At 38.3% G+C, this 288,358-nt stretch overlaps 8 protein-coding genes across 17 annotated transcripts; 2 read left to right on the top strand and 6 right to left on the bottom strand.

Moving 5' to 3' along the window:
- Positions 1 to 11,861: 11,861 nt before the first annotated feature.
- On the bottom strand, positions 11,862 to 42,708 carry fam20b (FAM20B glycosaminoglycan xylosylkinase). The gene is made up of 9 exons (XM_084433240.1): positions 42,347 to 42,708; positions 38,987 to 39,195; positions 37,416 to 37,919; positions 34,018 to 34,104; positions 29,446 to 29,555; positions 20,514 to 20,685; positions 17,254 to 17,445; positions 16,201 to 16,260; positions 11,862 to 13,564 (listed from the first exon to the last, which is right to left on the bottom strand). Exons 3-9 carry the CDS (start codon positions 37,790 to 37,792, stop codon positions 13,333 to 13,335), a joined length of 1,230 nt encoding a protein of 409 aa, XP_084289366.1. The 5' UTR covers positions 37,793 to 37,919; positions 38,987 to 39,195; positions 42,347 to 42,708; the 3' UTR covers positions 11,862 to 13,332.
- Positions 42,709 to 46,260: 3,552 nt separating this feature from the next.
- On the bottom strand, positions 46,261 to 184,595 carry ralgps2 (Ral GEF with PH domain and SH3 binding motif 2). 5 transcript variants are annotated; one of them, XM_084433356.1, is made up of 21 exons: positions 184,413 to 184,595; positions 137,723 to 137,815; positions 132,998 to 133,130; positions 132,790 to 132,894; positions 130,419 to 130,469; positions 111,489 to 111,572; positions 103,595 to 103,684; positions 103,414 to 103,506; positions 100,014 to 100,140; positions 67,411 to 67,548; positions 66,917 to 67,007; positions 66,756 to 66,826; positions 65,115 to 65,256; positions 63,933 to 64,084; positions 63,795 to 63,849; positions 62,294 to 62,371; positions 58,388 to 58,493; positions 56,094 to 56,186; positions 51,914 to 52,019; positions 51,695 to 51,786; positions 46,261 to 49,533 (listed from the first exon to the last, which is right to left on the bottom strand). In XM_084433356.1, exons 3-21 carry the CDS (start codon positions 133,052 to 133,054, stop codon positions 49,504 to 49,506), a joined length of 1,761 nt encoding a protein of 586 aa, XP_084289482.1. In that variant the 5' UTR covers positions 133,055 to 133,130; positions 137,723 to 137,815; positions 184,413 to 184,595; the 3' UTR covers positions 46,261 to 49,503. The 5 variants fall into 5 exon arrangements, with proteins under 5 accessions (XP_084289482.1, XP_084289483.1, XP_084289485.1 ...); XM_084433357.1 differs by having other exon boundaries at positions 137,723 to 137,812; positions 184,413 to 184,553; XM_084433359.1 differs by lacking the exon at positions 62,294 to 62,371.
- angptl1a (angiopoietin-like 1a) lies at positions 70,679 to 88,043 on the top strand. Of its 2 annotated transcripts, none has more exons than XM_084432377.1 (5): positions 70,679 to 71,070; positions 80,869 to 81,759; positions 85,661 to 85,854; positions 86,798 to 87,068; positions 87,595 to 88,043. In XM_084432377.1, exons 2-5 carry the CDS (start codon positions 80,970 to 80,972, stop codon positions 87,780 to 87,782), a joined length of 1,443 nt encoding a protein of 480 aa, XP_084288503.1. In that variant the 5' UTR covers positions 70,679 to 71,070; positions 80,869 to 80,969; the 3' UTR covers positions 87,783 to 88,043. The 2 variants fall into 2 exon arrangements, with proteins under 2 accessions (XP_084288503.1, XP_084288504.1); XM_084432378.1 differs by having other exon boundaries at positions 70,856 to 71,077.
- A 1,385-nt stretch (positions 184,596 to 185,980) lies between the features above and the next one.
- coa7 (cytochrome c oxidase assembly factor 7) lies at positions 185,981 to 187,988 on the bottom strand. The gene is made up of 3 exons (XM_084433238.1): positions 187,599 to 187,988; positions 187,382 to 187,522; positions 185,981 to 186,521 (listed from the first exon to the last, which is right to left on the bottom strand). The coding sequence occupies exons 1-3, from the start codon at positions 187,702 to 187,704 to the stop codon at positions 186,079 to 186,081; spliced, it is 690 nt and encodes a 229-aa protein (XP_084289364.1). The 5' UTR covers positions 187,705 to 187,988; the 3' UTR covers positions 185,981 to 186,078.
- A 731-nt stretch (positions 187,989 to 188,719) lies between these two features.
- zyg11 (zyg-11 family member, cell cycle regulator) lies at positions 188,720 to 208,848 on the top strand. Of its 4 annotated transcripts, none has more exons than XM_084433236.1 (16): positions 188,720 to 189,097; positions 190,320 to 190,485; positions 191,262 to 191,776; positions 196,101 to 196,346; positions 196,424 to 196,564; positions 196,653 to 196,829; positions 199,929 to 199,993; positions 201,570 to 201,669; positions 202,718 to 202,768; positions 202,869 to 203,030; positions 203,137 to 203,184; positions 204,331 to 204,528; positions 204,619 to 204,671; positions 206,059 to 206,156; positions 206,248 to 206,427; positions 207,088 to 208,848. In XM_084433236.1, the coding sequence occupies exons 1-16, from the start codon at positions 189,074 to 189,076 to the stop codon at positions 207,102 to 207,104; spliced, it is 2,241 nt and encodes a 746-aa protein (XP_084289362.1). In that variant the 5' UTR covers positions 188,720 to 189,073; the 3' UTR covers positions 207,105 to 208,848. The 4 variants fall into 4 exon arrangements, with proteins under 4 accessions (XP_084289362.1, XP_084289361.1, XP_084289360.1 ...); XM_084433235.1 differs by having other exon boundaries at positions 188,729 to 189,097; positions 206,245 to 206,427; XM_084433234.1 differs by having other exon boundaries at positions 188,781 to 189,097; positions 201,570 to 201,690.
- Positions 208,842 to 221,300, bottom strand: echdc2 (enoyl CoA hydratase domain containing 2). The gene is made up of 9 exons (XM_084433237.1): positions 220,622 to 221,300; positions 217,349 to 217,416; positions 216,737 to 216,824; positions 216,576 to 216,662; positions 214,496 to 214,588; positions 214,249 to 214,305; positions 212,671 to 212,858; positions 209,693 to 209,791; positions 208,842 to 209,594 (listed from the first exon to the last, which is right to left on the bottom strand). The coding sequence occupies exons 1-9, from the start codon at positions 220,833 to 220,835 to the stop codon at positions 209,517 to 209,519; spliced, it is 972 nt and encodes a 323-aa protein (XP_084289363.1). The 5' UTR covers positions 220,836 to 221,300; the 3' UTR covers positions 208,842 to 209,516.
- A 1,019-nt stretch (positions 221,301 to 222,319) lies between these two features.
- On the bottom strand, positions 222,320 to 234,100 carry ccdc190 (coiled-coil domain containing 190). 2 transcript variants are annotated; one of them, XM_084433396.1, is made up of 5 exons: positions 234,014 to 234,100; positions 232,908 to 232,988; positions 226,227 to 226,406; positions 226,024 to 226,153; positions 222,320 to 223,071 (listed from the first exon to the last, which is right to left on the bottom strand). In XM_084433396.1, the coding sequence occupies exons 3-5, from the start codon at positions 226,402 to 226,404 to the stop codon at positions 222,561 to 222,563; spliced, it is 819 nt and encodes a 272-aa protein (XP_084289522.1). In that variant the 5' UTR covers positions 226,405 to 226,406; positions 232,908 to 232,988; positions 234,014 to 234,100; the 3' UTR covers positions 222,320 to 222,560. The 2 variants fall into 2 exon arrangements, with proteins under 2 accessions (XP_084289522.1, XP_084289521.1); XM_084433395.1 differs by lacking the exon at positions 234,014 to 234,100 and having other exon boundaries at positions 232,908 to 233,110.
- A 12,582-nt stretch (positions 234,101 to 246,682) lies between these two features.
- Positions 246,683 to 287,616, bottom strand: lrrc52 (leucine rich repeat containing 52). The gene is made up of 2 exons (XM_084431581.1): positions 286,550 to 287,616; positions 246,683 to 257,412 (listed from the first exon to the last, which is right to left on the bottom strand). The coding sequence occupies exons 1-2, from the start codon at positions 287,196 to 287,198 to the stop codon at positions 257,066 to 257,068; spliced, it is 996 nt and encodes a 331-aa protein (XP_084287707.1). The 5' UTR covers positions 287,199 to 287,616; the 3' UTR covers positions 246,683 to 257,065.
- Positions 287,617 to 288,358: the final 742 nt, after the last annotated feature.

Genomic DNA, 288,358 nt, shown 5'->3' with positions numbered 1-288,358 from the left:
AACGAAACGCAATATGTGGCGGCCAGTGTTGATTCTGAGGCGCACCGCCACTAATTTGTCTCTATGTGTGGGAAACACTGAAGTCTATCACTCGCTGTCTCGTTTTCTCATAGTTAAAATCAGAATGCACTGTAAAAAAGTTACTGCCTTAAATAAAGGACAGTAAACGTAGATGTTTAAGTCATTTCAACTTAAATTACATTAAACTGACTTAAAATCTTGTATAACTTATAATTTGAAAATGGCTTAACTTATTTTGATGAGTTAAAGCAATGTAAAAACATATGTTACTTATCGAACATATCATTTTTTTACAGGCGAATGGGAAATTTGCTGCAAATAAAATAATAGATCAAATTTAAATTCTGGCCATTGTCTACAATCCTTTTCATGTTAACTAAGTGGCCAAAAATAAAACTATATACTATGTTAAGATGAAATTATTTGAATAAAATCTAAATAAAATAAGCTTGTTTTAAATGCTTCAAATCCTGTAAATGCTTTTTGTATCACAATATTATTGTGTACATGATTAAAAATGGATTTTCATTTAAATGCAAACATTGAACATTGCAAACGTTGAAATGTTGTGTGTTTTTAATTACAGTATTATGTAATTATTAGTGTTTTAAGAGTGATGGCAGCAAAAGTAATCTAAAAATAAAAATAGAAGTGCACAATTAAATATAAAAAGCTCTAATATCAGTTGATTGCCAATATGCTACAGATTTGTTAACTTGCCAATACCTGGCTGTTGTCATACAATCCGAACATACTTTCCATTTTTGTCTCAACCATTTATCATGAGCGGTTAGTCAGATTACAGAGCAGCTACAGAGCTACAAAAAACAAAACACCACACAATGAGTGTGGTTGTGTGGTAAACACATATTCAGTGCCGTAGAGCTGGTGAAATCTGGTGTTCCTCAAGGATCAGTTTTGGGCCCTTTACTGTTTTGCATCTACATTTTTCCAGATGGTCAACTTTTAAGATCACTTGGTCTAACTTTCATTTTTATGCAGATGACACTCAGATTTACATACATTCAAAACCTGATGATAATTTGGCTATTGCCTTTCTGTCTCAATGCATTTTGAAGATAAAATAAATAAATAAATGGATGTCTCGAAATTTTCTTTGTCTAAACAGTGATAACAAGACTGAGGTTATACTCATTGGTTCACCCCACCAGCTACGTAAAGATGGGTCTTTAAATGTGGATGGCTCTATTTTAGAGTTTCAAACTAAATTTTCATCTTAGAAACATTGCCAGACTACGCCCTATGTTGTAATTTCCGGTGGCTGAAAAGTTAATTAACACTGAGGGGGTGGATTGGAATCCACTGCTGCTTCAATGTATATGTAATGAGTGATTATAATCAATATTTTTCCTTCTAAATATCACATGAGTTGAATGACTTCTCTGGAGATTTTACTTTGTTATAGAAGTTACCAGTGTGTTTACTGAAATGTTTTTTTTCATGTATTCTTTAATGTCTGTATTTGATATCTGAATGCAGTAACAGTGCTGGCTTATTTAGCCCGGCTTCCAGAAACGAAATAGGGACTTTTTTTTGTGTTTGAGAAAGGTCTTCAATGTATTAAAACATAAAGGAGTCATTGAAGCCAATAGTTTAAGGGACCATTTCTTTGTTAAAGCCTTACTTTCCAGTTAGACTAAAGTGTAGTTCTACTTCAGAGAAAGAATGTATTATCTTGATGTTTTGAGAAAACTCTCCTGTTTATAGTTAGAGCCTGGCCAAATCCAACCTTGGAAAAGCTGTGTGTCGGTGAGTGTGTTAGTCTTCTTGGTTACAGGTTAAGGAACCACTGGTATTATTTGAGATTGACTGAGTCGTTGTTCTGGACATGCTGGCGCCCATCAACCCAAATCTGCGACCTGGAAGGTCACGACGTGCCTAACTTCAGGGTCTGAGTGTCAGCTGCATAATCGATGGAGATATGCTTCCGTCTATCTGTATATGTGTGGAAAATTACTATGTTTATCTATTTCTTAGCTAATCAGAAACTGCAACCTGAAGCAAGGACGTAGCTTAGACCTTGCTGTGACTGCTGTGATCTTTGTAACTGTGAGAGGGGCGGCCTACGAACTCCTGTGCAAGTCTTGAGTCTTGAAATCTCCTACATCCCAACGAGTGATTTCTGCTCCTCTGAAGATGGTCTTTTAACTGTTCCGTCAACTCGTTTAAGATCTATGGCTGATAGGGTTTTCTCTTCACGTGCTCCAAAACTATGGAACTCTCTGCCGTCTGAGATTAGGCAAGCAGAATCTCTTAGTGTTTTTAAATCTTACCTCAAAACGTACTTCTTTAGGGTCGCTTTTATTTGATTACTTCTAACAATGTCTTCTATACCATTTAATTATGGAATTGTTTTGATTACATGTTTTATATTTGTATTGTTGAATGTACTTCTGTTTTATGAATGCTTTTCTTTTATATTGTTGTGAAGTGCTTAGAGATGTATGTAACTTTTACAGGCGCTATAGAAAATAAAGTTTATTATTATTATAGTGGCTCCACAAATAATTGACTTTCTGGTCTAAAGATGGAGTTTTTTATTGAGAGAATGACCTTTAAAATTCACTATTTAAGGTGCACCCAGGGTTTTTCCTGGCTCAAAACGAGGCGGAGGTGATAAAATCCTGATCATGTATTTTAATTCAATTAATTGTAATTGATAATTACATTTTTATTTTTGATAGACCATCATAAAGCCTTCTGTGTTGCCCACAGTATTTTTGTGGGTGGAGCCCGGTACCTCTAGGGGGGTCCGGGGGCATTTTTTTCCCTAATTTTATTAAATGTATCCTCCATCTTTCATTTCAAATTCTTATATTTTATCAAGTAAGTGAGGATAGGAGCAGGCTTCACTCAATGCATATACTATTAAACTTTAAGAGTGCTGGCCTGGATAATTAGAATGCAGAAAGTAGGAGAGCACTATGCATAAATATACTTTTATTTGCACAGACGCGTTTCGGGGCGCGTGCCTTCTTCAGTGTGCTGAAGAATATATAATGTGACTGTAGGCTTGTTCGACTTCATGCAGCTCTGCGCAGACCGATCGGCGGCTGACTTGAAGCAGTGCATGCCGGTTAGAAATTTTGTCCGACTTGATACAGCGCCGACGCCACGTGACTGTGACGTGTGCCATCAAAGTACCACGATTCGAAAGTAGCCGGAGAACTCAGCCAGCGCAGCTTCTCAACATAGACAGTATATAAACTGGACACAGCGACCCCATTGGATTCAACGGAGACAAGTGAAGTCAATTAGAAGCTCTCACTTCCTGATGGCTGAGCGTACTGCGCAGACTCAAACTGAGCTTGACGACGTAGCTGTGCCAAGAGAAATCTAAATCATTCCCTTACGAAACTTGCAGAGACGGAGAGCGTGAGTAGGAGGTGTCCGTGAGCTAGGAGAAGGAGAAACTTTTAGTAGGTATTCTGATTAAAGGCAGGGTAGGTAGGATTTATTAAAAATTAAAGATCCAAATTTGTTAAAACTTTCTATATATATCAATACATAATTAAAATGTAAGAACTCTGAAAAAAAGAGTATAAAAATCAAGTGACTCTAGACCGTTTAATCTGTATTAAACACAGCTCATTATTTCGATTCGGGACGAATCAAAGGATTGGCTTAGGCGACTGTCACTCTCTCGCAACCATGGCAACCACCCTTTTGCCACACAGCACCTGCCCACTTGCGCGCGACCGTTTGATTTGATTTGAGGAGTGCGAGAGGCACGGAACCTGATCACACCTCCGTCCAGTAGATGGCGGTAATGCACTATGTTTGCAAGCTGCCAATAAAATCTATCGAAGAAGAAGAAGAAGGCACTGAACCTAGGAATTCTAAAGCAATCTAAATTTACAGTACCGGCATATGCAGTTAGTGAAGGCAAACCAGGCAAAAAAATGCCCCTTCCCCTCCGCTTGTCTCAGGTAAATAATGCGTCCTCTAGCTCAGCGGTCGGAGTCGCGCGTTCATGTGTTTTGGGGGCGTGGCTTTGGAAGAAGCACAGAAATGAGGCGGTGGAGTGAATGGAAATAATGAGATGTCTTTAAAACAGTCGTGAGAGGTCTACAGACACTCGATTTTGATACTTTCTTTTTCAGAGTACTTACATTTTAATTATGTATTGATATGTACATAAAGTTTAAACAAATTTGAAAAATAAAATTTTTAGACCATTTCTACCTACCCTGCCTTTAATTATTTTGTCATTTTGCCTCCACGTCCCCCCGATTGCGCGCGAGCTTCTCCTCCTGTCCATACGGTAATATCTCTACTGTGCGACAGAGAGTCGTGTGGTTATGACGCAATCGTTAGCCTATTTTTACAAAAATTGCTTCTACGGGGCCATAAGATACAAGGTAATGGAGCCTTTTATACATTTTCGTGTTTCTTTAGAAATAAATAATGGACAAATGGAGTCTTTAAACGCCTCAGAAGTAAAGTTATTCTCTGTCAAAGTGACGCCAAAATGAATGGGAGTCAATGGAATGCTAACAGCAGGTGGGGGTCCGCTAATCAATGGTGGCGCCCCGGGAAGCTTCAAAATAATATGAAGCCCTGCCCCCCTGCTTCTCAAGAGCGGCTGCACGAGCTCTGATGACGACACAGCTGTTCCATGATTGGCCGGATTCACCGCATGACAACGATCACGTGTGTTTCGTGTTTATTCAAACACCTTTAGTTCCTCTAAAGCTCACAAATCAGTTTTGTAAACACTCTTTCATGTAGTTGCGATGGTATATTATGTCATGTTTATCAAATTAAAACTGATTAAAAAACGTAGACTCCACTTCATTGATAGTATCTTATGTTGAACTTTATTCTTGTTGAAATAGACGCTGTAAGCAGTAGCCTACATAAAGTATTGAATGAAAATGTCTCTGAAACATCTGTGTATTATTTGGCAAATATTGCATTTAGTTCACTTCAGCTGTGGTAAAGTATGCAAACACCACGTGAGCGGTCACTACGGGAACCAGAAAGTGTCCAACTTCACGTCTCCGTTTGCAGCTCCTCCCCGCCTGCACGCGGCTACTCTCGCCGATCGGTTCCATCCAGCCGCAGCCGCACATACCTTGTGTGTCAGAGTTTTGTCGAGAGCACTGAGGCGGCCGCCTCGTAATTCTCCATGCAGGAAAAACCTTGGCACATCAGGAACATATAGTTTCAGTGTAAGTGAAAGAATGTTTCTTCCTTCGCATGACTCAAGTGTTCCAAATTTGAAACTTATTGCTTAGCTTCAGCTGCCCTTATTGTAATAAGCGCTCTTCTGAGAATAAGCAGGGAGAGCGGTGAATCATTTGCTTTCTACTCCCTCTCTGCTGCTACTTCATAACAAACACTGCGATTAAAATATCGTTATCTTGCTGAATAAATACAATTATTGCGTGATGATGAATGTCTAGACTGTCAGACACAAACATACTCACCCTTACCCCACAACCTACGAAGCCACATGCCAGACACCAGAGATCATATCAACGCTTGATATTTCCCCCCAGGCTGTAGTGGGCACACACCTGTTCCACTTCTAATGTATTTCCCTTTCAGATCGATTGGTTGATCAGTAAACACCTTGAAATGTTTATGCATTATTTTTCGTCAGTTCTTTCACGATTCAGTTCTTTATTATATAATTATTACGAATTATTAAAACAAAACAAATATTAAACACATTGAAATATAATTGAAAAAACAAAAATATTCTACTTAAATTTTTACAAATATTTATCAATTATTTTAAATATTTTTTAAAAATATACATTATTATAAAAAATATACAAACCAATGGTTGTTTAAAATATATATGATTATTAAATAAATACAAATAATTAATCAAAACTAATTGTTTAAAAAAAATTATATATTTTTTTTCTGCATTCACATTTGATTTTGATCATGTTGAAATGTTGTGTGTTTTTAACAGTCATTCGTATTCCGCTTTCTCTTTATTGCACTGAAATGTACCGTTTGTTCTGCTATAACTTCCCATCATTGGGCTCTGAACAGCCCACCGGGCTTTCCCCGTTCAGTGCATAGTCTCCACCTGTACTAAGAGAATGACCTCATTAGTCAATATCAGCCCTTATGTCAGGCGAGCCCCCTTCCCACAGCCCACAGAGAAGTGGGTGGTCAAGCCCGACAGCCTCAGATGAGCAAGCACGTTTGAGGTGTCAGATATTTAGGACAGCCAGTCGAGTTTAGAGGTGACTGGAGGGAGAGATAAGATTCACTGCAGCAGTTGCAAAGAGGACGCTAGCCACACGAGCACCAACAGAGGCACGCTGGAAATCCCATAGCCAGGCTAAAGGACAGCGTTCGACAGCAAGCATGCAAACATCAGATTGTGTTGTGATGTAAACAACGCTATCAGATAATGGGGTTAGAGAGGAGTTTTTATAACAAAGTGGCGTACTCTCATTAGGAATATTCAAAAACCTTTCAATCAAAACTCTCGACAGTTTCACTGTTAGTCAGTGACTATATGAAATGATTAATTTTAGGCGAGTCATGAAACCGGAGTCTACTTTTTCAGTCCATACCAAAAGTTTCCAGTAAACCAACAGTACAGTTGCCCTAAAAATTATTTGAGCACTTGCAACAAATTAGATGCCAATGGCATTAATGCAATGTTAAAATCACAAGTTCTCACAATTAACCAATTTCTTTCCAATGACACAGGGTGAGGAAATTTTCATTTTGAACTTTGAACATGATCCACACACAGTGTCAAAGTGTCAGTTGTTTTACAGTTTAACAAACTTCTATCCATTTATACATTTTCCAAGCCGCCTGTGGTATGTAGGGTCGCGGGGGATGCTGGAGGCTGTCCCAGCCAACGGCAGGGTAACACTCGGACCGATGGCCAGTCCATCTCAGGGCTCACACAGCGTCCAACTGACTTACTCTGTTGCGCTGCTCAAGTATGACAAAAATCACACTGTTATTTTGGTCAATACTATGATCATGATTAATTAACACGATTAGGAGTGGGCCTTGTGACCTTATTCAAGTAATAATTTTTTCCATGATAGCAATATATATAAAGGAAATTTTGCTAAAAAAAAAAAAAAAAATATTCGATTGTAATGTAGAAATTTAACAATTCTCAATACCACAGCGGAAACTAATACTATTCTAAGTGATGCAAGTTAAAAAAAAAAAGTCCTCAAACAATTATTGAAAAAAGGTCAGTAATAGGGGTGTGACGAGATCTCACAATATTAAAACGTCGTGACAATAGGCTATTTCTCGTTGAAGTGAAAAACTGTCTTGCGATATCAGCATGACAAAACCTCTTACAGTGCCATTCATTAGCATACGTGATTAGCTAAAGGGATTGTTCACCCAATTTACTCACCAAAACCTGTATATATTTCTTTGTTCTGTTGAACACAAAGGAAGATATTTTGAAGAATGTGGGAAACTGAACAGTTCTGGGGCACCATTGACTTCCATAGTATTTTTTTTTTTTTTTTCATCCCACTATGGAAGTCAATGGTGCCCCAAAACAGCCTGGTTACAATCTTTCTTCTTGAGACTCTCAACCTTTTGGAAATACATTCTACTTGGAAAGCAATAAAATACTTTGTACTCAAATTATGCTCTGTCTGTTTTTTTTTTTTCTTCTTGAAAACATTTCAACCACTGGGGGGAACCACTGATTTAGCAGAACAAAGATTTATACAGGTTGAGTAAATGACAGAATTACAATTTTTGGGTGAACTAACCCTTTAAAACATTTCAAAATGCACCTGCATTGTTTTGCATTTTGTGACTTTCAGTCAAATAAAAGACTACTTTTGATATATTTCATTATTGAAGATTTCTTAAAGTTACAGTATTATAATATCATCTCGGCTCTGTAAGGCCCGCCCAATTGGCGGGTTTCTGCGCGTTGTCTTCTCAGTGTGGCAAAGTAGTTTAATTCCAATTTACTTTTATCTGACTCCATTTTATCGCGACCTCGAATTTAGGTTGGAATGCCAATTGGTTATTGGTCATTTATATGATACTTTATCTAGACTTTATTCTGTTTAACTCTTTACTTTATATTTTGCTCGTTCACAGAGAGCCTCACGCTGGCCGTTTAAAGCTGGTCTCATGATCACAAACCTCCTCAGTTGTTGTTTCTTCATGCTTGCTTTATCTAAAAGTATTTTGTTTAGTCCTCATAGATCTGTATACACTTGAATTAAAGTAACACGATCTCTAGTCAAAAGGTCACAACCACTACTACAGATATAAGCAGACCAACGTTACTTCTCTAAGGCTCCCCCTGTTCAGGTTGGTCGATCAACATTTAGTTGTCCCGAACGGAAATTGTCTTTTTAGCCTTTACAGCCCAAGTACACTTGAACTAGTTCCAAATATTAGCTGGATCTCTAAAATCACAGTTGTTGTGCCATATACTACACTCAGGGGGGTGAAGGGAAAGAAATGTAAATTAAGACAATAGTGAGGTGATTGACTCTCGGATGGGGATGCTAATTTTACAAGAGAGGGTTCAAATGTTCATTTCCAGAAAGGCCCTCTGTTTTCTCAGAGAGTAGCCCAGGTGGCTCGGCATCTTCCAGTTCTTCCAGCTCATTCTTGTGAACCCAATATCGTTTATCGTCTCGTGAGCTAAGTGTATCGTCACACCCCTAGTCAGTAATATTGTATATATATATATATATTGCTAGCAGATTTGCCGTAGTCGGTAATTTAAGTGCAGGTAGGCAGACACCGATTGAGTGCGTGACCATGCATCAAATTTGAACTCACACATTCTCAGAAAATGGTCGTATATGCGACCACAGACTGGAGCCCAAGAATAAAAGATACAGGTGAAATAAACAATGCTTTAAGTTTTTCTTGCAATTCTATCTAACAGAATAGAATTCAGCTAATGGCCTACTACAGAAATTGAATAATCAAATGTATAATAAAACACGTCATAGTCTTCACATTATTTCACACTGAATTAACTTACAGTGACCCTTATTAAAGCTGCAAAAGTAGCCTTATGGACACAGACGGTAGCAGGTAACGTTACATTAAGGCACCTGATTTACTTCACAAGAAATAGCGAAACGAACTGGTGTGATGTTATTTCTAACAAAATCAGGGCTAAACAAAGTGAATTTGTTTCGGTAGTTTGCTTTGACTGGTAAACACCTACGAACTGCCATTGGTCCGTTGCGATTACATAATAGATAGGTGTGGGTTTTTTCTGTTCAGTCCGTCGAGGTCAGATGTGAGTAAATACATGAACATATTGGAGAGCTGTTTTACAGTAGAAATAGTAGAGTAACTTCCGTTAAACTGTAAACAATCAGTGAAAGGTTTGCTCTATGAACACAATAATAAGCATTTTCAAAACCTGGGCACAATGAGATGACATTATTTTACTCACCCTTCAGTCAAACTGATGGAGAAGGACTATTTGTAGAGCAACCTTATGATTTGAAATGATTTGTTTGTCTTTTTGAGTGGACATTTCCCAAATCGAAAGTGCCTCCCATAATCTAAAACGCAGAAGGATCATTAGGAAAAAGGTGGATACCAGTGGCGGAGCCAGGATTTTTTTCATAGGGGTGGCCAGGCAAGGGCCAGCAACCAGTCTGGGGTGGCACAGAAATATTAATTATTTTATCATAAATTATTTATGTATTGGACTGTTTTAGTGCCTACACAACTGAATAAAGTTAATTTGTACGTAATTGTAATTGAGATAGTGAATTAGGAATCATGGAATGCTGAGTGAATTTTATATTTTTTTATTGTTATCCACCACCTCATATTAAAATGAATTAAATAGTAATAAAAGGGCACACACTATAGCTAAAGTTCAACTTGCTCAGTTAGCTTGGTTCTGGTTCTCAAAATCTCCAATAGCTTGTTCTACATTGTTGAGTCCAAAGATTATTCAACCTTCAATGCGTTTGATATAATCAATGAACTATTCAACCAATTCTGAGTTTGTCAAATAAAAGTTTAACTTTCTATTTTACTTGTCAAAATAAACAATTGCACAAGTTCTCTTTTGAATCCCCAAGTGCAAGGATGTGAACAAGGCGGAAGTCAACAGCACATAATGTAAAATGTTATGTTTTTCATAATGTAATGTAGGCAGAATGTAAAATTAGTTATTTTATGGATTTAAAAATTATCCATTTTTGTTTGTCCTTTACAAATGAACGCAAAATGAATGTCTATCGTCTAGTAGGCCTACAAATGCACAGTGCTCACATTTATTTGGACATTAAAACATTACATATCAGTTTGTACCTTATATTGTGATCTCACATAGCTTAATATTTTAACCCTCATGTGGTGTTTATGTCATTTTTGACTGGAGAAGATTTTCTTTTTCCTGAAAATACTAGTTAATGTTATCGCATTGAACTGAAACTTAGTGACTTTGTTCACAGAGACTATAACAACTTGTCCAAATTTTTTAACTTTTTTTGTGTTGTTTTTTTCACCTTGTTACACTTATGGTGTTCCCGGTCAAAAATGACAGGCCTACACAAAATAGCTTATAAATCCCTCGTTATGCTATATTATCCCCAAAAATTGGATTCAATCTTTTTATCAACTTGTTTCCTTTCAATTAGGACTGGTTTTGTATTCAATTTTCAAACAGTTTAATTGTAGGAGTCATTTATCCGAGCTTATGCACCTCAGTTTTTGAGTGAAAAAAGCATTATTTGTTAATAATTTTGGCAATATTGAGAAAAATGCCTACTATCAAATAAATGAGGCCTATGAATAATCAGATGCAAATATAAATATAAAACCAGTCCTAATTGAAAGAGAACAAGTGGACAAAAAGATTGAATCCAAGATTGGGTGAAAATATGGTATAATGCGTGATTTATAAGCTATTTTTTATAGGCCGGTCATTTTTGACCGGGAACACCACAAGTGTGACTATGTGCCATATTTTTTACAAAACAAAAGTTTCAAAACAAAATTCCTGGTGAAATATTAGAGTAGACTAGTGTGATCAACAGTAGCCATTTTTTTCATTTTTTTTTTTTTTCATATTTCCAAATTTACTCATAAATTATTTGTTTTTTACTCAAAAAATGAGATGCCTACTCTCAGATAACTGAGGCCCATGATTAATCAGATGCAAACAGAAATATAAAACCAGTCCTAATTGAAAGAAAACAAGTTGACAAAAATATTGAATCCAAGATTGGGTGAAAATATGGTATAATGAGTGATTTATAAGCTTTTTTTTATGGGCCTGTCATTTTTGACCGGGAACACCACAGGTGTTATAGGGTTTTGAACACCACATGAGGGTTAATACAGAGACATGTGACGCATATATAACAAATACATGCATGCAGTTTTGACAGCTTTAATCGCCTTTTTGATTCTTACATGAGTTAATTGACGACTACTACGGCTACAGCACGCCGCATTTGCGCGTGATGTGCGCAAGGACAGTACAACGGCTGTCAGCCGTATGACAGAAAAGTTAGTTCGTTTTCCTGACAACATCTCATCTTAACGAAGATAGCCAACTGAACAAGGACAACGCCCTTTCCTCAGCATCTGACATAAGTGTCACAAGCTTTCACACACATCTTCTAAAATAAAAGTATAGCATCAGAAAAAAAAGAGAATTACGTTTGTTGTTGCCTTCACACTATTCGACTTCCTCAAAACGGTCTTGCAACTCACCAGTTGAGAAAGATTGACTCTATATTTACTATGTGCATATCACTGTCTGATGTTCTGCTGAAGCTCACTCGGCACTTGCACATTTCCGCACTCGTTTGACTTGCGCCTGGCGCTGAGGTGAAGTTGGAGTGTGCGTCTGAAAAGTCTCACGTTTTTTGTGGTCTTAAAGAGACGGTTCAGCGTTTTAAAAAAACGCAATTTTTGTCAATAAAAAAAGAGACGGAAACAGCAGTTGTGAGAGGGGTGGCCAAGCTCAGACCAAGGGTGGCCACGGCCACCCCCTAGCTCCGCCAGTGGTGGATACTGACATGCATCCGATTTCTTTCCCAACTGACTTGCATAGTATATTTCTTTCCTACTATGGAAGTCAATGAGACCAGAAACTGTCTGGTTACTGACATTCTTCTAAATATCTTCCTTTCTGTTCAGCAGAAGAAAGAAATTCATACAGGTTTGAAACACCATGAGTATATGATGACAATTTTTATTTTAAAGTGGAGTATCCCTTTAACTCAAGACATAATTGTGTTTGTGGATACTCACAACATTTTTGTGTGTATTTGACCATTTAGATGTGCACACAAAGCCCTCACACTCTCTGGACATAACTAGTAGAGCTTAAAAGGTCCAGCCACATCCTTATATCCTTATTCCTAAACCTAATTAGGTTAAGCTCCACCCATTACGTCCAAAGAGGGGGAGCTGGTCAGTTGGCTCTGAGTCTGCAGTGAGCGCCACTTGTTCAGAAAGTCCTCCAGGTTCTGTCAGGACTCAAACTCATTCATTTTAGCTGTTCATACAGCAACAAACAGAAGATTAGCATCAGTACACAGCAGACAAAAGCTGCAGCAACGGGTTGCTGTCCCTGTCATTTGTTTACGGTTTTCTTTAAATAAGTGTTTGCTAATTATTCAGGCCATAACAGCTTATCTCGTGACCAAAGAGTTCATACACAAACTTTTGTAAGTTTAAATAATTTTTAATGGTGAAAATGTCTTACAGCAGTATCACAATGCTGTTGTCTTCATCATCTTCACTGAACATCAGTAGCAACAGTGGCCCAGCTCTGTACAACACTGCATACAGAACACAGCCAATCTATCATAACTTGTTTTATATTTAGATCAATAATATTATTACTCCGTATTATTCATAAGCTTGTTCTGCGTTTACAATCTGGGTGAAGAGATCATGTAAAAAGTCTGTCAATAGTGTTCTGGGTCTGTCATGGTCACATTCCAGCTTCTGGAGTCTAATTAGGCCAAATATCTCATTCCAAGTTCCATATTTGTAAAAGCATTAGTCCATCTTCCTGCAAATGGACTTGGATGACAGGGTGAATGGTAAAGAAAAGCAGTTACAGAAAACAGGTGTAGTATATTCCACCTACATGTTGTCAAGGCTTCTTCACTTAAGAGTGGCTCTTCACAGAGTCGTCTTGGCCTCCGTGGTCTGTCTTGAATGAATCCAGTGAAACAAACTCCCCAGGTCGGCTCCTAAGGTTTCTTGTGGCCTTCGGGTCTCCAGCTTCGTAGCAGGGAGGCGAAAGGAGCCTGTGCATCAAGAGTCAAACACATTTTCACTTCCCTTGTTTCTCCAGTGTGTTTAAGGATGAGGCAGGTTCATGCGGTCCTCGATCAGGGTGTTGTCCGCACCCTGCGTCTCCATGCACTGCCGCACGGTGGCCAGCACTCCGTTGAGACGGCGGTCGAGCGCGCTGAGATGCGGCCCCGTCAGCACCGGAAAGGCGGGATCGTGGGCCGTAGCCTGTGTCATTGCTGAACTCAGCACTCCACCTTTCAGCAGGTTTAGCCTATTCCAGGTGGAGACGCGGACCCTTTTGGATACAATCAAAAAGAGACAGAAATAACCTATCAAATCCTTTGTGTCTGGCTCTTCTAAGAACAAAAAGGAAATGACAAGATGCAACTAAACAGACGACAATGTCTTATTTTAGTGTCACTGGCACGTTCGCAGCACATTTGCATAACGCTGAATACTGTCGCATCACTAACGGAAAATGAATGATTTCCGATTGATTTGTTGCTTTAAAATCTGTGTCAGTTCGAGCGACCTTTAATTCGGATGTAATCAGGCAGAAAGTCTTTAATGCACATATGTACAATTAAAGCAGCATAAGGCTTTTCTTCTGTTAGTCAATCAATATCTCATTAAGGAGATAATGAGTATGTGGAGCACTAAAGCATTCTGAAGGCTAATCAAAGTATTGAATATCTCCTAGATAGCTTTATTCACCACAATGCTAAATGGCACTTTTTTAAGATGAAAAGTTTGGGGTTTTAAAGACATTAAGATTTTTTTAAATGTTTTTGAAAGAAGTCTCTTGTGCTCACGAAGGCTACAGCACAACAGTGTGAAATATTACAATTTAACAAAACTTTTCTATTTTAATATATTTGAAAATGTATGAAATGTTGAAAACAGTTGTGCTTAATACACATTTTTCAGGATTCTTTTGAGAACGTTTAAAATAACAGAAATGATTTAAAATAGATTTTCTTTGTGACATTCTAAAAGTCACTATTGTTCTGAGGCCAAACTTTTGAACGGCAGTGTATATATTTTGAAGCAATGTAAAAATGCTTATAATCATTGGTTTTATTAGTTAAAATGTTATTATTGATATTAATTACAATATGAATGTTAACTAGGTACAGGTTGTTAGTAGTTGATTTTTCCAAGGTAAATTCTGTTTCCAAATGCGTTGAATTCAGAAATCAACAAATCGTGTAAATACCAAATGGAAACAATTTTTTTTATTGAACTAAAAAAAAAAAAATTCCAAAAATTCCAAAAGTCCAGCACACGCAACCGATGGTGTCATTCATATAAATTAATCTACAAAATAAAGCTGACGAATGTGTGAACTACCAACATGTACACTTTCCAGAAGAAAACTTGACTCAAAGAATCAATTACTCATGTTTTGAGTAATTGAAGGTCAACATGCTCTGTTCATTTAAGAAAAACAGACCGGGAAGCATTCATCACCACAGTAAACAAATTAAGACAGAGGTTAGGGACTGCCTGAGGCCTGTCATTTTTAGAAACCTAAAGTGGTTCGAAAGAGGAAGTTAAAGGGGTCATGAACTGAGAATTCACATTTTCCTTGATCTTTTGACAGTTAATAGGTCGTTATACTATAAAAAATATCCTGTAAGTTTCAAAACTAAAAACTTCCTTGTTATTCCAAAAACAGCTTTTATTGAAACCTACAGGAAAACTGCCTTTTATTACTAAATTATGACCATTTTTGATGTAAAAATCATATTAACATTATAAGGGCACCCCAGGAAACATTATAAAATAATCCAGTTCATGACCCCTTTAAAGTCACCAAGAAAAATCAATACGGACTAATTTTTCTTATTCTTTTATGGATTATTGCAGTATTTATTATAAATGATTTATCCGTGTACATCATCGTTATCATTTGATTGAATTCATGTGTCTTTGTAATATTTAATCTAAATAACTTCCCCTCCCACTTGACGTGTTAACTGTGTTAACGATTTCGATTTCTTTTTAATGTTTAAGTGGTCAACTTACAAGCGTAACTACAATATGATTCAAGTGAATCTCTTTATTAATCATCTGGTTACAAAAGTTATATTCCAAGTGCACTACATCTAAAGTGATCAACATGGTGTAAATGTAAAACAAATGACTTTTTTGATAAATATCTTTGCAGAAAATATGCATGAAATATGAAAGCAAATATTGTACAAAACTTATCTTAAACATTTCCTATATAGTAAAAGCAATGAATAACGCCAGTAATAGGCTATTATTAACAGCAAATGATTTGTAAAAACAGAAAATAACAGCACCTTTCAGCCTGTCACCATCATGCAAACATGAAATATCAAATATACAGTAGTAGTTTAAAAGTTTTTGCATTCAATTGAGCTATTTTTCTATTGGTTTTATGTTTGGCCGACATGTTTGACTGTTGCACTCATGTCTTTTGCAGCGTCTCTCACCCTTGAAATGGCATTCTAAAAACGTGGCACTCAAGTTAGAAGAAAGTTTAACTCGCGTCTAATAACTTTTTTTAACTGCTTCTTTTACCATTCCACTGCCCGCGTCTCGTTTTTTTCAACGCAATAACGCATTTCTATGTGAACAGCTGCTTGAAGACGTGATGTGTTCTACGCTCATAGAGCGTGTCACACGAGAGCTGTTAATCAGGCGCGCCATAATGTGGTCGAATCATTTTTATCATTGCTGGATTGTCACAGTCTAAATGTAACGTTTGCTAACATTTTTATTCAAAACTGTGATTTCTCGATTTATAAATAATAAAAAAAAAATCTGAAGAATTGCCCAGCCCTACATATCTCGTTCGAGAAGCCATTTCACACATATGTCACAACAGGGGACAAAAAAAACGAATCGCAACTTCCGTTTCATGCTGACTTTAAGGATCACTGTGTTTGTGTGAGTACTCACATGCAGCACTGATAAAGAGGGGCGAGAATACTCCTCTCATCCAGAGCGGGGTTCCCAAAACTGCAGGAGAAAACACAATTTTAAACTTAAATCTTGCATCTTGTCCACAAAAAACAAAAACCTTTCTCTAGATCACTGCTTCTCAAATGTTTTCAGGTGGAATACCAGTTCAACAGACTGATTTGTGCTTTACATTTATATAATTCAACCCCCATTCTTTTGACTTATATTCTTTGCCATGTTTCTAACATGCTGTCAAATAGATATTTCATGTGTTCTAGCTCAAGCACACCTGGTGCAACTAATGAAGCCCTTGATTACACCTGTTTTGCAGATTTGTGCTGTTGTGATGGATTCTGTTTAGGGGGTTGAATAATTTTGACACTACAGAAGTCATTCAAAGTTAAATTTTCAGTTGAATTTGGGGAAACACTTGGTACATTTGTTGTGTTGAGCTATTTCAATTACTTTTGTTTGATTTGTTCATTGCAAACAGCTGAAAGTCTGTAAATTTTGCCAATAAAGATGATTTGCAATGGGGGTTGAATAATTTTGATTACAACTGTCAAGTCACATTTATTTATATAGCGCTTTTTACAATACAGATTGTTTCAAAGCAGGTTTACAGAGATAACAGGAAAATAATGCAACGTTTGTTTCCAGAAGAAAATAGCATCACATTCCAGCTTAATTAAGTTCAGTGACGTTTCATTTTTGTTGTAAAAAAGTTATTAATTTAGGTCATTTATATATAGCCGCTCTGGAGAAAAGTGTAATGTCATCGTCCAGCTCAGTTCAGTTCTCATATAATGGTGTCAATGCAGGCAGATCAATATTATATATATATAGAGAGAGAGAGAGAGAGAGAGAGAGAGAGAGAGAGAGAGAGAGAGAGAGAGAGAGAGAGAGAGAGAGAGAGAGAGAGAGAGAGAGAGAGAGAGAGAGAGAGAGAGAGAGAGAGAGAGAGATTTGTTTCTACAGGTCTAATTACTTTTCTATCAACTTGTAGGTGAATGGATCTCTATATTTTTCATCTGTTTCTTTTCTTTCTACCTTTTGGCGTTGTCCAGAAGTATGAGCATACTGGCTCCTCCATCATCTTGGAAACTCTCATAGTGATGGCGGTCAGCATTACCAATAAGGTAATCAAAGATGGCTGTGTCGATAACATCCAGGAGCCGTGGACCGGCATCATAAGGGGGCATTTTCTTCACTGCCTCACAGTAGCTCTCATCATACTCCCACCTAACACACACACACACACACAACACAGCCATTGATCAACACAATCAATAAAAACAGACACATCCTCTTGAACAGTGTTCATCCATTGACTCCATCGGCTCTGGATAAATGTGAATTTCTCTAAAGAGAAATCTCATTCTCACTGTGTTCCAGGTGTCAGATGCTCAGCGCAGGTTTGTGCGCTCTGAAAACCCATCAGGTCACCTGGCAACAGCTCAGAAACCACTGTAATAACCACTGTGCTTTACAGGGGGCTGATGGGATGTTCAAGAGATCAGTGTTCTGTCAATGTGTACACAGAGTTTATCAGTTTATCATATATATATATATAGTTCCATGTGGTTCATGTGAAAAGGAAATGGAAAGACTGCATTTTGGAAAAAAGGGCTGATTTCCCTTTTTGAAAAACTTATTTTCTTACCATTTACACAGTAAGACTGAGTCTTTGAAGAATTTTAGGGGGCCACCCAAGTGAAATGCAATAAGTCATAAAAACAAGTTAAAGCAACTTAGAGTAAACAGAAGAGGAAAAAAGAAGGACAATGCAGAAAATCTGCAGAAAGACACTTCCGTAGAGTGCTGCAGGGATGACATTTTTTAGGCCAAACAAAAGTAGCATTGTCCTGGTTCGCGCAACAAAAAAGCCAATAGGATTTCTTGTATCACTGTAAAAAATAAGCTCTGTGACCAACAAAAGTTTTGATTCTTACACATTTTTTTCATTATGATATTCTTCAGAAATAAACATGGGTCGTATGACTTTAACATCATCACCAAAAACACATTTGAAAGACTCAACGAGTTAGAGACGATGCGACCAGAAGTGCAAAAATGCTAACTTAAATTTCCAAGTTTTAGGACTCCTGTAGTACTCCAAGGACATTAAGAGCATATAACAGGCAAAACTGAACCTGAACAACTGATCAAGACATTTTGTGCAAACGGATAACTTTAATACATTCAGTTTCAGAGAACTTCAGACCAAAATATCTGTTTTGCTGTTTAGTAGTCACAATATGAACTGATTAGTAATAGCCAAACTAGACTCGTGTTTCATTAAATGGCTGCTAAAACCAAAAGTTTCCAGTAAAGTGTCAAAGATAGAGATAAGGTTAATATGTAAAAGGGTTCCATGCATTTTGTACTGATCTGCAGCATCTAGTAGCAGCAAACAGAGTGTAGATTTTAAAATACTCAAAGATAATTTGATAATCTGCTAATGTTATACCCTTTTGTGGGTGAAGTTGTAAACTTCTGATTGGTCAGTTTAATTTTTTTTGAAAATATACATTACATTAGGACATTCTCATGCAGAGAAACTGCTGAGAAAAAACAAAATATATATAAATTAATATTTTGGATTTTGCATATCTTTCTTATTTGACATGGAATAACTCAAGAAGGTAGGAAGAAAATTCAGAAAATTCTTATGGTGATAGCATAAAGTAATCAAAAGTTACAGCATTTGGAACAAAAGTAGCCTTTTTGTTTAGTCCTCACACATTTGGAAGGCATTTATAAAATTGTTGTTTTCTGAGTGACATACACAAAACTAAAGACTCATAACTCCAAAACTATAGCAAGGAGAGTCAAAAGGTAGTTATCGTTATATACAAATAGGTATCATATATATATATATATATATACACACACACACAAATTGTTCCTCCTTGAGGAATATCTTGTGATCAACGCAATTGATTATAGACATGTTGTGTTTGTAATCGTGAGTATCTGCGGTCAATAAAGATGTTCGATTTTCCAAAATTCATGCATGTTTCATGGAGTTATGAGCGAAAATGTGACAATTTCGCATCCTTAAATTATTTACATATGGGTCTTGAGGGGCTTCATGTACAAAAACTCACTCAAGTTTAGTAAAAAGCCCAAAACAATTATGCTTGTTGTATTCTACTCCGTGAGACCTTTCAAATGACATGTGACACACGACTATACACTGAGCTGTATGATGTATTTGACATTGCAGTACATAGAAAAAAAAATGTTTTCATAATTTATGAAATACTTCTTTGTACTATTTATCAGCAAATAACTCAGCACTAATCAAATTGGCTACATTCATTGTAAAGCTTTCAAATGACACCCATTTTGTGTTGATCAAGGCAGTAGTTTTGAAAAATATGATCATTAATTTTTTAATGATCATTAATTCACTCGTTAAGAATTAACCAAAGTGGTTAGACGCATTAAAAAAGCTGAGATTCTAAGCTTTACAATGATACCTATTTTGTGTTGCTCCATTCAGTGGTTGCTTAGTAATTTGATTATGATTTTATTTCACGGGGCCGGTGGACTGCTGCATCTCTGCTTAAAATTTACATCTGCCATAGAAATGAGACTGGAAACAATTCTGGAGACCTAGACAACGCGGTAACCTGCGGTACGTTTTTCCAAAAATAATAATAGTAATAAAAATAGATCCTGAAAGGTAAGCATGATATTCAGGTTCACAATGTTATGGACACTACCCTCTTATTAACAGGTTAAACTTTCATCAATTACTATGAAGCACAAGCCAAACAGACTTGCTTTTCTTTTGGCTGCTTTTTTCACATTTTACATGGCTAAAAGAAAAATGTATTGTGCATTACATTTACATACAAAAATCTCCTCCTCTAAACTAGAAACACAAAACTAAAAGCAGTGTTTGGTTTTGCGTTTGTAGGTTTTGAAATAAATTAAGCCTCATTTCAGAAAATGAAACCTGCTGAAACCAAAAACCCTACAGTCAAAAGTTCAATGCTATGTGCTGTGCTTTCACTTAAATCAGAAGTTCCTGCACCACATGTGTGAAAATGGCAGTGACTATACTCTAAATGCTGGACCATTCCATCCTTGGCTAACTCAAAGGCCAAGAGTTTAGTAATGCTCAGTGAAAGTCCCCATTGACCATTAGACACTCATAAACAGCCCAACCACAGACCATCAGGCTGAAACTGCGCTGAACCGCTGATAAAGATAGCGGTGTGTACCTGTACACTCATTTGAGTCAAATGTGAAAAAAAAGTGAAGGGAGAGAACCAGTGAAAGACAGATAATTACTATACCTGGCGAGTTTTCCCTCTCGATATGTGCGTCCCCACGGGTGTCTGTGTTTCTGTAACGGCCAAACGTCAGGAAGCCACAGGGTAACCGATCCCTCCATCACATCCCCTTCTGCACACGCAGGCTCAGTCTCACGACAGTAATAACACTTCCCATAGAAACATGTATTATTTCCTACAAGAGAGACAATATTATCAATTACCATTGATAATGTTGCTTAAAAAGATGTCTGGAAGGAACTGTGCTGTTCATGAGAGGATTGTTTTGAAGGGGAGAGCAGTTGGTTATGAATCTTTTTTTGCAGTGAACTCAAAAATACTGCTCGACTGATGCAATTCTGTTCAACAATATACCTTCTAATACGTGTCATTTTTTTATGGAAATAGAAGGATGGAACCCATGGAATGGAAACTTGTACTTAAGGCCGTTCACACCACCAGCATACATTTCAGTGGAGCTGGTGATTTCCGTCGACGTGAGAGACAGTTGGTGGCAGGATATAAGAGACGCGACAAAGTGGAGAAATGTGGGCCATATAAATGCCCCCTTTTAAGATATGTAAAATAAGTCTGAAGGGGGTGGATTAGAATCCACTGCTGCTTCAATGTATATGTAATGAGTGATTATAATCAAGGTATTAATCAGTATTCTTCCTTCTAAATATCAAATGAGTGAATGAGCTCTCTGGAAATTTTACTTGGTTATAGAAGTTACCAGTGCGATCACTGAAATGTTCTTTTCATGTATTCTTTAATGTCTGTATTTGATATCTGAATGCAGTAACAGTGCTTGCTTATTTACCCCAGTTTCCAGAAATAAAATAGGGACTTGTTTTGTGTTTGAGACATTGTCTTCAACGCGTTAAAACATATAGGGGTCATTGAAGCCAATACTTTAAGGGACCATTTCTTACTTTCCAGTTAGACTAAAGTGTAGTTCTCCTTCAGAGAAAGAATGTATCATCTTGATGTCTTGAGAAAACTCTCCTGTTTATAGTTAGAGCCTGGCCAAATCCAACCTTGGAAAAGCTGTGTGTCGGTGTGTGTGTTAGTCTTCTTGGTTACAGGTTAAGGAACAACTGGCATTATTTGAGATTGACTGAGTTGTTGTTCTGGACATGCTGGCGCCCAGCAACCCAAATCTGAGACCTGGAAGGTCACGACGTGCCTAACTTCAGGGTCTGAGTGTCAGCTGCATAATCGATGGAGATATGCTTCCGTCTATCTGTATATGTGTGGAAAATTACTATGTTTATCTATTTCTTAGCTAATCAGAAACTGCAACCTGAAGCAAGGTCGTAGCTTAGACGGTAGGGTTTAACTGCTGTGATCTTTGTAACTGTGAGAGGGGCGGCCTACGAACTCCTGTGCGAGTCTTGAAGTCGATTTCTGCTGATGAAACTGCAAACTATCTTCAGTAAAACTTATCTTCAATTTATTATAATTCTGACTCCTCCTTTCAAACATCTGGTCATTGGGTAGTCGTCGCTGATAGCCTCGTTACGGTTAACGGCAGCAGACAGCGCAACCAATGTGCTCTGTGGGGGCCCCGCTGGGCACTGTTGGTGTAGCACCACCCCAGCAGAGTACGTCCCTGGATTGTAGGTCCAGTGCGGCGCAAACCTGCTCCATCTTTTCCATCTCAGATAGGGGATCCCCGAATTTAGTGAATCAGGCAGTTAGGGATACTAACAAAAATAGGGTTGTTTGCCAGGGATGCATCAGGAACGATCCCGACAGCGGTGTTGTTCAAAGATTGCCGCCTCCATTTCTGCAATAACTTTAGGTGAGTTTGAACCGTGATTAAGATATGGCTGAGAAATTGAGTTACTCATTCAGTAACCTGAACAGTCCTGAAACAAATAGTGAGACAGAAGAGAGCAAACGCTGTAAGCAGCTGTGCTCTGAAGCCCTCACAGAAATTAAGTAAAAGGTAGTCAGGGTTTTGATTCTGTTTGGAAATTTAAACAACAACTTGACTGGCTACAAACAAAGAAACTGAAAAAAAAAAAAATCAAAGTTTTAGCCTCGTATTGCTTATGATGATTACAAAAAGCAAGTAAAGGAAATGTTGGGTTGTTGATCATTTCCTTGGACAAGTGTGACTAAAGATAAACTCTGTGAAAACCCCTTAGAATATTTTGAGCATTTCCGTGCAGCTTATGAAAATTAATGTGCTGCCAATGACTATGAATCAGCTAGTGTAATTGAATCCGCCACTGGTGGACTGTCAAAATAATACAGGAACTCCTTATCAGTGGCTCTGTTTACATTCCTGATTGGGACACACTGCTTCAAGGGTTAGCAGTAAGTTGAAGCCGTTTGCAAGCTCACAGTGATCAAACTGTAGGCAAGGTGTCTGCTGCTGTAGTTGAGGCTGATACATGAATTCACCCGATGACAGAGTGTTTTAAATGTGGTCAGCAGGGCCATTTAGCACGTAATTGTAAATGCCCACTCAGAAGGTGTAAAACTTTTTTTTTTTAAATAAAGTGACAGAAATTTCTGTTGTTAATGTGGGTTTGAAAGTAGATCAGTGTTTAATATGACAATTAGGGCTGGGTACCGAGTTCGATACTTTTTAGGTACCGACCGAATTGCCTCGATACTATCGAGTATCGAAAAATGACTTGTTCGGTACCAGATTTCGATACCTAAGGGGTTAACTCGTCAACGTCAGTGCTCAAACAAATACATGAAATGCACAACGACACACCTAAAGTCGCTCATGCACATACACGCAAACTCTACACACACGAGACGCTGCGGAAATCTCCGCGCACATACTCATATGAGAGGCGCGCGCTCACACAAACTCGCGCACATACTCAATGAGACGCGAGCACACACAAACTCTCCACGCCCATACTCCTATGAGACGCGAGCGCGCTCGCACACACACAATACCCTAAAGATGTGGATAAGTCGATCAAAAGTGTGGCTACATTTCTCCAGGCTCGATGCCAACAGCGCGCGATGCAGTAAATTTGCGGTAAAAAAATTTGCTGCAAAGACCGGTACACGACAGATATGATGAAGACCTTGACAGTGCACGGAGTAAACATAAGAGCAGAAAGTTGTTCCGTCTTCGACTGGTAAATGAAGAGATACCTTGTCGATCAGTCTGACAGTGTTTATATTACAATAATGACCTACTGAATGTACACTGCCGTTCAAAAAATTGTTGGTTAGTCAGAATTGTTTTTCAGTAAGGATGCATTTAAGTGATCAAAAATGACCCTAAAACGTGTAATGTTACAAAGGATTTCTGTTTCAAATAAATGCTGTTCTTTTGAATTTTTTATTCATCAAAGAATCATGAAAAAATGTATCATAGTTTCCAAAATATTAAGCAGCAAACTGTTTTCATATTTCTGAAGGATCATGTGACACTGAAGTAATGGTTTTGAAAATTTAGCTTTGACATCACATGAATAAATTACATTTTGAAATATATTCAAATAAGATTTTAAATTGTAATACTATTTCACAATGTTACAAGTTTTACTGTATTTTTGATCAAACAAATTCAGCTTTGGTGAGGATGAGCTCTTTATAAAATTTTTTTTAAAAAATCCTTTGTGCACTGGCTAAGGAGCATGAATAAAGCCAAAGTTTTTCTGAGGTAATGTATTATGTAATCTTGTGTAAAATGGATTTCATAAAATGGGTATCGAAAAAAGTATCGTTCAGGAACCGGTATCGAAATCAAGGTATCGGTATCGGTATTGGTATCGACATTTTTGGAACGATACCCAGCCCTAATGACAATATTAAAGTTTTCGTCTGAAAAAGAACAAGAGATAAAAACCAGGTCAAAAAATTGAAGTCTTAAGGGAATCCTTTTGAAGGAAAGATCTATAATAATATTTTTTGTAAGTAAATTGATGAATACAGGTTGATGTAAAATTAATGCAAAAATATATAAAAATAATGTTTATTTGAAAACGCATGTCATTTCTGGCAAAGATGCCTTAAGCTGGGCTAGAGTTAAAAGACGGTAGATAAAGTCTTATGTCAGAAGTCTATGAGAGTGCAGTGTACCAGTCCTGACTGCCTCAGAGTCTCTCTCATTCAATGTCAGCTAAAAGCTGTTATCTGAGCCTGTGTCAGTGATAAGCTTTTTATAGTAAGGCACATTGTTTCAGTTGAAAACCATAGACATGGAGATGTTAAAAGAAATCATGCTACAGGCAGTTCAGATTTTATACATTTAGAGGGCAATTTGTAAATGTTTTAAAAGTAAAACTGAATGACTTTAAAGAAGTTTTTAAAATAATAATGCAGTCCTTAAATGATAGAAGTGATGTTTTTTTTTACTAGTTTATTTTAGGATCAGTAACTTCTTTGTCTCATTTTAGTCTCCACCATACAGGGCCGATTTAACAGTACACTGAATGGACGCTGTGATAACTTAATTCACTGAGTATAATCTCAGCACTGTGATTTTGCTGATTTGGAGATGTTTAATGGATTTTAGTGATTAAATACAGCTGTTATTAACCTGTCTCCATATGTTAACACTATTAGGCAACCTGATGGCTCTGGTGACTCTTGCGCCTTCCCTAAGCTCCAGAAAACAACTGATTATGTTGAAGAAAACTGGCAAAGATTCTGTTATGGGAAAGAGCGGTTACCAGTGTGCACGAGGTGATTTTTCAATGACGGGTAAGATCCTCTTTGGCCTGACAGAGGGCAACCTAAGGCTGGGGGTCACCGCCACCACTGGGCATCTCCTGATGGGAGGTGTGTTATGGGCTTTCAAAAGCCAGCTGAGACCATGAGGTGATTGTCAATTTGTTGTGGAGACAGTAACAAAACTTTTTGATTATGGGCAAGAAAAAAATTAATAGAAGTGTTGATTGTGAACTAATATGTCTATAACATAGTTTTAACTCCTGAAGGTCGTTAGACATGGTGGTGGCTAAAAATGAAGACCGCTTTTGTAGATTCAAGAAAAAGTCTGGATAACAAAGGTGAATGGTCAAAGGTTATTGTAATGAATTTAATATTACATTCTGTCTAAGTTACGGTCTTAGGAGGCTGTTGAAAAGATTATTTGTTTATAGTGACTGCTTGAGTGGAGGAAGGGATGGTACTCTGTCTGTATTTCTGTTATCGGCCTGCTAAAGCAAGCTTAAACAAAATAATGATAATGAACCAAAACAACCGCGAACAGACATGCTTTGAAACTATGTAAAATTAGGTAAAACAGAAAGAAAAATGTGATGTAAATATTTTTAGAGTTAATATCAAAAAGCGAACATTGAAAATGAGCAGTTAACATATGTGTTTCTAGTATGAGTGTGTGTGATGGTGACAGCACTTTATGTCTTGTATGTGTTAGTTTGGGGTACTCTTATTTCCTGATTTTGTGGAGATTGTGTCATTAACCTCTGGAATGAGTGTTTTATCATTACAGATGGGTTAAGTGAAACGACAAAACTTTAAAGAAGCTGATAATTCTGAGTCAATTTGATGAAAAGATGATACAGAACATGGGACAAGCTTTTATTGGATTGGTTTTCCAGCTCTGTCTGCTATTGGTAATTATGACTACTTTTGTCATTTATGATGTTGATCTGAATTACTCTCTGGATTAGTATTTATGTAAATTGGAGTTGTGAAGTGAAGATTGCCGTCCATTATGGGGTAAAAACTCTTGTCTAAATTCAAATGAGGGTCTAAATTTAAATAGACAACTAGGTGGGATCATTATGATAAACATAAAAATAATAGCCTTGACAAGTCTCTGATGTCCCCTGAGTGTACATGTGAAGTTTTAGCTCAAAATACCCCAAGATAAGTTTTTATTGCATGTTAAAATTGCCACTTTTTGGGGGTGAGCAAAAACACGGCGTTTCTGCGTATCCCTTTAAATGCAAATGAGCTGGTGCCTCCTGCCCCCTTTCAAGAAGAGGGCAGGGCTTCAAGAGCTTGTGCTCCGCTGTCAGGACGCACTGAAAATACCTGAAACTCTCAGTAGTGGCGGTCAGTTTGAATCGGAGTCAGACAATAATGCCTACAGACAGAGCCAGAGAATATATGCTGCATGGAGATAGAACAAGTATAGTTTAGTTTAATTTAATTACGGTTATATTTCATTTAAATTTAATTAACTTATGTTGTGTCTGTTGTCACTCCAGAAAATCACTGTAAGAGCTGAATAAACAGTACAAGAAGAACGCATTAAAGTCTTATCCATAAACTCTCTCTCTCCCTTGCATTATCATCAACATATTACACAAAAACACTTACAACTAACAGCAAACAAATATTCACAGACATTATGCCTTTTCGGGGGGTGCTTAATAAACCGGTAAACTTTATATTCGTAAAACAACTCCTATGAACTGTGATAAAGTGCAGGCTCTCCATTTCATTACTGCCATGATCAGTATCGCTCCAGAGACTATAAACTGGATCACGAACTGTTGGTACTGATCTAACAACTTCAACCATGGTGTCATCAGTGACTCAGATGCCGGGAGTCTATGGAGACTCTTATGTTCATTGGTACATCCAACAACAGAACGTTATGTTTTTTGGCGCAGACATTGTATACCCCCAGCTGCCACAGCGAATAAACAGAAATGGCGAACTGCTAAACAATGGCGACTGGGATCTATGCTAATAGGGCAGATTGTCACCAGTCATGGGCGCGGCTTGCCTACTATTATGTAAGAGTAGGGGGAAATCAGAAACCACACGTTTGGAGAGATTGTTAATTATTTATGGGGATTATAAAACAAGTATTGGGTGGATTTGTATAATTATAGGCTGGTTGTTTACACACACTGTAGACACACATTGGTGTTCAAACACCTTATAAAAATGAATTTTGCTTAATAGGTCCCCTTCAACTTTATGCAAATGACGAGCGAATATTAGGAGCGACAACCAATAGGAGTGAAGACTGTCAATAGTTCAGGCATAACTGGACAGCTAATTTATATAGTGATTTCACTGTTCAATATCATTGGTAAGTAAACTTATACAATGATATATATATATATATATATATATATATATATATATATATATATATATATATATATATATATAAAATTGATTATATGATGTAACAAGCAATTTAGCATCAGGGACAAGAAAACTAATGATTTGTCAAATTTGAAATTTGGCAGTATAAGCCAGTTTAAATATTTTTTTAACTATTTTGATAGATTGTTCATCTGGTTGATGATTTCATGCACTAGCACTGCTGTAGTGTATATAACAACACCTTCCATTAGCAGTCAACAATATTTATCATCTGTGATGGCATTTTCTAAATATCTGTCCAGACGTGTTTTTTGTCTTACCAAAAAATATACATAATGCCACTTCGGTGACAGTTGATTATTGTAGTATCAACAAAACTGTGGTTGGTTGTTTTACATATTGGTCAGATGGTCTCTTCCTGTCTAAGTAGGGAATTATTGTCTAATGCAAGCCCCAAACTGGACTAGACTTTATGCTGAGAATCAAAAGTCTGGTTTTGTGACACTTTTCCCCATAGCTTTCTCTCTGGCCACATATACTCATTAATACAGGCTCAGCATGTAAACATGACAAGCAGTAAAGCTGCTGCTGACTAACAGAAAAGAAAAGCATCTAAACCAGGGGTGGGGAACGTTGGTCCTGGAGGGCCACTCTCCTGCAGAGTTTAGTTCCAACCCTAATCAAACACACCTGAACAAGCTAATCAATGTCTTCAGGATCACTAAGGCTACAATCAGGTGAGTTTTTTTCAGGGTTGGAGCTAAACTCTGCAGGACAATGGCCCTCCTGGACCAACGTTCCCCACCCCTGATCTAAACGATGTAAGTACTTTGTATGAATTTTATCATTAGCTTATTTAACCCAAGTGAAGAAGTTTTTGCTACGGTCTCAAAAGTGGTGTTAACCCTTTCACACGTAAGTTTAAAATATTCTGGCTGACCCCCCAGCGTGAGTTTTTCAAGGCGACCGTTATTTAGAATGTGTCACTTTATGGTTTCCATGGTGACGCGCGTCATTGCTTGTCACGTGACACACCGCAGCAACAACAGAGCTGAATGAATGATGATCTGCTTTTATGCCATTTTTCCTTTTTTATTCAAAATATTCACAAATTTGTTAGATATGGCATGAAATATCAGATATTCCGATTGTCAAATATATGCAAGTGGAAGTGTTTTGTTGTTTAACCACCTTTATAACGATCGCGTTAGTTCGAACTTCAGCTGTATGTGCGATGGGCGCCGCCATCTTAGTTTGTGACGCAGACGCAGTTCAGAGAATCGGATCTGTTGGATTTTATACAACACGTGAATTCATCCACTTCTCCCGAAATACATAAAAGTAAGTGGCTGGTGAACTGGGAGAAGAATAGAGTAAACTTTAAAGTTACTTACACAATGTGTATCTGATATGAATAAAACGTGTCTAATTATAATCGAAAGGATTATTATTGCCTCTTCCTTTGACATCAGTGTGTATTTTACAAACTCTAAATGTATTGTTTTTTTAGTACTTATATGTCTGAAACCTAAAATAAACATTATGTGGTTGAAAACACTGAAAAGTTGTGATATATGACAGCTCTGAGCGTGCCTGTCTCTGGCTCAGCGCCAGCCAACGCGCGAAAGCACATTTGAATTTAGCAGTTGAACACGTCATGCACTGACTGTTCTAATCACACCGGTGTGATCGTACGCTCCAGGGACCAGCCTAGACTGATCACACCGGTGTGATCGTACGTGCGAAAGGGTTAATAATTGTGAAATTTCACTGGTATCTTATGTACAACTGAAATTTAGTATCATGACACCAGCAGGTGTGGAGCACAATTTTCCCTTTTCTGTGCTCGAAATGTGCGGAGCGGTTCCAGAATAGAGAAGGAAGATGAGGAACTGTGATAGAGAAGCAAAAAAAAAAAAAAAAGGAAACTGACCGTGCATCAGGAAAGTGCTCAGCAGTTGATCTGTGGCTACTGGCTTTATCTCTGTACGCAGATTCATAAACCTCCCCACCACCAGGGGCGCTCTCCTAAAACCCAGGATCCTGCAGGAAGAGATCAAGAAGCTGTCAGCATACAACTGATTGTCAGACTAGGGGCCAGATTTACTAAACAGGGCAAATTAGCGTGAGAGCGCAATTGACCGTTCGCAAAGACCCGTCCCCTTTAGTTACTGTTGCTATGGCCGACAAGCCACGCCACTCTCACGCCCCACCATGTTCTCACGCAGTGAAATATACATCGCGGAGCAAAGAGGACACTGACAACGTGCTGACAGACAGGACAGAGCAGATCACTTTTGATTTGAAACAAATTTTTCAAATTTTGTCATTTTCTAAAGAAATTTAAACAATAAATACCATTTTATGGCTCTTTAATGTGTCGTGAAAGATCGCTGTAGCGCCTCAGTTAAAGCTGCTCGTGAACCGATCATCTCTTCCTTCTAGTTAATTTATTGCATCAAATAAACATGAATGAACATCAGAAGAAATGTCGTTTCAACCGTGGAAAGACGTCAGTACACACCGTTTTTCAAGTTCAAATCCACCAACGTCAATCTACTAACTCTCCAGACTGCTTTGTCGGACAAAAATGGCGGATTATGATTGGTCAGATCGCCTGTTAATCAAACTTCCTGCGAAGAGTGAATTCCACAAAAGCGCAGATGGGAGTGTAAAGTTCAGCGCGATCTACTGACGACGCTCAAATTAAAGAACACAAACGCAGTCAGATCATATCCATAATGACCAATGCAATCTACCAGGTAGCGTCTAGTTTAAGACATGCTTTTTTGGGCGGTAAATAATGGCGCAAACACCAGTACATTGACGAGCCCAAACCTAGTAAATCACCTTGCGTGATTCAATTAAATACTCTCCTCCCATAAATTGTGTGTCTGAAAGGGAAACTCCCACAAATGCATTTGTAATAAGATCAGCTGTAAAAATAACCCTGTCCACACCTTTGCTTAGTAAATCCTGACTGTAGATTTTTTTTTAACACCAAAAGAGGGTTTGTGCTGGTGCAAGCTGTTAGTAAATCTGGCCCTAGATATAAATGCCATGTAAGATGGACAGGGTTTTTTTGTGCACTACTGATAGTGTTTCAGTGACATAATTAATCATGTATTGATCAAGATGACGATTAGGAATTTTCACTAGAGCAGGGGTTTTCGAACTTGGGTCTGGGACCTCCAGTAGGCTGCAAGGGCCCATGGAAAAGTTCAGAGAAAAATATTATTCTAAATAAAACATAGATTTAAATCATCTGACATTATTACTGTTGACTGTTATTCTGCTTTCTAAAAACTGGTAGCATGAGATTAATTCATTATTTTAATCTATTGACAGCTATTTTAACCGTATTCTAATATTCAAATTTTCCAGATAGTACTTTACACATTTCTTTTTTCATAATATATAGGGGTCTTTAAAGCTGCATTCAGTAACTTCGGGATTTCTTCGCTGTATTCTCGCTTTTTGCTCGCAGGTTTCTCTCTAGAGCTCCCCCCACAGCTTCGGAATAGATATTTGACAACACTGTTGTAAAAACTCGTTGGCTATTCTCAGACACCAGAGGCTAGTAGATCAACGACATCAAAGCAGATGGGATATAATTTAAAACGTCTTCTTCATTCGGGTTCGGACAGCGTGAGGGAATGCAATAATGACGGCATTTTAGCAGATTTATTTTGGCCGTAAAGCAATTGTTTACATCGCGAGACCTGATATCACGCGAGACTTCCTGACGTGGCGGCCGGCGGCCCGCCGCCCCAAAGTTGCAAGTGCGTATTTTCCACTCTCGGGCACCAGGGGGGTGCGAAACGACCACCATTCACCCCGAAATAAGTAATATAACCATTCCAATGACTCCGAAGCTGTTCAGTTAAGGTAAAAAAAGTTACTTAGTTCACCTTTAAAATATACTACTGTTCAAAAGTTTGAGGTCAGTAAGATTTTTTGGTTACATTTATTTGAAGGTGTCCATATTACAATGTAATTATACATTTAATAACTGAGTAATAATAATTAACTACATGTACTTAGTATAGGATTAGGTTTTGATTTAGGGTTAGTTGCATGTAATTATGCATCATTTATAGTTACTACTACAGAAATTACATGTAAAGTGTAACAAGGACACTGTAAAATAATTTTTTTGAAAAAAGTATCTCATGCTCACCAAGGCTGCATTTATTTGATAAAAAAAAAAAAAAAAAAAAAAACAGTAAAAACAGTGATATTCATCATCATTACTCTAGTCTTCAGTGTCACACGATCCTTCAGAAATCATTCTATGATGATGATTTGCTGCTCAAAAAACATTTCTGATTATTATTATCAATATCCAAAACAGTTGTGCTGCTTAAATTGTGGAAACGGTGACAAAAAAAATTCAGGATTCTTTGATGAATAGAAAGTAAAAAAAAAAAAGAAGAAAGTCTGAAAAATCTTCAAAGTAATTTAATACACACACACTATATACACACACTTGTGCTCAGAATTGCCACATTGGGATAAATGTTTTTCTCCAAAACATGTTGGCCACAATTATTTGTCCCCTTTTATTAAATACTTTTTGCAATCTCCTTTTTTCAAGATAACAGCTCTGACCATTCCTCCATACAGAATCTCTCCAGATCCTTCAGATTCCCAGATCCATGTTGGCGTTTCTCTTCAGTTCAGCCCACTCAGTTTCTATAGGGTTCAGGGCAGGGGACTGGGACGGTCATGGCAGAAGCTTCATTTTGTGCTCAGTGACCCATTTTTGTGTTGATTTTGAAGTTTGTTTTGGACAGTTGTCCTGATGGAAGATCCAACCACGGCCCATTATACGATTTCTAGCAGAAGCGGTCAGGTTTAGATTTTTTATCTGTTGGTATTTGCTGGAATCCATAATACCATGCATCTGAACAAGAAGTCCAGGACCTCCAACAAAAAATAGGCCCACAACATTAAAGATCCAGCAGTATACTTAACCGTGGGCATGGGGTACTTTTTATCCCTGTTCGCACCAAACACATCTGGTGGGTTTGTTGCCAAAAAGCTCTTTTTTTATTTTCATCTGACTATAGAATCCGGTCCCTTTTGAAGTTCCAGTCATGTCTGACAACTGAATATGCTGGAGTTTATTTTTGGAGGAGCGAGGAGGATTTTTCTTGAAACCCTCCCAAACAACATGTGGTTGTGTAAGGGTTGTCTGATAATTTTTTTAGGCTTTCTGACCCCCAAGACTCAACTAATCTCTGCAATTCTCCATCTGTGATCCTTGGAGAGTCTTTGGCCACTCAAACTTTCCTCCTCGCCGTGCATTAAGACAATATAGACACACGTCCTCTTCCAGGCAGATTCATAGCATCTTTAGTTGATTGGAACTTCTTAATTATTGCCCTGATGGTCAAAATGGGGATTTTCAATGCTTAAGCTATTTTCTTACAGCCACTTTCTATTTTGTAAAGCTCAACAATCTTTTGCTGCACCGAACGAACTAGATTCGTTGGTTTTACTAATTGTGATGGATGATTAAGTGAATTTGGCCTTTGTGTTTCCTCATATTTATACTCCTGTGAAACAAGAAGTCATAGCGAGACAATTTCATGCTCCTAGTCCCCCTGGTGTGCTAAAAAAAGGTAAATATTAATGGGAATATACTTCAGAGATATTTTACTCGTAAAAAAATTCTAGGGGTGGCAATAATTGTGGGCAATGTGTTTTGGAGAAAAACATTTATTTAATTAATGTGTTTTTTATTTATAAGAGTTTCTAGACAAGCTGAGCACTGTAACCAATCAAAGACAGAAGTGAATCTGAGGCCCTTTTTCTTTAACTCTCATGTCATTCCAAGTCTGCATGCAGTTATTTTTCTTGTTGAACACCCACAACCTTCAATGCCACAAAAAAATGTGAGTTCACACAGTATCCTCTGGAAATAAGAAACATTGCCTGGCAAGAAGCTTTAGTCGAAAGAAAAACGTTGGCAATTTGCAAATTACTCTAATGATCACAGTCAAAGTTATTTTTTTTTTTTGTGGCTTTTTTGGATAGGACAGTAGAGTTTTTTACAGGAACGTGTGGGGTAGAGAGAGAGAGACTCTTGCCGAACCAGCTTCTAACACCATGTTTGCGAACAGTCAATAAGCTCACGCTGAACAGGAAGTCAAACAAGTCATATGAAACCTTTGATCAATCTCTAGTCAGAACATTCAAGTTTTAGTCAGTCATATTGCTTACAAGTGTAATGTATTTGAAATTTCATTATCAGGATTTTTATGTGGTGTTGATTTTCTGATGTATAAAACAGCATTTATGTAATTCAGAAGCATAATTCTCAGCTTTGATGTTTTAAATGTGTACACTGAGCATTTCTGGGCGTGTCCCAGGGGTTAATTTTTACTAAATCGAACAGATTCAATTTGGTTGTATATGAGACTTAAAATCAAGATGTGTAATTATTTGTTATTATTATGCAGCCCTAGTGTGTGTTTGTGTGTGTGTGTGTACACATTACCTGTCCAAGTGGAAAGCAGCAATTTCTGCATTATGCCGATCGTACCCTGCATACGGCTCTCCCTCGACCACATAATCTCTAGTGTACCTAATAATGAGAGAAAATAAAGTAGATGTATACAACAAAGGCAGACACAAAGATGCAACTTAAAAGACTAGAGTTATCCATGTCCTAATGAACTCAGGCGAAACCAAGTGTGCAAGCTATTCAATTAAATTATTAGTTGTCGTCTTCATGTCTGGAGTGTCGTGTTGTGTGTACACACCCAAACTGAATCCTCATGGGATCAAATTACGCAAGGAATAATTGAAGACAGGCCGCTGAATTAGAAGAAAAATTATTTTGTGTGCATGTTTATTTTTCTAATAATTCAACTGCTCGGAGTCAATTATTCCGCTTATACTACAGTTACCACACCTCGAAACATTGTTCAGATGATGTATTTCAAGACGTTTGTCCAGTTTTTGGTAAATGTAATACTAATTTCTTACGCATCTAATCCCACGCCTCCGTTGCTAATTCCAAAACGTAATTTTAGAGTTAGTAACAGAGGTTTGAGCCACTGATAGCAGACTAATGCTGGGGACACACTTAACGACTAGCTGAAACAGACTGAACTGAACACACTTACAGAATGTTTCCATCGACTGCAGCAGATTTTAAACACCGACTGTGTGAACACATAACTGATCATGCCCAAAGGTCGCGTTTAGTCTAAGTATCAAATTACATTCATAATCGGCCTTACAGTAAGTGTGTCCCCGGCTTTATGCAGTTATTAATGAAGTTATTAAAGAGAGAGAGAGGTAGCAATAATGAGACAGAAAAGCATGTGCATCAATATTATTTAATTTATTTATTCAATTCGTTTTAATTTGTTAATTCTTTTTTTCTATTATTGACAGTAGGCTAGCCTAATTAATGAAACACAAAGCACTTTTAACAAGTAGGCCTATCAATATTTATTTATTTGTTATATTATCAGCAATAATTACGAAACCCCGTGCAGCAGGACTATCAATTTATTTATATATTCAGTTTAATTTTCTATTGATTATAGATAGGACTATATACTTAATTTTTTCAAATTAAACTGCACATTTCCATTCATTGTGAAGTTAGACATCGAAAATGGCAGATCAAGCATGGGGCTGCATGTTTTTTCTTGTTATGAATTGTATCCTTTTTTTCCCATTATTACAGTCAACTACGCAAAGTGATATGGAACTAATGCAGTCGAGACCTGCCTGGAACTACTTTAGCCGTACGTTTCCCTGAAAATAATCGCACACCTTAGAACGTTCGTCAACCAATCAGATTCAAGCATTCAACAGCCCTGTAGTATGAACGATATTAAATATCAGACATGTTCTGGCTGGCTATGATCGCATGGTGTCACACAGCATTTTCACATTCAGTGTGGACACTATGTTATGATTAGAGTAATTAGTCAAACTACTCATAACGTAAATACACACACACACACACTCCCTACCTGTTATTACTTGTTCCTTAAACAGCAGGTATGTAATGAGCAAGCATAATATTGTTTTAATAGTTTCAATATAACCCAGGACTGTCTCCAACACACAACGCCCACATAAGTCTTAATGCCAGACCAATTTTTCAAACTTGTTGGGTAGACTCGACTGTATATAATCCTATAATACAGTGGCTATTACACCCACAAGAAACATGAGTACTGTGGCCATGGCCTGCTTGGAAACCTGAAATATATATTTTTTTTCCTTTCCAGAATATATTGATGTTATTGAGGTTAAGAGTGCTGCAAAAAAACAAACATTGTTTTCACATTAAGGCAAATGTGCAGACAGCATTTATTCTTCCATGTCATTCTGAAACTATAGACACCACAGCAGATTTTTTAGAAGAAAACAAAAACAAAGTAAAAGCTCAAAGTAATAAATACTCCAGGTGTAACCCTACCGTTGCAATCTATTCAACGTTATATTAACTTCCTATTTGGAAGATAACCCACATTCCACTTTGAATGGCACACCCAATTCAGCCGTTTGGGGCCAACATGTTCAGTGCGCATGGACTGTGAAAGCTCAGTCTGGATGTGAAGCCATCACAGATAAGGTGTGTTTGATCGATGACCTCAGTGATGAAGGGCAGCAGGAGAGTTTCCTCACTTATCTAAAGTCCCTGTAGATCCACGATAAATCTAATAGGCTCAGATGAGAGCAGACAGCTAAACTCACCTGAAGTTATGTCAGATCAGCTTTGAGCTTTAAATGCACATGCTATTTTATTCGAGAAATATCCTGGTAATACTTTACAAATAGGTTAAATTTGTTACCATAACTATAGTATTTTATTCTATACAACATCTTTTACATCATTTATTAATGCAGGCTGATGTTAATTTACAAATACACTGATGCTTTTTTTAATTAATTAATATTTGTATACATTAACACATTTTTATTACTATACTTTTATTCAGCAAAGATGCATTTAATTGATCAAAAGTGACAGTAAAGACATTTTAAATGTTAAAAAATAAATGTAATTTGAACTTTCTATTCATCGAACCATGAAAAAAAAAAAGATCATGGTTTCCAGATAAATATTAAGCAGAACAACTCTTTTCAACATTGATAATAATCAGAAATGTTTCTTGAGCAGCAAACCATCATATTAGAATGATTTCTGAAGGATCATGTCACACTGAAGACTGGAGTAATGGTAATGAAAATTCAGCTTTACCATCACAGGAATATATATATATTTTTAAAATATATTAAAATAGAAAACAATTATTTTAAATTGTAACAATATTTCACAATATTGCTGTTTAATTGTATTTTTTTTATCAAATAAATGCAGCCTTGGTGAGTATAAGAGACTTCTTTCAAAACATTAGAATGGTAGTCTATATGTAGAAAATACATTAACCTAATTTAATAAATGCTGAGAAAATGATTTTGGGTGGTTGTGGTTTTCTACTGCAACAGCAATTGTCCATTTTTTATTTCATGGTGCCTTTAAGATGGGCGGCAGGTCCTAAACCTCGGCTAGCAGATGTTTGGTAATGAATTGTTTGTGTCGCATTTTCTGTTGCTTCCTGTTTGTATTTTTGTTTCATTTGTATTCTGTTCTACTGTAGTTATTGCTCTTGCTTTACTACACATTGTGAAGCGTGCTCAGGTCCCTGAAAGGCAGAGTATAAATAACAAAGACTATTATTACGTCTCTTATTCATTCATCTCTTTTTCTGTTTCACTCACTGGCTTTTTCGTTCTCTAATTTGCTCACTCGCTCTTCCCCTCACTCTCCCTCTCGCTAAATCACTCACTCTTTTCATTTGGACTTCATTCAGACTCTCATTACTTTCTCTCTTTCGTTCCCCATATTAATCATCTTCTCCTCACCTCTTGGGTTTGAATACCACTTTCTGTCCTCCGTCGAGCACCAGCAGGGCTTTCAGCTGGGTGCCTTTATAGCCCACATCCGCCCTCTCCACGCGAGCGGTGGCCAGGGCGTTCAGCACAGCGGCGAGCTCGGGCGTCTCGTCCGGGTACACCTCCCGCGGACCCACCCACTGGGCGGCCACTTCCCAGGGCGACTGCAAGGTGTGTGTGAGGCGAGCTCCTTTGGCCAGGGCCAGGCTGGCCTCCATCTTGCGAAAGGCCCGGAGGTCCCGGCGGCTGGCGGCCGATCCCTCTCCTCCATCCAGCAGGAAGACCTTGGCCAGGCCGAGGAGAAAGAGCACAGCGCACAGCACCACCACACGCTGCTTCAGCTTCATCACCTCCTGCAGCCACCACACCTGAGTCTGCCAGGAGACACGCACTCACGCCTGGGACATGGCACTGCCCGCTGTCTCACCACCAACACCACCACCACCGGACGGGGGTGAGGACGGAAGACACTTCCTGTGAGAAGAGAGAGAGCGCTTATCATTTTAACCGAGCACAGTATTTGACTCAGAATAGGTCTATCATGAGCCAGTGCTGTTATTTATTAAGGCTGTGAACAAAACTGTACTAAACATAATGTGTAGTGCACTTCTCATCTCATAACTGCGATAATCTTTGTGCTTTGTTACTTTTGATAGTATCAGCTTTCAAATTGTGTCAATTTATACCACTTTGGCACTCTTTAATGTGGTGTGAATTGATCATCTCTTTTGCTTTTCTACTTGTTATGGCACGAAATAAACATGAATGAACATTTTGAAAGATACTTATTAAAATCTGTATCATGGCACATGTAATCGGTAAATCAGCGTTTCAACTGTGGAAAGACGTCAATAAAACAGCTTGTAAACTTTCACATAAGAAAAGCCTCAGAAAAGCCATTCAATGTCCAAAACTCGACAGTTAGCTAGAAAAATTAACTCTAGTGAGGAATATTTTCTAAATAATATGCACTATATTTCATATTCATTATATTTTTAATTAATCCTGTTCTTCAATATTTAATGTCTAAATGAATCCATCGAATGAATAAACGAATAAAGTAAAAATTATATCGATAACACTATTTTACAGTGTCCTTGTTACACGTTACATGTAGTTACTAAAATAATAACAACACATTATGCATAATCACATGCAACTAACCCTAAATCAAAACCTAACCCTATAGCAAGTACAAGTTAATTAATATTACACATCGTAAAAAGGACACCTCAAAATAAAGTGTAACCATTGTATCATTAAAAGGTTATTATAAAAACTGCCGTGTGCAATAATTTTCATTTTAACCTTTAATATTATAGTAATGTATCAAATGACAGGGTTACAGCATTAGTTCAGCGATTTCTTTTCCCTTGAAAAATCTGGCATGTACTGTACCTGATATACATCCTAACGAATCGATATTGAATTGAATCAATATTGGAAATGAATTGAATGATGAGATTTGTGTCAACACCCTATGGATTATCTTGTACTGTGAGACTGACAATGACAGGCGCACTTCACATAAGAGCACTCACTGATGCAGGAGAGCTTCCTCCGTTATATAAGGTCGTGTGTGTGCGTTAGCGTTTGACGTGACGACCTCTCACACACTTCAATCCTGCTAACATATGATCTGGAGTCCAGCCCAGTGTTGTGTTCAGGGTGGGGCTCAGGTGTGTCTGTCTGTTACTGTCTGGAGGACGAGTCTGCTTTCTGTGCCATCTCTCTGAGCAGGTTTGATCTCCTTAAAGAAGAAAAACAAGACAAAAATAAGTACACAAAGCTTACGGTGCATCAATAATTACAGCTAAACTAGGTGGGTCAATGCAGTCTATCAGTTTATTCAAAATGCAATTCATACATGAATTTTGTGCTGCTTAACATTTTTGTGGAAACCCTGATTTACTGTCTTTACGGTCACTTTCCATCAATTTAATGTGTCCTTGCTGAGCAGTGAAGTATATTATCTTGTACCGTCAACATACATGCATTGAGTAAACATATGTTTATAAACTTGTGCATGCACACGAACACATCACTACTGTGATGTACACCGAATGGCTCACTTTGATGAGAGGATGGATTAGACCGACTGTCTTATAACAAACGTGCAAGACTCATGATGGACCTCAGGGTGTAAATAAAAAGAGAAAGAGCCACCCAAGCAGCATTCTCTCGGCCCAAACTCACTGCGGTGCTGAGCAAACACAGACTTCCTGATCTCAGCCTGGGGCTTAGGCCTATCTGTGTTTGAGACTTCTACTAAACACAAATACACATTTACTACAGCGCTCTGTGAGCTCACCGAGCCCACTCACGGCAACGGCATAAAGCCAATCGATTGGCAGACATCCATAAAAGACATCGCTTTGATTATAGAACATAAGACGAAAAATCACAATGCAAAGTTTTTTTTTCTAAAGCTATATCGATCTGTGTCGATTCTCTTCTGGTGCCTTTAAACATCTCTTTAGAGCTAAGATGACAAATGCTCATCCAAGGCTCAATGATAAAGATGGCCTGATACAGTTTGAGAGTTTCAGGTCAATAAATCTTATACTCTATAATTATGTGCATGCACTTTTTTTAAACATATAAATTGGTTTTCTGGGATGCACTCATTGCACTTAACATTGTTTTTGCAAATTTTGTTGATTTAAATGCGTCACGAATGTCTCCATCCGTCATGGAGTTTCCTTATAGCTGTAGAACTTCCAGCTATTATTGCAGTTCTGTTCTCGAAATTGTTTAGTCAAGCGGTATGCCAAGAGTGGAGCTATTGAGTCCAACAACTGAACTGAAACATTTCACTGTTGTGTTCCAGACTACAGTATAGCCCCTTTCACACAGAGATTCCGGAAAATACACGGATAAAGTGACCCGGGATTTGACCCGGGTTCGTTTGATTTTGGTTCATTCACACTGCCAGTGATCTACCGGAATCAGAGAGCGCGTTCACACACAACCCGTGTATGTCCCGGAAAGACACGTGACATCGATGTGACTTGTAATGTCTCAGCAGCGTCTTCAGTTTGCTTATGAGCTGCGATTTCTCTCTCGAGAAACCACGCTTGTGCATTTATTTCTCTGATTCGATCATAAAATTGCGCATTTCGTACCGTTTCACAGCTGGCGAACGATCCCGGCTTCAGCGTCATCACTACGACACGGCATTATTACGGCTTTTGTTCACACAGCGCGCGTCCCGGGACTGAACACGGCAATGTTACTAGGTCCCCAACCCGGCATCGATCCCGGCTTTAAACCCGGGTCGTGTTTGCGTTCACACAGAAGGCGTTCCGGCAATTTGCCGGCAATTTCCCGGGTTCAATGCGCTGTGTGAAAGGGGCTTATGTGAGCGGAGAGGAGTGAAGCTGAGCATTCAGAAGTTTGGGGTCAGTAAGATTTGAAAGTCTCTTATGCTCACCAAGGCTGCATTTATTTGATCAAAAATACAGTAAAACAGTAATATTGTGAAACTGTTTTCTATTTGAATGTGTTTTCAAATTTAATTTATTCCTGTGACCAAAGCTGAATTTTCAGCATCCAGTCTTCATTGTGTCACATCAGAAATCATTCTAATATGATGCTCAAGAAACATTTTGTGAAAATAGTTGTACTGACTAATATTTGTATGGAAATCAGTCTGTGATGCATTTTTTCCCCCCAAAATAAAAAAAAATAAAAAAAAGCATTTATGTGAAATTGAAAAGTCTTTACTGTTTGATCAATTAAACGCATCCTTGCTGATTTAATATTAATTTCTGTTAAAAAAATCATACTGATTCCCAAATTTTTTAATGCTAGTTTATCTGAGATATATATATATATATATATATATATATATATATATATATATATAGTGTGATTTCTAGACTCAACAATATATATATATATATATATATATATATATACACACACACACATATACATATATGTATGTATATTGTTGAGTCTAGAAATCACATATCCAGATTCTAACTGCAGCAATATCACCCCCTTTTTAAAAATCAGGGTAGTAACTGGACCCAACACACACACAGACCCCATGAGGTCCACAGTCAGTGGCGACACCCGTCTCGCAAACACTGGAAAACATCTTGAATGAGCCTCTAACAGAGAAGAGCTCTCACACAGTAAGTATTTTATCCATATTAAAACAGCCCTGCATTTGAACACTACTAGTCCAGATCATCCAGATCTCTGCAAATGTCTGGTCTTCGGTCGAGTGATCAACTCATCATCATACACACACACACATCCAGGTGAGTAAGTGTAACATTACATCCATCATGACCGCCTGCAGCATATCCTGTACACGCAGGCACTAATGATGCTACACACTCCGCCATTCATACGGACTCCAGCTACACGCTAACACACGGCTGTCACACCTGAACTACTAACTGTTACACAAACAGGTTCAAGTGTAGACTTGTGCATGAAAACAGACGGGCTTTTACATTTAAGATGCTCAGTAAGGTGATGTTCCACTGCTGTCATGCGTTTAAACACACCTAATACTGACTGTTATCATATTTACGCAATACAAGGAATCAGTTGACACAAAAACAGTTTGTTTAATATCCAAAAGTTAATAGAAATGTGTTTTCCCAGTCAAATGTCGCGAAATTGTATGCATTTTAAACGCTATAACGTTAATGCTAATAGCGGTTAGCCAGCTAGCCCCAAATTCCCTCGTTTCTTCATATTACAGCGATAAAATCACCACAGAAATAATTCAACGACAGCTCTGAGTTCACCGAAGGTGTGCCTCTTTATACGAGTGTCAGTAGTTGCTGTTAGTGAGTTAGAGTCCTAGTTTTTAGTCAGAGTATACCCGCACGGCTAACAAGCTAACAGTGAAACCGTGACATTTGAATGTATCGACTCACCCTTGCGCTACTGATGAAACAGAAAACCCCCGACTCTCAGTTGGTCGCGGTTAAGACGCGTTTATCATCGATATCCAGCCGTCTGTCCGTCAGGCTCCATTCACTGCAGCTATTCATGTGTGTGATTCTCTGTGTTCGGCTCTTCCTGGCTGAATGTGAACACACAAACCCTCCGCGTCTTAAAGTGAACACGGCATATTAGTGTTCATGGGCATTTAGTTAACGGAATAAAAAAATAAAGCGAATAACTATCGTCATTTCAATTACGGCATCTATTTTTCTATACACACACATTGTGTTTTCATGTTTTCCATAGACATGATTAACTGTATATTCTATCCCCTTAAAATAACCCCACCCCTAAACTTACCCGTCACAGAGCTCTTTCTACATTTTTACATTTTCAAAAAACATCTTTGTGGGGACATTTTGTCCCCATAACATAAGGTTTACCGACACACACACACACACACACACACACACACACACACACACACACACACACACACACACACACACACTATTGAGCTAGATCTAAATGGGGACATTCCATAGACGTAATGGTTTTTATACTGTATGACCTGTATTCTGTCCTAAACGTACCCATCACACAAAACTTTATGCATTTAAAAAAAAAGAATAATCTTTACTTATTTTTATACCAGATTTACAAATGAGGATGTCCCTAAAGGGAGTTTTTTGGAGATTTTGGTCAATTCTGGGTACAAATTTGTCCTCAAAGTAGGCACACAGAGATTCTCCTCTTGTCTGTCTCTTGGTGAACAGCAGGGGGAAGTATCACACAGTATTAATGTACTGTCTGTGACTAAAGGTCTGTATGATTATACACACATCAATCTATAACATTCCTTATTCCTTATTATGTTGCACCTAATCATAAACATGGGCTAAACTCTAAAAGGGTTATTTCACCCAAAATGAAAATTATACTCACCCTCACAAAGTTCAGTTTTGGTGGCCAGTGACTTCCATTTAAATGGATCAAAACAACAAACAAACAAACAGAAATAGTAATAATAATAAATGAATATATATTGAATGACATGAGGGTGTGATGAGTGACAAATGATGAGTGGGTGAACTACCCCATCTTCATCCAAAAACAAAAATTCTGTCATCAGTTACTCGTCTTCATGAGTCATGCTCATTCTAACCTTCATTCATTTCTTTCTTCCTGACTGATTGTCTGAAATACAGCACAAATGAATGGGTCTATCAATCTCTAACACAACACTACAATATAGACACTTTTTTTTTAATATGCCCAAATGAAATTGATGAGCTACAGCAGGCTAAGATTTAAAAGTGAACGACTTTGATTTGTCGATTCCTCACATGAAACCCTCACATGTCTTCGTAAGACTCTGTTGTGTCCTCTGTAGAGCTTGGCAGCTGTAGTCACCACCCTCTGTCCTCGTATTAAATGAGCAGCCTGGGGGATTGTAACAAACACCTTTTGTGTTCTACAAAAGTTGTGTAGTGTTCACTGAAAAACAAAACCTCAGTGAAGCCCTTTCTGTGTAAAATGTAGCTTTTCACACAAAAGGACATCAAGAACATTCTGTCATCCTCCACCTCCCCGTGCACATTCAGCAGAACAGTATGGTTTGCACATCTTTAAAGAAACTCACTGTAAGTGCAGCTAAAAATACCCCACTGAAAGATAAAGGATCACACATTTAAAAGTGGAGCATTCAGCTGGTAGTATTATTTAAGGTTAAAAATAACTCAAATTAAATATAATGCATTTTTTATTATAATAACAACTTTATTTAATAAGTAAAAATATAATAAATATGTAATATAGTATCCTATTACCCTGGAAATCCAGAGTTCTCGTGAGAGCACAAGTTGAATTTGCTCAGCGAGTTACTCTGGTGTCGAGTAATGATGCTCATTAAATATGCCCTTGTGTCCGAGCTGCACCAATCACATCGGGTTATCTGATATAGGCGGGCCAGAGGCGAGCTAAACAGATGACGACAGCACTGTGACGTCGAAGTCATTAGTAAACATTGCAAGATGGCTATGGATGGACACCAGTTGTTTGAAACGGCTTTGGCCGCTACAATGAACGAGTTAGACTTGGCTTTTTATCTAAAACAGGAACAGAAGACGGCACTCGAATCGTTCCTTTGCAAGAAGGGCGTTTTTGCTGTTTTGCCGACCGGATACGGTAAGAGTCTAATCTACCAGTTAGCTCTGCCGGTGGGGCTTGTTGTGATTGGTCGTAGTGTTATCCAATTGCGTGTAGTGAGATTTTCAAACGCATGCTTGGTGCCGCCCCTCGAGCTGGCCGATTTTCATTAGTGGATGCCAGACCATTAATCTTTCAGATCTGGATTTCCAGGCTAGTAGCCTACACATATTTAGCAAAATACTCTCTTATAGCTCTTTTTTCTAGCCAACTAACGTGCTATAGCTATTATGGTCATTAAATGGCTTTCCTGAGGTAAATGTTATGTGACATAATTGTGCTCCCGCTGTTTTATTGACCCTATTCCACGGCTGAAAAACACTGATTGATCGATACAAACATGTTCAGTATCCTCAAAATGGATATGCAGAATATTACGCAAACCTGCAATAATACAAATATACTTTGTGTTTAATCTCACTTTATTAACCAAGGTCTTTGTTTCTGACCTTCGATGATCCAATTTAACCATACTTATAAGAAAAAACAACTGTTTTTTTTATTGCTTAAGTAAGAGCGTTGAACGTCCTATTGTTCTGTGATCCAGCATGGCAGCACAGCTGAAAGGTTAGTTTCAGCTGCGCCCTCTACTGTACAGCCGTGAATTTGCATTTCCTTTTGCATTTGCACTTTTGGTGCAAGGGCCTTTACATTAGCCAAAAACAGAACTTTGGTAACAAACAAAAAAGCAAGCCCAGGTGAGAAAAAGTAATGCAACACATTACTTTCCATAAAAAGTAACTGAGTAACGCACTTAGTTACTTTTCATGGAGTGTAACAATACACTGCTGCTTACTGTGCTGAATATACTGTACACCGCATATTGTCTTAACAACATGAAACTGTATACAGTATGCAACAATAAGTAATAGTAATATTGTATATTGCTGTCACATGACCTCAATGTTACATGCTTAATTCAGTGAATGGCACCAGAGACTGTACCCAATTATATCTTAAATGAAAAAATATATATATTTCCATTTTATTTTATGCATAAGTCATCTGTGCAGAGCTATTATCATTAATGAAAAATAAAACAAAAAATGAATTAAAAAGTTTGACTGAAATAAAATAAAAACTAAGTTTGTAAACAAGTAAAGTAAAATATTGATTTAATATTAATTTAATACATATTTTTCACTTTAAACAATAACAGATACTGTACTAACAACTGTAACTGTAATTTAAATGATGAAACTAAAGTAAAAATAACTCCACAACCTTATTATTAAAAATAAGATAGTCACAAACTAACATTAATTTAGTTTAGATGCTACAGTAATGCTATAAAACTTTATAACCCACCGCCACATGAAAATGCCACTAGATAGAAATAACACTACACTGTGCTGAGAAGTTTACCGCCATTAAACGTTTTTCAATGAAACCAGTTGTCACAGTTACAGTAACCCTAGTCTGATCAAATAATGACTCATCAAAGAGATGTTAAAAATCATGATTGATAAATGTAACTTAGGGTTTGTACGCCAGAATGGGAATATAAAGGAATGCATTGTGGGATGCCCTCTTATATGCTTTATCTTTAGGCAAAAATAAATAAATAAATAAAGGTAATCTGGTATTATGTGAATACAGAAAATCCACATACTACAAACTGCAGAAGAGTAGAACGTTAGTATGCAATTCTGAACAAAGCCACACACTCAGCCAAAAAACACACCAGACCACTGGATTAAAAAACAAACAACCAAAAGTGTTTATTATTTTTGTCCTGTCTGGAACCCAGGAGCACATCTCTCAGGTCAAAGGTCATAGCGCTACCCTGGGTCATGGGTCCCAGCGGGTGTGGGATCAGACAGGGATGATCCGGGCTGGGTGGGAGCAGGTGACACAGAGTGAGACGCACACGCACACACACACACACACACAAACACACAATCAAATTCATTTCTGAAACAACTCACTACAAACCAGTATCAGTCCTTTTAACACACCACAACATAAAACAAGTGATGCGGTGAAGTTCAAACAGCCAAAGAAAGCGGCAGAGAGGATGAGAAGTCTGTGTGTATGATATCATACGCATTGTTCATATAAAGACAGCTAAACCGAATAGTACAAAGTATGTTGGAGAATTTCACTCATAATGCATAGGGAAAAAGAAAAGAAAATCCAGCAACAACAATTTATCATTAATGCAAAAAAAAAAAAAAAATCATGGACAATTTCATTAAAACTATCTCATTATTGTTCACAGAGAGGGAGGGAGAGAAAGAGATGTAGTGTGAAGTAAACAACTGGAACTAAAAAATAAAATCCAGAAAAACTTAAAAAGGTCCAAAAATGTATTTCATAACAGAGGCAGCTTAGTCACAATTCCCACTGTTCTTCCGTCTCCGTTTATGAACTATTCCATAACGTCAACCGTCATCCATGTCTAAGGAACATTTCGGAGAAAGAAAGCTAGACAATGCCAATAGCATTGTAATTTACTTTGGTCCAAGTCCTCGTTGGGAAAGGTTGGTGACTTGTCAAGATGCGTAAATCAGTGCCTGGCGCGCTTTACGAGCATACGGCACTCTTCCACTTTATTTAATTAGGAAAATTTCCCATTTCAACACCTTTGTGCCAAGTTCATTTGGTTGGTCACGACCACACGCAAGATCTTCTGAAGCTTCTCTGCCTGTGCCATGACGACAAACCAGCCTCAGACCTTCACAGTTTGAGCCAAAATAACACTCCTCCAATCATGTAAACACTTATTTCTTTCAGACTTTCATTGCTTTTGTCTGCATCTTGTCTCTTCAATGTGGCAGATCTCAGAGCTTTTTCACAACCCAAAGTGCTAATACCTGATATTAAAGGCTCAGAACATACGAAAACTACCCCGGATCAGCTTATCTGTCACAACCAGCATTTCTCAAATGTCTCTGTGTTGCCTGTGCTGTGCTGTGCTGTGCTGGACGCCCCCCCCCCATCTACTATAAAATCCTCCCTTTTAGGTCAAAGACAAAAATGTACAAAAATATTCTGTTTAACGAAGAAAAGCAACGCAAGACTTCCTCTACCTCAGCATCCAATCATCTCCACTCAAATCCAATGCAAAAACACCACAAAGGAAATGGCGATAACTTGTCAATGAAGTCAGGCCTTGTATAAGCCTGCTGCCAACTCCTCCATTACCATTTATTCATGTAAATTTGGTTTGTTATTGTTGGTCGCTGCAGCACTTTGACGCTCTGGAAGAAGTTTCTTGCGCTAATCATCCAAGCAAAGTTGGATTTGTGGATTCATTTATTGCCCAAGAACTTTTCTCCTACTCTCAAGAGTGTTTGAGACTCTGAATCTTAGTTTGACGTTCCACACAAATGGAAACAGTAGAGCTGAGCTTGGAAAAAGAAACTAGTCCATGGAAAGCAAGAAGAACAGGATCTAGTCACCATGAACATGAAAGATAAAGACGGACCCATTTAATGAAACATCCTGAGACATCCTGGTCCGGCGGGAAAACGTCTCCTGCTCCGTAAATGCTAATAATTTGTTCTGAGCTTAACAGACATCTACTCTTGTTCCCTATATAAACTGATATTGAAGCTGTTCTCCAAATGAGCAAACGAGAACCTTAATGGCTCAACAAGAAGAAGCAAAAACTGAAGCCAAGTTGAGCTGGTGTAACATGTTAATGTAACAGACAATTAAAATAGTCTAGACATGTGCAACTATCCCAGTAATACTGAAATAAAATAATAAAATAAAACCACATCGAAGCAAAACATCACATACAAGTAAATCATCAACAGCAGTAAAGGAGGGCTGTTGATGCTGCGGAAAACACAAGTGCCTTATCTCCTGCTCCGTCTCCCACCAATCACAATATTCCACTGGAAAACCACTGCTTAACTGGAAAAAAACCCGAAATATAATAGGACTAAATACAAGTTTGGAGATGTAAACCTCTGCGTCCACTAACATTCACAGCTTGAAAAGTGTGTTCATGTACGTGTGTCCTCATAGACGACTCTTACTGTGAATCCAGAAGCGAACGAACGAACGATTCTTTTCCTGTTTGATTGAATTGGTGTAAACCGGTACTTATTGCTGATGTTTTGAAGCTGGACGAGTCTTCAAACATCTTCCTTTCTCAATCTTTTCTTCCTACACACCCTCGCTTTGAACATTTCAGATGCCTTCTAGCAAAAAACACACGTGTTTGTGTGGATATGAGCTAAAAAGAAGGCTACAGAATCCATAAAAAAGAACAGAAGTTGAATAGAAAACCGAAGGAGACTGGGTCTGGAATTCATTTGAGTATCGGAGCCCTTTCTGGTTGCGTTTCAATAAATGAGGGTCTTCCATTTCCTGCAGTTAAACTTGCACGTGGAAAATCTCATCATGCTTGCATGAGCCTAATTCAAGTGTGCAAAGACACGATCAATTTCTTTTCTGTGAAAATGTGTTTGAGGGTCAGAGTTTCCTGGGTGTGTTTTGTCAAAGGAGGAGGAGCGCTGATTAGATTCACAACCAGTTAATACATAAAACACAAGCAAAACACACAAGGTAAAGAAGGTGTAAACAAACTCCAGAGGTCCATGAAGAGTCCAAGACTCCTTCAAGAAGAGCCCAAGAAGCCGCCAAGATCCTCATTTGCTGGGAATCAGATGAATGAAGGAAGTGTAAATAAAATGTAAAAGGACCTTCCAGGTGAGAGCAGTGGAGGGGACACCGTTGCTCTTTCACACACACATTCACTCACACTCTGCTTGTTAAGGCAGTGGTGCTCGAGGAGTTTGCTGTGGGGTTCAGGCTGGGTGATGGCAGTGGGAAAGCTCCAACGCACACAAAAACACGAGTCATTTGCTTTTTTTATTCATCTCAGGTCTCTTCTCCATTCCCAGCGTTCCTCATATTCTTCTACTCTCCTGTCATCCAGCCGCTCACAAACTCTCCCCATGTCTTTGATTAGGCATGGTCTCATTTATTCGAAGGACATTAGATTCGCTGGGACCTGGAATGGAAAAAGAGGAAGTGACATTGAACAAATCTTAAAGTGATATGTATGGTTTTAATGGTTTTACAAGATCCTGCACTGATATATACTAGCCATCCTCTAGAGAAAAAACCCAAACCAGGTTCAAACGATCAAGCCTCAAAATACCTTACTGATGCAAAAAATACTATTGTAATGATTATATTCATTTATGATAAATGATTCACAGTTCAGGTGAGGCCAAATTATATACTAATTAGAGTCTGCAGATTTAATAAAAAATTCTGGAAAAAAGTTTTACTAAAAATTTTAATATATTTTAATAATAACATTTAAGTATAACATTTTAATAAATAAAAAATTGTGTTGGGAAGTCAAATAAACGATTAATTTATGAAACGAACAATTAAAATGAATGAGCCGTAGCACATTATTTTTTTATAATATGCACTAGCATTCAAAGTTTGGTGTCAAAGTAAGTGTTTTTATTTATTTATAAATGAATACTTCCATTAAGCAAGGGTGCATTAAATTGATCAAAAGTGCAGTAAAGACATTTATAACATTACAAAGGATTTCTACTTCAAATAAATGCTGTTCTTTTGAACTCTCTATTCGTCAAAGAAACCTGAGAGGAAAAAAAATATCATTGTTTCTGAAGGATCATGTGACACAGAAGACTGGAGTAATGATGCTGAAAATACAGCTTTACCATCACAGGAATGAATTGCGTTCAATATTACAATAGAAAACAGTTGTTTTAAATTGTAATAATATTTCACAATATTACTGTTTTTTTTTTAGCTTTGGTGAACATAAGAGACTTCAGTTCATGTCTGCTGTTTATCAGTATGTTTTTTGTGTCAGTTATTTAACTTAAGGGTGTTTTCTAGTTTTATTCAATGTATTTTGTGAAAATGTGTTGGCCGACGTATCACACATGATACGTATCACACATGACCAGCGTCGGCCAATAGTGAGCCTACGTGGTGACGTGTAACACAGACGCGCTACGCTTAAACACTACACAAAAAGACCCGAGGCCCAGAGAGAAGGAAATGAAAAGTGGAATAAAGTCGTTATTTTTGTTTGTTTTTGCGCACAAAAAGTATTCTCATCGCTTTATAAACTTAAGATTGAGCCACTGTCGTCACTTGGACTATATTAACGATGTCTTTAATACATTTTTTGGGCCAGCAAGTTTCGGTTCCTTAGAAGCCTATGGAGGAGTTAGACAACTCTAAGATTTAATCAAAAATATCTTAATTTGTGTTCCGAAGATGAACGAAGGTCTTACGGGGTTGGAACAACATGAGGGTGAGTAATTACTGACAGAATTTTCATTTTTGGGTGAACTAACCCTTTAACTGAATTTGTTAATTTAAAGATCCTTACTGTTTTTTGTTTTGTTTTTTTGCCATAAAGATATGGTTCAGATTAAATTGCATTTGATTATTATAGAAATGAACATTTGATAGTTATAGGCCCATATTTAAAAAGACATAACCTAAATGACTTCAGTGTTGTTAGCTTGTTTCTGTAGTTCTAGCTTGCGATGTAGTTAGACCGTTTAAATAAAGAGTAGCTTGCCTATAGTTTCACTATTGTAAATCATGATTAGCTTTCAAACAAGCTTCTTCAACACTGCACTTGACAAAATAACAAGGACTAGAGGGCAGTGTCATTGCTCAGTTTAATAAAGCCCTAAACACCTGCTGATGGAACACGTCCAGTCTGACCTGTGTATTTGGAAACAACAGTTTTCAAAAGTGAAATGCTTTTAATTTAATAGATCCCACTGAAACACTGTCAGTGATTTGCTGCTTCAAAACAGAAGGTTAGAGCAAAATGTTCACATATTTATTGAACCCAAAGGATTCTAGTACACAATAGCGTCTCCTGAGGAGCAATTAACATCCTCAATTTAGCTTAAAAATGTAGCTTTCGCATGGAAACGCTCTGAACATTAAGTGCACACTGAAGGCCACTAAATTACTTATGAGCATTTTCTCTACAAAATAAGCTGAGCTAAATAACCCTCTGAGCTGAACAAGTCAACACACACACACACACACACACACACACACACACACACACACACACACACACACACACACACACACACACACACACACACACACACACACACACACACACACACACACACACACACACACACCTGTTGCCTGTTGCTTTGACAAGCTGCACTCAAGTGTTTGAACCACAGCAGAGCGTTCATTCTGTTCCCTGCCTGGAACTTATATGAGTTTCCTGTGGGCACATAAATGAATAAATCAACAAAATGTGCATATAATACATAGTTATAGTGTAAATCTTTTGTCACAATATTGCATCAATATATTATTGTCTGGCCAGTGATTGTGACAGGCTGTCTCACCGTGCTCAGAGTCGGTCAGCATGAAGATGTCGGGATGCTCCGGGTCGTCTGCCATCATGGCCATTAAGCCCAAAACAGAAACACTTTTGCTGGCGGTGGACTTGAACTGTGAAAATTACAGGTAAAATATTAAAATGCTTTTTTAAAATTAATATAAACATTTAATTACATATTATGCTAATGGAATTACAATTTTATTAAAACCTGAAAAATGCAGTCAAAATATTAAAATGTTTCTAAACTATTTTCTCCCTATTTAATATAACATTTTTAATTACATAATGTTTTTCCAGTATGTATATAAATTAACTGATATATATATATATATATATATATATATATATATATATATATATATATATACATACACATATATACACACATATATACACACACACACACATACACACATACATATATATATATATATATATATATATATATATATATATATATATATATATATATATATATATATATATATATATATATATATATATACATACATATACATATACATACACACTCACCTAAAGGATTATTAGGAACACCTGTTCAATTTCTCATGAATGCAATTATCTAATCAACCAATCACATGGTAGTTGCTTGAATGCATTTAGGGGTGTGGTGCTGGTCAAGACAATCTCCTGAACTCCAAACTGAATGTCAGAATGGGAAAGAAAGGTGATTTAAGCAATTTTGAGCGTGGCATGGTTGTTGGTGCCAGACGGGCCGGTCTGAGTATTTCACAATCTGCTCAGTTACTGGGATTTTCACGCACAACCATTTCTAGGGTTTACAAAGAATGGTGTGAAAAGGGAAAACATCCAGTATGCGGCAGTCCTGTGGGCGAAAATGCCTTGTTGATGCTAGAGGTCAGAGGAGAATGGGCCGACTGATTCAAGCTGATAGAAGAGCAACTTTGACTGAAATAACCGTCGTAATAACTCGTTACAACCGAGGTATGCAGCAAAGCATTTGTAAAGCCAACACACACAACCTTGAGGCGGATGGGCTACAACAGCAGAAGACCCCACCGGGTACCACTCATCTCCACTACAAATAGGAAAAAGAGGCTACAATTTGCACGAGCTCACCAAAATTGGACAGTTGAAGACTGGAAAAATGTTGCCTGGTCTGATGAGTCTCGATTTCTGTTGAGACATTCAGATGGTAGAGTCAGAATTTGGCGTAAACAGAATGAGAACATGGATCCATCATGCCTTGTTACCACTGTGCAGGCTGGTGGTGGTGGTGTAATGGTGTGGGGGATGTTTTCTTGGCACACTTTAGGCCACTTAGTGCCAATTGGGCATCGTTTAAATGCCACGGCCTACCTGAACATTGTTTCTGACCATGTCCATCCCTTTATGACCACCATGTACCCATCCTCTGATGGCTACTTCCAGTAGGATAATGCACCATGTCACAAAGCTCGAATCATTTCAAATTGGTTTCTTGAACATGACAATGAGTTCACTGTACTAAAATGGCCCCCACAGTCACCAGATCTCAACCCAATAGAACATCTTTGGGATGTGGTGGAACGGGAGCGTCGTGCCCTGGATGTGCATCCCACAAATCTCCATCAACTGCAAGATGCTATCCTATCAATATGGGCCAACATTTCTAAAGAACGCTTTCAGCACCTTGTTGAATCAATGCCACGTAGAATTAAGGCAGTTCTGAAGGCTAAAGGGGGTCAAACACAGTATTAGTATGGTGTTCCTAATAATCCTTTAGGTGAGTGTATATATATATAAATAACAAATTATATTAATGGAATTACAATGTGTATAGAAATTAATTTAATTAATTTGTACTATTATTATTAATAAAAAATGAAAATTAGTTAAAATATAAAAATGCTGCTATAACTTTATATAAAAAAATTCATTACAAATTATATTAATACAATTACAATTTGTACAGAAATTAATTTATTTAATTTGAAATACTATTATTATTAAAAACTGAAAATTAGTCAAAACATCAAAATGCTACCAATCAATTGTTTTCAATGTAATATAAACATTTGAATCACAAATAATGCATATACGAATTACATTCTGTATACAAATTAATTTATTTAAAAAACAATATTATTATTATTATAGAATTTAATTAATTTGAAAAATGATCATATGAAAAATGTCATTCTTTTTCTATGAATATACATGCATACAGCTTGGCTTCATTCTTGTGCACAAACCTGTATTGCAAGTGTCTGTAAACAAGTAGCCCTGTTACTGTATGTGTATTTGACAGCGACATGTGCTTCTCATTAATCCTGATAATGTGTGATAGCTGGGCTTGCACTGATGATGTCATCCGTCTGATTATCCAATGACTGCAAACATCTGCCCTCACTCAGCACTGAAGCCTGTTTCATCAGTCATCAGGCACGCTGTTTGTTAGCATTTCTTCCTGGATCCAACCACTCTTCCTCCCTTCTCTACACCTCCTAGACAGAGTCACATCTCTAGAAACGCCACCCAAGGCTTTCTGTCTGATTCAGTCCATTCAGCGCAACTTTCCCTGGCTCACATGATCCCTATCTCTCCCAACCTCTCCTGCTGGATGGCATTAGAATAAGCACTTCCATCAATGTCATCCTGAAGTGATTAAGTGATGACGCATCAGGCTGCAGGATACAGTGTTGCTTCCTTTCATCATTTCATCTGTATCCGCTTCAGATGGACCACCTTGGACTCTATTAAGCATACTGTATGCTAAAGGGTTCTAACCTCATAGACACACCCTTGTGAAAGAGGGCGATCGGGTTTTTATTAGTCTAAAGGGAAATAAAACTTTGCAGATTTATGTTAAGAACATCACTTTTTGCATTGCATTTTGCCTACATATGCTGTTTGTTAGTCACTGTTTGGATTTAAATAGGCAAATGCTTAAGAGTCTATGATTGGATGATTATTGCAGGGATTATGATGTTTCTAGCATGTTATATGTTTGGCAACAGTCTTTCTAACCTTAATTGATGGAGTGTGTAGCTTTTCGTTTTTAAACAACCATGTAGGAAGACACATCATGGACATATTCCAGGATGTCAAGATGTCAAATGTCAAGATTTATCAGGATCAAATTGTGTAAGAATGAAGCATGACGAATCATTTTCACATTCACACATGATGACCCCTGAGTCCAGACCTTAACTCCATTGAAAGTCTTTGGGATGTGCTGGAGGAGACTTTACAGAGTGCTGGACTCTTGCATTTTCAAATCAAGATCTTGACCAAACATTGATGCACCTCTTGATAGTCTTGATAGAAATAACATCAACACATTTTTCCCCATCAAGAGGTGCATCATTTTTGGTTAAGCTGTAAAGTCTACTCAATTTCTATTCTCAGTAATCTTCTTTTACTGTATTAAATACTATAATGACTGCAATGCAACTATTTTATAAAAAAAAAAGAAAAAAAAAGGAAGTTTACTACCATTGCACTGTTCAAAAGTTTGGGGTCAGTAAGTTTTTTTTTGTTGTTGTTGTTGATAAAATTAATACTTTTATTCAGCAACAGTGCATTAATTTGATCAAAAGTAAAGACACTTATAATATTTCAAAAGAGTTCTATTTAAAATAAATGCTGTTCTTTTGAACTTTATATTCATCAAAGAATAGATTACCCAAAAATATTAAGCAGAACAACCGTTTTCAACATTGATAATAATAATAAATGTTTCTTGAGCAGCAAATCATCATATTAGAATGATTTCTGATTTGTATTAAAATAGAAAAGTTATTTTAAAATAACTAAATAAAATATGTAACTATTTATCAACTATAAATTAACAGTAAAAAAAAAAAATATATATATATTTATTTTGTAAAACATTTTACAATATTACTCTCATTGGTAAATGTATTTATTCATTCAAAAACATACAAAATCTTTATCAAACCCAAACTCTGAATGGAATACTGTACGATTTAAATAATCCATCATAATTAATAATCAAATAGTTTTTATTACTAATAATAGTTATTACTAACATCACATCATATTTTATTAATATTAAATGCGTTTTAATTGTCTTTTTGCTTGTTTTCATAAAACAAAATAAAATGTAAAATAGGCCAGTTTCTTTAAACTCCTTCAATTATTTGCCAGAATAAGCATCAAGGTTTGTGAGAGTAATGTAAAAGTGGGGAAACACTCACATGCTTCCTCTCTGTGGCCTTGAGGGACTTGGCAGTGTAATAGTAGAGCTGAGTTCCACAAAGAGCCACCCAATACTTAGTCCACGCTGCCACCTACAGACAAGAAAACACACTGAAGCACATGCCTACACCAGCTAGTGCAGAGAAATTAATGCATAGTTCAGATGCAAAAGCCTCCAAGTGCCATCTGACATTTTCTTCCAGAATGATCATTTTTATCAAGCTCGTATATTTAAGTTCAGTAATTTCACTTAAATGGCAATGAAAATGACCTATGAATTGTCATTTAAGTGAAAATATAATTAAATATTTAGTAAACATTTATTATATTTAAATATTTATTAGAATTAAATATACAAGCTTGATAAAAATTATCATTCTAGAAGGAAATTTCAGATGGCACTTAAAGGCTTTTGCATCTGAACTCTTCATATATTCACCATAGATACTGTATTTATCAACCACTCAAATTGGTTCAATTACATATACAGTAATTGGTTAAAGTAAATTCCACTACCACACATATAGACAGCTTGAAAGTGTGCTTTTTCGAGGTTGAAATATAATTTATTGCTTACACTTTATTTTAAGGTGTCTTTGTTACATTATTTCAGGACTGAGTAATAATAATTAACAACATGTACTAACTGTAGGGTTAGGATTAGGGTTTGGTTTAGTTGCATATAATTATGCATAATGTACTGTTATTACTACTACTACAAGTAACATTGGACACAAGGTCACTGTAAAATAAAGTGTAACCAAAAAATCCCCACAAAGTCAACTGAGTCTAATATATCAATAACAGCATTCCTGCGCAAGCAAAAAACATAATGTAGGGCCAAGAAGCAATCTGAACATACTGATCAAGATTAACTGAATGATATACTTATGGTAATTATATGCTTATGTAAGATCTTATGTAAGAAACCATGTAGTTATCCAGCATATCTACATGCATATATGAGTAAAAGGTCTAGAAAGACAGAGATTTTGTGTCAGATCAAATATGTGCAGGAGATGTAGCTTTTAAAAGGCCTCTCGGCTCCCATTACTGGACTTTAACACAGTATTTTTTACTGCCTTGGCTTCCTTCACACACTCTCTCTCTCTCTCTGAGGAAACCGCTGGGTTTGATGGGGCTAATGGAGAAATGACTGACAGTTAAGAGACACTGTAGACCAAAAGATAAAAGAGCAGACTATGAGGAGAGGGCAAGAGGGGAAGAGACAAAATAGCAGAGAAAAGCACTTGAGCAAAGGATCCCAACTGGTTTTGATTTTACACTGGACATCAAGCAGTGACCAAACAAAACCAATTTTTTTTTTTATCGTACAAAAGTAAAATGTAATAAAAATCAAGCGATATACACTATTGCTTAAAAGTCTGGGGTGATCAAAAGTGACAGTAAAGACATTTATAATGTTAGAAAATATTTCCATTTCAAATAAATGCTGTTCTTGTGAACTTGCTGTTCATCAAAGAATCCTGGAAAAAAATGTTTTTATCACAGATTCTTCAAAATTAAAGCAGTTTTCAACACTGATAATAATATTTTTTTCTTGAACATCAAGGATCATGGAAAAATGATAAAAAAAAAATATATATATTAAAATTGGAAAACCAGGTATTTTAAGTTGTAATAATAAAATCACAGTATAATGTAATATAACACATCATAATGTAGTAAATACAGTAGTATATTACAATGAATATAATAATGCCAATGTAATATTACTATGAAAACACACAAACTGTCCAGTTTAGTTTTATAGTAGTTTATAAATAGTTTTATTGGACAAAATATTGGCCTTTGATGTCAAAAATTAAATATTTTAAATAGTAATCATTTCACAATATTATTATTTTTACAGTATTTTTGCTCAAATAAATGTAGCCTTGGTGAGGATAGACTTATTTCAAAACTTTTGAATGTCTCTGTTAGAATATAATATAAGAATAAATTAATGGCAATTTTATAATATTGCTATGAAAATACAAAATAACTAACTTGCCAAATGTCAGATGAATATGTATCAAAATAAAGTTTTAATGAACTTTGACGTCAACAAAAAAAAGATATGGTGAGCAATTTTTCCTTTTTAAAAGTTGAAGTATGATCACTTGGTTTGCTAAAAAAAAAAATCATCCTTTTTAGTTGCAGTTTTATTGCTTGCATGTAGCACCATTTTGGAAAAGAAAGAAAGAGACGGTGTATGAGATCACAGGGAGAGATCGAATGGAGTTTATGGACAGGAGACGGATGAAGTGTTGCAGTGGTAGTTTGCTCTCACCGTGGGTTTCTTGCCTTCCTTGAGGACTGTTTTCCTGCGCAAGACCCCCTGAACTGTGACGGCTCCTGGGTAAAGATGCACCGCCAGCTCCTCTGAATCAGCAGAGCTACACACACACACACACACACACGTTTAATTGACACACAGGGACATGCAACAGACTTTTAAAAAAGACACACATAAAATTATAAATCACACAAGTGATGTATATTAAAAGCCACAATGTGAAAGTGAAGAAAGTGAGAGTGTTTGAGGGAAAGAGAGAAAATGAGTGAACTGTGAAAAACATAATATTGACTGTTATCTTTCTTAAAGGGATAGTTCACCGTCACCCAATGAATATCAACTTAAATTTATAATTTGTTCCTCACACAAAGCTATTACGTGACTTCAGAGCTAGAATACATTTTTCTTGTGTGCTCTTTGAAGTTTCCAGTCTTTTTTCGATCGAGAATCAGCACAGCACACACTTTTCTCTTTTTTTGCAACCAAGGAAATTGACAGGTTTGGAATAAGGATGAGTAAATTACGACTTTAAATTTTTTTGGTGAACTGTTTGTTTACTTCTGTTAAATGCATTTTATTTTTTATGTTCAAATTTTTTCTCCATTACTACATTCTGCCAAAAGCAATCTCTTTTTACAAGCACAGAAAACTCTACCGCCTACAAATGTTGTGTCTACACAGACATTTAAAGAGCCACAAAACATTCCTTTATTATTCATTTCTAAATTTAAACATAAAAAACAGCCTCCGGTCTTAAAGTTGGCTTTGTTTAGTTTGATTTAATACATAGGCAGCAGTATTGGAAGATCTTTATAAAAAAATAAAAAAATAAAAACTTGTAACATTAACACTACTGTATACTGACATACTGCTCATTAATACACTTTTGTGCACTTAGAGAAGGTTATGATGTACATTTTCTACTCTGATACTTATATGCAAAAGTCACTGGTCATCTGTTAACCATGAGTAACATATGTCCTTCATTACGGAATTAGCTTATCTACGTTTTTTTTATTGCCTTTTCACAGCAGTGTTTTAAAAGGGATGGATTTACAGACACGGCCTCTCTGCAAGGGTTTGGGTCTCTAAAATAAAGGCACCCTTTTTAAAGCACCACTGCGGCCATCAAAGCACTGTTTGTGCAACAAATTCACCACATTCAACAATACATTTCAAGACAATTGCTGTCAGACTTCAAATCATCTGCTGTGAGCAGTGTTCCCGTTATTATTTACATCCTTTTCTGCATCTGAGGCTACTGCACTTCAACTGTTCTAAGTACACACATTTTTGTGTGTACACATTTTTGTGTGTAAAACTGTACACCTTTTTGAACACAAGAACACATCCTATGTAAATGGCCCCCAAGAACTGCACCTGATGGACCCTAATTATCCAGCGCTTGACCCCATTTACTCTCTCAGTGCATGTTACTGGTCTCACTGTGAACAATTCATCTGTACATCCATTTTTCAACCTTTTAATCAAAATGTCAATTGGCTCCATTCCGGTATGAGTAAAAATAGATCTGATGCAACGTTACCCAATCACAAGGTGCATGGAAACAAACAGAACTAAGTATAAGAACAAAAAAAGAATTCCAGCAACACTTGTGGTGAACGTTTCTGAAAAAATACGGACGTGTTACGGCTTTAGAGCCTTCCTAATCCTTTTCTTTCTTAGTATTGAAAATATAAAGCAGAGCACAAGAGGTGGTGGTAACTGATTACATAAGGAAAAACAGAGAGGCTTTTAGGATTTTAGTTTCTGTGATGTTTGGAGTGTATTGTGTAACTCTGTTTTTTAAATGGAATGTGTGTCAGTTTGACAAGGATGTATTCTGATTGGTTGACTGTTTCATCTTGATAATAAACCTTTTTAACTAATTACTTTCTAAAATGGAGTGTGATGTTGTAAGTGGAACTTGTCAGCTGTAGCCAATTTCCTTTGTTTGCTAACACGTATTGAGTCATATGGAGATGTGTTTTTTTAAAGAAATGTTCACGTATTGTGTTTGTTGTATACCCTGAGGAAGGATCTCAAGCCGAAACGCGTCTGTTTTTTTCCAAAAACCATTAAAAGTTAGAGTGCAACACTCACTTTTCACAATCCAATCAACAGCCGATGGAGAAAATCAAGTCCCACCCTACATTTTATTCAGCTTCACTTGGAAGTAATGCAGTAGTTGCATTACTTCCAAGTCAGTCGCAACTTCCACTTCATGTTGACATTAAGATGGCTAGTTAGACAATCCCATAACCAAGAAAAGTAATAGTTTCAAGTTGCATTTTTGCAGTGTGGTCACATATACAAAAAAAAGTTCCATTGGTAATAGTGTAGTGATCTAGTGTAGTCTATTGGTAATAGTGTAGTGACTCAAAAATAAGTCACTTTCAAACCAAGCAGCTTTTTATTGGTCAACGTGGCAAATTTGCATGACTAGCTGAACCCAATGCAAAATCTTTATAAGAAATCTTTTGATATTCTCAACTGCATAGATTGAAATGATTGGATTTCACCCACAAAAAATTGCTGAACGACAATAAATTTGACTGTACCTTAAGCATCATTCAGAAGTATAGTGCTTTTAGCACTGGAGGTCGCAAACTGTATTGTAGGGCTGGAACGATGCGTCGATGTAATTGATTACGTCGATAACACATTCTTTATGTTCTTCCCTTATCCCGTCACAAAACAAAACTCTAGAGCAGATGCTAATGGATAATATGACAGCACCGCGTAATACGATTGCGTTCATATAGCATTCTTCGGATGAACGCAAATCATTTCGCCATCTCCGGGAGTAAACTGAACCCGTCATGATTTTACAGTTTACTGTGACTCACATTATATGGCGTGGCAGACAACTAGTTGTCCAGTGCGCTTCCGTTCATTCAGTGCAGGTTTGTCGAGAATGAGGTTGTGAGTCCTGAAAATGTGCAGGAGTCATTTGTGTTATAGAATGAAGTTGTAACGCAACCGCATTGAGCGGTGCAGCCATACTAGCCATTAGCATCTGCTTTTGTGTGAAACATGATAGGAGATTAGGGATGAACATAAACAGTGCGTAATCGACGCAATCGATTATGTTGACGCATCGTTCCAGCCCTACTATATTGTTGGGAGTAAATCCACATTAGTCATTCAACTTCTTAAATCAAAAGAGGAACATCACAGCCCTGTTTACACAGGGTATTAAGATGTGTTTTCGTAGATCTGATCCCAAGTGAACGACATTAAATACAGGTGTAAACGGGACCTAAAACGTTTTGAGATTGTCTGCTTTTGACCACTCTGAAAACCCATTAGATGCATTCAAGTGACAATCGATTCCAACTTCGCTATGTTGTGCCAAAACACACAGATGATTCAAATCACTGTTACCATTCATTTTCCTCTGCACTCCCGTGAAAATTATGCAGAGTGTGAGGAAATGAGAAGGAAGGGGCTTAGAAGAAATTGCAAGTGGTCACAGGAGACGCATTTAAAATGCATGCTAAGACCAGCCTTACACGGTAATGCGTCTAGCTGACCACTTGTGATCGGATCACTGAAAACACATCTTAACACCAGGATGTACAAAGGACATTGTTTTCCCATGATGCACTTGCAATCGGCGCTATTGAAGCAGAGGTGAGAGGAGGCGTGTGTGTGTGTGTGTGTGTTTGGAGAACAGAAAGCAGGAGCAATCAGAAGAGATGCTTCAGTGGCTTTTGATTAACAGCAACAAGCCACGACTGCATAAGAGTCAACATCACACGTGTGATTCAGAAAAAGCCCTCCACCTGATTCCACAGCAAGAACACACACACTACGCACTGTGACAGCGATAGTTCCCTGGTTGTTCAGGGTAAGTCAGATAGAAAGAGAGCCTGGCGGGGGTTGAGGTTGAGTTACCTGCTGGACCTGAGCGCTCCTCTGCAGGAGATGCGGCCCACTCTGCTGACTGGGCCCAGAGAGTGGTAGAATCGAGTCCTGTAGAGTGTCAGTCATAGCGGGGCAGTGGTCAGTCACGGCCCTCACACACAACACACACTACAGGCTGTGCTAGAGCTCTGAAGCCTGGACTCTTCTGAGTCTCCTTCTATGGTCTAAAGATTCTGGCTAACATGTCTAGACAAGCGGTTAGCATACAACAGATCTGCATTAGTGGTCAAACGTTGATACCTAGAAAGCAGCGTGGCCAGTGACTAATATAGGGCCAGATTTAAAAAACGGGGCAAATTAGCGTGAGAGCACAATTTTAAAAAAGTGCTGATGGGAGTGTAAAGTTAAGCGCATGATCTACTGACGACACTCAAATTAAAGAACACAGACGCAGCCGGATCATTTCCATAATGACCAACACCATCGACCAAAAGCAGCGCAAATTAACGTCTGGTTTAAAATATCAAAAGGATAAACAATGTAGATTTATTTTTTTAAGCCATCTTTGATCATATTTACCAATGGGGCAAATAATTCTGACCAGCACTAAGTAGTAACAAAGTCACCAAAGTCTCGGCGACCATCTTTCAAACGCCTCTCGGGCATGCAAGTGCAGCTCCAGTCCCTTTGAATGGGGAAATATCAAATTCTCCAAAACTGTTTGCCAAGCTTACGATTAAATTTCATATTTGAAATCACCAATGAAATCTGACAACAACTGTCTCATAAATATTGTTACTAAATGTTTTTGTTACTAAACATTTTTAGTGCAAATTAGATTTTGGAATTGACACAAAGCCAATCAAATAGGGTTATCGGTTGATGTTGATAATCTCAAAATGGCCAAATTAATAAATGATTGTTTATGACTGATTATCTTCCTATTTATTAATATAAAACCAGACTATCCTTTTAGAACATAGAAGGAGACTTGTACATGCATTTAGGGTACAGCTAGGACCTCAGTGTACACCTGATGTAGAATGGCAGGCAGCGGCCGTCACAAATGACTCTCTCATACTCTGTTCCTGTACAGGAAGTTTCTCTCATTAGTTACAATAGAGGTAGAGCACTAATGAGGGAATATGATGATCATTTGGGGTCAAAGGAAAGCACAGGCAGCTGAGGGAAGCAGAACACACTCTTTTGTGCCACAAAGCACATGCTGCTCAATTATGGGAAACTATAAGTCTTAAAGCAGGTTTGTGTCACAATCGAGATTGCCAATTCATTATAAATAATAAACCAATAAGCAACAACTGTAAAAGTGAATGTTTTAAGTTGATGATGATGACAAAGAAGAAACATTCCCTGTGCAGAAGCACTGGGAAGAGTCTCTGGGGAGGGTTGCGTCAGATTCCAGCATGTTCCATGAAGACATGCTGTGTCCATATGTACCCACGCATGTGGTCATGTATGGTATGTGCACGTGTAACTGTGTTTGCAAGTGTGAATGTTTTAGAGGACTCACCTTTCAAAGGCGGGCCAAGACATCTCCTCACTGAGCTCCGAGCCTTCACTGCTTCCTGAAATGATAAGATCATGACATATGTTGATAAAAAGAAGCATCGCCCATGACCCAACAGCTTTCTGTGTGTGTGTGTTATACCCAGTGAAATGCCGCTAGACAGCGTTGAGCTCTCTGCCTGCCCTCGTGTGGGTGTGTGACTCTCCAGCACGCTGTCATCCAGAAGATGTCTGGATCCAGCGTTGGGGAACGTTGCGCTTTTAAACTCCACCGTGTTTGTTTTGTGGATAAAACTGCAGCACACACAAGAAAAATCTAAGATCGAGATTTCTTAATCAACAGAAACCAGAAGATTGTCACATATTGACCTTGTAGAAACTATACAGCAGTATAAGGAAGATTTCTGCTTTTACATTTACATTTCTGTAAAAATTTGCTTTCCCTGGGAATCGACCCCGTGACCTTGGCGTTGCAAGCGCCAATGCTCTACTGTTTGAGCTAGAGGAAGCTTTATGCTACAGAGCACTTACTGCAAAGTGTACTATGTCACGGACAAAAAACTGAAAAAATATGCCACTTAATATCAATAATATGGTACATAAATATGATTTTGGCCTGTTTCACTTCAGTTTTTGACTAACAAATAAAATCATACAATTTAATATCGACAATGTCAATTTTGACAATCTGTTGAATTGATATTAATTTAACACCATTTCAAGTACAACTACCTTCGAATTACCTTTAAAAAACATGCAACATTCCTTAAAATTGTAACTCAAGAAAACCATCTTATTTATATACTTTTTTTCTGTGTAAATTTGATGTTTATTTAATATATAAAATGATTATTTTGAGTATTACAAAAAGAAATAAACAAAATCACACAAATCAAAGTCGTAAACAGTATTAAAACATCTAAAATGTTGGGATGTTTTCATATAAATTAAATAATTCATACAATAGCTTATACTCCCGAGTTTTAAGTTTTTTATTAATTTTTTTGAAAGCACCTCGTTTCATTCCCCCCTCTCTTTAACTATTTTTACTTATTTGTGTAAAGTGTCAAATGTTTCCACACCTTTTCAGTGAACAAATAACTTTGTGAAAAATAGACACGATCAAGGACTTTAAGGCTAATATATTATAGACAATTTGTACTTCCCTCAAAGTCTAATTTTTATTTTGTTGAATATAATTGTACATGGCTCCAACTCAGACTATGGTCTATAAAGAAAGAACACAGGTAAAGAAGACCGAATGAACTAGGCCACAGAGGAGTATGATGTATAAAAATGAATGGAGCACATGAAGCAAACGCACTTGTAGCCAAGGCTGTGACACTTCCTGTGTCCGTAGGTGATGAGGTTCCGGGGTGAGGGGGGCGTTGGTGGGACTTTAGGCAGGGCACCCTCTGCAACATTACCACGACGACAACATAACGGTGACGCAGATGTGTCTGGACCTGTGTCAAAAATAGCAAACACACTAATTATTAACAACAGCGTGTGACATTAAAGGTGTTTAACTCTTTCCTCACCAGCATTTTTTTAACATTTTAATGGCCCCCAGAATATTTTGTTGTATGAATATCTGAACATGCAATGTATCAAAAGAAAGAAAAGAGCATCTGCTTTCAAACAAAATAAGCTTTATTCTAGCTTAATGCACTGTTTGTTTTTTAGCAACACTTGAATGCTGTGTAAGTTTCATAGCAAAGCAACATTTTGTGCAAAAAGCTGAACAAATTTAAATACAGAGAGAATACTACATCCAGATCGGATTCAGAATGATGATCAAAACACAGATGGAGTAGATCGTGTCCATCAACCCCCCCTAATGCCTGCACAGTCCTGTAGCTCGTCCTGGGTCGACATTTCATTCGGTAAAATTAGGCAGTTTTGATTTATATACTGTTTAATGTTGATGATAGTGTTATTTTACATATGCATCGCTTGTTTCTGCTTCTTCACCAGAGATTCTGACCTCTTTCAGAAGATGTCATAGCGCCCCCTACCGTATAAGAGTGAAAACACGGAAAGCCAGAAGTTTCCATCAATGGCAGGGAAGAGTTGTCTCAGAAATGATGGAAATTTCCATCAATAGCAGGGAAAGACTTAACACACAGTGTTGGGGAGAGCAAATCTAAACCAATGAGATTTCACTGTGGGTGGAGCAACCCAGCATGACTCAACATAAACATAAACCAAATGTCTGACAAAATGTTGTCACGTCATAGCTGCATTTGGTTAGGATTACAACTCATAAATCAATACAGATGAGATGCATGGCATGATGCCTGGTTAAGGCCCTGATATCGAAGAACGAACAAAATATGGTCAAAACGGATGAGTTCGTTTCGGGAGTTAGAATCAGCTTGACAAAGCAAACTTTCCAGAAAAGTTTCCTCCGGCTGGTAAACTCCTTCAATCTACCATTGGTCTGATGTGATGATGTAATAGGTAGGTGTAGCTCTGAGGCTCCGCCTTCTTTGAATCTTCTCCGGTTCATTTCTTCTGTTCAGCCCGTCGAGGTCAAACGCAGTAAAAACATGAACACACTGGAGAGCTGCTTTACAGTAGAAATTTAAGTTGTAATTCTAACTGAAAGTGATACTGACACCATATTTTTTTCATGTTTAATACTGTAAAGCTGCTTGCTTTAAAGCAATACGTTTTATAAAGTAGTATAGAAATAATCGTGACTTGGCTGGAGTACAGAATTGCAGAGCTCATTGCAAACATATAAACATCGCTATGATCAGATGCTTTTTTGAGAGGAATGCGCACAACATATATTAACATTCATCTAAACGTGGTCGGCGTCGGGATGTTTGCAAACAGTATACCGCTACAAAAGTATTTCGAACTTCTTTTTACCCCTTAGTGAAGAACGAAATATAACTTCGCCGTGATACATCAGGGCCTTTAGTGTCAATGTGTGTGGGCTACGAGTGCTTCTCACCTGTGAGGTCTTCTCTAGAGGCAGTGGTGCGAGGTGTGCTGGTAGCTGGTGGCTCAATCTTTAGGGACAACCTGATACGTACACAAACATGGTATCACTAAAAACTTACGCTAAAACTATAATATATAATCTAATCTAATCTGAACACAGCTCCCGCTCACTTATAATTGTCGTCCTCCACAAACTTCTGTAACTCCTCAATGTAGCGAACAGAGTTGAGATACTTCTGGACATGCGGCAATACTGGGATATCTGAGAGAGCAGGAAAAATTCATTCACACAGGCCCATTTACACCAAGAATGTTACTATAAAGCTGACTATATTAGCGTCCACGTGTGCAGTATCGTTCTGTTTATTCTAAGTAGTTTTGTCATCTACCACTTTAAATGATCAAGCTCTTTTTAAAGCAGGATTGATTCTGATTGGCTGCCAATGTCTTTATTGTTCATCAACTGGAAACAAATTATTCTTAAAGTGATTCCAATGATATTGTTTCTCCGTGACATTTATCGTTATAGTTGTGGTGTGGACTCTGCTATTCTTTAATATTTAGGATGATTTTTAGAACTGTATATTTATCGTTATAGTTATGGTCCTTCATGTGAACGGGTCTTTACTTCTGTTTATATCAATAAACATACATGTGATACGCACCATATTCACAGGATCTCTGCAGGTCTGAGATGATTCTCAGAATGTTGTTCATGAGGTTGGAACGCTGTTCGTTTTCAAGAATGCTGCCAGTGGAGGGATACGCCGAATCGATGTAGGTCAGATCGGACAGATATATACCTGCAAATACACATACACAAATACATTACATTTTTGAACACAATTTACAGTAAAATAGCAACCTGAAGACTTTCATTTTCATAAAGTGAACTATTATTTCAAGCAGCAATTTTCTTTAGTTGTTGTGTAACTTTACATATTCTTCATCGATTTATTTCTCCTTTTCTATCAGAAATATTTAATTTTCTTTGTGCTCTGTTCTTGTCTGTCTATAGTTGGGAGGTGGACAGACAGGCTTTCTCTGGCCCGTCTAGAGTGCTTATTTCATACTGAGTAAATATTTGGATTACTGAGGAACATTATGTGCAGGAAGTATCTGCATTAGGAACAAAGATATGCAGCTTCTGGAGAAACATTTGGCAGCATGCAACTCTACAGCCACACTGTTTGGAAAAATGTGAATATTGATGTTTTTAAAGTGTGTTTGTGACAGCATGTTCTTAAGAAAATAAGCTTGGGACTGCAAAAAATTACCAGTCCTATACAGACATTACATCAAGGCGTCACATCTGGGATGATCATCAAAAACAACACTACACAAGCCACCGATGTGGATGACGGTGTGACAAATGAAAGTTTGAAAATAATGTGAGACAAATCAATCCCAGATTACTTACGAGAATCTCACAATAATTTACGATGACATAATGGTTAGATAGGTAACATATCAAACTGTACTGGACTGTAGCGTGGGTGGATACTGAGTGCTGGGATTGGAAGTGCAGTGGGCGGAGTCAAGCAAGTGATTGACAGAAGAATTCCACAATTATAAGCATGACCAATGGAACTGTTAACCACAGATTCCAAATCTGAATAAATAATTCAATATATAAATGAAAAAAACGTACAATTTTAGACCCCCTGTATATACAATACACTACTGTTCAACAGTTTGGGGTTGGTAAAATGTTATTTATTTGATCAAAAAAATATAGTAAAACAGTAATATCGTGAAATATAATATAAATATAAAGCTGGAAAATGTAAAATCATGTAATTTATTATTTCTGTGATGGCAAAGCTAAATTTTTAGCATCATTACTCTAGTCTTCAGTGTCAGATGTCAACATCTCTTATTATTATCAAAACTGTTGCTGGTTACTATATGTGGAATATGCATTTTAAGGATTTTTTTAATGAACAGAAAGTTCAGAAGAACACCATTGATTTGAAATAGAAACCTTTTGGAACAATGTGAATGTCTTCACTGTTACTTTTGACCAATTTAATGTGTCCTTGCTTAATAAAAGTATTAATTTCTTTAAAAAAAAAACCTTACTGTCCCCAACTATTTGAACAGTAGTGCATGTAATTTTACCATTGGTGCAATGTATAAAGTGAAAGAGCGTGAGACAAGAAGAGAGATGACTGCTTTGTGAATGTCAGACAAAGCTCAGGCACAAGCTAAATATTATTGTGGGAAAGCAGAACGGGAGAAAATCTACCGAACAGGAGACGTCTGTCCATTTCCTTAACACCTCATTTAGGAGGGTGAAGTCCAGCCATTCAGGCATCACACTTCCATTTAAACACCTCTGGCGATCACTCACTCACTCACACACACACACACACACATTCAACAAACTAAAAATAATACATAAACGACAAACTCATACTCAAACTATACTACAGACCAGAGATCAAACAACCAAAGAGAAAAACCTGTAAGATCAAAATAAGATACACATTGACAGAGTTGATGGGGAAACATTTCTGTACGAAATTATTTCACAAAAAGAATAAATCAATGCTTCCTTCTAGAACATGCTGTCAATAACGACAGAACATACATTTGACCAGTCCCTCAGTTCGTTACAACAAGTAAAACCAATAACAAATTTGTTTAAATTAATGCAATTACAATGTAAGTTTTTACAGTTCCAGGGGCATAGAAAGTAGAAATATGCAGCTTAAATTTAGTTAAAAACCTTATATTCCATAATGCACCTGTAAAATGTATAAATTGCCTTTATCAGTAAGACTACTGTTCAAGGACGGACTTCTGTTTAATGTTTTACTGACATAATTCTTGCGAGTAGAAAAATTTGCGTGTTAATGTATTTACAGAATACATTTGCATGTATTATGTAAAAAAAAAAAGAGGGTTTACTGTCATTACACGGTCCTGAAAGCAGTTGAAAGACTTACTAAGTGAGTGATTTTACCACACTAGTCACATGTAAGCACATATAATATGTTTATATCTTTGTGGTTATACATTCAAAATAATGTCTACTTAAACATTTGTTCTAGTGCAGTAGGTCATCCCATAGACCTCTATTCCTTAAAACTAACCTTAAGGTCCTTATAGGGACAGTTCACTCAAACATGAAAATTGTGTAATTTACTCACACTTACATAATGTTGTTCCAAACTTGTGACATTCTTTCTAAAAGATTTTTTTAAGAGAATGTTTGAATTATTTTTGTCAGTATAAAGGAAGTCAATGACTTGACATTGTATGGACAAAAACAAAAAAAAGACATTCTTTAAAATATTGTCCTTCAAGTCCCACTGAAGTCCGTCGGTCATACAATTTTGGAACAATATGATGTTGAGCAAATCGTGAATTTTGATCTATGAGCGAACCATCCCTTTAAAGATCTTTCTGAAGATCCGACAAGAGCCAAACACACAAACAGTCGTGACTGCACACAAACAGCACTACTGCTATAAATTCACACAAGGAAACAAGGGAAGGACATTTCTGGTGGCATTGGACAGATTGTTCAAACACATGCTCCACACTGTCCAAATGATCCTCAGTTTCGTCCTTCCATTTTAAACAAACATCTGAGAAACATGCGTGGGTAGATCATTATCTATTCAACTTGTGCCATCCTCTCAGGACTCCTGAAAGCATGTGCGTTTAGCAAGACCACAGGAAGAAATCAGTGGAGTCCCGTGCTGCTGGGCTGTAAGCGAAAGCAGTCCTCTCCGTCTCCACAAAGACCGCAAGCCTATTCTCCCTGAGTTCAGAGAGATCCCTGTCCACCGCTTGCTGTCCCCTCCTCCTCCTTCCCTGAAGAATGAGAGGTTTGACGGGAGGTGAAATTTTAGAAGGGGTCGAGTCATTCTGTCTCTATTTCAGCACCCGTTACATCAGAGGAGGAGTTAGGCTCTTCCCTCCAAAAAAGAGAAGGAGAAAAGGAAGAGGGAAAAAAAACATGCCCCGATCCCCTCCATCTACCCCCTCCCTCATCCTTCATGAAAAACTTGAGTTGCTGTCCGAGAGTTCCTCAGTCTCCAGAAAGTAGCTGAAGACTTCCAGAGCGCACTGCCCCAGATCCCGTGAACCCTCGGACAGGAGCTCGCTACTAGGCTGAGCAGCGTCCTGGGCACTGGGGATCCAAAACCACGAGAGCTTTGAGGGGGAGGCCTTAATATCCTTGGATACAAGAGATGTGTGCAACTTTAAGGACTTTTAGAGAGCCACTGGGAGAATAAGGAATCACGGAAGACACCAAGGACCGGTGAACCACAAGGATCTCAACAGAAAACAGACGGTCAGAAGACACCTGGGTAAAAGGTCTTCACTTACTTATGTGTTTTTTTTCTTCTACATACATTTTCTCTGATATTTCATTTTTCATCCCTCAATCTGTCAGCAGCTGGAAGTTTACCTTCATTTTTGTTTGGAACATGCCTCTACCTGTACATTCAATGTGCATTTTTAGTTTTTCTGAACAAATTCCTGCCAGGGTACGGGTGGGCCAAAAGGTCTGGTCATAGGGTCGTTCCGAGAGTTTGCATTGGATTACTTTTGTCTTTCTTCATAATCAAGAGCAGGAAAGTAGGACAAACATCAAAGGCAGAGAATTACCCAGAATTTCACCTCTTATGCTGTTTGTTTGCTTTTCAGAAAACTAGATGGGTTTGACTCTTGGTGTTTTCTGGTCCACTTCGAGGTCATGCATTGGGGGCAAATGCATCTGGATGGGTGTGTTTGTTTGCTTGGTTAAGAGCTGCTCTCTCAGCATGTTTTGAGACTGATACTCTCACAGAGATTCCAACTGTGCTATCTAAAACATTGCCGGCTACTCTGAGGCTTGTGTCTTGTGGCTTTTCTTGTACTGTGAAGGCTGTATTTTGTGGATTCCGTCTTATTTTGAGGAATGTGGTTTGTGGATTCTATTGTAGCATGTTGTAGATGTTTCTTGGTTGCCTGGTGCTCCTCACGGTTCCTCTGGCTGAAGCTCTTGGAAATATGGTTTACTGAGCGTCTATGTACTGTTTGTAGGGGATAAGGGACTCTATTCATAAAAAAATTAGTTAAAGAAAACAAACCTACAAAGACAGAAGGTCGTTTTACACTAACCACTTCCTCATGTAGAAACGTCTACCTTCTCTCGTTGCGCACACACACCTCTCTGATTTGACACTGGGCATTCTGAAGGCTAATCACAAACCTAGTGTGTGTTGTAGCACCATTACCCATAATGCCCTGCTGCCGTCAGCCACACAAGGAACAGCACCAGTAGACGTCAATTTGAACAAAACCAAATGTTGTAAATAAAGATGAAGAGGACATAATAGAATGCAGTGGTCTTATCATGTTTAGCTAGTTTTTTTACTTAATGTATCATGTAACGTGGTGCAATAAAAACAGTGAGATGTGATGCACGAACATGTCCTGTGTAAACACATTATGCAGATATTCGTAATAGTGAAACCAAACCAAATGGCTAAAATGTGAAAGGTTAGAAAAACATGTTTCCTCTGAGAGTCATAAAGCTAACTAAAATCCGCTCACAGAAAAAGCCGCTGCTCTTGGACGAAGTTCCATGTCATTACTCTTCAGAGAACATTCCGTGCTGAAGTGTGGGCACATGGTTCACCTGTAGCACATGTGAAACTTCTTGAATTTTCTGTCTTTCACACTAAAAGACACTACGAGTATTTTGTTAAACTGTAGAGAGATGCTGAAATGGGAAAACATTAAATATTTGAAGGGGTGACAGTAGAATGTGATGCCAAAGACTGCCATTGTTCAGATTTAATGGTCAATTCCTGTGGGTACTGGTGATGAATCACATCTGTGATGTTCGCGTGTCGTGAGCCTCTTTAAACGCATACAGATACACAGTGGGGATGTTATTTATTCATTTTAATTAATCATTAATCTAAAAACACATATGAATTGTAAAGCTGCATCATATTTTGTCAGAGAACTTCAGGCAGCAGAACTGATTCTAGATTTGCATTTCATGAAGGAAATATTAGAGTGCACACATTCCAGCAATGTCAGTTGAAGAAGTTTCAAACTTTAATCTTAAAAGTTCTTAAAAACTGTCAAATAATAGAAAGCACACCTAAATATACCAATAAAACAAGGTTTTAATGTAGTCTGGGCTGAATTAATTCCACAAAAAAATGATGATGAGATGAAGAAAAAGTAGTAAGATGATTTTCAATACACCATTGCACATAACAGATAAGATCCAGCACTTCTCTCTTAGAAAGTGTTCCGTTTATCGTCTTCCTTTCAACAGGTTAAAACAGAAAAATACAAGCATTGCTTGTTCTCATCTGCAGCACTAAGGTAATTGGAAACATGTGGAGATGAATTTGGCCTTTTGCAGATATACACACGGCGTCAAGATTTCAGGCTTCTTCTTCCTCGGTTGTCATTTTAGCAGCCACAATCTACTCTGTGTCAGACAATTTTTCCAAATACGATATTCTCTTAAAATCTAAGCCTGGAATGGCCCACACTGTCATCTGCAACTGCTGCAATCTTACTCACCGTACTAAAACAGAGCCCAATAAAAATTCCAAGCTAAACGTGAGAGTGATTTAAAGATTTGGGAATAAAGTGAATGCAAAATCGCATAAAGATTTGAAGGAAACTTGACTGCTATCCAACTAAGGGTCAATGACAAGATGCTAATTTGTCTTATCAATTCATTCAAAAATATAATTACATAATGCAATAAATAACATGTTTTTAGTTTCAAAATTAAAATTAATTTTGATAAAAGTCATGTGGTGCAACCAACATGCAGGCAAGAAGGTCAATAAGTGTCTTAAAATATTAGATAATTTGATATTTTTTATGAAAAGACAAGGTCAGTTCATTTGTAAAATGTCATGTGGTGCAACCTTTCAAAAACAATACTTTGTACACTTACATGCATTCAAGGTTTAGGGAAAATTTTCTATTACTTTTTACTTGCTGGTTACACCACATTTTAGTGATTGAACATCAACTTTTGAAACATTTTCAAAACAACGTGGAAGCAAATACAAGGAGTATTAACCTACGAACTTTAACCATGTGTTTTAAGCCTATTCTTTTTCTTTATGTCAACATTCTTATTTGTCATTGATTTACTGAAAATGATTGACTTTCTAGCTGTCAACATTTTCAGTGTGATCATCCCTTAAGCCTGATTTAGCTTTGTACAAGCAAACTGGAGAAAACGTTCTGCTCTGTCTCTCATGACTCGCAAGTTCCCACAATATAAGCAAGTTGAGCAAAATGAAGCTTCTGAGAGGCTTTAAAAAAGGGCTTGTGGGTGGTGATCAGGACCAAGGTATGAGCCTTCCAAACCACGTTCAGTGAAAAGCTGCATTCTCTAGGACAAGACTGCTGCTTTTTCCTGCTCTCTCTTTTCTTTAGCTGTGGGCTCCAAACTCAATTAAAGTTCCCACATGCCCAGATCTCACTTCATAAATTCATTACATCATGCCCTGTTGGTCTCCATTCTTGCCAGCACTCATTTCCTTCTGCACTCCTTGGGATGGAGTTAAAAACTGCAACTTGGGGCATGTTTTCCAATCTCATATAACGTCTTTTCCTCCTTCCTTGCTCTTACGCTCTCTTCCAATCTTACTAATTTTGTCAGCGTCTCCTCCTGATTGAACAAGAGCGTATCATATGTTGACACATCCTGGTTTTCTGATCTTTTAAAATGTCGAGCCATGCTAAAAAAAAAATACTACCATGCTGACAAATGTGGCCCATGTGTGATGCATTTATTGTACAGACTTCAGATTATAACAGAAAGCTGCTGTTTGTGTAGTCATCTTTCTCCCGCATTGTTCCAATATAACGAATTTCATGAAGAACAGCAGAACGAGAATTCTCTTCTGTTTACTCTCAAAGCTTCTGTTTCCAACAGTGTTGCCTCATGCATCCTAACAAATTCAGTACGGTCCCTCATTTGTCCCTGTCATTCCCTCCAATTCCCTCCTGTCATTCCATCACTCAAGTTGTTTTTCTTTCTTCTCCTTTCTTTCTTTCTTTTTTTTTTTCTTCCTTGCTTTCTCATTATGGAATATTTTTTGAATTGCGTCTATGTGTTTACTGGACTGGCTGCCGTCATCTTGGGAAAGTCTGACTGCCAGATGTGGAATTCTTAGATATATTTTTCAAAAAATACATTCTATTTCAAGGAAAACAGATACATTTTATTTAACTACCAAAATGTATGCGTTTGTGTGTAAATGCATGTGGTAAAACGGCAGCAATGGCTGATGGGATGAGCACGGTAGGATTAGAGTTGTCTGGCTTTTGAGATTAGCTTTTAAGAGTCTCTTTACAACATCTCAAAAACTGTTGGTCAGAGCCGGGGATTGTTGTGGACCACTATACTGTCAAAGTAACTGCAGTGTTTAAATGTAACATCTTGTTGAGTCATGGAAACCACAGACTGGACTCTTAAAATTTTATGGAGCTAGTTGTTGGGTTGACTAGCTCAGATCTTATTTCTTTCAAAGTTCAGTGACTAATCATATAAACGTAAAATTGGCTTGTACAAACAGCTACATTCATTAGGATGTAAACAGCAACTAACTCTGGAACGTGATTAGAGATTTAGGTAACATCAGTTACACTATGCTGCATTATAAACCATTATGCTTGTCTTGGGACTTATTTGCTTTACAAATAAAATAAAAATCTTTATAAGTATTTCTCTAAATTTTTCCTCACCGCATTCTCCAAGGAACACAGCGTTTTAAGACGCTTCGTATCCTTGTCTAAACTTTCCAGCAATAACCTTTTGTCTCATAAAACTGTTCAAACTGACACTCAGCTCATTGAACTAATAAACTTTGCAAGAAAAATACGGGACTTTATGGTCCCATATCAAAGCTTTCTCAACAAGAGTACAAACACCCTTAACAAAACACCTTATATTACCCGCTGTTTTCTAGTTAACCGTTTAAACAGCTCTCAACTGCCCAATCAAATTTTGACTTGAAACAGCTGACCAGAAATCAAAGACACTTGGGCATAAATCCCACAAAAACAAGAGCTCAAACTCTTTTACTCACTTCAGAGGAAGTCAATAATGTCATGCCAGACACCACAGGCTGAAACGAGGAGCTGGGCGCTAAGCGAAGAGAAAGGGAATGAGCTAACTACTGAGCTCAGATCCAACCCTAAGCACAGCCAAGGAAAAACAGCTCCTGGTGGCCCACCAAAGCACATCGCACACAAGCAGGCCAGCCAGAAAGCAGGGTTTGCCATTGTGAAATTATCCACAAGTAACTGAATAGATGATTAGATGAATCGACCAGGAATAGTTTGGCTTTTGAAAGAGCTTTTTCATCGTCTACATGCGTATTCAGAAGGTTCTTATAAAGCCAAAGCCATAAACGCAAGAGAGCAGATGCTGATGTCAGCATCAACCCTATGGAGTGTTGTTAACAAGGCCAGACAAGAAGGTGCCATGCTGGACTCTTCAGCTCTACATGCTGGTATTACAAATGACACTTACTGTAAAGACATTGAGTACATTAGAATAGATGGTGATCAAGTATAAATAACAAAGATGGAACAATAAAAAGAGTGTGAGAGAGAATTGGCAAATCTGCCTTCCAAGACGCAAGTATAAACAAAACTCAGTAGCTATCCCTCTCTCTAAGCTGAGCTTTACAAAAAAATACTCTTGAGGAATAAAGGATTTTGGCAGCACTCTGTAAAAATATGGAATAAGTGAGACTTTATTACTAAAACAAATGTGTCCAGGCAAATACCCTTCTTCTGGGTATTTGTAAGATGGATAACGGAGACAAAAACAGGACTGAGGAAAAGCTGATTTCTGTGATGAACTATAAAATGAACCCAGGGACCCCGTTTAACCGAGTTTTGTTTGTACAGCAGTTTCCATAATGATATTCCATAGGGTTGTTCACAGTATGCGTTACTGCGACCGGAAACAGTAAGACAGAGCGCAATGGAACATATTGCAGTGGTATCGAGATGTCAACTTCTTTTTATAATGACACATTTTAACCTAGGCACTGATGGTGTGAGACGCTGATAAAGTTGTAAGATACATTGCAATGTCAAAGACATCCATTAGTACATATTTCCAAAGAAATACAACCAACTAGGGGTGGACGATATGGCAAAAATATCATATCACGATTTTTTTCAGGAAAATCACAATTCACGATTTTATCACAATTCTTTTTCATGTTGGTTTTACTATTTTGCAAGTGACTGAGCAATACCACCAAACTAAATGTCCCCATTTTAGCCTTATAGGCAACAAAATATAAAATAAAAAAGAATGGCAGACATTTAGGCCAAAGTGGCGAAGATAAAAATCTTTGTCATTATTTTCTTTGTTATTAAAAATTAACAAAGATACACATTACACATACACAACTTAATATACAAATGAAATAAACAGTGCTTTATTTTTTCAGCTACAGTAGGTGTATTTAACAGTAGCAGTGAAGAAAGTAATTAAATGAACAAATATGAAAATAAAACAACAGACTTCACTGTATAAATTATACACTGATACTTATTAAAGCTACTTATTTAAAGTTAGGCTATATATTTTTTTCTATTATGGAAGTCAATGGGGACCAGCAACTGTTTGGTTACCCACATTCTTCAAAATATCTTCTTTTGTGTTCAGCACAAGAAAGAAATTAATACAGGTTTGGAACAACATTAGAGTGAGTAAATAATTACAGAATAATTTTTGGGTGAACTATCTCTTTAAGGACAAGCGGCAGCATGTTTACTATTAGGCTACTGTCGCTTTAAGACCTCCACGCGACGCATCTAATATACACGCATTTGACAAGCAGATTTTCTCTCAATTTTCTCTGTTTGCTTTCACTTTAGACATAACCAACTTTGTTTATGTAAACCTTGTGTGTATTTGACAGTATTAGCGCAATAAGACGCGAAAGATAACTTAGTCCAGTAACCAGGCGTGTATGCGTGCTCAGAAAAGCGGACGTTAGAACAGCGCATCAGCACGCGAACGACATGTTTAACCAGCAAGGCTTTAAATCACATGCAAATAATGAACTTATGTCAACTGCAGTGTCCCTTTCCTCTGCGTTAACATTTGATGTGAATATACGTCGCGTTGTACAGTATGTTGAGACGGTGGCGCCAGAACGGCAACTGATAGAATGCACGATACTACGATATTTCTTCAAAAGCAGATCGTGGAGACATTTTAATCGTCCACGATCAAAAAACGTGATATCGCACACCCCTACAACCAACACAGCTGGAAAAAAGAACATGTTTTGATTTAGTTTTTTAACTGCAAAATGGGCTGACGTCTTTGACTGTAACGGCAAGTCTTGCTGCTTTTTCAGTGTCTCGTTCATGAGCGCCTTGTTTTTAAGATGGCATGTCAAGATCCTTGGTTCTTTCCACTGATCAGTACTGCGCCTCAAAGTTTTAAATGCAAAAAAAAAATTCTAATTCTGCCCAATGCAGTGGAACTGCTGGGATTTAGTCTTTGACAGCCAGCATGACTGATGTTAGCAGAGTCAAACCCAATGAAACCAAGAACACGGATTAAATGTTAATGTGCTACACTTGTCGGTGACATCATAACAGTGATACTGACTCTAGGGTACTAACCCAAGGGTATCAGAACAGTCTGGAAGCCGTTCTGGAAGCTCTATGAATTATTGCTATTAACAACACATGAAGAGCCAATTGGCTGGAACAGTAGAGGATCACAGCTGTCCATACATCACATCAAGGCTAAAAGAGGATGATGAAATGAACCATGGGAACAGTGAGAAGACTGTATAGAGTGTTGAGCTGTATTACTCAGATGGGTGGGGAAAGGATAGGAAGCCATTGGGATCACCACAGAGCAGTGTTGGTACTAAGCAACAGCCAAATCAAGAACAAAGTTGACAAAATCCACATTTAAAAAATGAATTACATTAACCTAAGCTTGCTAGTTAACTGGTTATCCTAGCTACTGACAGCTCTAGTGCGAGTGCTAGTCTACAATGCGAGAATTCTGACAGCTCAGAGGAGCAAACCATTTATACTGAAAACTGCTGTAACAACTAACGAAAATGTTAATATTTACATTTATTCATTTAGCAGACTCTTGCTTTTTCCGAACATGAAAGTTAAATATACAGGTCAAAATACACACAGATTGTGTGTTCCCTGCAACATTACTAGCTGTGCTATAGGAATTGAACATATTGAGACAAAAATGTTATGTTAATCAAAAGCAGAATTGCACATTCACATCTTGTGTAGCCCACGAGCAATCACATACCTTAGTTGTCTATTACTATTTATTAGTGACGGTGAAAGGTCGAGAGACTGCATAATGGAGACAAATGCAGCCCTCCGTTTTATGGCTGAAGGGAGGGAGAGAAAAATAAGCAAATTAGAAGGTAAGAGTTTTCCTCTCAATCCCTCAGGTTAGCATCTGAACCACTACGTCCTGAATTGTTCGGTTTTGGCATCGGACGACATTTTCACATCTGTTCTGGATATGTGAGCTGCCCATTACTACGCCCAAGCCAAAATATTTTGAATTGTTTTTCCTGTGTGATTGTGAAAAATGACAGGAGGGAATCCAGTTGACTTAGTGTCCATTGATAGTTAGAGATAATTAGGTTGAGTAAGTCAGGTCCCTGAAGTAGAGAGCGAGAGAAAGTGATGAAAATGAAGACAGACACAAATGGAGACAAATCATCAGGTTTCTGGACAGCACAATATCTTTTTTTCCCATGAAGTCAGGTTCAAGGCCAGGTGTCTTGTTTGGCAGAGCAGCCAGAAGGACGATTATGTATGTGACCCACTTTCTCCACTATAGCCCAGACTTTTCCTTAAAACCTTGTCTTACACAATTCTCACTTTCTAATCTCTTCACTCCACACATCAGGCTTCTCAAAGTCTGTAGCCTGCAGTGTCAAATTGCTCCAGCGTGTATGATTAGCTCAGAGCCGATTAGGCTGCGTTTGGCTGTGGCTTTCATTTCACTTTATGCTTTGAAAGACAGAGCCAGTGGTTTTGAAACTCACCCCTAAGCATAGGTTAGCTTTAGATTACTGACTACATTCAGTTAGAACCAGACGGTAGAGCCTTCAAGCAAACAAAATATAAAGTTATATTAAACAAAGTTATAAAATAAAGAAACTGAGGAAGAGAGCAGAATAAAAACTCTATAGAGGCCACTGACCTGGTTCAGTTTAACAAGTGAAGGAAAGGCAGGCTAAACTGCTTACAGCCTACAGTATATAAGGCCCTGATTAGCATTAAAAAGTCTGGTTCTTTCAGACAAGACAGACACACTTTTGGTCTCGGAACAGCACAGATGGCAGAATTGCTGACTGAAAAATGTGTGTCTGTATAAACATGGAGGGGAACCCGGAGGGAGCACATCTAGGTGTTGATGAAAAGCAGAGCTCAGCATGGAGGGAAAGGTGATACTGGGATTAGAGGAGCCTAACGCAGCTCCTGGAGAGTGCTGCTATGCCAAAGGCTGAAGACATGCTGGGATACTCAGAGTGGGAGATTGTTAAATACTGAACACTTCAGAGTGGGATACACAGCAGGATGTAAGAGCACCTAGGAATTTGATCCACTGAACCCTGTAGAGAAGGGGGTGGATAGTTACAGAGCAGGAGTTACAAGGGTGGGAGAATGGTTATAGTCCACACTGAAGATGGGTTTTGTGTATAAAATGCCATGGTGATGACATCAGAGGAGTGATGATCTGTTAGCAAAGGATGTGAAACATCTGGATATGGCCATGTGTTAGTGGAGGATGTGAACCATGCGTGTGTTTGATTTAAGTGTCTGAGACAAGACTGAATAGCACCAGGGTGCCTGTGAGAACAGAAGGAGTAAAGGTTGTACCATGCTGAACTGCTAATACACATACTTTTCATGGCAGCATTCCATCAAAACATTGAAAGAAACAAAAATACTCCGGCCTTGTCGATGTGTCTAGAACAGTAAAAGTTAATGCAAAAATCTTATGCCATATGTAAGACAAAACAAAAGTTTTAAAGGTAAACTGACGATGTGCAAGATTGCTGATTGGCAGCTGATTTTCTCTCTCTTTACAGGTGAATAATTGGATTTACCACTGTCCGGAGGTTGAGGAAGAGAAGAGTAAACAGAAGAAAAAAGCAACCAAAAAGTAGGTGAGGTGATAACAGAAGCAACCATGAGATGTGTAACATGGTGCATGGGCATCATGCTCTGCCTCTCCATCTGCTTGCTCAGCAAGTGCCACTCAGGAAATGAACTAATGCAATCTCGACAACGGCGAGCACCTGCTGATGACTCCAAGAAATGCTCCTACACTTTCCTGATGCCACAGCAGAAGATCACAGGCCCGATCTGCGCCTCTGCTACTGGACCTGAACCAGACAAAGACCGGGTGACACGTATGGACATTGCTGATGTGCGGGAGGTCCTTTCCAAGCAGCGACGGGAGATTGAAATGCTGCAACTAGTGGCAGATGTGGACGGGAACTTGGTAAATGAGATGAAGCTTCTACGCAAAGAGTCTCGTAACATGAATTCCAGAGTGACACAGCTCTACATGCAGCTGCTTCATGAAATCATCCGCAAGAGGGACAACTCCCTAGAACTGGCGCAGCTGGAGAACCGCATATTGAACGTCACCACAGAGATGCTCCGACTGGCCTCCCGTTACAAAGAGTTGGAGCTGCGTTTTGCAGGCCTTGCTGGCACAGTCAACAACCAATCGGTGCTCATCGCTGCCCTTGAGGAGCGCTGTCTCCGTGGATATGGACGTCAAGATCTGCCAGCCGTGCCTCCGCTGGTTCAGGTGGTACCGGAGAGTATTCCGGCCAACAACAACCGCTTCACCAATGAGATTCAGAGAGACAACAACAACCGAGCATTTCCTAGAGGATCACGAATGGACGCCCCAACACCTGACCCGCTGGGAATCCCACCACCCCCACAGGGCACCCTCACTTCAGATGGTAAGTGACAAGGACAGGGAGACAAAAATCACTTGAAATATGTGACAGAATTATGGAAGTTCTTGATAAGTCAAGCCACGTGTTTCACAATCTTACCACAGAGTAAAAACCACATTTTGTGTATTGTCGGGTAGCAGTCAGGAGCCAGTATCATTGTAGGCACTGAAAAAGTTTGCAAAAGGTAGCTGCAAATGAGGCACTTATGACCAACCTTCTGAAACCTAAAATAACAAATTGGACTTCAGTACCACTAAAGATGTTGCTCACCCCTGATAGCACTACATGTTTCCAATGAGAGTGGCATTGAGATCTCATCCTCCTAAAGCATGAACTCATAGCCAGGAACAGCTAATGCACTGTTGTAATGCCAAAAGTTACTGAGACAAATCACAGAATCCTCTATTCTGCTCCTGCAGAATCCTCTCTGGCAGCCCATGAAAACAAAATATGAGCTCATGGATTCCTGAGCGCACACGTGAAAACATGCACTCACACTAGCCTCCTGGAAAAATCTGTAGATTTAAGAGGGTCAGAGGAGAGTGAAGTGGAGGAACTGGTAGTCTAAGCTGGACTGGGCTTCTGTATGCCAACTCTATAAATGCATCAAAATGTATCTGTCCAGTGAGGAGTGAAGATACACATAGGAACAAGAACATGCAACATAAAAGCAACAAGATGTCTTCAAGCACTTACCCACCAAAAAAAAACATTTTCCCTCCTTCACACACGCAAGATAGTGATGCCGCCTCTGTTAACAAATCTAAACTTAAAAGCAATTTACATGACCATGTGTTCCAAGAAAAACGTTGGAACAAAAACGGGGCAAGCTGTTGTTATATCAGACAATGAAAGCATTATACATCAGACAGACAATGAGAAAAAAATGGGTGCCAGTATAAGCAAGCACATCCCACTAGGTATACCACTTCTGCCATCATCTATGACTACTAAAAGACAGAGTGAGAGAGACACATACTTTGAGAGTACAAAGACGAATAAATCAGACACGCCATTGTTGCATTGTTACAGCACTTTAAGCTAAGCTTAATGGCATAAACACTTATGTAGCACTCAGCTTTGGATCTTCAGTAGATGTACATTTTGTAAGGATTTAATTTTATTCACTCAAAAATGCAGGTTTGTCTGAGTTTGCTCTCTCTCGTTCTGCCCTTCCTAGCAGTATAAGGTCGACATTTATGCTGCCACTTTCAAGACTACATCCCTGCTTGACAGATTTTACAGCCATGTAACTGTCAGTAAAAGGCAAAACCATAAAACACAACTTTACTGCACACACAGAGGACTAAATGTGAAATAGAGAGGGGGAACGATCTGTGTGTGTATGGGAAATGAAGCTTGTAAATCTATTACTTAAAAGGAATTCATTGGATTTGTAACTTAAGAGAGAGGTAAACCCATAGTTACCAGCACAAGGGCAGCAGCCCTGCTCCAAAACTTAATGAGCTACCTGGATGTATAAAGGCTATATAGGGAGCCATCTTCTAAGACAACAGAACCTCATAAATGTCTGATTTAAAATGCTTTTTCAAACATGTAAAAAAGCGTTCCTTAAGCGATAATTGGCTAATTCTCAGCTTATTTCAGCTGACATTAGCATGCTGATAAGATTTACTTTTTAATACTGAATCTAATAGAGAAATATGTTTATAATAAACATTTACCTTGAACTCGGTTCACAATTTCAACAAAAAAGAGTCAACGTAAATTTTTTTAATAAAATAAAAGAAATCAACAGAGATCATCACAAAAGTAATTGGGAATTGTTTACAATGAGGCCTTAGAATTTGGCCAAAACCAGGTATTTTTATGGCAGTGTCCTTTAGCCTTCACATAGAGAGCACAGCTATGACACCTAAAAACGCTATCTAGGTGGGCAGCTCACTTGGTTTTGGAACATAGCCAAGAGAAAAAAATTATTTTGACTGTAACCTCATGACATCCTTCAACACAATGGAAAACATCTACAATTCTCCAAAGAAGCACTTATACTTTGTAAGGCCAAATATGCAGGCATGTGGAAGTGTGATATGGTGAATTTGGACAACAGGCTTTAGTGTATAAATATTACAACCATCAAACCTTTACAAACACAACCTCCAGTGGTAGGTCTCTCCAATTCCCATCTTTTTCACATACTCGCATTTCACAATAAACAATCTCCACTGCTTATCCAGCAGATCTTCAGTCTGAACCAAAGACTTAAACAATGATACAATCTCTAAGTTCCTGAAGCAAACGGCTCCAGAGTCCAGGCTCTCATGCGGCCAAGGCAACTCAATAGGGCCCGATTCTCTCGTGACTGACCACTAATGACAGCTCAGTATAGCCCACTTCACCTCAGAACACAGAGAATTACAACCGCAGCTGACCAAAGCAAAACACTCTTCTAACCTCTGGGGTTGTACAGTACTATTTTTTGGGGGGGGCCAATGAAGATGTATCATTACTGTAAAAAAAACAAAAAACACAGTAGCTGCTCAGAGAGTAGTTTTGGATGACTCTAAGACTCAGTTCTGTTTGAGGGTCCTCCTGGACCCAAGCAGAGAAAACGCCCATTCCCCCCACTCTGCCGATGCCTGCCGCTCGAAGCCGCCGGCACAATGCCTGTCTGTATGAGCTCAATGGCTGTCATTCATGGACAGGCGGTCAGGGCCACACTGGGACCTGGCTGGTTAACACAGCTGTTTCAGCACAGCAAGAGCTCCTGAAGAACTTCCTCTCAACACAGGAAAACTCCTCTTATAGAACACACCAACCATATCGCCCAAAAGGGCCTTTGGCAAAGGGGAATCTCGCTTTCTTCCTCTCTCATTCTACATCTCTGGCTCACCCCTATATGACTGATAATGATTTTAGCTTAAGCTCAAGTATAGAGGAAAAAGAAAAATAAGCGGAAAATAACCAAAGGAAGAGGGAGTCGCAGAAGGCCTGAGCTGGTGTCTGGGCATGGTAACTTCATCAGGACAAAGAAGGGTATTTATCTTTCAGCCAAATCTGAAGTGCTGGGAGATCCCAGGGCAGAGATGATGAGTCCAGAGACCAGGGAGAGCATTCAGTTAAGACAACAGTGTCTCTCTATGGTCAGGAAAACTCCCTAAACTGATCCGAGCCCTCTATATCAAGTGTCCTAAATATAGCAGGTCCGAATCCCGATCACAGCCACCTAAACACAGAGACACTGGAACCAGCCAGTACCTTTTAGAGTGTTAAGGCCCATTTCAACAGGAGCAATAACTATTAAAATACCCACCAAAAGATGGTAGCATTGTTTATTATAAGCATGTGTTCCAGTTAAATGATCTGTTTCTTTAAATGCTCAAGCCCTTTAAAGTTGGGTGGATTTTGATAGGCTGTCAATATTTTTATTGTTCATCAGCATGATGAAATAGTTCCGAATGGGATTCCAATGTTATTATTCCTCTGTGGCATTATTGTTATAGCTGTGGTGTGGACATACTGTCATATAATTAAAATGACTATTTACTTTCTGTTTTGTTTTTGTTAAAGATAACAAAAAAAGAGACATGCGCACCGTGACAATAATTAAATGATATTCATTAAAAACACTGCTGATGAAAAAAACAACATAAGAAAAATCTATAGAGAATATGATTATTTTAAATATTCAATGTTAAAGTCAATGTTGGGGATGACCTGCTTGAGCTGCAGGAGATTAATCAGATATACCGTATACACAACACAAGCATAATATTACAACAAAATAATGCGACACAAGTGAACCAGAACTAATTTACGTGCTAGAAGGAATGTGCAAGTCACGTTGGGAATACAAATGGTCTTTTTCAATGTATCTGTACTGGTCCAGATATTATACACTGAAATGAGAAACCTAGTTTACTTTTCTCCCCGTCTTCCTCAGGCCCTTTCAGAGACTGTTTTCAGGTGCGCCAGGCGGGGCACAGCACCAGTGGGATGTATCTGTTGAAGGCAGAGGGTAGTGATAGACTGATTCAGGCCTGGTGTGAACATAAATTAGACAACGGAGGCTGGACCGTTTTTCAGCGAAGGAAAGATGGCTCGGTCAACTTCTTCAGGAACTGGGAGAACTACAAGGTAAGGGCCCACAACACACAGACCAGAGCATGCTGCAAAAACTAAGAAACGGATAAGAAGTAAAGTCCTCTTTTTCCTAACTCTTTATCCAACTTTAGTAAGTCTAAACATCTGATAAGAATCAGGGAAATAGGGCAACCTCAAGAGACAGCCCCAGTGTCTGCATTTACATAACTGCTCCACATCCCTGTCATGTGAGTGTGTATGTGTAAGTGAATGTGTGAGATAGATGGAATGTGCGATGAGATTACCAGTAAGGCCCATTAGTGATTTACTAGTTCAGTTCTCAAGACTTTTCAGTTATATAGATTTGTCAGGGTTTTAGGTTATCGACCATTACATGAAAATAAGTAATGACTAATCAATATCAGGTAGAAATTTGGTGCATGGTAATAGATCATTGGTAAGAAATAAAACATCTAAGCTATGTATTCCACAACACGTTTTCACCTTTTTTTGGGGAAACTATAGAACTATAGCTGTGATACATAGGAGGCTTGTAGACCCAAAGCACATAATTCATTCCCTTTCCAGGAGCAATGGCCCGAAAATGACCATTTTCCCCCTGTACACTGCTGAAATCGGTGGAAAAATCTAGTTATGCCTTTCTAAAGTAGCTCTCAAGTTCCCTGCAAAGTCTGGCTTGGGAGTGTGACTTCACCGATTTTGTCAAAGTTGAGTGTGTTCACTTGCCAAATGAGTGAATTGTAAGTCCAGAATTGAAGGCCTAGTACAGAAAAATACCTCAAATCCTCCTCACTGACACAAATGAAATGAAAACAAGTAAAATAACTGCACACAGCCGGGGGAGCACACATAAATCCACTAAGCGCACTCAAGACTTAGATGAACTATTTCCATTGGTGAAAAGATCAAACTTCCCTCTCACATACTCTGTCTCTATTACAGTTTCTCTTATTTCCTCACTCCTTCTCCCACACAGAAAGGCTTTGGGAACATAGATGGAGAGCACTGGCTGGGCTTGGAGAACATCTATAACCTAGTCAAGCAGGGGGACTACAAATTGCTGGTGGAGCTGGAGGACTGGGTTGGGAAGAAGGTTTATGCAGAGTACAGCAGTTTCCGTCTGGAGTCTGAAAGTGAGGCCTTCAGGTTGAGACTGGGCACCTACCAGGGCAATGCCGGAGACTCCCTCACAAGCCACAATGGAAAACCCTTCACAACGCTCGACCGGGATAAAGACGCCTTTACAGGTCAGATGCTAACAGCCAGTTAGAACAGTACGATTGCATAAAAAAAAAAAAAAAAAAACCTTTTATGCATTTAATATAAATACTTATTTAAATATCTAAACCTTACAAGGTTTAGGAAAAAAATTATGGAAATTACAGTAACAGATAAATATATCGATATAGTGATGTATGCAGGTACATTGGTAAGTTTAAGCAATGGGATATTTTAGTGATATCTAGATAGAGGCAATTTGAGACAATCATAGTAATAGAGCATTTTCTTAACTTTCAGGCAAGGTTTTGTCAAGCCATCATTCTAAGTATCATTCGAAATGTCATACGGCCCTGACAGCTCCAAAGCTAATAACGTCCCACTACAGATTTGATTGCCAATGATGCTTGATTCGTTTTATCGGGGACGCACCAAGAAACTGTACTTGAGTTCAAATGACAAGGGTTGTCTGGAATTGGTTCTGACATGAGCAAAAGCTTTGAAAAAGTGCTGTCATTCTCATTGCATTCTCTTCTCCATATTCTTCTATCACAGGCAACTGCGCTCATTTCCACAAAGGCGGCTGGTGGTACAACGCGTGTGGTCAAACCAATCTGAATGGCGTGTGGTACTCCGGTGGTGTGTATCGCAGCAAGTTCCAAGATGGGATCTTCTGGGCGGAGTATGGAGGCGGGTTCTACTCGCTCAAATCAGTCCGTATGATGATCCGGCCAATAGACTGAGGTTCACCCCAGGACCTCACCCTCATATCACATGAGTCTAAATTGCTTGAATGTACTCATAACTCACTTCAGCACTTATTTATAATCACACATTTATGTTTATGAGGACTGACATGTATAGCACAGTATAGTCGTCATTGGTACCAACAGCATTACAAACCGTGAAAAGGAGTTAAAGGACATGCGTTTATCCAAACTTGAACACCGATGCCCTTTGGTCTGTTGAACAGTCCATCGAAATTCAGAGAAGACGACGTAAAACATTTTTTTTTTAAAGTTGAAGTCGGATGACTTGACAATATGGTCAACTTCAGGATCTCCTGCTCTTCTCCATCTCGTAAATTTTTCTTTTACTGTTTTACTTCTTACATTCTTCTCCACTGCAATATCTCCATTGGTGTCTGTTCCTTCGGACTCTCCCTTGCTTGGACTGACGACTTCAAAGCCTCAATCGCAGGTTTTCAAAGATCTTTGGCCTCTTGCTTTGGAGGCTTGTCTGTAACAGGACTAGCACTGGGCTCAACTGTTCGCCAGACCCCGTCTGCATTCGGGGGTAATGTTGGTCTGTAAATATACTTCATGTTTTATAGTTGTTTGTTTTTGTAAGAGTTAATTTAAGGACTCACCTCCAATCCGCAGTATTCATTTGTTATTTATATATCAGTGATCTGTATTTATTACAGTTATAATCCTCCAATCATCTATGTAACCCCGACTATGATGTACCATTGTGCTTTTGACAAACATCTGTATACTTTTACCAAAAGAGAGAGAATGGTTGTAACCACCATGTAAATTGAAAGGGACACGACCCCCAACTTCCAGCTTAGAGGTCGATCAATATGCATTTTTCAATGTCTAAATCTTAAATTCAATGTTATTTTGTCCACAATATAATATATTTTCAAGCAAAACAAGATATTCAACAAGACAAAAACAGGGAACGACTTGATTTATTTTAGTGGGAGTCGATTGGACTGTGAAAAGTGGACGTTAAAGCCAAACCAAATGTGAGTTTGTTAAAACAGTTGGTTGAAATTATCCAACCGTTTTTGTGGCCTAAGTGAGAGATAAAGTCGTTTCAGAGTATTATGAGCAAGCATTCAGAACTCTAGAATTGGCTTCCTTTCAGTTAATGAGTTGAAATTTTAAGTGAATTGGTCATGCTTCACAGGAAGTGGAATTTATCGATCAAAAGTTAATTTATTAAATAAAGTATAAAACCCTTAAAAAAGCCTTTAGACTTGTATAACTTTCAGACAAGGCTTATTCAAGCCATCATTCAAAGTTTTGATGAATCTTCATTTTCTAGCTACACTTGTAGTTCTAACATATGGATTTCTGTGAATTTCAAATCATTTTAATTGTACTTCTTAAAATTCAAATTGCAATTCTGTAAACGTAATGATAGTTATGCAAGTAAATGTGGTCAATTTTTATTTCATGTTGAGTTTTTCATTTGGTCCCTCTACCTTCATTATTTGGTTACACCACTTAATGGTGTGAAATGTTTTATTTTATTTATGCTAGTCTTCCCTTATAAAAACACACAAACTGATTTACTCCATCGACAGGGGGACAGACACACTTATGCCTGAATGTAATTTTGGTATGAATTAAATGAAACACATTTTTGTTTAAATTATCTCTGAATCCACCCTTAACGCTGCGACACTGAATAAAACAGTGCCCAAAAGTCTGAGTGAATATTTTTTCATACAGTATATATGGAGTCACAGCTGGCTTTTCAATTACACCATTAACTTTTCTGCAGTATGAGCAGGAGTGTGTGTGCGAGAGTGTTTGAGGCCGAAAGAAACAGAGATTTAATGTCAAAAGTATGCAGACATGTGAAAATGGGAGGACTACAGCACATAGAGACAATGAAAAACACATTTCAGCCGTCCAGTCACGAATGGAGGCGAGAGAGACCGAGACCGAGACGAGAGAGAGAGAGAGAGAGAAAGGGGGATCCAGAGGGAGGGAGAGAGAGATGGAGACAAAAGAGCAAGACATTCCTTCCATATAAAGTGCTTAGGTTACAGCTCCACAAAAGTGTATTTCATAAAAGTTATGCCTCCCTGTTCCCGGTTTCCCCAGCGGGACTATCTTTCAAACCGTCCTGGATCACTCACAGCCAAGCATCAAATTCTATCGGGAGAACACGGACACACACACTTAGAGAGGAGAGAGAAACACTGGCAGATGAAGCTCTGCGAGCGGCCTGCACTCTTCTGTCTGTTTCCCAGCATGCATCTCCCCACGGGACACCAATCACAGGCTTTCACACTATCCTGCACGTGGCACATGAGAGTAAATACTCACACTTAGACAACAAGTGCAGTCTCCATCAGAATGTTTTTTTTTTTTTTTTTTCATAAAAGTTTTTCTAATACAGAGGCTGACGGTCACTAAAATCATCAACCGTGATGATTTGTGGTAAATGAAAAAAAAAAGAAAAAAAAAAAGAGGTAAATGTAAGTTTTGGCGTGTCGCGTGCGGTTAGCTTCAGAAATGTCATGCAGGGCGATTTCACATGTCCCAGAAGTCATTCTTTCTTTAGTACATTAATCTGAAATCATGATTCGGTTTGATCCAAATCAGGGTTATTACTAACTAATACTATAAAAACACTTGTTTTAATGAAGCTGAAATAAAACCTACAGATTAAACTAAATGAAAATTAGAAATGGCGTCAACTGAAATAAGTTTAAGTTGAAGCACTAAAATTACTAACTGGAAATAAATACAGACTAAAACTGAAATAAATAAATAAATAAATAAATAAATAAAACCTAAAAGGTAATACTTAAAATTAAACACCAACAAAAATGACAAAAACACACAAAAAAAATTAAATTAAAATGAAACCTGAAGAAATATAAATAATGCTAATTCAAAATATTAATAAAAAACATAATAGTACAGTATATAAAGAACAGTAAAATATCACTGATCAAATTATATTGTATTGATGTGATTATTTCTATTATATTATGTTTTTCATGGTCTAAACTTATATTGCGACTTATATTGATCTTACGACAGCATTTTTACAGAACTGCATTTTGGGTAAGATTATAATGAAAGGATATTATTATAGCAATTATAAATAGTTGTTAAATTGCAAATTTAATGCAAGTTTCATTGTTCCGTTTATTAAAATACCCTATCATCTGACCCCATGTAAACTTTGTGTGTCTGTGTGTGTGGGTTGATGGGAGTTCCAGACAGTGTCTCTGCAGGGGGGTGCTGCCATTTTGTGTATGTGTGTGTGTGTGGCCTGGTAAACCCTATATTATTGGGACAAAATTGCCCGACAAAGATGGCAATATCTGAAAAAACATCTTATAAATCATACTAAGTGATGTTTTCTTGAAAATGTAAAAATGCTAAAAGTTTTCTGTGATGTGTAGGTTTAGGGGATGGGTTAGTGTAAAGGGATAGAATATACAGTTTGTACAGTATAAAAATCATTATGTCTATGGAAAATCCCCATAAAACATGAAAACTCAATGTGTGTGTGTGCTGTGGTTGTCTGGTGGCCAGTGGGAAAACTGAGCACCTGTCAGCTCAACTGGAAAGATATTACAACCGATTAACCAGGAAGGTCATATAACACACACACACACACACACACACGTTTACTTAAATGAGGACCACAGATGTCTCTTGCACTTAATATATTCAAATTATGAATACTAAAAAACTAATCGAAAACCAATTGCCTTCATTTGAAGATCATGCCAGATGTTGCCAATAGGAAGCTGTATCAGAATTGGGGGGACATATTCATCCTCAAAACACACACACACACACACACACCAGACAATGGTTAAGATCAGTGAATATTCCCAAGGCTCACAGACTCAGTCCACACGCAAACAAACACACACACACACACACACACACACACACACACACACACACACACACACACACACACACACACACACACACACACACACACACACACACACACACACACACACACACACACACACACACACACACCCTATGTGCATCCAGCTGGAAGCTTCAACCTGATCCTGTGTTTTCAGTAGGAAAATCCAGTTATAACAAAACACACAGACCATTTGGACACTGACCCGATCCTTTACCTCATCTTCCTCTCAAAAGCCTTCCAGCCAGTTTCTCACATTCAGACTGTGATGAATCTGTCTGGATGTGTTCAGAGCCCACCCCTCACCTGAGCGCTTTCATAACACACCACAAATCACTGACTCTGATTGCCATAGCAGAAGTGAAAAGACCAAAGGGAGAATTCACCGACAATGAGTTAGGGTCGCTTATATACATAGTCTGTGTAGCTTTAGCACCACACTCACTAAAGGAATTCTGAAGATTAGGCACATCATTTGCATGGGACAACACATCTTGCAAGCCAGTTCTGAGTGCTAGGTTGTGGCAGATGCAGATGAAGACTACCATGAATTTGCATAATTTGCTGGAACTGTACAACATCAATCCAGGCACCTTCACTAGATCCTGTGACACATCCAGCTCTGGCTCCAGCTTCATATCCTACTCAAAATGATGGCCATCGCCAGATACTCACAATTCAAGAATACTATTGAATCTTTATAACCAACACATTAATGTGATGAATTATTAAATAAACATATATGTGTCACGCATGGCTGCTGTTAATAATCGTACAACAAACAGCTGTAGAGCTAATTAAAGGAGCACTTCACCCATGGGAACATTGATCTTTATTGAAAGTGGGTCATATATGTAGTCGAAATGTAAAATTAATTTTGAATTTGGTGCCTTCTTGGCCGAGGAAAGAAAGAAAGTAACTTCAGGACGCATTTGTATGAAAGACACCAACTCCCACAATGCACCACATTGCACAGCTGCGCAAGCCACTCCCACTAATCCAGAAAGCGCATATCTGCCTAAGAGAAATAACTCTTCCGTCTACAAGGCTAGCTACCACCAGAGCTTGAAATTAATTTCACACAAAATGTCTAGTTAGTTGGCGAACTCATTAGTGAATTACTCTTCATTTGTATTTCTTTCGAAGTGGTGAATTATTGCATTGTAACGTTACCTGGATGTTCAGTCAGATGCGGTGCGAAACTAGGATAGTTCACAACACAAACGTCCGTGTCCTCGTCTGATTCAGAGATTTCATCCAGGAGAAGTTGTCATTGTTGAAATTCTTTGCCACAGTCGGACTCTATCTCTGTGTTCGTAGCGGTTCGTAGTTGCATAGTGAGATCACCGGCGCCACCAGTCCGCCCTAACCCGAGCCAGTCCGGGCTCCTCGTCCGCGGCAGGCAGGTCTTCTGCCTCGGCTGCTCTTCGCTATAATGCGGCTTGTAAAGGTAGCCACAAACACCTGATTCAAGCATCAGACTTCCGAAATCCTCTTCCTCTATATCATATTGAGTGCTCTCCTCCGCTATTGTCATAACTTTACATCTGTCTCCACAGCGCCTGTTAGCTTAGCTTCCAAACAAGATGGAGGATATTGCTTTTAGTTTCAGAAAGTCAAGTCCCACCCACTGATCTGTAATAGGCCTGTAGCGTGAGCGGTTCCCGCCCCCTGGGAAAGATGAGGAACGAGTGTCTGTAGTCTCTACACTTTTCAATGAAATGTGACTTCCTGCTTATTATGACGCAAAATGATGATTTTTACGTCATAATAAGCAGGAAGTAAAACACTTAAATCCTTATTTCTCCCATCTCAGGGAAAAATGGATGAAAAATCCACATTTATTATAATATATGACTGGGTTTCTAACAATACAAAGCTTAATGCAAATGGGTGAAGTGTCCCTTTAATAAACGAGGAAACTAACTAGGAAATCAGGTAAACAGGAACGAATCAAACAGAGTGAAAATGAAACTGAACATAATCGTGAAACAGTGGAAAACTAAGCATAGGCTAAAGGCCCTTTCACACCGGATGCGTAACGAAAAAGCGAAACGAAAATGCGAATAGTTCGTGTGCGAATAGTTCGCGTCAAAACCATTCACATCAGCCGCGACGCGAATTTGCGACGTCTGTGACGTTCAGAGAGCTTAAAACATTCCAAAACTTTTGCGCCGACAGCTGAGAAAACATAGACACTTCATCATCATCGTCCAGTGAAGACGAGCGTTTCATTTTCTTTAAAAGACAGAAAAGAAGGTTTTGGGTGCAACCAATCTTAAAGAACAGAGTCTGAAGGGGAGTATGCTTATGTGCAGTTTTTTGCGTCTTCACACAGTGCGTTTTGTAATGTCACTACACATTACATGTAACACACGAAGTGAGCGAGTGTGTGTGTGTGCGCGAGTGTGTGTGTGTGTGTGCGCGAGTGAGTGTATGTGTGTGTGTAACAAGTTAAAATCATTCGACTAGAAACTCTAGATATCACACAAAGAATGTATAGTATACTAAAAGCAGCATAGTCTCACTACATTTTGTTACATGTTCAAAGTAAACACGGTCTCTGTCTCTATCTTTGACGTAATAGTGTTAGCTTTCTATCCCAAATGTAGTTTAGCCTGCTAGCCTACACAGCACAGGACTATACAACGACTAAAACTATCACACAACACACTCACAGCCGTGATAACCGTGTTGGTTGGCAATGCTACGCCACACATTGTCTTTCAAATCGTTATCCTTGTAGTATATGATTGGCTGAAGCCTATTCTGTCGCCGCAAAAGTAAAAAAAAAATCGACATCGAAGCGAATAAAATAAAAGTCGTTTTTCCGCCGCAGCACATTCGCGTTCGGTGTGGAAGCACTCATTACACAAACAGCTGATCGAAAAATAAAACCATCGCGCGAATTATTCGTGCGTCAAAATCGCGTCCAGTGTGAAAGGGCCTTAATCGTTACAATTTGACAAGTATTATAAATTATAACTAGATGGCATATGCATGTAACTAGATGTAAATGTATGGCATTTACATTAGAGCTGCCCTAGACTTAAGTTTTTTCTAGGCATTCCCCCCATTTTCAAAAATGAAATTAAGGCCCTGAATGAATGTCTGTAAAAATTGTGATTGGAGCATATAAATAATTCTACATGATTAAATGTAGGCTTCAATTAGATCGATATCGGTGATCGTATCGGCACATACTGCTCCCTGTGATCGACTCCAAAATTCCTGATCGGAGCACCATAACCATTTACAGATTCGAAAGTTGTACTCTTATCTGCATGACCAAAAATGCCGTGGGGTGGTGTGGCGCAATGGATAAGACACATGCCTTTGGTGTGAGAGACCCAGGTTCGAATCCACTGTGAGACACCAATGTGTCCCTGAGCAAGACACTTAACCCCTAGTTGCTCCAGAGGCGTGCGACCTCTGACATATATAGCAATTGTAAGTCGCTTTGGATAAAAGCGTCAGCTAAATGAATAAATGTAAATGTAAATGTAAAAATCACAGAGTTTTTCAAGTTCTTTCCGCTGTTAGAAGGAAGAAATTCAAGTGATCTTGCCGGCACCTCCGGGTTAGTCCACACGAACACTTGGATATGCACCAATAATAGCACACATTTATCCAGGTTAACATTAGACCAACAGGCCATGCAAAGCAAAAAACGTTAGGCTACTACTTGCATGCTTCAAATGATAAGCCATAGTTAGGTTGATGATTGATCGACTGGATTTCCTGCCTAACATACAGTAATTACCACATGGATCAGCCATGTTACGATCTGTCCGTTACAGAGTGCGTGACTTTTTCTGAGACTAACCGACTAATACAAATTTGGTCAACTAAGTCTCTTCTCATCAACTAACGTTTGGTCGACTATTAGAGGGCAGCTCTTGTTTATATAAATATGTATCTTCTTTGTGTTTTTAGCGCACTTCCACTGTTCTGTTGGTAGGGGGACATGGGTGAAAGAACATCCAGCGGGTCAAAATGAACAGTTTGAGTAGTACGACCAAGTCTGAAGAACACAAGAGATCCTCCAGTTCTCTGCCTTAAATTCCTCCATCTTTTCTTTGAGGAAAGTGACTGGCAGTACTTTATTGCAGTTTAGACCTCAAGTTGTACAAGAGAGCAGCATTTTCCTCTCTGCGTTCCAAAGAGCTTGGGAGTCCTCCAGCCCCGTACTAAACACATCAGGGCACACATATGTAAGCACACAGTCAGTCTTGGTTCTGTTCATTTAAAGTTCAGTTATGGGATAATTCACCCAAAAACAAAAATTATCATCATTTACTCCTCATGTCATTCCAAACCTGTATGACTTTCCTTCTTCTGCAGAACTTATAAGATATTTTGTCTGATTTAGTCTGATTTGTTTTGTTTTGACCATTCAATGGTGTCCAAAACAACACTGGACCCTATTGACATTCATTGAATGCAGACAAGTCCCCCTGTGGTGAAAATCAAGCTTTTGATGTTGTTTATATGTCTATATAGTGTTTTTTAATATGCTTTAAGACAACCCATGTGCAAATTCATAAGTCAACACCATTGCTGAGTATTTTCTCTTTAAAACTGCAGTGAACCAAATCGCTGGAGTTTCTGACGTCACAAACTACCTTGTAACCAATCAGGTCAACGTGTGATCATCAACGAGTGGATCTCTGAGCTGGTGTGAGTGAGTGGAGGTGGGGGCTAATTTGCATATTCATAGAACCATGTATACTAAATGAGGCAAGGGTGCAGAGTTACATTCAAGCTATTTTAAGGCATGAATAATTTTTTTTCCAAGGAAAAAAACTTTTACATTTGTCATTTTGGTGATCAGAGATGAGTTTTAAGGGATACAGTTTAACGACGGGAAAAATGTTCAGCGTGCCAGGTGCATGGTCTAAAAGGGTTGTCACTATTCTCATAATGAGTAATGGGTGTGTTTTCGGATTTACGTGCGTTAAACCAATCAGAGTGTCATCTCCCATTCCCTTTAAATGCCAGTTGCGCTCGCGCCATGGCAGGTTTGCTATTTACATGACAGAATTTGATAGTGGAAAGACCGAACACGTCTCCAGAGCGTAAAATAACTGCTCGTGTGTGAGGTAAAAGTGCGCAAGCAGACCATCTATGTGACAAGCCGGATCCCACCATATCTTTATGTACACAATAATAATCTTTTACATTGTAATCCTTTTATTTAAAATATTTGGCATGTTTCTGTGCTGTGGTGCGTCCCTGTGCGTTTAATAAGCAGAGTGTACGCGCGGTGTGGACCCGCCTATAGGCGCACACTACTAACACGCTCATTAAATAACCAAAAAAAATTCAGTTGCCTCAAAATAGCAACGTGCCAGCAATGCGCCAGAACACACCTCGTTTTAGACCAGCACGCCCATGGGCGCACAAATGGGCGCAAATGCATTTGCTACTTAAACAACGTGGCGCAGGACGTGAAAATAATAATTGCGTCAGACTGAAACCAGCAAAAAACAATTGCGTCGTGCTAAGTGTGCAATTGCGAGTGTAAGATAGGGCCCTAACTAGCATTTTCAGGTAAAATAAAATCGTCTATGGGTCACAATGACAAAACAACGGAAGGGTTGGAAGGGTCTTCTGTGATTTTTTTGTGTTGTGTTTGAGTAAATGATCAATGAATTTTGAACTTAAGGCATAACAACATTATAACGTAGACTATGAAATGTAGATATCAGTCGATAACTATTATGGTTCAGATATATTGTGCATCATTAGATGTCAGTTACAAAGTCACCTAGGCCAGAGGTCTTCAACCACGCTCCTGGAGACCCATTGCCTTGCAAAGTTTATATCCAACCTAATTTTCAAGCGATCCTGAAGAGCTTGATTAGCTGGTTCAGGAGTGTTTGATATTGGTTGGAGGTGAATTCTGCAGGACAGAGCAATGCAGGTCCCCAAGAGCAGGTTTGAAGACCTCTGACCTATACATATATGGAGAGAACACATTGGAGAGAGGCAGAGCGAAGGACAGAGTTTGTAAATATCTCTCACACTATGACTGCACACCAGCTCTGATTTATTAATTCCTCACTTATACGGTTTCATAATCAAGCATATCTATGAGAACTGTGCCAAAAAGATACAAAAAATCAGCCTCGTCTAAGAAGAATTTGGTGAAAGTAAGGAGTCCAAACACGCACATTTTTCAGGTCACTCAAAATAAATGTTTTCCAATTCGCTCAAGACACAGTTTGTGCTGCCAGTTTAAAAAAGAAAGAAGACAAGTAAAAGAAAAACACTGAAAAAAAGGAAGAAGGTTTTAGCTTTAACCGATGCATGTGTAGTTAATGGCTCAGCAGCGTCTCCCATTGCCCATCTGAGCTCTAAACGCCCTGAATAAAGCAGGACTGGGACGGTGTTCAGATGATGATGTAACTCCAACACGTACAGTAGATACAGGGCATAACTGCTAATAATGATGCCAGTCTTATATAAGAGTATTATAAGTATGGCACTGTATGTAATGGAGTGCATGATTGAACATGTTTTGATAACCTTGTAGGGAGGAAATTTAACTAAAGCATCTTTATACTACAAAGGCAGCACACTATATAACTTTTTTTACATTTAAACATTGATAAGACATGGTATCAAATCATCATATTAGAATGATTTCTGAAGGATCATGTGACACTGAAGACTAGAGTAATGAGACTGATATTCAGCTTTGCATCACATGGATAAATTAAATGTTAAAACAGTCAAATAGAAAGCATTTTTAATTGTAATATTTTACAATATTACTTTTTTTTTATCAATGATGACTTTCATTAGTTTCTATGGTTTCTGATTTGATTACTTTCATCTGTTGTTCATTTAGTTACCTAGTTATATCTGTGTATTTTTACCCTTAGTTTCCTTTGTTCTGTGTCATCTTAGTTTTACTTAATTGAGGTTTATAGCTTTCCTGTGTTCTCCTGCGTACCTTGAATATTGTGATTAAAGACCTGGGCCCAGATTTACTAACAGCTTGCACCAGCGCAAACCCTCTTTTGGCGTTAAAATACTGCAGTCAGGATTTACTACACGCAGAGAAAAATTAGGGCTGAAAAGCTGTAAACGGGTTTATTTTTGCGGCTGACCTTATTACATATGCATTTGTAGGAGTTTCCCTTTCAGACACAAAATGTATGGGTGGAGAGTATTTAAATGAATCACGCAAGGTGATTTACTAAGGTTTGCAGGTTTTCACTAGTCAATTTACTGGTATTTGTGCATTATTGTGCATTATTTACCACCCAAAAAAAAAACATGTCTTAAACCAAACGCTAATTTGCGCTGCTCTTGGTAGATTATGTTGGTCATTATTAGGGCTGGGCGATAAAACGATAACAATAATTATCGCAATAAAATTTTCCTCGATAAAACGATATCAAGAGTTCTAAAAATGTTCGATAATGTTAATGCGGCAAAAGCGAAACAAAACTCAATTGAAAGGCACCGCGTGGACTATTTATCCGCTCGGCTCAAAGTCTAAACAGTGCAGCGCGAGCTTGCAGAGGCAGAGCAGATGTGTTTACTCACTGATGGATCAGTCTCGGTCACGCGACCACAAAACAGAGCTGTGAGATCCAGTGAAAAGTGCTTGAATTCAAGAACACAAATGTGCAAAGGTTTGCGAATATCTAAACAAGAAAAAATGGTTTAAAATGGGATAATTGAATTAAAGGAACACTCCACCGTTTAACTGTATAACTATAATGTATGGCGGAATAGCACTTGGGAGCACTTCGACTCGGCGCAGTAAAAAGTCACGTTGGTTCTAATGACAGAAGTGAGAGGGAGAGGGGGAGAGGATTTTTCAGGAGTGATGATATTACTGCACCGAGTGGAAGTGCTCCCAAGTGCTATTCCGCCATACATTATAGTTATCCTTTTTACCCGCTTAGAAAAGCGCCACGTTTTATTTTGTGTCACCATACTTGGTCGTGTAACCGTATTTAAATAGGGAAAACGTGGAGGTGTTTGGTCGCTTCTAGTTTCATCTCTGTTTGGATCCTAATGAATGAACTGGGCTAAGCTAAGTGCTATCAAAGTGTCGCCGCGCGCCAGAGTGATTGAGTGCACGCACTGAGACGAGAGAGGTATGTATCAACTCGTCTTAGTTAAGGGAATAGCATAGTTTAATATGAAAAAACGGTGGAGTGTTCCTTTAAAAACTAATTAAAATGTGTGTGTGAAGATGTTGTATTTATAATTGCATTATATTATTATGAACGACGGATTGGAAAAGATCCTCCCCACAAGGCTATGTTTATGTGTGTTCAAAAGAGAGATCAAAGAAAAAATACCCAGATACGGGATGCAGGATGTCATGCTCTGGCTGCTGATGAAATCTCTCAAGCGTTTATAGTTGTCTTCTTTAGACATCAGATATTCCAGCCTCTCAAACGTGGCCTTGTCCTTCCGACTTAAAAGCTGTGGGAAAGAGAGCAAGAGAAAGCACACTTGTGACAAAAACAATAAACAAGTTCATTTACAGGTCTATAACTGCCTTTTTAGCTTGAACAGCATAAGGAATAATCTGGGTTTGTGTGTTTTATCAAGTCTGCATGTGTTTCTAGACACACAAACCTTTAGTAAATCATCTAAATTAACTCAAACAATTCGGTCTCTAACAACAAATCTCAAGAGAGCCGGTTTTTAGTATCTGTGCTTATCTTCTGTATCATAATCATTCACAGTTAGTGTGACGTTTGTTTGTTATCCATTCATCAACCACTTGGCAGAGCAATCGTAAATGTCGGGAAAGGCGTAAAATATCTCCACCTAACCAAAACAAAAGAGGAAAACATTTTGAAAACTAATGTTTAGTGTTTCGTAATGATCTTAGCAAAAACAAAAGTCCGTGTGAGGATGAAATTTCTGCAAATGTCCCCAGAAAAATAGCAAAACCACTCTTCAAGAGGTTTGTAAAGGGACTGAGGCTTTCAAAACAGAGGCAGGAAAAATTAAGGAGCATCATCTCGCTCTCCAAATATGCGTCCTGTCTAGTCGCAGTGCAGAACTCTCCGTATGAAAAATATATATATATATTTAATAATAATACTTTAAAACCCAGAGAGATTGGTGTATATTGTGATGTTCCGTACTGTAGTCACAGCTGAAATCTTTGGACGTACCGTGTGAATACTTTCGCCATATTTGTCACCGGTTTTGACGTTATCACTGTGTGACGCATTAAGAGTGAAGGAAAAGACCATTTGAAATCCGTTTTGAGCATCCAGACTGAGACGCATCTGTAAAAATCTGATTGGAATTGTATAATGTAAATTGAAATGTAATTTGAATTCCATTGGGGGAAAAAATAAATAAAAATAAATAAAAAAAATAATCAGATTTCATGTGTGTTTTTTTTTGCTGTCCAGACTATGAAAGCCCCATCTACATAAAATATGTATATGTAAAAAAAATAGGAATTTTGCTGTCAGTCTGAACATAGCCTAAATGTCTTAATTTATTATTAAAAAGTATTAGTCTGAATAGGCAGACCAAAAATCACCACAGTGAAAATATGGGATTCAATATCTAATTTAAACTCATCAGCTACATTGGTAAACACACTAAACCTTTTTATTGTCGATGTTGTTGCCTTGAAAAAAAAAAAAAAACCTTGGATGGAAACTTGGCTATTCATTATCTAAATTCATTTGTAAAGATTTATGTTCTTCCACTGAAGCACAAGATGTTCTTTGGATCATTCTCAAATCATGCAGGATAATCCAATATATAACAAAAAATGATTTTATTAATTTACAAAAATTGCCAAATAGAAGTATGTTGAGACTTTTGGAGCCCACGACATAGGATTGTGTGTGTTTGGCCATGTCTGAAGAAAGCTACTCTGAGAAGCCATGGAAAACACAGATCTGACAAAAAAAGCGGGGGAGAGGAATATTCCAGTTATGTAAAAGACTGAAAATGGTACACTAGAGACAGGATTGAGGAGGAGGAGGATGCTGGCTGTGACTGAAGACAAGACAATGTTTCCAAAGAAGAGACAGATGCATAGAGCTGTTGGATAGCCTGATCCTTTTACAAGTTCACCATGGTAACCATGGTTTCCCTCAAAATACTAATAAATACTGCTTGCACATGCAAAAAGTCACCACCACAGTGCTAGGATGTTGTTGGTAGCTTCCAGGGAATTGTTATGGGGTTTCTAAAATGTTCAGAATTGCATATCAGGGCATTACTATGTGGTATGTAAGCTGTTCTGAATGGTTTTAGTGCCTTCTATGAGGTTGCTAGGGTGTTTCAGGTGGTGGTTTCTTACTGGCCAAGGCCATTTAAACATCGAATAAGTGACACACGGTTAATTTTACCGTTTATGGTTTTACAGTAGCAACAATAAAAAAGCACTAGCTATGCCACTTTCGTAAAGAACAGTCTCATAAAAAAAGCTAAATATTTATCAAATGTCCAAAGTTATGAAAAATGCTTGGTCAGCAGATTCCTATACATCAAAATGCAACATTTACAAGAGTGGGCATTTAAAGTTAAAACTCTTAAGGGTTTTTCTGATGGACACCTGCTAAAGAAAACTATGCTAATGGATGATAGCAACCCAAGTGAAGCACAGATGCTCATCTACAGATTGATTTGTGAGCAAACACACTGTAAAGTAATAAAAACCCAAAGATCAGGTGTCCGTTTTATAGATAGTGGGCCCATTTTATAGTAGAAACAAACAAAAGTTTTGGAAACCTTAGTATTAACTTTAGCATTAGCACAGTCTATTGATCTTTAAAGAAATTAAGTGTTTAGGTCATAAGAATATCGTTAACATTAATATTTCCCTTCTTAGAGAGAATATTCACTCAAACACTCAACATTTTGATGCTATTTTAATCAATTATAGCAGCATAAAAAAAATAAAATAAAAATACTAACACTATTGAGTGTGTTCAAATGAAGGGTGTCATGCTTGGGAATTGAAATGGTTGAACTCCAGTAAAGAATAAAAAGGGGGGAAACTAAACAGAGTTTCTTGTTGTTCATCAATCTGAGTATTGGAAAGTAACAGCTCAAGGTTTTGCAGTGATTCATCTGTTAGCAGTTTCCAGCACTCATCAATAACTGACTGAGAGTGTGTTGGAGGCCTGGATAATTTCACAACCTGTAAACAACATGAAAACTGAGTCGAAAGAAATCTGGACCCATGCAGCAGCTGGGTTGAAGAGAATTATAATGAATGAACCAAGAACCCAACTGACCCAAAAACAGGTGCATATATATACACACACACACATGTTTGAAAAATTTAAAAATGTCTTTAAAAAAGCTTATAGTTTTCAAATAATTAGCTAAAATATGTTGGTGCTATCACTTTACTTAAAGCATTTATATATAATGCATTATTTAAAAAAAAAAGGAATTTTTAATGCACCTTTTAATGCATTGTACAAAATCATGAATAATTGTAACCATAGTTATAATACATGATAATTCTTATCTATTTATTGTTACACATTTAGAAAGTATAATTTTTAAAAATGCATAGCAAACAACCAATTTCACATGTAACAAGAAACCTGCAAATATTATAATGCATTTTAACTTTATGAAAATATTGATGTATTATAACGTACATTACGAATAAATGTAATATACATAAGGCCTTTAAGTGTTACCATAAAATGTAGCTAGTAATATAAAAATATGACAAATGGAGCACATTGAATAACTCACAGCCCAGGTCTTGGAGAGCCTGAAGATGGGGGCGCTCTGTAAAGCAGACACTACCGCCATAACTGCATGGAGATTATTCATGTCACACAGTTTCTGCAGGAAGAGAGAAAAAAGTTTAACAACACATACAAATACAATCACTTAAGTAGAAGCACATATGTACTGTATGGAGAGTTTTTACCTTTGCTGTTCTGATATAGAGGCTCATCACTTCTGCTCTGATCTTCAGGGTTTGAGCATGAAGAATCTCCCTCACCACCCAGAAACTCACCTAAGATTAGACAAAACCATAAGAGAGACATTGATAACTGATCAATACTGCCATAGACAAGACATTTTTCGGTACTGTGTAGACTATAGTCATACTTAAAATGTACATAATCCTTTTTCCACATGCGCAGAGACACTGCACCAGTGGGGTCATATGCATATAACAGCAAAATGTCTGATTTAGAACAGATGAGAGTATTGTGAACTGTTCATCTGTTGTTGTTATCGTTAAATAGTTTTGACATCACGTAGTAAACAGGAAGAGAAAAGACAAGGAGAGAAAATAAGAGAAGAGACAAGACAAGAAGAAAACAAGTGTAAAGGGATGAGACTTGAAGAGAAGAGATAAGATGAGGAGGGACAAAAAAAAAAAACTTGGTGAGACAAGAGTAGAACGAGTGGAGACGAGAACCAAAGAGAAGAGAACGAGAAAAGATTCAGGAAGAAAAGTGACAAGGCGAGAATAGAAGAGACAAGAGAATAAAGATGAGGTGAAAGGAACTAAGATGAGTAGAGACGAGACATGACGACAATGAGAGACAAGAACTGAAGAGAAGAAAATGAGAGGAGAAGACAGTGGTGGGGGAAAAATCGATTCTGTTCAGTATCGCAATATTTTGCACACGCAATTATATCGATACAGTAGCACAAAGTATTGCAATATTTAATTATAAAAGTATCTGTTTTACTTTCGGGTTTTCTCCATTGGTTTTCTCGGAGTTTACTCTGATAATTTACATTCGCGTATTACATCCACAAGGTGGCGTTTATTGCCGTGCATTAAACAGCAAATTCAAATGAAAATGGCTTCACCATCACAACCAGTTGTACACAACGCTCCGTCTTCTTTCAAATCTAAAGTGTGGGTAAATTTCGGTTTTCATCAAAAAGCGAATAGTAAAGACCTTGACATATATGCTATGTGCAAGGAATGCCACATGAAAATTAAGTACTGTGGGAATACGACAAACTTGAGAGCCCATTTCACAAGGTACCATTTGGAGTTAGCGACCACTGAGGAAGTGAAACGACCCAAAGTTGTTGTCCTACCCCCAAATCAACGCACCTTGGACCAAACAAAAATGATAAAGTTACCTCCAAACTCCGAAAGAGCTAAGAAAATCACTGAGGCAATAGCCTACTTAATCTCCAAAGATTTACAGCCTTACAGTGTTGTGGAGGAGAACGAAGATTTCCAGAATCTGCTTAGCATGCTGGAGCCCAGGTATGTGATCCCCTTGCGTAGAAATTTTACCGAAACTGTCATCCCCAAACTCTACAGCGAAGTCAAAGATGAGGTAAATGAAACTGAGTTTAGCTGAAGGAGTAGCTATAACGTGTGACGGTTGGTCATCAAGAGCTACGGAGTCGTACATGACCATAACCTCGCATCACATCACGAATGAATGGCAGCTTTTAGCTCATGTTTTACAAACCAGGGCGATGCATGAGAGCCATACCGGGCCCAGTGTGGCTGAGTTGCTGAAAACGGCAACCGAAGAGAGGGGTATCGCTAACAAACAGATTGTTTTGGTTACGGACAATGCGTCCAACATGGTTGTGGCCGCGCAGGTGGGGGGCTACCTTCACGTGAAATGTTTTGCCCATATGCTCAACCTCGCTTCACAGCGCGCACTAAAGCTGCCTGCTGTCGCCAGGTTACTAGGAAGAGACCGGCGCATAACCACTTTTTTCCACCGCAGAACAATCGCCAACTTCATGTTGGAGTAAAAACAAACGCTTCTGGACCTCCCCACTCACAAGCTCAAGACTGATGTTGTGACCCGTTGGAACAGTGGGTACGAAATGCTTGAACGTTTCTTGGAACAGCAACCAGCGATCTGTGCTGCTCTGTTGTCCTCTGAGGTCAGGAGGTCAGGCAGTGATATCTGCACCCTCAACGAAAATGACATTACAGACGCTGAGGACATAATGCAGGCACTTCGACCGATGTTAGTAGCCACAGAAATTGACACACGAGAGACAATGGGGGACAAACCAATTGTTAGGGACATCAAACAGGCAATAAGTCAAGATCTGTTGAAGAAAAAAAACACCCTCCACACAGCATCGGCCCTGGATCCACGATTTAAGTCACTGCTTTTCCTGACCACAGATGACATCAGTGACGTTTATTCCAGACTGGTTGTGGAGGCAGCCAGCCTTCAGGTAGGCTTTATTGAACTAATTTATTACATTGTTTAAATAGTTATTTTAAAATGTCAGAAAGTATTTAAAAATGCTATATTATTTATCTGATTTTTTTTTAAACCAAGCCTATGTTCATCTGGTGATTAATCTCTATACTGATTAGCATTATTTTCTTATACCTGTTTTAATGGAAAATCGGCAATTGCACTGAGCATTCCACAGCCATTTCAAACCTGAGATATGTTCTTTTAACATCTATCTAATGTTTCTCTACAGCCCACTATTAGGCAAGAAGAGACCAGCAGTGCCTCTGGAGTAGAAATGGATGGACAGGATCTTGAGGAGCTTGAAGAGCCACAACCTAAAAGAAGATCTGGGCTAGCTGATTTACTGGGAAGATGCCTGATGCCTGAGCATTCCAGCCACTAGTGTGTCTGCTGAAAGGGTGTTCTCCACTGCAGGAGATATAGTAACGGCCCACTTTAACATCTGAGCATGTTGACCAACTCCTTTTTCTAAACAAAAATGCCAATATTCCCAAATGACTTTTGGTTGATGACCTTGCAGCACAACAGGACTGGACTCTATAAGTACACATTTTTGCTTATTTTTTTCAATTTGATTGAAGCCCTAAGTTACTTTTATTTATATGATTATTCTCAGGTTTATGTTACTCTATTATGTCTGCTTTATGTTACTCTATTGTATTTAAATCATTTTAAGTTATGTGCTGGGAGCTCACCATTCATGTTAGAGGTCTCCTATTCCGAGAATAATTACATCCTGTCCTGTAAAAAGGTCCTGTGTCCTGAATGTTCAAGGACAAAGGTTTTGCACTACCCTCCTAAGTTTATGCACTTCTGTTAATGTGTAGAAGATAATGTTCACAGAATTAAATGTGACATTTGAAGTGAGTTGAGTCTTATTTTCCTCATTTTTTGTAATGTCTTTGAATAATATGGGGGACATGAATCGCAATATATCGCAGAATCGAATCGCAATACTTGCTGTATCGCAATATGTTAAGAATCGCACTAATATTGAATCGTGGGCCAAATATCGCAACACTATCCAATTCCCACCCCTAGAAAACAAGCATGGAAAAAGGACAAGATGACAATGAGTGAGGAAAAGAGACAAGGAGCAAATGCAATTAGAGGAGCTGAGACTGGAAGAGAAAAGATAAAGAGGGACAAAAAGTACAAGAGGAGACATATGAGACAAGTGAATGAGAGGAACTGAGAGGAGAGGAGACCATATGACACAAGGGGGGAACATGTGGAGAAGAGGACAAGAGGAGATGAGTCTGAAAACTGGAAGAAAAGCAACAAGACCAGAAGAGAACAGACTAAGAAGAGGCAAGAAGAAAAGACAAGTGAGTGAGAGGAATTGAGAGGAGAAGAGACAAGCTACAAAATGGGACAAGGCAAGAAGAGAATGAGAGGAGAAAAGAAGCAAAGAAAAGAAAATGAGACTGAGGTGTGACGAGATTAAGATGATAAATGAAGAGATGAGGAGATAATGAGAGGAAATGAAGACAACACGAGGCAAGAGGAGGATGACCAGAGGTTAAACGAGAAGCAAATAGAAGAGAATGAGAGAGAATGAGAGGAATTGAGATGAGATGAGAAGAGACGGTACTCACGACAAGAAGAGAAGGAGAAGATATGAGACTGGAATAGAAGAGACATAAAGAGAGCAAGACAAGATGGGACAAGAGTGGACAAAAATAGAACCAGATGAGACAAAGAGAGCAAAGAATGAGAGGAGATGAGACTGGAAGAAAAGAGACAAGATGAGAATATTAAGGACAAAAAGAGAATTAACTAAAAGGAGACAACTAGAAAAACAAGAGGGTGAGAGGAATTGAGACACGGCACAAGATGAGACAAAACAAGAAGAGCATGAGAGGAGAGGAGGGCATGGGACTGAGAAGAGACAAAAAAGAACAAGACTAGATGAGACAAAGAGAACAGAGAATGAGAGGAGATGAGACAGAGAAAAGACAAAATGAGAATACAAGAGAACTGACTAAAAAGAGACAAGGAAAACAAGAGGTTGATATGAATTAAGACAAGACACAAGATAAGATAAGACAAGACAAGATGTGTGAGAGGAGAAAAGAACAGAAGCAAATAAAGGAAAATAAGAGAAGATTAAACTGGAAGAGAAGAGACAGAAGGAGGGCACGGGACAAGACGAGGCTGAGTGGAGACAAGAAGAGAAAACTGAAAGAAACTAACAGAGTGAGACAAGAAAAGAACTGAAGACGAGAAGAGACATAATAATTTAAGGTTCAGACGTTATGTAACTGCACACATGGATTGTTGGAACATCACTCTTCATCTCTACCCTGCTCGATCTCCTCCAACCCCCCTGCCAACCTCATCCCCTCATTTCCATTTCTCCTGTTGATTTTCCAGGCCCTTCCTTCCCGCGTTCCCCCCTTCTCCGTTCTTTCCCACATGTCTGATACTGGGACACACACACAGTGAAGTCATTGTTGCACTATCTCCCCTGCTGTGTGTTCCCGTGTTTGTTGTTGCGAGATTGGATCACAGCATCTCTGGATAAAGCCGGAATGCCTCAAACCAGTGGAAAAGATTTAAATCTAATGACTAATGAAAAGGCAGCACAGCACTGCAAACATTTATACTCAAACACACAAGCACAGAGCAAAAACTACATCTCATTTACCTCAGCAGTTGTATTACACACACACCTGAGCCTGAATTAAACACAAGGAGGAAATCTTTTCTTTTTTTTTTTCTGATTTTGAGCTTCTATATGTAAAACTTATAGAAAAAGTCCCACATACTTTATTAGAGAATTTTCCATCTCCACACTAATTTTTTACATAAAAAAAAAAAAAATTAACAAAAAGCCAACAGACCTTATGCAAATTTCCCTGGCAAAAGATAACCATATGTGCCTAATTTTGAACATCTGTTAGTGGGTAATCTGTAAGGTCTGTCTGTGTGTGCATGTGTTTGTATACCCAAGTTTGCTTCTTTTATTTCCTACATTGAGTAGATATAAATGGACTCCATATTTGTGCATGACAGACCAATTCGTTGGCTCAAACGGTTTGTGTGCGAGTCTTTGAAGTGGGGTGTATGGGGTCTAGCCGGAGAGAAAAAACAGAAAATCATGTACATTTATGGAGAAAGCAATTTCCAATGTTTATAGTCACATAAACATTAACATTTCATTGTACACAATAACAGTGAACTACACAGTACAACTGAACCACAGATATAACTGATTAAACTGCTGAAAAAAAACAACTAGAATAGGTTAATAAATCTAGAATTATAGCATTTATTTGAATTAATTATCGAGAGAGAGATGAGAGATTCGTACCTGCGTCTTTTCAGAGTCTCTATCTCTATTAACAATGAAGCTGTGAGTTTAATTACTTCAAAATAGCGACGTAACCCCTTTGTTGCTGAGAAATATAATGTAGTGATTCAGTAGTGGATCTAGAGAAGCTATTTTATTACTGAAAGTCGTGGGGAAGAGTTGATAAGTTTCTGTGCTAAATAACTACTAAATGATGATTAAGCCATAATTCACATGATGGAAAAAAGTATGCATTATCAACTAACAAATCTACAGATGATCAGCTTACTACTGAAATTACACTAACAAAACTACTGGTGTTACAAAAACCACACAGCCCTCTAGCACTGACACACAGACATGCATATATAATATAATCTCTCATATAAACAAACAAAGTTTGCTGTTAGGTGACATTAGATTCCAGCTAACTTTCCAGTTCTGTTCTCGCATATCCAAGCATCATCCTTCAGAAAGTACATTTGTGTTGGCAGGCGAGTGAGTGTGGGTTCCTGAACAGCCGTTTTAGCCGTTTTGAGGATGTACATTGAGAAAAGTTTCCACAGAACACAAATTCCTCGATGATATTCTCATATTTATTACAGAGTGCTGGCCATATTTTCAGGGAAGAGAGTGTCTGTAAGAGTGTGTTTAAGTCTTAAGGTGAAGATTTTGAGGTGTAAGAAACAACTTCTGCTTTGCTTATAAACTTTATTCAACGATAATTCCCTTCTGGTTACACACTGTCAGCTTCTGCCAATGAAGCAACGATTGCACACAGAAACTTGAACACACTCAGAGGGGGCCACATATTTCTTCAAAGGCCAACTGGATCAAGTCAGTGTTTCCCAACCCCGTTGTGTTTCCAACATCTCTACTCAGACCTCAGTGTGGCGATAACCATCCCATTACCTGCTCACATTAGAGCCAAAATGTCAGTGCAAGTCCAGTTTCCCACTTGTCTTATTCACCTGAAAGTCACTGTGACATACAATCACATTTATCCAGAGTGTGTTTTGTTAGCATTGAGTCCAAATTTTGTTAACAAGAACCTTGACAGCGACATAATTTTCCATCCTAGCCAATCCAAGGCAATAAAGTCAAGTGATTTAGGCCAGACACATACGCATTGGCAAACACAGGCGCTAATGCTCAGCCAGCACATTACAAGCATGCCAGCTTGGGAAGTTGAGCCACTACGGAGGCCTCCGCCACTCGTGACCTGAACACTAACCCGGACCAACCCTTTTCTGCACTTTGATGCCCAATCCCTTTAAATTATAACACAAAAAGCCCTTGGAAACCTTATTTTCCCTTTGAAATATTTGCACTCATTTTATTTGAATGCATGTGGCCACAGAAGCAAAAACATGTTTCTTGCCGTAGTAAACCTGCAGACCAAAAAGCTATCCGAGAGTATCATTTTGGTTGGAAAAAGTAGAGAAGTAACATTAGATACAGTAAGAAAAAAAACAATAATAAAAAGTGTATACTTTTTTTAAGCAAGGAAACAATAAATTGATCAAAAGTGACAAAGTTTTGCATTGTTATATATATATATATAAAAATTCCTAAAAAAATATAAAAAGAAAAATGTTTTCAACATTGATAATAATAAGTAATGTTTCTTCATCATGAATGATTTCTGAAGGATCATGTGACACTAAAGACTGGAGTAATGATGCTGAAAATTCAGCTTTGACGTCACTGGAATAGATTACATTTACATACTGTATTGTACATATGTACATTTTCAAATAGAAAGCAGCTATTCAAAACTATAATAATATTTCACAATATTAAGGTTTCTTTTAAATGTTTTTACTGTCTTTTAAAAAACGTTTAGAAATCTTACTAACTCCAAACCTTGTAACAGTAGTACAAGCATGTTTTTTTTTTTTTTTTTAGCTTCTTGATATATTACAAAGGTCACAAAAATGATCTATATGGTCTGTTCACTTGCCTTATTTTTCCTAGTCTTTTTTAATTCCATTCTCAAAGAATTAAATGTTTCTTCAAATCTTTATTACCGTTTATTAATATAAGTCATTGTCAGAATTTTTTTATTTTTTATTTAAACTGATAACATGTTTATTTAACTTGCAACCAATAGGACCACAATGCCCCTCACACTCCATTGACCCTTGTCAAAGTGTCAAAGGCCCAACACTACACATATTCGCTCAAACAGACGCTTAATTGCAGGTCCAATTTTGTGGATTTCAACATCCTTAGCTGGAAGTCTACAGTTAATACCCATGATTGTTAGTGTCAAAGTAAGGGGGCAACAGCAAAAAGTGTCTGTGGTTTACCTGATTAAAGCGTCGTGTAAAGGCCACAGCGTTCGGCGCTGAACTGTGCTTCTCCTTCTTGTTCCAGCCACAACTAGAGAGCTCCTGAAAGAAGAAGAAGAAAAAAGTTACGTAAAACAATAGTTTTCCAGCTGGTTTGTGATTTGAGAAACTGGACGGAAACAATCAAGTCCACCAAGCACAACAGGAAAAAGCGAGTGGTCCACAGTGCCAAAAACAAATCAACTCCTGAGATGGGGTGAGCATCGCTCATGACCAGTGACCCTAGAAAGCAGCAGTAATGGGGCTTTTAAAAACATAAGTGAATCTTTCCCGGTCTATTACGCTTTATCCACTTAATTTTGCATCTAAACACAGGAGTTATCTCAGACTTGGATGGCAATCACCTGAAAATTGTGTTGATCCTCTGCCTCACTCGCATGGTGCGAGTGATTGACTGAATGAGAATGGAAAAGCTTTTAAATAATATTTAACAATGTGTATTGGGCAGCAACATCACTGGATAAACATCAATCTGACACGCTAAATCTCTAAGACACGAACATGAAAACTCAACTCTGACTGTTCTGTCATCTAAGAAACGATCTGTTAGCTTCAAGATTAAAGCCGCCGTTACAGTCTAATATACGACATAATAGCCACGCTTGGAAATTCATATTTGGAAACTCCCATCCATAATTATGCAACCATGCGTTATGCAATTACGCTAAGCGTTCAGACATTTTCCAGTAGAGAATCCGTTTCAAATGAGCTCTTAGCGCCATTAAAACACAAAAACAAACTCTGATATGCATTCAACCACACAGAGAGATTTAGTTCCTGTCAGTAAATGGGAGAAGAGCTGCCTGATTTCATTATGGGACTTCAGGAAGAGTGAAAGTAACCATCAAACATATTCATCACGATTGTACGTCAGGAATGTACCCAACTTAAACTCAGCACCAATACAACCGCAATCTCTCATATGAGGTCGCACTAGCAAACAGTGACCTAACGAGTCCGCAACCTGTGGAGGTAGCAGCTTAGCAACATACACAAACACAGATGTGAGTATATGGGCCAACACACACAGAGCTAAAGCACCAACAACCATCAAGAAACGCCAATGAAATCACTTCTGCTGAATCAATTTCTCCATGTGTAACAAATCTGCCGAAATAGAGCTTGAGCCCCCAACTTCAGGATCTGTGATGAGGAAAATCACCTGCTGAGATTTAACGAAATCAATTGCTACCCAACTCAGAGAACAAAACAAGGTTAATGGCTGATTTCAGTTCTTCTTCTATGATGTAATGCATTTCTGAGACCAAGGTAGAACTGAACTGAACAGTGCCTTTATTATATTTAACTGAACATAATTGGTCCAGCTGGCCAGTTGTCAAGGTTACTGTTGAGTTCTTCAAAACAGTGACAGGCTCCAGATGGTGGTAGTGTAGTCTAATGGTAATATTTGGACTTTATTTGTTATTCGTAACCAAAAAAAAGTTGAAGGCTACAACTCCAAAAGAGGGATTTTCCCCTCAAACCACACTATTTTATTGCATTGCATTGCCTAATCCATATAGTATGCTATAATTGTAAGAGCCTTCTCAAAATCTGATTGGCTGTATTTACGGACACATGCAAGGAAGATCCAGTTGCTGGATCTGCCAAAGTTTGCAAAGATAAATGGCATCAAATCTTAGAATTGTATAAACTTAATACACATTGATCTTCGGAATTTTCTACTTTGTTCTCAGGGGCCAGTTGCATAAACATAGCCATTATGTAAAGACTGTGTCTTAAGAACTAGTATGACCAACTAGCAGTTAGTTAGGGGTAATCAGTCTTACTTTTTAGAATCAAATTAGACTAATCTACGTTTTTATGTAACTGACTTAAAAAATCTTAAAAAAAAAAAAAAAAAAAATGTATGACTAACTTGTAAGACTATTCTTAGCAGTTTATGTAACTAGCCCAGCAGACCTTTGTCCTATTTAACGTATTTACCAATTCTTAAAATAAATTTACAACTGATCAGTCAAACGGTCGCTTCATGTCTGATTGGGAGGTTCTTTGCAAGAAAAAGGTGCAAAGTGGACCATCTGATACAAAACAAAAAACAATATGTTGCATTATAGCGCAATCATGTCAGGGCTCATGAGGGCAAGGCCAATGGAGGGATTTTTTTAAAGGATACCAGGGTTTCACCCCTCCTCTTTACCATAAGTGACATGGGATTTTTAAATGGATTACAGAGAGTCAGGACCTCAGTTTGACATCTCATCTGAAGGACGTTGCTTGTTAAACTATAGTGTCCCCATCACTATAATTGAGCATTAGGACCCACACATACCACAGGGTGAGCGCCCCCTGCTGACCTCTCCAACACCTCTTCCAGCAGCAAACTAGTTTTCCCAGGAGGTCTCCCATCCAGGTACTAATCAGGCTTAACCCTGCTTAGCTTCAGTGGACAACCAGTCTTGGGCTACAGGGTTATATGGCTGTGGCTCGATCGCAGAAAGAATTAACCAAGCATTTGAATCAACAATTGTGCAATTAGAAAATAATTTCCGTGACAATAAACTAGAAAAAAAGTATTACTCTAGTATCTTATTCTGGCAGTGACCAATTGAACAATGTACATGGAACTGAACCCAGAGAAACCCATGGATTACAGCAGAAACAAAGGAAGGAAAAAGACAAGGAGTTTGAGAGGGAAAAGAATCTTCTGTGATTCTTGGTTTCATAGACATCAAGCCTTCACACAAAATCAGGAGGAAGCCGGTTATGTTCACAGGGAGCGTTGCTGTCGCACAAAAGTCTTTAAAGCAGTGGGGAGTCCATGGAAAGAGGATCATAGCAGTGTTTTATGTTCCCTTTCTTTCGCTTTCTTTTATGTCTCTTGAAAAGGCTTTTACTCTCTCTAAAATGAAACATAATTTTAAGATGTAGCAGCATTGACATATATATGTAAGTGCATTTGCACAGACGCCCACTAAAACACACCAGAACAGCCCATCATGCCTTGAAAAGACCAAATCATTTGGCAACTTTCTAGCAGTTAAAAGAATTTAAATGCATATTCATGCATTTTTTCCAGACTGAAAGAACAAAACAAGGTCGTTATAAAACCAGTCCGGGAGGTATTCCTGGAAACTGATTAGCCAGCTGAGAATCATGGATAAGATAATGGGAGATGAGCAGTAATGGTGCCAGAGTTTGGCAGGGGTGATTTAGTGTAGGCTACGTCAAACGCTGACCTCGAGAAGGATTCGTGATATGACACTAATTCACTGTACATTAGCTGAACCTTAATATCAGCATCGTGTCTGGAAACCTAGAGCTCACCCATCTAACCACATCTCAACATCATGATGCAAACAGGGGAGCTGGAAATCAAAGAAGGAATTTCAGTTGACAAGGATGTCGACGTCTCCAGCCAGTGCTATATCTATATATATATATATATAAACATACATAGATTTAATACTATTGCTCACAGATTGGGTGGGGAACAGCAGAGTTTTTTTTTATTTGTATTATTCCATCTAAATATTGCATATAAACATTGTGGTAAAAATCCAATAATTTCTCAAATGAACCTAGTTATTGTCAAGGTATTAATAATAATACTAGTATTATTAATTGTTATTATTATTATTATTATTATTACCTGACAACAACTGTGGAATAAGTTGATAAAAGGTTGGTTATTTTTAATAATAATAAAAAATAAAATAATAATAATAATAATAATAATAATAATAATAGCAGAATTTAGGCAGATTTCATCAAAACATCTTCATTTGTGTACTGAATTATTATTATTATCACTATCATTATTATTATTATTATTAACTGCTAACAACTGTAGAATAAATTGAGAAATTATGATTATTATTATTATTATTAATAATAATAATAATAATAATAAAGGCAGAATTTAGGCATATTTTATTAAAAATATCTTAATTTGTGTTCTGAAGATGAACGAAAGTCTTGCGGGTTTGGAACAACATGAGGGTGAGTAATAATGGCAATTTTCATTTTTGTGTGAACCAACCCTTAAACAATAAACACTCACAAAAAGAATTTGTGAGTACTACAAACAAACCCAAACAGTGACAAACAGACTGTGGTTTGCTTATATTGTGCATTAAGGAGAAGTTTGCAACAATTCTAAAAAAGTCCTTTCGTGTTCCCCAGATAACAGCATGGTTTGGGAAGACATATAGACAGAAAAAAAAAAAAAACAATGACAGATTTTACATTTCTGAGTAGACAATTTTTACAAAGTTCCTAAAGTTAACTAACACCACAAATCCTACTAGCTGAAGTTGAATTAACTAATAAGAACATAATTTGCCATTTCTGCTCGCGGGTCTGAAACAGATGTTCACCTGAAGATTATAAATCTAAAACAGAAAACTTTCACAAGAAACTGTTCCAGTGAGTCTTTCTCTCTCTCTGCTGCAAGAGGTTTTGTCTTGTAAAAACAGCACAAGAGGGAAAGTGAACATGCCATATGTACTGTCCATTAATCCGAACTGCTCTATAGAGCCTGCATCAGATGGCATCCTGCCAAGAAAACGCTATTAAACGAACTGCACAAACGGGGGAAGATGGGGGACTTCACTGGGGAAAAGATCTCCAACCACTGTTGCAAAGTTTTGGGGTCACTACAAGTAACGTGAGTAACTTAATCAGATTACTTTTTTCAAGTAACTAGTAAAGTAACGGATTACTTTTAAAGTTACTTTTTAAAATAAGTAATGCTAGTTACTTTGTTTTCCCATTTATTGACTGACAGCTCTCCTGTCCCCGTGTTAAGAGAAATTGAAATTGTATATGTAGAATTTAAAAAAACCCTTGTTATTAGCGACACCAGTGGCTGTTAAGAGAACTGCAGCCATCAACTATTGCTCATGCTCGCACTTGTGCACACGTAACATACAAGATACCGAATGTGATTCAATGCCCCGATATACTCAGTTCTCTTTCGTTCTTCACTAAAGTAAAAAGAAAATACATTTGCAGTGATAAACTGTTATCGAACAGTCGACACAAAATTACACTGTTAAGAAAGCTTGATTATAAAGTATGTTTGAGACTATAGACTAGATCTGGCTATGTGAGACTATAGTTTGAATGAATCCCTTTTCTTTGCATGACACACTGATATTACAGTACAGAAGAGCTCTTTCGGCATTATCATTCATTTCATGTGTCATTGAACGAAAGAGGCTATATCGGGAGCGCGAGTAAATGTCACATCCTTTTGATTTTCATGGGAAAAACGTCCTGAGCTTTTAAAGAAAACCTCAGGGAAGGACTTGTTTTTTTTAAGTTTCGTTAAAAGCTGTTCACACACTGGCAATAAAAAAAGCAATTAATACATTAAATTCTTACATATAGCCTATTTAAATGCGCTGAGTATTTAAATTAAGGAACTGTCATTCTTGTCAGCATAAACATGGCAAGCAAATTTAATAATTAATAAAACAATTTAAATAAATAAATGTTTATTTCTCCCCGACATTTTTGTAGCCAATTGTTTATTAAAATAACAGAGACGTTGGATGTAAAAAGTCTTAACAGAAAGTTATATGAAAACGTGTATCATATCACAGGCAAATATCCATTTCTTGTAATGTGAAAACCTGCTGGGCCCTCGTCCATGTTTTTTTGCATTTCCTGTATAGCAGAACATGAAGACAGAGTGCTGGTATTAAGATAATCTCTCATGTTATGTATCATATCCATGTGTCGGGATGACTGCCATGTGATCTGTGCAGCTAGTTTGTAACTGGCTCACGCGTGTCTGCAGTGGTCTTTCGGAGACCCTACCAGCATTCTTCACAATAGTACGTATGCAACATTTTGCTCCGTCGCAGCCAAAAACGGCCAGACTGAACGATATTGTGCGTCATAGCCATGAAGGCCAAAGAAACCCACTGGTTCCTCTGTTAACGCTTACAGATGCATTACAGAACAACTAAGAGGGACGATTTTACAATTGAACATGGATGTGCAATATTCATGTGGCTCTGTGTGAGCAAATTGATTAAAGATGCTGATCTATTATCCTTCAAACCCATTGAGAGCATTTCCTGAGGCACTCCTGCGAAAGGAAACCACAGGTTATCAAAGGCTAAACTAAAATCAGCATCTTTATCACATAAAAGTTAAAGGGATAGTTAACCTAAAAATGAAAATTGTCATCATTTACTCGACCTCATGTCGTTCCAAACACATATGACTTTCGTTTTTCAGTAGCAACACAAAAAGGACAAGCAATGCACCATGTCCAAGTTGCCCTTTTCCATACAATTAAGGTCATATAAAAATGACAAGACACTATTAAAGGCAGGGTAGGCGATTGGTTCCAGAAACATTTTTTGTTGCGCTGGTTGAAAGTCTTTTCACATCCTGATAGCAATCACTAAGTTAAGTGGTCTAAATGTATATACATACATACATACACACACACACATCATCATCTGTGGAAGGCGTAGGACCATAAAATGTTGGTCCAATCATTGCAATCGGTCCAATCATTGCATATGATGTCCTACCTGCCTGTCAATGTATATATTTTAATACCTCCGCCGCATACCTGCTCACGCAGACTTCACACGTCATCCGCACGTTTAATGCTATACAGAACTAGACAGACGTCAGTCACTGAGCACCGCAAACAAAACAGCAGTGGCCTTTTACAGTTCCTCCTGAACCAAAACAACCAGCTTATGCTGCGTTCACAACATATCTACTGTCATTTAAGAGAAACCTGTGACGTTACACTCGGAGCGGTTCGTCACTCCAGTTTATGTGTTTCAATGGCAACACTATCAACGCCGAAATGAATCTGCAGCAGTCAGATGGTACAGGTCAGAGCTCTTTAAGTTGTTTATGTTCATTATTATTGTAATGTTATGTGCTTTGAGACATAGTGTTTTTACGCTGTCTCTCATCTTTTGCAAGACGCTTTGCAAAATCTGCTGTACGCGAGGCTTTGAAGATGCTCTGAAGGAAGGGTGGGATCACTTGATTTCAAAGCTAACTTGTTAATACTAGCTTTTGTGAAAATTGCCCACCCTACCTTTAAAAGTATTTGCTTATATATTTTGGTATCATAATGTCAAACCCTGGCTGTATACAAGTTTAAATAGCAAGATTAAACTTCCGGCCATTATTAAAACTGCTGATTCTTTTTTTTCCTTTTTTATGTTATGGCTGATAACCAATGAAATTAACAAATTAAAATAAATTTCTAAAAAAGTTGTGGTGAAAGACAAGATTTTCAGTTAATCTTTTTTTTTTTTTACACTTTTGGTAAATTCCAACTTGTAACTATAACTAAAACTACTACAAATTGGTTTTGGTAATTGAAAAAGCTGAAATGAAATATAATAATTAGATAAAAACAACATTACATTAGGAAACATTACCTTGACAACTCAAAGTTTATGATGAAGCACTAAAGAAGTTTAAGAAGTTTAAGATGAAGTACTAAAGTCACTAAAACTGGGGAAAAAAAATCTGATGAAATTCTAAATAAAAATTATAAAACTGAAAATATATTTAAAAAAAAAATATTAATATATTAACCACTTTAATGTGGTTTTTATGATTTTTTAAATTTATTTTTAAACTGGTTTCTCATTTTGCACACAGAATGTGAGGCGGCAAAGTGTCCTTCAGATTGAACGATGTTATTGAATAAATAATCACTTGCTTCTTTATTGCTTCCTCTCTCTTTTTCACACATTTCAATTCACTTCAGCAGATCACAAATCATCAAAATCTCTCCTGCTTTCAGAGCCTCAAAGAAATTTTAACCTTCCCTGAAAAGACACACACACTCCAGTAACAAAAACACACACAAACAACAGAAAACTCAATGAACTACAATCGACCCATGCAAAAAAAAACCTAAAACAGCAAGCTTCTGTTGTGATGTGTTTTATAACCTCTGCAGATGTTGCTAAAGAGTTTTTGATTTCAGTGGAGTTGATAAAAACCTCCATCAATTAAAGCAAACCAATAATAGCATAGAAAAACAGGGCAGGACTGCCAGCTCAATGATATCATTGCATTATTCCGCTCAAATCAAACAAACCTTTCCATTCCACCCAGGGCATTGTGGGTCAGTGCGTGCTTATGAGCGCCTGTAAAAGAAAGGTAATGGGGTGGTACAGAGAACAGATCCGTATGCATGTAGGGTGGAAAAAGTTACGCAATTTCACACATCACTCTACAAGACATTTTCATGAAGTTTTAGTGTTTTAATGCATGCACTTAAGCCTCTGGTCTGCATTACAGCTGCCATACAGGATCATACTGCACATGGATGTGTCTGCTGTACACTTAATCTGAACCTTATTAGATTCAACATTCTTGGAGAGGCACGCTTTTGATTACAGGTATAAAGTCTGGTCTACCTTGCAGCATGTTTTGCCAAGAACCGACCATTTAGACAGGAAGGGGTCATCTGACCAGTCTGATAAGTAAAGATACCAACCACAGTCATTAGGTTATATTTAACAACAGAAATTGAATGATCAAATGTAAAAACAAAACACTGCTTAGTCAAGAGCAGTGAGTGATTTTCTCTTAGTTTTTTTGTTGTTTGATTAACATTTAACACAGTCAGAAGCAGGTTTATTGGGCTGCTGTCACTTTAAGAGCTGAACAGATCCAAAATATTGTTACACGCATACTTTCTTTCTCAACTGTTTACTCCACTAAGCATATCACAAGTGTCCAGTCTGTTCTTTGCAGTCGGCTTCGACCTAAAACTTAGGGTCCCTTTTGAGAGGTCTCTCCTATTGCGTAAGTAGCTTACGCTATGGGAAAACTCCTTTTCTCGAGAATATTGAAGCCAAAACCGCGCAACGCACAAAGGATGTCATGAGGACGGACACTGAGTGAGTTTTCAAATCTGCGCCACTCACCGGCAAAAGGAGGAAAACTCCTTTTCACGAGAATATTGAAGCCAAATTTTTAAAACGCAGTTCAGCTGCACAGCATACACAGATGAACGGCGAAAGCGGTCATTGGCTGTGCTGCGGCAACTGCACGAACCTATGACGGGGCAGCTCAGACGTGTAAGCCAATCAGGGCATTTCGCGCCCTGGCACATCAGAGCCCGCCAGAATGGTTGTGGCCAGAGGCTATAAATTGAGCCCATCGTCCATCAGGGACCTTAGATTAAAATCTCCTTCAGCGAATCTCCACTTCGCTGAAACTCCGGAATAAGAAGCCTTCGCCGCCGTCGACGAGCAAACCAGCGGAACAAGCCCCTGCTTCGCAGGTCTGAGGACGCCGGCTTCCTTCGCCGCCTTCAGTCCGCTGTTCTGCTAAGCCATCCGGCGCGCCGTATCCTTTCTTAGCTAGTGTGTTTGCCGTCACGACATATTCTAAAAGAGAAATTTCCCGACTGCGCCTCGTGCAGAGGCCCTCTCGTCGGTGGAGACCGTCACATCCTCTGCACTTCCTGCCTGGGCCGTGACCATGCAGAAGCTTCACTCGCCAAGTGCGGCTGCCCTGAGTGTGACCTGATGGATCTCCCCACACTGCGGGCTCGACTGGCTTATTTCGCCTATGACGACCCCGCTTCCCGCTCTCTCTCCCTTTGCTTGAGCCGTGCAAAACTGCGCCGCGCACAAAGGATGTCAGAGTGGACGGTCACGAGGACGGACACTGAGTGAGTTTTCAAATCTGCGTCACTCACCGGCAAAAGGAGGATAGAGAGTGTTTTAGTCCCGCCGAGGCCGGACCAACCTCCATTTCTCACACATTTCCCAGTCCCCTCTTTAGTTCGGACGCCTGGAAATGTCAATATTGCAGCAAATGAGCCTGTTATAAAACATGTACACCTGCAAACAAACGGCAACACAAAACATGATGACGCTCTCTTATGTGCTCACGCTAACTGAAAGCTTATGTCATTTCCCCCTGTGGCTCAGTGGAGAAATCTAAGGCTTTCGCGCCAGAGACCCGTGTTCGAATCCCGGCTCTGGCGGCAGATAAAAATGATGCTGCTCTCTTCTCTGAGCTCGCGGCCAGTTTTCTTACGTACAGAAAGCGAACCCGCACCTCGAGCCCTCCCGTTCACATGGCGGGGCTCGAGTATTTATGAGCGATTTAAACATATGAGCCCACGCCGGCCCTGCCCCCGCGTTACTCACTTGAGACAGACTTTAAAACATGAAGCTCTCTTATCTGCTCATGCTAACTGAAAGCTTATGTCATTTCCCCCTGTGGCGAAATCTAAAGCTTTAGCGCCAGAGACCCGTGTTTGAATCCCGGCTCTGGCGGCAGATAAAAATGATACTGCGCTCTTCTCTGAGCTTGCGGCCAGCTTTTTTACGTACAGAAAACGAACCTGCCCCTCGCGCCCTCCCGTTCACATGGCGGGGCTCGAGTATTTATGAGTGTTTAAACATATGAGCCCACGCCGACCCGGCCCTGCCCCCGCGTGGCTCACTTTTTACAGAGACAGACTTTATTCTCCTGTGCTTATCATGGGCGTCGGAACCATTGTACATGGGTGGGACAAGACCCACCCACTTTTTAAGAGCAATGATATTGGACCCACTTACTTTTACCGTCTTTAAATCAGCGCATTTGTCTGTTCGCTTTTCAGAGCCGCCGTCAGTCAAATCCAATTATTAGGGAATTCCCTAATAAATTAAACTTCATTTCCGCTGAATCGCTACATTATATTTCTCAATGAGCTGCAACTGACGAAAGTAACCACCCGTTGTACCCTTCAGTCAAATATTGCGTTGCAAACATCAATAACAGCTTTAAATTGTCATTGCTGGCAAATGACCATGGTATTAGCGGGATAATCCACGGATAGCTGTGCATTTAATGCACGGCGTGGAGGCAAAGAACCGCCCGACGTGAAGTGGAGTTTACTTTACTTGTTTTAATTAATAGGCACCAGAATTGCCTACATGAAATGGTATTTACTCCAGTAACATTTTTCTGGGGGAGGACCCACCCACTTTTTTTTTTTTTTTTCGACGCCCATGGTGCTTATCCACAGAGCGTCCGAAGACGGGGTTGGTCGGGCTCAACTTTGACCCCGCCTCTCATGTAATCCCTGCAAATATAAGCTGTTCCACATTCCCCAGTACTCTTCTCGGGTGGCTGGAAATGTCAATGTTGCAGTCAATGGGTACAAAACCGCAAACAGCTGTTACAAAACCGCTCACCTGCAAACAGACGCCGGTTTTATGGTGACGCAAATAAAGCACAAAAAGAGTTATTTTCTGTCTGTGTCATATGTAGGTTACGTGCCCACTACAAAGTATGCACCCCTACACACAAGCACTGTTCCCCCAGTTTCAAACTTTTCCCCAGCTCACACTGGAAGTTTAATAAACGTAGCGCGTGTGCCTACTGTGATGTATGCACCCCTACACTCAAACACTGTTTTCCACAGTCTCAAACTTTCCCCCAACTCACGCTGGAAGTTTAAAAAAAGTAGCGCGTGTGCCTGCTGTTCAACATGCACCCCTACACACATAGTGGGTATAGTGATAGACTCTACACAAATGAAAGCCCTGACTCCCTGGAAAGCGATCGACTGGTACCAGTCTGGCGTGAGTTTGGGTGTGATTTCGAGGAGAAAGGTGACGACAGACAACCTAGGTTGGGGAGCCCTCTACGAGGGCAGGCCCATCTCTGGCCTTTGGTCAAGCCCAGAGGAGCGCCTACACATAAACTGTCTGGAGATGAGAGTGGTCGCTCTATCACTCAAAGCCTTTCTCCCATATCTAAAAGACGACCACGTCCTGGTCCGAACGGTCAACATGGCAGTGGTGTCTTAAATAAATCGACAGGGCGGCCTCAGGTCTAACACCTTGCACGCCATGGCCAAGAGTCTCATTTTATGGGCTCAGCACAACCTGCGCTCGCTGAGAGCAGCGCATGTGCCAGGCATTCTTAACCAGGGTGCGGATATGCTGTCCAGAGACAATGTTCCCCCAGGGGAATGGTCTCTCCACCCTCTGACGGTTCAACTAATATGGAGCATCTTCGACGAGGCAGAGGTCAACCTCTTCGCGTCAGAAGACAACGCTCATTGCCGAAAATTTTTCTCAAAGAACACGGACACACTTGCCCACGAATGGCCGAGTCATCCGTTGTATACTTTTCCGCCGGTCACGATGCTACCTCAGGTCATCAAACGGATCAGGGAAAGCAAATGTGCAGTGCTTCTTATAGCCCCTCTCTGGAAGACCCAGCATTGGTTCTCCGAGTTGACACAACTGCTGAAACCAGCCCCATGGCCGATTCCGCTGAGGAGAGATCTCCTCACGCAGGCGAACGGGAGGATCTGGCATCCCCGTCCCGACTTGTGGGCCCTTCACGTATGGCCCCTCAACGGGTACCCGGATAGGGTGCTGAAAACCATCACTGAAGCAAAAGCGCCCTCAACCAGGCGCCTCTACACTCAGAAATGGAGGGTGTTCTCTGGCTGGTGCGCTGCTCGGAGCCTGAACCCCCACTCTTACGAGCTACCGAGTGTACTCGCCTTTTTACAAGGGCTTTTGGACGCGGGTCGCACCCCTCTAAGCTCAAAGTATATGTGGCGCCCATAACAGCATCTCACACTCTTTTGGCCGGACAATCACTAGGAAGAAACGACCTCGTTGTCCGCTTCCTTAAAGGGGCAAGGAGGCTTAACCCTCCGTGACCCCCCTCTGTGCCTATCTGGGACCTCTCCACGTTCCTGGAAGCACTGAAGGGCGCCCCGTTTCAGCCACTTCAGTCTGCTGACCTGAAGCACCTCTCGCTCAAAACCGCTCTTTTACTGGTGCTCGCCTCAGTTAAAAGAGTGATTTACACGCGCTGTCCTCGAGCGCGTCCTGTCTTGAGTTTGGACCTAACGACTGCAGAGCCGTCCTTAAGCCAAGGCATGGTTATATTCCTAAGGTGCTCTCCACTCCCTTCAGAGCACAGGTTATTTCCCTAGCAGCGCTTTCCTCACCAGAGGACGAAAGAGACACAAATTTACTCTGTCCCGTCAGGGCTCTCAGAGTGTATCTAGAGCGTAGTGCCTCGTTCAGACAGTTTTTTGTGTGCTTTGGCGGCCGCACCAAAGGTCTCGCCGTCTCAAAGCAGAGATTATCGCACTGGATAGTTGACGCTATAGCGCTGGCTTATGAATCTAAGGGCCTTCACTGCCCCTTAGGCATCAGACCTCATTCCACAAGAGGCATGGCCTCGTCTTGGGCTTGGTCAAGTGGAATACAGTTAACTAAGATAACTGTGCGGCAGCCGGCTGGGCCTCACCGTCCACATTTATCAGGTTTTACAACCTACAAGTCCCTGCTCTGTATTCAAGGGTACTTTCGATATGAAATGTTTAAGCACAAAACCCCCATAAAACTTAGGCCGGATACTTATTCGGTCCTGTTTTTAACACGAACTACGGTTCCCATATATATTTATTAGGGCTGGGTATTGACACAAATTTCACAATTCGATTCGATTTCGATTCACAAGCTTGCAATTCGCTTCGATTTCGATTATGATTCGATTTAATTCAATATTGATTATTTTGGATATCAGGTACAATACATTGCAAATTTTCTCAAGGAAAACAAATCTCTTAACTATTATTGTAAACTATGGGAGTCAGTTGTAGCCTATTGGCTTCATTAGCCTACTATAATATTGAAGGTTAAAATTAACTGATTTGTCTACAAACACTTAAAATATACTTATTTATTTTTTTAATAATAAAGTTATATGAAATTATCTAAAAATTTAAATGGTGGCTGTCATAAAAAACTTTCCAGATTTATTCAAACATGCATTAAATATTGAAGAACATAAAATTATAATGAATATGTAATATGGTGCATATATTTAACAAAATGCTCCTCTCTAGAGTTAATATTTCTAGCTGACTAACGAGTTTATGGTCACTGGATATGTTTTTTCTGAGGTAAATGTGACATTACATGACATTGTTTACTAACGTCTTTCCACGGTTGAAACACTGATTGAGCGATTGACATGATACGGACTTTGATAAGTTGTACTCTATCTTTTAACACACTTTCAGATGCTCATTCATGTTTATTTCGCGCTGTAACTGGTATTATTAAGGCGGAAGAGAAGATCACGTGCGCTCCGCGCTGCTGCTGCTCTTGAGCTGAGCCAGAGCGATCTTACACCACAGCGCCAAAACTGTATTTATGTATTTGAATTTTGTAAGAAAGTGGACGTAATTTGAAATCTGAGACTTTGTTTCATATCAATAATAACAAAGCACAAAGATTATTGTGATTTATTGGATGGGATGCGCGCAACAATGTTCCATTCATTCATCACATCAACTGAAAACAGGATGACTAATCGATTCTTGGGATTTAAGAATCGATATCGTTTCGTAAAAATGAGAATCGATTAAAATTGAGAAATCTATATTTTTTACCCAGCCCTAATATTTATACATATTATATATGTCATTATTAAGGTTTGGCCCTCATTAGGCCCACTCCTTGTTTTTTCCCTTATGAAGCCCGTCACTGACCGGCTTATTGGGTTCATACTTTACTCTTTACGGCTTCAGGCATCTTGCCTCGGGCTAATATTAGAGCGAAGTTAAGCACACACAGCGGTTTGAAGGGGGTTCCCATAGCGTAAGCTACTTACGCAATAGGAGAGACCTCTCTAAAGGGAACGTCTCGGTTACTAACGTAACCTCGGTTCCCTGAGATGAGGGAACGAGTATTGCATAACTCGCCGTGCTTGTGCTTTGATCAGGGAATCGCTTCAGTCGATTTAACCTAAGGTCCCTGACGGACGATGGGCTCAATTTATAGCCTCTGGCCACGCCCATTCTGGCGGGCTCTGACATGCCAGGGCGCGAAATGCCCTGATTTGGCTTCTGAGTCGCTTCAATATTCTCGAGAAAAGGAGTTTTCCCATAGCGTAAGCTACTTACGCAATACTCGTTCCCTCATCTCAGGGAACCGAGGTTACGTTAGTAACCGAGACGCTTTTCATAATCTTTTGAAGTATTAAAATCATGCAGTTGTTGTAAGCCACTGAAATATGCATATCGCAATAAGTGCATTTTGCGATATTCCAATCATTTTGATATAACGTGCAGTCCTATTTAAAAAAAATTTGTAACAATGTAAAAGTCTTTATTATCACTTGAATAATTTCATACATTTAAAGCATTTAAATTCGCTGGATCATCAGGCACTATGCATTTTTATTTATTATTTAACACACAATTTTTTTTATAAGAATTTCAATTAGGATACTGATAAGCCAACAATTATTTTTCATGCATTTTGTCAATAAATGTCTGATATTAAAATTCCTAATATAAATTAAAATTGTGCATCTGTAATTTAACTCCCTGAGGTCGGCGGAATATCTTTTAATTAAACCAAACCCATCACCAGAACAACAAATTGTTGTCAAAATAAGAATAAACCAACATTAGAATTTGTCCTAGCACGAACACAAAAACTTTACAATGTGTAATATCAGAAACAACACTGCATAATACAGACGTAGCCTGACATGTACACTCATATTACGTCAAACTCTGCCTTTTACTCCCTCATGTTACTCTACAACACAACTGCTTGTGCGGCCAGATTCAGAGAAAGCGTCAATAATCCTTCAGCAAATCCCTTCCACAGAAAGCTAAAACAGCCAACATCCAGATATACTTCAAAGCGAGACAGAAAGCCAGATCTGATCCAGAACGAACCATTATCTAAACACGTCGTTTGTCGACTGATACGCATGTTCGCTAAACCGCCCACTAAATGAATCCCAGACATTTTGAAAATCTGAGGTTAGTTCTGTATATTCTTCCAGAGAACCAGACCCTCAACTTTTCAAAGAGGGAACCTGCAATTTCACCCTCTCCTCTCCAAGCAAGCGTGCACGCATCCAAAACCCTGCTGCCAAGACAATCAAAGCCAAACAGCACTGCATAATCAATCAAACCGTCCAATGACAGAAATCGGTAGACATAATTACACAAATTACTGTAATTACCATAAATAATGACGAAAAAAATTCACGCCAACCACAATAATTTCCCACAAACGCATTAACAAATCACGTAACATTTAGTTCTCCTCAGTCGCCTTGATTTTGTCTCTTACAGCCAGAAAAAAAAAAAAAAAGCCCCAAATGTTACATTAGTATTCAATGTGTGGTTACGGTAGCCTCATCAAATGCTTTATAAATCACAGTCTGTGTGGCTTAAAGCCCAACCTTACAGACAGTGGATAAAACAAGCCTGAGCTAATAATCGTTCAGAGAGAGAGAGAGAGAGAGAGAGAGAGAGAGAGAGAGAGAGAGAGAGAGAGAGAGAGAGAGAGAGAGAGAGAGAGAGAGAGAGAGAGAGAGAGAGAGAGAGAGAGAGAGAGAGAGAGAGAGAGAGAGAGAGAGAATCAGAAATCAGCACACTGCCACTGTCAATTTATTAAAATATGCAACATTTCGACCCGAAGGTCTTCGTCAGGCAAACAACCAGTACATATAGCAAGGTATAATTTATATCAGCATGATCCATCACACCTGACCTAATTATTCAACTCATATTTCAGGTCATTCAAACCATATTTCTTTCTTCTGTGGAACATAAAAGAAGATATTTTGAAGAATGTTGGTAACCAAACAATTTTGGGGTTCTTATTGTATGGACAAAACAAAAAAGTAAAATAAGAAAAACACCAAACAAAAACCAAAATACAAAAACCAACAAAAAAGTAAAACCAAACATACTATAGCTAAATCACGACAGAACTGATTTCTTTACCCACTCAGGCAAACATACTTGAAACTAAATTTTGTGGCAGATGCTGAGATGGAGATTGATTTGTATATAATGCGTCTAGTTGCTCGCGCAGCAATGAAATGTGCTGTTTGTCACAAATATCTAAATAATACAGCTCTTTCAAGACAAAATATATATTTAAAAAAAAATAATTCAAAATACATTTTCACAGCCAGTGTGAAACATTTATGGTCAGTTCACCCTGGCCACTGGACAAACAAATCTGGACCTTGCATAAATCTTAGAAGCTGGTGTGTTTTTTAAAGTATATACTCCAAAAAGAAGTCATGGATGAAAAGCCCTAAAGCGCAGAAACATTTCACTGTGTGTTTACTGCCCTCTGCTGGGAAAATCTGGAACGGCCACAGAGGTGACGGGGAAAAAAACTGAATCCCAAAATCACAGGCCATTTTGTTATTAGAGGTTGGTTTCATTGAACTTGTCCAAATGTAACACTGTGTAAGGCTCTTGAGTCAGTGACAGCCCTATGAGTCAGTCACACATGGCTTTTAGCCATTTCAGTTAGTTTCCTTTAAGGAAACATTTACACACGCAAACTAATTTGGTTCAGGACCCATAGAAAACGCTGACCAAAACAAACACTCTGCAAGCACCCGAATGAGAGACAAAAAGCCTTTGGCATGTAAAGAACAGTTACTCACCAGTTGGCTGCTAACTGTTTAAGTAAAACCAGCATTATATGATTTAAGCAATCTAACCTCACTTATGTAAGAGCAGTCAGCAATTCAAATGAAAGGAATTTACTGAAGAAAACATCTGCTGCAACTCACACATCTTTTATGTTCCAACAACTTTTCCCTCATTGGAAAGTTAACCTTTTTTTCTTCTTTCTTCAATGTGATGACACTAATGGCGATTGCATGAAATGGAAATTGCAACCGGCTTTTCTTCTGTACTGTGATGTATATATCCAAGGGGGAGGGATTATTGGATGAGAAAAATGTGAAAGATTGATTGGATCATAGAAAGTGAGGCTGTAAAAGTAAATGGACGATTGTTTCATGTTGAGTGATAGGTTGCTGGAGGGGAGGGACTGAAATGTGGCGGTAAACGTCATTAGAGAAAAGATGGGGGGCTGTATCACATTAATGATCTTGATTGAAAAATAAATGATGTAAACAGACAAATAATTTATAATAAAAACTGCAACATTACATAAACAATAAGAATGGCCAATGTTTATTATAGGGCTGTCCCCTAATAGTCGACTAACATTTAGAAGAGGCTGTGTCGCAAAAATGTTATTGGTTGGTTAGTTGTAAAAAAAACAACAAAAAAAACACTTGTGGCGAATTACGCAGTCCGTGATGGACAGATTATTAACGGTTGGTGCTTGTGGTAATTACAGTGTGTCGGGCAGGAAAAACAAACGTTCGCCTATCATTCATACACCTCAAATACGGCTTATCATTTGAAACATGTAAGTAGTAGCAACTTTACTTGGCCGCTCGGTCTAACGTTAACCTAGATAAACCTGTGCTATTATTAGCCACATATACAAGTGTTTGTTCGGAGTGTGGAAGTTAAAGTATTAGCGCGCTTTACTCCATGACATGGAGGCACGATCACTTCCATTTTTCCTGATAACAGTGAAAACAACTTAAAACAATCCGTCATTTTTGCTCACACAGATAAGAGTAATGCATCATTTGAAACTGTTATTTGTGTAAACTCACAATAACAACAAAACATTGTGCTTCTGTAAAAAAGAGACAACAAACAGGATGCGCGGTCTGCCGTCTCAGTCTCCTTGAACTGGAGCACGTCCAATGAACCAAAACTCAGTGTATACTTGCCTCACAGACATGAGAAATATATCTATTGAAAGCTTGGAATGTCTACTTTTAATCAAAACAAATACTCTCTGCTTATGTAATCCGTATGAAAGAAATGCATTTCTTTCTACAGGCACGTCCACTATACTACGGAGATGGCAGCATACAGTCAACTTCATCTTTGCAGCCGACTATTTTTAAGTAACATTGTCTAGTAAATTTTCCTAATTCACCCGCCACTGGCAGGAGTAGCAAAGTGTAAATTTTGGACCCTGTGTACATCAGTGACACAATGAACAAAAGACTTACCTCAGGTTGAATGGCTTTGAACACTGGAGCATCCATAAGAGTGATCTGACCCTGCAGAAGAACACAGTAGAATATGCATCACTTATGATGGAAGACAGTGTCTTTTTTTCCCATTTATTTTAATTTTATATTAAAGGTAAAGCATTTCACTTATTGATTTTTTTTTTTTTTTTTTTTTTTTCAGGTCAGTGTCTCCAGATTTGAAATAGACCTTTGAAATGTTTTGCATAAGTATTTATTACAGTAGAGTTTCTGGATTTATTGGCTTATTTGAAACAAGACGCTGTCTCGACTTCGCTATCCATCCTTACACGACTAACAGACACATGAATAATAAATCATCTTTTGTCCAATGCTCAGTTGCCATTCACAAGACATTTTTCATGCTTGTATGAATGTCGTGCGTGTGGGATCACCGTGGAGAGTATGTGTGCATAAATAAAACACACGTCTTCAGTGCAGTCTTGAGACTGAGACTGGGATGATGTCCTGTATATAGGCTAATGGGCTGGGTCATCAATAAATAAAGCACAGAAAGAAACTCTGTACCCCAGATTCAGGCAGACGTGTGCAGAATCAGGTCATCGCATTTACATCAGGTGTACTATGGCTCAAAAACACAGAGCGTCCCCTGGTGACACTGAGATATATCACAGGAATTACACTGTTTCCACCGTTAACATAAGCTTTGCTTGTTTTGGACATCTGACTAGAATCTAGAATCTTTTGCCTGTTGTAGCAGGTCAACAATAGGTTAGGTAAAAATATTGATTTTATCTTAATTTGTTAAATCTGATATTGGGGATTTTTTGGGGGAAATTTCTAAATCAAAATGAACATTATTTTTAGTGCACCTCCCATCCAGCAGATGGCGCAGAATGAGTTGCAGATCATGAGAGCTGACTTATTGGTTTTACAAGATGGGTTGTTGTGCTCTAAATTCTGTAAAAATTCTTGCCACTCTTTAAAAATAAATGGTGGTGTGCAACTTTCTCCAAGCAACCCCCTTGTGTTATGTTTTCCTGCCCATCGACCTCTCAAATCGAATCAAAATCAAACTGAATCGAGAGCTTGCAAGTCAAAATTGAATCACATCAGTGATATATAGCCCTATTCAGTACTTTGACCTGTATTAAACTACGCCTTTTGTCACGTTAAGCGATTAGCCAATCATAACCGAGACTATTTACATATAGAAGTCTTAAAGGTACAGTAGCAAAAACAGTCCGTTTGATTTAATTCTGGGGGTCATAAAGAAGGTGGTAAATGATCATGAAAAACCTAATTATGAGGTTTGTGGTTGAAGAAGCTTTGAGCAACATTATAAATGGACTTCAGGGAGAAATACAAAACAGACTGTTGCAGTATTAGAGCAAGTATAAGTCAACAAGTGGCTGTGTATCTTTTCCTCAAGATCTTAAGAGAGTTCAGCTGGGAGTTTAGTCTGAGTCCTTGAATTACCAGAGAGAGGAGAGTTTGATAGCCTCGCTCGGATTCTGGTGTTTAATTCAAACTCTAGGAGAGCATTGGGCCCGCAAGAATGTCTGCCAAATGACCATTAATCATTACTGAAACTGTGCTGAAGTATTTACTCCTCTCTGTCAGTGCTCATATCTCCTCCCCCTTCATCTCTTTCTGTTTTCCATGTGTTTTTCTTGTGATCCTTTGGCTCGGTTTACATCTGGTACCGGGACCACTGCTACAAATCACAGGGGAACATTATTTGTCTGGGATAAACTGAGTTATTGGATCAAAAATCGCATTTAGCACTGCCCACTTGTGATTGGACAGCCTGAGGATGTTCACCATAAAAAATTCTAAATCATTATCAAAAAAGTTCAAATGAAAAATCATTATTTCAAATTCTTTGTTTTCTTCCATTTTTGGGTAAAATATTATTTTAACCAGGCCAGTTGATTAAAACTTTAATGAAACCTGTTGTTTCCCCGTTCAATATTACAATATAATAATAAACAAATTATTATTATTTAAAAACAATTTTTTTATAATTATTTAAATAAAAAAATAAAAATATTCCTATTGCAATAATGCTATTGTCTTGAAAATAAAAAAACTATATAACAAACATTTTAGTTTACAAAACAACAGTAAATTAATATTTATGGCGATCTTAATTTCTTTGCTTTCAAACGTTAAATTAAAGAGCTTTTATTTTGGCAGAAAACTTTAGGGAGGTTCTCTTTTGTTGACACCATTTAGAAATTATTCTTAATACAAAGTTGTGAATAATCTTGGCTCAAGCTCACTTTTTTACCTCATGTTTACGTGAATCATACTTCAGGTCAGAAGGTCATGTAAATATTCATATAAATATGGAACAAAAAAAAAATCAAATCCCTGTTTGACTTACTGCATATTCCTCTGGCGTGACCTTCAGCACGTCGAAGACCACCGCATCAAAGCTCTTGACCTCTGATGGGCCCTTCTCACTGAGGGACTCAGAACTGCTGCTCCTCTGAAGGGATAAGGGAAAGAGAGATGATGAAAGATATACAAATGAGCCAAACATGCAAGATAAAGCAGGTAAATGGTATTTGTTTCACTGAGTGTGAGCTGACCTCTGAGGCCGGGGTCGTGAAGGTGGAGACGCTGGGCTGGCCATTGGGGACGTCCATTATTACCAAACCATCAGACACTACGGCAAGAGCTCACTCACCATCGTCATCCTCATCAGCTCGCCTATATGGCCCCCTGCACACACAAACACACACGTTAATGTACATGTAAGTTAAGGCCTGGATTGTGACTTAACGATGCATAAAACTGCAGGTATAAGTATAATATATTGCATAAAAAGCCGCTCAGATCCACAGGCTCCATAAACATACCCAAAACTATAATACTCTCATTTCAGTGCTTGGATAAGATTTTGAAATATCTGAAATATAGTTTTTCATTATCACCAAACTCATTTATGCCAGAAAGTTCCACTGTCTCATTCATCAGCAGCACATTCATCCAACAGTTGTTTTTGTAACAACTGAGACAGGGCAGGCAGTGATGTACTTCTGGAAAATGCTCTTTTTCCTCCTAAATTATCTTTTTGGAAGGGATCTATACTTTCTCTCCTTGGCAGCATTTTCTACAGGATTCTGGTTTTGCAGCAGAAATTGGTTCCAATTACATACAACAATACAATATAAGACAGTTAAGTGTTTTTATTATACTGACTTTATTATGATTTCTGCATTATATTAACAATTTTATATTAATGTATGCATTTCATTAAAATACCATTCACACTACATTTGGGGTCAGTGAGATTTTTTGATTGTTTTTGAAAGAGATCTTGTTCACCAAGGCTGCATTTATTTGATCAAAAATACAGTAAAAACAGTGCATGTCAAAACACCTCCAGGGCCCAGAAAACACCTCAGACCCCAGAGGGTTAACACAATGTCCCGAGGAAAGAGCAGTGATGATGTTTGAACTAGTGATGCACCGATTTTGGCTGATACCGATAATTCTTTATATTTGAAAGCTGATAACCGATATATTGGTTGATAAATCGAAACCAAAATTTTTATATAATTTTTGAGAGGCTGATTACAAAAACAAAAGTCTTACCATTAAAAGGCATGTGCCAAGAACACAATTATAATGTTTACGTAGCCTATATGACAGACTTGCACTTAACTGTATTTTCCTTTTTTGAAGGAATTCCAATTATATTTCAAGCAATTCAAAAACATCATGGAGAACAGTGCGCATCTTAAGTGTCTCAGCTGGAGGAAATAATCCATTATGTATTGGCTTTAATATATTGGCCAAATGTTCTTATCGGGCCGATAACGATAACATTAAAGTGATCATATATCAGTCGATATTGATATGGTGGCCGATATATATCGTGCATCCCTAGTTTGAGCATCTCTCCTCCAAAATCCGGCAATGAAGGCTGAATGCCCTCTCTGAAGGTGCACTCGTGGTCAGGAATGCAAAGAACATAACTTGCCAGGTTACTCAGGGCAGGGAACTGGGAACTGTGTGAATGACAACATTGCAGAACGTCTTGTTCACTTGATAGTTCAAGTTTCAGGGTCCTATACTCCTGAAACTGGATATCTAACGATTTTGATCCATGTGATTCTTTGGTATCGTCCTCTCAATCTGCACATTAACAGAGAACAGGAGGCCTTTGGGCAGGTGTGGGCTTTAAATCAAACTTTAAACCATTTTCTTGACTCCCTGTATCACCTCCTGTCACCCTCTTCCATCCATCATTTTCAAACCTTGCAGATTTCGTGTCAGAAAGGTTGTATTCGATAAAGCATGTGAATAGAATGTTGCCTGTTGAAAGTAATTCCTTCAGCCGTGTCACACAGACGGTTGATATTTCAGAGAGCAGAGGGTCCTTTGTGGCTGACGTACCGTGCTCGATTAAACTCAAGGACCACGGAAGAACCAGTGAGGCACTTGGAGCTTTGTTGTAGGTTTCCAAGTCGTCAGTTGCCTCTGTAAAGGGTTTAAGGATTGATACGTGTGTTGGTGTTGATGCGTCCAATCCTGTCATAATTATTGCTCTCAGCCAGCACAGATGCAAAGTCTTCATACTGTTCCAAAACAGAATTCAGCATGTCAAAATTGGAGTTCCACTGTGTCTCAACTAGGGTTGGCTATCGAGCTCGGTACTTTTAATGGTACCGACCGAATTACGTCAGTACCGATTCACATTAAATCAATCGGTGCCAAATTTCGGTACCTGAGAACGCATCTGGGTGCGAGAGTAAGACTATTTAAATACAAATCTCAGTGTGAATGAGTGGCGCAGACGTGCGGTTTTGTTTAAAAGTTCGGTTTAAAGGGATAGTTCACTTTGAAATTAATTTTTGGTATGTTTTAGCTTACCTCAAAGGCATCCAAGATGTAGGTGTCTTTTTTTCCGGAGTAGTTTCAATTTTGATATTTTTAGGTCAAACCGTTCTTGTCTGTCAGTCATATAATGCAGGTCTATGGTCACTGTCTCAAAACAGCATGCACAAAGTCCAAATTAAACAATTCCCCATCGTCCAAATTAAACAATTCCCCATCGTAAGTACACATTGATGGCTTAAGACACGAAACGAGCGGTTTGTGTGAGAAAACGAACAGTATTTATATAGTTTTTGTCCTCTTGTAAACACACACACCCAAATGATCAGAGGACGCGGGTGCTTCGGTCTGCGCAAGCGACGGAAAGCGACGGAAAAGGTCAGAGGGCGCGGGCGCTTCGATCTGCGCAAGCGCCGGAAATTATCTCTCGCGCGTGTACGTCACTCATTGTTTACACAGAACAGAGATTGTAGGTAAGACGGCTAATCGAAATGGTTCTAATTTGCGCTTATCCAGGATGTTTAAACCGACGTAAAAGAAAACAATTTCGTATGCTCGCGCGAACTCATCCGGGAGTGGTGAGTTTTCACGAATTCCCAATTTATAATCCTTCCCTCTTGAAGTTCTGGTTGATCGCTCTTCGGCTGGATATCAACACACCCATAAACGTACTAAAGTTGAGGAGGGTCTGCAGCGATCATTTTTCCCCTGATGATTTTATAAACCAAGGAGAGGATCGCATAGTAGCCTACTGATATCATCAGCTGTGCCTATGGTGTTTTCTCATCCAACGGAGGTATGTGAACAACGTCTTTGTATTTGTAAAGCTGGCATTACATGAAATGAGCAATACAATGTATTTCTGCACCATATATTTGGTAAGAATGGTTTTACATGAGAGAGTTATAAGATATGTTATAAGAAAATGTGTAGCTTATACTAAGCAGCTGCTAGTCAAACCAATGTGAAACTATGTGTACTACTCATAAGGGTGCAGTCAATGATACTACTACTACTACTAGCCTAATAATAATAATAATAATAGTAATAGACAGTGTGGATTCATGTTCGTGTAGCTCTAACGTTACTTAGTGTTGACTTTGTAATGACAAGCAATATTTTTTTAGGAAAGCGTACAGGAACCATACCAGCCAACAGAACATGAGTCAGATGAAGAGCAAACAACAGAGTGCCTTGGTGCATACATCGGACTAAAAGATGTTTAAATCTCTGTGTAAACAATGAGTGACGTACACGCGCGAGAGATAATTTCCGGCGCTTGCGCAGATCGAAGCGCCCGCGCCCTCTGACCTTTTCCGTCGCTTTCCGTCGCTTGCGCAGACCGAAGCACCCGCGTCCTCTGATCATTTGGGTGTGTGTGTTTACAAGAGGACAAAAACTATATAAATACTGTTCGTTTTCTCACACAAATCGCTCGTTTCGTGTCTTAAGCCATCAATGTGTACTTACGATGGGGAATTGTTTAATTTGGACGATGGGGAATTGTTTAATTTGGACTTTGTGCATGCTGTTTTGAGACAGTGACCATAGACCTGCATTATATGACTGACAGACAAGAACGGTTTGACCTAAAAATATCAAAATTGAAACTACTCCGGAAAAAAAGACACCTACATCTTGGATGCCTTTGAGGTAAGCTAAAACATACCAAAAATTAATTTCAAAGTGAACTATCCCTTTAACTTCATAATATATTACTGTTGTACAGTAGAATTTAGATATCTCAATTTAATAATAATACCAACACTAATAATAATAAATTATCAAAAAATATATATATTTTTAAACCAGCCCTAATTGTAAGCCTATTTTTTGCTTCTTTTTTTTTATGAAAATCAATATATGTTCTAATAACCAAATATAAAAAGAGCTGTTGATTTATTTGTCACACTGTAGAATGATTAAAAATGAACTACTAAAGAGACCTCATCTCTGAAACACACACACACACATTAGCCTTGTGCGGTTGTGCATGTTGTTAATCTAATGTTCTTGTGAAGCGATGTAACCGTACACCGCTTCCAAAGAACAAGTGCTCAGAGACGTTGATAAACACTACAACTGCTGGCCTCACTATCAAAACACCAGAGTCAACATTTGGCTACACGTGAAACAAAATAAGCAGGTGTTCAGACCGCAATGGGACCGACAATGACACCGTGTGTATGTTTGTTTGTCTCTGGGAGTGAACAGGTGCTACGGAGCCATTAGTATGTGTGTGTTTGTGATTTAGGGTTCTGTAAGTAACAGGTGTTGCCGAGAGTCTGTTCGACTTTACGGCACTGCCAAACTGCAGACTAATCCTAATCACAACTCTAATTCACCCTTCACACACAAAACACAGCAAATAACAGCAGCACAAATGCTTTCATTTGCCAAAAGGCTGCAAAACAACAGTTTATATAGTGTGCTACATGAACAGCACACAAACAAAGACAGAATTCAATTACCGGGTATTTGTCAAATGCACATCGTGATGGCTCTGCTGTGTCCTCCCCTGCACTCGATCGGCTGTATTCACTCGTAAGTGTGCTGTAAGACTGCTGTAAGAAGGATAAAGAAAAGGAAGGAAAGAGAGAGAGAGAGAGAGAGAGAGAGAAAAGACACGTTAAAAACAAGAACATGTTTTATCTCCCGACTAAAGGAAGGTTAAGCAGTTGTTTTTCAAATATAGTAAGGGGTTGACTTTTGCATAGGTTAACAAGGTTTAAAAAATAATAATTTAAGGTTACAAAACTATTTTGAAAACTTTTTACCATGACTTCACTTATTTTCTGGTTATTTTTCAAGTGCCCTTTAAGTACAAATTTTATTGTTTCACCCTCATTCCCCAAAATGAAAATCTATTAAATGCAAATAATTGAATTAATTAATTTATTTATTTATTTATTTAATTAATTAAATTAAATTAATAATTACACATTTAAAACTATGACGCTCTAAACAAAGAATTAAATAAATCTAAACAATTTGATGTTTATTGTACAAAAAATATATTAATTTGTGATGTCATTTCCACAACAACCAACACTGCATCCCAAATGCTAAATTTAAGTTGAACTGGAAATAAAAAAAAATGAAAAAAATGAAACCCAAATTGAAAAATTGAAAACAAAATAACAAAAATAATAAAAATATATAACACTGTGATAAGAAAGTAAAATTAAGGTAAATATCGCTTGTGAGCAAGAATTGAACATCAATTCCAATCAGTAATTTCATCAAAATTATCATTTAAGAGATAGTTCACACAAAACTGATAATTCGGTCATCATTTGCTCGGCATCTCGTTCCAAAATTGACTGACTTTCTTTTGTGAAACACAAAAGCAGCTATTTTGAAGAATGTTGGTAACCAAACAGTTTTGACTTCCACTGCAGACATTTTTCAAATGATCTTCTTTGATGTTCCACAGCAGAAAGAAAGTCATACAGGTTTGGAACGACATGGGGGAAAGTAAATACATTTTCATTTTCATATACTATTTATTTAACTGAGAAGGCAATATTTAGGATCCATAAAATTCTAGGGTTACACTATATTTTAAGGTGACGTAGTTACATTGTACTTAAGTACTGAGCAATATGAATTAACTACATGTACTTAATATAGAGTTGTGGTCAGGGTTAGGCTAATTGTAATTATGCATAATTTACTGTTATTACTAGTACGTACATGTAGTAACGTGCAAGTAAGTGTGTCACCTTATAATAAAGCGTCACCAATTCTAGTAATGAAATCAGACAAAGCCAGACACAGGAGTCAGCCGTTTTATTTGCGAAATGTTTAAAATGTCAATTTCACCACTAAATGAATGGTGATTTGAGAAGCGGTGGAAATCACATTTGTTAAAAAGACAGAATTTTCCTGTAATGCATGTATAAACCTTGTAGGACGTTGTCTGTGGACAAATTCAACTAGTCATTTAGAAATTGGCAATATAGTTAAAGAAACACTGCATGAGACAAACCTAAAAGACAAACTGTGTATCAATGAGAAATTCACTAGGTGGTGCTGTACATACGGTAAAGAGGATAAAAACAACAGCAGCTGCGAGGAAATGGGCTGGAGCTGAAGTTTCAGAGAGGTCAGTGTCGGGTCATTAGAGAGGATTGTTTAGGACACCAATACAAACACCAGACGCCAACCACCGCATGTCACGATGGGACGAGCCAGATGCAAAGCAGGACGTCAAGCTTTCTTTCCCTCGCGCACATGAAAATAAGCTTTTAAAAACATCACATGGTTGAAGCCAGCAAAACATTTACTGCATATTAAGGAGAACAAGCTTCCTCAGTCTATAGACTGAAGGCTGAACTGAAGCCATTTGCTCTGGCATGTCACAAACATGCAAAAATGTGACACGCTTAAACGGTTTAAAGTGGTAGGCCTAACCCACCGATATCAAAGAAATAACCCAAACACTGTCTCACCAGACTAGTAATTGTGAAAGCGAATCATTTATTTCCACAGAAAATAAATACTCAATTCTCAACATATGTAGCTATAGCTTTTGTTTCCAAGATGTTACCATGGTAATAAGAGAATGACTCCACAGAAAGAAAAATGCTTCATAACGGCTTCATAAACAGGCCTACACGAAACCTTCGCCCACAGAGCACTGCAGATGTCAAACCGCAAAAATATGGAATTCTACATATCCCTAGCCACTTAAAAATCTATTTAAGAAATGCTTTTCTTTTGAACTTTCTATTCATCAAAGAATTCTGAAAAAGTATCACCACAGTTTCCACAAAAAAAATTAAGCAGTACAACCGTTTTCAACATAGGCTACTATTATCATCAGTTTTATGATTATTATAGGTTCTTGAGCAGCAGATCAGCATATTAGAATGATTTCAGAAGGAATTTCAAGAGGAGATGGAGTTCCAGTTCAAAATATAGAGGATTTCCATTTTTTAATCCACATAATAGCCTCCAAACGCTATGCAAATGTCACACATAAATAAAATACAGTAGGATAATACAAAATGTCTCCAACTAGGGAATCCCAGCCATTTTCACCACTGACTTTACCATGTTTAAATCAATTTTGAGAGGTAATTTTATGAAATCAGCACAGAAAATGAGCAATCTGCAACCTTTTTGCATTTTCTGCTCTGAAACCTTCTGCAGTTTTGGTTTGAAACATGGTAAAAAAGAAAAGAAAAGGGGCACTAAGAGAACAATGCTAAGTAGCTAACAGACAGCCTAATCCAATGTGCTAAAATATTTAATAAACGCAAGGAGTGGGGGGATTTGTAGAATTATAAGTGACAGGTGAATCTGCTGACCTTTCTGCAGAAATATAACCTTGTCTGATCTATCTGTGGACAGCTGAGCGCCAGTAAAAGACTGCAGATAAAAACCATAAATGTACAGTGGTTCATGCTCGACTGACGGTAAAGATTGTGGATGTTTGTAACCACTGTGCACGTCAGAAGGGCAACACAAATCACCTTCAGGTGCGTCTGTCTCGCGAGGGAATGTCGGGTTGAGTGTTTTGCGCGTTGAGCGTGATGGTGTGACGGGAATGATTAATGTGTGAGATCTTGGAAGGCTGTTGAAAAAAAGATCGCGGAGAGACGCTCAGAAGCACGGAGGAGGCTGAATGAAAGGCGGAATGGAGCGAGGGATAGATACGGATGAGAAAGAGCGTGGGAGGTGTCGCTGTCTTGTTTCAACCTGCCGGGGAAACAGTGCAACAGAACAGACACTCCGAGCCTGAAGGAATGAGTTCAAGTGGTTGAACTACTCAGATTTTCCCACCTTCGCTTACATGTGTTCCCTCTCCATGTGTCCCATGAAACATGTTTATTAATCTTTCATTTCCCTATAGCTTCTGCTTTGTTTTATTGTGCGTGTGTGTGTCTGTATGCATGTCTGTGTTTGGAAGGGGTGGGGGGAAAATATATGTGCATACATTATGAATCACAATTCTATCTACAAATCTATCTTCTATCAATTTTCTAAATGTTTGTTAATTACGTGATGTCGGAACGAGAGTAGAGCAGCATCCGGACAGTTTAGAAAGCGGACAGACTTGCAACCGGGAAAGCTTTATGATGCTTGCTTGACAGCAGTTCCTGTATCAAAATAACTCTTATGTACAGGTACTTTTAACACCCAAGAAGAACGTTCAACGTGGACGCGCAATGATGACCAATGACTGCTTGTAAAAGCAAGTGACCATCCTGTATCTGAGGCTGAATCACTAAATATTGAGAATGCAACTGCACGTATTAGCCTACTTTTTCTAACTCCAAGCGGGATTCCAAAAGATTCCCACTCATAGAGTGTGTGCTAAACCTGTGTAAAACTTTATTTGCACAAACCTGCTGTGGCAAATGTGTGAAGCAATTTGTAGCAAACTTCAGGAAATGCCAGAACACTTTGCGCAATATTAATGTCATTATAGTGTCAACTAGGGCTACATGATCATGTCAAAAACTGACATTGCGATATGAAAATTTCACCAGATGATTTGAATAGCTCTATTTGTATTGAATTAATCATTCTAGAATAATTGGGGTGATTTTGTAGGAGTGCGCAAATGGAAAATAATAAACAAAACAAGCATAGATAAATACAAAAGAACAAATCAATTGGAAAAAACACTGCATAGTCTTCACTGCATAAATTAAATATAGGCTAATTAATACAATTTATCTTTGTTAAAGTGAATTTCTCTTTCTCTTTTGTGGTTTGATTAAAGGGATAGTTCACTTTGAAATTAATGTTTGATATGTTTTAGCTTACCTCAAGGGCATCCAAGATGTAGGTGTCTTTGTTTCCGCAGTAGTTTCAATTTTGATATTTTTAGGTCAAACCGTTCTTGTCTGTCAGTCATATAATGCGTGGCGCGGGCGGGTATAGATATATACATAGATGTCGCCTTGGCTACGGTTTCGTTCCAATGAACTGCAGTAGCCAAGGCGACATCTATGTATATATCTATACTCGCCCGCGCCGTCAGATCATTTGGACGTGTGCTGTTTTCAAGAGATAACAACGATATAAATACTGTTCGTTTTCTCACACAAACCGCTCGTTTCGTGTCTTAGGCCATCAATGTGTACTTATGATGGGGAATTGTTTCATTTGGACGATGGGGAATTGTTTTAATTTGGACTCTGTGCTTGTGTTTTGAGCCAGTGACCATCGACATGCATTATATGACTGCCAGACAAGAACGGTTTGACCTAAAAATATCAAAATTGAAACTACTGCGGAAACAAAGACACCTACATCTTGGATGCCCTTGAGGTAAGCTAAAACATATCAAAAATTAATTTCAAAGTGAACTATCCCTTTAACATTGGTGTGACAAACAGATGCGGGAATATTAGGCTGCTGTTACTTTAAGACGAATGAATGCACAAATCCAATACAATAATACACATCAGTTTGTTTGTTTACAACAATTGTTTACAACACATAACCGACTGTGTTTACAAGGATACTTGCCGAGACAGGCATTTTGACTTAATTTTACACGCACGTGTCCATTTAAGCTCAAAAGGAAAGAGAACTGAATTTGTTGTGCCTGCTGTCTGCGTGGCTTAGGTGCACGTACAGAAAACGAGTTCCAGTCCTCTTGCGTTTAATGTTTAAAATGACAAGATTTAAAAACCTGCAATTGATAAACTTTCGAATTGCATGCGTTTCGAACCGGATCATCAATTGTTAATTTATTTAAGCTATTATGAATGTATTATATATATTATGATTTTTTAATGTATGTGGCTACTACTACATTATTTTATTTTTTATAACAAATCAGGTGAGCGAATGATTCACTGACTCATTTATTAAAAACACAAAATGACCAACAGTAGGAATGGCCCGAAATTTTGGCCCTTGAAAATAATTGGCAGAAAATTACATTTTCGGTTTTTGGCCTGAAAAAGAAAAATGGCCGTAAATATGAGCTGAAAATACATGGTGCCCCTCCCCTCAGTGTTCGGCGCACAGGTTTCACAGTCACTCTAGCCGTGATCACTTTGCGGTGTGAAGTTCCATTGCTCACGGCCCATGCGAACAATCGACTCGTGTACCGCTCATTCCGCACAAACAACGCACCAACACGATATTTCTATGTAGTAGTATAGCCTACCTGTTTCGGTTTGCCGTAACATGGTGTGGTATAGCCATGCTGGGCAACGCTAGTAAAATAATGCTACCCTCTCATTCACTGATCTACTCCCTGCTATCGGCTCACATGCTCTGACAATAATAGCTTGGTAGGACTAGTAGGCCTATACACTGTTTGGAGAATTGGTCAAAAAAATGTATCTGTTAAATCTGATTCTGTTGCACAGAACTGAATAAAGAATAATATATTTATTTAATTATTTTAATATTAATATATTTGTCCAGTTTTAGTGTCACTTTCAATAAAAGTGTGGTTATTTCATTGGCTTGTATTTTTTTTTAATTCATTATCATTAAAATGTTTGAATTTCATTAAAAAGTCTAATATTAATACAAATGATACAAAAAAGCTAACTTGAAATAAATAAATAATTTTTACAAAGCATATTCAGTTTCTGTTTTCGGCCAAGTGCATCCAGAATTTTGGGTTTCGGTCCAGAATCTTCATTTCGGTGCATCCCTAACCAGCAGAAAGAGTCACTAAACAAATCAGTGAAACAAAAAACATCACTAAAAGTAACATCACGAATATTCGCATTTGCAACGCAGGGTTGTCAGTACCTGTAAACAGACATGTTTGTCCAACACTGACAGTATAGCTTATGTTTCCGTAAGAAAATTTAACCCATTTTTCTCTTATACAATGTGTGTATGGCCCTAGTGTGTTTGTTAACCCTCTTTTTCCACTTATTTTCATGAACACACACACAAACTTTGCTCTGGGGCCCCTCTGAGCCCTGTTCATCCATATTTAATTTGACATTCAGAGGGAAAAAAAAAAAACACCCTATGGAATAAGCCTTGAGGGATACGATAAGAGGAGACCGTTACAATGGAAAATGTGATCTTTTGTGGCTCAGTAAGCAACAATAAGAACGAGAGAGTTACTGTACACTCTATCCATAACAACAATAATAACAATACGTTCATTTAAGCACGTATCCAACAGAGAACAATGGCAGCTCCACACACCAACAGAGGGAAATATCAACATACTGTAACAGAAAGAAACCCAGAAACACAATTGCTGTCTGACACCACGTCTACACTGGAAGTGAACCGCGTCATGACAGTTCATAGTTAAAACAATCATAAATGAAGCGGTTTAAAACATAAGCAGGCAAAATGGCATGATATGATGAACGGCCCTCTTTTAATAGGGCCCTATGAAATAAACATGAAATTTATTCTCTGCTTTAATGGTTAACAAAGTGGAGTAATCAAAAAGCTTGTCTAATTAATAAAAATCATGAAAACAAATACGATTTACCATCAATTTATTAAAAGTTTAACAAAAATAAATGTAGGGCCCTATTTCTGAAATTGTTTGTGTAGGTGTAAATGTCCCACCGCTAGGATTCACTCGCCTCCATCCTACTAGAAGAAAAAGTGTGTGCGTTGGTGGAAAGCCCTGGTTTCCTGCAGTGTTGCCGAGTTGTTCGTACACTAGCTTCCACGGTTCATAACCCTGCCAGCTCTCGCTACGACTGCGCAGTTTACGTCCAACAACTGAACAGCTGAAATTATATAAATCCAATGGCGCCAAAATGAATGCTTCTCTCTTCAAATATAGCATAGCTATATTTATTTAATTACATCACAACCTTAGCTATTTGATGATCGCACTAACCCATTTTACAATTTCAGTTTTATTTTGATCAAATGCACCACCCTAAATTTGTAACCCTTAAAGCTACAATGTTTTTTTGTTTTGTTTTTTCGCCACTAGGGGTCGCTAACTTCTTACAATAACAAAGGCGTCGGTTGATGACGCATAAGCAGAATTATGGAACTTGCCGTCATGCCGAAGGATCTAATAATGTTTATGGATGAGTGAATACATTGATGTTTTTACCATGACTGGTATGGAGCAGGGCACGATTGCTAATAAGAGACAGATATCAGCGCCACACATGAGTTCCGCGGATATAAAGGAATAAGGACATCTCATCCACCGAACTACCCACAAGTGCTGAATTACTCACACAGGTCAGTTTATTAGATGAATGAAACGTGAGGTAACGCAGGTCTACTACACTATCATACTAAACTGCATTTGAGTGTGTTGAAAGTTACAATGTTATTCTATATGTTAGTTTATCTGTATGAGACTAGCAGTAAGCTAGATCAACATTAGAATAACATACTGCTCATATTCTAACATTTCATCATGTTGAGCTATATAACATTGATTAGTTTTATGTACATTTGCGCGTCTCTGTCAAGTCGAAGTTAGTCACGGACGTGGAGCTCTCGGCATCTCGAAAACGCCACGCTGATATTGATCCTCATTTTAGTTCTCCTTTTGTCCCAAAGTCTGCTTGCCATGGTCCATAATTTCTGAACGAAACAACAACAGCGTGAGAATACCGTTAGACGTAGGCTAACGCGGTTGTCCACGTCTGTCGTCATGGTTACTATGGCAGTACGAGCGGAAACCAGGGATAACGCGGATATTACGTCATTGACAGGCGACAAGTGGACAGGGACGAGCCATTATTTAAAATTGGAATTTCTCTCAAATTAAAAATCTTTGGGAACTTTTGGCATATTGTAAGTAAACAACTGCAGGAAATATAATCACACTATGCAAGTGATTTTTGTATATTTTATTACAAAAATCTTACATATTGTAGCTTTAAAAGTAATACAATATTAAATATGCTTCACCAATAAGCCGAAAGAGTAAGTGCAGCACAGTTGAACAGCTTTCACGTCAATGCTAAGACTCACCTGCCATAGAGCTCTCGCTTAAATGTCATGCAGTGGTGTGTGATTGAGTGTGTCTTAATTTAGACAGACAGTGAGAAACACACGTCGTACCTGCGTGTGCCTTGAAGTGAAAGCAAATGAGAAACGTTCAGTCTTGAAAAACAGTGTGTATGAAATGACAATGAAATTCATGCTGCACTGATCTGAGAGCCTGAAGCATCTCACAGGCCTGATTATTATCAGACGGATGAGCCAAACAGTTTGTGTATGTCTGCATGTGGCTGTCTGTCTGACGGAAAGCAAACAGTGTCTGCCAGAAATCTGCTTTAAAACAGGCTTAAAGTTAAGGATGTTAGGAGAGACAGAAATAGAGCGACAGGTCCGACACCTATCTACATGAAACACTACCATGCCCGCATATTTGGAGGAAAGGAAGTTGATGTTTGTCCTGAAGAGACAGTAGCGGGAAGCTGGTTTAACAGCAGATTGTGTGTGTGTGTGTGTGTGTGTGTGTGTGTGTGTGTGTGTGTGTGTGTGTGTGTGTGTGTGTGTGTGTGTGTGTGTGTGTGTGTGTGTGTGTGTGCGCAAAGGAGGTGAGAAACAGCCAGCCTGTCATCACTCTAATTATCATCCAAAGAGAGAAAGAGAGACTATAAAAAGCCAAGGTCACGGCACACGCTATGGCAGACTGCTGATCAGAAGCAGAGGAATTTGACAAATGGAGTCGAGTGTGAGACTGACGGCTGATGACAGACCTGCTCTGTGTCTGCACGTTTACAGGCCGACTGGCTGAGGATCAACAGAGCCGTACTGCATAATGTCCGGAGAACACAACAGGTGTGCAAAGAGGAGCATGCATTTCAATTGCAGGATGTTCAATCTGAACAGCAAATATAGGAAGAGGAATTTACTTTATTTATTATTTAAAACAATTATTGGAACAATCTCTTGGAAATCCATCGATTCCAACGAAGACAAAGCATCGCTATTGATCATGATTGGAACAATACACTAATTATTATTTAAGCATTTTAAAACGAATATTTTAAAATGTTTTGAAGTCTACGGAGCCCCCCTAGTCCCACTTTGGCAAAAAAAAATTATTATAACTATCTTGTGGCCTCAAGATAGTAACTTGTGGCCTCAAGATAGTAACTCGTGGCCTCAAGATAGTATCTCGTGGCCTCAAGATAGTAACTCGTGGCCTCAAGATAGTACATATCATGGCCTCAAGATAGTATATCTCGTGGCCTCAAGATAGTAACTCGTGGCCTCAAGATAGTAACTCGTGGCCTCAAGATACTAACTCGTGGCCTCAAGATACTAACTCGTGGCCTCAAGATACTAACTCGTGGCCTCAAGATACTAACTCGTGGCCTCAAGATAGTACATATCATGGCCTCAAGATAGTATATCTCGTGGCCTCAAGATAGTAACTCGTGGCCTCAAGATACTAACTCGTGGCCACGAGAAAGTGAGTTTTTTCAAGGGGAACGTTTCCATGTTAATGTTTCCATGGCGACGCGTCACGCGATTGACCGCAGCCACAATAATACTGTATGACAGATGTGTCACTTATTTCGCTTTTCCTTTTTTATTCAAAATATTCACAAACTTGCTTACCATGTCATCAACTAGCCTATCTGATATTCCGATTCTCACATACGTGTAAGTGAGTGTGTTTAGTCGTTTAAAAACCTTTATAAATAATCTTGATCTATAATAACATGAGACGGGCGCTGCAATGTTGTCCGTCGGATTTACAGCACGTGAATTCATCAGTTTCTCCCGAAATAAATGCAAGAAAGTGGCCGGTGAACTGAGAAGAATAGAGTAAACTTTATAGTTCCTTGTCTTGCACTATGTTTGTCTAATATGAATAACACATGTCGGCAAATTATATTTGAATAGATCGTTATTGCTGCTTCACAGACATCAGTGTGTTTTACAAACTCCAAATGTATTGTTTTACTCGTGCTTATGTGTATTTAAATATCTGAAACCAAAAATAAACATTATGAAGTTGAAAAAAACTGCTTAGTTGTGATGACAGCGCTGAACGCGTCCGACTCTGGCTCAGCGCCAGCCAATGCGGGAAAGCACAGTTTGAATCTGGCAGCACTAAACATTCTAAATGTGGCGCCGTACTCTCAGGGGCTAGTTGATGACATGGTAAGCAAGTTTGTGAATATTTTGAAAAAAAAAGGAAAAGCGAAATAAAAGCGACACATCTGTCATACAGTATTATTGTGGCTGCGGTGTATCGCGTGACGCGTCGCCATGGAAACATTAAAAGGAACGTTCGCCTTGAAAAAACGTACTTTCTCGTGGCCACGAGTTAGTATCTTGAGGCCACAAGTTACTATCTTGAGGCCACGAGTTACTATCTTGAGGCCACGAGTTACTATCTTGAGGCCACAAGTTACTATCTTGAGGCCACGAGTTACTATCTTGAGGCCACGAGATATACTATCTTGAGGCCACGAGATATACTATCTTGAGGCCACGAGATATACTATCTTGAGGCCACGAGATATACTATCTTGAGGCCACGAGATATACTATCTTGAGGCCACGAGATATACTATCTTGAGGCCACGAGATATACTATCTTGAGGCCACGAGTTACTATCTTGAGGCCACGAGTTACTATCTTGAGGCCACAAGATAGTTATAATAATTTTTTTTTTTTGCCAAAGTGGGACTAGGGGGGCTCCGTAGAAGTCAATAACACTATCGATCAAAAGTTTGGGGTCAGTAAGATTTAGTTTTTTTTAAAGAAATTAATACTTTTATTCAGAAAGGATGCATTCAATCGATCAAAAGTAAAGAGTTCTACAATGTTACAAAAAGATTTCTATTTCAAATGTATGATTTTTTGCTTTGCTTTTGAACTTTCTATTCAACAATGAATCTTGAAACAAAATATTAAGCAGCAAAAACTGTTTTCAACATTGATAATAATAAGAAATGTTTCTTGAGCAGCAAATCATCATATTAGAATGATTTCTGAAGGAGCATGTGACACTGAAGACTGGAGTAATGATGCTGAAAGTTCAGCTTTGATCACAGGAATAAATTACACTTTAAAACAGTTATTTTATAATATATTAATATTACTGTTGTTACTGTATTTTTTTTTAGATCAAATAAGTATAGCCTTGGTGAGCATAAAAACCTAAACTAAAAATAAATTATATGGGTGGAATTTCAAACAATGATTATTAATAATATCATTGTGTGTTTCTGGAAATACCCCATATGATACAGGTATAAAAACTTGTCATTTATTTAATAATGCATTTAATAATAATGCATGAAAATGTATTTAAAATAAAAATGTATTAAAACCTACACTTACAGCAGTTGAATGAAGAATTTCATGCAATTTTAATTCACATTACTAACATTCAATTTAGAATTACAATTCTGCATCCTGTCGGAAACCAATAATCCAACAGAAATTGACAATTGAGTTAGAATTTAAAAGTCCACAAAAAGTCACGCTCACTACAAACAAACAAAAATCCCACTAATTCAAATGTAAAACTTAAGTCAAGTTGCTGCCTTAAATGTTTAATATAATAATAAGCTATACTATACAGTAAGTATAATGCGTATTGATCATATACATTTATTCAGTGTTCAGTATCTTGGCCTCTGAAGGATCAAAACCTCCCGGGTGAGGCGTTTGGGGGTCACAGCTGTCTATGGTCTGCTGACTGGACAATTTCCATGTCACATGGTTAAAGAAAGAAGAAAAGATGACAGTAACCTGTGCTCAATGTCCTTTTTCGCATGATTCTGTAAGGATCAATAAGCGAGCGCGTGCTGGAGGTTGGCGGTGTCAGCAGTCCAGCAAGCGGGCAGCAGCAGGCGGTGTGTGTGTGTGTGTGTGTGTGTGTGCTGACTGAAGACTCCCGCGGGATCAGAGCAGCTGGCCTGAGCCCAGATCCGCAGCCTGGATGGCTTCTTCACCCTCCCTCGTCTAGCATGCCTTCCCTGCGCCCTCTCGCATGATTTAATACACTTTCTCGGCTGTGTGCCCCATTCCTGTCTCTGTATGAGCCCAATTCAGAAGCCAACAGGAAACTCCACAGGAAACTAGGGATTCTCAGAGGAAGCGGTGACTGCTGTGCTGACCGGCAGCAATAGGAAAAGGGTTATATAGTAATAATGACTGACACACGGTCATGGCACACATCAGTACACATTCACACTCTCCTAAATAAACAACACAGCGGCAGTGGAGGAAATGGGTGAGTTTGTTATCTTGTGTTGGTGTTTATAGTTGTGGTTTTGAGTGTTGAGCAGATCAGATAAGATGATTTACGGGCATTAACCAACCAACATCATTCACCACAGCAAACCACGAACACTCACTCACTTTAGATAGGGATGGTCGACTGTTCACCTAGTGATCCATAAACCTACAGGATTTTTTTTATTTTTCTTCAAATAAAAAGAATGCCATTAAGGTGGATGACTATATTTTTGTGTCCCAAGTAAGATCATGTATATTAAAAAATAAATGTTAGTCCGTCCGTTTTTGGGGTCAACAAAAATGCCAGGGTGGTGATGCAATATGCTTAACATTTTAGAGAATATTAACCAGAATATGAATATTCTAGTAGTCTATATTGTAAATGACCCTCATGACTGTCAAGGTCAATACATCTCTTAAAGTATCAGATAATTTTATATTTTCTTTATGACAAGGTTAGATCAGGTTGTAAAATGGCATGTGGTGTGACATAATATATTGCTAATGCTGCCCCATTAAAAAGTTGTGCTATAGTATATATTTATGTTCTACAAATAATTTTTCATTAAATTTATTTTATACGAATTCAAACAGTATTTTTTTTTTACCCTTTACCAGATTTAGCAATTCACTTACTCTCACTTTCATTTATTTCCCCACTAAATGTTTATAATATATATTTTTGTCAAAGATTATGACTATTTTATTCATTCGTTGTGTTTTCTTTATAATGAAGTTGTGTATTAGGTGGATTTTTTAACACATAAAAGAGTGATCATCAGTTCCATACCAAGTTATTCTACAAGGATTAAGAAAAAAAGGAGAAAAAAAAAAAAAACAGCATAGTATCGGCTCGTTAACTGTATCGGCCAATACTCCGAATTTGGGTATCAGAAGAATTGGATCGGTTATGAAAAAAAATAAAAAAGGTATCTGTGCATCCCTGATTCCCTATATTTGTAAATAATACTTTTTACATAGAAGAATAGTGTTTCTTTGTTTTACATTTTGAAAATAATAATCACCTCTTTTTAAGGTCTACTGAAAATGTTATTCATTTTTACATGATGGTTTTTCACCACATTACATTTTTAAAGTGAAATTTTAATTGACAGTTCTTTCGAATGGTATCCTTGGAATGGAAAATGGAAAAACTTAAAAACAAAATAAAAGACAAATATGAATTCAAAGCACACTACTCAAAACATACATTTTTCTTTATCAAGAATACTCTTTGTTTTTGTCATTGACCCTTGACCCAACTAGGCTAATCGTTCAGACAGTCAATTATGAAAAGACATAGTTCTGCACATCCTTATCCTAACATCTGCCCTGTTAGGAAAGGTTTATTTACTGAATCATATCTTACACCATGTCATCATCTTATTCAAACACATGCAAAGGACCAGCAGTATTTAAGGCACTAAATAATGAGCAATGCGTTTAAAAATCAATACAAGGGCGTGTAAAGGAAGTCCTGACCCTTCGGATTACTCTGACTGCATTACCGTCTATTGATCCACTGATTTGAAGTTAAGCTTTTCGGATATGATCACCATTGCAGCACGTCTCACTTGGCCATGTCAGGGTTCAGAGGTCGTACCAATGGATCGGTTTTCGTCCTTTATTGAAGCTGCATTATGCAATAGTTGTCCAAAAGGGACAGTACGGTCTCAATCTCAGGAAAGGGTTGGCATATGGACCCCAAACTGGCCCTCAGCCTAATAAACCCTCATGCTGTTCTGTAAAGCCGTCCACCAGCTGAGTGTGATCAGAAGGAAATCAGTCGAGGGTTCAGATGAACACATGGCCAGGGGATTGCATGGTCCCGTTTCCTGCCATGGGGTAAAACCTAAATCTAACGAAAAATCCAACTAAACAAAATTGAGCCCTATTGACTTTCATTGTATGGATAAAAAATAAACAGACATTTTTCAAACAATGAACTCATCCACGTTGTGTGTACGAAATAGAAGCTAACGCAGTTAAAACGCAATTCAGCCCTCCAAAAACTAGTTTTGACCAAAGTTGCCAAAATTCTAGTGCATTAATAATATTCAATACTGGTATTGGTCCCTGAACTTTTTTTGCATTAACACTGGATTACTCAGAGGTTAACACGTGTCTTATTAACACTCCCTCTGGTGAACTCAACAGTATATTTTAATCAACACTAATTCCATGAGTCATCATCATGTTTTCACCCCCACGCCTCTTTTCTCGATCCCTCTATCACAGGAAGACGTCTGCCAGCTGGGGCGAAGATGAGAACACTGGCTGCATATAAATCACATAGGCTGCACTTCATTCCTTTCATTGCTCCACACGCTTTCATTTGTTCTTTGACTTGCTCCCCTCACAGCGTGTTTCTGGCTCTTTCTAACACTCTCTCTTGAGATCATTCCAGTTGGCCCTCAGGGATTTGAGGGAGAGACGTAGAGACATGCTAGAGCCTGAGAGACACAAAGATATGACAAACAAACACAATGACAGTAACAATGCCCAGAAAAGAGCTATTCTAAAAGAGAAAAAGAGTGTCTCAGTTCCAAAAACGTCCTACTGTACGTCAAGGCTGCTCCAAGAGGTTACAATCTTTCTCAAATCCAAGATGGTGTGTGATACAAGATAAATAAACTATAAATAAAATAAAAAAAGTGCATACTCAAAAACATTGCTATAAAAAGTTCAGTGTATGGATAATTATCTAATTTGTGCGTGCTATGTTCATGCTTTATAGAGTAAAACACTTGTTAGCTTAACAACATGCTGTAACAATAGCTAACTCTATTGAAATCAATTACAATTTAAGTTCATTATTTCATTAAAGTTGCTTCCGTGGTGCTATAAAAAAAAGAAGTGTGTACTAGCCAGACGCCAAGCGATGCTATGCTACTACACACGAAGTATAGGAATGTTTCTTTCCCAAGTTACTCCTATATCCTAGCCAGATATGATGGCGATGTGCAATGAGCAAAAGGACATTCTGCTTTAGGAATGATTCCAATTTCAGTGACATCATGGCTGAAAGCTCAATGATGATCTCATGTTCTAGTGCGCTTTGTACAATATTCAAATTATTTGAGTTTGAATATAATTTTTGCATGACTTTAACTTTTCCCCGGCGGCATTTTTTCAAAAAGTTGCCAGCCGCCGCCAGCATTTTTAGTCATTTTCACAAAACTTTCATGGCCCACAGAATGTTTTGTTGTATGAATATCTGAACATGCAATATATCAAAAGAAAGAACAGATCCTCTGCTTTTAAACTACAACAACAACACATTTTAATCTATCTTCATGCTTTTTTTTTTGGCCTTGCTGTGTTATATTCAGTTGCCCCCATGTCATATTCATGTAATTTTCACTGTGTGGTGTATGTAAAATTAGTGTTATCTTGATTACTAGATTACTGAGTGCGCTGTTGGTTACAGTGTTTACTTCCTTTTTATTCATATTTTTTCAAACAATTTCTTTATTTGTGAAAAACATTGTAATACGATTACAGAATCAAGAAGTTGATTCTGAACTAAAGTCTGTTTAATTTAGAGATTAGTTTTTAATTCATTTTCAAATTATTTATTTCTAATTTATTAAATATGAATTTAAATATAAAGTGTATATACATCGGCTTTATATTGGCCACCCTGCTCTATAAGTCGGCCATCAAAAAAAAAACAATATCGGTCAACCACTAGTGCAGAAATTGCACACTTTAGCTTTAAGTTTTATGCCACTAAAAATATTAATACATCATTAGACTGTCAAAAACAACTTAAGTCAAGCATATTTTATAGAATATGTGAAGACAGAAAGAGTGATCTAGAAACCCATGATCTTCAACGAGCGCCTACAGAAGTGAGGGGTTCTTCAGGGAGTGTATGGTTGTGGATCTTGTCATCTCCACCACTTGTGAATTCTCTTTAACAATGCAGTTCAGTGGAGAGGAACGCAAACTCTCAGTGACCCAAATCTGTTTGCACTCTCAGAGGTCACCAGGGCAAGGAGTGTGTGTTACAGAAAAACACACTACTATGCAGTTGTTAGATTGTTCTGGATAGTTAGGCAATCGCTAGTGTGTTCTGTGTGGTTACAAGTGATGGCACCTTTACCGACCCAATTCAAAAGAGGCCATCCTCAATTCAGTTCGACCATCTGTGACGTAACTCCATTCATGAGAGCAACCATTATATTTTCACCCTTCTATCTTTTTGCATTTTTTCCCTCTCAATCTGACCGTCACAGAACAATGTTTCATTGTGTGTGTGTGATGAAGAGCAACAGCTGTGGCTAAACAAACAGCTGTATCACTTCTTCACCCCACGCTCCTCCTCAGTTCTCCCCTCTCTTGTTCTTGTTCTACCTCCCGCCTTTGAGAGCAATCGCTCAGAACATTTTCAAACCACGTTCAAGGCCTTCTTCATGCACGTTACACAAATACAGATAAAAAAAAAAAACAGGCTTGGACAGGATGTGTTACTGCCTAAAAACGTTGATTTAAACTTCCTTAATATAGAAAAGACATTGTTCTCGGCCTGTGTTTGCATGTTCACAACCCGTCCACTCCCACATAGGACAAAGACTCAGCGTTTGGATCTCTAGGCAGGACAGATAATGGGTAACCCTGGGTCCGCCCAACACCCCTACAGCGAGTGTGTGTCTGAGTGTTTGACTTGTTTGATCAGACGCCTGAGGCTCTGAGCGACGTGTCCAGGCAGAAGCCAACTAAAAGCCCCAGTGGAACAACCGGAAAACGCCTGACAGCAAAACAAAGCGGGCATGAAAGGCCATTATTAGGTGAATAAGACAAAGGAAACGGATTCAAGACATTTCCCATCTTCCCATTGCTTTGTGACCAATGGAGGATGTGAAGTTGTTAATGACACAAAGTAAGACTGAACAAGGGATAGAAATACAGAGAGAGACTTTTTACACTTTTCCCAAAATACAGATAGAAAGCACACAGGCTTCGTGTCCAAATATGCCTACTTCCCTAGTAGGCAAAGTGAGGGAAATGAGTCAGGGCTCCAGACTAACTTTTTTTACTAGGAGCGCTGTAGCCCCTGACTGAAAATTTTAGGAGCGCAAGCAGAAAATTTAGGGGCACACCTTAAATCAGCTTGCAATGCAATTATTCAAATTTCCCCCAAAATCACTGTAATACTGACAAATTATTTAATAATAAATACTTAATGTACATATATTACAATGTGCAGTTTTATTTTAAGTTCACAGGCTCCAGACTAACATCTGAAGGCAGCAGCACCGGAGACACTGAGTTCTGCAAAAAAAATATCTGGTAGCACTGGGGTTGACAATAAAGCACTAAGATTAATTTACGGTGTAGATGAAATTAACTTGAATTATTATCACTCATAATGTCTTAATATTAATTTAAAAAGCAAACCGAGTGACATTTTTTTTTTATATTAGGGTGTGAAAATAGCCAATAAGCATCCTACTGTTTACAATGGTAATTTATTTATTTTATTATTTTTAAATAAGTGTTTAAATAAAAAACAATTTTTGAAGGAGGAACAAAAAATGTGTTGGTCATCACATTAAAAATGTATATATGACATATCATATATAAAATCACATTTATATATGATAGTTTTGAAGTGCTGGAAAAAGATGAGTAGTACTTGTAAGCCTTTGACTATTTCTGTCACATTATGGTTACAGTTACTACATTAAATCCATGGTGAATGTTGCTGATTTATGGACTGAAAGCCTTCTGTAAGTGTTTCTCCTGGTTTGCACGTCAGCGCTGTTTGATCTGATATCTATGGTTTATAACAGAGAACTCTGCGCCGAATCGGAATGTTTCTCACTAGATCTCGCAGCGATTATGTTATTCTGAGGCGAATTCAATGGATTTCTTCACTGGATCTCCAGAGTCTGGATCTCCTAGTAACAGTGTCGCGTGATCGAGATCGGCCCGCGATTGGCAAGTTCGGGGCGCTGCGCTGTCTATTATTGGTCCGAACTAATAAACGGTCCGTGAAGCATAAAGGAGTAGCGCATTTTCGTTCCCCTTTCATTTTGTTTGGATTCGCTGCTCGGCAACGTTGTGGTCACGCCAGTGCGACCTAAATAAATATTTGGTCGCACCGGCAGGAAAAATGGTCGCAAAATGCGACCAATTGGTCGCAGTCTGGAGCCCTGTGAGTAGTATGTCCGATTTCATGAAGCTAATTCACACTGCACTGACAGACACTGACCAACAGCAATAGTCACAGATTACAGTACGTCACTTCTCAGACCTTCCAAGACTTAAGAAATGGCAATTCAATATGTTCAACTGGCAAAAAAAAGTGGCAACAGAGATAACGCACTGATCTGACAAAAGTGTCAACAGGGGTTCTCAACTCTGGCCCTTGAGGTCCACTTTCCTGCAGAGTTTTGCTCCAACTCTAATCAAACACAGTAATCAAGGTCTTCAGTTTGATCAAGGTTGGAACTAAACTCCACAGGAGAGTGGACCTCGGGGCTGGAGTTGAGAACCCCTGGCCTACAGTATTCATAAACAGTAGGCGAAAAGTACCAGGACGACCTACTACTTTCGATGAGATTCTGAAGTGCGCATCCGATTACTAGCCCATGAGGCCAACTAGAGAGGATTTGTGTATGGAAATGAAGTGACACACTGACGAATTGTATTACTCAGGATTGCAGTACATCAGGATTACATTTATACTACACGCAATGAAACTATATAGAACATAACTGTCGCGAAGTTCATTCCTGGTATAGCCTACTGGTTAACCAGTGACGTTTTTGTAAACATTTTGTGACTTTCTCATTTACGGTCATGAATAGGCCTATGTTGCCAAAGCATCGACACCGATGTGGAATGTGCATGGTATAATAAAGATGCATTTTATGATAGTGCATGTTAGGGCTGCTCAATTATGGAGATTACTTTGATCATTACTAAAATCTAGGGGTGTAAATCGGACAGTTCATCACGATACAATACGATATCGATTCTCTCAGCCAGCGATACGATATTTGCCGATACCTCAAAAAATTCTGCGATACGATTACGATTCGATTCAGGGCTATATCGATCGATTAATCGATATTTAGATATTATGTTCACACAACCAGTTATGTTTTTATTAACTCACAAATGCAACCAAAATATATAACATGAACGTTTAATTAAACTCTTTGAAAATTGCACACCCTCTCCCAATTGGGACACTTACAACAGAAGAGGTCATTTGCAAGTACTCCGTTCTTGTTCATTTTCATAAATCATGTTTTTTTATTATTGTGCATTCCAAGTAATTTGCAAGTAAACTGCAGCTGGGTTGTTTTGATTAATAATAATAATAATAATAATAATAATAACAACAAGGTCACATGAGACACAACCATCTTCTAACCGTATACATACTGGGAACTATATTCTCAGAAGGCGAAGCACTGCTACTTGGGCGGAGTGATTTGCTCGCAGCACCTGAGAAGCCCCGTGGTGGTGAGGAGCAGAGAGTTCGCTCAGAGTTGGAGTAAATCACTCTGCAGAAGTAGCAGTGCTTTGCCTTCTGAGAATATAGTTCCCAATATGTATACGGTTAGAAGATGGTTGTGTCTCATGTGACCTTGTTGTTATTATTACTATAGGGGAATTATCACCCTACGTCACACGGCGTCACGCAGGTTCTACTGCGCATGTCGGGACGAAAAGACAACATCCGGAAAAATTTCGTGTTGTGCAGTCGGTTGCCAGAATCGTAAATCTGTATAAAAAATGTTTTAAATCGAACTATTAGTATTATTCTTATCCGTTTTCGTGTAATGATCAGCTGTTAAACGGGTCTTTCTGCAACCACGATGCGCGCGCATCCCGGATGTTTACAAACCTATAATTGGTCAATACAAGTCACAACATGTAAACAGGAAAATGTTGGCGTTATTTTGTCACTTATTGGGAGCAGTATGCTAGCTGGAGCCGTTTACCTCCAGTCTTTGTGCTAAGCTAGGCTAGCGGTGGGTGCGTCAGACAGAGTTACGGCACGCACGGAGATGAAAAGGGTATGTAACTATGGACTTATCTAACTCTGGGTATACGGTGAATAAGCTAAAGTTCCAAAAAGTCGGCGTGTTCCTTTAAGCGTGAATCCGAAACCCACAGCATACTTTGCTTCTCTGTGTTCCATCTCTAAGCACGCACACAGGGGAACAGCGTCTCTTCCATGGTTTAATGCACTTTTAATGACACAGTGTTTAATACCAGGCACTTCCCACAGTTTAGCAACAGTAGACTGCATTTTACAACACTCACTTGTTCGGCTGATTTGGACGTTAAGTTTGGCTTAAAGGTACAATATGCAAGAATTTTGCATTAAAATATCCCATAATCTCAAGGCCAGTGTTATATATTTTGTTAAGTTGATTACTTACAATATCCCAAATGTTTCCAACTATTTTTAAATCTTGAGAAAATTGCGATTTTAACCAAGGAAACGGGGCGTTAGAGCAGGGGGGAGCTGGGAGTCGCCAGTCAATTGCGTCATATCCGCGTTACCCTCGGTTTCCGCTCGTACTGCGTGGAGTCCTGGACAAATGCGGAAGTTGTAGTTGTAGCGTCTATCAAGCAACAAACGTTAGCTTGTTTCTTGCAGTCGTTATGGAACACAATTATTCTTTACCGATTGCAGCTGGTTCTGTCGACAAAGCATGCTTAATTTTATATTTTCCAAATGTAGCATTCGGTAATAGTTATGTTTATGTAAGGGAAGTATTATTGCTTTAGATTTGTGTTTAGTTTATTGACATTGTTTATCACGTCTGGTGTTTATGGCCATGTAAATAAATATAGCATGTGTTATAGCCTACATAAAGATTAATCAGTATTTTGGCAAATGATGTGGGTATGTTCGAATGTACTTTTACAACAATTGTTTAGAACACGTAAAACTGCGCCGCGTTATCACAACAATGAATTCGACATACAGTAACATCTATGATAACCAATTTAGTATTAAACCTTACTTTTCTTGCGGTTAATTCATTTTAATGAAATAAAAGTGTGATGAGGTTCAAGAGTCAGGAAGGAAGAAGACAGGGGTCGGCGTGACTGGGACTCGTACTTTATCAAAATAAAACAAAACAAACAAAAGTCGTGCGCATTTCACCGTGGCAACCGCGACGGCACAAAACAGTTCAAAAATGAGAGCTTGGATCCACCGGTTTTCTTTCTCTGCGTCCAATTTTCTCTTCAGTCTCTCTCTCGTTCCAGCGCGCGGCTTAAAAGCGGTCTCTCCACGCGGATCACAGCAATAAGACACAGGTGTTCGTCATTTGCACTTGACCTACTTGCTCGTCTCTTCTCTCTCCCATTACAGACCGCGCTGAACCACGCCCCCCTCGCCACAAAAAGCATGTCATTATAAAAAAAGAACTTGGCCTCATCCATGAACATGATTTTTCGATTCCCGTCTGACTGATTTACATCCACGGTGGAGTTTAAAACGACAGTTCCCATCATTCCACGCTCCTTCACATCGTCATCAAGCTACGCCGTTGTTGTTTGGAATGTAGCGCCCTCTAGAGGCCAAAAATTATTGCATATTGTAGCTTTAAGGAGGAGCAAAAGCAGGAGCACTGCTGGATGTAGCAGCAGAACAATAATCATTTTACCACGATTATCTTGCCCTAGGGCTGGGCGATATGGCCAAAATTTCATATCCCGATATAGCTCATTTGATATCCCGATAACGATATACATAACGATATAGCTATTTTTCTGTTAATTCAGTTCATGAATAGTCTACCGTAAATCCTCTAATATTGGCCTGTATTCCATTACCGGCCGGGACTCTAACATTGGCCGGTCTCGCTGTTGGCGGAGGTAAATAATTATTAGAACCAACGTTTTTCTGGGCAGGCCACAACATTATGCTTGCGATAGTAACATGCAAATACCACAGGGGGGCAATGTTTGCTAACGAATCCAAGCCATAGCTACGGTAGCCTTGTCATGTCAATCACTTCGCTCTTGACTCGCACGTGACGTGAGACTTCAGTCACCGGTAGGCTAACGTTGTTTACCATGGCAGCCGCGGAGCCAAAGAGGATTTTTGGCGAAAATCTATTTTTAACCCCCTGGGTTCGGCAATCACGCCGGCGCGATAGGTTTTTTTTCTTATAAGTGCAAAAGAGATTCAAAATATTCTGTTGACTTTGATCTTAATTACGGAGAGCGCGCGCTATTCAAACGCAAATAATCTGAGGCGATCTACGCAAACCTGTGAACACCCACAATCAGTTGGATATGTTCACTTTCAGGTTCACCTCGTTTTCATTTCGAGGAGCAACGGATCCGGTTGAGGAATAGGTCAGTTCTATATTTGCTTTGTTCTAATCGCAATAGTGTCTGTAGCCTACATGCAAAAAGACTGTTTAAATATGAATCGCGTTTCTCTCTCTCTGTGTGTGTGTGTGTGTGTGTGTGTGTGTGTGTGTGTGTGTGTGTGTGTGTGTGTGTGTGTGTGTGTGAATTAATGAATGCACAGATGTGCGCTGTTGTGGAGCTACTAACGGGTTGGGTTGGCTGGTCATCTAGTTGAGAATTAACTTACCCTGGTCTGAACCGCGTCTACTACCGTCTTCCTCCATGTTTGTTTATGTATTGCAGCGTGCATGGGCATGCCGTGAGGTTAATTCTGCCGTAAAACGCCTTATCGTGGCGTAAACGATAGAGCCTTATATAAAACGATAGACATTTTCTATCGTCCAGACGATATATTTCGTCATATCGCCCAGCCCTATCTTGCCCTAGTACATGCTGAAAAGTACATACTTTCCCAGCATAATACATACTTCTAGTAGGTAGTGTATGCGAATTAAGATGCAATCAGTATCTTAATTCAAAACTTCTGTAGTGACGTGAGGTCTGTAGAGAGGATGTGAATGTTAGGAGGAACACAGAAGAAAATTTAGTCTCACTGTGTTCTGAGACCTTACACAGGGCGTTACCCACAATCCTGTGTTGCAAACCTGTGTGTTCTGGCAGTAAACAGAGGTGGCCTAATGAACTGCACATTTCTCTGATGGCAATGTGTGAAGAACCCAACACAGAGAAGACTAATCTCTCTCTCACTCACACACACACACACACACACACACACACACACACACACAGAGAGAGAGAGCTGTTGATTGTATTAAGCGCAGTGGACTGAACACAGGTGAACAGATTGGCAGATAATCTGCCTGAGAAAGAGAAAAAGAAAGAGGGAGAGATTTATACAAGCTAAGTCACAAACAAACAGTACACATTAGAAACACTACAAGAAAAGTAGATTAAAGGAAGGTGATGAAACTGTGAGAGAAGAACGAAGAAGACGAGAAAAAAAAGAAAAAAAAGAAGAAGAATGAAGAAACATGAGCACAAGGACAGTCCAAGTTCATAATCTCCATATGGCGGACAGCAAAGGCTCATGGGAGAGAGCTGTGACTTACCCACAGGCTAACACACTACTGACTGAGACTCTGCAAAATACATCTTTCTTTACATAGGTCAAACTTACTGTAGCCTATATCATTCAGACATATAGGCCTATGTATATATTTGGAAGAATACACAGAATTAAACAAGACAGCTACACATTTTGGGAGGCTTTTAAAAGTGTCAAAAGAACTTATAGGCTATTATTATCTGCATGCTGCCTTTAACATCACAGTTCAGAACAGTCACTAGTGAAGGTTTTGGGACTGTGTGTTCTTGTGGTAACATAAGCTAACATCTAATATGAATTGAAAGAAAACAGCAGAATATAGGCTACAGTTGTCCTGAAAGCAGTGTTTTCAAACTCATGCTAGTCATCCATAATTTAAGGCAGAGGGGGGAAAAAAACACCTTTCTTTTTCTTCCCATATTGTTACCTGGATTAGGTTAGTTGTTCTGAATTTCCCACACAAAAATTAAAAGAAAAAACATATGTTCATATTTGTTTTCATAACCTTTATAGTATACATTGTTTGGAGGACAACATTGAGCAGGATGTGGAATAAAACAGTTTTAACAATAATTCCATTATTTGAAGAAAATTATATTTAAAATCAATAGATTTTTTAAATAAAATATATGTAATTTTTGGATTGTCTTTATTAGATTAATCGTTGAAATAATCAACAGATTATTATCAAATCAATTATCAAAATAATAGTTAGTTTGATCTATATGTGCTTTGTGGCATAATAAAAAACTAGGCCTAATCATTAAGACAAGCCAGTGCGGATCTTTCGTTTTTTTAACGAATTGCAATTTCTACTGAACTACGCACCCAAAAAAAAAAAACATTTGGGTGAAGTGATTTGATTTTTTTTGGTCCTAGACTGATGAAAATTTTCACTTTGATTCCCATCAATATCAAAGTCAGCCAATCAGATTGGAGCCTGCAGTTTCGCAATAATTACGCATCAAATGGTTCATGACGATCTGTGGGTATGTCACCTGGGACTATACCAATCATTATGCACACCAGAAGACACCTACTTCTGTTTAAAAAAAAAAAAAAAAAAAACACAAGACAAATGGCGCCAATGTTGCTTAATGATAATAGGCTATGAGGTTTCCACAATGCAGAAGTCCAATACAAGATGTGTTTGTTTACATGTAGGACAGATGACAGTGGGCCAAAGTTGACACGTCTCTGGGTGTGTGAGTAAGAACAAGAAAGAGCAACCCTCCCGTTTACAGGCACTCCCATTCTTCTGAAGTGTACGCCAAAACACACACCCCACGAAGCTGCGAGCGAGCACGAGTGTGTGTGTGCGGTAAGAGAGGGGAAGCTCGCTCTCACAAGTTTGCTCAACTGTGACATGGTTTGTGCTCAAGTGTTAAGTCATGTGATCTCTTCTCTTCCTAAACATCTTGTTTCAGAGCTGAAAGAGAAACTTGCATTTTGATGTTGATGTTCGCCATGACTGTAAGCCAAGGAGACACAATCTCTGCAGTCAGCAAGCACCAGTTTTGCTGGCCTTGACCTAAATTAGTGAAATTCAGCACAGCCTTCGTGTAAATAGCCATTCACCGCTCTCTTTTCATCGATCTCTTTCACTTGCTGCTTCAGATATAGGTCAACAAAATTGCATTCTGTACAGTCACATATATATATAGGTTATATATACAGTGCCCTCCACAATTAATGGCACCCCTGGTAAATATGATCAAAACTGGCTGTAAAAAATAAATCTGCATCGTTTATCCTTTTGATCTTTCATTCAAAAAATGTGCAAAATTCTAACCTTTCATTGAAGTAAAAGAATTGAAAGTGGGGGGAAATCACATTATGAAATAAATGTTTTTCTCCAAAACACGTCGGCCACAATTATTGGCACCCCTAGAATTTTTTACGAGTAAAATATCTCTGAAGTATATTCCCATTAATGTTTACCTTTTTTAGTACACCAGGGTGACTAGGAACATGAAACTGTCCAGCTATGACTTCGTGTTTCACAGGAGTTTAAATATGAGGAAACACAAAGGCCAAATCCCCTTAATCATCCATCACAATGAGTAAAACCACAGAATATAGTTCTGATGCGTAGCAAAAGATTGTTGAACTTCACAAAATAGAAAGTGGCTGTAAGAAAATAGCTAAAGAATTGAAAATCCCCATTTTGACCATCAGGGCAATAATTAAGAAGTTCAAATCAACTAAAGATGTTACGATTCTGCCTGGAAGAGGACGTGTGTCTATATTGTCTTAATGCACGGTGAGGATGAAAGTTTGAGTGGCCAAAGACTCTTCAAGGATCACAGATGGAGAATTGCAGAGATTAGTTGAGTCTTGGGGTCAGAAAGACCCTACATCCCCACATGTTGTTTGGGAGGGTTTCAAGAAAAATCCTCCTCGCTCCTCCAGAAACAAACTCCAGCAAATGTATGTCAGACATGACTGGAACTTCAAACGGCACAGGGTTCTGTGGTCAGATGAGACTAAAAAAATAGCTTTTTGGCAGCAAACACACTAGATGGGTTTGGTGAACACAAGGATACAAAGTACCTCATGTGTACAATTTAATATACCGTTGGATCTTTAATGTTGTGGGCATATTTTTCTGCTGAAGGTCCTGGACTTCTTGTTCAGATACATGGCATCGTGGATATATCAAATATCAACAGATAAAAAATCAAAACCTGACGCCTTCTGCTAGAAATCTTATAATGGGCCGTGGTTGGATCTTCCATCAGGACAACGATCCAAAACAAACATCAAAATCAACACAAAAATTTGTTGCGGAGAAGAATCAGAGCTGGTATCTTGTCAAAAGGAGATTGCAAAAAGTATTTAATAAAAGGGTGCCAATAATTGTGGCCAACGTGTTTTGGAGAAAAACATTTATTTCATAATGTGATTTCCCCCCCCACATTCAATTCTTTTACTTCAATGAAAGGTTAGAATTTTGCACATTTTTTGAATGAAAGATCAAAAGGATAAACGATGCAGATTTATTTTTTACAGCCAGTTTTGATCATATTTACCAGGGGTGCCATTAATTGTGGAGGGCACTGTATATTACACACACACACACACACACACACACACACACACACACGGTTGATACCTGCTAATTATTTTTGTCTGGATCTATAAAAAAAATATATATTACAAATGCAATTCATACTTAGAATGACTTGAATACACCCTTTATATTATGTGTATGCTTTTAATTTCTGAATTAAAAATGTAAAGTAAAAAATGTCAGGACATTATGAAGTTTTATTAAAATAATTATTACTTCAATAATTACAAAACAATTACAACAATTACAATTGAAAAAAATTCAATTTCAACAAAACTGCTTCACTGCTTATTTTTGTTCGAAAAATCAAAGTCATGTGGTGTGACCAACATGCAGAAACGTGTAAAAAAAAAACAGGAAATGATATTAATGATGACCTTTCATGACTGTCAATAACTCTTTTTAAATATCAGTTAATTTAACCCTTTCCATGTTGGGCAACTCCCCAAAAACTTGGTTATATTTAATATTTCAAAATACATGATTTTTGCCTTTTTTTTTCTTTTTTTTTTATATATTAAAGGGATAGTTCACCCAAAAATGTAAATGTTGTCATAATTTATTCATCCTCATGTCTTTCCAAACTCGTAAGACTTTCGTTCATTTTCTAAACACAAATGATTAAATAGTCCAAATTTTCTGAAGATCAACTCGATTGCTATATATGACGAACAGCTTGAATTTAGCCTTTTATTCAAATATAAACATTCATCAACTCACAACATGTATGTGAACTGTGTGAGTTGATGAATGTTTATATTTGAATAAAAGGCTAAATTTGATGTGAGAGAACCAATGAGATTCATTCACGTGTTACGCAGCACGTTTGAGCTTCTGCAAGAACCAATGAGATTCATTCTCGTGTTATGCAGCACGTTTGAGCTTCCTCAAGAACCAATGAGGTTCATTGTGTTACGCAGCACGTTTGAGCTTCTGCAAGAAGAACCAATGAGGTTCATTCTCGTGTTACGCAGCACGTTTGAGCTTCCTCAAGAACCAATGAGGTTCATTCTCGTGTTACGCAGCACGTTTGAGCTTCCTCAAGAACCAATGAGGTTCATTGTCGTGTTACGCGGCACGTTTGAGCTTCTGCAAGAACCAATGAGGTTTGTTCTCGTGCGTCAATCAGGTTCGGTTGAGCTTCTGTTTATGGTCGCTGATCAATGTTTATATGGTAATATGCACTTTTTGACGTGTCAAAGTGGTAGTTGAGTAGACTGTTAATGGAGGGACAGAAAGCTCTCAGATTTCATCAAAAAGATTTGTGTTCCGAAGATGAATGAAAGTCTTACGAGTTTAGAACGACATGGTTGAGTAGCCTAATTAACGACAGAATTGAAATTTTTGGGTGAACTAACCGTTTAATATTTTATACTTGCAAACTATTTTACTAGGCTATATTACAGTTCTTACATGTGAAAGAAAATTTATTTTTCTTTATTATGAACACTCTTATTTGCTATTGACCCATAACAAAGTGTCATGCAACATCTGCACACAATCACCCTCTACAGCTGACACCATCAACATCATAACCACTAGTCTTTCCCACATAACCACAGACACACACAACATTGAAATAGGGTGTATCAAACCCAGTTGTTCTCAGATAGAGGGTTACAGGTCTGTAGTGATTGGGTCATGAACAGTCTAGATCCTGAAGGAAAACTAGTTGAGAACCACTGATCAAATCCATCCCAAGAGCCAAGATCCCACACATAACCAAACAAGGATCACAAGTACATGCTCTTCCTCTCTCTCACATGCGTGCAAACTGACCATACAAGGTGACCAAAAAGTAGATGAAAGGTTATAGATTGCACCCATACATGCCATTGTAAGTGCGCTCTTGAATGAACAAACTAATGAAAGGTACAGCCAACTGTTAGCAGTGCCTGAGGTCAATGTCAGGGGATCACGTGAATGTGTCGTTGACAGCTGCATGAGTGACGGCGTCATCAGTCCATATGTCATCATTTTACTCAGTTTGTGGTAGAACAGAGTTTAACTAAACTGATGATCAACAGGGAAAAGCATTCAGACTCTTGCTCTGTTCCAAAACCTAATGTGGTGCTCGCTGACTCAAAAGACTCTTCCAAAAGATAGGTTACTTAATTTGTAAGACCAGGGCCTTTTGGAAAATGGTGATTCTTAGGTGATTCTTATGGGGGGATTTTTTTATTTGAGGGGGGAGTTTAGACATTTTATATTACATTTATCTCCCCTAAATGTTTTTTCACTCATTGCATTTTTACAATGGGGTAATTTTGTTCTTAAGAATTTACACAACACAAGGAAGCTTGATTTCAATCTTTGAATTACATTGAAAAAAGTAGCACAAATAAACACAATAGAATAAAGATACCAATAAAGACAGAAAAGTTTTTGCTTTAGTCTAACACTAGTATTCAGAAATACTACAGAAACTGAATAAAGTAATCAAATGTAAAATAACACTGGGTAGTATTCCTGACTAAATTAAATACATAGCTGTAATTTTAAGGAATCAGGATTAATAGCCTATCTTTTGTTGAATGACAGACACATGTGGCTGCTGTCACTTTAAGAGCTAGTGTTTTATCATTGCTGTTTTCATTACTGTCACATGCGTTATTTAAAGGGATGGTTCGGAGTAATTTCAACCTAGGGTCCTTTGCACCTAGCCTGGTAATACCAAACTCTGCTACTTCGCTTTGCTTCGTAGACAGAGCGCTTGTCTGAAGTTTAAAATCATTGGTTACCCGTAAGCCAATCACATGACGTTTGGTTATGGCGTGTGTTATGCGCATGCTCAGCCGCATCTAACTTCCACTGTAAACACATGTATGATGCGAAAACAAAACCATCGAGCGAAATACCAGAGTAAACATGGCTGTGAACGACTTTTGCAGATTATGTGAAGTAAATCTACGCATCCACGGTACAATCAGCGTCAACGTCACGGTTCTCAGCCCGCCCTCTGTTCGTTGATTGGCCCGGCCGTCCGAAGGCCGCTGGAAAACTGAAAGATAGGCTGCTATCTCAGACTGACTACAGAAGCGAAATGAAATTGAGTGGAAGTAGGAAGTCTGACGTACAGTAGTCAGGCTACTTTGCACCATGACCTCGAGCCAAATGTTTGTTGGTAGTACCAGTTTGCAACAATTATTAGTTAGCAATAATTTGTCAACACTTCAGAAAAAATATAAAAAAATGCATTGCTTTCTGCCAGGACTTTTACGGGCTTTCCCAAATAACGCAAGTGACCCCGACGTCCGAGTTAGCGGTAGCATAAGCCATCAGGCAAGTGTTATTTAAATGATCAATTACTCCGAATCAATTCCGAATGATCAATTACTCCGAATCATCTCCGACTGTGTTTAGAGGATACTCACCAAGACAGAAAGTGACATGATTTTCGCATGTTTTTAACTGTTAAAGCGATATAATCCACGAAAAAGAACTTTTGTTACTCACAAGCTGTTTGCGAGGCGGCTTTACCCTATGAATACTGTATGTGCAGAGAAAACCATCTCTAAGAGAGTGCGCGAGTACTAAAGAGTTTAAAATCACTTGAATGTTTAAACTGGTAAGACTTAAGACTAGGGATGGGGCCGATCCGATCCAGTATCGCAGTGGTTCTCAACTCCAGTCCTCGTGACCCACTGCTCTGCACATTTTGTATGTCTCCCTTATTTAACACACCTGAACCAGATCATCAGCTCATTAGGAGAGACTCCATGAACTGAACTGAGTGTGTCAGATAAGAGAGACATACAAAATGTGCAGAGCAGTGGGTCACAAGGACTGGAGTTGAGAACCACTGCAGTATCGGTATCGGGACCCGATACCAGCGTAATTCACGTATCGGATTTTCCCGATCCAACCTGCGGAGATTTCCGATATCCATGAGTCATGTCTGCGCTCGCTTTAACGTCTGCTGAAATGACTCCAAAAGTGATTCCCGCCGGCTAGTCTGCTAGCTGGCTGCAAACTGTGGAATGGATTTCCTGAACGGAGGCGCGGCTCAATGAGACACCGAGTTATGAGACACGCTCCCGCTCAGGAAATCCATTCCGCAGTTTGCGGCTAGCCAACAACGTCCGCTGTGTGGAAATACTTAACACTGGAAACACCGCAGAGCAAGACAGCAAAATGCAATGTTTGCAAAGGTGTAATTCAGAGTACTTTGAAGATGCCTCGCGTCATACAACACAACGAACGCAATCAAACATTTAAAAAAGCACCACGTTCTGTGCGTTCACACCAAACGCGAATAGCGCGTCAAATTCGCGTCTAGTTGGACGCTTGAATATTTTGAATCCATTCGCGCGTCCAGAGAAAAATTTACGTGCGTAAAAAGCAAAAGTTTGAAGCGAAATCGACGCGCGTCTGAGGCAAAATCCGCTTGTCTGTTTGCACGATGCTGATGTTGATCGAGCATTTACTGCATCGGAGCGAGGATCACCCTTCAGATAGTGTGTGTGTAAGATTTTTACACTTGCACTTTTCTTATATTTCAAGATGCAAGTATTTGACATTTTGGGAATGTAATAAATATTGACATGACAATCAATTTGAAACCCCCAGTTGCATATTTGTTTTCAGAATGGGATTTTTCCTGTTTTTCTGACTTCCTTTTCTGACCTTATAACTTACTTACCTCAAGTTGCCTTTTGGGACATGCATGCATACATAGGCTACGTACATAACATATCATTACTTGCCTGTTGAGAGAAGTTTATTTCAGCATCATATAAAATAAACAATAATGATAATAATAATAATATTAAAGCAAACACAGCTCTGGTATCGGAATAGTATCGGTATCGGCCGATATCCAATTTCAGGTATCGGGATCGGATCGGAAGTGAAAAAATGTGGATCGGTGCATCCCTACTTAAGACGTGCAAATGGTAAACTTTAGTTACTCTCGATTATGCAAGTGACAATTCCGTTATGTCCCGACTCCGAAACGCGTGAGTGTAGTATCGCCGCCTGCAGCGCGGTTGACGATTGCCTTGTGCAACCCATTTTGAGAGACGAGACAGCAAAGACGCAGCACTGCTGAATCACTCACGCTGTTTGTGAAATTGCGTCTTGCAGACAGTTTTAAAATGACTGATCTGATTTTATAATCCGTGTGGATTAATTGACTACTACAACCTACATGCTAAAGTTAATCAATGTTTACGGGAATTTCCCACATTCTAAGGGGAAGACCTCTGCGGGAATGATTCAAATTATGCATTATAATCCCGCGCCGAAATTCGAGCCCTGAAGACACTTTGTAAACAAATTTTAACGCAGAATTTTATATTTCCTTTACGCAGAAGCAAAGAATGAGTTGAAGGAAACTCAATGAAAATACAAATCCAATTCTTCTTTCTCTTTTTTATGCTCTAGCTTGTTTCTCAATCTTGCTTTTTTGTGCTTTTGTAAAATAAATACAAAAAACAGGGTGTGCTTTCTGCCGTCTCAGTCTCCATGACCTGGAGCACGTCACAAAAATGAACCAAAACTCAGTGTATAGCCTACTTGCCTCACAGACATTAGAAATATATCTATAGAAAGCTTGAAATGTCTACTTTTAAATAAGCCAATACAAATCATAAAAGTGTATTTTACACAATGTTTATGGTGTGCATGTTATGTTTTTAATGTACTGTTAGCTTAGCAACATGCTAACATTTGAAACCGAAATGTATCAATAAAAAGGTTTAGTGTAAAAAATATTATTTTACATAATATTTACGCTGTGTATTTTATGCTTAAAAAAGTACCATTACCTTAATTACCTGCTAACATTTTATTAGAAAACTAATAAAATGTTGTGAAAAAAATTACTATTAGGCCTATACAATATTTGTCCTGTGTGTTTTATACTTCGTGTTAGCAAAGCGACAATCTAATTGCTGAAACCGAAAAGTATCAATAAAAAAATAGTTTGTGAATAGTTCATAATTTCGTGTGATTTTGTTCCAGCAAACTCAATGTAGACAGGCCTAGTGTTGCACGGTGTACCGATACTTCAAAAGTATCGCGATACTCGGAAATTAAAAACGTCACGATACCTACATTTATCAGTATCGATACTTAAAATAAATTAAAAAAAACCTCCCTATGGACGTCTGTGTTTTTTTTTTTCCCTGACGCACGCAGCAAAGAACCTGCCGCTGTCAGTGTCATGTGACAAAACACTATAGAAAGATGATGGATGCTTGTGAGAGCACAAGTGGTCCACATCGTAGAAAAAAAATGACGCGAGGAGTGACATATGGAAGTACTTTGCCTACCTTGCTCTGTTGCACGGTGCACCAATACTTCAAAAGTAAATCGGAAATGAAAAACATCACGATTCCTACATTTATTAGTAGCCTATCGATACTTCTAAGAATGACCGCGTTCCAGATTTGTAAGGCCGGCGACACACTGGCTGCGTGGCGTGTCCGTTTTTATTTCGGCTCCCATGTTAACTGCCTGCGTGACCACACGAGTCTCAGGCACAGCTCGAGACGCGCGGAAAACGCGCGCATGCTAGAAATAGAACCGACGCCTATTTTTCACGCGACACGCAAGCGTTTTGGAAGCGTTCCCAGGCAAAACAGAATAGGGAAAGATGTTTCTATGTATTTCTACGAATACATATTAATAAATGACATTTTGATGTTTGAAAGTCTCTAGCTTTTGACATAAATACAATATAAATGTAATTTAAAAAAATATTATCGATTTTCAAATATTGCACCTCTCAATACAGAACGAAATATTCTGTAGCCTATTTTGCCGTCAACACCGACGTTGTCTTTGCTGCTATATATTTATGTTTAACATGAAGTATAGGCCTTCCACAACTCTCTCCCCATATGTCAAATATACAGTGAGGAAAATAAGTATTTGAACACCCTGCTATTTTGCAAGTTCTCCCACTTGGAAATCATGGAGGGGTCTGAAATTGTCATCGTAGGTGCATGTCCACTGTGAGAGACATAATCTAAAAAAAAAAATCCAGAAATCACAATATATTATTTTTTTTACTATTTATTTGTATGATACAGCTGCAAATAAGTATTTGAACACCTGTCTATCAGCTAGAATTCTGACCCTCAAAGACCTGTTAGTCTGCCTTTAAAATGTCCACCTCCACTCCATTTATTATCCTAAATTAGATGCACCTGTTTGAGGTCATTAGCTGCATAAAGACACCTGTCCACCCCATACAATCAGTAAGAATCCAACTACTAACATGGCCAAGACCAAAGAGCTGTCCAAAGACACTAGAGACAAAATTGTACACCTCCACAAGGCTGGAAAGGGCTACGGGGAAATTGCCAAGCAGCTTGGTGAAAAAAGGTCCACTGTTGGAGCAATCATTAGAAAATGGAAGAAGCTAAACATGACTGTCACTCTCCTTCGGACTGGGGCTCCATGCAAGATCTCACCTCGTGGGGTCTCAATGATCCTAAGAAAGGTGAGAAATCAGCCCAGAACTACACGGGAGGAGCTGGTCAATGACCTGAAAAGAGCTGGGACCACCGTTTCCAAGGTTACTGTTGGTAATACACTAAGACGTCATGGTTTGAAATCATGCATGATTTCATGAAGGTTCCCCTGCTTAAACCAGCACATGTCAAGGCCCGTCTTAAGTTTGCCAATGACCATTTGGATGATCCAGAGGAATCATGGGAGAAAGTCATGTGGTCAGATGAGACCAAAATAGAACTTTTTGGTCATAATTCCACTAAACGTGTTTGGAGGAAGAAGAATGATGAGTACCATCCCAAGAACACCATCCCTACTGTGAAGCATGGGGGTGGTAGCATCATGCTTTGGGGGTGTTTTTCTGCACATGGGACAGGGCGACTGCACTGTATTAAGGAGAGGATGACCAGGGCCATGTATTGCGAGATTTTGGGGAACAACCTCCTTCCCTCAGTTAGAGCATTGAAGATGGGTCGAGGCTGGGTCTTCCAACATGACAATGACCCGAAGCACACAGCCAGGATAACCAAGGAGTGGCTCTGTAAGAAGCATATCAAGGTTCTGGTGTGGCCTAGCCAGTCTCCAGACCTAAACCCAATAGAGAATCTTTGGAGGGAGCTCAAACTCCGTGTTTCTCAGCGACAGCCCAGAAACCTGACTGATCTAGAGAAGATCTGTGTGGAGGAGTGGGCCAAAATCCCTCCTGCAGTGTGTGCAAACCTGGTGAATAACTACAGGAAACGTTTGACCTCTGTAATAGCAAACAAATGCTACTGTACCAAATATTAACATTGATTTTCTCAGGTGTTCAAATACTTATTTGCAGCTGTATCATACAAATAAATAGTTAAAAAATCATACATTGTGATTTCTGGATTTTTTATTTTAGATTATGTCTCTCACAGTGGACATGCACCTATGATGACAATTTCAGACCCCTCCATGATTTCTAAGTGGGAAAACTTGCAAAATAGCAGGGTGTTCAAATACTTATTTTCCTCACTGTATCACCAATGAGGCTTATCATATGTTACCAATATTAAACATTGTTTAATATAATCGCTGTTCATATTTTTATTCAAAGTTCAGAATCAAGATAAAGTTATTACTGGTAACTCTTATGTTTCTTATGATAAATGAGATAATGCTGCTAAATTTTTTATTTTTATTTTACCTTGAATGTCATTGCTCTAATTTATTTTTTATATTTTGATATTTCATATTTTGTTCAAATGTTTAATATATCTGCTGTTCATATGTTCATTTATTAGTGTGTTATATGTTTCTCCCATTTCAGGAAAAGTATCGAAAAAGTATCGAAATCGCAATACTTGACTTGGTAGTTGGTATCGGTATCGAAACAATAATTTTGGTATCGTGACAACACTAGACAGGCCTTAAAGTTGTAATGTTAAAAACAGATGACAAAAAGTTTAAATTCCATGCCAATAAAGAGACAAAGACCGCCTCTGAGATCAGCATGAAAGTGTTTTGTGAGATCATATGGGCTCCTAGTAACTAGTCTCAGCTGCTACTGTGGTAGACAGACAAGACAGTCTTGATAGTCCTCATCACCTCTCACTTCCTCTATGGCCAACTGCATGACTGCCACTCACGTTACCCTGGAAACTACTTACAGCACATCAATCCAGAACAAGAGTGAAAGCCTGCATGTTTCAGAGGGTTCTGTTACAAAAACATCAACTGTTATACAACAGACGGTCATGATTGCTGCTAGTGTGCTATGAATACTAGTGTGCTGCTTGCTGCATACTGAACAATGTGCAATAGATCACCAGACCAATAATCTATTGCTGCATCCCAATCATCAATCAGTTAACAGCCAGTTAACTGTGATAATATGATTGGCAGGTCAGTTTACGGTGACAGGATGCAGTCGATGCACATAACTATGCGACTAACTATGCGAGGCCGTTCAAACTGAACACGTTTTTCAATATCCATTGCACTACTTTTCTATGTAGACGTGTGCTAGATGAACATTGCACTCGTGTCTTTCGCCGTGGCTCACGCATCACATGGCATTCTAAAACTCTTGACCTTGCTTTGACCTTGTTTATGCATTTATTTGATCAAAAGTAAAGTAAAAGCTAGGGATGCACATATCATTATTTTTCATTGCCGAATCGAATTATTTTTTACAAGCAAATGGGCCGATACCGGACCCGGTTACTGATTTGTTTAAAGCAAAAACAGAATGGTCTGACTTTAAATTTGTAAAATTATGAGTCTGCATGAAACAAAAACAGCAGACGGACTGAATGAAAATGCAATTTCACTCTCTGACAGTAGGTGGCGCTTTTGAAACAGCAGCGATATAGCGTTTCCTCTGTTAGTGCTGTACACAAAGCAGCGCTGCGCTTATAAATTCTACTTTAATTGGCATTATATGGAGGTAAAAGAAAAAATGGCATTGAAACTTCTGAAAACAGTCAGTTCCCTTCAGAGATGAAATTCATATAAACCCCCACCCCCTCAACTCAATCATTATATTTTTCTTCCAATATTTCGAGCATCATGACCAGTGAGCTTGCTGCGCCTGGTACAGTATTTTCTCGTCTCTACTCTCCTCTTTGAGTCCGTCTTCAGCGTGTCCTGTCTCTGGCCTGTTAATGTCCTGTTTAAAGACTTTGTAATATTTCCACACAAATGGCATTATGGAAAATGATTGCAATGCAGTTTGTGTGACAAGACCAGAACAGATATCAGCCAAAATAAAAAAATAAAAAACGTCCAGTTGATGATGGTGTGTTGAGCAAAAACTGGCCAGTTCTGATTGATAGCTGGGCAACCATTTAGTAAAAGCAGTTATATTCTTAAATAGTATTGCAATTATTAAATATTATTAACCATATATTTTTTTCAATGGAAATGAAAGATTGAGTACACTGTAGGGCTGTAACGATTCCTCGATTTGAAAAAATCCTCGATTGCAATTTACCTGTGTCGAGTAACCGGCAAAATACCGGAAGTGGCGCTTTCCACAGAGAATACATATGAACCGCATTATTACACCGTTTTCTAAGGCTACGCGATCTATTTAAAACCATTTACAATCATAATATAGCTTAGTGCTATCATGAAATCACAAAGGCTGTGATTTAGTTAAAAATATGCGAAATATATATTTTTTCACAGAGAAGCACAACGCTTTATTTACATGCGTGCAGATTGTGTTAAAAGTACCTCAGCTCTGTTCACAGTAAACGCTGCTCCACACATATCAGTCTCTGCATGTGCAGTTTGTTTAGGTTTCCAATAATGTGCATTTGGGAACGCAAAACTTCTGACGCGCGTTTCATAGTTGCACTGTCATCATTTATATGCGTGTCAGCGTCTCGGGTTTCTCAAACTCCATCTTTGCATGCTGTGAGTTTGTGTGGCTTATAACGTTCATCTGCACGCAGTGTGCGCCGTTTGATTCATAACGCAACTAATTTGTAAATCTACGCCAACACAGGAGAATACATAAATATCTTTCTGAAATAGATGCGAATTGTTGTTCATCGCGATTTCAAAATAAAAGTTTAACCCTTGCACTGAGTTTGCACATGTTCTTGTTCAAGAAATTACAGCAACTGTTGCATTTCTATCGTACAGAAGTGACCAAATATTAAAGATTAAGTTTACATTTGAATTAAATTTTGTTTGGTCAATATTAAACAAGGATTTGATCATGCCTTAGTGTAACCAGGCCGTTGGCACTCTCTGCGGACATTTTTTAACGTAATGTACATAAGTTATGTTTATATTTTATATCATTTATTTTACATTAAGTATTTTAACAGTGTTGTTTAATAAAACCCATATGATTACTTTGATACTTTATTTGAACAAATAATTATTGCTTGTTATTATATGTTTAGGTAACACTTAACAATAAGGTTCATTAGTTAACATTAGTTAATGTATTAACCAACATGAACTAAGAATAAACAATACATTTGTAACTGTATTTATTAATCTTTGTTCATTTTAGTTTAATTTTTTGTTCATGTTAGTTCACAGTACATTAATGTTAACATACAACCTTTGATTTTAATAATGTATCAGTAAATGTTGAAATTAATATTAACTAAGACTAATAAATGCTGTGGAAGTATTGTTCATTCTTAGTATGTTAACTAAGGTAGTTAACTAATGAACCATATTGTAAAGTGTTACCTATTTGTATTTTTAAGTCATTTTAAAGGCTGTTGTTCACTTGGATCTATTTTTATTACCACCATTTATCCGATTACTCGATTAATCGATGGAATAATCCGTAGAATACTCGATTACTAAAATAATCGATAGCTACTACAGCCCTAGTACACTGCATTGTGGGATATAGTCCTCCTCTTAATTTTCTCTGTTTTATACATTTTTTCACAAATATAAGTTGATCTGGCTATTCTATGCACAGTATAGCTTCAACATATAAAGAGTAGCATGGTAGTTCACTCCTTCAAACAAACATATCCCATGTTTCCTTTGAAACAGCCATAAAAAAAGCACTCAAGAAGGAACTATAATCTGTTACCCTCACTGTAACATAACTACAGGTCTCGGAACAGTCCTCCAAATTACACAGTTGCAGTAATGCGCAGCTCACTAAAGCCAATTTTACTGTCAGATCAAAATGGAAACGTGGACAACTTAGTAATCACTGCAGTAATGCAATAAACAACGTCCTGTGAAAATACTGGTCAACTCTTAAATTACAGGGAACCTGGGATGCGAAAGACTAATGAAACAGCTGCCGTAATGTCTAAGCGAGTGCCCTGATCATTAGACTAATTAAAGAGTCTCTCGGCTTAACCTCGCAGCCTATGTGACTGAGACCAGAAGCACAAATAGCCACAGAGACAGAGGCACGGGCCCGTTAACACAACAGATGTTAGGAAAAGGCTTCAAATGACCCTGTAGCTTAAAATACACATCCTTTCTGGCTCTCCCTACAACACACACCGTTATGAGCGTTCGCACACGAGAGGCATGCAAAGAAGAGCGATGTACGCACATTACAGAATCACTTACGGACAGAATGTAAACACAAGGCCTCATTCAAGTGAGCGACTGCACACACACACGCCCATCCTGCGAGGAGGCTCATCTTGAGTTTCAGAAAACCCCTGTCATTTGAGCAGGGAAGCAAAGCAGAACAGGACCTACAATCCTCATACACACACACACACACAGTTGAAAGGTAGGCCCTTGTGGAAGGGGGTCCCGTTTCACAAATGTAATCTGTGAATAATCGCATTTCGTTGTAAAGCAGAAAGCACAAGGCCAGATGGGTCTCGCATCCATACAAGACAAGTCAATGCAGATTGTGTCCATTAGGAGTAGATCTACCCAAAAGAATATTTTTCTAGCTAGGTAAACCAGTTTCAAAGTATTCTGTCATAGGAGAGACACTGTACGTAAAATTAAGAATTTTTTATTATTTTATTTTTTTACTGTAGAGATTAGTGTCTATCAGTAAAATCTGTTTCCTTTTTCGCATTATATGCCAACGGTGAAAAAAAAAAAAAAAAAGCGCTTCTTGAGTTTTTTGCCCCAAGTTTGCATGCCTGTAATGCAAACAGCATTAAATCTTAATATCCTTTTATATTCTGGTTCTTAACTAAAATTTCTTTTAGTATCTTCATTTTAAAGGCTCTAAATAGTTCAATTCCAGAGATTTGGAGATCTAAATGTGGCTCCATGTCTAAATTGGTCAACTGTACACATTATCAGTGGTCAAAAACTAGTCTAGGGCTGCACAATTAATTGCAATGAAACCACACGCGATTTGGCAAAGGCTGCGATTATTTTCTGTGCAGCTTGTCAGTGCAGCACGGCTGATCGGTAGTAAACGCTGCTCCATCTGAACGCCAGAGAGCGTTTCACACACACACGCACCAAATATGCTCCGCCGCAGAAGTGCAATAACGCACATCATTCCAGGAAATCTCTATCGGGCATCATACTATTGCTGTAGCTGAATAAACAGAAGATTGAAACGCTTTGATTGATTACACATGACTAATAAACACACGACTGCCTTATTCTGTGTAAGAAGCCACATCATCTCACAGAAGGATGAGCTCAACTGTCGTTATGAAGTGAGTTTGGAGTAAAAGCATGTTATTAAATGTTGTCTTTTGTTGGACAAGAGGCTCATAAATGCTTCTCATGTTGGGAAAGATGTTTAACGCGTGTTGCTTTTTCAAATGCAAGTTATAAGTGACTCAAACTCACAGTGATTTTAGATGACAAGCTGAGGCCATCCTTAAAAATATTCTTGTTTGCCGTAACCCGACCGACCCTATCAATTTAGTACCGACCCAATTATTTATTTTTTTTCCCTTTTAGTCCGACCGACTTGCCGGTTGTAAACTTGCGTTAAGACCGACCGATTTTTTTTTAACTCTTCAAACAACTAATACAAATGCAATAAAATAATATTAGTTATTAAGTATTGTGAATATAAATTGCCTAGAACTACATACAAACATAAGCTACGTTCTTTCTTTTAAATAAAATCCCATGTGGCGCGTCATCTATGATTATGTTTACACCATTGGTTTACGCATGTCACTACGGCCTGCAGGCTAAGTTCGCTTCGTTTCATTCACTGTCATGGTTCATAATCATTCTAAAGATTATTTCATTTTTATATGTTGTTGAATATGGTTTATTAAAAAATAAACATGTGAGAGCGTGTTATAGGCTATATGTAATGTCAGATATGACGACGCTACTGCAACACGCATCGCCGCTGATGAGAAGCTGAGCATCTATTCATTAAACCAACGTGCAAACTATCGCAAACCAAAGTGAAAGTAAGTCGCTGACGCTTAACACACAATCATCTTCATTAAATGTAAAGAAACAAAATGATCTTACCTGGCTGTTTCCGCTTTCTCTTATTGCGGGCTTTGATTCAGAAATTTTAGCTGATGATCAGTAAAATAATGCATCTCATAACTGTTGCTTTCGGTGACGTGCACTCCATTAAATCTGCATATAGCGGGATTGAAGATCGGATTTATATCCGCAAAAAAAACAACAACATACATTTATGTAACCAGGTGTAAATGGAATCGTTTTGAAAATCAGACAGCAATCCGATCTGAGAAAACGCATGAAGTGGCCTGGTGTAAACAGCCCCTAGACATCGGTGAAAAACTAAATAGAGATGCATTGTTAATGTAACACATTAACATGTTTTTTTCATAGGTATTACATTGCATGTTAATGCAATTAACTGTCATTTTGTGAATTCTAAAGTCAATTTAATTTATTTGTTTCCCTCTGAAAATCCACTTTAGTTGATATCTAGTGGCTTCTTTCTTGATTCTGACCCAGTCAGTGACGTCACGATATGCAAATTAGTTTAAATTCATACGTAATCACCATGACAATTTTTTTTTTCATTGAATCTTGAAAAAAAAAAAAATAGCCCTACCTACCGACCCTTTTTTTCTTTTTTTTTGCTGTTACTGCAAACCAAAATATTTTTAAGGATGGCCTGCCCTGAGCATAAAAATAATCGCAGCATTTGCGATTTCAAAATCGCAATAGGGCAAATCGGTTTAAGTGCGATTTCATGTAAATTGCGATTTATCGTGGAGCCCTATCAAAAACCCAATGTGGGTCAATTTGCATACAGCTAATACTTTTTTCTTTTAAAGAGGAATATCTGAACAACAAATAATGTTGAAACTAGAAATGTGTGTGTGCCATAAATATTGTTTTTCAAAACATTTATCTAGGTGGCTGTTGATGAGTTAGCCTAACCTTGGAAGCCACAGAGAGAATGGGTTAGAAATGATCAACAGGCAACAGACAAGGCACCCAATAATATTCACGTTCAAAACATTCAAGTCCATGTAATGCTAAATAGTCCATCCTTCAGCATCCTTCTCACACCATGAAAAAAAAAAAAAAACCCTGACGCTGACCCAGAGAGAGCAAATGTCATGTGTAGGTATGAAACGGCATGCACATTTTTGAATAAAATCATCACAGAAGAACTGGGATAAAAGTTTATAGTTTGGATATAAACACTGATGTCTACGGAAGCAATCAAAATTAAAAAAGTAAATAACCTTTTGAAAGTAACTTGACGCTTCAAATAATGATTGTATCGAGTGACAAAAAAAAAACTGTGCCATTGAATCATTCATTCAAAAGATTCATTCAAAAACTCTAAATCATCCAGTAATGAAACAAGTATTTATGAGCGAGTCATTGAATCATTCACTCAACCCGTAAAAAAAAAAAAATCATTCAGATTAAATAAACATTTTAAATAGACTGCAGCAATTACCATTTTATCATTTAACCTCTTGTAAATTACATGTTATTTGGTTTAGTTGTCGGTTCAGAATCGTGATCTCTGTTTGAAACAAAATGAATCATGGTTCTCAATTTATCCAGATTCGTGCAGCTCTACTATATTGGTCACCATTTACATCTGTCTGTGGGTTTTTGCAAACATCTAACCAGTGAAAAGTATTGAAAAGAACTTGTGACTAAACCTCGTAACTCTATTGGCTCCTCAAACTGTCGGTAAAACCTCATAACTCCACCCCGCCATATCATGAATGACGTCTCTGCTTGTTTGCAATGCAAGGGGGGTTAGGGCATAAACTAGACATAAAATAAGATTTTGTAATAAGATAAAAAACCTAAATCAAGTTAAGATATGCTTCAGTAGTACAATTTGTGAAAAATCCTAAATTAACGTATCATATCTTAAGTTAAGACCTAAGATAGAAATTTTCTGTAATACACCCCCAGGAAACAAAGTGAAAGGGTAACTCTCGCCAAAATGCAATCTACGGTCTTTTTGTTAATCTACCCGAGGCAAACTTTCCTTTAAAAGTATAATTACAATGGAAACGCCACTTTTAAGTAGGGCTAGGTATCGAGTTCAATACTTTTTAGGCACTGACCGAATAGTCTCGATACTTTCGAGTATCGAAACATTGTCTTGTTTTTCGGTACCAAATTTCGATACCTAAGGGGTTAATCTCGTAAATGTCAGTGTATGCGGCATGACTGGCTGTGGCGGAAAAACACTAGTTTACGCGGTTGCCCAAAAAGACGTGGTTCACACATGAGACTGTAGTGTGTCTGTGTGTGTCTGTGTGTGTGTGTGTGTGTGTGTGTGTGTAAGCGTCCTAACCTTAGCCTTCTTAGTGTTTTAAAAAAATAGCGATTTTTTATGCTATCAAAGAAGTGCCCCAAGCACTCCCATTCAAAAAAGGCAATTTGACCGAAAACGAAAATACGGTCAAACTTAAAAGTGGAGTTTCCATTCTAATTATGCTTTTAAACGAAAGTTTGCCTCGGGTAGATTAACAAAAAGACCCTAGGTTGCATTTTGGCGAGAGTTACCCTTGAAGTCAGAAGACAGGAATCCCACCAAAGTGAAGTCAGGAATCGCACCTGTGCAGCCATCTAAGAACAGCTGCACTGGAGCAGTGTTTCAGCTCGAAGCAGCACCAGGATCTGCCTTGCAGTAGTTTGAAAAGGACAAAGCTTTCTTATAAAAGAGACAGGAAGCGCTCAGACATGCAGAAAGAGAGAAGGAAAGCAACAGAGTGAGAGTGTTTATGGGGATTAAAGCAATGGCAGATGCTCGCTTCAACTATAACTCGCTTCATAAAACCCAAGCTATATTTAACAAAGGAAATTGAACCTTTGCATACAGTTGTGATCTGATTACCAGAGGGACTCAAACACATTTATACTTCTTCTTTAGGCCAGAAACATTCAACGCAGGTGTTTGGCCAAACGCACCGCAAACCATGGTTGCATTGTACATACTTGGGGCCAGTTCACACAGAACACGTTTTTGCTGTTAAAAAAAACACGAGACAAGTCAGTGGAATGAAACACAACGCAAGGTTCTAGAGACGCGTTAACTTACTTAAACTTGAGCGGCGCATTTTTAGAGTGCCGTGAAACGCTGCAAAATACACAAACGCAATGTTTAAAGACGTTCTTGCGTTGTTGTGGAGGCAATAGTCAAGAGGGCAATAGAGTTACGGTCAGTTCACAAACTGAACTACAAGTGTGAACACACCCTAAAATGCACCATTTTGGACAGCACCAAAGTAGCCTATTTTAACAGAGAATTTAAGCATCAAGAAAGACCCTGAACAAACACACATTCATTCTGTAAATAAACGTTCATAAAAATGGGTCAACCTGAAACCAACCTGTATTGACACATTTGATTATGAGTTAGTCATAACCCAGCATATCGGAGCATATTGTTTCAAAATCCTCAACCCTTGACTGCCCAGTATTTAAATCACATTTTAATGGCCAATATCCTCTTTTGATCATTACAGTTTTGGGCTTTGACTTTGATTTATGGGGAATTCATAATTTAACAGTGCTCTATTCAGACAAAAGGTTCCTGAAAGGCTGCCTCATTTCCATATATGATCAATAAGTGCTGAGCCAGTCGTAATTTATGTCTTTTAGCTTGAGTTTACTGCAGAAAGACTCAGTATAAACACTTTCACTGTGGCTCAGAACATGGTCTACGTTTCAACATCTTGGGCATCAGATGCTTTTGTAACACACTTATTTCTATAGGGCTTATTAGGGCTGGGTTGACCATATCGATTAGTTGATTTGATTCCGTCTTCATTTTGATGAAGATTATTATTCTTAAATTGCAAAAATCTATCTTTTAGTCACAAAACTTTACTAAGCATCTCCAATCCAATCAGCTTTGTTACTTTTCATATGAAACAAAGTTTCAGCTTTCAAATTCTGTCAATTTTATCACGAAATTCAAACAATAAATGCCATTTTCGTGCTCATAATGTGACAGATCGCTGTAGCGCCCCAGTTCAAGTTAAAAAAAAATAAAAAATGTGTGTGTTGATTATTATATTTAAAAATAAACAGCAATAAAGCACCAAAATTGACAGTTTACAGCATTAGATTAGAGATTGTGAAATTATGTCAATACCCAGTCCTAACACTTTACTAATAGTAATATAATATTACTATTAGTAAAGTGTTAGGACTGGGTATTGACATAATTTCACAATCTCTAATAGTAATAATAATAAAACTAATAGGGTCAAGAAATAAATATAGTCCATAGGTTCAGTAAACAATATGATTTCCTAAAAATCTGATTTTAATTATTTTTGTTGCCTTTTTTATTTTTGTTTTGAAATGATCTGCAAAAAAACGCCTACAATTTTTTTTTAAACATATACTGCCTTGATCATGGTAACCATAGTTACAAGAAAAATAAATACAATAGCTAGGCGACTAAGTTACATATTGTAATACAACAGCAAAATCATCCTACAGTAAGTTACATAAACATCATGGGATCTCTTTAAAACAGTGTCAGAATTTTGTTTCTCTGCTTTATGATGACAGTAGTGACCAATAACACTTCTGAAGTAATTTAGTCAATTTAGTAACTATTTTGGCAGAACATATGCTCACCATGGACGATTTTGGAAGATATAAGCTTGTTCAGAAGAAGCAAGGGAGTGAAATTAACCTCTGTTGGAGTGTGTGTGTGTGTGTGTGTGAGAGAGAGAGAGTGTGACACACCCCGAATCAGAGTGGGGTGGGGGGGGGGCAAGTGAACCCCCCTCCAGACAAACAACCGTTATCCTTCAGTGATCCACCTCCATCAACCACGAGAATAAACTTAATCCTGCAGATTATTACACACACACACACACACACACACACACACACACCTACACCAGGCGCAAAAGCGTAGCCTGTTCTCAGAAGAACCGAGCGTTGAGCAGGCAAAAGTCGGCCAACTACACGCAGCCAGCGCATGACACACACATGCACATCAATTCCCTCCCAAACAGTGGCATCTTCAGTCCGTTAACCGCATGTCTCCGGTCGCTGTTAATCTCATCATAGGCGTGTTGCTGCTGTAGCCTGTTAGCTAACAGCCCGCTCAGAACCACACACTGCGCATCACCACAAATTCAAAGGCGTCAAACTCACCGCTTGACGCTCCGTGCTTAACTCCTGCGCGAGGATGCTGCGACCGTTACTCCGTGCTGCAGGCGAAGGTCCAGCAAACTAATATAAACAATATGAAGCTACAACAGCCGCGCGCCTGTAATGTTCCAGCAGGAGCGGCAAATGTGTATGTGTGTGTGTGTGTGTGTCCGTTGATCCGACAGTGGGCGGGGCTACGGGCTCAGTCCGACACTGTTGCGCTGTAATTGGAGGCGAGCGTAAGGTGGGCGGGGGCTACTGGCTCAATCTGCTGCTGCTGCGGTGTTATTGGAGAACAGCTGAGAAAGGGCGTGGCTTCGGGCTGCTGCTGCTGCGGCGGTGTCATTAGAGGTGAGCATCATATGAATAGCTGCTGGCAATGATTCAACGAATTCATAAATTATTGTTTTTAATACTTTTAGGAAGAAATATTTGAAAAAAATAGATGCAACAATAGTGTATTTTCTGCCCCAAGGAGTCGCTTATATTTAAAGTACTTGCCAAAGTACTCTGCAAAGTACTTGCAGACTTTTGTTGAGTTTTTAGACATTTTAGAGGCAGCAATAATTCATGAATATATGTAATAAAACTAAATAACGAAATGTAGAGTAACCTTATAACCTGAACTTAATTCAGACATTCAATCATTTTATACAATAACACCACGGATTAACACTACAGAGACTACAGTGACATCAGGGAGTAGTAAATTACCGTTTAATCTGATTCCAGAATAAATGACTCTTATGAACCGATTCTTTTCAGTGAATCAGAAACATTCAGCGCGACCGGTTTAATCTGATTCCAAAAAAACAAAACAAAAATATATTTTCAGTGAATTAAAAAACATAGCGACCTTCGTCTGCTTGCAGAAAGATTTTCTAGTTCTTTTGGGTGAGTCAAAATAACTGAATGAATTATTAGCTACTAAACTGGTCGCGCTGAATGTTTATGAAAAGAACCGGTTCATTAGAGTCATTTGTTTGGGAATTGGATTACAATGAATACTGAATAGTGATGCTGTAAACAATGATAAATGGTGTTTTGTTCACATGTGGCGGACACACATACATGATGTAATACTGTTAAAAGGAGACGATGAGGGGGAAATTAAAAATTAAGTTAAAATGCATCTTAAATGCAGTATGCCATTTATGTTGAATAAATTCAACGGAATGAAGTGGACATTTTAAAGCATCAAAGGATTAGTCTGTGTCAGAGAAGAAACTAATGTTCATTGCAATCTGTAATAGATAAGAAGTTTGCCAGGAACCCCGATATTGTCTGTGCGTATTCAATTTAGCTTGAGTATGCTTCCATCTAGTGGCCATTTTTACGTACAGCACCTGGTAAAATAAATAAAACCTACTGATTTCCATGGATGCAATTCTAATTCAGTCCAACAGAGAATAGTAATCATTTAGATAATCTCTAATTATAATTCTATGATAACTCTCTCTCACAGTCTAGATTATCTGATGGAAATACTTTCAGTAATATATTAGCTTATATCAGCATCAACCTAGATGAACAAAATCACCCTCAGACATTAATCAGTTACGACAACAGCATCAAAGAATTATGTTTATTAACATTATTTATGCTGCTTTTATATCCGTGATATCAAAACAGCAAGGCAGAATAATAGTCATTGTTATAACATGTTATCTCACTCCCCAAATTTCAGTTGCCTTTCTTTCTGCTGTCCGTGGAGTTCCCTAGCCCTGTTCTTCAGCTCCTCTGCTTTCTGATCATCCTTCTCCGTCCCATCGCCCAGTTTGTACATGCGGCTGGCATTGGAGCAGCCCCACACGTGTCCCAGCTCACAGGCTCGCAGGGCGTACTTTAGAGCCGATGGCATGTTTTTGTCCAGCCCTGGAGCTCCCTGGATGAAAAGTGTGCTCATGTTGAAACAGCTGGGGGCGAAGCCTCCTTCACACGCCTTCTCGTAATACTGTCGGGCCACCTGTACGTCAGTGCCCCCCTCCACGCCTCTCCCGTCATGGGCCAGCAGTGCTACGTTGTGACAAGCGTCCACAGACTTCTTCCCTTTGGTGTTGCATGCCTTCATAAAGCAGGAGTACGCCGACTTTAAACACTCCGTCACACCACCTGAGGTCATAAGAAGTTGTCAGTTGTTCAAATGTCAGCTGTGGAAAGCTGTTGTTATTAGAGTGTTGCAGTCGTGACGTCAAAACCCGGAAGACTTATTCTCCACTGGCTCCCTTGAGATTTTGCTATGGGTTATTTAGATATATATATATATATTTTATAACATTAACATTATTAATACTTATTTTAATATATAATCTTTATATATAATCTTAATATATATATGAAGAGTTCAGATGCAAAAACCTCTAAATGCCATCTGAAATTTTCTTCTAGAATGATCATTTTTATGAAGCTCGTATATTTAATTTCAATAATTTCACTTAAATGACAATTAATAGGTAATTTTCATTGCCATTTAAGTGAAATTACTGAACTTAAATATACGAGCTTCATAAAAATGATCATTCTAGGAGGAAATTTTATTTTCGAATTTATAACAATAATTTTATCATTTATATATTTGAATTCATTTTGAATAGATAGATAGATAGATAGATATTTTAGAGGATTTACATATATTTTAAAAATGAAAATAAATGTTAAAACATACTTTTCAAAAAATAACCAGATTCAAAACAGATTTGCTTTGTCAAAAATAATAAAAGAAAAATAACTGAATATCTAAAATATTTTGAATCAAATTGTAAGGATATCAAACAAGAACCCTTTAAAAGAACGAACTGAGATTCTGAAAAGATCCAGTAGGATCACATTAGGACTGCAAGTTAATTATGCAGTTAGAATTTCAAAAGATTACACTATTTTTGGCAATAAAAACAAATACAATTTTATAATAAAAATGTATAATATTACTAAATATTGGTTCGTGGGAGGGATTTTTCCTAAACTGTCTTTACCTTTGCCGGTGACATGGTAAGCCCCGAGCTTATAGCAGCTCTCTCCATGGCCATTGACCTCGCAGTTGTGCTTGAGAACCTGGGCTGTGGCCTCATAGTTCCTCTTCACACCCTCCAGGTAATCCGCCAGCCTCTGACACCCTGTTAAACAGAAGAGGAACACATGAAGCTCTCTCTCACAGTTCAGCACCAGCTCGAGACGGACAGCTCCTCCGACCTTCAGGATCCTTCTCCCGGTGACACTGGTAGCTGTACTCCACTCCTAAATTATCCAGGAACTGCTTGACCTCCTGTTCGTCCTCAAAGTTAATCAACCCGGCCATGTGCTCATCGATCTCCGATCACTTACATACACCGGTGGAATGTCTCACGTCAAGCTACTTTTGACCTTGCTCACTGATTAGTTGTGCAAGAACATACAGTTACAGAATAATGAATGACATAAAGGAATAATAAACGCGTCAGTCTAAGACATAGAAATTAATTTAGTTCAATTTAGACATGCGTTATCAGACATTCACAATTGTGAAACCGTTACAGCACGATGTGCTAAAGCTACACATGCACTGAAGCCAGTCAAAGATCGTTTCCTACTTCGCTCAAAGTCACCAACGGGCTTCCGTAGGCCCCGCCCACTGTGCTGTCTCTTCGTGGCTCAAGTATGCTGGAATGCGTTCACATACACATTTATATTCAGATAGCATTTGTGGATATAAAATGTACTTAAAAAAATATCTAAATTGAATTCGAATGAATATCATAACTATCACAATTGATCGTAGACCTAATATTATGTTAACCAAAAACTGCATCTACAAAATAATGCTGTATTTTGCAATACTAGCTTAAATAGAAAAAAATATATACTAAATATCCTTTTAAAACTACAGAAATAGCATCGTTAACATGGGAAACCATAAAACTCCTGAAGCGAAACCATTCACAATGTTGTTGGATGACAAAAAATTCCCATTAAAGTAACGTTAAGACTGGGTAAATACTTAATCCATATTTGTAGGTGTATGAAGACAAAAACGTACTTATCTGTATCTATATCTCTTTTTGTGTGTGTGTGTCTTGATTTATACTGTTTGTTTTACCCCTTATAGTTACTAATGACATTATAAAGGTATTTCTGAAAGAAAGAAAAAATCTTTCTGGAAAAAAATGCTTATTTATTAGTTTTTCATTGTTATGAGCGTACATACATTTTCGTTGCAAATGCTGTTATGTAGGCTGTTAACTCTAGTTGTGCCTATATTGTTGTACTAATGCAAATACCATAGGCATAGACTGTTAAAGTTGATGATAACCCGTAGGCCCCGCCCCCTCTGACGCAGATCCGTTTCCCGTGTGACGAGCTTGTTTACTTGTCAAGACGTCGCTGCCGTTTCCTCCCGATATAAAACCCCGTCAAAATGCCTGACAGCACGTAATGATCGGACTGTCCACCAGAACACATCCGTCTCCTAGAGAGCAATGCAAACGAGCAACACATGCTACGGTGGATTTATAGCGGCCCGTGCACTTTTAAATACCAACAAATAGGATCAGCAAATGTTTGAAGACAGATGTTTGGAGGCTAGCAGGCTAAGAAGCTAAAGAGCATTTAAATCGGATTGTGTTTGATCTACACCTCAACCCACTTGCCATTATCCGCACAAGAGGCTGTTTCTGGCATTTGAGGCCGTCATGATCCATCTTTTGGACACCGTGGTAAGACTTTAACTTACATGTCACACTACTGTATGTAGCAAGCGTGTGCAGTTCAACAGATGATTCATAATCATACTAAAGTACTGTAGGCCATGCTGGTTTTTTTCAACTGAGGTTTGTAGTATCATGTTGGTGGTCATAAATGTTGTAATAGGGATGACTGACTGTCAAAGACATGCATATACATGGAAGTTGATGTTTTCTTAGTTCTTTAGTGGGCTGATCAAATTGTAGGTGCCAATGTATAGGTTCAAACCCTACAAGAGGTGGTGATCCATGATCTAGAACCATTGAGGAAAACACTAACACTAAAACACTAACAAGAGTATTCTCCCTATATAGTGTACTAGGGGTCCATTTGTAGACTAGTTCAGGGCTTTTCGATTCTTAGATGCCACAGACCACCAAATATGATCTTCCTCATTCAAGGGATGTCTGTACTAAAATTTAAAAAGCATCGAAATATTTTCGTTTACAAAGACCCAATTTATACTAACTAAACGGAATGTAATATATAGTGTATCAATTTAAAATATTATTTTGAAACTAATTAGTATCTATTAAGTTACACTAAGTTTGTTTTCTACTCACTATAGAAGTGTACTGTTAAATGTATTTGATTTCATTTACTTTTTTGTTTACATATTTATTTGAGCCTAATTTGTATTCTCTGTTAATCCAATTTTGTATTTATTTTAAACCAATTTTTATTTTATGCATTTACTTATTTATTTTAAAGGGTTAGTTCACCCAAAAATGAAAATTCTGTCATTAATCACTTACCTTAATGTCGTTCCAAACCCGTAAGATTCGTTCATCTTCGGAACACAAATGATATTTTTGATGAAATCTGAGAGCTCCATGAGATAGATTGGAGAGTTGCTACCCAACTGTCAGTGACGCTTCAAAAAGTTCATAAAGAGATGGTAAATTTAATCCATATGAATTGAGCCGTTTAGTCCAAATTTTCTGAAGTGACACAATTGCTATATATGATGAACAGATTGAATTTAGAATTTAGCACTCCCTGACTCCAGTGTAAAAATCCATGGGCAAGTTCTATTATGCAGTCAAGAGTTTGTCTATCCACCGCCACTGTAAGTAAAAACGCCCGCCTTCCCTTGTTTCTTGTTTTCATTCTGACACATGAAGGGTTTATTTCATCACCAGTACATCTAGTACCATAGCTCTGACTCAGTTCTGAGTCATTTTGTTGTTGTAGGACGAGGCGTCCCCGCCGTCTCTGACCGATCTGTGCATGACTCTGGTGAGCTCCAGGCTGGAGCTCTTCTGTGAGATGCGTGATGACGGCTCTCTCTCCTTCCGTGAGCCGCTGGTCTTCCCGCAGGAGCTGGCTGACCAACTGCTCTGCAAGATGGCCACTGAGGGTGAGTACGAGCCATCGTCTGTGTCGAGGAATGTTTGACTAATTAAAAATGACACTCCTGTAGAACACAAAATGCAGAATTATTGTTTCATGTAGTATTTTAAAAGGATAGTTCACCCAAAACAAAAAAAAACAAAAAAATCTGTCATTATTTACTCGCCCTCAAGTTGTTCTAAACCTGTATGAGTTTCTTTCTTCTGCTGAACACAAAAAAGAGCGATATTTTGAAGAATGTGGGTAACCAAAAGTTGATGGACCCCATTGACTTCTATAGTATTTTTTTCGGTCTCACTTTATATTAAGTGGCTGTAAGTAGGCTACTATGTACTTACTTTGAAATTAATAATTTGATAAAATGGACTTATTGTGTACATGTTTTTACATTGTACTTATATTAAAAAAAAAACTGCATGTAATTACAACTGTAATTAATTTATGTAATTACATTTGTAATTACACTGTTGACCCTTCCCTTACACCTTAACCCACCCTTAAACCTACCCATACCACCACACCTGTCCCTAACCTTACCCGTGTCACACCTCAAAAGCAATAAAAGTGTTTTACTATACAACATGAACACAATAATAGTACTTAAAGCCACTTAATATAAAGTGGGACCTTTTTTTCTATACTGTGGAAGTCACTGGGGACCAGCTTGTCCCGTCCCGCTCTGTTGCGTCCCACGGATCTCTAAAACAGGCCTCCTCACAGTGAGTGTAATCAAATGAATGGATCTTAAATTCGAAACACTGAACATGATGGATTCTCTTCCAGGCCTGTTGAACGACAGTACGGTGGGAATCTTCCGGAGCTGCCAGCAGTTCCGCTTGCGTCACGCCTGCATCCGCACTGCTCGAATCTCCGCCGAGGCCTTCCACCGGGCCCTCTGCCCCCACCGCCTCGTGGAGCTGGACGCATCACGGGTCAACGCCGACCTCACCATTGCCGACATCCTTCGAGGTCTCTCGTCCAACAAAACCCTGCAGGAGGGCCTGCAGCGGCTCGTCCTGAACGGCCTGACCATGTCTTCTCTTGAGGAGCCTAGCCGTCGCTGTTTCAGCGCCATGCAGGGGTTGCGCGCGCTCAGCGTGTCCAACGTCGACTTTTACGACTCTGGCTTGGTGGACGTGTGCGCGCTGCCCCGCCTGGAGAGTTTGGATATCTCCAACACCTCGGTGACGAACCTCACCCCGCTTCTGGGGTTGAGGAGCAGGCTACGCTACCTCACCATGCACCAGCTCAAGAGGCTGGAGATGACCACCGCTCAGCTGCTAGCTGTGCTCAGTCAGGTCAGCTATCCATGTGTTAGAACTCGTAATGTTGAGGTCAATGAGGGCATTTTTGTCGCTTTCTAGAAACAAAGGCATGTGTAATTTTTAATGTCTCTAAAATGTTATGTCGTGTAACCATAAAATAAAGAATAAGGGAGTTTTTGGGGAGTCACACCACATGACATTTTACAACCGGAACTAACCGTGCTTTGTCATAAAAAAGTCCAATTATCTGATATTTTAAGAGACTTATTGACCTTGACACATAGTCATGAAGGTTTGTAGGGTTTAGGGCGGCTCAAAATTTGAAAAAAACTGACATTGCGATATATTTTTTTTTTCTGCAGTATATTGCAATATGGAAAAACTGCAACAGGGAAGTTTCACCAGATGTCTGGAATGGCTCAATATGTAAATAATTAGTCATAGTAGAACGATTGAGGTTGTCTTGTAGGGGAGTGCTTATGAATAGACTAAAATGAAAACATTCGATTTTACTCTGAAGAATTTTTTTTTTTTGAGTGCAAACCATCCTTTTAGGGCTGAAGAATTTTGGAAAAACTTGGGTTTACTCAAACAAGAACCAACTCTTTCAGGAACCTGAAAGTCAACAGTTTAAAGAACCTTCTACCAACTATATGGCCACATTCCCACTGACCCTTTTTGACCCATTCAATATGACTGTTTACATATTTATTATTTATATTATTAATATTGTGATTATTACTTGGTAAAAGTATTAAACAAAATAAGACAAAAATCTAATACTATTTTACTTAAAATTTGTATTTAATAAAAACTTTAAAATTACTGTACTAATAGTTACATCTCAATTCAGCTTCGATTAATTATGTAATTAATAAGCAATGAAGTAGATTTGTTTAAATATTTTAAGAAATAATGATAAAAAGATTATGCCAAACCTCATAATAACATCTTTTAAGAATTTAATTATTGTTTTTCTATATTATTATTATATCAGAACAGTTGTATCACCCAGACTTTTTTGTCATCATGCTGCAAAATATTATTAAAAAAATTAATTGCTCAGAAATTGAAAACATGCTCATCATAGAAATGGTGTATTAATATTAAAGTCATCGTAGGGGTGAATTGTATTTAAGATGTCCTTTTTGAACTTAAATGGTTGTAATTCATGACATGAATGTTTCGCAATACAGAACTAAGGTTGGTCTTTACAGCCAGCAGATTATTGCTGAAGTAGCACTTCAAAATGAAAGTAAAAATGTTGTAGAAGTTTGTTAACTGTAAAGCAAATATACTTTGTACTTTGTACAAAATGTTTTACCAAATAATTGGGATTCTAAAATTGCTAGAAAATCAAAGCCTTATCAGAAAAAGGTAGCCTACTAAAATGTTTTAAAGTACCATTTCCATGGTAATGCAATGTCCAATTTCACAATAATTTACACAGGATGAATTGAGTGTTTTGGCTTTCAAATGCTAACTAATTTATGATGATTACTAAAATAGTGGTGCAGGGATGACATCAAAACCCGGAAGACTTATTCTCCACTGGTTCCCTCAAGATTTTTCTATGGGTTTTGATTATGGGTTTTGATATGGGTGAGCAGGTTACACGTTGTACAACAAAACGTCCAAGTACCGTCAAATTATGGTTACCACAGACCTTATTTTACTCATAAACTAAAAAAAAAAAAAACATAATAAAAACACAGGAAAATCCTTAGGGAGCCAGTGCCAGTAATTAGGGCATGTTTACACGACAATGATGATTTCCTCTGCGTTTTTTGTGTACAGACGACAACATTGTCAAAAGGATCCCCATTCACACAGATCCATGAAAACGACTAAAAACGCTGTATTATTCTTCCAGGCCAGTAGTTGGCGATGTCACTTTGTAAAGAGAAACTACACTCCTATAGACTGAACACGTAATACGCATGTGCATGACGTCACCGTTTTCACACATTTTCGTTTTTGTAGTTTACATGGAGGCGATAACAGTATAGTTTTTAAAAGCTTGCACTTTGAAACCCGTTTTCAAAAATGTGTGTTTTCAGGCCCCCAAAACACCGTTGTCGTGTAAATGAACGGCCAAAACGTTTTTAGTTGAAACCGGTATCATGTAAATGGCTCCTCAGTCTACCGGGATTCGACGTCATCTCTGCAGCACTCTGTATGTGATGGGGACACCAAGTGCACCAAGTGTCCTGCTACAGCGCCAGACAGTTAATATAATGTATTTTTGAATATATGAACATACAAAAACATTATTATCATCACGCTAATTCGTTGACTTATTTGTAGCCAAGAGGTCCTTTGTTTTGCTTCTGTGTGATAATATGATTGTAGGCTATGTTAGGGCTGCACGATAAATCGCAATTTACATGAAATCGCACTTAAACCGATCAGTGTTGTTTTCGTCAACGATGACGATAACGAAATGATTTCGTTGACGCACCTTTTTTTTATGACGATAACGCGACGATGACTAGCTAAAAATGGCTCCAAGGTGACTAAAACATGACGAGACGTTTTCGAGTTTTCGTTGACGAGACGAGATGGAACGAAAATTATTACACGTCTGACGGTTGAATCATCACGTATTTGACACAATAAAGTCTTGTTCCGTTCCGTATTTTTGAGAATTAATTCAGTGCAAATCCATGACAGACACATAGCTTCTAATATGTCAGACTATGAACAAAGACATTTGTAGGCTATGAGAAAAAAAACCGACGGTGCGGTAGATACTAATTTCTCCCCCTGTTTGTCTATGATCAGCGTAGCTTTTTTAACATCTTGGAACATCATCAGAGAATGCCCTTTTAATTGGTCGTTTCAGTCATTGTGAGTCACGTATCGTAGCAACGATGACGACAAGTGACAACAGCGGGAAATGTAAAAATGACCTCCGAGCAGCCGGCGAAAAAGAAAAGAGCACAGAAATGTAAAATTGAATGGGATTAAAATACCCGTGGCTGGAATGCGTGAGGGACAATGAATACAAGGCCAATTGTACCATATGCCGTCGCGTTTTTTTTTTTTCGTTTGTCACGGCGGAGTGTGTGATATTAAGCAGCACGCATCAGGAGATAATCTAATAATTCTATTGAATAAATTCGCACAGAAGGCTACAGAAAACTGTTGTGTTTATCTTTCTTCAAATGCAGTCTAAGCCGGTGAGTTTTGAATGTTATTGTATTTGTTTAAGTTAAAAATAAAACGTATTATAAACTAAACAAATCCATGGTTCATTGTTGGCAAAATGATCATGATAGCCTTTATATTTCACATCTATGTGGTTCAGTCTTGTATATTGATTAGGCCTACTTTGCTATTCTATAAATATAAAGGCATTAGGCCTAATACGTTGTATTATAATATGCTATATGAAATATATTTATCTAAATGTATCAATTAGTTTCCACAGTATTCACCAGAAGTAATCATTTCAGGGGTTATTTTTCACAAAAAAAAATTATGAATTGCAACACTTCCTACAACCTGTCAAACCTAAGCCTATTTCCAATACTTTTTAACCTAAATAAATTGTTAAAGACTTTTTTTTTTTTTTTTTTTACTAAAATTGACTAAAACTTGACTAAAACTTTTTTGTGTTTTCGTCGACTAAAACTTGACTAAAACTATCAAATTTATAAGTGACTAAAATGTGACTAAAACTAAAAAGCATTTTCGTCCAAAAGACTAAAACTAAGACTAAAACTAAAAGTGCTGCCAAAAACAACACTGAAACCGATTTGACTTATCGTGATTTTGAAATCGCAAATGCTGCGATTATTTTATGCTCAGCTTGTCATTGATGTACGGCTCTGTAAACGCTGCTCCATCTAAAATCAATGTGAGTTTGAGTCACTTATAACTTGCATTTGAAAAAGCAACACGCGTCAAACATCTTTCCCAACATGAGAAGCATTTATGAGCCTCTTGTCCAACAAAAGACAACATTTAATAACATGCTTTTACTCCAAACTCACTTCATAATGACAGTTGAGCTCATCCTTCTGTGAGATGATGTGTGTTTATTAGTCATGTGTAATCAATCAAAGCGTTTCAATCTTCTGTTTATTCAGCTACAGCAATAGTATGATGCCCATAGGGATTTCCTGGAATGATGTGCGTTATTGCACTTCTGCGGCGGAGCATATTTGGCGTGTGTGTGAGACGCTTTCTGGCGTTCAGATGGAGCAGCGTTTACTACCGATCAGCCGTGCTGCACTGACAAGCTGCGCAGAAAATAACCGCAGCCTTTGCCAAATTGCGTGCGGTTTCAGTGCGATAAATCGTGCAGCCCTATTGTATATGTCTAAAGCACATTATTTTTGTGTTTCTCCAGCTGGAGGGTTTACAGCACCTTGATATCTCCGATGATAAGCAGTTCACATCAGACGTGGCGCGGCAGCTGCTGGAGACTCCTGGCATCTTGCCTCAGCTGGTGTCTCTGGACGTGTCTGGCCGCAAGCAGGTGACCGATACAGCGGTCAAGGCTTTCGTGGAGGCGAGACCGGGCATGACCTTTGTTGGTCTGCTGGCCACCGATGCTGGATTCTCTGACTTCCTGTCTGGAGAGGGGAGCTTAAAGGTAGGTGCTCGTGCGCCACTGCAGGATCATTTCAAATGGAGGTCATAAGTGTTGTAAGTGTTTTTCTGTGTCTGCAGGTGACTGGCGAAGCCAATGAGACCCAAATCTGTGAGGCGTTGAGAAGGTACAGTGAGAGGGAGGGCTTTGTTAGAGAGGCTCTCTTCCACCTCTTCAGCCTCACTCATGCCATCGAGAAACCACGACCTGACATCCTGAAGGTACGCACTCATCAAGACTGCGAGATGAATTAAAGTTCACTGCATTTTTCCGTATCAACCCTCACGTCTCTTCTCGGCCCTTCTGCAGTTGGTCGCATTGGGGATGAAGAATCATCCGGCCACATTGAATGTGCAGCTGGCAGCCAGTGCCTGTGTGTTCAACCTCACCAAACAGGAACTGGCCTTTGGGATTCCCGTGCGGCTCCTGGGGAACGTCACACAGCTGCTACTCGAAGCCATGAAGACGTTCCCCAACCACCAACAGGTATGTGAAATAATGCGGAATCAAGTGTGGTATAGGAAAGTAAAATAATAGGAATATAAAATAAAATTCTGTATCAAAATTTATAAGGAAAGACCAGTACTTTGTTTAGGCTTGGTTTGTAGGGAATTACAAACCTGCGCACATATATTCAAACGCACATAACTATAGAACCAGTTCTTAATACGCATGTGAACGCCATCAGCGTTTATCACAGGTTCGCGTTTAAAGTCTGTGTAGAGAGAATGGTGTCGTCTTAGCGACCCCTAATTTAATAACAAATGATCGTTGCGACGGAAGCGAATCAATCAAAAATAACTTTAGCTGAAAAATAACTTTATTAAAGAACCGCTATAAAGCCAAAATAATCTCTGTTACCATAAATTATACGTTTATCTCTGTAAAGCTGCTTTGAAACAATCTACATTGTTAAAAGCGCTATATAAATGAGGATGACGGATATATAAAATATATATAAGGATATATAAAAGTCAGTAATTGTCAAAATAAAATGATCTGACAATATTGAATGTATTTGATGTGTGATGGTTTAAGATGGTTATGGGATTTAAGTACATTAAAAATGTTTAATGGTAAAGTTATTATTTATATTAAATAATAAAGTTACACTAATATTAGTAAATGCTGTTGAAGTATTGTATTATTATAAAGTGTTATGTATGTATTAGTGTTGCACGATGCACCGATACTTCAAAAGTATCGCGATTCTCGGAAATTAAAAATGTCACGATACCTAAATTTATTAGTATCGATACTTCTAAGAATGACCGCGTTCCAGATTTGTAAGGCCGGCGACACACTGGATGCGTGGCGTGAGCGTCTCAGCTGCGTGGCATGTCCGTTTTTATTTCGGCTCCCATGTTAACAGGTTAGAGCTAGCACACTGCCTGCGTGACACGCCCGAGCCGCGCGGAAAACGCGTGCATGCTAGAAATAGAACTGACGCCTATTTTTCACGTGACACGCAAGCGTGTTGGAAGTGTTTCCAGGCAAAATAGAATAGGAAAAGATGTTTCTATGTCATTTTGACACGAATACATATTAATAAATGACATTTTGATGTTTGAAAGTCTCTAGGTTTTGACATAAATGCAGATATAAATGTAATTAAAAAAAATATTATCGATTTTCAAATACTGCACCTGTCAATACAGAACGAAATATTCTGTAGCCTATTTTGCCGTCAACACTGCCGACGTTGTCTTTGCTGCTATATATTTATGTTTAACATGAAGAATAGGCCTTCCACACTCTCTCCCCATATGTCAAATATAGGCTATCACCAATGAGGCTTATCATACGTTACCAATATTAAACATTGTTTAATATAATCGCTGTTCATATTTTTATTCAAAGTTCATAATCAAGATAAAGTTATTACCAGTAACTCTTATGTTTCTTATGATAACTGAGATAATGCTGCTAAATTTATTTATTTTTTTACCTTGAATGTCATTGCTCTAATTTATTTTTTATATTTTGATATTTCATATTTTGTTCAAATGAGTAATATATCTGCTGTTCATATGTTCATTTATTAGTGTGTTATATGATTAGAATGTTGTCCCGGTTTTAAAATAAAGCACAGCAATGATATTTGAGAGTGTTTCTCCCTTTTCAGGAAAAGTATCGAAAAGTATCGAAATCGCAATTCTTGACTTGGTATCGGTATCGAAACAATAATTTTGGTATCGTGACAACACTAGTATGTATATATGGTAACACTTTATAATAATACAATACTTCTACAGCATTTACTAATATTAGTTAATCTCATTATTTACTAATACATTTTTAAGATCAAAAATGTAATCTGTTAAAATTAGTCAATGGAGTGTGAACTAGCATGATAATGAACATTTTTATTTACTAACAGTATCAAGGGTTATTAAATCTTGTAAAAATATATGGTTCATCATTAGTTTATGTTAGTTATTGGATTAACTATTGTTAACAAATGAGACCTTGTATAGCTATATTTATATTTTTGTTTAAAAAAAACAACAAAAATTGGTTCATTGAAAGTAGTTTGAATTGACCAACGTAAACCAGTTTTGTTTAACTAAAACTATTAAAAATCATTTTCGCTAACTGAAATAAAGCTGACATAAAAGTATACTGTATAAATATGAGATGAAAAACTTAAACTAAAAATAAATGAAAAAGAATTTTGTTTCTAGCCCTTGTGGTTCAAAAGTTATTAGCATAAACATGAGTGAAACTTTGGACAGTTGGTGGCGCTAGAGGGATTGAGTTGGAGACTCCAAATTTGCTATGGTGACTTTTCAGACTGTCCTTTATCAGTGTGCCAAATTTCATAACTTTCCCGCAAGCGGTTCTATGGGCTGCCATAGACTCCCAGTCGGAAGAAGAAGAATAAGAACGGGAACAGATACACAATAGGTGCCTCCGCACCTTCGGTGCTTGGCCCCTAATTAGAAATGTAAGAAAATTACTAAAAATAAAATAAAATAAAATAAATTAAAGCTATATAGAATTCTTTGAAAAAACTGATAAAAATGACAACAAAATTACTTAAACTAAAATAAAAATGAGAACTGAAAATCTAAAGATGAAAGCTTATTCAAAATACTACTAAATACTATAATAGTATATAAATAATACTAAAATAACATTGACTCAAACACTGTTTTTACGAATGAAGTATAAATCCATCTAATGACGGTCTTCAGAAAAATGAAATGGATAATTTAAAAGTGCATTAAAAATAACTGATATTCACAGTGTAATTTTATATCACAATTCAAATATATTGCTAATGATTTTGCTTATTCAGAATGTATTGTATGGCCCTATTTGGTACAGTGGATTTATAAATTAGATTGAATGATTTGATGAATGTATAATGCGGTCACTTGCATGATTGTCAACACTTCTACAGGAAGTATCTTTTCAACAAGGCGATTCTGAGAACATCATTTTAATTTTTACGTGATCGTTCAGTTCCCCATGATGATAGAACATAACTTTTTGAGAATGAGGAAAAGACATAGAGAGGGCTTTTCATGTGTCAATTCTGATTTCCCCTTTAACAGCAGTTCTGTTTTTGGTTGTGTACAGCTGCAGAAGAACTGCCTGCTGTCTCTCTGCAGTGATCGAATCTTGCAGGAGGTTCCCTTCAACAGGTAAACGCGTGTGTGATCAACAAATATACTTTCACACATTTCATAAACCCTTTACAAAGCCGTATGGTTGCTCGGAGAATTGAGTTAAAATTGATATCTAAATTGATAGTTTATGGCTTGGTAAACTATACAGCACGGATGAATTACAGTTGTATTGTGACATTTTCTACACCAAAATAGAATAATCACTCTCTTGAGTTTTTGTCTTGCTGCTGATAATGCTGTGGTAATATGAAAACACACTGAAGTAACACTGAAGTAACACTGAAGTAACACTGAAGTAACACTGAAGTAACACTGAAGTAACAAGGGGGAAATCAAGCATCCAGAAAGCGTACCACCCCCGGGGGCCGCCATAACAAGCCATCACCTGCTGTTAGCATTCCATTGACTCCCATTCATTTTGGCGTCACTTTGACAGCGAATAACTTTACATCTGAGGCGTTTAAAGACTCTATTTGTCCATTGTTTATTTCTAAAGAAACACGACAACGTCTAAAAGGCTCCATTACCTTGTAGCTTACGTTATGGCCCCGTAGGAGCAGTTTTTGTAAGAACTCGTAGGCTAACGATTGCGTCATAACCACGCGACTCGCATAACCAGAAGCTCGCAGTCAGTCGAGGGGATGTGGAGGCATAAAGTCCGATAAAGTCAAGGGAGAAGCCCATAGAGAGTCATAAAGTTTCTCCTGTTCCTAGCTCATGGACAGCTCCTACTCACGCTCTCCATCTCTGCAAGATTCGGAAGGGAATGATTCAGATTTCTCTTGGCACAGCTACTAGAAGACAGACAGGTTGCTCACGTCACATCTACGTCGTCAAGCTCAGTTTGAGTCTGCGCAGTACACTCAGCCATCAGGAAGTGAGAGCTTCTAATTGACTTCACTTTTATCCGTTGAAGTCTATGTGGTCGCCGTGTCCATTTCTTTTACTGTCTATGGAAGTAACACTGAAGTAACATTTTGAAGTAATTTCAAAATGAAGTCTTAATATCTGATTTGCATGACGGGCGTCGTCACTCAGTCTTTTGCTGGGTTTGATTGTTGCTTTTTGAAATGACTTTGTAGCTTTGAGGCCAGTTAGATTTTTAAATGTTTTTGAAAGAAGTCTCTTCTGCTCACCAAGGCTGCATTTATTTTCCATAGAAGAAAAATGCAATTTTAAATAATTGTTTTCTATTTTAAAATGTAATTTATTCCTGTGATGGTAAAGCTGAATTTTCAGCATCATTACTCCAGTCTTTAGTGTCACATGATCCTTCAGAAATCATTCTAATATGATGATTTGATGCTCAAGAAACATTTATTATTTATGTTGATTATTATCAAAATATCATATTTTTGTGGAAACTTTTTTTTTTTTTTGACCAATTTTTTACCAGCACTTTTGATGAATTTAATACATGTAGAATCCAACAGTTCTGTTAATATAATAAGTCAACAGTTTAAATGCACTTTCCCATTCTTAGGACTGATTCTAAAGTTATTTGAGGTTACCAGATACATACTTTCAGTCAAGTGTGTCCAAACTGGTAGCATGTTGTCTTGTTGACAGTTTTGACGTTTGTTTTTTTAAGGTTTGAAGCTGCCAAGCTGGTGATGCAGTGGCTGTGTAACCACGAGGATCAGAACATGCAGAGGATGGCCGTAGCTATTATCTCCATCCTCGCTGCCAAGGTGAGCAGCTACAGTCTGCGGGTGAGAACAGGTTTAACCGTAGAGAGGAAATATGACCTGGGAGGCTCCCAGAAAACATTCAGAACATTCTGTCACAATGATGCATCGTTGAATGCAATATGACGGACGCAAGTCGTGCAGATTGTGCCCGTCACGTCAGGTCTCGTCTGCTAAGCTCTCATGGAATGTTTTTGTTTGTTTTTTAAATTAAAAGTTTTGTTAATGTTTGTTAACCGAAAACCGGCTGCGAAATGTTTTTATTTTTATTTTTGTTGAAAATGACAACGTTGAAACCTGTTTCTGTTTTTACTGTTGTTCTGTTCTGTTGTTACCTATTTCACATGCAGAGAGATTAGCCAATCAAGGGAACATTTACATATAGAAGTCTTACAGTAGCAAATATCAAGTAGTTTGTCTGAACACAAAATAGCTGCGTCACACAACACAATCACGTGCAATTAGAACGCATCCGATGTTTAATATACATTACGTGGAGAGGGATTTGGGGAGATTTTATCCTGTGAAATGGATCAGAAATAAAACAAGCAACCAGACGTTTTGATTTTGATTGCTTGATTGTGAATGCTTAGAAATGCTTATTTAACAGCCTTTCCACTATCTCGTATTTCGTTGCACAGACCTTTCAAACTGGTCACGAAGCAGCCGATACCTTCCACTTATTCACCATGGTAAAATTAATGAATAATGAATGTAGGTTTTCTAGGACTAATCGATGGAAATAATGACTGACATGACATTATTATTCATAACTGCCCGACTGTCATAGGTTACTCATCCTCATGTTGTTCCAAACCCGTAAGACTTTTGTTCATCTTCGGAACACAAATGAAGATATGTTTGACAAAATCTGAGGGCTTTCTGTCCCTCCATTGACAGCTACCACTTCATTACCACCAGTTCAAATGATCAGAAAATTCCTCTTGTGTATATGATCAGAACTCCTGTACTACTCTCTATTGGAAATGAAGGATTTTGTTTGAATGTCTTCCTTAACTTGACTCTTTGTTTGTGTGTGTTTCTTAAATAGCTGTCCACTGAGCAAACTGCACAATTGGGAGCCGAGCTTTTTATCGTAAAGGTATGGGAGTTTTTCCCCCTAGATTTAACAGTTAGCACTTGTAACACCTGAACAGGAAGAATAGTGTATACTTATCTCTCACACACTCTTCACATCATAGCAACTCCTGCACATTGTGCGGCAGAAGACGTGTCAGGGTACCGTCGACGCCACGTTGAAGTTCACACTCAGCGCTCTGTGGAATCTCACGGATGAATCTCCTACCACCTGCAGACACTTCATCGAGAACCAGGGACTAGAGCTCTTCATCAAAGTGCTCGAGGTAAACACTTTTCAAACCTTTTTATACAATTTTTGGAAGAACATAACTGTAATTTGTAAACTTGATTGGAAGTTCTAATTTTCAAAATGTCTTTTTTTTTTTTCAGTCCTTTCCATCAGAGTCGTCCATTCAACAGAAGGTGTTGGGTTTACTGGTAAGAAACAATGTATAAAGTTGGGTTCATATTGAAAAAAAAAAAAAAAATGTTTTATTGAATATAATATGTAAATTGTATACACATACACTACTGTTCAAAAGTTTGGGGTCAGTAAGATGTTTCTTTTAAGAAATAATTTTTTTATTCAGCAAAGAGGCATTGAATTGATCAAAATTGACAGTAAAATCATTGGTACAAATTTATGGTACATCTACATTTCAAATAGTGCTGTCAAATCGATTAATCTGTATGTGTGTGTGTGTATATATGTATATGTGTGTATGTGTCTGTATGTGTGTATGTATGTATGTGTATATATACAAACTTTTATGTTAGATAGGATTTTTCATTTCAAAATAAGCTTCAAATAAGCTTTCTATTTAAATAATTTCTATTTAAAGAATACTGAAAAGAATGTATCACTGTTTCCACAAAGGCTGCACAATAATTAGGCTTAAGTTTTAAACATTGAAAATAATACGAAATGTTTTTTTTTTTTTACACCAAATCATCATATTAGAATGATTTCTGAATGATCATGTGACTCTGAAGACTGGAGTAATGATGCTGAAAATTCAGCTTTGATCACAGAAATAAATTACATTTTAAATATATTCAAATAAATCATTTAAATGATTGATTCCACAATATTAATGGTCAAATATATGCAGTCTTGTTGAGCATAAGAGACTTCTCCAAAAACAAAAACTAGGGATGCACGATATATCGGCTATCGGTTAAATAGACAGAATTATTGGTATCGGCCAAAATTTTCATATCGGTGCATCCCAAAAAAAACTAAAAACATTTAAAATCCCTAACTTGAACAATAGTGTGTTTGTGTATATTTTAAGAAGCATTTAAAACATATCAACGCTTTAATAATTCTAAAGAGGGAAATACATATTCCAGTGCTGTGGATTGAGGCGAGTGATTCTGGAGCTGTGGGCAGCACTGATAAAACGCCTTCTCGTGTCAGAGGAAGCACTGCTGAGGGATTATGCTAATAGTTTCCCTTAGTTAGAAAGTATAATGAGGCTTTCATTTTGCATTCAGTGGTATTTTTGTAGCTGAGTTCCCTTGTGCTATTGTACTTTATCTATCTTGTCTAGTTCTGAATGTTTTGTGTGCTTGTGTATTCAGAATAATATCGCTGAAGTGGGGGAGTTGCACGGTGAGCTGATGGTTCAAAGTTTTCTGGATCATATCTGCTCTCTGCTGCACAGTCCAGAGGTGGAGGTCAGTTATTTCGCGGCAGGCATCTTGGCCCACCTCACCTCACGGGGCGAGAAGGTGTGGACCCTCGACATGTCGCTCAGGAACACACTGCTGGAGCAGCTGGTGCGTGCTTGTGCAAATAGAAGTCAAAATTGCTTGGGTATTACACCAGAGGCCTGAGTAAATGGCTTAATAATCATGTGTCTCTCGCAGCATTCAGCGATTCTGAAGTGGCCAACGCCGGAGTGTGAGATGGTAGCGTACAGGTGAGAAATAACACCACAATAAAATATTCTTTACTGAATGTGAACCATGGACAGTATCAAGTATCAAGTACCAGACCCAAGACCAGACCTGACAAACTCTCTGATGTTTTTATGTATGCCTATGAACATGTGATGTGGAAAACGAAGAAATTGTTATAGAAATATATCACTATTGTGCAGTGCAATGTATTTCTCAAAGAAATAATAGCAATAATAATATTATAGTTTATTAACTCTTTACCCGCCAATGACACAATTTTCCGTCATTTATGAGAATGCTTATCCACCATTGACAGAATTGTACAGCTTTCTTTTGATACATTGCATGTTCAGATATTCATACAACAAAATATTCTGGGGGCCAAAAAATATTTGTGAAAATGATCAAAAATGCTGATGGCTGGCAACTTAAAATACAAATAAAAAAGCTGGCGGGGAAAGAGTTAAAAAAAATTTTTTTTAAAGGAATATAATTAGTTTTTTCCATGTTTTAATTGAAAAAGTAAACCTGTTGTGCAGCACTGATAAAAATGAAAAAAATTGTTCACATTTTATTTTATTACATTACATACAAATAATTAAATAGAAAATTACCACTTATTTTGATAATAAAACTGCATTAACTCAAAACACAATGCAGAAAAATGTAAATAGACCGCACACAATTTCAAATAAAACAAATAAAATGCATTTCATAGGGCACTATTATTGTTAATATTTTTTTATGAATTATTCAATTGTTAAAGTTTTAATAATTCAGTTGATTAAACTTATTTAATTTATATTATTTTATTATTAAAATGTAATTAAATCGTTAGAATGAAATCCAGAAAAAATTTAACCGAGAACACTGAATTTGAAGGGGGGAAATATAATCTGATTTGGGCATTTAAAACATACATTTAAAAATGTTGAAATATAAAATATTATACATTTATATGAATTATTATTATTAATATTATTATTAATTAATATTTTTATTGTTGTTTAAATATTTAATTAATATTGTTTTCTTTTATTATTATTTATATACTATTATAGTAATATTATATTTATTAATATTTTTAATTATATTTTTATATGTTTAGGTTTAATTTTTATTTTAGTTTTAGTAATTTTTCTGGGGGTTTTCTACCCTTTTTTTTTTTTAGAAAAACCCTTTAATTAGAAATGTTACTTTGGCAACTAAACTTGTTTTTTCTTTTATCTAATATTTATATTTTATTTCAGCTTTATTTCAATTAATGAAAACAACTTTTAATAGATTTAGTTAACAAATAACAACACTGGTGTCACGTCTGGGATCTTTACCTAGTGCCATTTATGCACTATAAAGATTGATTTCTAGTATTATAATGAGATGACGTGTCTGGTGTGTCTTTTTCAGATCGTTCAACCCTTTCTTCCCTTTACTGGAGTGCTTCCAGACCCCAGGAGTTCAGCTGTGGGCCGCATGGGCCATGCAGCACGTCTGCAGCAAAAATGGTGAGATCAGCACCCTAGACCCAACGCTTCTGAGCCCAGAGACATTTTGTGTTGTTCATTTTATTTTCCCATTCTGCCCTGGTGGAAGCAGCGGGGCGGTACTGCAGCATGTTACTGGAGGAGGGAGGACTGCGGCAGCTAGAGGCCGTGATGTCACATCCCAAAACCCACGGCGATGTGCTGCGATTGGCTGAAAGCATCCTAGACAGTTTGCATCGTCACAGAGCACGCACCGGATACGCAGGCCCGGCAAAAATACACACACATACAGGTACGTGTCCACAGACAAACGAAAGTGCTTTTTGAAAGGCAGAACTGTTCCTTTTAAATTTGAAGGGATAGTTCACCCAAAAATGAAGATTCTGTCAATCAATTACGACTTCCATTCATCTTCGAAACACAGATGAAGATTTAAGAAATTCGGAGAGATTTCTGTCCCTCCATTGAAAGTCTGTTAACCCAAAACTCTGGCGCTTCATAAAGAGATCATAAATAATCGAGCGGTATAATCCAAATATCCTGAAGAGAACCGATCACTTTATATGACGAACAGATTGAATTCAAGCTTTTATCGCATATAAACCTTGATCAGCGAACATAGAGCACTTTGAAACAGAAGCTCAATCGTACTTGCTTGACGCGCAAGAACAAACCTCATTGGCTCATGCTTGAGCTTCCGTTTACAAAAGTCACTGATCAATGTTTATGTGTATAAAAGCCCAAATGAAGTCTGTTCGTCATATAAAGCGATCGGTGTGTATGACCGAAATCTCTCAAATTTAATGAGTCTTTGGGACGACATGAGGGTAAGTAGATGATGACAGTGTTTTTCATTTTTGGGGGTAACTTTCAAAACTTCTTTTCAAAAGCTTGAGTGTTCAGTTTTATATCTGACATACGTTTTTATTCTAAATTTCTCTCTGTTTTCCAGAGAAAAACATTCCATGACACGGTTCTTTTTGGTCAGTGGTCTCTGGATAGGACGCTGCAAAAGGTTTTTTTTGTACGTGTATGTGTTCACTCGTGCCCATCCGTATGACAACGATACTCTGCTGTTCTTTCTGCAAAGAGGAACTTGTGGATAAGTTACTTTGCATATGTTTGCACACGACCGAATCCGTTATTTATTTGAAACAAGTCTCTGTGATCTGATGATGTTTATTTAGACAGGCAGCAGCTCAGAGAGTGTGTGTTTGTTAAACATGATTATGGATGTGAGCATTTATATATATATGTATATGTGTGTGTGCGTGTCCACGTCTTCTAAGAGCATGTGCATCAGAAAGCTACATTTGCATATTCAGATTTGGATGAAACTCCATAGGAAATTTCATTTATGTGACCGATTTCTGTCCTATTCGGCATAAAATGCAATATACTCGGATACAGTTGGGTTACGTGGAAATACATGAACATATTTAATAAGTTTGAACTGTTTGGTAAAATTCAGTGTGGAATGTTAAAATTGCGCGTGTGATCTGTGAGATAACCGCTTGTCAATGCATGAGAGCTTTAGGGATGAAATCTATTTTTATACACAGTATATCAACTGTGGCAGATTGCAATGTTTAAGATGGTTCGTTTGTCGTATTGCACGCAAAGTATTACGATTTAGATTGGAGTTTGTTTTAAAAATGGTACTAAATGGACTGAACACCTAAGCCGGAGATTCCTCAACAACCCGGAGCTCTTCAGAAGCCGAAATGATCAACGGAACGGGAAAGCTTTTGCCTTCAGACTCTCTTTATTGCATGGATCTGTTGAGGCAAAGCAGGAACTTGTCAATAAATGGATTGCTGCCTCGTAAACCATTTGGAGAAATCAAGCAACGGACTGTGACGGCAGACATAAAAAAAAAACGGACACAGATAAATGACACCTTGTTAAAAAATAAAATAAAAAAAGGCAAGAGGAAGACCATAGGGAATATTTGTTCTGATCGTGGCAACTTTGGAGCACTGGGGATTTGCCAAAAGTCATTGGATTTGCCTTCTTGCTAAACATACATATAAACTTAAGTTTGATTTAATTTAACACAGATTAAGATTTTAAACAGCAGGTTCAGCTTGTCCTGTTTGAAATTGCGTTTAAAAAAGATACTCCGTTTTGTTCCAATGAACTAAAGAAGCTTTTTTTTTTTGTATATAAATGTTTCATTTCCCTGGATGTGTATCCTTGTTTTTCGCAGCATGGATTTGGTTTTCTATTCGTAACTGGGCCATGAATAATGATGAGATGCTCCAACAAATATGCTTTGTTCCAGAAAATCTTGTTGTGTCATGCAGCTGTTCTTGCAAATAGCATGCAATATAAGTCCTTGTTATAATTTGGACTGTAAAAAATCATTTTGTTGAGTGTTTGGCAATTTTGGCCAGGTTTATACAACTGAAATTCATCACACTGCCTGTTTTTGGATAGTTTCGGCATTAACAATTATTGAGGTTAAATTGAATCTGCCGCTGTGTAAATGGACCAAATGACCTCTGGGTTCACTGAACTCTTCAGACCGAGCGTGGAGAATCTCATGTATGTGGATTTTGGTTCTGCGCTGTACTACAGTTATCTTCCTCACACAGAGTGTGGATTGAGCAACATAACCAGAGGAAGCTACGGTGTCATGCTGCCGCTCGGATTCCTGTTTATGCAAAATTATGTTTGGGGAATAAAGAATGTAAAACCCCTGTTGCTTTGATCTGCTGTCCATCTTTATTGACACGTTCATGTTAAAGAATTTCTCAAATTAAAGCAATATCAAAATAAATATTACAATTTGAATATCCTAGCTCTAAAATTACAAACTATTATATTTTTTAGGGATGCACAATATATCGGCCGGATAAATAATGGATTATTTCCTTCAGCTGAGACACTTTAGATGCGCACTGTTTGCCATGATGGTTTTGAATTGCTTGAAATATGATACCTCAAAAAGGAAAATACAGTTAAGTGCAACATGTGCTGTCATATAGGCTACATAACATTAAAATGACACTATATCTGTGTGCTTGGGACATTTTGTTTTTTATTATCAGGCTCCCAAAAATTGTTATTAAAAAAAAATTGGATTTAGATTTAAATATATCGGTTATCAGATATAAAGAATTATCGGGTATAGGCCAAAATCTTCATATCGGTGCATCCCTAATTTTCTTTAATTTTTACTTTTCTCAATCTTAGCAACTCTAACCAGAAACACAAGACAAAAAACTTGACAAACTCACACAAAATAAATGAAGAGCATGACAAAGTTTTTAAATTTTTTAGTAGTTATTTTTAAGCATTGTGATTTCAAAGGAATTTGAAACCCAACACTTTGTAGCACTGAATGTTCAATCTGTTTGACCTGTACTGTTAAAACTTTCACTCTCCAGTGTACCTTGGCAGCCTCTTCTCTATAAACGCAGCCATGCCCTCTTGTCTGTCCTTTGTAGGAATGAGCTGAGAGAATGCAAAACATTCAGTCACACCATGCACAAAATCCACAACAAAGCCAAATTGTACAGATTTGATTCATATGGTTTATGTATAACACTCACCCTGGCGTAACACATTCCCTCGATAGCCATTCCTGAAGAGATGTCCACCTCAGAGCCTCGATTCATTGCTAATTTAGCCATTCGCACTGCAATCGGGGCCTAGAGAGGAAGGAAAGCGTGACAAGGAAAAATGTAAAGATTAGCTTTTCATTTTCTAAAGGAAATGCGAGTTGCTTGTTGCATTTTCGCTAAGGTAAAAATATGGGATTTTTTTCCAGTTACAGTAATTTTTTTTTTCTTCAAAAATGTTTGGGGCCAGTGAGATTCATTCCCCAAGTATTTGAAATAGAACTCATTTGTATGAATGTAAAAGTATTTGCTGTCACTTTCGATCAATTTATTGCATCCTTGCTGAATAAAAGGATCAATATCTTTCAAAACTAGATGTACCGCATGGCGGTACAAAATATGACCGCCGCTCAGGCCTGCACTGGCTTTCCACAAAAATAAATGACGTGGAGCAATTTGGCTGTATTGCGTGTTTATGTATATACCTAAAAAAAGTAGTAGTATGTGCATGTCTGTCTGTGTGTGTGTGTATGTGTGTGTGTTTGTGTGTGCGCATGTGTGTTTGTGTGTGTGTGTCTGTGCATGTGGATTTGTATGTGTGTGTATGGGTGTGTGTCTGTGCGTGTGGATGTCAGTGTGTGTGCATGCTTGCGTTTGTTTGTATTCCTGCATGTGTGTGTGTGACAGTGTCATCCTAAACCAGCAACCCTTCGCTCAACAGCACCATCTACAGGCCGATGAGTGTACAGTCACTAAATGTGCACATAAATGAATTTATTTTATACCCCCCCATGGATGAAATTCTACGAAACTTAGCATACCCCCAGAGGATGTCAAGTTAATCATACACATGAAATATGGTGCAGTTCTGAACATCTCCACTGAAGATAGGGGCGATTAAAGCAGAATAATATTGCATTTTCATTTTTTATGGGAGGGGCGCAAACCCCCCCGGGGACCAAACGAAATTTTTCCGTAAAAGTCTAGTGGGGCTACATGCCCACCAAATTTCATGTTCCCCGGTGTTTCGGTGTCCCTGGTATCGTTGACGGAAAATTCAGTAGATCGACAAAAAAAAATAAATAATAATAATAATTTTGACAATCCCTATATGACCGCATAATAAATCTTACTTAGTTTGTTTGTCAACAATACAGGCCTCTGTTTATTATCTATCAGTGCAACTGTATCGGTTTATGACACGGTCACATAATCACGATGACACAGTTAAGTCAGGTGGACAGAAGTGCTGCTGACAGAAGTTATTGTGGCACGACATGTCAGAATGCCGTTCTCACACTGACCTAAATAGGCCAACTTCGTTTTAATCTAATTTAACGGCTTGTCAATCACTGGGAAAACCAGAAAAGCAGGATGTTCTCAAGGTCACACCTCACGAGAGAGTTTAGTACAGTACGGAAGATTCCAGTTCCACAACTCCACATGCTGAGTCATGTAATGACGATGATATGACCGATATTTGAAAGTTCACTCCAAAGGCAACATGTAACAAGATCAAGCACTGGATCACGCACATGTCTTTTGTAATTACATTGTTTATGGAGTTAATTGTGTGCTCTGGACACTAGGGAAGATTGTAATGGCACATTTGAGCCAGGTCTGTCTTTCTTGAGGCCATACATATTCATGTCGTCTTGAGTCATGATGGGAGACTGTCTCCGTGACAGAACGGTGTCACATGATGCAAATGGGATTAAATCACAAGTACGCCCAGTGAAATGCTTGTGGCTAGAGCTGTACTAGTATGAGAACAATTTCAAGAACACAAAACCAAACAAACATAAACACATTTATATCTATGAGCAACACTTGTTAAATACACAGTGGAAAAACCCTGCAAAATAAGGCACACACACATTCACATGGTCCAATTCACAAGTACTTCCACACCAAACTCATCCAACCATGTCTTTACGGACCTTTATGACTGTGCAGAGTCATTCTGGCCTTTCCCAAACTGTTTCACAAAGTTGGAAGAATAGCCATGTTCAAAATGTCTTGGTATGCTGAAGAATTTTCATTTCTCTTCATTGGAAGTAAGAGGCTTAGCCCTACCCTTTGCATTTAGGCAGGTAACATTCTCCTGGCATCCGCCAAAACCAGACTCGCCCATTAGACTGCTAAACAGAGAAGCGTCCAGTGGCGACGTTCCTTACACCACTCCATCCGATGCTTAGCATTACACTTGGTGATGTGAGGCTTGCATGCAGCTGCTCGCCCATGGAATCCCATTCCATGAAGCTCCCGCCGCACAGTTTTTGTGCTGATATTAATGCCAGTGGAAGTTTGGAGCTCTTCAGCTATGAGATCATCAGAGCGTTGCTCACTTTTACGCACCATACACCCGGTTCGCTCTGTGACTTTACGTGGTCTTCCGCCTCGTAGTGGAGCTGTTCGCAAACGCTTCCACTTTCCAATAGTGTCACTTACAGTTGACCGTGGAAAATCTAGCAGGGATGAAATTTCACAACTGTACCAATGTACAATGCTTGAATTCACTGAGCTTTTCAGAATTTCACAAATGTTTGTAAATGCACACTGCATGGCTAGGTGCTTATTGTATACACCTGTGGGAATTGATTGAAACGCCTGAATTCAAAAATTAAGAGGTGTGTCTAAATACTTTTGTCAATATAGTGTGTATATAAATTGTGTAATTTGTCATTTCTTGATTGCTATGCAGTGTTTCATGCATAGGGTAAATTTTCCTTTCTACATTTATGTACAGTTCTGTAAGCTGGGGTGCAACACCCTTTGAACTAAGCATATCCTGAAGATCTGAGATGGCCGAGTACCTTGTGAAGTCCACTTCACAGGACACTATCAGAGTGTAGCACATAGTGTTGGAGTGTGCTCACAACAGAAGAGAGTATAATTCAGCGAGACAGTAGCAGAGGTGTCTCAGACTGAGAGAAAAAGTAAATAATGGAAATGTCCTACAGGCTCACCTGAGGCAGGATCTCTCTTGCAAGACTAAGAGCCTCTTTGTGGGCCGCGTCTCTCGTCTGGTTCTGTGGCACGGAGCGGTTGACCAGCCCCAACTCTGCAGCCTGTTCACCCCCGACACGGCGTCCTGTGAAAATCAGCTCCTTTGCCATGGCAAAGCCCACCGTCCGGGGCAACCTTTGACTGCCTCCTGATAAACACAGAGAAATGATGATTTACTTATGGCGGCTTTAAAAAGTAATCAGATACATCGTCACTTCTCTCATTTTAATACACTTAAAGGGATACTGCACTTTTTTTGGAAATAGGCTAATTTTACAACTCCCCCAGAGTTAAACAGTTGAGTTTTACCGTTTTCGAATCCATTCAGCCGAGTTTCTGATATTCAGAAGAATATCAGTAACCAGACAGTTTCTGGTCTCATTGACTTCCATAGTATATATTTTTTCCTACTATGAAAGTCAATGAGACCAGAAACTGTCTGGTTACTGATATTCTTCTGAATATCAGAAACTCGGCTGAATGGATTCGAAAACGGTAAAACTCAACTGTTTAACTCTGGGGGAATTGTAAAATTAGCCTATTTCCAAAAAAGTGGAGTATCCCTTTAAATACATATGCCACAACATTTGGTTCTTTGTCTTATTGTCTTATTTGTCTTATATAATCTGCATAGACTTCTGCAACACATGGACTAAATTTTTGGAACATGTTGCCAGTTTTATTTGATTATTGTATTAAGGCAAGACACTTTTTTTTCATGCAGTGGTCAATTTTGAGATTTTGAGCTATTTGGCTTTCCATAACGTGTCTTCTTTCAAACTAGCGGAAAGAAAACATCCAAAATACATTCATATTTTATTTACTACTATTTTGTTTACTTTATTGCACTTTTATCTATTTGTGTCTGTAGATTTCCATTACAATACATATCTTTATAGGGCGTTTTATCAAAATGTGTTTTTAGAGAGCCAGAAATCTGAAAATCAGAAATCTCACTTCAGTAGCACTTACATACATGTATCTACTGTACAAGGTTTTTACAGAGGGGTTGGTTCACCTGCCTGATTTGACATAATTTATTCCTAAAAACATGGTAATTTGTAATCTGGCAGTATTTTCTGATTTAGTGATAAAACGTTTAACTTTAACGTTCATACTTCTATTCTGGAAATTAATGCAAATTATTACATATTTAACTAGATATTAGATATGCCTCATTTGCATATTCAGACACAACATTTCAGAAAACAAGTATTCTACTGCAATTGTAATCTTCTTAATGTAATCAATCATCTGGGGAAGTATGGTGACATATCAATTAGTTAAAATGTTACCCTATTCAACTGGTGTGCCTTAAGTTATGTAATGTTGAAATTTGTTTCAATTATAATCCAATACAGAGATTGCATAAGGTTCTTAAAAACTTTTGCAAGGCACTGCTGTTTCACTCTCCAATTGCGTCGTTCTTTCTGTAAACTTCCTGTTTATCCGTCTCTCTTCTGTAATGGGACTGCCATCTAGCTGTCTGTTTGTCTTATTATTTCAGGTCGCTCTATCTATTCATTTATTTTTCTCACCAGCCCCTGGGAGTAATCCTCTCGTAGTTTCAATCAGGCCAATCTGCGCGGAATGTGCTGCAAAACACACACACAATCACAGACAAAGGTCAGTTGAAGGACCCAGCCTTCTCATGCCGTGACCGACGAAATTCCCCGGTCCGTGACGTGCCAAACAGAATGACTACAAATCACGCAACCCCACACCTGCACCATCAGCAGCTGTGATACCCGTCGTGATCTACCCTCAGAAGGTCAAGCCGCTCACCTGCAGTGCGAAGGTCACACGCCAGAGCCAATTCCAAACCGCCCCCGAGAGCAAAGCCGTCCACCGCCGCAATGGTTGGCATGGGCAGCGCAGCTGGCACATAATGGACACACACACACCAATCAGACAGGTCATAGATCACATTAATGAGAGAAGCTTTCAAACAGCTGGACCTCTCCTGAAACACTCGACTGAATGTGCTCAGCGCTGACAGACTGATAGAGAGGGGACACAATGAAAATCTGGGATTCAAAAGGAAACCTGAAAATAACACGAAGTTACCATTTAAAAATATTCAAACAAAAATCTACCATATAGTTCAATTGGGAACAAATGGCTTTAGTTACTATTCATACTGTTCAAAAGTTTGGAGATGGTAAGAGTTTTTGGAAGTCTCTCTGTAAGGATGCAGTAATAATAACGGTAATAGTATTATTTAAAATGTTCTGTTTTAATACATTTTAAAATGTAATTTATTCCCATGATCAAAGCAGAATTTTCAGCATCATTACTCCAGTCTTCAGTGTCACATGATCCTTCAGAAATCATTCTAATATGATTTGATGCTCAAGAAACATTTCTTATTATTATTATCAATGTTGAAAACTTATGAAACCGTGATACATTTTCAAAAGAAGTTCAAAAGAACAGCATTTATCTGAAATAGAAATCATTTGTTTTAACGTACAGTAAATGTCTTTACTGTCACTTTAAAAAAATAAGACCCCCCGTATTTCTTATAAATTAGGAAATATGTTTCATCTGGTTCAATTTTGAGCTTGACAAATGCTGTCAACAAACACTACATGTAAAAATTGAGAAAATGGTTTAAGCAATATTTGTCTTCCTGTCATGCTTTAGAAAGAATCAAAATGATGTCACTTCCTGGGTGACGCAATTTTATGCGTCCTTCGGATGAGACGTTAAAGGGATACTCCACTTTTTTCTAAAACGGTAAAACTCAACTGTTTAACTCTGGGGGAGTTGTAAAATGAGCATATTTCCGAAAAAAGTGGAGTATCCCTTTAAACCGAGGTCTTGACTCTCTGTGGTCATTAAAAATCCCAGGATGTCCTTCGAAAAAAGAGTAGGGGTGTAACCCCCGGCATCCAGGCCAAATTTGCCCCTTGGCCTCTGTCCATCATGGCCTCCTAATCATCCCCATATACTGATTGGCTTCATCGCTGTCTCCTCTCCACCAGTAAGCTGGTGTGTGGTGGGCGTTCTGGCGCAATATGGCTGCCGTCGCATCATCCAAGTGGATGCTGCACATTGGTGGTGTTTGAGGAGATTCCCCCCTTCTATGTAAAGCGCTTTGAGGTCTCAGAAAAAACGCTATATAAATGTAACAAATTAAATTATTATGCACAAAATGTGAATTCTATTTGTAATAAGAGCTTTCCTGTAGCTCAAACAGAGCGTTGGCGCTTGTAACGCTAAGGTCATGGGTTCGATTCTCAGGGAAAGCAAGAACTGATAAGAATGTAAAAGTGTACCTTGAAATGCAATGTAAGTCACTTTGGAAAAAAGCATCTGCCAAGTGCATAAATGTAAATAAGAGAAAATCCTGCAGTCACTGGAATTGCATGCAATTGTGGTATACAGACGAATATATTTGTAATTTTTAAAATGAGTCGATATTTAAAGTATTTTTTTAAATGAAAAGAAAATGCTTCAAAATCTAAAATACACAAAATCATGTAAATTTTTCAAAATCGTTTTACTCAAACTGTTATGCTGATAAAAGTTTGTTTTCATTTTTTTTTTACTCATTTTCTTTATTTTTGATTAAACATGTAGAAAATTATATAGAGAAGGTTCTTTATTGCTTATAAAAACAGCTGCATTTCCTGAGTTTGCAAAAGCTGAGGGCATTGAGGGAAAATTTGCTTTCTGTGAGTTTATTATATCCAATCACTCTCACCTCCTCCAGCCATAATCATATTTGCAGCTGGGAAACATTACCTTTTCAGTGCAGCACTATCAGAATTCAGAGTTCTGTATCATTATACTACTGCACTTTATGTGGAGGATTAGTCATTTTGCAATATTCATGAGAATCATTATCTTCATGTCTCACCGATGTCACTCATTAGTGATCGCAGGCCATGTACAAACAGCTCTGCCTCAGGATTACTCATCTGGGCTCTCTCTTTAAGATCTGCTCCTGTTAACAAACAAAAAGACTAATTATGGCATATGCAAATGTCTGAATACTGATACAGTGTTCCTTACACAAACCTGCACAAAAGACTCCGGGTATCAAACTCCTGAAGATCACCACACGAACTGCTGCGTCATGATGTATCGATGACACCAGCTCTCTCATCTACACAGAAAATGACAGATATTGATGCATATATAGACAGAGAAAGATACAACTCAAGAAATTGATTTGAGGCAGAATTCTGGGAGAAATAGGCCCTTTTTATTTTTCTCTTTTGTCTTTATTTATTTAAGGCCTGACACACTTTTGCCAGACATTCTTATGAAAAACTGATGAAAAAGAGTTCTTATTCTACTTTGTGGAAACAGACAGAAGAAAATGGACGGAAATGGACCATCCACAAATCAAGTGAAGTTAATATTTAAAAACCATAACAGCGATTGGTTGCATCTTGAAGTTATATCATACATTCTTTGTCATTTATTTATTTATTTACATCACAAAAGGTCATAAAAAGAATGATGTCTTTATTTAAAGCACCAGTAAAATTATTGAGCTGTATCATCATATGGGTCAAATTACAACAAAATAGCATTTTTTCACATATTACCATACATTTATTAAGAAGTTTGATGCTGTAGGACAGGGGGTTTTCTGCACACACAAACACGCGATGGCCGACTCACCTGACTCACAAACACGCGACCCAGAGAGTTCCGCGCTCTCTCACGACACATCAGCACTTCCACTATACCTAACCAGACAAGAGACAAAGAGAAATTAAAGGGATAGTTCACTTTGAAATTAATTTTTGATATGTTTTAGCTTACCTCAAGGGCATCCAAGATGTAGGTGTCTTTGTTTCCGCAGTAGTTTCAATTTTGATATTTTTAGGTCAAACCGTTCTTGTCTGTCAGTCATATAATGCAGGTCTATGGTCACTGGCTCAAAACACAAGCACAGAGTCCAAATTAAAACAATTCCCCACGTCCAAATGAAACAATTCCCCATCATAAGTACACATTGATGGCCTAAGACACGAAACGAGCGGTTTGTGTGAGAAAACGAACAGTATTTATATGGTTGTTATCTCTTGAAAACAGCACACGTCCAAATGATCTGACGGCGCGGGCGGGTATAGATATATACATAGATGTCGCCTTGGCTACTGCAGTTCATTGGAACGAAACCGTAGCCAGCGGGCGGGTATAGATACACTAGATGTCGCCTTCGCTACTGCAGTTCATTGGAACGAAACCGTAGCCAAGGCGACATCTATGTATATATCTATACCCGCCCGCGCCGTCAGATCATTTGGACGTGTGCTGTTTTCAAGAGATAACAACCATATAAATACTGTTCGTTTTCTCACACAAACCGCTCGTTTCGTGTCTTAGGCCATCAATGTGTACTTATGATGGGGAATTGTTTCATTTGGACGTGGGGAATTGTTTTAATTTGGACTCTGTGCTTGTGTTTTGAGCCAGTGACCATCGACCTGCATTATATGACTGACAGACAAGAACGGTTTGACCTAAAAATATCAAAATTGAAACTACTGCGGAAACAAAGACACCTACATCTTGGATGCCCTTGAGGTATAAGCTAAAACATATAAAAAATTAATTTCAAAGTGAACTATCCCTTTAACGGTTTCGGTTAATTAACCTACGGCTGCGGTTCTCAACGGGTGGGTGGCAGGTCTGTTCCGATCACAGACCACACAGAAAAATTATGCCAAATATAAAAAGTAAGTTACTGCACTCATGGCATGACTGGGGCTAAAGTCTTTACAGGGGATGTGACGACGCATTAAACATTCTTGTAATAGTTTGTTTATGCTGTAAAGGTTTGGTCACATTAGCAAATTTTCTGTGAAATTTCTGCTAGCAATACAGATCCATTGTCTATTGTTAATATTGTTGTGATGTATGTAGCACAGCTCACACAGAAGTCAATTTCAAACCAACCAGCTTTCTGTTGGTTAACGCGTGACAAGCTTTTACTTGTTGTGAAATCTGCATTGGGAAATATTTCACCCTGATGTGAAATTCCCAATCGTGTGGATTCCTGTTGAAATGATTGAATTTTTGCCCACAAAAACTTGCAGAACAACACTAAATCTGACCACATCTTTAGTGTGCTTGGCACTGTAAATCCTGCTTGCAGCTATATTCATTGCCTTATTTCTAACATGAAAACTCTCTGAGAGTTTAGCATGGTAATGGATATGACAATGTTAATGTATTTGGTCTTGACGGAATAGATCTGCTACACTGCTGCTGCTGGAGTTTTTTTTTTTTTTTTGTCTACTGAAACTTCTTGGAAATATATTTTGTAGTGTTTCGTCAGCAGAACAATCCAAACACACATTAAAGGGTTAGTTCACCCAAAAATGAAAATTCTGTCAGTAATTACTCACCCTCATGTTGTTCCAACCCCGTAAGACCTTCGTTCATCTTCGGAACACATGTTAAGATATTTTTGATTAAATCGGAGGTGCTGTCTCACTCCTCCATAGGCTTCTAAGGCATTATAACTTGCTGGCCCAGAAAATGTATTAAAGACATCGTTAATATAGTCCAAGTGACTACAGTGGCTCAATCTTAAGTTTATAAAGCGACGAGAATACTTTTTGTGCGCAAAAAAACGAACGAAAATAACGACTTTATTCCACTATTCATTTCCTTCTCTCTGGGCCTCGAGTCTTTTCACAAAGTATAACTGCGCAGCGCTTCTGTGTTGTACGTCACACACATCACACACATGACCAGCATCGGCCAATAGTGAGCCTACGTGTGACGTACAACACAGAAGCGCTGCGCAGTTACACTACGTGAAAAAACTCGAGGGCCAGCAAGTTATAGTGTCTTAGAAGCCTATGGAGGAGTGATCCAGCTCTCAGATTTAATCAAAAATATCTTAATTTGTGTTCCGAAGATGAACAAAGGTCTTACGGGTTTGGAACAACATGAGGGTGAGTAAATACTGACAGAATTTTCATTTTTGGGTGAACTAACCCTTTAAATAACAGTAATCACACTGAAGAGATGTATGTCCATCCCTCACAGCCTCAATTTCATTCCTGTTAAAAAATCAAAGATGGCGCTGATGTGAATAAGGTCTATAGAATGCATGAAATTACCCAAAGCAGATCTATACAGGTGGAGCTGGGAAGGTGGAGGGTTTCTGAAAGCGCACTGCAAACTGCTATGGAAAACACTGACAGAGTATTTGAATGTTGAGCAGTGAGTTCACTGGCTGCTAATGCATCATAAACCAATCAGCTGTGCCATGTAGAAAAATATGTGATTGCTAGCAGAATGAGTTAAAGACCAATCAGCCATGCAGTGCCATCTAGAGTTTTATGATCATGACAGAACTTTGTATTTCATATATATATATATATATATATATATATATATATATATCATATTTATACACTTTAATGGTTAATATTAGGTAGAATGTTGTTTAATTTCACACAACAAAACATTATTTATGTGTTGGATCGATACTCCAAGCAAAAAAATAAACAGTTGAACCACTGAACTACAAGATATTAAAAGATACAAGAGTAATATTTTTTTCCACTGTTTTCACTTTCAATCTCCAAACTAAACTACCCTTCATAGTTCCTTACAATACAGGCTACTACATGTTGAAGGAATAATAACGGACGGAAGGTAATTAAGCACACCAGTGTCAATGAATATGCAACTTATGCACTGCATTTCAATCAATATCATTTCCTGAATACTAAAATAAAATAAAATAAACAACCTAAGTCACTTTCGTTTTGAGTTTTGCTAATTTACGTTAACGGCACAAATACGCCTGTAAGATGTAGACAGTTGTGTGTGTGTGTGTGTGTGTGTGTGTGTGTGTGTTTTTTTTTTTTTTACAGGACGCGTCTGCAAGCGTACAGCAATATTATTTAGTTGAATTTAGACACCTACCGTTGTCTTCACCATCCAGCCAATGCAGCCGGACTTCATTGCGATCAGAAACTGGCCCATCAGAGCACCACGAGCGGGACTGAGTAAAACTAACCCGCGGGGAAAGTCGTTTAATCGGCCCTGCAAACAAACAGCGCGCTGCCATCATCACCTGCACTCTGGGCTGGATGAGAAACATCCCAGTCCTCATGGCAACTCTGCGCACTACACTCATGATAAATATAAGGTCTTTTCGTAGATAGTATTGTAACAGCGATCTTGTTGGCCCCAAACCAGAATTGAAACCGTATAACCCGGAATTAAACCGGAGCTGTTGCTGTTAATAATAAGCCGTGTGGGAGATTCATGCTTTGCGAAACGCCATATCAACACTGTCAAGTTTGCATATTTTTCCACTTCACTTCCTCAAACAAACTGTCAACCTTCTTCACCTCGATGCTGACAGAGAGACTCACTTTGCAGGAACACAGCCTAATGTGTTTAATATGTGTAATGTATATATTAATGTTCGAGTTACACATTTTAAAATCTCCTAGTAACGCGACACGACAATTGAAACGACTTGACACTGCAAGCGCGTAACTCGGAATTCTGACGTAGACACCCAGTTCACCAATCAAATACTTTGTTTACGCAATCGACGCGACGCGTCCCTTACCGTAATATGATATTAGTGTACAACACTCTATAAAGAACCATCAACAGAGGGCGATAATGTGATATGATGGTAAGTTTGATAACTACAGCAGAGGTCTACTGAACAATGAAAGTACCCAGAGGCAAAGTATTCATAGATTGTGACAGATGTCCTGATAAAATGAAGAAGAAAACAGCTTTGTTGATTGTTTTTATTGACATAATTTGAGCTGATAAGAACAAACCATTCTAAAATTGTGTGGTTCATGTAGATTGAAGTTTAAACATAAATATTAAAGGTGTTTGTACTTGATCATGTGACAGGCTATATGTCTTTGTAATTAACTGTTACAATTATTAAAATATTTAGGCCTAGGCCTAATGCAAAACATCTAATGAGCATGTACCATGTGCTTTTTTAAAGGGAAAGTTCACCCAAAAATGAAAATTGTCATCATTTGCTCACCCTCCAGCAAACCTGTATGTGTTTCTTCTGTTGAACACAAGAGAAGATATTTTGTAGAATGTTTCTTGCCAAAGAGTTTACGGTAGCCATTGACTTCCATAGTATTATTTATTTTTATTTTTTCCTACTTATGGAAGTCAATGGCTACAGTCAACTGTTTGATTACCAACTTTTTTTTAAATATATTATCTTTTTGCTCAACAGAAGAGAGAAACTCATAAAGGTTTGGAACAGCTAGAGGGTGAGTAAATGATGACAAAATGTAAAATTTTTGGGTGAACTATTCCTTTAACTCAGCGATTCTTAACTGGTGGGTTGTGACTCACCAGCCTTTTCTGATAGGATCATGGACAGCAGGGTAAAAAAATATAGTAAATGGGATAGTAAAAGGTGCATTTACACTTTGTCGGAATTACTGTAATTATGAAATTCTGACTTGTAATAAGCATTTCAAACTCAGAATTGAATGGAGCTCCAACTTTTAGGCTACTTGACAGCCCTAATTTTTACTCGCATCTATTCTCAACGGACTGACCAGAAAAAATTAACTTAGAAATTAGATAATTTCCATGTCAGAGAAGGCGGAGCCTCAGATCCACACCTACCTATTACATAATCGACACAGACCAATAGTAGTTCAAAAGTGTTTACCAGCCCGATCGAACTTTTCCAGAAAGTTAGCGTTGGCAAGTTGTTTCAAAACGAATATGCTGCGAATGGACCAAAACCGCACCAACCTATCAATACAATTATGGCACTATGTTTGGTCGCAACTTGCTGTCCAATGGATAATCTGATCATAAAGCAAAACCAGTTGAGAACCACTGTTTATGTGTCTCAGAGAGCGGGAGTATCTCTTGAATCCTGGGAAAATATCTCTCGTATGGTGAGTTCTCGCTCACACAACGGGTGTCCTCTGTGTCTGATGTATCTTGCTTTTCTTGCTTCGGTCAGGGCCTGTGCAAAGTTTGGTAATGTGTGAACTGTTCTTAAATGTCCATCAGGAGCTAACATCTCAGAAGGGAATAAAACAGGAGAGGATGGACACCTATTCCCATTTATCTCAGCTCCTCTTTCATTATCTTTCTCTCGTTCCCTTAACAGCATCCACTCTCTCTCTTTCTGGCTGTCTTTTTCTCTGTCTCTCACTACCTCCATGTGTGCCTCCCTCTCTCTATCCATCTGTCTCTCCTTGCTCTCCTCTCTTTCTGTATTTGTACATGCAGCAGTTAGAGATGTGACAGGCTGCCGTTTTAGGTCCGGTAGGCAGAGAGTCTCAGAGGAGTGTTCAGCGCTTTTCTCACCACTGCTGATAAACTCCTGAACACGAGCCTGCAGAGAGGAGGACCTGGAGAGATTGAGAAGAAATACAGAGAAATAATTACTTAAAGTGTAAAAGTCAACATGCATTAAAAATCCTGCGGAACTCGCATATTAATCTGGAGCTGCCGGAAAAGGACACCGCTAATTGGATGGTGGCTCCACAATGATGCACTCGGTTTCATTTTTACGTGATCGTTACACCAAATGACATTTTTGCACTCAGTGAAAGATCAGTAGATTGGTAAAAAGTTCAGTAAAGGTTTTTTTTGTGGAAATGTAAAGCTGGTCTGATGGTACACGGACTGGGCACTTTCAGCATCACCATATAAACCAAGGACTGGAAGGTGAGGAAAATGGAGGAGTGTGGAGAATGCAGACGAGAGAAAAGGAAATGAAATAATCATGAAAGAGAGTCTCTGTCAGAGAGTGAGCTGAGGGAAAGAAAGAGAGATAGTAAATAAGGGGAAGTATAGTGAAGGAGGCACTAGTTGGTTGCCTACAGGCTGTCTGCCTAACAAGCATAAAGACGAAGAACCACTAACCTCCCTGCAGGTCCTCAGAGAGACAGAACAGACAGACAGAAGATGTTACAAGAAGTGCAGACGGTGTGCTGTGGGAGAGAGAGATGGCCTAATTTCATCTCTCTTGTTTCTTTCTTGCTATTTAGCAGATGCATGTCATCCAAAGAAACCTTTGGTTCACTGATTGAATGGCCAGTTCCAGTGGAGCATCTTGAGATGTGTCTTGCTCAAGGGAACAAGCAGGAGAGAGGTTTCTCTCGCTGTCTCATTAGAAGCCCAGATCTTTAACCGTTAGTCTACCACAGCCTTTCTCCATTTCTTTAATTCACTGACTCCAGATCTCATTTTAAAACATATTTTGCCCCCTCCTCCCTCGCTCTCATTCATTCATCTCTTTGAAAGTGCTGATCGAAGTTTTGAGAAAGGACAAATCTGAGAGGCAGACAGTGGAACAAATATATTAATAGATGAACATATCAATGTAGGGGGCTAAAACATAATAAATCTTTTACTAAGTCATTTGTATGTGTTTGAGGATGGATGGATCTGTGTGTGTCTGTGATTACCCATTTTCAGATTCACTGGTGCGGTTAACTGGGGAAATCCCTTCAATCACACATGCCCATCTCAGACTCTAATCAGAAAGCATTCATGCACATACATATTATAACCAACTTCTGAACACACACACACACACACACACACACACACACACACACATTTGAAACACACAATCTGATTCAGCTTTAATTCCCAGTGACCCTCAACCCAACATTCACATACATGCAGCACATAAATGCACATACAAACAAAAACACATTTATTATCATGCTTGCCGTCACCCTGCTATGCTAAAACAGATTTTATCCCCTCAGACAATTATAACAATTTGCCTATGCAGAATCAAATGCTATTTACTGGATCCTTAATGTGTGTATTTTCATTATATGTTCATTCAGTAGTATAGTGTAGGCCAAGTCAACAAATTTTTGCCCCACGTGATGTTATTTTAGGTTGTGATAAATACACTGCCATCAACTCCGTCCAGGAGCCCAAAACTGTGCCTGGCAAACTGAATCGCATAGCCGAGTCTGATTGTCTGCAAGAGCCAACTGGACGGGCTTGGAAGCGCTAGCTAGGCTCCCAGGCTCTGTACAAGCGGCCCAAGGGGACAACCAACGTACCCACGGAGGGGCAGCGATGGGGACTGCTGGGGCCCAACCCGGGAAGCGTAGCGTCCCGAAGTAGAGGCAGTGAGTGTGGTGTGACACTAACCTGGCTCCCAGGATCCCGCGAGGAATGGGCATATTAAATGTTAAAATTCAATAACTAATAATGAACAAAAGTCTAAGCATTCATTTTGTTTAGTGTTATTAAGGTGACATTCTGTTTTGTCATTTTGGAAAACAATATTTTTTTGCTGTTGATAGATCTTAGCCTACATCTGTCACAGAGACTTGTGATTTCTCAGAACACGTATTTCAGGGATATTTGTCAGACTTTAACTGTAAACATATTCATTGTCCTTATCCTACGCGTAACTTTTTGAATGCAAAGTGGGTCTAAGATACAATATCAAACATTTATAGAATGAGTGGGCGGCGTCTAGCTTCCTTTTTTAAGATTGTACCCCGAAGGAGAGATCATAATTGCTACAGATTCATTTTCCACATTCTGTTTGAAGTTGTGCTGTGTCAAGTATCAAGTAGAATAAATTCTCTCATTCCTCATTGAAATCCATGCCAACCCCTGTCTAACTGCAGAGTGGGGCGCATGCCACGGCTGAAGCTGGGATACAGGGGAAGACAGAGCTGGATAGCCATATTATATAATGAGGTGCTAAAGGGATTAGCTTCACGTTGGCACAACACACTTCCTTTGAACTCCATCAGAAATGATCAGTGACTTCGCTTACTGTATATAGACCAGTTGGATCCAACTATTAATGTTTATTGGATAAAAATACCTTAGAGTACGGTAATAGTAATACAATGATATTCTGATATTATGTATATATAATGAACAAATGTAAACATCATAGTTATAGATGCACAATATATCTGTACTATTTTGGTTTTAGCATATACTTGAGATACTTACAATTACGACTGATACCAATACATTTATTTTATTTTAATTGTTTATTTAATTGTTAGTGCTCATTTACATTTATTTATTTAACCCTCACAAAACCACTAATAATTTAATAACACTGTTAAATGGAATATTTAGTAAATCTCTAAATAAACATTCACTCCAAATTCACATGTAGTATTTAAAATGATTGATTTTAGTTTTTTAATATTATTATTTATTTAAACAAAAGTTTATAGAAATTGAACATTGGCTACAACATAAAAATAATTATAAAATTATATTTATTTGAAAAATTATAAATCTTTAGATTTGAATATAGTGAGAAAATGCAATCAAACAAGTCCTGATCTCAGCCTCACCTGTCTGCCTCCTTGCCTGCCAGTGGGATGATGGGTAATAGGGTCCTTTTGTAGGATGCAGCAGGGCGCACAACATCATGGTTGGAAGGTCGTAGCCCTAAACTGTGGAGTCCTCTTTTCCAGGGATTACCTGACACGAAACAGATACGTTTAATATGTGAAATGCCATAACTTCGTCTAGAGAAATGTAATTACTCACACACCTGTTCTGACTGAGATGAGGTCTCTGTGTAGTCTGCGCTGCTCTCTGTTCAGTGTGTTGAGGTGGTAATGTTTAGCCTGGTCGAGTCTCTGCAGATCCTCAGCCAGTCTGGCTTCGGCCCTCTTCTCTGCTCGTCTCTGAGCCTCACCGGGCCATGGCAACCAGTCTCTGCGACGCATATCTGATGATGACGTTTCAATAATATATTTAAACAAAACTGATAAAGCAATATCAATATCATAACAAAACCAAAAATTTAGCTGAATTCAGACCAACAGCACAAATGTTAATATTGCTTTCATGCAATAGTTCAGTAAACAAAAAGTCATTGAGTAACTTGCATGTCCCATTGCTGTTGGACTATAAGGGTTCTTGCATCGTAGCTCGGTCATTGTCCATAAAGTCCAAATGTACCAACAATCATAAATTGTGATTCTTTAGCTCAAATCATGCTATACTAAATCAATCAATCAATCAATATTTTTCTGGCTGGTCCAGCTAATATGCATGCATAAAGGATGATAGGCTCTTTTAACTAAAATGCGGGGCTTCCATTCAGGCTTCACAATTTCTCCCATTTTCTACAGTATTTCTCCAATATCTCCCTGGTTCTCCGTCTTTGGAGAGATACAACAGTATTTACAGTACACTCATGCACATACAAAAAGATCAAACCAAACATCAGCAACAAATTCATAATTGTCCGTCTTTCAAATACACAATCCAAAATATAAACCATTTGTAGGCCTAACATTAGAGCACTAGGGAAAACACATAGGCCTACACCTACATACACATGCTCTCATACACAGTATCATATATTCTCCCAATGGACTCTCTGATATGTCAAGCTTGACTATGTTATTCATTCTATCGTTATGCAAAACCGTATTCAGCAGATCCGTCTCACTTGCCAAGAGAATATAATTATTCAAAGCATCTCATCTTATTCACTCAAATCCACATTTGCTTTTTGACAACCGGGTAGCTAAATAGATTCTTAATGATGAATAGTTGGAAACACTGTAGTGGAATTATCTACTAAAAACAATGAGATATAGAGCCTCACTATTACTTCAGTATTTACAGTGGCAGCTGCAGTGTTTAAAGTGACCCATGTCTCTTCAAGAGCATGTTCAGTAGTTTCATTAGATTCATTAGAATCCAGGTAGAATTTACTACTTTATTCAAAAGAATAAGTGCAGAATAACAAGGATAACTGGGGCTTTAAGAAGGGAGCAAGGGATCCTGGTTTAATATCTGAAATGGTCAGGGAGGGAACACCTCACTCAGCCCTAAGGCTCAAAAGAGCAGCTTGCTAAAGGGAGCCAGTGGTGAAAACATTCTCAGTGGCTACCATTACTGATGTTGCTGCCTCTCCAAGGCAGAGCCTCAACACAAGGGAGGCTCAACTCCAAGGGAGCCAACAGGGGAGCCTATTCTTACATCAAGACCCCTGAAGTCAGGGGAAGGCAGCTCGACCCTTCTTTTTTAAAAAGGGGAACAAGGAACCCTACTTTATTGCCCAAGACAATAGGAGAGGAAGTAAAACACCTCATTCCATCTATGGCTCAAAAAGGGCAGCTTACCAACGGGAGCCTGCGATGTTGTTAAAACCCTTCAGCAGCTACCATCTCTCATTTTGCTGCCTCTCCAAGGGGGAGCCTCAATACGAGAGAGAGACTCGACCCAAGGGTGCCATAGGGTAGCCAAGCCTTACTTTAAGACTCCTCGAGTCTGGAGGAGGCAGCTCCTCCCTGTTTAGGTAGAAAATTTCTCTATGACCTGCTATAGCCCACGCATAGTTTTTTTTATTTTCTTTTACCAGCGTTTACCATAGTGAGAGAAAGATACAGAGGACGGACTTCAATATATATTGTTAAAATAAGGTCAGCTAGAGCGTTTTAAAGATCCACTCATCTAAGGTAAATGTGCACCCTTACTTTAAGACCCAACACTAGTTGGGGAAGGGAAGGCACTAAATAGAGGGACTATAATGTCTAACGTATTCAGTTCCCCTGCATTAATCCCAGGCAGGAAGGACAAGTTATAGCTAGCGCTTATCCTTACTTGACCATAGTGAGTGACAGATAGCAAGGAGGGGTGCCCCTGGGTGAACACCCTCAACTCGCTAGCGTTGTCAACTCACACAATAGTTAGCAGGTCAGCTAGTTTATCGAGTGACCCACTCCTCGGGGAAGTATCTCCTCTGCCTTCGGTCCGCAGACTGGCAGGCCAGAACCCTGAGAGGCTTTAGGCGGGGATCTGGATTGGTGTAGGATGTATTTCCTGAATGCCGCCGATTGCGCCCTAGCCTCTCAAAACCTTTCCACCACCATCTCTACAATTGGGCCAAAAAGCTCAGAGGGTGAGACTGGGGCATCTAGGAGAAAATTATTCTCTCGAAGGGCTAAGTCTGTGGTGTTGAACAACTTGGCAGCTCAGGGGACAATTCCTGCCCCTGATACAAATTCCTCAGCAGATCTGCCTGGTAGGCCTGCAGCACCGCCATGGTGTGCAAGTCCCCCCGGCCTGACCTGCTGCCTCATATGCCCTGCCATTCAAACGCGGGGTGGTTTGAAGCAGCTTTGATGGCAGGGCAGGAGCCTTCAGAGAGGATGACTTGCCCTGAAAGACATCTCCTCTACCAGCGGCATCCTCACATATCCTCACTCAGCCAATCCTTCCACATTTGCATAGTTCAAAAATTGGAAAGGATTTTTCATGCCCCAGAGCCAGATCCAATCTAGTTGTGGTGCGGGCCATATTGTCCACCAGTTCCCCATATGCGGGGCTGGCAGGTTGAGTATCCTTAGCCTCTTCAACTACATCTGCCTCCTCCTGGCTGGATGGTGCCATCAACATGAGGTACCTGCTGGTTCGGCGGACTCGAGAGACAGCACATCCTGATCCAACAGATAGCTGGAGCCCGCGACCGAGGAGCATGAAACCTTTCTCAAACTCCTCGGCCAGTTCAACCTGAGATCCCCACGACCTAAGCCTCCGCTGTGCCTCAACATCCCTCGAGAATAAGGACAAACACAAACAGATCTTTCTGAGAACCCTCGTGAACTAAACGTGCATGCTCCTCGCCTCGGCAATAAACTCACAGGTCGTGTGTGTCCTCAGGTGTCAAATATCTGGGACACAGAGGCACACTCTTCCTGATATACTTGCTAAGGTTCTCCATTCTGGATACTGTCTTCACCACGCGTTAACAACACAAACGGCTCCTGAAGACAAAAAAGCTGATGACGTGTAGTATGGGTGCCCTCTCATACTTCTGGGCGCTCCACTTATGATGTCACAGGCTTTCACCAGCAAACAAAATTGGAGTGTATTCGCACAAGCTTCAGACACTGGATGCGCTGATGGCAAAGGGAACAAAACTGCAAACATTTTGTGGAAGAACATTGTTTTGGTTGTGCTTCAGCTCTGCGTGACTGCGGATGAATATGACCCTTCATAATAGATAATACTTTACAATGAATTTTGTTAGAGAGCTTCAGTACATCTGTAAAAATACCTTACTCACCTGTTGAGTAATAAAAACTCCATCTCCATGTTGCTTTTACAACATTTAAAATCTCTGAGTTCTCTCCATCTTCGAAAAGCCAAGCCACTGTTGATTCTCATTTCATTAGGAGCTCTGTCGCATTCTCTTTTTGCCAGCCTACTCTCTTCTGTTCGGCGTTTTTTTTTAAATGAGTGATTCCCTAGATGTTCCAGTTTTAACATGCTCCATGTCAACCTTTCTCGCTCGCTTTGAACACTAAACTATGCCACCATTCACGTGTGAAAGTATAGCCGAAGCAACTTTTCTCTATTTACAGTTATGACGAGACACTCATGGGCGAGTGACACATGTACACAATTCCCTCAAAAACCATCTCGCTAGGTCTAAACTATAAACACTTATAATAGGCTGACCTTTACACTAATACCACAATGAATTAGGGTAAGAAAAAAACACGTTTTGGAAGAACTATTGATGATGTAGTGACTACATTTAAATGTTGTATATTTTGAACAAAACAAAAGTTATATAGTTACAAAAGTTATAAAAAAAAAAAAAGGAAAAAAAAGTATAAAATATAGTAATATAGTCTTTAAATATATTTCTTTACTTAAAGCTGCAGTCCGTAACCTTTTTGGGTTAAAAAAATTTGTGAGCAAGTACATAACCAGCCAGTATTCAAAACTATCTGCTTGCCTTAGCTCGATTCAGAACGGTAAGCTTGTAATAATGTTTTTAATTCCAGTGGTACCGGTGGATTTCCACGGGAAATTCGAGCATGTCTTTGCGTCATTACGTCACACCTGTACACATAAAGAAAGTGTCCCGGCTTTTGGAGGTGGAGATTTATAGCCTTTTCTCACAGCACTTGATACAATTAAACTTATCAATTTGATGGCGGATTCAGAAAGGTTCAAACACAATCACCAGCAGTGACAACTGGAGATTCACCAGTGTAAAATGCAAAAGACTTTGGACTTCGTAGTGGCTACAGAAAAAAAGAGACTGCAACCAGGCCTATGCGAAAACATGGATAAATATCGGAAGGGCTTTTGAAAGGTAAAAATTTGATTATATTCCAGTTTTAAATATGCATTTGATTACATGTGTGTTTGTATTTCAAAGAGAACCAGTTCTAAGGAACATTAATTTGTTGGTAATTAGAAATTAGACTGCACAGAAATGGAAACTGAACTACAGGTAGCCCTAATACACATTGAATGTAGTCACGCAATGCTGATGTTGTTAACATTAACAATTTGAGAACAAAGTATAATTTGCACGGTTTGACGTGATATGATAAGCGATCGTTAGATTTAATCAGTGCGATTTACTGCTACTGCTATTTTCAAAGAGGAAAAACTATGGACTGCAGCTTTAAAAACCTAATCATTTCTTGACGGAATGTTCAGGATGCTTTTATGCAAGAGAGAAAGAGACCGAGAGAGAGCGAGAGAGACCGAGTCCACAGCAGGAGATGAAAGCTTTGATGAAGCACTTCCACCACAGTGTTCATCAGTTAAACGTAAGAAGGCTGCATTCAGCCTGTTTGGGTCATTGTGGATGAGTAATGGGTTTGAATAAAGCAAAATAGAGGCACTGCCAATAAAACTCTAAATCTCCCCGTTTCATCGGCCCTATTAGCTTGAAATTGATAACAAATAAACTATTGGTGTCTGGTCTTAAATCAGATGTTGTTGGCCTTGGTGTAACTGATCAGGGTTGGTGATACATATTAAAACCACCTTGATAAAGCATTTTTCTTTGTCCTATTTAAGTTTATATCCATTAGTCACAGAAGTTTGATCAGTTAAAGTCTGCGGACAGGGGTTAATTACAGGAGCATATTGCTATTAAACAATATAATTCTACCAATTTGTATATTAATTATAAAAGATTGATAAATGCTTAAAGTTACTTAAAGCATTTGATAAACTGCTTTTGTGTGTGAGAAGTGGAATGTTATCGTAATCATTTCTGTAGCCTAAGCTAACTTTTTTGTTTGTTTGATACTTGTTGATATTCTCAAACTTCCCCTGACCCCAGCTATCTTTAATTAAAACTCCAACATTTGTGTGTCAGCAAAATGTTCCCCTTTCTTCCTCTTCCATGTCCCCTCTGCTCTGCTCAGATCTACGTGGTAATATTTACCTAGACCAGTTCATCCATGCCTTTGGCCATCACGTATGAGATGTCTGTTAATGATTGAGTCAAAGCTGTCAAAGCTAATCTTTGTTTTTCCAATCTCAAAGAACAGATCTGTGTTGGCATTATGACCAGTGCTAATTGTTCGGTTTTGTTTTAGATTGATTTAAACAATATTTGATGGATAAATACACTTATGTTAAAATCAACAGACGTCACAGTCCATTTTACTTCCGCATTAAGATGCATTTCTGTTTGAAAGTAGATAATTAACCAGAAAAAAAAAGTTTAATTGGGCTTGAATCGATCCATTGAGAATTGACTGGATTGTAAAAAGTGTACGCACTAGAACTGAACAGGCTGTTGGAGATTTTATTGTATTTTATATTTTATTTTGTTCTTGGAATGATGTCCACTGAACCATTCACAATAAGACAAAAATAGGGTCAGTTCTGTTTTCATGTTGAATGTAACACACACTCACAACTCTAAATTAATTAACCATAAAGCATGAAAAATTCCAACCAACAGCAATGAAAAGATAAAGATTATGAAACACAATTATGAATTGAGTTTTGTTTTCCACCAGTGCATATTCATCAGCGAAGATAGCAGAAGCGGATTGAATTATGTTTAAAGAGGCAATTAGTCTCAAACATTAATGGATACCAGCAAGAACAGGAAAATCATTTTAATTTAACTGTTTTAGTTAATGATCATTACCACCATGAAAAATAAATTCCTCATCTGCAATCATATCGTTCACCTGTCAAGGTAGTCGCACAAAGGCATAACAATAGGAAAAACTGCCTTTCCCCCCACGCGTTTAAAGAGCTTCTATGACAGTCTCCATTTAAAAAGGCTTTTGTGGGCACAGCTGGGAAACCTCAGCGGTTGTTGAAGTGCTCTCATAAAATATTCATCCTACTACCTTAAATCCTGTTTTTTGCATAAAAATGATGGGAAGATTTGTTGCATTACAGTTCATAATGGGGGAAAAAAATCACGAAAAGAACTTACTGTAAAAGGGTCAGTCCAGTTTGATGTCACTCCTGAAAAGTGGAAGATTTCTAACTAAGAAATAGGATTCATCCTCCAGTGCTGGAGAAGTAAAAAAAGTGAACACATTGACCCTTAATATAAAGCAATACAAAGGAAAAAATGGCAAATAATCCACCGTTAGTGTTAGTTTTAGCCAAATGAAGAGCATGCGTGAGCCCTCAGGGTTGCAGTTAGTCTGAGATGCACACAATGTTTCTCTTTAGTTTGTTATTCAGACTCCTCTGTCACCCAGACGGTTCCTAAGGGTAACTATGGCTCTTGACAAAGTAATGACCAGTGACAATGACGAGCTCTCCATGGATACCAGCACACATTTATATTGGCCCACATGGATAAAGAGGGGATGATCAAAGCAGGTTTATAGACTGTTCTTTTTCAGACAGATCTAATTCAAAGCTTTTATGTTGGCAAAAGTTTATGATTAGTAGCTTACAAATTGTACTATAAGTATGTATAAATGTTCTACAATGTATTTAACACTTTAAGTGCTTGTCATTATCTAATGTGACAAATTCCAGCCCAATATTGACCCATGAGTACACTGTGAAATCCAAGTAATTCATTTTACTTAATGTCTTAACTTAATTGTACAAATCTGGTAAACTGTACTATCCACATATGCCTTGGTTACTCAGAAACCTCAAGTTAAGATGAATTGTTTGGTTCTCAATTCTCAATAGAGTTTTCACTCATTTTCTCCACGCTGTAAAAAGTGATCAGTTGACTTGACTTAAAAAAGTGAGGAAACCCGTTGCCTTAAAATTATTAATGAAACTACATGCGTATTTGAAAAAATGAAGGCAATGGGTTTTCTATACTTTTTTAAAAAGTAAGTCAACTGATCACTTTATACAGTGCAGTCCCATAATTTGCATTTATCATCTAAGGCTTGATGAAACATGTCTAATCTGATCTGGTTGATCTGGTCTGGATGAGTTCCTTCTCTCTGACTCTATTCTGTAGGAGATAATTATTACTTGGATGTAATGAGATCTTCTGAGTACGATGTGAAAGTTACAGTTTAGTTACAAAAGAAATACATATGCTATTCTTTAATACGTAACTGCCATAAGCAACGAACAGATCCGTTTGCGCTCTGGAGAAGTATTCGGTCTTTCCACTATCAAATTCCGCGCTTAGTTCGTTAAAATATGGCCCTATGCCTTTATGTCTTGTGGCACGCCAATGTTGGAGAAAGGAGTCCAGGAAAAATCATCAATTATGAATTCTTCCACCTGTTCACCCTTCAAACATGGAACCACTCACAGCTGTAGCCAATTATGGCCCATGGAGGTCACTATAAATCTGGGATCTGTGCTTCACTTAAAAAAAGATGGTTCTGGGTGCAAATAGCCTCAGGATGAGGTGAAGAAGCACAGGGAGGCCTAGAGTGAGACTGGCTGAAGAGATTGAGAAAAGACACAGTTAACCTTGTAATCTCTGCTTTACCAGCTTTGCCTTTCGTTTCTCTTGTCTTCCCCCTTCAAGGAGGCCTAGAGTTCAAGCAGACGGTAGGAACACAGCTGTCACGAGCACCCCAGCCCGGGAAGAACCTAAGTTCCAGCTTGGATCCCTTTTGGCCATCCTATATATTTTGTTAAATAAAAGACAATTTCTGTTAACGCTTCCCGTCTCTCTTGTGGTTGTTTTGTGGCAGCTGAAACCTCTCCTTGCTTTTGGGCGTGTTACAATCTCCATGTAAACAACAAAAACGGGAATTAGTGAAAACGGTGACTTCATGTGTATTGTGTTTCTTGATAGTGACATCGCCAGCTACTGGCCTGGCATGCATAATACAGCCTTTTTCACAGATCCGTGTGGACACAGATTATTTTGACAACGTTGTTGTCTATTTTAGTATATCGCTGTTGTTTAAACATACCCTAATAATGATCAGGGACACATGAAGAATGGTAACAGAGAAAATGAAACTAAGCAGACTTGAACATAACCCTGACATGGACACAGTGGCAAAGAGTTTTGGATCCTGAACATGTGATTATTTTGTCCATTCAGTTTGATATAGATGTAAATTCGTCTTTGACACTTGCAAAAACAACACAAGAATACATTATTAGTTCCTGATAACTTAATATCTTTGAGTTTTCTTTTACATTTTCTTTGATCCTCTTTGATAAAATCCTCTGATACTCCAGCAGCTGTGTGAGGGTTTTTCAACTGACATAAACATTGCTGAAAGTTCATGAGCTAAAGCGCTAATAACATTCCTTTTAAGTTTAATTCAGGTTATTTTCTGCATTAATGACCATATTACCTTTGAACACACTATGTGTTTCCCAGTGAGCTGGGGTGAAGTTCAGCCCGTGACACCTCTCTCATTCAAACATTAGCAGCCTCAGGCTAACTTATAATAGGATCTGACCAATTTGGGTCAGTCTTGTAATGGTAAATCTCTAGTCCCATTGAGCATCTCAAAAAAGAAAAAGCCAGAAGCGCAAGTGTTTATCAGAAAGCCAGCCTGGAGCACTGTTATGCCAAGTCGTGGATTAATGGTTAGGGTTAGGGTTAACAGCACGTGTTTAGGAAAGATAACATTAGACTCAGGAGGATGGGGACTTTCATGCTTATGGCATTACAATCCCCAGAGCAGACTTGTGTTAAAAAATAACAAATAAATACTAAAATAAGGACCAACTACCATGTATGACGTTACCATGTAAAAAAATAACATGTAATCATTACAGACAATACTTAAGTCATGAGTATAACATTCTGAGCATAAAAATATCAGTGAATATATCAATAAAAACAAGAGTTGCTATTTTGATTTCATAGTGACTTTAAACATAACAGGAGCTCATAAGCTCATTAAAGTAAAAATTTTTTTTTAAAGATCTGTCAGTTAAGACCTGTATTTCTTTTTTCATAAAGATCAGATAAGAATACTATTCAAACTTGTAGGCTATTACTTTTTCCAAAAGTTGCAGAGCGCTCGCACACAAGCACGCAGCCTCGCCCACAAAAACAATTATATTTTCGTCCAAATCAATACTTAATTCCCTTAAGAATGAGTGATGGGCCCATCAGTGGGATATACGCCTTTTAATCTTCGGTTCTTCATAGCTCACTCTGTTCTCATATTGATCCTGAAAGCATGGAACAACAAGCCTGTTTTTAGCACACGCCTGCAGCGCAGGGCGAGCTTTCTAACCCCACCTCTCTCTCTTTCTCTCGGCTACCCCCAGAAGCTTTCATGTGCATGTGAGCACAGATTCATGCTACTTTTATACACTATTACAGTATCTCCGCCAGAGGCCTTAGATGAACAGATTATTCCAAGCAGTTGGTTGAAACGGGCTTGTGTGCTTAATAGCCAAATACATTACAAGAGATGGATTGATTTGATGCATTTTTGAAGTCACTGTGTAAAGACTTGCATGCAATGCAATTTTACGACTTGTGTTCACGTATTATATATTATATATGTAGGCTACACTATAAAAAAGAAGTTGCTGCCTTAAATTTTAAGTACAATCAGCTTGGATGTTTAAGTCATTTTAACTTAAATTACATAAAACTGTCTTAAACATTTTTTGAATATTGCATAACACAATAAAAAGTTGAAAATTGCTTGACTTAATATGATGAGTTAAAGCAACGTAAAAACATATGTTGTCAAAACTTATTGATCATATAAAGTTTTACAGTGTTGTCCCGCCCCAAACTCATGCCATTGGTTGAGCCAATGTCTCACAATGCAGTACGATTGTGACGTCACCACAGATCTTGTCTAATAACCACCACAACAAACAACTCTATGATATATTAATTCTAATTTTTTTTAACTGAAAACAACCCAAACACCATATACATTTGGATGCTGCATTAAGCAAATTCTTAAAGGGAAAACAAATGTAAATAATAAATCAACTACATAGCTGATTCCAAGTGATCAAGGGCTTAGGACGTTCCAATTCAGCCCATTGCAGTTTCCGCCAGTAGTGGGCACTCGCAATGACGTACATCCGAGTGAACGAGACGGAGGGAAGTTAGCAAGTGAAGGGCATGACAATTTTGGACTAAATGCAGCCATGTTGTCATGTTTTGTGTGAACACGTGGCTTATGAGTGTTCTCATTGGCTGCATGTTCATGTCTGGTTTTGTGTTAGCACATGGCTTGTGATTTGTTTTACTGGCCATGTGCTTGTGTTTTAGTTATGTTTGGTGTGAGCACATGGCTTGTCATGGATGTTTCCTTGTGCCATGTGCTCTCCTGTCCATTGTCTAACCCCGCCCATCTTGTTACCTGATTATTGGTTAATTTGCCCAACCTATCTTCCCTCATTACCCTCTTTTGTTTGCTTCCCTATTTTTTCTCCTTGTGTTTGCGATCCTGTGTTGGTACCCTCATGTTTCCTGTTCCTGCCAAGTCCAGTTCTTGTAAAGTCTTGCTGCTGTCTTGTTTCCCCATGGGGTAGTTTTTGTTTTGTTTTGTTTTGTTTTATTTTATGCTTAATAAAAGCCCATCACTCTGAATTTAAGTCCTCGCTACTTTCATCAACCCAAACCCTGACATATTATAGTATTATTTACAGCGGGTGAAATAAGTATTGAACACGTCATCATTTTTCTCAGTAAATATATTTCCAAAGGTGCTATTGACATGAAATTTTCAATGATGGCATTGGTTATAGGCGCTATTCTAAGCTTCTGAATGGTCCAGTGAGCACTTTTGGGGCCATAATACGGAAGTGGAAAGACAATAATTTCACCATAAATTTGCCTCGACCAGGTGCTCCTCGCAAGATTTCTGATAGAGGAGTGAAAAGAATGGTGAAATTATTGTCTTTCCACTTCCGTATTATGGCCCCAAAAGTGCTCACTGGACCATTCAGAAGCTTAGAATGGCGTCTATAACCAATGCCATCATTATGTTTTGCAACAATTAGGTTGCGAAGACCTTGAGACAGCTCTTCGCTTTTACCCATCATGAGATGTGTCTTGTGTGACACCTTGGCAATGAGACCTTTTTGTAGGCCATCATTTGGGACTGAACCAGCTGTTATTCATTTCCACGGACAGGGGGCTGGATTGCTTTTTAATTACTGTAAGTTTTCAGCAGTTGTCTTGGCTTTCCATGCCTTTTTGCACCTCCCTTTCTTCATGTGTTCAATACTTTTTCCCTGTGCCATTTCACATTATTACACATAACTTAATTTCTGAACTTATTTTTGTTTGTTTCTTTGTATGTATGACTTACTTGGGTTGTTACCAACATCTGGTGAAAATTTCATGTCAATAGCACCTTTGGAAATATATTTACTGAGAAAAATGATGACGTGTTCAATACTTATTTCACCCGCTATATACTAATATAGTATATTAATATTTTGAATTGGCTTTTTTATAAATTCTTTTTCAAGTAAAATTTTTGTTTACGTTTTAATGATTTTGTTATGTGCTTTTGTCATTTGTCATGTTTTTTTAGGAATTAGTTTTTTTATTATTATTTCTAGCTTTGGTACTTTTAGTACTTTTAGCTTTAGTACTTCTACTTAAACTTATTTTATTTCAGTTAGTTGCCAACATTTCTCATTTTTATTCTCTTATGTGTATGTTTTTAATCTGATAGTTAACCTTTATTTCAATTAACGAAAGCCATTTTTAATAGTTTCAGTTAGACAACACTAAACATCCAATAATTGGAGAACTGTAAAGTTTCTTGCAATCTTGTTACATTCATTCCATACCATGTTTAAAAAAAAAATTATAATAATAATTATACACACCAGTGCTCTCAATATTTGGCATGCAGAATGATGGAGGAGAGACCAGGTAAGTCATTTTGTTTCAATTGGATTTTCTGTGCTATATGTCTCAAACTTTGATGTAATGTTCCCTTATATTTATTTTTCTAATACTCCATTTCGACCCCTGTATATCATTTATAATTTTACACATTCTTATATCTCCTTCTGTCAGGAGGGTGGTGATCATATGTTCTGATTTGACCCCCTGAGATTCTAATTCACTAAACATAGTGTTACGGCTCACCTCGTGTTTCAACACTCCTCGGTTTCCCTTAAGAGAGAGATTGGGTCAGTGGCTTTCATTATGCTGGAAGCTTCTGCTGATTCAGCACTTCAAGCTATAGAGAAGAGAGCATAAAAGAAGAGAACAAAAGTTCTTCAAACACTCTTGCACGCCCACTTTGACACAATGCAGCAATAAAGCACACAAGTGCACTGCAGCACGTCCAGTGCAGTAAGATCTGTCTCATTTCACCATGCAGTCCACCAGGGTGCAGAACATATGTGCCTTTACCAGTCCCTGTTCTCACTTTTGTCTTAATGCATTAGTCATACCATGAATGTTTTCATGCATCTTGTCATATTGTCTGAGCTTGCCTTCAATGCACTCTCTCTGCATCGGGTTCAGGCTGGGTAAGGACAGTAATGATCTTAAATCTGTGACGTCTGTCATCCGGTCATCATACTGTTGGTGATTTCACACTGCTGATGTCATGTTGGATGACCCACTCTTGCTGACACACGTTTTTGTTCTGACATGAGCAAATACAGTCCCAGTACAAATACTGTCAAATCACATGTATTACTTATATGCTATGAAGACTTTACTAAACTGTGCTAAATTGATTTTTAAAGGGATAATTGACCGAAATGTCATTACCTACTCACCTTCAGGTGTGTAATGTCCATAAGTCATTACTTTTAGGGGGAGGGGGGGGGGGGGGGGGGATTCAATTATATCCATTGAAAAAATAACAGCATACAGGTTTGAAAGAACATGACATGAGGATATGTAAATAAGTAAATCAACACTTACTCATTTTAATAATTCATTATTAACCTGACATATCAATAATTAACCTAAATGCATGGCTAAAACATTTGATATGCTACCAAATGCTTAGATACACTAACCCGGTTTCACAGACAAGGCTTAACTCTAGTCACAGACTAAAATGCACATTTGAGCTTTTTTAACTGAAAGCAACTTAAAATATGTCAGTGCCATTGATTTGTCTCAAGATGCACATCAGTAATGTAGTTATTTCCTAAGGCACGTTTATAAAAGCTATAAATGTCCTAATTAAACTAAGGCCTAATCCTGGATTAATCTGAGCCCTGTCTGTGAAACCAGGCCAAAGTTTCTGAATGTAAATATGTGGGATGATATTTAATATTTAGTTGTTGGTTACACTTTATTTTGATGGTCCCTTTTACATTCTGTTGACTATAAGTAACCTTGCACCTACATGCCAACTATCTCTCATTAGAGTATTAGTAGACTGGTAGGGTTAGTAGAATAAGTTGACATGTAGTTGCAAAGTTACTTATAGTCAGTAGAATGTCTGTTGGAGGAGCATCACAACAAAAAGTTAGCAGATATTAAGCAGACAGTCTATTAATACTCTAATGACTGCTGGTTGACATGTAGTTTACTTTAACAGAATATTCAAAGTGGACCATCAAAATAAAGTTTTGCAAAGTTTTTGACACTAGTTTACTGTGTTACAGAGCTGGGTGGTATAAAGCAAGGTTAGACAGGGTAGATAATTGAGGCTTTTAACATTTTGATTTAAGGCAGCCAGTCCTCTGTCTTTACCGACGCTGATGAATTTGGGTTATCTGCATACATCAGCTCCGCTATACTCTGCAAAACACTTTATTGGCCCGAGGGTCACTGTGCATGTGTGTGCGTCAGAGTGCACGCATGGTTAAATTTAGAATATAATTGTTCAGTGATAATGATACAAATCCCTCACCGCACAGTGTATAACACACACACAAGGAACAGAACGACACACTGGCAATTGAAACCGCATAACGTACATAGCAGCAGTCAGATAAATGTGGTCGCTGTTTGTTCAAGATGTGTATCTGCCAACAGTGACCCTGCTCCAATTATACAGCAAATTATTTGACACTGGCTCAAACTGTAACACATTACAGGTCACCACAAAGGATTCCTGGGCGCTGAGTGATAGATAGGATTTTAAAAGTGTCAATATGTCAAATACAGCTGCTCTGCAAGATTACATTTAATCAACTGGCATGTACATTTTTCTAAAATGTTTTAGAAGTGGTTCACACAGAACACGTTTTTGCATTCCACTGCACTACTTTTCTAAAAACGTGGCACTCAAGTTAAAATACGTTTATATGTAAATAAACACATTGAAAGTGAATGACCCCTTACAGTGAATTCAAAGTATACATTTTGTGTGTTTTCTAGGAATCAAACCCTCAACATTGGGTTTGCTAATGCAACGCTCTACCAGTTGAGCTTAACAAGCTTGAAACAAGCTGTCAAAATTAGAATCTAATTTTCCATTTTGCGTTGAAAAAGTTGGATATATCTCAACATCTCTCGGTAATGAAAGAAACATCACATTGTATTTGTAGAGGCTTGCATTAGCAAAACTCATTAAGGGATGGATGTTTCTCTGTCCTACCATCTCTGTGGAGTGGTTAAGTTAGGAAAGAGCGGAGATTGGGGTGGGGAATTCTTGCCAAAGCCATCCAAATCAGGAAAAGGTGCCGACCTGCCAGAGAAAGATCTCAAATGAGGATCCTGAGAGCACCCAAAGGATGTGCAGTTCTGTAATGAGCTTTGTTCTCCTGGGAGGAACCTTCTCTATTAATGAATATGGTCTGCTATAAAAAGAGCCAAGCACTTGGAGAGGGGAGGGGAGGTCAGACCAGGGTGTCTGTTGCCTACTTTGGGAGAGTGTTGCCATCATGGTGGGGCAAACATAGGCTACGAGGTAGATGCCAAGGTCATTCATTTTTTTCAGACCTTTTCCACTGACTTTTTAGATTTTTTGTTCCTGTAGCTCAATTGGTAGTGTGTTGCGTTAGTAATACCAAGGTTATGAGTTCGAGTCCTGATAAATTTACATCTTGAATGCACTTATGCTTTGGGTAAAAGCATCTGCCATATTGATGAATGTAAATTTATTCCTCACATTATTTGGTATTTCCCTCCATCCAAAAGACTCAGAGCTGGACTGGGTTTTATAGCCATTTTAAATAGCATTTAGGGCATAATGCCAACCTTCTGTCTCATATTAATAACCTCTTTCAGTTCAGCTCTACGTTCTGAGGATTTACTGGTTTAGCCCTCTGTTTGACTGTAAGCGTTGTGTGGGTGTGAATGGATGAGTGAATGGATCCGAAACATTTCAGTTTTCCAAATTAAATGTCATTGGGTGTGGGTAAATAAATCTGGGATTGAAGACATCTCTGTTTGTGTGTGTATCGATGTGGTGACTGGATTTGTGTGTTTGCCATCTTTGCCCCGCTGTGCCATTGTCCTCATGACACACATAACTGTCAGCTGTGATTGTGTTTCCAGTCCACTGGCAGTCGACACAAGCCCTGGAATACCCCTGTCTTTGCGTGTGTATGTTTTACACATTTCTAGAAGAGAAGGAGAGATGTTCTGGGGGCTTGAAAAGGCAAATTTTTGAAAACAGGTTTCAAAGTGCATCCGTTATCATTTCCATGTAAACTACAAAAATGCATATTTGTTAAAACGGTAACGTCATGCGCATAGGCGAATAGTGTTTCTTTACAAAGTGACGTCGCCAACTACTGGCCTTTAAGGATAATGTGTTTTTAATTGTTTTCATGGATCCGTGTGAACGGGGATCGTTTTGACAATGTTGTCGTCTGTATGCGAAAAATGCGAAGGAAAAACGTTTAAGTTTTTAGTACATTGTTGTCATGAAAATGTGTCCAAAATTATTTTCAGTGTATGACGTTGGACAAAAAATATGCATTCAATCTTGCAAATTAAACAAGGCTTGTGCCAGGTTTGATTTCTGCTTCCAGCTTTTTGTAATCAAGTTAAATTTTGTTGCACACAAAGCTATTGTATTACTTCTGAAGAGTTGAAATATAGAACTTGTCAGCTCACAGTCACTATTTGCATTTATTGAATGGAAAAGAGCAGCATGGACCTTCTGTTAAACATCTCCTTTTACAGGTTTGGAAGGACATGAGGGTGAGTAAATGGCAGAATTGACATTTTTAGGTAAACAATCCGTTTATTGTTAAGTAGTTTCTGTTGTAAGTCCCTTGTGAAAAAGAAGTACACTTTAGCATAGTTTAAAAATAGAGTATTTATTACGGAAATTCTGAATATACTTAAATGCAAACTGAATGTTTATTGTCAGACACTGAATTTAATGTTAATTGCAATTAAATGAAAATGTACTGTAGTTTAAATTTATATTAAATGCAGCTGAACAGTTATTTCATAGTTACTCCTTATGTCTTTGAAATATAAATGTACTCACAAGGATTTATGTTGAACTAAAATACATTTTAATGTCCTTTCTATTGAAACTTGTGTCATATATATTTATAATAACACAGCGATGAAAGTACATATATTAACTTTCAAACACCAACACACTACAATTATAATCAAGTACTTTCATGTGCTTTAATATGTTAGTCAACACATTAAAATACATAAAAAATACTTTTTTGAAGAACAACCAAAGATTATTATAACCTATTGGTTTACACTTTATTTTGATGGTCCCCTTTAGCATTCTGTTGACTATAAGTAACGTTGTACCTGTCTACTAACTCTCAGTGTTAGTAGAGTATTAGTAGACTGGTAGGGTTAGTAGAATAAGTTGACAGGTACTTGCAAAGTTACTTATAGTCAGTAGAATGTCTGTTGAGGGAGCATCACAATAAAGAGTTAGCAGATATTAAGCAGACAGTTTATTAATATGCTACTGATACTCTAATGAGAGTGAGTTGACATTTTGGTTCAACATTACTTATAGTCAACAGAATGGTTTATCAGACAATTTAGTTTCGTGGTTTAATGTTTATTTAAAGGGAAGAACACAATGTGTGCAGGTGGAAGGTATCAAATCAGACTCAGTGGAAGTGGCTAAGGGAGTCCCCCAAGGATCTGTACTGGGGCCATTATTATTTACTATATAAACTAGATACATATATCTTGATGGTAATATTGAAAATGCAAGGTTCCACTTTAATGCGGACAACACTGTAATCTATTGCTCTACTCCTACAAAACAACAAACTCTGGGTTATTTACAATCTGCTTTTGATATTATTCAAGCATGGCTTTATACTTTAAAGCTGGTTTTAAATGTTGAGAAAACCAAATTTATGTGGTTGGTTTACCAAATTCAAATTCTAGAAACTCGTTAGATAGTTCCATTGCTCTTCGAACTTTGCAAGGGAAACTGATCACATTAGTGTCAGAGTCAATCCCTGGGCATCATAATTGATGACATTTTAGTTCACAAATGAATTACTTGAAACAAAAATGAAAGAAGAAGCTAGGAGTTTATTTTAGAAATAAGTCTTGCTTTTCATTTAATACAAGGAAGAAGCTTGTGTCTGCAACTTTCTTACCAATTCTTGACTATGGGGATGTAGTTTATCAGCATGCTCCTTCTTATCTTCTTGCCTCCCTGGATACTGTGTATCGTGTTGCCTTAAGATTTATTACGGATTGTAAATTCTCTACATATCATGTGCTTGGTCTTCTCTTGCTGTTTGAAGGAAAATGCATTGGTATTTATTATTTATACAAAGCAATTTTGTTTAGTTTTTTTGCCACCTTATCTCTGTTCAACAAAAAGCAGGTGGTAACAATTTATTATAATCTCCATGTACCTCTTGCTAGAACTAATTTAGGTAAAACTGCTTTAAAATATGCTGCCCCTTCAGACTGGAACTCTCTTCAAAGAAATTGAGGCTAAATCATTTGGTGCCTTTTAGTAATTTTAAAACACTTATGCGTGAATTAGAGAAAGATTTAGTGATTTGCAAACCTTGGCCAAGTTGGCCAGGACACTCCTGTAAAATAGATCTTTAATCTCAGCGAGGTTCTCTCCTGGTTAAATAAAGGCTAAATAGAAATAAAATAAAATAAAAATGTCTGAAGGGACCATCAAAATAAAGTGTTACCGTATGATTTCAAATATATTTTAAAGTAAGATACACAGTCATAAACATGTACCTTCTTTAAATACACTAAAGTACACTTAAGTTACACTTAATATTTCATTAATATTAGATTTAATAAAAGTAGTTTTTAAAATATACTTTTAAGATTTGAAGTGCACATTTAATATACTAAGTGCTCTTCTTTTTCACAAGGGGTATGTGTTTCTGGATGAAAAAGTGGTAAGATTGTGCAATTCCTCCTTCAGCCTAAACAGGCATATTTTTTTCTGATAGTAATCAAGTGTTTTGAACTTTGCACTATGAGCAAGTTATAACCTTTATTTCCTCCAGGGGGGTCTTTTGTCTGTGTCTGTGCTCTGACCCATTTATTCGTCACTATGACTCATATTAGAGCTGAGATCTGCATGTGTACATATATAAACTCCCAAGCACTGGCCTCCATCTCAATCTCTCGCAACCACAGAGAAACTATTTACAATTCAGGGTCATAGTTCAACTGCAAGCTCAGAGGTTGGGAAACAGGATTGCCTCGCACTTTTTTGTGTGATCTAATATTTATGATATACTAGACAAAATACTGTGGTTCTCCTCAGTCAAAACCTATAAACCATCAAAGGTTTGTACCATAAACAACTGTGTTAGATTGCCCAAAACAAAACAAAAACACCTTCCATAACATTGACAATGCAAATCTCCTTCAGCACCAGATACCAACTAATCTGCATAAAGGCAATATTCAGAAATCATCATGGTTATAACATCACAGCCACAAGCTCATTAACATGTCTGCCCACATTTACATTTTAACATCTATTCAGATACTTGACCCACCTTACAGTGCAAACTGTACGCAAGGACATGGAAGTGAACCAAACATAACAGATATCATTTGTCATCGGATCTGAAACTTTGATGACTGAATAAGTGCAATTCACCTTTATTCCACAAGGTGTCTGATGAATGTCTGATACACAATGATGAAGTGATATTTCACTCATTGTTACCGCAGGCAGAAAACAAAAGAATAGGAAGTATCATCAGTAAAACCTGAAACGGCTCAGTGAAGTACTGAACGCAATCATATATTAGTGTCACTGTCACTTGATGGTGGATCTGGTGAAGAAAATGTCAGCGATCAAAATGATAGTTTTGAGAATATGTTTGAGATCATGAATATGAGCCAGATGCTGAATGCACTGGGAAATGAGCTCTGACGAGGACAGTGATGATGGTATAAAACATCTGCTCAAACTGAACCATTCCAAGCTTCAAAAGGTAACAAATTATGATTTATTTTATTCTTCTGTTATTGTTACTCTAATATCAGGAGAGTTTTATATTATCCCGACATAGAGATCCATCCGTGTTAGATATAGATCCGGGTTGCTAAAGACCCGAATATGTAATAATGATTGGCGAAACATTCATGCATTTAAGGGTTAATAGTCTGAGAAAGAGGGGAAAAAATGGTCCTTATGAACTAAATTACTGTTTTTCGTGCAAGATACCTTTGACTAATATTAAAAGTGAACTTAAAAGGGAAAAATAAAATACTACAAAATGTATACAATATGTTCCTTTAAAAGAATGTTGGTGAGTGAGTGTTTGTGAATATCCTTTTTTTCATCCATACTGTACATCACTGCAGTGTTTTAGCAATAAAGACAAAATGCTGTGCTGGCCAAAAACAGACATGTGTGAGGTGTGCGTGTGTGAAAGAGAAAGATACAATGAACAGCAATAAGACAAAGATGACACCTCTTTCTTCACTCAAATGACCTTTAATGTTGGTATAAATACAAAGTTGACAGGCTGCAGTGCATGGACGCGTGAGCCACACACACACACACACACACACACACACACACACACACACACACACACACACACACACACACACACACACACACACACACACACACACACACACATACATGTCCAGCCTCACACACACACACACACACACACACACACACACACACACACACTCTAAGTGGCTCTGCACCAAAGCAAAGGGGACAGCCAGAAGAAAACTATTGATCTTGTCTGCCTGCGTCCTCCTCATTTGTGCTAATACAGGTGATGTTTCACACCAGAGTAAGAAAATAAAACAGCAAAACAAACCAACAAAAAAGAATCCATAAACATATTCTAGTTTTTTAAGTAAAAGATATATGTTACTTAATATAAGTTACTATAGTTTCATTAAATAGACAGAGCTTCTTGCAGAGCTGAAAGAGCCCTAAGTGTTCATAAGGTGAGGAATTTCTTGAATTGGTTTCCTAAACATGTGAAGCATGTGATATTTCCCACTTCACCAGTCCAGTACAGAGATGAATCCTATTACGACAAATCAGATAAAGCCCAAAAGCCTGAAAGACCACGTTCATAAAACTAACTGGGACCTTATTTTCAGCATCTGCTTTGCAGCAAGGATGGACATTGAGGTGCATTCAAGAACCATGCTGCGTACACTGAACTTTAAAGAATGACCTGCACCATCTGAAGATGCTGCAGTGACATGGGGGTCTCATTGTCATGAATGTAAATGAAGAATGCGGCGCTGCATGATGAAAGTTCACTTAAAAATTAAAATTGTCATTATTTAATCACCCTATTGTTATTTGAAACCTATATGGCTGTGGAACACAGAAGAAGATATTTTGAAAAATGTCTCCATTTCTCATGTTCCATACAATGAAAAGTTGTTTTGGACCCCATTAACATTCATTGAATGAAAATAATAATAAAAAATACAGTTCTTCAAAATTTGTGTTCCACAGAACAAAGTCAAACAGTTTTGGAATGATAAAAGAGTGATTAAATGATGACAGAATTGAATTTTTTTGGATGAACTGTCCCTTTAAGAGGAAATTGAGCGTCATTACCTATTGAATATTTCAGGTTTTTGCTTTTTGAACATGAAAGTCAAAGTGCCATTTTAAAAGCAAAACAACAAAGAGTACATATGATAGACGATAAGTCAAAACCAACGGTATTTGGCCACCATGGGATTTTTGTTCCATTCCAACCATTTCCACTTGGCCATTTTAACTTAAATGTTTACAAAATGACTAAACCTTTTCTGCTTTTCATAATGGTTGACCACTATAACGTGATGATCTCAGTTTAGTCTTCCACACCCATCATTTTAGGTACAAATCCCCAGAAAGGTTGAATTTGTGTGTTTTTTGTAGAAATGTGACAGACTCAGTGTATGTGTGTGTGTATGGCTGAGTGTGACCAGTGGGGTAAGGGCTGTAAATAGGTCAGGGGCCCCCTTGGGCCCCTGTATGATTCTGTGTGTCACCCCTTACACAACGAGCAGGCAGCTGTCTGAGAGATTCACATGAAATCCCTACTGAATGTGCAATTGTCAATGAACACACGCACACGCTTGCATTTAAAGAACGAGCTGCTCAGATGTGAATGTCACTAAGTACAGATTAAATGCTAGTGAATATTTCATGTTCTGCTGCTCGAAAAAAAGCAACTGCAAATTAACATAAAAAAATTTAAAAGATGGAAACAAAAATCCTTTTATAATAGCTATGACATCTTCAGAGTACTCAAATTCACCTGTTCATTTTTTCTGAAAGGCAAACCGTGTGTGTGTGTGTGAGTGTGTACAACATAGAGTATGTTATTGATATCAGATGCTTTATGCCCGAGAGACGTCTTCAGCTTTAACCCTCCTTACTGCAGTATTTTGAGCAGTGTTGGGGAGGAACTGTAGCGATTCGACTATTTAACTACATACATTGTAGTGATATACAAATATATATACATATATATTTCTTAAAAAAAAAAGTGTGGTTTAGCCTTTCAAACTCTGCAGACCCAGTACCGGGTCCAATAATACATCATCAAGATGTCATCAAAATTTTAAAGGTCTGAGGCTGACCACTAACCCTATATATGGTATCATTTGAAAGCTTAAAATCTAAACTTTCTGCATCTTTTTGACATTATTGACAAGTATTTTTGACTTTTTAACACAAAGTAACTTATTTACACTAAAGTACCTCATTCCCCCTCCCCACCCCACAGCCCCATTGTAATGTTGATGAATATGTAATTGTAATTGTGATTGAACATGAACTGTCATTGTAATTGAATATGTAATTGTAATGTAATATGTAATTTGAAATGACACCAAGCTATTGCATTTATACAATTATATGAGGGTATGGGGAGCCTTTTTGGGTAGGCCAAAATTATTACATGAAAATTATATTTTAAAAAAGGTATTATTCCTCCCAGGTGCATTTGAATAACTCTTGCATACAACATGATATATATATATATATTTTTTTTTTTTCAGAGTTTGCTACCATCTGGCTGATACAAGCAGAACTGTCTACAGTTTTCTATGATTTCTACACTTTCAGAGACAGAATTTACCGAAAAAAATTCACAATTTTTTTTTTTTTGGTGTATCATAGCACATACAATCACATGTTCAGCAGTATTTTATATAATTTCAAAGGGTTTCTTGCTAAAAACACCACTGCATGTGGATATGGAAAGCTTTTCAATTTGGGTGGGCCAAAATCAGGACGAAATCCACCAAAATGGTCCAGAGAATAAGAAGTTAGCTATTCTAACAAGCTTCAGTTTGTATCTTCTGAAACACTGATTCTGAATGTGCAACAATAGCACAAAGACACAAAAAGGGAGAGAAAAATGGAATAACTAATAAATAAAAGTTTTCACTCTGCCAGAGATGATAAAAGGCTGATCTGGCTCTGTAGTGTGTGTTCGTGAGCATCAGAGTTCTCTTCGTGCTCTAAGCTGTTGTCACACTGCAGCCGAGCCTCCGCTGTGTAACAGGATGCCAAGAGCTCAAGAGGGGTTATCAGAGTTGAGGACCTCTTACACACTGAGCACGTGTTTTGCAAGGAAGGGGATATGACTTTTCCAGTGATCTGTCACATACCCCATAAAAATGATCAGTGACCATGTGTGTGGGACTAATGTGGGAGATATCATTTCAGGCTGGAGGAATGTTTCCCAAAAGATGTCATGTCATTTGATGATGCAGGTCACCTTGGCATTATGGAGACATACAGTGCTGAGAGCAGCTGTCATCTTTCCTCTGGGTGAATAAATGATGTGATCATTCTAAGAAAGACAAACGTTCTCTTCAGAAGTATATTTAGAGTCTCTAAACTTAAAACTCTAAACCTAAACTGTCTCTAGAAGTGGGCAAATCCACATTACGCTTGAAGTGGATGAAAGCATTGTGAGTTAAGGCGGGGGAAAGTGTCTAAGCTTTGGTCCCCAGAGTAAACCTGTCATCCGCTCTGATTTAGTCCTCCTCTTCCTTAAGAAAGGAAGATGGCTTACAGCAGCCTTTATGGAATCACCCTCTCTAAACCAGCACTGCAGAGATGCAAAAGAGGAGGGCAGAGTCAGAGCAGCCTACTGCAGAGGAGAAAAGAGATGAGACAAGACGAGAAGAGGTGAGACAAAATGAGACGAGAGACAAGACAAGGCTACAAGAAAAAAAAGGTGAAAAGACAAGACTTAGAGTAAACAAGACAAGAGTCAAGAAGAGATGAGAATGAGATGAAATGAGACGAGGTGAGAAACAAGAAAAGGCTAGACAAGGTGGGAGATGAGAAAGAAAAGACGAGGAGACAAGAGACAAGACTAAATGAGACTAGACAAGACAGCATATCACCAGCAGAGCCATATCAGCCATATCCAGCAGCCATATCACCCTGTAGCCCAAGGCTGGTTGCCCACTGAAGCTAAGCAGGGTTGAGCCTGGTTAGTACCTGGATAGTCCTCCTGAGAAAACCAGGTTGCTGCTGGAAGAGGTGTTAGTGGGGCCAGCAGGGGGCGCTCACCCTGTAGTCTGTGTGGGTCCTAACGTCCCAGTGATGGGGACATTAAACCGAGGTCCTGACTCTCTGTGGTCATTAAAAATCCCAGGATGTCTTTCGGAGAAGAGTAGGGGTGTAAGCCCGGCATCCTGGCCAAATTTACCCATTGGCCTCTGTCCATCATCATGGCCATCATCCCCATATACTGATTGGCTTCATCACTGTCTCCTCTCCACCAGTAAGGTGGTGTGTGGTGGGCGTTCTGGTGCAATATGGCTGCCGTCGCATCATCCAGGTGGATGCTGCACATTGGTGGTGGTTGAGGAGAATCCCCCCTTCCATGAGCTTTGAGTACCCAGAAAAGCGCTATATAAATGTAACAAATTATTAAGACAAATGGAGAGAAGAGAATAAAAGAGAAGATAAGACTAGGAGAGAAGAAATAAAAAATAAGACAAGAAGAGTCAAGATGGGGAGAAGACGTGAAGACAAGAGGTGAGACAAAACAAATGATGAGAAGAGACAAAATGAGATCAGAAGAAAAAGAACAGAGACAAGATAAGACAGGGGAGAGAGAAGACGAGACAAGGAGGAGAGGAAAGGACAGAAGATGAGATGAAACAAGACAAGGAAGAGAGGAGACCAGGCAAAGAAGAGAAGACAATACAAGAGACAACATGAGATGAGACAAGACACAACGACAAAAAAGAGAGAAGGTGTAACAAAACAAGGAAGAGAGAACAGGAGAAGACAGAAGTTGAGATGAAACAAGACAAATGAGAATGAGAAATTGAGAATCAGAAGAGAAATTCAGATGAAGCAAGAAAAGAGACAAGAGGAGAAAACAAGGAGACGGGACAAGACAAGTGAGAAGAGATTAAATGAGACGATTAGGAGAAGAAAAGAGACAAAACAAGGAAGAGAGGATATGAGACAAAGAGGAAAAGAAAGAAGAGGAGAAATGAGAGGGGAGAGTGTAAGTGACTCTCAGTTGGGGAAATTCTGCAGAGCTTCATGCATGATGGACAGAGCGTGACGGACACACCTCCACAGACAGCAAATCGATCCAGCAAATTTAAAGTCTCACAGAGCAAACATTCATTCCTGTGCTACTGAAAGTACAGCAAGACCTTTAGCACTGCCTCTGGCCCCAAAGCTCCTATCCAAACCAACAGACAAAAAAACACACAAAAAAACAAGGAACTCAAATCAATATTATTTCCTAGACTTCATCAAGGATGTAGTAGAAAGACTTTAAGACTGTGTCTCAAAACCTAGTGAGCTGCCTGACTAGAATGCATCTACAGTGTCTGAATTTTGTTTTAAAAGTTGTACCTTATGGGTACAATAGCTTGTCCCTTTAAGGGTACAGCCCCAATGACATTCTATCCTTGTACCTTATCTACCCCTAAAAGGTGCATGTAGTAATTTGTAGCCTTTAAGGTCTACTACTATGAACTAAAGTTGTCCCTTTGAGGATACTGTACCAGTGACAAGCTGCTGTCCCAATAAAGGTACTATACTACATTTGTTTCTGAGAGTGATGCCTAAATTGCTGTCTATCTGGGGGGTTCACAGTGCAACTCCATTCAACTTTGGTCATGGGATTTTTCTACCTCGAATTTCAGCCTTCCAACAATAAGTGTTCTGCCAAGAAGAGGATGCATAATGAAACACAGTCACAATGCTAGCATTGACTTTATGCACCAAGTAGGAAATTTGGAAAATCTGATGTAATGAACAATTTATTCAGGCTGTCGAATCAGGTTCATCTAGGACCCGAGGCGATTCCACTGGGTAAAATAACTTTTAATGGTCTCCCAATTCAGAATTTGATTAGAAATCCTATCAAATTGCTTGGTTTATGTTGTATGAAATACTGTTACATACACTCTCAGAAAAAAATGGTACCTTTCTGGGTACAACAGCTTATTGATGGGGCAATCGCCTTAAAGGAGGGGTGGGCATCTCTGGCCCTCGAGATCCGTTTACTTGCAGAGCTTTGCTCTAACCCTAATCAAACACACCTGATTAAGCTAATCAGTGTTTTTTGTTCATGACTACGAGAATGTGAAAGGCAGGAGAGTTTGATAAGGATTGGAGCTAAACTCTACAGGAAAGTGGATCTCAAGGACCAGAGTGTCCCAGCTCTGCCTTATATATACCTAAAGGGTTTATAGTAGGACCTTAAGAGTACATATTACTACAAGGTACTAATTCACACCTTTTAGGAATATATAAGGTACAACATGCTTTTTTGCAGATTTGTTATGAAATTGTATTATAGAACCCCTAAAAGTACTAGCTTAGCATACTCCTAGCTTAGTTTAATTTATACTGTACACACACACCTAACTCCTTGGGGACCTAGATGAACAATGACACCTTTCAACTTTCCACAAAGCATTAGCTTCAGCCACGGATTAGCATGAACAACAGAAGCTATTCCTAAAAATTATAACCATCGTGGGGTTTTGGCTGCATCTGTTTGCTGCATTCTGCATATACTTCAGCCTCTATTATTCATTCTCTGTTTTACTGCTAGCAGCTGAGGTTGCATTTATTCATTCACAAAGATATAGCAGTAGTTCAACTCTATGCTGCTAGTTAATTAGCGTTCTGTTGAGTGTATGTGTGTGTGAGTATCTCTACAGATCTTCCTGACACAGGCCACCCCTGCTGCATTGCTGATGGCTCTTGCGGTTTTGGAGCTGAACTGACTGCAGTGTTGTGGCCTGGAAACTCAGATAAAGTCCTGCTCTTGCGTTGAACTTTACTCTCAGATAGCACTAGGGCTCGTCCCGTTTATCACCTCTTATATTACACATTAATATTCATAGAGGAATAAAATACCAATACAACCCATCCCCAATTTCTCTCTTCTTCTAAAGGCCGCTGACAGTCACGCATGATCACTCTCAGAGTTCACAGCAGGTGAAATTGGCATACACACTGCAGCATGTTGCTATAAAGTTTACCACCTCTACTGTCCATCCTTATATTGCCACAATGCTGACATCAGCACAATACATTCGACCTCTACTGTATGTTCCTGTCGTAACATTTTTAGCTGTATTTTTTTCTTCTTTTTTTTTTTTTTTTGAGGAAGTCTCTCCAGGTATTTCCTGGCTCAACTGTTCACACATAATCTTGTTCCCCTAAAGACATGGTATTATTAGTCTGTCTCAGAATGGGGTTAACACTTTGGAAATAATGCTGACATGGTGAAACCCCACTGTAATTTGAAACTAACGATTGAGAGAGGACAGAACGACAGAGAGAGAGACAGTGAACCAGGGGCTGAGGAATTGAATGAGATGAATGGACCCATACACACACAACCACACACACAACACAACACGCTCACAGTCCTGGGTTGTGACCTGAAGTTGAGACTTCCTCGCTGAAAGGACCAGCTTGTTGGGCTTTATACAGACTTCTTAAATTTAATACAATTTTCAACGTTTAGTGAGTATGCGCACATAGACACAGTGTGTAACTTCTGCACCATTAGCGACAGAGTTTGTTAGATGTGAGAAGTGGAGTGGAGTTGCATTATTTTGGCTTTAGTGAAGAGAGGGTTTTGTATAGCCGGAATGCTTGCAAAAGATACCACTACCTAATGAGGTAACACATAATAAATAAGATATTTTTAAAAACCACTTTGATATTACAAAAATATAAAATAAATCATTCATATTAAATGTTAATTATAATCATATTTTAAAATATATATATTTATTGATTTGTTTGTTTGCTGTTGTCCAATTTCTGTCACTCCTCTCCACTCACATAGTCTTAATACTTGCACCAAACCAATTTGCAATCTTTTTGTTTCAGTTGCCCATCTTAGCAACACTGAGTCAACCAATGAGTTTGGGGCGGGACTATTTGTTTGACTGACCAATGGGAGATGGTACATAGCCACTAAGGAGGGATGGTGATGGAAAAAATATGATTTTTAAATATGAGATAAAAACATTATACCTCAATGCGTTTGCGTTCGCTCACAAAAGTAACCTAGAAACTGCATTCTCACACAAAAGAAATGAAATATAGTTTTTCTTCCCACTACATATTATTTCCATCACAACAGATTTGCGAGCGTTTATTGGAAATGTTAATAATTCCGTTTGGTGTCACTAGATGTGTGGAAATTACCCACTGCGGCTTAAAGGAAAAGGGAGAACAAGAAGTCAACTGAATATAGCTATAGGAGCTATAGATTTATAAAAGCAGCAGCTGAGATATTTTTGAGAGTGGCCCAAGCCCAAGCCAGAACATCATCCCCTTAAGCTCTATAACCCGTTATAGATGGATTTAGCAACCCTCAATCACACAACACCACAAAACCAGCTTTCCTTCTCCACTAAATACCAGAGAAGAGAGGATGTAACTGCTCAACACAGTCTTTCTGAGGCTGAATCTAGGGATGAAATATGCTAAAACAGATTTGCTAAAAGAGTTGCACCACTTTATGTATGCGGTAATTCAAGAGTAAAACTGCTTCTTGAACACTAACCACCTACAATCCAGTTTCACCAGGCTCTAAACTGTGTTAGTATAGTGCTCCACCATGAATATTTACAAAATCACTTCAAGCTATTGCCGCCTGCAGAAAACAATTTCATTTAAACAAGATATTTGAGTTTCTAGGGATCATGGCAGCAGCAATCCATCCAATGATGGTCGAATAATGGAAAATAGCTATAGATCCAGATGTGCTGTGCTGTTAGTATTTTAAAGAGCCGATTCAGGTGTCTGGATTGCTGTAGTGAGTGGTGCTGTACAGTAAAGTATGCCAGACTGTAGTAGTCTGCTGAATCCTCCACAGCCTAGAGCTGGACTGCAAGACGAGGAATTGTGCTGAATTCAGAACTCATTTTTGGGTGTGTTTGTACCATTTTCATAATTTCCTTATCATGCGTTTAACAACTAAAATGCAGACTAAAACGACACTCTCAGTGGGCGCAATTCCCTCCTGAGTGCTGATGGTGCAATGTGAGGAAAGAGGGGTCACTTTAGCTCTGCCCTTGAGTGGCATGTGGTAGCCACGGGAGAAATCACATTTGATTAAAAAATTAAAGCCTTGCCAAAATTACAGAATGCTGACATACTTTATTCTTCACCACCTATAGCGGTTTTGCTGCGACGAGCCACGCACACTCACACACCCACACACTCACACATTTCCCTCTATTGCTCTCAGTATCACCTGGAGGTGTTATTGCTGGACTGGTTACATCTTGTGTGTAAGGCTTTTCGGTGCAGTGCATACAGGCTTACTGAGATCAATAATGTCCCGTCCAATACAGGGCTCAACAATAAGAATGGTCTGGTGGCCTGTGAGAGATTTTCAGGACTCTTTACTCATGTAATTGTGTTTAGATTTTTTTTTGTGCTGCTGAATATCTTTTGTGGAAACGTGCTACTTTTTGTCAGGATTCTTTAAAGAAAAAGAACAGCATTTATTTGAAATAGAAATCTTTTGTAACATTATAAATGACTTTACTGTCACTTTGGACCAATTAAATGCATCCTTGCTGATTAAAAGTATTCATTTATAAAAGCAAAACTTACCGACCGCAAACTTTTTAATTTATTAATTTATTTATTGATGATAAATGTAGTTATTAATTTTTGTCGAGGGGCAAGTGAAAATTACTAGCCTGGCCGCCTTATTGTTAAGCCCTGCAATATAATGTTCCCAATCCATCATCTGAGCAGTCAGTCAGTCCGTGACCCCTTAAAAAAGCATTTTCAGCCTTCCATGGAGTTGTGCAGACAGTTTAGAAGAGTCTTCCGTCTTCCATTCGTTCATTTCACACTGCATGAGTCTGGAGAGACTGCCTCTTATATTTATATTCCTTTCTTTAACCTATCTCAGCTTTTATTTTCTAGCTCGGTCACTGGATTAGAGAGTAAGCCTCTCTACCTATCCATCTTTTTCCATTTTCCTTCTATCTCGCTGTCTCTCTCATAAATGTGAAACACAGTGCTGTCACCCTGCCCTAACTACATTACTAACACTGGGGAGAGCGCTGTGTGTGTGAGAGCATTACTTATCCAAGACCAACCCCAGATCTGTCAAAACCACAGTTCACTGTGACCCACTCAACGATCTCTCTGTCTGTCCTTTTTCCACCAATAAGAATAGAAATAAATCTAATCTGTCTGTCCTGCCCTTCTCTTCTCTTAAACTAAAACTAATGTTGACACATTCTAAAAAGTGCACTTAAAACCTCTTTATAGAAAAGAAAACTCCTTTGCGAATCTGTCCGCAGCTCGCTGTCTGTTCATCAAAGATTTCCCAGCGCCCCTCTCTGTCCTCTGGTCACACCTGCATGCCTGGTTTGCTCAGGTCCCCATTGCCATGGTTACCCCCTCCTCCCCCTCCTCCTCCTCCACATCCCGCCCCTCGCATGACTGTCTCCTCCTCATCGTCGCTGTCGAGCTCCTCGCTCTTCCTCTTGCTGTACCGCTCGTACAGAACCATGAGCACGCCCATCACCCACGCCGACACTGTCCCGGCGCTGAAGATGACGAAGCCGATGGCGATGAAGAACAGGTAGTCCCAGTAACCCAAGCCCTGGTGGCATTCTGACCGCAGCTGCATGCCCACCTCCGCCAGACGCTGACCCAGCATGTCCGGGGGACCCTGGCACACCGTCTGCCCCTCATCTAGACAGGGAGAGAGACGAGTGGATGGGTGAGGATGCGCGCAGGAATAAAACAACAACAACAAATATATATATTTCAGCATCTATTTCAAATAAATGCTGTTCTTTTGAACTTTAAAAGAGGTTTTCAATATTGATAAAAAGAAGAAATGTTTCTTACGCATCAAATCATCATATTAGAATGATTTCTGGAGGATGAGACACTGAATACTGGAGTAATGCTGAAAATGCAGCTATGCCACCACAGGAATACATTAAATTGCAAATATATTTAAATAACACTATTTTGATGGTTCCTTTTAAATGTTCTGTTGCAGCTTTGCAACTACATGTCAACTAACTCTTATTAGAGTATTAGTACACTGTCTGCTTAATATCTGCTAACACTTTATTGTGAAACTCCCTCAACAGACATTCTACTGACTGTAAGTAACTTTGGAACTACATAACCTATTCTACTAACCCTACCAGTCTACTAATACTCTACTAATACTCAATGTTACTTATAGTCAACAGAATGTGTTAAAGGGACCATCAAAATAAAGTGAAACCAAATACAGTCCTTAAAATGTTATAAATATAGTAAATGTATTAATATTAATGTTTTAGAAAGTGTCCTGCTATATCTTGACCAACAAGAGCGTGTTTTTTATTAAACACACTCAAGTTCGGTTTCTTGTCTCTGACACAGTTTTATCCTCTCTGTGTCTTTTTCTTACACTTGCATTCAAATAAGCAAAAACTGGCTCAGCACACGCACACACGCGCACACGCGCACACGCACACACACACACACACAGTGTCTTGAGCCCTCCAGCAGTGACCCTGAGGAAGAAGCCTGTCAGTGATCATCATCCCCATCTTAAAGCCTGAGCCCAACAGAGCATCAGCCTGTCAGCTCAACATATCAGCCTGAGGGAATGATCCACAAACACACTCTCAATGAGACTGAGGCTGGCCACAAATGAACTTCTGTGATCTTCAGCAGTTTCTCATTACACACAGTGGGTGCCCAGCTAACAGGGAACATTCTCAGAACTTCCCTAACACTCTGGCAAGGGTCTCTCAAAGTTATGAACAAACGTTTTCAGTAACGTTAATATAACGTTCCCTTTAATAATGTTTTCAGTAACGTTAGCACAAAAACCTTTTTATATATCATTCATGGACTGTTTTTTTCTCTGTAATGTTTTATTTGGATGTTTATTTGGACTTTACAATAAGGTTCAGTAGTTAATGTATTAACTAGCATGAACGAACAATAAGCAATACATTCGTTACTGTATTTGTTCATCTTTGTTAACGTTAGTTGATAAAAATACAGCTGTTCATTGTTTGTTCATGTTAGTTCACAGTGCATTAACTAATGTTGACAAGATTTTAACAAGGTATTAGTAAATGTTGAAATTAACATTTAACAAAGATTAATAAATGCTGTATAAGTGAATTTCATTATTAGTTCATGCTAACTAATGTAGTTTAACTAATGTTAAAGGGTTAGTTCACCCAAAAATGAAAATTCTGTCAGTAATTACTCACCCTTTAAGCGTAGCGCGTCTGTGCACGTCACCACGTATGACACACATGACCAGCGTCGGCCAATAGTGAGCCTATGTGGTGACGTGCAACACAGACGCGCTACGCTTAAACACTACGTGAAAAGACTCGAGGCCCAGAGAGAAGGAAATGAAAAGTGGAATAAAGTCGTTATTTTTGTTTGTTTTTGCGCACAAAAAGTATTCTCGTCGCTTTATAAACTTAAGATTGAGCCACTGTCGTCACTTGGACTATATTAACGATGTCTTTAATGCATTTTCTGGGCCAGCAAGTTATAATGTCTTAGAAGCCTATGGAGGAGTGATCCAGCTCTCAGATTTAATCAAAAATATCTTAATTTGTGTTCCGAAGATGAACGAAGGTCTTACGGGGTTGGAACAACATGAGGGTGAGTAATTACTGACAGAATTTTCATACTAACCCTTTAACTAACGAACCTTATCGTAAAGTGTTACCGAACTTTTAAAAGTAGCGTAATGTTTGCAAAATGATAAAAAGTAATGTTCCCTTAAACGCTTGCATAACCAACATTTTTTTTGAATAACTTAATGGGAACATTAGCAAAATGTTTGTAGACAATTGAGCGATCACAAAAAGAAAGATAAAGAAGTCTCTTTTCTTCCGCCTTTTTGACATTTTAATAAATATATTTTTGTCCCCAAAAATAATAATAAATGCCTGTTGGTTTGGCAGTGTGAGATGTTATTAGAAATGATGTCACTTCACCTGTAATCAAAAAGCACTTTGTCAAGAACTCCATGACAAAGAAGAGAAGAGAGTGTGAAAGAATAGAGCCGTAAATAAATCACCTCAGGGTTAGATTGTCCTGGAAAGAGTTCTGCATTCAGCAGAGATTTAATGAACACCTTGACCACAGCCAAATGTACTTCAAAACTCTGTGATCTGTCACTATCCGATGACTGAAATGTACAGAAATGTCAGAAAGTTTTTAGTGCTGAATGTTCTTAAGGGATCCCGTTGGATTTACGTGACTTTTTTTACATGACACTTTCTACCTGATAAAATAGCTATAATGTATGTTCTTTATATCTAATACCCATGGCATTTTAAGATTATTATTATTATTATTATTATGTTTCCCTTTTGAAGGTGACTCACCCTCTCAGTTTAAATCCAGATTAAAGACGCATCTCTTTAGCCAAGCATTCATATAATGCATCTCATAACCTTATAGAGTTATATCAGATCAAATGCGCATGATTTCCTTGCTTAATGTTATTAACAGCAACATTTGATAATGTTTGACTCATGTTCAACAGAGAAGTGTAGAAAAGACCACCTGGTGCTAAAGACAGGGATTACAGGTAACTAATCTTTCATACAGGTAAAAATAGCAGACCGACATTATGCAAGTCATTATGATGATTAGTGTGTCCCATACTCTTGTGAACTGGGCCAGGAACAACCACCTGCCCCGGCAGAGACAGTGTGACCTCTGGGCTTTATTTGCTGTCAAGCTGGTCTCCTACTACAGCCATATGAGCCATGAGGTAATATCAGCACAAACAAGATAAACGTGGAACTATTTGAGGCACGCTGTGCTTTAATATCAGCCACATGAAAGGAATGCTCTGTGGAGGTATTTCAATTTGGTCACTTGTGTTTTTACAGATTAGATAGTTATGAAAAAAATATGGAAAGACCAAGTCTGACCTTTGAATGCCCTTCAAGATGCAATCAAGGTACATGTTTAGTGCAAAAGGATAATTCTAGACAAATTTACAGCTCTAATAACACATTTTTGCACAAAAAATGTACAAAAATATGAGCTACTATTAATCTCCCCATAACTCCCATAGACTTGCATCATAAGTGCATTACTGTCAACAGTTTTGGGTTTATTTTATTATTTTATACACTACTGATCAAAAGTTTGGGGTTAGTAAGACTTTTTTTTTTTTGTAAAATGTATTAGAAATAATTCTAATATGATGATTTGCTGCTCAAAAACATTCCTTTAACAGGTGTGCTGCTCAATATTATTTCTGATGAATAGAAAGTTTTAAAAGTTTTTTCTTTGTAACAATGAAAGTCTTTACTGTCACTTTTGATCAATTTAATGCATACTTGCTAAATAAAATAATTCTTTTTATTTTTTATATAATTTTCTTTTTATTATTGACCCCAAACTTTTGAAGTAGTATATTGGTTCATTCCGTGTCAACTCAACCAGAGGTTGACGAAAGCCAAAATTTTAAATGTCACAGATGTATATTTATGGAGTAATCCACTATTTAGTAGAGGGGGGTCAAAATGACAATTTTCATATGAGATTTGAAGCCAAATTAGAGGGGGCTAAAAATGACTTTGGAAAGATGGCAGCATTATTTTCTTTTTACACATAGGCTATATTTGTACTGTAGGTCTATTAGTGAAATCTGTTGACTTTAGCAATCTTTGTTGCATTATATGCCAACAGTGACAGTTCAAAAATTGCCAAAACAATTATGAAATAAAAACACTTTTGCCTCAAGTTTGCATGCCTGTAACTCAAGAAGTATTAAAGATATCTTAATATCCTTTTAGATTCTGGTTCTTAACAAACTTTCCTTTTGGTATCTTCATCTTCAAGGCCCTATATTATTAAATCCCAGAGATATGGAGATCTAAATGCGGCTCCATGAGTAAATTGGTCAATTATACACATTTTCAGTGGTCAAAAATCCAAATGTGGGTCACTTTTTTTTTTTTTTTTTTTATTAATTTTTGCACCCCTGTAAATTGTCTCCAAATCTCAGGTGAAAATGGTCATTTTCACCCCCCTCTACAAAATAGTGGATTATTCCTTAAATATACATCTTTTAATATTTTGCCTTTCATCACTATTTATGTTTGTCTTTCTACAGAAAAAATATTCACAAAATCAAAAATATGAGCCCTGGAAGTTTCAGAAATCTGGATGATTTGACACTACATGACCTTATTATTATTAAATTATGCATAGTTATGCAACTAACCCTCAATCAAATCCTAATCCTACCCTGACCCTATAGTAAGTACATGTAGTTGATTAATATTACTCAGTACTTAAATATATAATTACACTGTAACAATGACACCTTAAAATAAAGTGTAACCATAATAATAATAATAATAAAAAAAAAATTCTATGGCAACTGAATATATTTGCCAAAATGTTCTAAATAGCTTCAGGCCATAACATCTCCCAATTAGTTCTATAACATAAATTCTGTGTTCCTATTAGCACATGGCTGCTCGAGGAGCTTGTAAATCTCTGCTCAGTCACGCACATTCATGCGTTGATTTAAGCAATCATAAGACTATTTGAGTTCATACTGACAGGACATTAGATTGCACGAGCGTATGCACATGAGCTATATTTGGCTGTGTTTCAGGCACATGAACTAGGGCTGATATGGTTTGGTCTGCACTGTGGTGACAGATATTAATGTGTTTCTTTGTGCTGTATGGATCAAACATTAACGCAGAAAGCATTTGCAGCGAACGAACCAAGATGCAAAGAGAATGTGATACTGAACGGACCTCGACGCCCTCAAATGTTTCTCTCTCACACACAAACACACGCACGCACGCACGCACACACACACACACACCTTTTAAACCCCAGCCAAAAGTATGACCTTACATTAGATTCCAGACTAAAGGGGTTTCTGTGTGTGAGGACAAATCACTCAATTATTAAAAGTCCCATAACCATAACTCTGTAATTTATGAGTAATTTGTCCTCCTCCCTCTATGATTAGCCTTTCTTTCTTGGTCTTTTTACCTCTCTCGTTCCATCCTTCTTTCCTTGAGGGCATATTAGCTCAAAACACAGTCTCTTGCGTCATTCCTTGTCATCATCTCTGACACACATGCTGAAAGAGGGCGATTGCTCAGAATGTGTCATTAAAGAGATAATCTCAGTGTGCCCACCATCAATTTACCCACAAGTCACCATTTCCCCTCATCCCAAAGGTATAGCAATTTTTCTTGTTGTTTCCGAGATTGGACATTATTACAGCTGTGTAAAAAAGAAAAGAAAAAAGAAAAAGCTCTGTACACTTCATAAACGGTACATGTGAAAGAGGAGAGACTATAACACACACTTCTTATTTTATGGGGACTTTCCATAGACATAATGATTTTTATACTGTACAAACTGTATATTATATCCCCTTACACTAACCCTACCCATCACAGAAAACTTTCTGCATCACTCAGTGTGATTTATAAGCTGTTTTCCTCATGTGAAAAAAAAAAAAAAAGGATTTTGGATATTACCATCTTTGTGGGGACATTCTGTCCCCAACACAACCGCACACACACACACACACACACACACACACACGCACACGCACACTTTTCTATTCATTAAAGTATCCTGAAAACCGTATCACAGTTTCACACAAAAATATGCTGTTTTCAGCATTGATACAAAATAATAATAAATGTTTCTTGAGCATCAAATCATCATATTAGAATGATTTCTGAAGGATCACGTGACACTGAAGACTGGAGTAATGATGCTGAAAATTCAGCTTTGCATCACAGGAATAAATTCTATTTTTAAATATATTGTTATTTTTAATTGTAATAATGTTTCTCAGTATTACTGTATTTTCAAATGCAGCCTTCGTAAACATAAAAAATAAAATAAAATAAAAATAAATACAAAAATCGTACCAACCCCGAACTTTTAAACTCTTTTGCCTTGGGACCACCTTGCAACCACGAAAAACATCCTAGCAACCACGTAACAACTAAACACCTTATTTTAACAACAGTCTAGCATCGGGCAGATACTTTTGCAGTGCCAAGCTCAACTCTTTCGAAAATGAAGATTTCTATTGAATCTAAGGAAGCGGAATCATCAGCATGCAGTGTTAACCTAGAAGCCTGTTCTTTAACGCCCCACCAGGTTCTTGGAGCAAAAACAACAGGGTAGCAACAGTGCTGCTCTACTGAGTCAGAGTCTGTGTGACACTCGGGCAGAGGGGGAACTATTTTAGTGGAACACCCTGCATGGGTCTAATAGCAGTCAGATAAACCTGAACAGAGAGTGACATCTTGCCTCGTCGTACTGCTTCAGTCATCTCTAGTAATTATGGTCTCGGAAAGGGGTCACTCCCGGCAACGCCACCAGGGACAGTCCTGTCAGATATGCCCTCCTTCAAATGACCTGGACACCGCTAGGGTAAATAGAGCTGCAAATTGGAGTTTGAACATCGTGTGAAAGCACTGTCTGTCTGTCCATCTATCTCGTTTCATATAGCTGCATACTCAAATGCACATACATACTCAAGTAAAGGTTTTATTTCTCAGAATTTGCTATAAAAAAAAAAATCATTCATACTAAAACGTAATACAATAATAATAAATTATGGCAGTTGCTATTTGCACTTTGTGAAATTACAGTAGCAGTATTTTCTTTGCATGTAGTAAATAGTAGATGCTATTTTCAGTAAGTGTAAATAGTGTTAGATGCTATTTTATACTAAGTAATTGTATAAACTCGTCTCCATACCGGCGTGATGACTCCGACCTCCAACCAGATGGAACTGGATAAATATTCTAAATGTTCTGATCCATTCTGCCTGGATCATAATCATACACTGTTCGCTCGTTGGCCAGAGGAGAACTGGCCCCCGACTGAGCCTGGTTTCTCCCAAGGTTTTTTTTCTCCATTCTGTCACCTGATGGAGTTTTGGTTCCTTGCCACTGTTGGCTTGGCTTTTGGCTGGCTTAGTTGGGGACATTTAATATTCAACAATATTATTGATCTGCTTTACTTAGGGTGGACGATGATGCAATTTTCTTCTGGAAACAAACTTAGTTGCATTATTTTCATGTTCTCACTGTGAAGCTGCTTTGATACAATCTGTATTGTAAAAAGCGCTATATAAATAAAGGTGACTTGACTTGACTAAGTGCAAATAGTGGTAAATACTTTTTGCACCTCCGTGTATTGTAGTACATTGTAAAACAGTATGCAAAACATATTTCAGTTTATCCAAGTAAATTTTACTTTCTGTTGAATTCTGTATTTAAAAAGCTCAGTGTATAGTATAGAAAGCAGGGTCCCACTTTATATCAAGTGGCTTTAAGTACTATGTACTTACATCGAAAAATAAGAACAATGTACTTATTGTGTTCATGTTGTATTGTAAAACACTTTTGCTGCTATTGAGGTGTGACACGGGTAAGGTTAGGAATTACAGCTGTAATTACATGCAGGTATTTTCAAAATATAAGTACAATGTAAAAACATGTATGAAGAAAAAAGTCCATTATATCAAATTATTAATTTCAATGTAAATACATAGTACTTAAAGCCACTTAATATAAAGTGGGACCGAAAGCGGTCAGTATCAACACAAAAATAGAAGACAATCATGACATTTATATAACAAATATTTCCATGAAAAAAAAAAAAAAAACATTTTTGATCAGTGTGATTTACATGTTTACACATTTTTATTTTGGTGCATTTGCCAATTTACTGACACAATAACCAGATTTTGACACATAAATTAAATGTTTTGGGTGTTACTACATTTAGCAGACATGCAACAGAGTTCTAAAGTTCCAGCAAAGAGTTTTTGCGATTACAGTTTAGAGAATGTTAAGATTGTTTCGAAAGATTTGCCAAAGCGATTGAGGAAAAACTATATAATGTATAATATTTATTAAAATCATAAATGGATACTGCTAATGTGACCTTACCTGTCTATATCCCTAAAGCCTTCCCCTACACCAACTCCTAACCATATTGAACCTGCTGATCAGTAAAGGTGTCTTTGGGCTTAACAATATGAGCTGCACATAATGCATCAAAATTACAATTATAGGCCTATAAAATACCGGTTTGTCAGTTTACTTTCACTTTTCAAATAGATTTGATTCATTTTTATTTTAAATAAATGCCCCTCTGAGCTGAAGTGTGATAGGAAAAAGGGAGAAGACTGCACTTAGTGCAAACAGACATTGTGAGCATACACAAAGTTTTTTGGGGGGACATAAAAACGTTTGTAAGTAATCAAAGTGTTTCTTGGGCGACACAAATCATTTACGATTAATCACAAATTTTCTTGGGGAAACGCAAACCATTTACGATTCATCAAAGTGTTTCTTGTGGGGACACAAACCATTTACGGTCAATCACAAAGTTTCTTGGGGGACACAAAACATTTACTGTCATGTTTTGAGTTTATTTGTTCATTTCTGTCAGGACCACTACCGTCAAATATGATTGACAATTAGCATACCGTTTGGATTGGCGGTTTGGTTCCGTTCTGGGCGAGAACTCCCTGCGCATCCATGCAGCCTAGCATGGATAAGAGCAGGAAGAGCAGCAATAACCCCCCTTGGGTTAAACAGAACAGAACCAACATGAAAATTTGCAAATATATTTAATTCAAGATTTTAAAAGTACAACATATTCGATAATTATTCTGATTCAAGGGGAATCAGAATGTCAAATCCTGACTGGGCGTGACCTGCCAGAACTAACGCTACGCTTGATGTTTAGAGTTTGTTTTTGACCTTTTTTCTGTTCAGTTCCTGTCTTTGTCAATCTCTCATTTTATTTACTAGTTAATCTTCTAACCTGTTAATTAGTTCAGTCTTCCTCAGTCCCCTGCCTGTTTGTATCCTTGGTTACTGATTGTGTTAGTTGAGTTCAGGTGTGTCTTGTTAATTAGTTTGTTAATTGTGTATTTAAACCTGAGTTTAATCCTACCTATTTGTCTGTCGATGTTGTTTTAAGTTGGTTGTTCTGTTCCTGGTATTCCTATTCTTGAGATATGAAGATATGAGTTTGTTTCTGAGTAACCTAGATCCTGCTTCCTCTCTACTGCAACCGACCATGACATTTATGATTAATCACAAAGTTTATTGGGGGGGACACAAAACATTTATGATTAATTACAAAGTTTCTTGTGGGGACACACAATATATGTGATTAACCGCAATGTTTCTTGGGGCACAAAGCATTTACGAGTAATCACAAAGTTTATTGGGGAAGTGCAAAACATTTAGGAGTAATCCAAACCTTTTGCAGGAGTATGCAAAAGGTTTCCAATGAAAAACTTGAACGCATAGTTTCTTAGAACACAATTTTTGAACGCTTTTTTAGGAAATGCTACCTTTTTTTCCCAAGAGAATGCATTTTGAATATAATTTTTCCTCCTGTCTCCATCACCATGCCAATTTTGGGGCTCTGTAATGACCATGCATATGAAACAAAAAGTTACAAAACTCCTATTTGGATTTAAAGCAGCCTTTAACTTTACTTTTAACATCACTAATTGGGCCGGCAGCATCTGAATAAATATAGTACATTCCATACTATCTCACTTTTTTAAAGCATGCACGCACACAAAAAAGGTTCCCTCTGGGTGCTGGAACCGTTAATTGGTACGGCCATAAAGCGTACCCTCAGCCTAATTAAATCATTAGTCCTTCATTATTAGTACCAGAAGGATGTATAGTGATGCTAATGTTCTAGTCAAAGCTGTCTCATACCTCCACACACACACATACACACACTGTATCAGAGCAAGATCCGCTGTATCTGTCTGTTCCTTACAGGAAACAGTTCACAGATGGCATGCTGTCTACAGGAAGCTTTCTTCTTCCTGTTATTTTCATTAGTTTTATTATACAGAAACACCTGCTACTATGATAGAAGAAATATAATGGAACATCTGCTGCCATTTGTATATTCCTGATTAAGCGTCTCAGACAAACGTTATTATCGTGTCTTGTTTTATCATCAGCAGTTCTTTCAAAGACGGTACAATTTTTAGGTTGTGATGTTTTTCCCCCCATTATTGGACAGTGTTCTAGAAAGGTGCATGTGCAGGCCTTGTTTTGGGCAGATTTCATTTTGGAGACGGATGAACGGCAGCTGACAAGCAGAGAGAGAGAAATTATATTAATAACCACCTGTCTGACAGAAAACCGATGAATCCAGTTCCTTTTCATCAGGGGACTTACAACAATAAAAGGTTGAAAAGGTCTCTCGTATGTCATTTCATACAATCAACAAATGACAAGTTCACCCAAAGGGATTATTCTCCCGAAAATTAAAAATCTGTCATCATTTGATCACCCTCACGTCATTCCAAGCCTGTATGACTTTCTTTCCTCTGTGGAAAACAAAATAAGATATATTTGGATGAACTATCCCTTTAAAGACTAAACCTAACATTCCCTATTCAGCATTATCTGAAGCACCACAGTCGTGTTAATTTCGGTGAAATATTCAGTTAACTGTCGTGTTTTCAGTGACACTTTTGCTCAAGGTTAGTGTCAATACCGCTGAGTGTGCAGTGCAGAGACTGTCCTGTCACCCTCAATTAAAGAACGCCCCACGGCTTTACCGTTAGTCTTGTTTCAGCAGCTACAACATTTACGCAGAGCTTTCGAATAACAGGGGTGGGCACAGAATGCATGCGGGTTATTTTCTCTTACACAGCACTGAGCATTTGCTGTGCTAGTTAAATGTTCAGTTATTTTTCTGTTTCAGAATGTGGACAGGTGATCCTATTTTGGCACTTAACAGAAAACATGTTCATTATAGAAAAGGTGCAATTAAGTCATTGTATGTATGAATTTTATTTTAATGTGTTTTGGAATAAACTAATAGAAGGGAAAAAACTATTGGCCCATGAATCAGCAGTACAGTATTAAGATACTTTCTTAAGCCTGGTACATATTGTAAGATTTTGGGCTGTCCCAGACAAAAAATTACCAGTCATGGCGATTTATGTGGTTTTGGCTTCTAAAAACCGTAACACTAAGAGAGGTTCAAAGACGGCCGTTGTCACGGTCTTGTGACCAAAGAGCCTGCGATCATTTTCTGACAGTGTCATGAGTCAGTGTGTTTGTTTGTTGCTACGACCTACGTCTACTGACTAGCCAATAAAAATGCAACATGAAATGGTATATTGATCAATGTGACATGACGCTAAAACTTAAAACTACTTACCTCAAGTACCATTTACACAATTGGCATGCTAAGATGGCCTCTTTTCCCTAGCCATGACCGTGACCATATACTCTACTCTTTTGCTTCCTCCTCTTTTTTTCAGCTCACATAAAAACACAATTGCCGAAGTGCAAATGATGTTGCTCTATTGTTTACTACTAGCGAATGCTGATGACGTTTTATTCTTCAATACTAACTTGCGTCGTAGCCCACGATTCAATAGTTGTCATCATCGTACAATCTACATACATGTCATGCCCAAGTTTGTCAGATCAATGTCGCACAGTGTGATTTGTAATGATCTTATAGGATAGCATAGCGTCTGTACCAGGCATAACAGTGATGTTCCTCTGGGATCTCAGAGAGAGTAAAAAACATACACAGTTTAATGCTTATTAAAATTTGCCTCAGGAAAAATCACATCATCCAAAACATGATTCACAAATTTCTTGGTGCCTCTGTGGCTTTCATGACTAAATCCAGAATTAATTTTCTATGGTAGTCCAATCTGGTTTATTGCTAATTTAGTGTTTTTTTTTGTTTTTTTTTTGTTTTTTGCATGTTTTTCAGAAAGACGGATGGGGTTTATCCAGTTAAAAATCCTGGTAGGGACAACAGACTTCAACAGTATTCAACAGACAACATGTGCTTGTATCTTCAACAAGACCTTACGGCTGTCAAATACCAGATGTCTGTCGACTGGGTCCTGCCAAGCACTGCGTGGCACAGAGAGAGATATAATAACTTTTGACAGGACTCACAAGCACCTGTTTGTGGCTCATGAACAGTGCTCAAATATTTTAAAACCTTCAATTTATTTCTTCCATTATGATACTCATTAAATTTCATGGGCACACTTCCGTTCCATTATTTTATTATTTGGTAAGGCAAATTCAGACTTTCTGGTCAACAGCTCTCCTGAATGTCAACTACAGGTATCGCTAAATAAAGGACCTCAGAAAGCCCTTGAGAATATGTATAATATGCTCCTTCCAATGACATCAGAGTGAACCATTCTGTTCTGTGCACCCATGGTCGTGCTGGTCTGAAAACGAGGTGTATTCAGGCGCATTGTTGGTGCATTGCTATTTTGAGGCAACTGAAATAGTCTGCGCCATTGAACAACTGAAACCTGGTCTAAAGTCAATGGCGCAGTATTTTGTTTTTTTGTTATTTAAAGGGCACATTAGTAATATGAGCCAATAGGCGGGTGCACAATGCGCATAAACTCTACTTATTACACACACAGGGTAACAGGTGTGCAGCAGCACACAAACATGCCAAATATTAAAAATAAAAGGATTACAATGTAAAAGATTATTATTGTGTACATAAAGATATGGTGGAATCCGGCTTGTCCCGTAGATGGTCTGCTTGCGCTTTAAACTCGCGCACGAGCAGATCCGTTTCCTCTCTAGAGAAGCGTTCAGTTTTTCCGCTTGCAAATTCCGCCATGTAAATAGCAAATCCGCCATGGCGCGAGCGCAACTGGCTTTTAAAGGGAATGGGAGATGAGAATCTGATCGGTTTATTGCACGTTACGCCCAAAACACACCCATTACTCATTAAGCCGGGCGAGCCACCCATTTTTCCCGTCGCCCTAACCCCAGATTTCCACCAAATGCGGAGCGGTTGCGGATCAGCTCCGCTGCGTGTTGGCTCCGTGCTCCTCTTCAATACCCACCAGGTCCGGATTTGCTGCGGAACGGCTGCGGCCATGACTGACAGCTAAAGTCACGAGGAACCCACGAGATCTCGCGAAATCACGTATGATCGCACGATATAAGCTATTAAAACCTATTGTCTCCGCCGTCGTTCCGGACCAGATCCGCAGCCGTTCCGCAGTTGGTGGAAATCCGGGGTAAGTGTGCTTGTGTCGTGCGCTTTAGACAATGCGCTTAGATCAGTAAAATAGGGCCCTAAATGCCAGCACACACATTTTCTAAACATGTCTAGTAAAGCACTCCAGCAGTAGTGCAGGTATTAATCTAGCATGGCTGAGTTCAAATGCATTCAGCAGAGCGGTCTTCTATTTTTAAAGCCCACTAATTATGTAATTGCATATGTTAATCTTTAAGAGGATGAAGTGCTAGAAGGTGGGAGACTTTTTCCCCACTCTCATTCTGAATCTCAATGAGGATAGACTTTCTGATAAGCGTGCGGTGGGGAGGAAGATTATTGTACAGGAATTTGCTCAGGCAGCAGTGCTTTATAAAGTGCGTTCAACTATATTGTGTTGTTGTGTGTGTGTGTGGTGTCAATCTGTGTATCGACGTGTGTTGCTGTGTATCTATTTCCTTTATCCTGCAATGACCTTGTAGTTCAGTGTACATGAAAATGCCTGGGCGTACATCTGTACTGGGCTGTTTTTGTGCTGAGCTGTGTTGTTTTGCATGGAAACGCCTTGGGGTAAACATTCAAAATTATAAAGTTTAAAATGAATAAAATCCCACTGTGAGACATATAGTCAATTTATGTGAAAATAAAAGTCACAATTATGAGATCGCAGTCATATTGCAAGGGTCACTGCTGTTCAAAAGTTTGGGGTTAATCTCTTATCTTCACCTAAGAATCTTATCTTTTTAATAAAAAAATACAGTTAAAACAGTAATACTGTAAAATATGATTACAATTTAATATAATATATTAATCCTGTGTTTTCATTGTGTTTTCAGTTCTGCCCTCTGTGACCTAGTTTCCCTGTTGTTGATTAGTTAATTCATCTCCACCTGTGTTCATTAATTATTTCATCAAGCTCTTTTGTTTGCTCCATGTATATATCATGTATATGTGGTTGTCCCCTTCGTTCATCCTGTTTGAAATTTGATATTCAAGCCTGTCTACTTGAAGTAGTTCTCATCATGAGAGTTTCTATTATCTATGTTACGTGACATTTTCTATTTGAGTATATTTTAAAATGTATTTTATTTGACACTGTGATGTCAAAGCTGTATTTTCAGCATCATTACACCAGTCTTCAGAGACACATGCTCCTTCAGAAATCATTCTAACATGCTGATTTGATGCTCAAGAATAATTTCTTATCACTTTTGAAAACGTGTGCTGCTTAATATTTTTGTGAAAAAAGTGATACATTTTTTCAGAATACTTTGATGAACAGAAAGTGCAAAACAGCAGCATTTATTTATTTAATTAGAAACCTTTTGTGACTTTATACATTTCCTTGTTTTTACTTTTGATAAATATAGTGTATCCTTGCTGAATAAAATTATAAATGTCTTTCAAATAAAAAATTACTGCCCCCAAACTTTTGAATAGTGTGAAAAGTCAGATTTATGAGAAATAAAGTCGCAATTATGAGAAATAAAGACAAAATTACAAGAGGTGATGAGATGATAAAGGGAGAGACAGTGAGATGTATCATATCTAAAATGCAACGTGAACTTTTTTTTAACAAAAACAAAAGGTTCAAATAAAGAGAAAAGGCAACCCAACAGCGTGCATGAACACAAACAACACCAGACAATGAGTAACTGTGTAACATTAAATACACAGAGAACGAATGAGGAAATGAGGAACAGGTGTGGTGAATCAATGCAACAATGAGTAACCATAGCAACAGAAGAAAACAAAACAAACACAGAAAATGACGATAAACAAACAAAGGGTGTGTTCACACTTGTACTTCGGTTCGCTTGGTTTGTTTAGTCCGAAATAAAATAATGTAGTCCTGGTCCGCTTAACGTTCACATTGGCATTTTAACACCGAACCTAAAGATACCGAACTTAAGTCATAGGGATATGTTCACAACCTGATTGGTCAGCTTTTATGACGCATATTTCGTGACGAAACTTACCGAACACCCAAAACAATGCTGTGTGCTGGGATAAATGCGCTAGTATGTGTGTAGCCTATACATATGTTGGTATTTTGACCAGCTGAGAACTCGTGAAGAGCTTATAAAATGTGTAAAGAAGTCAAAACGGTGGCAGGAATCCCTCCGTCACACACACAAACGAAGATCTGCTGCGATGATAACTAATAGTAACATCACAAGCAAACTGAATCAGAGATGCAAATGTATGCCATGGTTCTTTTTCATTTGAGGAGAATTGAATGATTTTATTATTTGGGAAGGCAACTGAGGTAAATTCAGACTTTCTGGTCAACAGCTCTCCTGAATGTCAACTACAGGTATTGCTAAATAAAGGACCTCAGAAAGCCCTTGAGAATATGTATAATATGCTCCTTCCAATGACATCAGAGTGAACCATCAGGTAGATTACATTGAGCGTCTGTCAGGTGACCTTCCTCCGAGACCGCAGAGCATGAGCTGCCACGGTCATTACCAAACACCTCACACACTTTCATCGCATCTAAAAACAACGTCGTTGAATTGAAATCAAATCCTGAGGTGCCTATGGGAAAAAAAAATCTATTTTTGAAATTTGTCACAACATGATAGACTGTAAGAGGAAATAACAGAAGGCTGCAAATATCCAAGCTTTGTAAACTCCTAACAACCATATGTTCCACTTCTGCATATCTATTTCCTAATCTTTTTTTTTTTTCTCTATCCCATCTAACTGGTTTTTCTCCTTGTGCTGTGATCCCTTTCTTCATGAATATTTAACTCTCATCCTGATCCCGCCCACTTCTCTGGCTCTGTGCCTATGAGCCTGACCAGTTCAGATTCCCTTCAGCCAACCAGTGCACTTCATCAGGAGGAGACGGAGCAAATAACAGGGCAACAATCAAGGGACTGGGACCGGGTGAAAGCAATACCATACTGCAGAGATCAACACAAGCACTCAGTGGCACAAACTGCTGCTCTCTTTTCCTTCAAACAGCTCTTGCTGGAAGGCATCGCTCTCACTGCTGCAGATATGAATCTAATCCAGATCTGCCCCCTCAAAAACACTCGCAACAACACAACTGTACTTCAGATATCAGAAGACACGTGAGGTTGAGGGCATTCAGTCACTTTCCCAGTACGGATGGAGGTCATGGGACGGATCTATTGTCCTTCTAAGTTAATCGATATGCGGTATACAGTTTTTCCCTTTGAGATTAGTATAATACAGATCCTATGACTATATAATACATTCCAGGCTAGTATCTAAGTCAATACAATAATACAGTTACAATCACCTTTTATGTCATTTGTAAATGTTGTTTATCTGTTCACCTTCTCTTCAGATAATTAGTCATCAAAGACTAATCAGATTCACTCACAGATAAACTCATGTTTCAAGTCATTTCAAGTTAATTTTGTTTGAGAAGTGTTCAAAAGGAAGTGGACGTAAGTGTGACTCACAATACTAGAAGAAGAAACAAATGTATGAGGACATTATTGATGAGTTATCTTCCAAAAAGTTGAGAAGACGCTTGCCGAATGGTTGGGAGGGAGCATGAAGAATAATTTCACACATGAATTGGCACCTCTCCAGACCTTAAATTCATTTAAAGTCTTTGAGATGTGCTGGAGGAGACTTTACAGAGTAGTGGACTCTTGCATTTGTAATACAAGATCTTGACCAAACATTGATGCACCTCTTGATAAATAAATGCTGTGATGTGCATTTCAATGAATTTAAGGTCTGGACTCAGAGGTGACAATTCATGTGTTGAAATGATTCTTCATGCTCCCTCCCAACCATTCTTTCACAATTTAAGCCTGATGAATCTTGACATTGCTCAATATTTTCCTCTAATCACACTGCATTCTGGGATTGCCATTACCCACAAAGTTTACATGCGGTGCTGCTTTTGAATTTGGACAAAACAAGGTATTTTTTTTACAAGGGAGCATAATTTACCACCTTCTTTTTGGAATAGTCTTTCCAACTTTTCTGCCTAAAATATGTCTCGAACATTAGGTGATTTGGATAATGTCAGATTGAAATAAAATTCTCTGGGTGTGTGTCAAACAGTAAGAACCCTGCTCGATCAGATGGTCATCTCTCTTCCTCACGGTTTCTTTCTCTCTCTCTCTCTCTCTATTAGTCAACACTGTGAAAGTGCTGACAGTGTGGGGAACCGTCACCTCTCCAACAGCTGATCCAGAAACAATAGAGCCGCTGAGAAATATCATCATGCGTTCTGACACACTGCATCACAATTATACAGAGTCAAATCAACCTAGAGTTTATTATGAGATACAGTAGATGATGAGCCAGCAGTAATCTTTCTTATCCTGATGAGACCCTTGGTTATAAGTTCTGCTCCTAATAGCCTGAGGTAGTGACAGATACACAATGAGCAGCCACAATTCAACAATTGGAAAATGAGGACACACTAAGTGTGAATTTACAGAAAAAATATGGAATGTGAAGCACTACGAGCCTCCGGAGGATGATTGTGTGGTTGTCAGTAGTCTTGGGTAGCCACGCTTTTGACTATCAACATATAGTCTGTTCCACATTGTAGCTTATTTTGACCGAGAACCACCCACTCAGACAGGAAGAGACACTCTGATAGACATGTGCAACACAGGCTCATTGGAAAAATGTGTCTGTGGCAACACAATTATATTACGTTGCTTGTTTATGAATGTTTCGTGACACTTTCGATATGAAATGTCCAGTGAGTGGTGCTAAAAGCACATTCTGTTCTTTTTTTTTCTTTCTTTTTTATTACACAAAACAGATGAACTTTGAAAGTAATGCACCACCTACACTAAACCCAAAACCAAACCAATAGTATTAACAACAGCAAATGTGAGATAAACATGCATTTACTGCAGCAACCGGGCTATTTTTATTTATTTTTTACTTTTTTTTTATTACTCCAGTCTTGAGTGTCACACGATTCTTCAGAAATCATGCTGATTTGCTGCTCAGCTCATATCAGTTATTATTGGTTCTTATTATCAATGCTGAAAACAGTTTCTGCTACTAAATACTTTTGTGGGAACTGTCATACAAGGCTCTTTCATGAATAGAAAGATAAAAAGAACATTTATTTGAAATCTTTTGTAACAATGCAAAAGTCTTATTTTCACTTTCGATCAATTTAATGTGTCCTTGCTGAATAAAAGTATTATTCCTTTTTTTCTTCTTCTTACTAACCCCAAACTCTGGAATAGTATTGTATCAAGATTTCCACAAAAATATTAAGCAGCACTACTGTTTTCATGTCATGGGTATAGCGTGTAATCCAAAGACGAGATGCGTGACACAGAATGAAAGATAAAGAGACTTAATAAACAACGAGAATGTGAAACACTACACACATTAACATCAATAACACAGAACCATGAACTGAGGAAATAGGGGGCTTAAATAAACTGGGAAAGATCATTGACGAAACTAATCAGAGCACTAATCCAGCCTCAGAGACCATATAACAAACAATAAACGAAAACTCAGGATAAGACAATGGAAGTGAAATCAATGACAAAGAAACTAAACAGATACACAGATACATGTTCTATTTCAATATCTCCTCATCTGATTACTCTTCATTCCAGTGAAACCACTAAGGGTGTGTTCACACTTGTAGTTTGGTTTGCTTGGTTGACACACACACAAAAACATTTAGTCCTGGTCCGCTTAGAGTTCACATTGGCATTTTAACACCGAACCTAAAGGCATAAGGATATGTTCACAACCTGGGGTGTGTTTCCCGAAAGCATCGTTAGCATCGTTAGCATCGCAAGTTCGGTCGTTATCAGCATAGTTCAACGAGTCTGTGTTTTCTGAAACCATAGTTCTAACGAACATTCGCAAACAGCATCGCAAAGTTGTGTGGTTGGAACGGCAGCTCTCGACCTGTGGTTAGAAGCATAGTTTCTTGTTTGTATGAAATGTGGACTTAATATATTTTTTATCTTGATCAAAATAAGCTAGCTGACATTCAGTACAACCTGTATCTTTTATACAGAATACATAGGGGGAGAGTGGGGTAAAGTGAGACATTTTTTACATTTGTTCCCCTCTAAGCGAGCTAAAATGATATATCAGTCAAATTTACACATTTCCCATTAATTCAGGATGTTTCCTAGCAATGGAAATTATTAGAATGTATTCAGGACGAAGGGAAGTGAAAATATGATTGTTTTTAAAAAAGTGGTCTTGTGTCTCACTTTACCCCAGCTTAGGGGTAAACTGAGACAGACCAGAGAAATCAAGGGGGTAAAGTGAACCAGCTGGGGGTAAACTGATCCACTTACTTTTTCCACTCTGAAACTTCCATAACAACACATGTTGTAACAGTAAGAATCCTGACAGCTAGCTTGACAACCACACATTCCAAAACTAAGTTCGGACTAGTAACCGAATCATAGAGATTGGTCAATTAAGCACATTTTTGATGACCCACCGGTGCGCATCCAAGTGAAGGTGCAAAGCCCTTGGCGTGATAAGGGTGAATGGCACACTGGAGGAAATTCTTCCTAAATAAAAATGAACTATGTCCAAATTATTGTGATACATTTGGAAAACTCAATGCAGTCAGACCTCCCCTGGCCAGCCCAAGGAGGGTGGCCCGTCCTGAGCCAGATTCGGATTTGTCCACCACCGCTGGAGCTCCGTCTGGAGCAAAGTCAGTCCTAAAACGGACCTTTGGGTCTTGGAGGGACAATGCTCTGCTTGGACAAGGAACATGGACCAGAGAACCGTGGTCAGACCGGTTGGGGAAACAGCCTGACCCAGCCCAGAGAAAGTGTACTTTGTGCGGGCGAGACTTCCAGTAAATAGGGTCTGGTTTGGACACCCAGTCCCTCGGTGCCAGGGCGTGCACAACGGTGAACGTGCACCATCCTGGGTGAGCTAGGGGTGAAAGACACACTGGAGGATATTCCTCCTTGTAAAAATGTCCAAAAATATCTTGTATTTGAAGAAGAGCTCCATGCTCGCAAACCTCCCGGGCCGGCCCCAGGGAGGGTGGGTCATCTCCGGTCAAAGTCAGATCCGTACACCTGCTGGAGCTCCTGCTGGAGCAACGACGGTCCAAACACGGACACTCGGGGTGTTGTAGAGGAGGGAAACGACACTCTTATCGGACTAGGTAATGGAAAACAGGCGCCTCCGGGTTGCCTGGGGCCCAGAGGAGCGCACCCTCTCCTTCGGGCCATCAGGTTTTCTCTGGTGTATTGCCTTGGCATGATGGCTTTTCTACTATGTTTATGACATTAAAAATAAAACATATGTCATGTAATATTACATTAAAATATGTTTAAGACTAAACTTAACTTGTGCCTCATGTCTCACTTTACCCCACAGCATTTGTCTCACTTTACCCCACCGCCACATTTTAGAAAAAAACGATCTCTCTTAGCAATTCAGGCTTATCTTCAGCTAGCATCATCACATGGTTTTATATGTTGGTAGTTCATCAACATGTATGATATAAGTTTTTCTACCTGAGTCAATTTGCTTTGGCACAACAGTTGATTAAGTTGACAGCAAGAAAATTTACTTTTACATGCAAAAAAAATATTTTTGTGAAAAAAACATGCTTATTACAGCACCATGAGGTCCTCTCCTTCATGGCCATGGTGAAATGGAAGGGGCTTGAAAACATAATGGTCATATGACCACAATTGTGTACCGTTGCCTAGATATAGGGGGTGTCTCACATTACCCGATGTCTCACATTACCCCGTTCTCCCCAAATGTAATTTACGTCTTTTAGTTTGTCAAGAGATCTTAAGCACCGTTTTTGAAGAGCGCGCATGTGCGGACGTGCTCCAATACATAAGAACGAGCCTATGATTGAATCTGGAAATAAAGCAAAAAAAATTTGAAATAGTTCTCAGATGCCATGTCCGTAATTTATAGCAAAACATCTATCATTAATTCGATCTCAAACAGATTCATTAAAATTTGTTATTAGGCCTACTCCACCACCTACGTGACATCATTAACCAACGTGTTTTAAAAACAAATTTTTGCGACAATACAGTTTCGGGAAACAGTCGTGACTAGCTAGTTGATTTCTTCAACAATGCATAGTACTTACTATGGTAGTTAAGCAACAATTTACGTTGTTGTACGGGAAACGTACCCCTGATTGGTCAACTTTTATTGCAAATATTTAGCAACAGAACTTACCGAACATCCAAAACAATGCTGTGTGGTGGGATAAATGCGCTAATTGTATGCGCGTACCCTACATACAGTATGTCAATGTTAATCTAGTCTTGGCGGACTACATCTGCTATAGTGCTGCTGCAGAGTAAGTATGGACTTGCTACTTCTAATAGATACGCAGACACACTGTTGTGAGCATGTAATGCTGCTGCTGCTGCTGCTACTGCATAAATAGACATACAGAAATCCTGTAGCAGATCAAGGCAGGTGGAGCTGGGGGAGGTGGAGGGTTTCAGAGGTACTCTGATAATGTGCTGCAGGACTAGCATACAGCAAACACTGAACCAGACTGTTTAAATGTTGAGCAAGTAATCTCATTGGCTGCAGGATCAGCAGAGGCCAATCAGCTTGTGCCATGTGGTAATGATGTGATTGCTTGCAGATCGCATGTAAAGGACCGATCAACCTGCGCCCTCTAGAGATTATTGACTGAACTAGATACTGCAAACAAATTGTTACTGATATACACCCTCTGACAAACAGTTGCAGTTTTATAAGCTGTATTTGTCACATTCTATAGCGTAAATGGTGTCTTTAAATGCACTACGCACAATTGTCACAATCTTTTTTTAATGCGCTTTGTGCCCACCGAATGAGGCGGCACTTAGCGAACTTGCCGTGAGCCCCAGGCTCGCCTTTAAATCAGACCCTATTAGCAGAAGCATCTGGCGTCGCCACATGCCTCTGCATCCACTCAGTATGCAACACCCACACTCCCATACGCTGCATTTACTATGCCAGAGGACTCACAATTACCTCTCACATCTGATCATCCACACACAAACATTCATGTGTCAACACTTCAGCACATTACAGAACAGAAACATGCCTTCAGAGAGCAGCATCTAACTTTTCCAAACTAAAATCAATGACGTGCCTGTGCAATAAGGCCTATGTAATGTTCATCAAGTAAAACTTCATTTGAACTCAGCAAGTGGGTGAAACTGAATTTCTCAGCACAAGATGCCTTGTTGAGACACACTTCACACAAACTAAACAATGAGAGCAGAGGTATCCCCGAGCGAGGAAGTCTTCAATGTGTGAGTTAATGAAACTGGTGGCTCTCCGAGGGCCAGGACAAATAGAGAACGGAGATGTGAGCACACACACACACACACACACAAAAACAAAATGAAAGTAATCAAGCCAGAAAACATAAAACATCATAACACTGCTGCTATTGGCCTGTGTTTCTTGTCACTGTAGAAATAATTTTACGACCAAACCCAGATGGAATTTGCAGACTTTATAGACCTAGAAAAATTATGTCCCGCACAGTCCCAAACACTTCAATATGGAGTCAGACACCATCCTGCACTATAACATATGAAGGCCATTTCCCGCCTCGTAGTAAAAACATAAAAAAATTCATTTTGAAAGTTTAAAATAAATCACAATTTTGAAAACCAAAGTTGTAAATCGCAGTTGTAAGATATAGTAAAAATTGCGCAAAATATAATTGCAGAGATATAATTATACAGTTATAATATGAGTTATAAAGACAATTATCAGAAACAAAGTCACAATTGGGCAATATAATGTGACATTGTGAGATAAATCGAAATGGGAGATTTTATAATTTCACATCGAGAAACATAAAAAGCACATTTTGGCAGAAATAAAGCCACTTTGGGAAATATAAATCACACCCAGATTATTACAATTATGAGAAGCAGTCGCAATTGCTAGAAAAGTCGCATATTACAAGAAGACAAAGATGCAATTGTGAGATATAAAGCTGCAATTGTGAGAAACAAAGTCAAACATTAGCGCAACTTTGAAATATAAAGTCACAAATACTTTTCTTTCATCTTTTTACTCCGGGCAGAAATGGGCTTAATAATGAAATGAAAAGCAGCAGAGAAGTCCACAAGAGCAGAATTGATCAAATATCTATGTTTTTTTGCTTATATTTCATTTAATCTGCCTAATTTTGATTGACAATTAATACTTTTGGCTCCTAGTTATTTGGCTAACTGGGTTGTGCTAACTAGCCAAACATCAACTAATTGCAATCCACTAACTAGCAAGTAGCAAATCATAGTTTTGCAAGGCTGTGATGTAAACTAAAGTCTATTGGCAATTTAATAAAAAGGACAAGCCCATCAAAATGTCCTTTAGTTTCAATATGTCAACACAGGAAGGAAATTACATTCATAAAATAATTTCAAGGGGTTTTTAGAACAGCACAAGCCGTGAGTGATGAATTCTGTATGAAGCCAAAGACACAGCTTTACTTCACATAAATGTCTTTATGCATATGAACTGCAGAGAAGATATTTGAAGATCAATAATGTCCTAAGCTGAAGGAGGATGGTGACGGATCAGGATTTCATCCATGCATTTATAGCCCAGGACAGGTTGACATCAATTCTTCAATATTGGTTTTGGACCTTTTCTCTTCTTAAGGAACCCTGCGCTGAGAACTGTAATTAGCACACCGCACCGGACTCAGACATTGATTTAAATAGAAGCATTTTGCTGGCCTGTTTGAGAATATTTCAGAGTGAGAGAGAAAGAGGGAGGCAGAAACACGAAATGACTCACAGATGCTAAAGTGGTGTGAATCACACAGAGTGGTCACTCAATCTGCACCAAACACACACTTAATAGACTCCCTACACACCAACACACACACACAAGAGTATTATTACATACACAGCATTCTTTTCTCCATTTTTAGTTACAAGTAGACATAGGAGAGTGCATTAGAAGAATAGTTCAGATTGTGCATTGTTCTTCAGAATTTCTCAGTTTGTGTTCCACACAAGAAAGAAAGTCATACAGGTTTGGAAAAACCTACCTTTACGTTGTTTCAAAAAACTACAATGAACTACAATGCCCACACAACTTCTGTACTTTATTCCAAGTGTTCTAGAATCATAGAACGGCTTTTATTATTAATTATTATGTGAGAAATGCATCAAAAGGATAAGATGTGCCAGTTTGTGTAAATGTGCACACTTCCCCTGTGTTATTCACACCTAGATCTCCCTAATTATGTGCCATTTTGTTGACGTTTATGTTAAAACTACAGAACTTCCGCATTTTTGTGTAACTGCCCACAGACCGTCAAACCGACAGAGCGGCGGCGCAAAAATCCAAAGTGCATGATGGGTGTTAAAGTTTTTGGCAAAGGGGAACGCCAATTTCCTTTTCTCTGTTTTCTCTAATCATGTAGCACTGATTCAAAAAAAATGCATTTATACTGCACAGACAGACACGTTTTATTAAAAAGCCCATCTTGCCAGCGGTGAATTACTCCTTTAACTGTGCGGATCACTGAGTCAGTGAGTCTAGATCTGACTCAAAAGAACGATTTATTCACAAATCAGACATCACTTCTCTCAAGTCAAGTTCAATATCTTCTGAAGACCTGGGCTGCGTCTGAAAGCTTAAAATGCTGCCTTCAGAGGACGGCATCAAGGCACGTCTGAATCCAGTGTTAGCTTCACTTCCTGTCTTCTGAGAGACCTTCATTTGATCGATTTTTGAAGGTGGCAGAAATGTATCCTTCGCTACCTTGGAAATCCCACAATCCTTTCTGTGACAGTTGAGCAAAAAAATCTTTTTGTGTGTGAATGTATGTTTTTGACCAACATTTTCCACTTCTGTTGTAATTTCTAGCGCTAAATTGCTATTGGTTAATTAAATATCCGCTTAGTTATCACCTGCCGGCAAAGCCACTGCCCCAATAAAGCAGCAAGGCAAAAAATCAGCAGCCTAAGTTTTCGGACAGTCGCCGTGATTTTGCCAAGACAGACATGTTCCTGGATCAACATCTATTGTTGATCCTGGAACAACATTCCTGTCCAAAACATAGTCCTAAACCTATCCCTACCCATAATTTATCCCTAAAATCAGACCTATCAAATGATAGATGAATAAAAAAGGTGTAGAAGCACCTAACCCTAGTTGTAAGCCTAAACTTGACATTAACTAAAAAGCAATCCCTCAAATCTGATTGGTTGATTGGAATGTTGTTCCAGGATCAACAAGGATGTTGAACCCGAAGCATGTTCTACTTGGTGAAATCACATTAACTGTTTTGTTTTGTATAATATATAGCACAGAAGTCATATGGATTACTTTTATGATACTTTTATGATGATTTTGTGTCATGTTTAGGCTTAAAAGCTCCCATTCTTCAGAATGGCTCTATTCGTGTTCCACAAGTGAAAGTCATACAAGTTTGGAACGACATGAGGGTAAATAAATGTTCATTTTTGGGGGGTGGACTATACTTTTAATATGCTCACGTACAGGCATTCTCGTCTGAAGCTGGTGATATTTGGTGATTAAGAGAGAGGCATCAGCGCTCTTGTAAGCTGGTGCAGCCAGAGCACTCGGACAGAATTATATAATGGGACAAGAATTCTCATATCCACTTTAAAAAAAGACATAATTAGCCATCTGCTCTCAGTGGACAGACGCAGCAACACCAAAACGTCAGAGAGTCTAATCAGGAGAGAGACAATGAGCACATCTTTGAATAGACCGAGCGAAATGAGGATTTGGCATTCTTGGGGTTTTGCTCCCCGATAACAGAGAGGCCAGGGCTTATGTTCAATCTCAACGTCTGGAAAAGCTCCATTTTCCCAATTAAGTTCTGAGACGGCATTGGCTTATTTCTAGAAAGATGGATTGGGAAGATTGTGTGCATTGTTATTCTTTCTATACTTTCTATGTTCTATCTTTAACAGCTTCATTATGGTATAACAGCTGATAAAGAACCAAAAAAAAAAGAAAAGAAAAGAAGGCTTTCTTCAGACAGCCCTCAAAATCTGATTTTATTTTAGCACGTGCAAATCAAATCCATTTGAAAAAAAAACACACACATGAAATCCAATTTTTACAAACTTAATCTATACTATATGTGGTTTTAATCCAATGGTTCTCAACCAGAGGACCCGGGCCCTCCAGTAAAGAATATAATATACTATAATACTATATTTTTAGTATAAAAAACAACAACAATACAAATAAAGATGTATTGTTAACATTTATCTGACTTTTTATTGCAATAGATTAGGTATTTCAGCTTAGAGGTAAGGGCCCTGAATATTGTCTGAGAACCACTGTTTATTATAATCAGATTTGTTTGGAATGAGTATGAATGATCAAATCGGAAGTCGTTTTTATTGTTATTTGGAACACAATACAACATTGTACAACTGTGTAGTGAATAGTGAATGAGTTAACAGTGAAACATTTTGAATTCTAACGTTTCATTTTGCTGATGCTGAAATCATTACTATGGCAATCTACCAGATATTGACAGATTCATCACTTTCAAAATGACACTTTGGAGAGTGAGTCCTCAAGACCAGATGTGAGTTGTGTGCAGTTTGAACAAAGAATCATTGCATAAAGTTGTTAATGGGATTCAAAAAGTTGAGAACAAATAACGCGAACCACATTCAGAGGTAGTCCAAAACCTATTTGTAGTGTAAATGCTACTCTATCCTAGTGAAGCTCCGCCTGCTCACTTGTCAATCACTTTGCACTAAAGCAAGGTTTTAATCTTTGCTGGCAAAACAGAAAATAACCACTGAAAACAAGATTTCAGGATAAATGATGTCTACATTCAGTGACACCAATCATGTGAAGCACACACATCTGAAGTTCAATTACAGCTGCTTGACTAAAATAACTATGCGCATTACGCTCGAAATGTCACATTTGTGAAGAGATTAACATTTCAGAACATTTGCCCTAAGACTAAACTGGCTTTAACTGGTTTAATTTAGTCTAGCTGATCTCATAGCCCGGTCAGGGTGGTGGTTTAGCTGGTACCCAAAACCCCTCTAAAATGAGCAAACGACCAGCTAAGACATGCAGTTACACAATGACATCTTGGTTTCCCCCCACTTAACATACAGTCCACATCTTTCACGTCTTTTGCGGTAACGTTGTAAGCCGCAGTGTTCACAGGGTCTGTGTCCTGCCCTCTGTTCCACAGAGATGGAGTCTTCAGATCAAATTAACAGCCTGAATAAGTCGATAACGCAAACTGGAGTGATAAGACTGATAAAGTCTCTCACTCTTCAGGTCTAATGGTGGAGATAATTAGCTGGCCTTTCATTCCCTTCCTCTCTCTCCTTCACTGTAAGGTCATTGGTTGGGCACCGCCACCTACACTGGAATGAATTGAAATCACCTCAAAGAACATTGTATCTTTTTTTATATAATGATATAAAATAGGAACCTTTACACTCGGAAAAGGAAAAGGTCTTGCTAATGCATTCCAGTGGTTGGAAATTTAGGCTGGTTGTTGGTCAAACCGCAGAAGTCTGGGCTGTAGATTAGTGATCGAATAATTTGAAATGGTTGAATCTTAAATTATTACATTTGGTCCACAAACAATCTTGAAAATACGGTAACCTCCTTCCTTGCCTGTTAGTGGTGACGCACTGTGCCCTTGATCGAGACACTTAACTCCAAATTACCCCAGGGAGACTGTATAGTATGTGTACAAGGACACTTTGTATGAAAACATCAACTAAATGACTAATTAATAATTAGCACCTCCATTACGTTCAATTATGATGTCTGGAGGGAAGGCAGTAACATTCGTTAATGCAGCAGCGGTTAAAGACTTCAGCTTGTAGCTGAAAAAGAGGATCATAACCTGCTCCAGTGTGCTTGTCTTATTGTGTACTGTACGTAACTTTGTATTAAGTCACTTAATCATTAAACGATGAATCACTAATTTGCAATTTCATCTATGATGCACTGTAAAAACACACTGTGAAAAATTATATGATCAATAAATTATGACAAAATATGTTTTTACTTTGCTTTAACTTCAACTTCAACTTTTTTATGCTAAAGTCAGTTTAATGGAATTTAAGTTGAAATGATTTAAACATTCAAGTTTACAGTACTTAAAAATTTAGGCAGCAACTTATTTTACAGTGCAATTGTCATTTCATTTAAAATGTTGTTGGCAGATTTTGGAATGGCTTGCAACTTGAAATTAGAGTCGCCATAGTGTATTTGTGTTCTTTATAAATAAAGGAAATGAAATATGTTTAAAGTTTTAAAAAATGCTACAATAAAAAGGCTGTAAATTACCTAACCATATTACAGTACAAAATACTATTAAATATTCTTTTTTAAAAGACAAAAGGTTGATGTTTTGCTAAATATTGCAATTTAGGCCTAAAATTTAAATTGTGAGGTTTTTTACAAAGTAAAAGGTATCACCTTGTAATTTATGTGGAATAATTCCCAGAATTCCTATCACATCTGAGCTGTCATTGTTGTAATTGGACACAATTGCTGGAGCCAGTTGGATACAATTTTAACTATTAAACCACATTATATTATTAGTACACTTCACAGTAACACAAATATTTTAATAGCGCATAGGTAGATTGGTATTATATAACATTATAGCACTTAATGAAATATAGCCTACAGTTACCAAAATCCTTGTAACATTGTCAGTTTTTAGTTCTGGCAACCACAGCTGCCAGTTTTTGTTTTTTAAGAACGCATTTTGAACTTAGAAAGTTTCCAGTGCGGTTAAAGGAGCGCATCTCACCTTGGAACTTGAAGCCCTCTATTTGGACCCAGAGGCACAGGTCCTCCGTGTCGCAGTCGCATCTCCAGGGGTTCCCGCTGAGTCCCAGAGAGCGCAGCGCGGGCAGCGCGATCAACGAGCTGATGTTGAGCGCCGTCAGGTTGTTGCGGCTCACGTCCAGCACCTGCAGCGCCGCGTTCTCCGCGAACGCGTCCGGGTGGATCTCCGACAGCCCCGGGTTGTCAGTCATCCTCAACATCACCAGGCTGGCCAGCGGGCCAAACGTCCGGTCCTCGATTTGCGCCAGGCTGTTGAAAGACAGATCCAGGTAGGCGAGCTTGCGCAGGTTTCCAAAGGTGGACTCGGAGATCTCCGTCAACGAGTTGTTGCTGCAGTCCAGGTACACCAGGTCCGACAGGTAGTTGAGCTGCAGCGCCGGCAGGTCGCCGATCCGGTTATTGGAGATGATCAGCTGCCGGGTGGCCAGCGGGAGGTCGACGGGGAAGTCGCTTAACTGTTGCCCGGCACACTGGACCACCAGCTGGTCGTCGCACACGCAGCGGTCCGGGCAGCCGGCGGTCAGAGCCGGGGACGGCGCTACATCCATGACGAAGACGAAGAGAAATACCAGCCGCAGTGACTGCGCGCTCGGCTCGGGCAGAACACGCATGATCCCGCCGCCGGCTTCATCGACTGTGCGTGCGCTCGCGCATTCTTCATTGATCTGCGGGATCCGGTTCGGTCGTAACTGCTGGAACGTTTTGGTGTTACGGAGCAGACGCTGTTCTTGGGATCCTCTCGCAAGTCTCCTCAACAGCGAAGGTGACCGTGCGTGGCGCGTCTTTAGTCCTTCCAGTGGATATCACCACGAGCTAATTCGTTGCGATGTTGTGTTAAGATCCTGGAAACAGTTGGTTTTCCATTTTACGCATATCAAGGTTAAACACATGACAATCTTGAACAGACTTTTCTCACAAGTCCATAAGTTTGATTCCGTGTTGAAACGCTGTTAAGTTGCGAGACGCGCACCATCTGAGTGCTGCTTCTGTACGGCGTGTGTTGCGCTGCTTCTCTCTGCAGCTGTGAGTGAGTGAGTGAGTCAGTATGAGAGAGAGGAAGAGAGGGAGAGTCTGACACAATGTCTGTGTCCCGCTCATTTACACAGGGGAAACATACCCGCGTATAGACTAGGCTTACCTCTAAAAACCCTTTCAACAAAGAGTCCATGCGATCAGAGAGCACACAGGTGGTTGGACTCTTTTAGAAAATAAATCAATTAATATTTATTTAAAACAGTATATTATATATAGCCTGTGGCAGACCTTGAATAGTAGTAGCCTATAGGGGAGACGGGGCTTGTTTCAAGATTTTGAGTCAAGAGTCCATTTACACATAGGCTAAGTGTTGGCATTGGTGGTTCTGTATAGGTTAATATTCAAACTATTTCAAATCATATTTATAACCCTCATATTTATAGCTGTTGGATAAACAAATGCCCACAATAAAACCACACATAGCATAACATTCAGACAAGAGTCAGTAATGCTTTTAGCCTATATCAGGGTTCCTCAAATCCGGTCCTGGAGAGTTTAGTTCCAACCCTAATCAAATATTCCTAAACAAGCTTGCCAAGGTTACTAGAAAATTGCAGGTAAGTGAGTTTGATCATGGTTTGAGCTAAACTCTGCACTCCAGGGTTGAATTTTCATATTTGGTGACGTGTTCCTTTAGCAACATGTTTTCGCAATTTAAGTCAGCCGAATATTGACCTTGTGTCAATGCGGCCAAATCCGGGAAGAATATCGCGATTGCGACTGATTTCTTTCTTTT

This window comes from Rutilus rutilus (assembly GCF_951802725.1).
Source record: "Rutilus rutilus genome assembly, chromosome: 15".
In the NCBI taxonomy this organism is placed as follows: Eukaryota; Metazoa; Chordata; class Actinopteri; order Cypriniformes; family Leuciscidae; genus Rutilus; species Rutilus rutilus.
The sequence above is the reverse complement of the archived record's forward strand: the minus strand, read 5'-3'. Positions and strand labels throughout refer to the sequence as shown.

Bases quoted from the DNA above. Each gene is read 5' to 3' on its own strand.
- fam20b (XM_084433240.1), bottom strand. From the start codon at position 37,792: ATGAAGCTGAAGCAGCGTGTGGTGGTGCTGTGCGCTGTGCTCTTTCTC. The intron at 16,261-17,253 runs GTAGAAAGAAAA...TTTCTCCTGCAG, and splicing joins CTTCTGGACAACGCCAAAAG to TTTTGGGAACCCCGCTCTGG. The intron at 13,565-16,200 runs GTGAGTACTCAC...TGTATCCAAAAG, and splicing joins CCTCTTTATCAGTGCTGCAT to GGTCCGCGTCTCCACCTGGA.
- angptl1a (XM_084432377.1), top strand. From the start codon at position 80,970: ATGAGATGTGTAACATGGTGCATGGGCATCATGCTCTGCCTCTCCATC. The intron at 81,760-85,660 runs GTAAGTGACAAG...CGTCTTCCTCAG, and splicing joins GGGCACCCTCACTTCAGATG to GCCCTTTCAGAGACTGTTTT. The intron at 85,855-86,797 runs GTAAGGGCCCAC...TCTCCCACACAG, and splicing joins GGAACTGGGAGAACTACAAG to AAAGGCTTTGGGAACATAGA.
- ralgps2 (XM_084433356.1), bottom strand. From the start codon at position 133,054: ATGGACGTCCCCAATGGCCAGCCCAGCGTCTCCACCTTCACGACCCCG. The intron at 52,020-56,093 runs GTGAGTGTTTCC...TAATTTTCACAG, and splicing joins AGGCCACAGAGAGGAAGCAT to TTCAAGTCCACCGCCAGCAA. The intron at 49,534-51,694 runs GTGTGTGTGTGT...TTTCCATTCCAG, and splicing joins GTCAAAGCAACAGGCAACAG to GTCCCAGCGAATCTAATGTC.
- coa7 (XM_084433238.1), bottom strand. From the start codon at position 187,704: ATGGCCGGGTTGATTAACTTTGAGGACGAACAGGAGGTCAAGCAGTTC. The intron at 187,523-187,598 runs GTCGGAGGAGCT...TCTGTTTAACAG, and splicing joins CCGGGAGAAGGATCCTGAAG to GGTGTCAGAGGCTGGCGGAT. The intron at 186,522-187,381 runs GTAAAGACAGTT...TTATGACCTCAG, and splicing joins TTACCATGTCACCGGCAAAG to GTGGTGTGACGGAGTGTTTA.
- zyg11 (XM_084433233.1), top strand. From the start codon at position 189,074: ATGATCCATCTTTTGGACACCGTG. The intron at 190,486-191,261 runs GTGAGTACGAGC...ATTCTCTTCCAG, and splicing joins CTGCAAGATGGCCACTGAGG to GCCTGTTGAACGACAGTACG. The intron at 203,031-203,136 runs GTAAACACTTTT...TTTTTTTTTCAG, and splicing joins TCTTCATCAAAGTGCTCGAG to TCCTTTCCATCAGAGTCGTC.
- echdc2 (XM_084433237.1), bottom strand. From the start codon at position 220,835: ATGAGTGTAGTGCGCAGAGTTGCCATGAGGACTGGGATGTTTCTCATC. The intron at 214,589-216,575 runs GTGAGACATGAA...ATTATGTGCCAG, and splicing joins ATCACTAATGAGTGACATCG to CTGCGCTGCCCATGCCAACC. The intron at 212,859-214,248 runs GTGAGAAAAATA...TGTGTTTATCAG, and splicing joins AGGATTACTCCCAGGGGCTG to GAGGCAGTCAAAGGTTGCCC.
- ccdc190 (XM_084433396.1), bottom strand. From the start codon at position 226,404: ATGCGTCGCAGAGACTGGTTGCCATGGCCCGGTGAGGCTCAGAGACGA. The intron at 226,154-226,226 runs GTGTGTGAGTAA...GTTTCGTGTCAG, and splicing joins CCTCATCTCAGTCAGAACAG to GTAATCCCTGGAAAAGAGGA. The intron at 223,072-226,023 runs GTGAGGCTGAGA...CAATCTCTCCAG, and splicing joins GCAGGCAAGGAGGCAGACAG to GTCCTCCTCTCTGCAGGCTC.
- lrrc52 (XM_084431581.1), bottom strand. From the start codon at position 287,198: ATGCGTGTTCTGCCCGAGCCGAGCGCGCAGTCACTGCGGCTGGTATTT. The intron at 257,413-286,549 runs GTGAGATGCGCT...CTCCCTGTCTAG, and splicing joins AGAGGGCTTCAAGTTCCAAG to ATGAGGGGCAGACGGTGTGC.